At 41.1% G+C, this 288358-nt stretch overlaps 6 protein-coding genes across 11 annotated transcripts; 4 read left to right on the top strand and 2 right to left on the bottom strand.

The window, feature by feature from the left end:
* Positions 1-96829: 96829 nt before the first annotated feature.
* hscb (HscB mitochondrial iron-sulfur cluster cochaperone) lies at positions 96830-118711 on the bottom strand. 3 transcript variants are annotated; one of them, XM_080468162.1, is made up of 7 exons: positions 117689-118581; positions 117443-117602; positions 114657-114753; positions 107204-107293; positions 106915-107059; positions 104857-104904; positions 103373-103606 (listed from the first exon to the last, which is right to left on the bottom strand). In XM_080468162.1, exons 2-7 carry the CDS (start codon positions 117562-117564, stop codon positions 103512-103514), a joined length of 597 nt encoding a protein of 198 aa, XP_080324288.1. In that variant the 5' UTR covers positions 117565-117602; positions 117689-118581; the 3' UTR covers positions 103373-103511. The 3 variants fall into 3 exon arrangements, with proteins under 3 accessions (XP_080324287.1, XP_080324286.1, XP_080324288.1); XM_080468161.1 differs by lacking the exon at positions 103373-103606 and adding an exon at positions 96830-96933 and having other exon boundaries at positions 117443-118581; XM_080468160.1 differs by having other exon boundaries at positions 103371-103606; positions 117443-118711.
* On the top strand, positions 117932-133182 carry ppil3 (peptidylprolyl isomerase (cyclophilin)-like 3). 2 transcript variants are annotated; one of them, XM_080468163.1, is made up of 7 exons: positions 117932-118050; positions 118513-118642; positions 130480-130554; positions 131372-131465; positions 131545-131612; positions 131705-131823; positions 131973-133182. In XM_080468163.1, the coding sequence occupies exons 2-7, from the start codon at positions 118556-118558 to the stop codon at positions 132097-132099; spliced, it is 570 nt and encodes a 189-aa protein (XP_080324289.1). In that variant the 5' UTR covers positions 117932-118050; positions 118513-118555; the 3' UTR covers positions 132100-133182. The 2 variants fall into 2 exon arrangements, with proteins under 2 accessions (XP_080324289.1, XP_080324290.1); XM_080468164.1 differs by lacking the exons at positions 117932-118050; positions 118513-118642 and adding an exon at positions 130197-130255.
* On the top strand, positions 117934-126026 carry lrrc8ab (leucine rich repeat containing 8 VRAC subunit Ab). The gene is made up of 4 exons (XM_080468159.1): positions 117934-118050; positions 118513-118642; positions 120959-123077; positions 123220-126026. Exons 3-4 carry the CDS (start codon positions 120966-120968, stop codon positions 123493-123495), a joined length of 2388 nt encoding a protein of 795 aa, XP_080324285.1. The 5' UTR covers positions 117934-118050; positions 118513-118642; positions 120959-120965; the 3' UTR covers positions 123496-126026.
* Positions 133183-134055: 873 nt separating the features above from the next.
* LOC308112019 (3-oxoacyl-[acyl-carrier-protein] reductase FabG) lies at positions 134056-138984 on the top strand. Of its 2 annotated transcripts, XM_080467198.1 has the most exons (8): positions 134056-134162; positions 134321-134491; positions 135877-136055; positions 136895-136988; positions 137089-137158; positions 137651-137687; positions 137776-137839; positions 137924-138984. In XM_080467198.1, the coding sequence occupies exons 1-8, from the start codon at positions 134139-134141 to the stop codon at positions 138080-138082; spliced, it is 798 nt and encodes a 265-aa protein (XP_080323324.1). In that variant the 5' UTR covers positions 134056-134138; the 3' UTR covers positions 138083-138984. The 2 variants fall into 2 exon arrangements, with proteins under 2 accessions (XP_080323324.1, XP_080323323.1); XM_080467197.1 differs by lacking the exon at positions 134056-134162 and having other exon boundaries at positions 134186-134511; positions 137924-138927.
* A 507-nt stretch (positions 138985-139491) lies between these two features.
* Positions 139492-219573, bottom strand: col27a1b (collagen, type XXVII, alpha 1b). The gene is made up of 61 exons (XM_080467199.1): positions 219120-219573; positions 214954-215018; positions 207298-208580; positions 203354-203407; positions 199002-199055; positions 194545-194598; positions 194391-194444; positions 189144-189188; positions 184708-184761; positions 183334-183378; positions 182683-182736; positions 181225-181269; positions 178189-178242; positions 176319-176363; positions 175928-175981; positions 175314-175358; positions 175089-175142; positions 174868-174921; positions 173903-173956; positions 173716-173769; positions 173587-173640; positions 173454-173498; positions 172472-172525; positions 172183-172227; positions 171973-172026; positions 169609-169662; positions 169373-169426; positions 168975-169028; positions 167623-167676; positions 167208-167252; positions 164920-164964; positions 164695-164748; positions 162697-162750; positions 162556-162609; positions 160275-160328; positions 159991-160044; positions 157925-158032; positions 157782-157835; positions 157420-157527; positions 157281-157334; positions 155481-155534; positions 154504-154560; positions 154366-154419; positions 154230-154283; positions 153608-153661; positions 153421-153474; positions 153227-153334; positions 153040-153147; positions 151269-151376; positions 151118-151171; positions 147932-147994; positions 147713-147766; positions 147575-147610; positions 147004-147021; positions 146017-146052; positions 145105-145131; positions 144959-145024; positions 143810-143978; positions 143609-143718; positions 141224-141442; positions 139492-140195 (listed from the first exon to the last, which is right to left on the bottom strand). The coding sequence occupies exons 1-61, from the start codon at positions 219170-219172 to the stop codon at positions 140049-140051; spliced, it is 5076 nt and encodes a 1691-aa protein (XP_080323325.1). The 5' UTR covers positions 219173-219573; the 3' UTR covers positions 139492-140048.
* A 49764-nt stretch (positions 219574-269337) lies between these two features.
* LOC308111934 (uncharacterized protein) lies at positions 269338-286017 on the top strand. Of its 2 annotated transcripts, none has more exons than XM_080467070.1 (8): positions 269338-269549; positions 271966-272105; positions 274699-274882; positions 277879-278022; positions 278328-278461; positions 280359-280570; positions 281793-281899; positions 284608-286017. In XM_080467070.1, exons 2-8 carry the CDS (start codon positions 271997-271999, stop codon positions 284663-284665), a joined length of 948 nt encoding a protein of 315 aa, XP_080323196.1. In that variant the 5' UTR covers positions 269338-269549; positions 271966-271996; the 3' UTR covers positions 284666-286017. The 2 variants fall into 2 exon arrangements, with proteins under 2 accessions (XP_080323196.1, XP_080323195.1); XM_080467069.1 differs by lacking the exon at positions 269338-269549 and adding an exon at positions 271564-271838.
* The last annotated feature ends 2341 nt before the right edge of the window (positions 286018-288358 follow it).

Raw genomic sequence — 288358 nt, 5'->3', positions numbered from 1 at the left:
GAGCCCATTTATTGTCTCTGAAAGGGAGATTTCTCTTTGCATGGCCTCCATGGCAAATAGGCTGGATCGCACATTCGTTTTCCCCCCGGGTGGACGGCCCTTTTTGTTGTGGGCTGGAGCCTGGAGTGATTGAATAGCTCCCCAAGGAGGAGGCAATTTCACAATCTGAGCCTCTCAACTCTGTGAGTGCAAAGCAAGTTTTGAAGTGCAAGTGTCACTGTGTTTTATAGTGCAACCTGAAAAATGCAAACCTTCACCAAGGCACCAGTTTTTCCTTAAGCATGCCTGATTTCACCGTGATCATAGAAACCATCACTTAAATGTTTAATAATACCAACGGCTGTTTGAGGTTCCCGGCAAGGCGTCAGAACCAAATACACGACAACAGACGATTGGACTCTAAAAACAAGCCAGTATATTTTCAAAAATGAGCATCCCGCCAATTTTGAGGGACTTTCCGACCACTCAGCGGCAGCTAGCTTAGCCCCAGTGACGGTATACAGCTCGGTGAGACTTGAACTGTTGATAAAACAAGGTGACACCCAAATCCATGAGTCCCTGGGGAGAATGAACAACTCAGGTAAACCACACAGAACAAATTCTGTGAGAACAACTTTGTGAAGTTGGATTTCTCCTTTCTTGGTGGAGATGAACCTTCTCTTACTATGTACAGCATGCAGCAAACAAACAACACACAGGGCTGAGCTGGAGGGTGAGGTCAGTACAGTAACTCTCTGACAGTAGCTAGTATTCGGTTGCGGTGGTGTATTGTCCTCTGTGCTCTTGCGGTTTCTTCACGAAAACAACCAACAGCACCAACTCAAGGCCTGGCATGCTCTTTTTTTCTTTTCAATGCAAATTTTATTCAACATTTGTTAACGTTAATCGAAAGGACTGTATCAGACAGTTTTACCATTTTGACCAATAAATGTATTCAATAAATATTCTTATATTCTCTTACATTGTGATCTTGCTCCAAAAATTAAATGTCTTGGTTCATAAAGTGTGCTGGAGTTTCAAACATTTCAGTCTTCATGTTGTTTGCACAAAAGACTTCTAAACCGCTGCAATCGCTATCTATAAACTGCACTTAAATTCTCAGTTGGTGGAAAATTTCACCCATCCACCGAGGTCCTCGCTGGTTTTAACCCGGTTATAGGGTTATTGGTGCATTTTTTCCACATAAAAGCGAAAATTGAAAGGAAGAGGCGTTCACCTCCTGACACCGTCTACATCTCTGACCCCTGCCGTCTTAAGAATAGTTCACCCTTTATTTGAAATAGACATTTTATTTTGAAAGGAGATGAAATAGCAAGAGGCCGAGGTATTATCGCCTCTGGTTTCTTTTGAGAGGGATGGAAGCATGATGTGCAAAGCTTGCTTCCGCTGCCCTTTGCTGGGTCACCTGTTTCCTTTCACCAACCAAACTGGAGCTTTTAACAAGTAACAGGGAGAGAGAAAAAAAAACCCAGTTCTTTTGATTAAACATTTAGAGGTCTCAGTAATAAACACAGATCAGACGGTGCGGTTTGGTATAACGAAGAAATATGTTTATGCTACTAATTTAAACAACAAAGTGCACGATTACATGGCTGCGTCATTATGGATGTGCGGAGCTCGGGCTGCAACATCTGAAGATACGTCAAGTTCTTTGGTCCTTGTGTTATGACAGATCTTTAATTCAGCCTAAATAAACTCCTACGGGGCACAGAGTGCCAGCACAGTCTGCCTTCAGTATGAAACAAACTCATTTTGACCTTTTTGTTTGGTAACCTCCGACTTCTGTTCCCGTTCCCACCTCACCCCGCAGCTCAGCGACAGTGGCACAGATGCAGGTCGACAGCTCTCTTTGCGTTGTAGTTTTCTTTAATCCCCGGAGGGGTGGAAGAAAAACACAGCTAACAACAACACTTAAGTAAAATTCTGTGTCTTTTTTTTTGTTTTGTTGTTTTTTTAATGGCCTTGTGGACAAAGAGAGAGGAAGTCATGTTGCTAAACGAGGGACCATTTAAGACTGTGAAGTAACTGTGAAAGCATTATGAAGCGAACTTTGTAATATGGAGCAAAACTTTTTCAATTTGATTTCTGTTGATTACTTAAACAGTGAACTATGCAGGCCTAATTGAGTCCGTCCCATACTTATGTAATATTGTAAACTTAGTCCACTTTAATACAACTCAAACATTTAGCTGCAGCGTTAAAGAAGTAAATGTAAAATTGGAAATGTTTGTTACAAAAACAAAAAAAGGAACTTTTGTTTCAAGTCCAATTCATTGTGTTTTTCTTCACGTTTCTTTCTCAGCCAGCAACAACAACAAAAAACTACAACACATCCGCTATGGTTCTGAAATAAATAGGGTTTTTTTTCTGAAAATAATAGCCTATTAAATAGTTTTGTTCCCACTTGTTTAATGTGACTTCTGTTTGTGAGGCTGGTTGCACGTCTTCCCTGCAGAATGTGACTTCGATCATCACACAAGACTGTAGATTCCCAGTCGTGAGGCGGCAGCGATATTTGGACTTTATAAAGTTTATGCTCGCTTATGTAAGATGGACAGGGCTTCAAATGCATACTTTTTCATGGTCATATACGTGTCGGGAATGGCCTGCCATGTTGCAAAGACAAGTTTGTCGGGTTTGGGGGAGGTTTTCAATATCGCTCCATTTGTGCTCTTTAGCGAGAGTGGCCTTCTGATGGGCGACTTCTTCATGATTCGCTGTCAGCCTTTTGAACTCAGACACATAAATCTTTATCCGCTATGTCGGCCCGCTCAATTTCAAGATCGGGCTTACTTACGCCGGTGAATGCGGTTATGTTCGGTAGGGTTGAGGTCCAGGGACGGATAAATTGTTTTCTGAATTTGCTGAATCTTTCTCCAAATGCAGCTTGCATTGCGATAATTGCATGGTGTAAATAATCACAATTCTCTTCTTTGAACTCTCTGAAGGAGGGGAAGTGAGAGAGCGTACCTCTCTGTACATCTCTGGCAAACACTGTCATCTTGTGCTGAAAGGCTATAACATCCTCCAGCATCTCCAGTACCATGCTTCGCCTCCACTAAAGATTATCATTCAGAGTCTTTAAGTGATTCGTCATATCCACCATATTACAGCCAATTGAGGTGTCCCAGTTTGGGATAGCTGAGGCTTTTGCTTTCCAAGAAGGTTTTTCCATGTTCCAGACAAGTGGCAGAGTTTTTCAGCTTCCCCCCTTGACAGCCACTGGACTCGACTTGGGTTCGAGGATGCGCTGAACAAAACTGTCTCTATCCACTGTGCTCCTCTCATACTGGGTACCCCATTGATAGACACTGACACCAGGTGAGTGGGTTTTATTCATTTGGTTCAATATTGTTTACGTCACTTGACCCGGTAAAGGAAATTGAATATGCTTGAGCTGAATTGATGATCATCAATTTGCTTACTGGTGATGTCTGTTGCCATTGCAATGCTCCTATTTGTTTTCAAAGTCATAGAATCGATGCTCTGATATTTTTATGAATGATTGAATGTTTTTTTTCCATCTGTGAACAGCACCCACTAGTGGCCCTACACGCTAACCACATTGTTTTCGGTGTCTGTGCCATTTGTTTTCAAGTCATTGTCGTGTAAATGTAGAACTTTTCTGAAACGAAAACGTGAAAATGCTTCCTATTCACTTGATATGTTAAGTAAACTGTGCTTAACAAACTGAGACTGCAATCGTTTGGTGTGAGCATGCCTTTTTGCAGGATCTTCGCAATTCAGTGTGATATCGAAAATGTGCAGCTCGACAGTGCGTGAAAGGTAATTGAGAAAAGCCTTGCTGTCGAGAGTGACACTCACACAGACATTATTATATAATTGTCTGATGTGTTTTGTTGTCTGATGGTGAATCGGCTATCCGAGTAAAATGAATTTAGCAGTAGTGGAATCGAAGAGAAAGGGGAAGAGAATGGGAAACTTTATGTAAATTACACTCTGAAAATAATCAACTAATAGTGAGCTCATTGGTGTGAAATGTCAACCAAAATGTGTACTGATGAGATAATATAGCTGACCTCAAAGATACAGCTGCTATGCTTCCTCTGTTAACTCGTGCCTTTGCAGAAAATAGTTTTGGATAGGGAGTGTTTGTTAGTCCAAGTGCAAAAAATGCCAGTGAAAAAAACATTAACTCATGGTCAGTGATCAACAACCCCATCAAACCCCTACAGATTTAATATGGTCATTGTGTGCTACGGGGCAGTAAAATCACCCACCAAGAAAAAAAAGAAAAGAAAACAGTTTTCGGATGACAAGCAGGACTTTCCGTTCCAATACAGGCTTGGACAGAAAGCGAGGGGGTCAAAACAGGACACTTTGTTGCCCCGTGTGCAACTGTGCAACACTACGACGGGCAAATGTCAACTTCCATGCTTGAGGGGATTGTTTACAAGGCTCAGAGTTCAAATATGAAACTGAAAGCTGTTACTGCCCCCCCCCCTCCCCCCCACCCTTCCACCTCTTTTTACCTCTGGCCGCCTGCTGAGAGTAGCAGTAGTTCCAGAGGATGGTTCAGTGGCAAGTAAAAGCTCGCAAATTCATGCAGCTGTTGAGTTTTTGACACTAACTCGGCCTCGGTGGAGTCTCACAGGCCGAGGCGGAGGACGCCAAAGCTGCACCTGAGCTGCTGTGAAAAAAAGAAAATCATACAGCTGATTCAAAGCTTTTCAAATCCGTCCAGAGATTTGCATCGGAATGAGACCACTAAACCAAAAGGCAGACTTTTTTTTTGGTGGGGGGGGGAGAAAGTGACTATCTATCAAGAACAAACGATGTCTGAGCAAGATGACGACAAACAGAATGTCTGAACAGTTGGTAATGACAGAGGAAGATGCGATACGTGCATAATCTGAAGATGAATTTACCTCCAAGCAGAAGAAATGAAGGCTTTCGCAGGAGGTTTCCATTTTAATTTTGCCTCGTAAACGTACAAACTAACATAACCCAGACTGCAGCATTTTCCTGTTTTAAAAGACGAGTCTGGAAAGCTTCTTTGATGTTTCTGACAACTTAGGAGTAATGAGGACACTGCTTTTCTCACTGAAGCACGGCAAATCAAGTAATCAGGGGTCAGTTTCTATCCTCAATCGTCAGCCACTTCTCCGAGCGGCTGGAATGGACAGCGGACGGCCGCCAGCAGAATCCAAATGATTTGCTGCCAAATTAATCATTCTTCAAGAGGCCAGTGAAAAAGGAAAGCAAGGCCTCAAAATGAGTGATTGCAACCCTCAACAGCCCGGGAAGATTTATTTCTCTTGTGTAAAGAATAAACAACAGACACGACTGATTGCAATGTGTTAAATGTATTTGATTACATTTTAAATCGAAACAATGCATTGACTGAAGTCATGGCGACAAACACATTTCATTAATAACGCTGTCTAACACACCGAGAACCTGGTTTGAGGTTGTCTTCAAAATGCTTTTAGGCCCCGTTTACACAACAACATTTTCAAGTGAACATGCAAAACCCTCTTGCATTTTTGGGGGTCGGTTCAGACGACGACATTGCTCTGAGACACTGAAAACGCACCTTTCAGAAAAACGTCTTCGTGGAAGCAGGGAAATCTTTTCTTGAATGCTACTACTACTCATGTAAACAGTTGTTCTGCTCATGTGTGAATCGATGGACAACAATGTCGTCATCGTCTGTCTATATGTCCATGTACTAAATATGGTCAATGTGTATAGCGTATTGTTCTCTGCGAGCATGTGTGTTTGGGTTCACTTACAGAGACAAACAGCTCCAACTGGTAGCCTGGCATGCTGACTACATCATTGTTATCTTTTCTGCCGTTTCCATGTAAACAGACATCAGTTTCAAAAAACAGTGCCATAATCTCTCTGTTCATTCATCCTTCTGTTTCTATGGTTTTTTCACTCACCTTATCCAGACTCAGGTCAGCCCACATGGTTTATTCATTGGTAATAATTGTGACTGCTCAGTCAAAAAGTTTCTCCTGTTCCATCCTGATGGTTGACAGATCCTTTCTGTGACGGGTTTGCACGTTCTCTACATTCGACAAACCGATTTCTGTTCAATTCATTTTATATTTCAGCAAAACCATCCATGTTCCACCCGGCATCCATCTCCTCAGCTCACTTTTCCCAGACTTAATGTTGCACATTAGACAATCTCCTTTGACTCAAAAGCCGATGAGTAAAAATTTGTTACAGTTACGCTCGTTTTTCTTGTTGTCTTCTTTCGATCGTCTTTTATTGCTCGTGCTTTTAGCACTGTTTCAGCTTTAAGGCGTTTCAGCATTTTGCTTCAGCTGTGGTTGTTTTAAAAGTACTACAGGGATAGAGGTGAGGGGGTCGGGCAGCATGGAGGTGAGTTGGATAACATGGTTGCTTCAATGAAAAAAAATAAATAAAAAATTCCTTTAAGGTCCTGAAGACTGATCAATCCTTTCTATATGGAGTTTGCATATTCTCCCTGTGCCTGCATGGGTTTTCTCCAGGTGCTCCTTTTTCCTTCTATAGTCCAGCAACATACCTGGAATAGTGCTTCAACTAGTAATGAGGTGAAATGAAGCCGGGTGACCTTTCTCAATGTATTTCTGCACGATATGATATCATTTTGAAGAACACATTGATTTGATCTATAGTAAGTATGACAATATTTGAGTGCAGCTTGGGTTGAAAGCCCTGAAGTGAGACTTTGCAAGTCTGACAAAGCAATATTTAGTTAGAGCAAAATAGCTTCTATGTCATTTGATCCTACATTACGACTCAACAAATAGCCCATAAACTCTGCCAAAAAAAAAAAGAAAAATCCTGACTGTGAAATGGAGTCATTGAGTTCTATAATCTAAATGTTTGACCAAATGGGACTTCAAAATAGTTTGTCACGAGCAAAAGACTTCTAACTACCAATCAGCAAGGCTGTTTGCCAACCAAAACTGCACATTGCAGAGAATTACTCCCCTTTAGATCAAGTGGGATACGACGACAGTCGCCTCAGAGAGCCCGCGGCCTGGCGCGCAGCTCACATTTTCTACAGATGTATAATAGCGGATTATTCTCAGTGAGAGAGCGCAGCGAAGAAAGGCACAAGAGGAACACTTGCCATTTACTCAAAGTTAGTTAACAGAACGTCTCTCTGGTTAGTCAACAGAGCAGAAAAACCCAAGCACCCTTCATACAGCTGCGTTTCTTTATCGCCTACCCCCAGCAGCTCGAGAGAGAGGACCGCTACGCAGCATTAGCATACTACAGAGAACGAGTCACTACAAAGTAAGGAGAATAAAGGAGTGGGATTAACACGCTGAAGAACAAGACGTTGACAACCCCAATTCCACAAAGGCTGGGATGACGTGTTTGGTGTAAATAAACACATGGTGTAATTATTTTCTAATCGGACCGTTTATTCATCAAAATAAATTGGGCCAAGGGCATCGAAACGGAAATATCTACAAATTGTGGAAAAATCATTGGGAAAAAAAATATATAACGACTTTAAAGAATCCACTAACCACAGGGCATGGATCCAGACGTCAATGTTCAATGTTGGTGACCTCCCTTTGTGATCCATTATGAATCTGGCATGATTCTGCATGAAAAACCATTAAATGGTTTAGGAGCTCTTCCAAAAGCCATCGTCACATAACATAACTCACCGCGCAATGGACTAATGCAAGTCGAAGCTGCATCATGCGAAGAAGACGCCATATGCGAACCCATTCCAAAGCCATGGCCATATTGGCGGCGCTCATTTAAAATGGTCTGAGGCGAAATGAAAAACTGTTCGGTGGACACATAATTGGAAACCATTCCATTTGACTTGCTATCAACAAACAGTTCAGCATCTGTGATAGTAGGAGGCTCAGCCTGTGCTCTGGGTGGGAGCAGTTCATACATACGGTGAGGCTCCAATTCAGGAAACATCTTTTTCAGGGACAGACTTGACTATTTCAGGAGGAGGAACCACATGCTGCATCCACTACAACAATGGGACTTAACAATACAAGAATCCAAGTGCTGAGCAAAATCCAGACTTTTCACCAAAAGAAATCATTTATTGCATAAGAAAATCAGGTGGGACACGATGTAGTGACACTATAGTGTTTGGAGCTGTGATGTCCAACTGCAATTCACGATAATATGATATCTTTTATGAACTACTAAAATGCTGTACTTGTGACATGTGACATATTGTCTAGATTGGCGCGACCAATAATGTAATAATGGCCATTGACAGAATATTTGTAATTCCTTTAGATCATTTTAAATGGAACAAAGCCAATAATGTAATAAAACAGCAAAATACTTGTCAATAATATAGTAATTTTAAATCAACCTAAGCCAATAATGCAATAAAAAAAATACAGGGTGTATAGTATAATATGTATTCTCATTTAATGAACATGATGAATTTATTATCAATTATACCTATTTTTGAAACCATGCTTCATTATGTTATTATCTGGAGTTATTATATTGGCAAATAATGTTCTTCAATAATGCAATAATTAATTAAACTATTGGTAAAATACTAGGATATTGGTTAAAATATTTTAGTACACCAATATTATAGTTATTAAACTATTGGCTTTATTACATTTGAATATTAGTAAAATTATCAAATTGCATGCAGATTACATTATATCAGGCTATTGGACATTTCTATATTATTGGTTGCTGCATACATTGCTGCAAAGATTTTTATATTATTGCATCCCTTCACACACATTTCTCAAACTTTTGGGAAATAAATTGTAATCTGTCAAGCAAAAAACAAGTCTGTAATACTGTGAGTCAATCACTCTCTCACCTTAACTACAATTAAATCAAAATAATTTTTTCCAGGCAGATTCTGTGCTATTAATTATACAAACACAGAATAATAATGAGGTCATTATTAACTGCATCACATTAGTCTTTGACTTTGTAGAGGATTTATCCTCCTGTGCCACAGTGCAGTAAAGCACTTGTCACTCAGTCACAATTTGATTGATCATTTCAATTAACTGCTGCTCTCATACTTCCCGAGATCCTGTTATTCTGTTTCTTTTCTGCTTTTTGTTAACACCACAGTGATCTGCACAAGAATTTGCTTTGAGGGCGCTTTATGATAGCAGTTGATTTGCATATAAATTCAAATAATAATACAAGTAGAGAGTGGATAGGAAGTGATGGAATACAAAGCCCACCAGCCTAAAGTTTAATAAATGTTATAGGGGAAAAGATTTTGACTTTTTTTTATACCATAAAGAGCAATGATGATGCAGAAATGTGAGTTAAATCATGTTATTTTTAGGACTAAAATGTATGAATGGCTTCCACATGTATTGGATATTAAGGCGTGAGAGTGCAGAGGTGTTAAGTAATGCATTATGTGTACTTTATTACTGAACCCAAGTAGATCTTTCAGGTTTCTGTGCCTATTAGCTATGCAATTTTACGCTTTACGTCTATGCCATATATTTGCTTTACTTTCAGCTCGATATTGGTATCAGTGCATCCCTGATATATACCAGAGATTCTTGTGTTTTTCCTTTGTCAGTGTGACAAAAAAAGAAAACATTAAATGAGTACTCGATGAAAAATCTCAAAATAAATCAACTTTTTTTTTTTTTATAAAAAAAAATTATGACCAACAAGTTTATTAAACCACCTTAGCTATTAAAGAATGCATGATCATCCCATTACTTGTTTGGACGACGTCACTGAGTCACAGTGAAAGAGAGCGCCATTTATCCAAACTGTAGCTGCAGACGTGCAAAGTGATCAGATTACGCCAATACGAGTTGAATTTGTAGACTTCAAAACAAGAATTAAATTGAATTGAACATGTTTGATGAAGACATGAAGAAATGTCCACTTTCCAACTCAAAAGTGTGATACAAGCTCAGTTATGATCTGTGTGCGTGCGTGCATAAATGCATGAGCACATGATTTCCCCACACGCTGCAGGACACTTCAAGAAAGGCATTCTGTGTATTTATTTAAGAATTCCTATTTACTTGACATTTTTATAGGTGAGCACATTTTTTTATTTTTTTTTTTACTCCTACTTGAGTAAAGGAGTTGTATCCCAGAGGAAGGGCTTATCATCACACACACTCAGAAAAAGCCTTGTCTAATAGCATCTTTCAGCGAGATATTTCCCTTTCCCGGCTGTAACCTTAATGTTTTGGTTCGCTCTCACCGCTACCAGCAGCGTCACATTTCAGAGCACAGCAAGCAGGCAGCTGTTTTCAGCCAGAAAGCTCAGATACTCTTCAATCTAAACTACCTGCACAGCAGTGGACAAAGACATACTCCCCCAAACCAGCGAGCTGGTGCAGTATTTAGCAGCTGAAGAGACATTTTTTTCTTTCTCGCGGGTGAGCAAAGAGCAAAACAGAGCCCAAGGATGGATGCATTTTTTACGAGCGCACACAAACACAACCCCAGATGAATGTTAGATTTTCTCCATCAGCGTAAAAAGGTGATGGTGTGCCATGTTTAAACCTTCTTTCTGATGCCTCCTAAGCAGCTGGGGATATAAAAAAATAAAAAATAAAATAAAAACTCTCAATGCAAGTCAAAATTGAAAAATAAAGATCGAAATTGAACTTTCCCTGTGAAAACAAGTTCACAATGTGTCACCTTGAAGGCCATGGAGTTGCTGCTTCGCACTCGGCAGGAAAACACATCAGTGGAGCTCGGACTCGCTCTTCACTGTTCCACTGGCCCCGAACTTCTCGCCGAATGCTGAAAAGCCAGTGGAAAATTTGTTAGCCCTGGAATATTTATGAATAAATCCCGCTGCCCTTGTGCCAACACGTATTTCTGTCCCTCAGTGAGTTGTAGTTACATCTCGCCCGAGAGTCAGCGAGACCTTTTTTACATTCATCGCACTCCGTGAATAACTTGATTCAGAATTGTAAATAGTTCAAATTTGGGTCAAGCTTTAAGTGCTATCCCCCCCCACCCAGCAGCCCACCCCATCCCTGCCTCCTACGCTTCATGTTAAATAAAATGAACCTGTCAGAGAACAATTTATCAGTCAGTTCGTGGGCACAATGCACATTTGTTACTAGTGTCAGGAACTCAATCCGTCCTTTCTCAGGGTACTAAATACTGCACATGCTCAAAGGGGAAATCAATGCGCTGCAGTTTAATAACTCACAAAGAGGGATCAGCTTGAAAGAGCGAATTCTCAGCGCCCTGGTTTTCTCCGAGTTTCAATCTTTATTCAGTATGGAAGACACGTGATCAATTGTGTGTATGGAGAAAAAACATTTTAAATTTTTTTGAATCATTCATGTGTTCATAACTTCATGAAAATGTTGTAATACGTATTAGACTGTTAACAATTAGATTTTAGTACACAACTGTTTTTTTTTTTAAATGGTTTTATTTTATTTGAATATTCACAGTATTTCCTAAATATCTGTTGTTAATGTACTGACACATAGAGGCGATTAAAAAAAGCAACAACAAATAGTTACTACGAGAAGATAAAATCACAAACACAAGATGAATAGAATATACAAATGCAAATAAAAACACAGACTGTGCTGAAAAACCGTTTCTAATTAGGTAAAGGATCTTTTGATTTCACAGCCAATGTAAAAAAAAGACTCCATCAAATGTAGGTTTATCTCCCTGCACTGAAATCTGTCTTCTTTAAGAAGCTATTTGCTTTCACCTTGTGCCACTAACAGGTGAACACCTTGAATTTAATTTCTCTCAGAAATAAAAGCAAGACCACACTTCAAACTTATGTTCTCATAGAAGAGGGTGAAATCCCTTAAGAGCTACCTTTGTCTTGTTTTCATCGACTACAAATAAGTCCATGTCGCATAACGCTGCTATGTCGGACAGGCGGGAGGTGACTTTGGCTTGAAGATAGATCGTACCTAATTTGTCAAAACATATGGTGAAATTAATGGTACTAGTTTGAAATTTAACTTTTTAATTTTGAGTCTCCTTACATGAAAATAGTACGTTTTCTATAATGGTATGTTATATACGATATAAGTATTGCCCCTGGGAGGCAGTAGTGAGTCATGGTTTGTTTTGACTCGTTGCCAAGAGCTCAAATAAATTCCACATTTCTAGTTCCTACTTCAGTCTGAATCTACTGTTTCTCCTGCTCCTGTCTTGAGGAAGAGTTGTAGAATGACTCTGGATTGAAAATTGAAATGAAAAGTTTATTTCAGACGTGTGGGCAGAAAGGAAATTATTCAAAACAATAATAACAAAAACAAATGAAAACTAACAAAAAAATAAACAAAACAGAAAGCCCAAAAATATGTAAATAAAAAATGCTCTGCATACCATCTTGTGGTACAAACTGGTATTGCAACACTGGTCATGTGGTTACATCCAGGAGATTTTACTACAATGTACTGATGACTATCTATTGAGTGTTATGGAAGTCATATTTGTTTATTTAATTCAGTCTTGAATGACGTTCATGACTGAATAAGCTAACATATTATTTAGATTACAGGTATAAAACATAAGGCTTGTGGGCCAAAAGCGGCTAAAAAGACACACCAATGTGGCCCATAAAACCTCATAGTTTAAAACCTTTGATTTTTTTGGTTGTTTTTCTAATTATATTAGAGTAGCGGACACAGCACATCGATGAGCGTTGAGCTGAGACATCGGTGATGCTGCCATGAAGGATAGCCATCTCTTTGCTGTCAACCAGCCTCGAAGTCCTCATGTCAGAGGGAGTTTGAAATAACATGCGATAGTAAGAAAAAATTATTTTGACACTTTACTATATTGTGAAGCAGAAGGTGTCATTAAATTTTACTTTATGTGTGTGTGAAATGAGTCAAAACATCTTCACCTGCTGTTTCATTTTGTTTGTTTTTCACATTCACACACAGTATTACTGGTCATACTGTCATGTGTGTCATCACTGTGATCAACTTGCTCTTTGTCCAGATCAGAACTCCCTTAAAGAGCAACAGTTTCTCCGCAATTACCCTGTGGACTGGCAGATCCCCGGCTGCTGTGTCTTGACAGCCTGAACTGAAATGGCGTCAGCTCACATGTCGAGAAATGCAACGGTGCGTGACGTGAATGATTTGTGTGGCTTTCAAGACCTGTCTCGGCAGCAGATAAAACGCCATGTTCAAAAAGATATGACTCATGTAATGTGAGGTCTAATGCATATATATGCTTTGACTATATGTCAGCCTGTGATGTACTTTCGATTTGGATTATCTGAAAGTGTTGTTTTTGCCAGAAGGGATTATCTTAGAAAACAATAGGTAGTACAAAGCTGCACAACTCGAGTTTTGGGTTTCCGGTTTCATCATACAGTCCACAAACAGGCATTTGAGGTTAACTGGTGACTCCAATGTGAGAACATGAGTGTGCGACTGTCTTTTCTCTCTTATCCCATTCAGACATGGCGTTAACATGCATTTCGGCTGATCCGATCACTATAATCAATAAAATCTAACCGTGATTCTGGTATTGTTTGTTCTGTGTGTGTCACATATCTGTATCTGTATCTGTATTCACTGTGACAATGTTTCTAAACAAATCTAATCCCATAAATTTCTACAGCATCTTGAGAAAAGAAGCAATCTGAAATTCACTCACTCTGACTGGTGTCTGGCTGTGGTGACAGTGGATGATGCAGCCTAGTGGACATGCAGTGGAGTCAGCAATCATATTGTTGCACAAACCAAACAGTGGTGAGAAGTCCTACTTGGATAAAAGCTTTCTCTATAAATGATATGCTTTTATTGCCACTGTTTCTGTTTGGCTCTCTGTCACCAGGCTGAGGTAAGTGGCAGCTGTCAGAAGCCAGGAAATATATGCGTCTGAATCCCTGCTTGCGTCGGTGGGAGGCTAATGCTAATGGATTGACCTAATACTGGGTCAAAAATAATGACTCACATTATTGGCTGGAGTTGCAAACCTATTATTTGCAGCCTTAATACATTTATGTACAGCTCGTGAGCTGAAATGGACTTTGATTCAGAAGGTAACTGACTGACTCTGAAAAGCACTAATTCATGTATGTTTGCAAGAGTTGCTGGAAAATATGTGAGAGGTCTAATTACTAATTTGCCAAAAAGCCTTTTCATACCACTGTTGAAATCAGCTTGAGTGAGAAAGCGTGAAGCTTCAACTCAACAGCAAGTCAAACCCTGCTGGGTTATAACCACCTATAATGGCGCACTGGCTTATTACCCGGTTCCTATAGAAAATTGTCATCTGATTAATAAAGATAATTAGTGCAATTTTAACAACCTCTGCAATTTATCACTGTTCCAATTAGAGTACCACAGTTACTGCTTTGGCAGATATGAAACATCAGGCGTGCAACTTCGTTGTAAACATCACATCCAATCAGATGAATTTTAAAAACTCCAAATTTCCAAAAATTTGCCCAGTAAAAAAATCCCGGAGGATATGGCCTGGGACTCATGCCACTCGGAGGGCGCAATTATTGTTATTGTCCATCTACTCATGCGTGTGTAGAAGGACTATTTACTACAGTGGCAGTGTGCATACGCCGGGGCAAGCATTTACAATCTAATAATGTAAGAAAGTTGTTAGAACTCAATAACTTGTTAGTGAACCAGTTAAAGTTTTCATTCAATTTCACTGTAATCTACTGGAATTTCTAGGCTTAGTTATCTTTAAAAAGCTACATAAAGGGACTCCACTCACATAGTAACAGGTCACTTTCCATCTCTTGTGTTACAATTTTCAATGGAGGAGGCTGATTTTAGGTGGGAGAAATGAACTACAAACCCGGGAACACTGCAAATGAGAGGATACAGAAAGGACCTCAACGATGCCTGAAGTCTCGGAAGACATTTATTTGAGCAATTGCAGGCATTCAATTACACATGCTCAACAGCACCCAACAAACTCTTGCCACTTTGGATGGCCAACAAATCTGCACTTGAAAAGAAAGGAGCGGTAAACTTGTTTGCAACTGATGATTGAATGACCTCTTGTCTGCTCATGGGAAGTAAACCACTGAATGCCAGTTCGCGAGCCTGAGCGGAAGGGAGACGGCGCCGAACGAGCGAGATGTGCGAAAACATAATGCGTTCCAAATAATGAAGCATCTGACTCCTGACACCGTCATTCATTTATGAGCTTGACGTTTGACGCGGTTTGATTTGATGCGACTCGTCTTGCGGGACCTGAAGACAGCGGGGTGGGAATGAAAAGTCAATACGCCGCGCTATTAAGAACAGAGGGGAGGGATTCAGCTATGATTGAGTCTCAGTTGGTGGGAAGACATTCTCCTTTTTTTAAATAATATTGTCACGCAAAAGTGAGATGCCTCACACACAGACGCTCAAATTATGTGTCACGGTCCTTCATTTAAATTTGCTTTACACGGACGATTAAGTTGTATTTCAAATTGTGTGTGAGCCTTTCATCAAATGGCAGAAACGAAGCAGAATGGAAGAAATGGTCCCAAAGCAGTGACATAATGGCTCTATTAAATAGGTCTTAGTGACAACAAATTCCGAGAATTCAAATGTTTTAAATTGAGATTAAAACTTGATTTTTTGTTTTTTTTACTGCATTTTATAGAACTTACGTTCAGTCTTAATTATCTGATTTGGCTTAAGGTAAAGAAGACATTATTATTCAGATATATGTAGAGCAGCACTACAAGCGTTCATAATACCACAGGCAGCACTAGATAAAACTGATGATAGATAATAATGAATGTAATTATAGCCATAATTAGTTTTGGAACACTATAGCAGTACTATCAGTTACTCGATTAATTAGGTGTTTCATGGATATTGACTTGCACTAAATGTATTTAAAATAATTATACTTGCCTTGAGTAGTACCATGTGGTATGAGATTAATTTAAGATCCTGGAAATATGTTTTATATGGTATAATCTACAGCAGAAATATTTTTTTTAAGTTTTTTGTCATAATGGTGATTATTTCAGAAGTGTGAGGAGTCCATGTCACATTTGGCTGAGAGGAAGATTCAAGACACCTTGAACACCCGCCACAAAATGTAAATAAATGAATAAATATGACCAAAATAATAAAGTCCTCGAGATAACGGGGTATAATGAAGAGATACTGGAAAGTCGCACAACACAGAGAAGACATACACGATAATCGCCAGCCACCAGGTGAAGACGATCAAACACTCGGGCACAGGTGAAACGCATCAGCGCAGGGAACAGAAAATCAGACCGGTGGAAGGCAACGGCTGAGAAGAGGAAGACAAGGAGACTGAGGCCAAGGACTTGTTTACACATACCCGGGGTTTAAAAAAAAAAAAAGAGAATATTTCCCTCTCTATGTTTAAAAGATATATCTTCATTTAAAACTGACCCACATATACACCTGGTTCAGAGCTGCTATGAGCATGCCAAACCTGTAGGGGGCAGTGTAGCGAGAAGCTACAAACACCTGGGTACGTGTAAACGTGGCCCAAGTTCATACGTACCCAGGACCTTTCTTGGATGTAACGACAAAAATGAACCTTCACCTCTCACATAGATATCGTCTCATTTTACATAGAATATATTCTATAATATCCCATTTAGTCCAAGAACTAAATGTAGACTTACTCAGATATGAGATGAGGAGATATCCATCCTGTAAATGTTTCAGGCGGCAAACCTGGAGGAATCTGGGTACCAGTCAGAAGCAGTGATGCACTGTGGACTGAAAGAAGGGATGATCAGTGTCTTGGTCTAACAAGTGCTCATATATTACTGCTAAATGGCATTACATATATGAAAATACCAAAATACCACATTGGAATTCATTTATCCACCCTTTATTACCAAGACATATTGCAAAAAATACAAATTCACAATGAAATCTAAATAAAAAAGAGCAATCAGAGATTTCTGACATCTGCCAAAGGTTGAAATTTGGTGAAAATCTGTCATGCAGTAAGGACAAGATCCTTAACATCCTATAAAAGGAAATCCTAATCCAGAATCTGGATTTGGATCTGGATCACCTCCAAAACTTTATGGAATCTTCCATGGCCTAATATCTATCTGTGGTGAAACTTTTGACAAAATCCATGCTGTAGTATTGACATAACCTTGCTGACAGACAGACAGAGAGACAGACAGAGAGACAGACAGACAGACAGAACCTTAAGACAACCTTAAGTAGAATAGTGATGTTATTCAGGCTGAATCTTGTCACTTTTAAGAGTTTTAAGTTCATTTTGTCCACATAACTTTGATTATTTCACCGAAATATAGATCTTTATTTTTCCCTTTCTCTATAGAGAACGCTGAGGCAGACAGCCACAGGTGATGTCTTTGTGTAAAAAGTTGGCTTCATGCCAGTCTGTCTAGTCTGAAATCCTTTAACAAAACAGAGCAGCAGATGTTGATTACTTACTGAATGAAGCCAGATTTTTTTCTTCAGTTTCACTCTTTTGAAAATAGCTTGTGATGACATGACTAATGCTTGATACTTTAACCTAAACGATGGATCGCTTTAGTGCTACAAGGTACTATAGATTTTTCCGTTTCACTTGGCAGCAGACTTATTGAAAATGATCACGGACGTTATCAAGGTCAAACTGTCAATTTGAGGAAGACTAGAAACAACAGGTGGAATGATTGATTTTTAAATTGTCCTGATCTATTTTGAAAGGTATTTTAATTCCATCATATATACAATAAATCATCCTTCAATTAAAAAAATTATGAATAATTTCATGCTTGTCAAAAATCTAATGTCTTGATATGCATTGAATCGGCTGAATTCCAAAAATACTTCAGTGAAGTAGTTGTTTTATAGTTGAAAATTACCCGTAATAATCTGTTCATAATAATGTTCATGTTAATGTTTATATGTGTATTGTGTATTTATCTCTGCACCTGTGTGTGTGTGTGTGTGTGTGTGTGTGTGTGTGTGTGTGTGTGTGTGTGTGTGTGTGTGTGTGTGTGTGTGTGTGGTTCCGTTACAAAAGCCACGAATACCGCCAACTCTGCTGTTTGTGCGTACACGCACATAGTTTTCGAAACATTGCAATGTCAACGTGAAACTTTTCTGAAATGAAAAAGCCAAAACAATTTGTTTTCATTGAAAACTTTGTTGTGTAAATGTGGCCTAAATGTTGGTACTATATCTGAAAGCTCCTCGCTGTTTGGTGCAATATACATGCATGTGTACTGTTTGTGCCAATATTCTATGGCTTTTAAACTGTCTGGTCTTTTGAATCTGAAATACATTCAAACATCAGACTTTCAACAACATTTTGTAGAAACGTATGCCTCATTGCAAGAGTGCTGTGGGTTCGGGTTCGGGTTCGGGTTCAGGCTGGTTCTGTCTGCATGGAGTTGCATGTTCTCCCTGTGTGTGCCTCATGTTTATCTACCCCAACTTTTCCAGCGTTGAAAAACAAAGGTCTGAAGTGAATCTGTGCCTCTAAATGTTGCGGAGGTGTGTGAGACTCTCCTGTCCAGGCTGCATTCACCCACAGTCGGCTGAGATTGTTTCCAGAGCCAACTCGGCTTCTTCTTAAGTCTTGGACATTCACGATTTCTTTTGTTTTTAATCTGCATATGTGTATACTTTCCTTCTCATTTCATGCGCCCTGTTTGCCAGCCCTGTGTCACCCCTCTCTGCTGATTGCATTGCCCCATCCTTATTGTTTCCACTTGTGCCTCATTAACTCCCACTTTCCCTCTTGTGCATGAGAGGTGTGGCGAAAGTCGATTTCTTTTCGTGCCGTCAGCCTTAAGTTCAAGCCATTGTTTTCATCAAATGGTCCCCACATCTTGTATCTCTGGTTCTAATTCTCTGATTTGACCTTTGAACTTTAGTTTTGCCTTGGAGGTGAAATTCCTCTGAGTCACATCTGTTTAAATAAACACTGTTACTGTGGACCTAAAAACGTTTCTCTGGAGTCCTGCTTTTAAAATCCTTCCTGGTATAGAGATAATCTTTAGTTAGAATTTCCATTAAAATAAGTTTTATTTTGTAGATTATGTAACAGGCTTCGCAGACCACTGCATCAATCAGCATTACCTTTTCTATTCAGAGAGCATTATGGGTTACACAGTACCAGTATGTATATGTGTATTTCTCAATATGTCTCTGAGTTAGCTTTTAATCAGACAGCGAATAGCATTTGTCATTCTATCGGTTCTTGTTTATTTAAAAGCAGCCACAAGGCTCCGAATCCACAGAAGCTTAAGCTTACAGCCAGTTCTGTCCATTTAACTCATGTGGCTACATCTTTGGCGTCTTACGGCAACCGTGGGGGAATTGTGTTTGACCACAAGAATGAAGAAGGCCGCTGCTCCCTTCGATGCCTGCTTTTTTATCACGGTCTCGGTCTTAATTTGCCTCATAACACAAAGAAAAAGTACTGCTTGTAAAAATGTCATCACAGTTTTTTCTCATTTGTTCATAAATGCTGCTTGTGACGTTGAAGTAAATCACCAGTTTCAGCAGCGAGCATCCCACGGGAAGCACAAACGTCTGCAAAAATATATTTAATAGCAGTTCAAGCAATAAATGTGGGAATAATTCAGTTTGGACTGGACCGACTGAGTGGCAAATGAGATGAACTGCATTTGAAAGCTCACGTTGATTAAAGTGGACATATAATAAGGTTCTTTTGGATGAGTATTTCTCTTTTTCTTTGACCACGTTAAGCCAATAAATAAACCTGTTTAATCACACCTGTAAAGTTGGACGATCACACGGCCTCCAAACTGAAGCTGACGTCTGAGGAGTCAAACACCTTCATAGGCAGGTCTGAGTCATAATGCCGGCTTTGAGATGCGTCCAGTCGTTTGCTTTTTAGCTTCTCCTCCGGAGCTGTTCATGTTTCTTCCACAGGTATGCTCAATTACCACCATTGACCTCATTAGCATACCTAGAGACTGCAGCCGACACCCCCGATGCACAACGAAAAAGCAAGTCTCACAGTGAATGAATTACATTTGACTCTTTGACCAACAGAGCTTGAGAATCCCTCAGCAGAAATTATATTATGAACCAGCTTTTTTTCTTTTTTTTCCTATCATCATCTTGCAGCAGTGTGGTGAGTCAACCCCCCTAAGTAATTGAATTGTCAGCATTTGTCTGAAGAAGTATAACTGTCAAAGTTTCCTCATTAGCAAACTCATCTTTTAATATTATTAGTTGCAGCGGTATTTTTTTCCATGCTGACACCTCTGTGCGAAGGCTGCTCGGGTCCCTGGAGAACTGATTGTAGGTGGGTTTTTTTTACAGCTGCATTATACAGTACATCTTTTTTCATGACTCTTTCTGCTACAGTCTGTACTACTGTGGGGAGTTGTGTTGTGACATCAGCAGTATAGTGGCTTCGGGATACAGTACAGGTCACTGACTCATCACTGTCCTGCTGTTCCACGAAATACGGAACCTAATTAGCACCTGAAATCCGATCCACCATTGACTGATTCATGACCCAGCGAACAGGGGACCAATTTGCGAGTCAGACTGGCTTTATGCGTTTTTGTTTACCTTAGCAGCAGACCCTGACTAGTGTTGACTGACGGTTACGGTTCTGGACTGAATATGAGAAGAATTTAAAATGACAACTGGCACAAAAGCACAATGAGAATCCAATGTGCACACAGGTAATCAAGCGACCGAAGCCATACAGACACAATCCACCGAAAAACAAAATGTTTGCAACGTTAATATCCTGTCATTACATACCTATGTTGATATCTGCTAATCCCCTAAACTAGCAAACATTTTGTTTTTCTGACCCAACACAACTAGCCAAGAGTTTAAAAAAAAAAAAACGACCTAAAAACATGTGTATTGAGGAGGGTAAACAATCAATATGACCAAAGAAGCTAAGAGAATCAAGTTAAATTAAACCCAACACAATGCATGTTGAATTGCTGTGTTAAGATTTCTACTATCTCAAGAAAGTAATCACGTTTTTTTTTTTTTTTAAATAAAAATGATAAAAGTATGTTTACAGAAGCAGGGTTTCCTCTATTGACTGCAGATGACTGCATACACATTTATACGAATCAAGGATAATTTAACAGAAACTTTTGTACAACTATTGCTTTTGTTTACATCTGAACGTGACATAAATATAAGGTGTCAAGCTGCAAATACATATTAAAACGTTTGTTTAAAAAAAAGAAAAAGCTACAGGTGACTTGGCTTCAGTGCAAAAAGCTGGAACAACGTTTCAAAAATACAAAAGAATTACAATTATTGAAAACTGCATGCTAATAATTGTATGTTGTCAAGAAACTGCTCTCTAGCTGAATCGCCTCAAGGTTTATTTATTTTATCCACTAAAGAGCTATACTGTTCCTGATTCATGAAATTCCTGTTACCTGGAAGATCATTCTTAGAATTTGAAGATCGAGAGGAGGAGCATGAATACGTCCTCAATCACTTATGCTTTATTAGCAGTGAGAGTAGCATCAGCTGATATTTTTTTTCAGTGTATGGTGGCTGCAGACTTCATGTTAGGTCTGTTGTTTTTTTTCCTCAAATTGTCATTCCGAAGAAGTTAAAATGCAGTGTGTTGTTCAATAAAAGGCAGTTAATCGCCAAACAACTCTGAAGTGACACATTTATCTTACAATATAGACCACAGTGTTGTCAGCAAAATACCACAGCTATTTATAAAAGAACTGAAATACAGTTTCACAATGACTGAAAATGAGTTTTTAAAAGAAATAATTACTTTAAAGGGAAAACATTTCAGCCAGTAACCACAAGAGATTTCAGAAAAAGACAGTGGCTTGTCATCAGTTTAAATGTTCTTCTTCTGGGAAATAAAAGTAAGAACCTCTTAACTTGAGTAAATAAAACAATTTGGGTTAACCAACCTTTAAATTGGTTTACGGTGTACAAGATGAGCAGCTGTGCAACACGGGCCTTAAAAACTAAAGGCAATTTAAGATAAGGCTGTAGACTCAGGTCGATAGCAGAGGACTCGACTGAAAGGACTATCCTGCAAAGCCCAGGAGGATCTGGCGGTGTCAACGTTGCCTGCTTGTGTTGCTGTAGCTCGGGGGCATGGAGGAGCTGAGACGACTGTGCTGTGCTCTACATCAGCGGTGGCTGCCAGCTCCTCCGTGGTGACAGTGAGACAGCGATCGATAATCTGACTATCATGTGTCACTGCTGGGACGCGTGCATGCACACGTATGAGTGCACATCTTTTTCTTTTTTTATTTTTTCCTGCTGCATATAATCATCCACTGATGCGGGATCCCCGCTCATCTCAGCTTCCTTCTCTTCTCCACGTTTTCTCTTTTTTTGTTCTTCTCTTCACACGTGTTGCTTATCCTCGCAGGACCATCCCGCCCTCATTACTAGCATATTGATCGCCTCCATCGCTTTCCTTTACACCCCCCACCCCACCACCCCCCCAAACCCCCGCAGCCGCCACCGCCGCTTCCTCTGTATATGATAGGGCGTGTTGATACCATCGCTTTTCATTTGAAAAAAGAAATGATGTGCAGGTGGGGCTATCTCCTTTGCGATCGGAAGTGCGTAAAATAACTCACAGCAAAGGAGAATGAATGTGAGACGGTGCGTGTGGGAAGAGGAGGGGATGTGTCGAGGAAACGGTTGGCACCGGCACAGATAAGCGTGTGAAATGCAAACGAAAAGTGATATTCATCCTTCAAAAACACAAAGAGTAAATGTTGTCAGGTCTCATCGCATCTCGCGTGTTTGCACACAGCCAAACCTCAAATCTCTGTCAACCCCCCCCCCCCCCCCCCATCGCTGAAACTCAGGTGTGCATCCGGCTGACTTGCCTTTGCTACAAGAATACTTGCATTAAGGAACAGTACGGATCAAAACCTTGTACCCCCCCTTTCTTCCCCTCCCCCCAGTTTATTCCAAACACCCCCAGCTGAAGTGGGAGGGCGGTGTCATCACAAAAAATATATGACAGGGATAGTGATCCACAAAGGACCTCAGCCTCTCACTCTCTCCATGACAGAGAGCACAGGGATGGTGGGCGTCAGAGAAGGGGCTTTGTGAATACCTGATGAGCTCGAGCAAGGAGGTTCAATCGGGCCTGCGAGGGGAAGAGGAGGAGAGAAGAGAGTGGAGGGAGGCAAGGCTGTCTTATCCTGAATGGTTTCCTCCCTCCTACCTCTCTCGGTTTCTCCCTCTCCCTCTGAATATCTCCTTTTTTCCCCCCTCATTCATCTGTCATTCCTCGTCTTTTACCACCCCGCACCTCCTCCCACTCGGCTTCCCACTAAGAAATTTCTGTCACTCCATCGTCCTGTTCGTCCGCTGCTTGCCACAAGTCCCGAGAGGGCCACTTTAACTAAACAAGGGATTTGGAGATCAGAGGCCAATCTCCTGTGAGAAGTAAACACGGGAGGCTTCTGCTGTCCTCAGAATAGACTGAGGATGAAGGTATCGACCGGGCATATTCATTGGGCTGCACGTTTGAGGGATTACCACTGATATGAGTCATTGACAGCTTCTAATTGAAAAACAGCATGAGAGAAAATGGCAGGGCAACAGCAGCATGTGAATTCACAGTTCTCTGCTCCCGCTGAATGTTTTCCACTTTACTCATTCAAGTCATGAATCTGGAGTCATGTAATTGAAAGCCAAAATGAAAGGGAGGAGAAAGCGCTGAAGAATGTCTGGCCTGAAGAAAAATGACTCTTTCAATATCGTTTTTTTGTGTTATAATATAGTGCCTATTATTACAATTAGTGGACCAGCTAAATTGATTTATAGAAAATGGACCTATTTATCTTGAGAATGAGGGTTTTCTTTTGACCTTGGAAATACAACCTCCGTTCCCAACGCATCTAATGAAAGCCATGCAAGGATTGTAAAATCATTTAAAGTATGCATTGAAAATATTTCAAAGACGGGATATTGTGTTTTTTGATATTGTGACTCATTTCAAACAAAACTGGTTGCTGAAAACTGGCAAAAACCTCACCTCAATCCACTCACTCTTTCAGACAGATGACTTTTCCAAGTAGACTATGTGTTTCCATTCTAGAACGATGAGTACCTGGAGAGTGCGTTTCTATTCCCTCAACAGAGGAAGTTTGTGCCATAATCGCTCCCTTTCATCTCGACCAAACAAATTCAATAATCCAGCTTCAAAGTATCATCTTCAATCACGAGTGACCTTCTTTGAGTCTTCCAACAAAGAAAACTCTGTCCATTAACATATGAAACCTTTTTTTGAAGCCATTTAGTCAAGGTGGCGGCACGAAGTGATGAAGTGGCATGGGCTTCCAAGACGTTCCGTCTCAATTTTCACAAGAAACTTTCATTATAATTGACTAAATAGCGCCACAATCATTCTAGAAGTAATAAAGTTGATTTACCAAAAATCTTACCTAATAATAAAGGTTCTCACTGACTTTGGATACACACATCAGGTTATGTAAATGCAAGTGAACGTAGAATGCAATGATATGTAAATCACGTAATGAGGGCCCGTTCTTTGACCTTATAAACAGTTTGGTACACCTTTTAAACCCTCACTCAGTTTTATTGTAAACTAATGGGCAGATTTTATCGCCGATCACGAATCACAATGCTCAGTGTAAACGGAAGACATTTTCACCAAAGCATTCATTTGGAGAAGTCATCTTTCACGCTACGAACTGGATGGTGTGGTGCATAATTTTATATTTGACAGGCTGAGAGATTACTTTAGCAGTCAAGAAATATAATGGACATATCAATCATTTTTTATAGATGATCATTAGCTCCAAGGCTAACACATACACAAACTGACCTCAATACAGGTCACAATAATATTGAAATTTACAATTATTATTGGCGTCCATTCTTTTGACGTCAATAAAGGTACTTTCTTAATAATGTTGTATTTCTTTTGTTATATAATAAAAAAACAAAACAAAAGACCAAACAAAATGTTTTTTTCAAGACATGATTAAGAAGATGTGCCTTGACATTCTCGCTGATCCAAGATAATGACAAAAGCGGCCGAGTCCTTCGTTGCAGTTATGTAAGACTGCTCTACTGTAAAAGGTTGCCGGTTGGTAAAGGAGCTGCCGCCACCGCCTACGCATCTACAAAACTGTGTCGTAGCATAGCACATGAGAGGCAACGTGATCCGAACGAGGCCCGGTGGTGGTGCAAACGGCATGAGTCTCTCAAAAAGACTTCTGTGCTCACCCGGGGCTCCTTCTAAGGTGGAAAAACGTTGTTGTTTTTTTTCTTTTCCTGATGATGAAACACATCTCTGATAGTGTAAAGGGTTACAGTGAATGCAACACTCTTTTTCATGAAGGGCACTAATGAGGGGACTCTTATGGATCTCCCTGATTAAAGAAGAAAGTTGATGTAAAATGAAGCGGAGCAGTGTAAGAAAGAAAGATGTTTAATCTCTGATAAGACATTGGTCGATTTAAAAAGGAGCAATGTTCAGCAGAAACAGTGCATATTCAATATCTGTATATCCCACCAGAATTTAATATGGTGAGTTCATCGAGGTGTTGATAGTTCACGCTAAATAAATGAAAAAAGCGGATTTTCCGACAGACGATCGGGTGGAAATCCCATAATGCAAAGGTCTGTTTTCGCTTTCTGCATTTTTTACAAAGCCTACGTGAGCCAACCCTGCACCGCAACACTATTTCTACCCACGTTTAACCCCCGAATCCCACAGAGACACTGGACCTCTTTTGCTGAGGGTCGGCAGAACAGAAATTGCACAGAGGTGTTGGCAAGTTGTAGGTGAGGCGCAGAGACGGGGAATATTCAAACGGGTGGAGACGTGAGAGGGTGACGGTAGATAAAGGTGGGAAACCACTGGGACAGGTGTTAATTGGATACATCTGTGTACTGTTGTTCCATCCTCTCAAACGTTGCAGCAAGACAGGCATTGCAGCAGCAGCAGCAGCAGCAGCAGCAATGGTGATGGTTGTGAACTGCAAACGGGCATTGATTATGCATCGTCTGATCCTCGGGGAGACACCAGGCGCAGCGGCGAGAGGCTGTATTTAACGAAACGCTCTAAATGCAGCCCCGAATCGTTTGAAGTGTAGTGCCGAGTACGACCACTCGTGCTCCAAACCCTGTGGGACAGGCCTCCGAACGGAGAGGTGGTTTTGGGAACGACTTATTAGGATTGTTCCCTGTGAAGAACACTTTCTGACGCCTGCCTTCAGTTCTGAATCACCTCTTTTTTTTTTTTTTTACTCGTCCATATTTCCTCCTCTGTCGAACATTCTGGGGCAAACCATAACAGCCATAACATCTCTCCCACAGCACTCATTTTTACACTTTAACAACAACACTTATGGTTTTGTCTCTGCCGCTCGAGGAATAAAATAATCAAAGTTGCGCTGACTGTCAAGATGAAATCGATGCTCTTTGGACAAGCCTTGGGATTCAAGCATGCATTCATTTATGCTCTGTTAATCAGCGGGGAGCATGTGCAACAGACAGGGCAACAATCAAATCCCATCAGAGGCCCCGGTTTACCACATGTCATCCTTCGGGCTACTGGAAATAGATGTGCTTCATTTTGTCGCCCATAATATCTGCAGGGGTAACCACTTTTCCCTCCCGTGGGACACGTGCTGCTGTATTAAAACTGTCCATCGTCATAGCGGTCATGTCTTCTGTCTCCTTCCATATAGTCTTTAAGAAGGCTGAGAGTCAAGGGAGATAAGGGTTAATGCCAAGGGAGGTTCCTGTCCAAATATTGTTCTGTCCATGCAGAAGAAAATGGCAGTTTGAGCCGGTTTCCTGCAAAATGGTGTTCATGAGCCCGGATATGGAGGTCAAATTCTGTCAGAAGAGGCGAAAATTACTTACAGAAATGGTTCTTTCTTTTCTTCCCCCAATGGGTTTTTGACTTTAATGAAATTCATGTTTGAGCATGAATATTACACTGATACAACTCTGCCCAATCTGAGGATAGGTGGAAGGCAACTCACTGCAAACAGCTGAGAACATAAAAGTAAGTCAGCAACGTTGGTCTTCGTGCCGGAAAATTGTTTAAACTTTTTGATGTCCCAACAGTTTTACATTTTCAGGATGTCTACTTATCTCATTTTTGTTTACACTGCATATGCAGATTTGAGGTGATTCGAGGTAATTATGTCTAATTTGTCATAGATTTTGACTTTCTGTCAAAGCTTAAACATTTTGATCTATGTTGCAAAAGTTCAAAGCTAATTAAAAAAAAAAAAAAGTAACTCATTCATATGGACAGACAAGTTGGATTGCTATTAGGGATGAATGTCAACTATAAAACTACCAAGTCCCAGGAGACTATTGATTGGGGGATATGACACTCTGGAGGCCCATAGAGAAATATTTACTACAGCCGTGATGTGTATGCGCAGTAGTAGCAGTTCAGAAAAGTTGTAATTTCCCCATTTCCATGGAGATGCAGTGTTTTCAAGCAGTTCCACCTTGGGAGACATTTTCAAAAAGTTGTGTTTTCAGTGGCTTGTAGCATGCAACAAAATGCAATAAAAGTTTTCGGTTTTCACTTGAAAACATTTTTAAAACAAAATATGCTATGTGGGTGAAATCCATGTGAAGATAAAGATCACTATGACTTCAAACTTGTGCTTTCTCTATGAGTGCAAAATGGAATAAAAGGTAGAAGACATAATGAAGTTGTTTGACAAAAATACCCTGTGACCTTTAACGGACTTCGGATGTTTCACTGTGAAAGCGGACAATCAAAATGCGTGAGTACTTCAAAAATCACTCTGGATTTGTTTTGTGTTTTGAAGCTAACTAAATGAAACTAATTAACTGAGCTGTAACATCTGAACAAAAGTCACATTTTCCCTTGGACTTTCAAATGTTGTTAATTGCCCCCCCCCCCCCAAAAAAAAGGCCCATAAAAACTGAAATTGCATTGCAATTTTGGAAAACACAATTAAATCAAGGTTTAATAATAGGTAGGACGAAGCTGGAAGGTTTATATATCTGTGGTGTCCATCCTTTCTTTATTTCTTTGTTTTGCTGGATTTCTGGCAGATGGTGGGACTATGATTATATTATATAATCCCACAGACCCTCAATTAGGTCTCTGGAAGGTAATATTACTGTTTACATTACTCCAACAACAACCCCCCCAAAAAAACCAACCAAACAATAAACTTGATCCTAAGGCGTTTATCAGGTTTCACACTGTGGAAGAAGTGAGAAGTTGGAATATTTGGGAAACTACAAACATCCGTCTTAGAACTCTTATCCTTTTCGTACACATTTTGGCAACTGTATTGGATCTCTGCTTGAGTATTTAAATTTTGAAGGTCTTTTGAGAGAGAGCTGCCTCTTTCTAAACTCCCGCTCTATGAGTCTGAAGGATGTTTGCTGATAGGCACAAGCATACAAGCATGCAGTGGTAACAGGTGCGAGAAGTTAACAAATTATGTAAGGATTATGATAGCCACGAGCAGGTTACTCTTCAGCACTAATACACATTAAAAAGTTAAAGTAGGCCTCCTATCCCAGTGTCGCGAAGTCGCATCACGGATGAATGCACTAAAGTCGTCTACGTGTTACACGGAGGCGAGGGCAGAAATGGGAGGTTGTGTGTGTGTGTGTGTGTGTGTGTGTGTGTGTGTGGAGGATTGTGAGGGTGAAAGAGCAGGAGGCGCGAAAAAGAAAAGAAAAAAAAAACCCTCACAGCCCTCGCATTCATTTTCAACTTTTATCAGCGGGGTGCAACCAAAATGTTTGCTCGTTCACCTCTATTGTTTATTCATGCGGGAGAGCATGCCTGGCGAATATTGAGGGCGCACTAAAAACAAGATCAGTAGGAAAAAGACTTACAGTGCCTCAGTTATTCAGTGGTGAACACACATTTTCAAATTGTCCTTAATGTCATTTGCAAATACGCTGAGATTAGAATCCTAAAAATCAATGCAGACTGCGGTCTCACCTCCTCCTCCCATTCAGTCAGCAGCATTACGAGAGTACATTGTTTGTTCAATATTTCACTATCATCCTGGATTAAATCTCTGCTTTGATTTTCATCCAACTCTGTTCGTCATTGTGTGTGTGTATGTGTGTGTGTGTGCGTGCGTGCGTGCGTGTGTGTATGTGTGTGCGCGTGCGTGTGTGTATGTATATATATATATATATATATATATATATATCATCAACATTTCCCGGGGAGTAATGGATATCATCTGATGCTCATCTATAACTCTCATAGCTGCCCTAAAACTGTCATCGCAGCACCACCACATCTCCCTAAGGGCCAGTATACTTCCCAATGCTGCACCAGCAGCGCGAGCATCGTCTCTCGTCTCCCCTCTGCCTTCCTCACCCTTTCAACTTGCGCTGGGAGCCGAGGCCCTGGAACGCTTTCCCCTTCTTTTTGTTTTTTTTTGTTTTTTTTTTACCAAAGGGAAAATAAAATAAAAAATAGCACGCACGATCAGACTGGTTTTTTAAACAAAGGCTTCAAAATGATGTAACTTAGCTCTCTTACTGGATGTGGCCTTTGTTGTTGATGCGGACGCCCCGGCTCAGTGTTTTCTTGTTGGCGATGCATCGCGCCTCTGAGAAAAGCGGACTCGAAGTCGCGATTAGGATTTCAGAAGTAGGGAAGGCAACTTTTGGGCACGGCCGTGAAGACTCACGGTGACATCCGAGCTGGCATTTTATCATGCAAATGCTGGTGCCTCTGCATACAAACAACCACTTTTTGTGTGTGTGTGTGTGTGTGTGTGTGTGTGTGTGTGTGTGTGTGTGTGTGTGTGTGTGTGTGTGTGTGTGTGTGTGTGTGTGTGTGTGTGTGTGTGTGTGTGTGTGTGTGTGTGTGTGTGTAAAGAAAGTGATGTCTGAGGCGTTGCCATCTGTGTGTGTTTCAAAATGACCTGATGGTATCACTCAAGGTTGCTAATCTGTGCACTAACGGTGCCTTCCATCTTATTCTTCCCTTGAAGCCTCCTCCTTCCTGTGCCACAGGCTCCTGCTCTGATCACTGACAACTGCAGCACATCAGCCTCTGCAGTGCGAGAGGACGCCCCGGAGTGAACCATCTAATTCCTCTCACGGTGGCGTCAGGATAGATTAACTAGTGGGAGTTTACCTTTCACCAGCTTCAAATCTCAACCACATATGCCTCCATTCTTTTTAACCATTCTGTGGCGTCAAAGCAGAGCATATGACGATTTCTCTGAGGAGGTTGCGGTGTGTATTTTTAGCGTGCGACCGGACCGAGCTGTTGTTCCCAGAATAGGTTCATGACGGACGTACCCTAATGAGATAGCGGCGTGGTTGTGAGGTTGTGTATATTTCATTTTTCTTTTTTCTTTGCCCAAACTGTACGCGAGCCAGCCTCCAGTGTGGCCCCAGCAGGATTCCAATTTATCCTGCACAGCTTGATGTCGTTGTTCGGTCGACTCTGTGAGGAATGCGCCGCGGCTGGCTGATCATTGCCTTCATCAAAATACGCGGCGATGAAGTTGCCCGTGTGCAAACAAGCCAGTTGTGACAATTCCACTCGCCAGCAATTTAGATGCAGCTGGAATGTTGCACGTTGGACGTGTGCGGTAGCGGCAGGGAGGAGCAGGAAGAAGTGCAGCTGCAAAATCACCTCTGTGGCCCTGATTTGTCTTCCAGCCCATCTCTGCAGCTCCCTCGGGAGCAGCTTATGCTGCAGTCTCTACAGCGGCGCTTGTTCTTGCTTTGTTCTCCTCCTCCTCCTCCTCGCTCCTGTCTCTTTCCTTGCACTCCTTTTCATTTTCTTCTCCCTCCCTAGTCTTCCCATAGCTCTCGTCCTTTTCTTCCCCATCTTATCTCCCACCTTTCACCGTGCACACTGAGTTGAGAATTTGAGGCTTTCAGGAGCTCCCTAATCACGCATACATCACTGCCTGAAGTCTGTATCGCTTCCCCCTTGATCATTCCCTGCGTCGGTCTCCACTCCCAGGTTGGAAAAGACGGCACCTTGTAGAAGTCAGCCCAAGAGATTGAGAGCTTTTGTTTCAGGCTAAACATACTTGTTCAGTCACTCATATGAAAGCTTTCTCTAATTAGATTTTGAGGAAAAAGGCACAGGAAAGTGCCGATTTCCAATTACTTCCATTATGAATCATTACTCATCTAATTTGTTAATATTGGATTAGGTGGTAGAAAAGTGCTGCTATGAAAAATGAATACCTCCAGAGCCCCCCCCCCCCCTCACATTCAGCTGAGAGCATTTTCCCTCCATATGGTGCATTTCAGTGGTGAGTGGAAACTCGAGGAGCACTGCTTTGAAAATAAAGGAGATAAATTAGTTGTTCAATGAATTGTTCATATCTATGTTTTGTTGTGCTCTCCTGTTTAAACGGGATCCTATCCCGGCTCTCCGACTCATTGTGTCATTGTTAACGTGGCACATGACAACTTTTTACCTTCCCTCTTCCCCGAGATGTATGAAGAGCAGATTGAGCTTATCAATGTGACCCAGATAGATGGAGACGACGGGTGTTGCAAAAGGTCGGTCTTGTTTAATTCCAATGAGTCATGGTGGCGAGAGAGAGAGAAAAAAAAAATGCTGCCATTACAAAGCGATAGATCAGACTGAAGACTTCTGGCTCCCCCGAGAATTCACAGATAGCTGAGGAGAATCCTGTTACGATCCTGGCAAATTACACTTTCAGCTTGCCTCGAGGAATGTGCTGCTCCAAAATAAGGAACGCCTTTCTTAGCACTCATTGAGGATACATGATTCAGTGGCGACGCGGCGTAATGACTTCCACTTCAAGGGACTGAAAAATGCTTTGACTATGATGCTAACCTGTCCTAATAGATCTCATTGCGAGGAGACTATCCAAGCGTTCAGCTGAGATGAATGGAGTTTAGTGCAAACTTTGCTTCAGGGAAGTAACACTTTGGCAGTGGGGTGTGTTGTTCTGTCGTCTCCGTTTGCCATTGCAGGAAGTGAAGAGAGGCTCTTTTTGGGGTAAAACTGTTCTTTTGTTTGGCTCCAAGGCAAATAACCTCTGACACTGATGATGACATTACCGAAACACTACAGAAGAAATGGTGCAAGCACCCATCTCTTCTTGTGTGAAACCAAACCCTTAAAGTTTGATCATAACTCGCATTACAGACCTGCAACTCAAACTTTCTACTGCGTCACCAAATAAGTCGCGGTACACCCGCCTGTGTCAGGACTGCTAGGTGTAAACTTTAACACTCTCAGAGGAACCAAACAATTCGAAATCCTTGTTTGGTGTTGATGTACTTCCTTTGTAGAGTCTGTAAGTCTACCCTGTGCCTGGCTTTTATCCAAGAGCTCTGACTTTTTCTTATAACCCTGAGACACGCTGGTAATTGATGAACGGAAATTGTCTGTAGGTATGATAGTGTGTTGATGATTATAGAATTTTTATTTTTCTATGAAGAGGGTTGCATAAGAGGTAGGAGTCAAAAGAAACTTGATTGTCCCCCAGGTAATTTGGCAAGGAAATGTAGAAAAAAAACAACAGGTGTATACTTAAAATAAAAAAGGAACCCTCTGAATTAATCACTGTCATGAGTGCAACAAACCACAGAGATCTCAATGAATACCTTAATCCATGAATATCTAAATGTGAAAGTGTCTGTCCTCAACTAATACCCAACTAAATATGAAATCTGTATGCCACAAATAGTGATTAGCCTAATCCTGGTTCCATGGCACTAAATCTTTGCAGTTTGTCAACATGTCACAAAAGACAGAGTCTATTTTGGCAAAAGAAAAATTTTAAAAATGCTGCTCAGTAACCGCATCTTGGTTGCTTCTTAATTACAGCCGCCTGTGCCAGTCTTGAAAAACCTGAGTGATGCCATGTACGGAAAAGAAGGCGGCAGATTTTAAAGCACATAAAAATGTGCCAACGACGTTCTTGCCCAGCAACACTTGGGCATGGGGAATTGAACCATCAGCCTTCCGATTCAGACGACAAACTGAGCCGCGGCGGTCCCATTAAATGTCATTAACTACCATTGAACAAAGATCGGCTCTAGATTTCGAAAGTTGTTGTTGTCCCCGAGGTGTTCTGATGATATTACATCAACAAAAGTGTGAAATAAAACTTCAAGATTATTTACCTCCAGTGTTGGTGTGTCGCCAGGCAGAAGCACAAACAAGCACAAGAGTTTCAGGTAATGGTTTCCCTGTTCACAGACTGTGTACACTCTTCACTGTAAATTTAATTACCCACGACAAATAAGAGCTCCATCGCTATCTCAGTCAGTCAATATTGATGTAATATAGAAGTAAATTCTGTGTTGATTGCGTTTAAAAAAAATACATTTCCAATTTCTGCCAATTTACACCTCAACTTGTCCTTCTGTTGAATTCTTTCGTGACTAATTATTGGACAGACATTCCTCTTCTCAATCTCAATCCTCATCTCCGAGGGACTGTTTTGAAGTAAACTACCTGAAAACCATCTAAAGATCATGCCGTGGGTTCCCGCGGTGGTATAGTGGATGACGTTCTCGCTTTGCAGTGAGAATATGAGTTGGGCTTGGGAGCCGCCAGTTTCCTCCTACAGTCCAACAACATGTGATTGAGATTAATTGTGAAGGACTGGTGACCTGTCCAGAGTGCATCCTGCTTATGCACCTAATCAGATGGAATGAGCTCCAGCGTGCCACGGAAATTACTTGAATAAATTTGTGTAGAAGATGGACGGGACGTGCAGCGTTAAGACAGTTACCCTGAGACAAGCCTCATTAGAAAAGTCAGATTTAGGCACTGTTTACATGGCAACATTTTCAAGTGTAAACTGAAACGCTTTTGTTGCATCTTTTGTGTGTCCATTTAAACAGTGCTCGGATCCACTCAAAACACAACTTTATGAAAACGACTCCAAAAGTGGAACTTTTCAAAAAAGGCTATGACTCCGTCTCTATGTAAATGGAGAAAATGCAACTTTTTTGAATTGCTGCTACTGTGCATGCGCACCATGGCCGTGGTCAACAGTTCGTCTGCACATGCGCGAGTGGATGGACAATAACAACAACGTCGACCTCGGGAGTGGCATTACTCTTGTGACAGCGAATTGCTCTCTGCATGGAAGTTTGGTTAGGTTTCATTACAAAAACAAACAACAGCACTCACGCCTGTCCCAACATGCTAACTAGTTCATGTTCAGTGTTTCTGCTGTTTCCATGTAAAAGGACATAATCATCAAATTGTTGCTGTGTAAACGCAAAACAAATGAAAATGCAAAAACGATGCGTTTCCACTTAAAATGTTGTTGTGTAAACGGGGCATTAGGGAGCAACGACAAACTTTCTCCGTTTATCAGGTAAATATGAAAGCAGTACTCTCTACTTTGCACGTATACCAGTAAAGACCAAATAGTCGTTTGAAGGAACAAAAAGAAAAAACACACTGAGTGGGACTTTTCTGTAATTATGATTTGATTGTTCGGTCACATATTCATGAGTTAATACAATACCAGTAATTAAAATTAAACTCTTTTGCTGATATTCCCTAGATTCTTCTTTGTTGTATTTATTTATTTATTTATTTTTTGTTGTTATATGATTTCCTTTCCTAATGCGTGCATGATACAAAGATGTGAAGGCAAAACAGGTCTATTTAAAACTTCTTCACAAGCAAAGCAATTTACACAGCCAGCAAAAACAATAGCATTGCCGACAACTCTAGTGTCATTTCTAACCACCTGATGAATTTGAATTATCTACCGATTGTCTGCTTATTACATCCTTAGCTTCTGATTGCTGTGTTCTGTTCAGTCGCTCGTCACCGACCGTGTGTGTGTGTGTGTGTGTGTGTGTGTGTGTGTGTGTGTGTGTGTGTGTGTGTGTGTGTGTGTGTGTGTGTGTCATACAGAGTATTCAGCAATACTACTGAAGAAATGCTCACATCTTAAGGGTGATAATTAGTGAGGCCTGGAAAACCCAATCAATTAGCAAAAAGATACAAAATCACCTAACGTAGAGGAAGTGTATTTAGGTGCTAATTTTCTACAAGATCATCACATAAGTTTCTGATTAGATTTGTCATGACACATATATTAAACTGTAATGCATTGAGAATTAAGAAAAAAAAAATACATCGCTTAAATAGATTACAGAGTACATTCAGCCGTTCACATTGATGACTGCTTTCATCAAGTTATGGTTACAGGGTGCTGGTGCTGATTTTCAGTTACAGGATTTTCATGTTTTTTTTTTTATTGGGATATTTATTTCACCTTGCTTCTACTGTGGTCAGCACAATAGAAGATGTTCACAATTGTTAAATCGACAGCTTAAATACCATGAAAGTGTCAGTGATTAATAATAAATGTTAATTAGCTTTTCAGCTGGTTTGTCTGGTTGGTCTTCTAAGGTCAAATCATCAAGCAGGCAAAGCAGTTGATATTTACATGGCCTCTGATGAGGTCATAAAACAGGGTTCTACACCTCCACCTCCCATTCTGACCCTGGTTTTAATCGGGATCATCTTTTTCTTGCAAAGAAAGAAAGATCTCTGGTTGGCATCATGTTTTGTTCCAGCATTGCTGGTATATCAATGTTGCCCTTTCAGTGGACCGTTCGCCGTCTGAAAACTGGATGGTTCTTCTCGTCTTTAGTCGGAGGATACAACTTCCAGAGTTACAGAAACACCATCAGACATATTCCCACCTCATTCCCAGAACATTCACACCTCAGTCAATCTTCCAGGGAAGGACAGCAAACTCTATACATCTTCTTTATATGTGCTCTCTTCTTTGAATTGCAGTATTTTAAGGTACATTATGGATGCATGCTGACTACATCATTTTCATGCTTTCTGCCGTTTTGGATGAAATCGTTTCCAAAACATTGTCATGTAAAACTCTTCTCAAACAAAAATGCAAAAAAAAAAGTGTTTTCACTTGAAATGTTGTCATGTGAATGAGGCCTGAATCTCATGGATCCCACGTTGGTCTTTCTCAGAATTGTTTGAATGTTTTGATGATAGTATGTATTGGAGGCAATGAAATTGTTTCTTTGCAGTTTAATGTCATCAGCCTTAATCGTCAATGATTTACCCGCACAATCTATTACAGAGTGCTGAATCTTCCAATGTTTTGGATGGCCTCTTAAACGAATTGTTGACATTATTACTAACCTGTTACTAATTGACTGATCTCATTAGCTGTGCGAGGCCCTTGTTACAGCCTGTTTCTGCCTGCATCAGATAGAGCATTTCAATGCCACATGTAGACCGTTGCAATCCTTTTTTTAAGTGACATTTGAACCAACATCCTAATTCTTCTAGGCGGCGGTTTCCCCATTCAGGCCCTGGAACTTTCTGTACAAAATCACGGTGTAATTTTCACGCTGAAAGACCCCCGCAGGAGACATGACGGGGGATGCTGCACAGTGCATTATGCTCTCTGATTAGGTAAGACCACGGACTACAGGAGGCAGTTAATTTTCAGCAGAGGTGCAGCATCATCTGCCGCGGCCGCAGGTTTATTTGAATAGGCCGGCGCCGCTGAGCAGCACGCAGCACTCGGTTGCAAACAACAGCAATAAAGGTGCGATAATGAAAGTAAAACAGCGACTGATAATTCCTCCCAAATTGTTCCTGATACCCACCAGCGCCTCCTGCTGCAAAGCTCCCCACTATCTCTCCTATCAAGACTAATGTCACGTAAGCAGAAAGCAGCACAGCCCGTCTCGGGGACTGTTGGCGGCGCTTTCGGCGGGTGGCGGCGAGTACCTGCTGGATCTGATGAGGGGGAAGTGCAGAGATGAGTTCAAGCCACAGCGCTGACAGTCATCTCCTTCACCAAAGGTAGAAAGTACTGGCTCGGAGATGTACTCATGACAAAATTCATGCAGATTTAGTGATTAGGTCGGGATTGGGGGAGTCCACCTTCTGCTTAATGTTTTTAACTCAAAACGCTTTGAAAGTAAAAGCTATGATAGGTCTCGAATGTGCTGATTATTACTCTTTCACTGTGCGGAAACATAAATATAGTCAAAAGAACAGCCTAAATGTATCATTAAATTGCCAGCTGGCACATTGACGACTGAATACCTTGCCAGAAATCTCCACACAAACTGTCAATTGCCGTGCGGCTTTGTACCTTCTTTGACGTGACAATTCTACCATCATCATTCATATGTCCACTTTTCTATTAGCTGGTGGCGGCCAAGCGTTCACAGCTACGTCCACTTTTGATCCTTAGATGTCGGCTCTTCCTATGGAAGAGATTTAGATTTTTTTTTTTAAAAAGACGATTAGAAAGTATATTTCTAGCCAACATATATTTCCAAAAAACATCATTTGTTTGATACTTTTCGCTCTGCCTCACCTGACTGCACACCCCTCTGCAACCGACACACTTGAAACATTATTTGACTTTTTCGGCATGGTATGATTACAATTTCTTTTAAACATTGATTTCACTTGTAACGCCATTGTGAAACTTTGATGAAATGTACTGGCGCAGAAACGCGTGTATCTGAACTCGTATCATCAAGTTTCATTCTCAAACTTAAAATTAAAAAGAAAAAGAAAAACACGTCTTCAGACTCTATACCTATCATTGTCGCTGTTCAAAAAACACAATATAATAGATATGATGGGAACAAGTAGAAGCTGCAAAAGATGTTATAATGTAAATCTAATGGGAAAGAGAGTAACTTTTAAAGAAAAAGTTTGAGTCAAAAAAGGGGATGTCAAACATAAGGCCTGGGGGGCCGGAACCGGCTCCCAAGCTTAAGAGTAACTGACACAATGTAAAAAAATACAAAGAGTACAAGTTACAGCTACATAGAGACTGATCTGTACTCCCATAAAGGAATCACATGTCTGGTTACTTCCTACCTCTGACTTTTAGAAGAGAGGGACAATGTTCCTCGTCTGAGGCACCGGATGTTAGTTGTTTGAAACTCTCTAAAGTCTTAATTAAGCATATTTGCAGAATCGATATTTCATCATTATTTCAGATAATTCACCCCTCGCCATCCACAACAAGCATGGTTTTACCAGACCCGTCCAGTTTTAGTTTCTGTTTGAACACGTTTGTCACATTTGAACTTGACCTTTTGATCCCTTATGAGTCTTCAGCTGAGACTGGCAATTCAAAAGCCTTCAGGACCTTTATGATATTTTTGTCCTTAAGTTTTAAGCTGTGGTGATCACTTTTGTAATTATGTCATAGTTGTAGTCAGAACGTACATTATCAATACATTTGTCTTGTCTGATTGTATTTGTTGTTTTTTCGTTTCCTTTCTTTTTGGAATGCTTTTACAGTTGTCACAGCCTCAGCAAGGCAAAAAAAAAAAAAAAAAACCTGCAAGAATCCATCCCATCTCTATAATGCACTTTTTGAAATGTTGCCCTGGGCCAAATGTTTCAACTGACTGAGGAACAGTTTTTATACCAGAAATGAAGTTGCACTAAATGTTATATAAGAATAATGATACCGTGTGCCAAAACAGGACAATATCTATACTTCTGGGTCCTATTTTAGTGACGCAAGGCCCATATAGGAATAATGTTGTTTTACATTTGCAACATTTCAATTTTCATAATGTGTCTTACATTTTTTTTTCAGTTGCCAATGGTGTTTTATGCCTCTGAGAGTCTGTTTTATTCTCTACATTCTATATCTTCATGCAGGTTTTAATTGTTTCCTTGCATACTTTTTGTGCTTTTTATGGTACTTGAGGACTTCACCGTCAACCCCACTGCATCATTACAATACCGATATTTGAATTTGGATAAAGAGCATTTGGGAGCAGTCTCCCCTTACAGCAAGATCATGATGCAAATTAACATTCTCACACTACATTTTCATCTCAGTTTACTGCAGGAATTAATAACGTATAAGAAATAGATGTTTTCACTTTGAATGTGAATATTAAGCTAAGGCCCTGTTTACACACACGTGCAGAGAACAATACTCTGTCAACATTAAGAATAGTGAGTAGATGGGTGTTTTTAGTGACTCCAAGCACCATTGTGTACAGGCTGCAACTGTTGTACTTGGTACACTAGATTTTAAAATATTAGTTTGTGTTTGCGAGATTTAATTAATTACAGTATATTTACTTGAAGGTTATATTCTGAAAGTTAGATAGAAATCAAGATTTTAATACATTGTGGATTGTTTTCTGTCACTTTTAAAGTTTTAATTCTTATTTCACCTCAAATATAAAACCGAGAGCTGCGAAGATGAGCATATTGATTCCTTGTATGGACCATCTACTCTTGGAGGAATATTTGGAAGACCTGTTTGAAAATCTTTAACTTTTGCGGTTGAGATTTAATTCCTTCTCAATCTCTTCATTTAATTCAAACACAAAGAAAAACTTCTCTCGTTCCTTTGGGCGTATTTACTTTAGCAGATGGCTGTGTGTGAGCGGCAGTGCACAAATATAAATGGGGGAAAAAAAAAAAGAAACCTCTGCTCGTGTATCCCGAAAATGTTTTATTTGATTAAAATGAAAATAACATTTCACGGTCTGCATAAATGCCCCCGTTGATATGATTTTTTTTTTTTCTTCCTCACCATACAACCTTGTAACATGTGATGGTTTTGTGCTAGCAGCAAATTAATTGCACACCTCTTGTGTGCCAGGGTGACTGAAGATCAAAGACGAGTAACTGGGAATTAGAAACAAAACTGAGCTTTTGCTCGAGCGACTGTTTCATCTCTTTTTGTACATTTTGTGTTGAACAGGTAACTTTGAACCAGGGAACCAAAAGGTGCTCATTCGGTGTGATGTAACGCTGTCATTTCTGTGATCATGTCTTTACTCCCCCACTCTGCAAACAGAACGATCCCTTTTACACCGACTTCTAGTCTATAAAATGTGATTTCCTTTATCATTTGCAGGTTTGTTGTTTAGTTTTTTGTTGTTGTGCTGTTTCATGCCATCAGTGGTTATCCAGAAGCAGAGTGCAGCAGATACCTTTTGCTGATGCAGTTGTGAAAATGCACATATTCACAACATTTTCCTGGATGGCTCCTGTAGACAGTTTTTATATATATAAAAAAAAAAAAAAGACCACTTTCTTTTGCTTTGTAAGACAAGTGTAGATTGATTTGAGTAAATGCACATGATTTCTCACATTGCAATACTGAAACTCGATGCTGTAAACTGTGAAAAGCAAAGCACTTGCGTAACGCCATGCACTGAGTCCAGCTTGCTTCTGTGATTTTAAACACTATCTGTTTTCTGCCACCTTACAAAAGTGATGTTGCCAGCCTGACGGCAATTATCACACAGCGGTGTTGCATCTGAATGTCACACTGGCTCAGCAAGCAGGGGTATTCACACTGAAGAGTCGGATTTTTCTTTCCTTTTTTTTAGGTTTTTCCACATCTTTTTGTCACACGGAAGTCAACACAGTAAAAGTGAAACATCATCAAAGAAACTTTGTGGATAATGCAGATTTAGTGGAACATAATGTGGGAGCAGACTATACTTGTGAGGTCCCACTTGCCTTATAGTACCCCAAATAGAGGGGTAGCAAATACAGGGGGAGCAGTGCAGATTCCGTCCTGGCCGTGAAACACCGGACCAGCTCTTCACCTCCTTATGGGAGTTTGCCAATCCCGTCTTCATGTGTCTTGTAGACCTGGAGAAGTTATATGGCCGAGTCCCCCGAGATGTTTTGTGGTAGGTGCATAGGGAGTATGGAGTACCGGAACAGTTGCAGTGGACTGGCCGGTCTATGTGAAAAATGCATTCGTATATTTGGCAATCGGCTTGTTCTGGGTGGGCGCTGGACTCCACCAAGGTTGTATCTTGTCGTCCCTTCTGTGTGTGATTTTTTTTTGGACGGGTACTCGAGGTGCAACCGAGGCCGGCAGGGCATCATGTTGGGGGTCCGACGAGTGACTTTTTTGCTCTTTGTAGATGATCTTGTTCTCTTGGCATTGTTGCATGAGGTCCACCAGCGTTCTGTAGAACGGTTCACTGCTGAGTGTGAAGCGGTTGGGACGCGGATCAGCACCTCGAGAGTCCATGGTCCTCTCACTGAAAAGTATGGCATGCTGTTTTACGTGAACACGCCGTTTTTGGCCGATCATCCACATGAGGCGGCGGTTTAGGAGCCCCCCCCCCATTTTTATTTTTTTTTTACATGGGTCCCAGAGTGGGAAAATTCTAAAACGCCGGCTCGGCTTTGAGGTGTGGACTGCAAAGACGTCACACATCTGTGGAAAACAATGATTATTTAAACTTTTAATAGGGTTTGTGTGTGTGTGTGTGTGTATAGAATGCAGTAAAAGCAGGAAAGTTGGAAAGTTAATGAAACAGAGAGCGACTGATTGAAAGCAAAAGAGAGGAAGAACCAGTAAAAGGCAAACAAAATAGAGAAAGGTAGAGGAACTGAACGGAATCACAAGGCAGATGTAAAGAAATAATAGACAATGACTGACAGATATATCGAGACAGGGAGGAATGACTAAATGAATGAATAAAAGAGACTGCCAGAGAAAGCTGGAGAGACGGAGAGATCATAAGTGTGGACAGCAGGAATGAAAAGGATCTGGCGTGATAATGGGTTGAGAATGACACCTCAACCCTCCAGAGAGCCTGTGAAAATGGTTGTATTATACTGCCCCACACACACACACACACACACACACACACACACACACACACACACACACACACACACACACACACACACACACACACACACACACACACACACCACACACACACACACACACACACACACAATGTGTTGCACACTGGAAGTAAGTCATTAAAACACCAATCAGTGTTTCTTAATTACTTTGCATGCATTGCTGAGTGATATTTGGTCAGAGGGGGGGGACAAGTATTTGACTCCCTTTCACCCAATTATGAGGGCAGAGTGGTAAAGACTCGCACCTTCATTTCTATTCTGTTCAGAAGGAGACTTAATGAAATGGCCCCGCCATCCCAAAGCCTGGGCCTTGTTAAGTCTAAATACAATCAACAACAGAAACATGCTTTAATTTGTGCAAGGGTTGACTTTAATTTTCTCACAACATTGCCATCAACAATGGTTTGTGCTTTTAACAAGCCTCGGCAGTGAGCTGGGTGGACTCTGAGTGTCCCCACCTTAAGCTTAAACCGTAATGGCTGGCTCATTTCCGTGCATGCAATAAGCAGTGCATTCTTGCAAAAGAGGAGAAATAAGTCTTGGCTTCCCTTGCAATTCAATGAGCCAGTTTGATTGAATATGGCCTGAGGGATAGCTGCATAATTAGTAGACAAGCCTTAAATATGGAGATCCTCCAGAGTTGCCTCTGTCTCAGCCCTCGCGGTTACTGATAAACAGAAAATCTTGCCTCACATGGCCACAAAAGGAAGCATATGTATGTTCACAGGGACAGCATGAACTGACAGTCAAGGACGCCCTCACATAGAAACTGTGTCCGTGCCTCGATATCGTGTTCTAGCACTCGGTCTGCATCAACAGGCACAGCAGGAAGTGTGCCCATCCACACGGCGCTCGTATCCTGATTAGCGGTGGCAGTTTTCTGAGGGGGCCAGGGACGACAGCTCGGAGGGTTTGTTTGGAACAAACGCTCCCCTCCTGGACCAGAGGTTAAAAACCCATTCAGATAGTCACAAATATTCTCAGAGTGAGCGTGATCCTCACTGACAGAGGATATTTGGAACACCGCCGCCTCCAGCCTCCAGGATGTGGGTGGCAGAGGTGACCTCAACCAGTTTGAGAAAGAGCCAAACACACGAATCAAAGGCAGTTATTAGTGTATTTATCTCTGGTAAAAGGCCAAACGCATTACAGCACTACCTCGTAACCTTCTGCATCCATTGTACCAGTGCCATGTGTCTATCCCAGAGAAGATTTAAAATGCATATATCTGTTTTCATACAAATGAACGGTCATTGTTGTTTCATCATTTATACTTGGAACTATTTACCTGTCCAACATTTTCACTAATAACTGAAATGGCACATTCAGTTAGATGTAAAAATGGACATTTTCAGTGAATCCGAACACCGCTGTCGTTTAAACCAACACCCAAAGTACAACGAAAGTTTTCCGTTTTAAGTTGAAGACGTTGCGTAAACGAGATCTTAGTGTGGCAATGCTGGGCAGGCAGGGGTTGGCAAAATGTTTTTAAATACATTAAATTGACACTAGTGTGTAAGACACATTTATTTCTTCATGCCAAAGTTTAACAACCATTTTCTTCATCACTGTAGTCTCAAAAAATGTATTTGTTGAGTTCATGTAATTTAATCGTATCACACATTTCCATCTGTTCAGATTAAGTAGATTTAATCCATTTCAATCATGTTATCTGCACAACATGTATTAGAATGAACGATTTAAGAAAAAGAAACTCAATATGCTCGTGTTAGTCAAATATATTTCTGACAGATAAAATAAACAACTGCTTAATTGATTTTTTTGAGTGTAACCGTCTCTTTGCATTTATTCAGTCTCTCCCTCGGAAAAAGAACTAAGACAAACCGTGACTTGTAGCCCAGAATATAGATTTGTTTTCAATCTTTTGTTATCTTTGAAGTATCTTCAACTAATTAGACAGATGAGATAATTTGGACATTGTTTAATTAATCGTTTGGATTTCAAGCAGAATTTCACTGTTGCAGAGAGTTAAAGACGAAGAGGAATTCAGTATTCAATAGAGTTTTAATCAAGAAAGATTCTTGGCATTGAGACTAATACTCAACACAGAGTTAACGTAATATATTTATTCACAAAAGGAATGGCTTCCAACTGGGAAATATGGGAGCATACCAGCGATTACGACTGTTGTTTCACAGTGGAGTGGATCCTGTTTGAACAACTTCATGTGGAGTTTGCATGTTCCTCCTCTACATGTGTGGATTCTTTTTTTCTTCATGTATTCTGGCTTTTTCACACAGACATGCTTGATGAGAACCTCCAGAGTGTGACGACGCCTCTCACCGAGCGTTAGCTGGGAGAGGAGCCAGCTCCCGGTGAAAACTGAAAGAAACAGGTACAAAAGATGGATGGATGTGACATTTGTCACCCTCAGTGATTCATTCACAGAAAGTTATCTCTGAGCACAGTTCCTTCAGGCTATGCAAAATGTGGTTGTGGCTGTTTGCTAATTGATTGGTTTTTACAAGCCTCAGCGGCACAGCTCCCCAAATGTCTGTATATTTTATTTGTCACAATAGAACCTAGTGTTACCAATTTTGATTTGCCTGTTGGGTGCCCCACAGTTTCTTCAGAGGAAACTTCGGGGGACAACTGGACCCCGCTTAGTGTCCATTTCCGACAGCCAGCACCAAAGCTGCTCTGCAAACATTTGATTTATTGAAGCGAAACATCACAATTTCAGGGCAAAGCTTGACCTTAGGAGACCTCTGAAGAGCTTTCAACCTCTCGGTTCAGCCTGTTGGTTTGTAGCTCCGCTGCCTGTTGTGTTGTGAGTGGTGTTTTTACAAGTAGCCCTTGTCTCAGCTTGTTTTTCTTTTCTCCTTTCCCTCCCCCTTTTGGTAACTTCAGATTAGAATGAGTACCAGCCGGCTCCCTGTTTGTGTTCCCAGCATGTGGTCATTTCCAAGAAAAATCCCAGCTTCTCACCATCTGAACTTCTCTAGAGATGAATACATGAATGTTCAAGCAGCTTGGCGATAAAAAAAAAAAAAAAAAAAGAAGAAGAAGAAGAAAAAAAAGAAAAACACGAGGAGTCAGCTCTGTTTTCTTGCACATAAGGCAAGGTCAAGATGTTAGTCTCACGAGGGAGGAGGAGATGAATCTGGAAATTGTTAAGAAGCTCAACAGCAACGCTAATAAGGCAAGAGCTCACCCAAGGAGACGGGGCACTTTCAGGAAAAAATAAAAAAAAATGAAAAGAAATTGAAAATAGCTGATAAACACCTATCAAGAAGTTGCTGAATTATTTATCACCTCTGCCCGGCTGTCAATTCGTTCCTGCCATTGGTTTTTTTTCTGTAAATGAAATCAGTTTGAGCCACAGATGGAAGCCATGTGAATTGCCCCCACAGTACGAGAAGAGAGGGATTAGGCTTTTCTTTTGTGTGACTGGGAGTTTTGTGCAACATTACCAAAGCCCCTCAGCAAATAGAATCACATCCCAGTGAGCAATTGGCAAACAGTGTCGGCTTTACAAGATTTAATTACGCCTAATTGTATCTCTTTCAGCGTGGTCTCATCAATCAGTCTGAGCCTTTTTCTGCCTCTTATGCATATTTAAATAGACAGAATCCTGATTCTTTGATAACGATGAGAGGATGGGAGGAGAACGAGAAGAATTGTTGCTCATATGAGACATCGCAGCCTCCACAGTCAACATATCAAGGCGGTCCTGGCTTTTGGGCGAGTGCGCCATTGATGTTTGTTGCGTTTGATCACTCGCTTCCAACGGCGCGCTGCCGTATGATGAAACCACCGAGAAAGCGCCACGTGGCAGCCGCTGGCTTTAAGAGTGGCACGCCACCAACAACAAATGTCACGGCATCTGCCCTCCAGACTGCTATCTGCAAACCTGCCTCACAGCCGCTGCTCCTCCGCGCGCCTCTGTCATCTGTGTCCGCCTGTGAATGATGTCCCCTTAGACTGAGCCTCCCTCCTCCGTCTCCCCTCAGACCGCAAGATTAGTTCCACCTCCCCACACCCCCACACCCCTAGGTGCTCCTCTTAAAGGGCTTAGGCTGCTTTATCTCCCCCCTCTGTTTATATTTACTGTTTGTGACAATGTGGGGCAGTGGGAGCGGTCCTGCAGGTTTTCACTTCGACAGCCCTTGATGATGGATGGACACCAAACAGCTGCTAAACTGGCACTAATAAATGAAAGATCTGTGACAAATGAGACTTTTATTCAACATGATTTTACAGTCTTTGAGAGGCTGGACATGCTGCTTTTAACTGAGACTAATACTTTTAACTTGACTCGAGCCTTGTGAGAGCTGTCAGCTGGATGAACTGTGGGTAAAAAACTAGAACACCCAGCAAGCAATAATGGTCAAGGTTTTTTTTTTTTTTTTTTTTACAGATAGGGAGCTGGGGACCCTCGCTGACAGAGGTGGGTCTTACCGTCATTTAGAAACGTATTATTTTTCCTATTAATTATGGCTGAATTGTATTTCTACACACTGTGAAACAAGGCTTGTGAGATTCATTGGAGGTCACTGTTTCTGCTTTACAGTAAATCACCTTCTCAATCTAGCACTGTATAACAGGCTTCAAAGCACAGTATTCAGTGTGCTCTTGTAGAATGTATAGTATTTGAAGCACTGCTGTAAAAATCATATATTGTAATATAAAAAAAAAAAGAGAGAACAAAGCTATTGTAGAAAACAACTATAATGATTCTGCCACTGTAGAAGGTCTCAGTAAACATGACATTCTATAAAATGTCAGATTCATTGATACAGTTGTTGAAAACGCCAGTAATTATGTTGCATTTTCGGGAGGGTAAGAAAGGCAATGTAATGATTCAGGGAATAAATGAAGTTGTCATGCCACTGCAGGAGATCGCAGTAAACATCACGATACAATGGGACGTAAATCCTTTCCACAGTAGACGGCTAAAGAAGCATGTTTATGTTTACAGTTGGACTTATTTTGTTTTTAACTGTGCTTGACTTAGAAGCAGTAGTGTTTCTCCTTTGCATTCGGCAACGTGTTTGGAATAAATACATTTTGGTGTTTCATCTATCTTAGTTTACTCAGTCATTCATAGATAGATAGATTTATGTGAATGTTGCAATTTTAGCCTTAGGGGCACAGGAATGTTTGCAGACATCATCTCCATATGCTTGCATCGAGAGATAAATTCACTTTGAGGGTTAACAAATGTGTTACCGGAACAGAATATATTACTTTGTGATTGACCCTTGATTGTCCATGTCCGTGATTGACCAGGGAAAGCTTGGTTGCTCTGTTCAGGTGTCATCACAGTGGATCATCTACCTTTATCTCACTCTATCCCACCAACCATCTTCATGTCCCGCTTTAATACATCCATCAATCTTATTCTCCTGCTTGGCAGCTCCATCTCCAACATCTTTTGTCCAATATATCCATGATTCCTCCTCAGCACATGTCCAGACATCCTCAAATGGCTTCTGAAGCTTTATTTTTTCCATTGCTCACTCCCAACGAAGCGCTCAACATCTTCATCTGAGACACCTCCAGCCTCAGCCTCCCGTCTTTTGTAAATTGGAACCTTTTCCAAACCTTGCGTCACTCATACACCTCCACAATTTCTACCTGCATATCAAGCTTTCCCCCTGCGTCTCTCCCATTAACGCACGTGAATTCTGTCTTGTCTCTATAGACCTTCATTCACCTTCCCTCCGAGGCAAACCTCCACCTCTCCATGTACCTGCTACTGTACTCTCGTCCCCGATTACAATGTCATCTACAAACATCACGGGTAACACAGAGCCTCCGGCCTGATCTCTTCTCTGATGCTGTTCATCACTACTGCAAACAGGAGCCTCTATCTGATGTAACCCCACACCTACCCTGAAGTCTTTTGTCATCCCTGCTGCGCACATCTCATGATACATGCCTGGCCAAAGAAACCAGAAGCACAGGAATCGGTTAAGTGATCTTTTTCAATGTTCTAAATGACACAAACGTTACATTATTTCAGCTCAGTTACATTTCTGCATTCCTTCACAAAGCGGAATTAGATTCCGAAAGATTATTATCTCGTCTCAGAACAATTCCCCCACATAATCTGAAAACTATTGCACTAACTGATGGTTTGCGCCAACATAGATCTTTTCCAAAATCATCACGGTTTCAAAATTGCTTTGTTAGTTTTGAGAAAAATGTAAAGGTTTTCCAGCCATCCATGTTTTATACCGCTTAATCTGGTGCGGGTTCGCCGGGCACTGGAGCCAATCCCAGTGTACTATGGTCGAGGGCGGGTTCCACAGTGGACAGATCATCAGTCCACCACAGGACAAACACACAGAACCAAACAACCACACACACTCACATTCACACCTATAGGCAAATTGGGGTAACCTTGTTCTGCATGTTTTTGGACAATGGGAGGAAACCGGAGTACTCAGAGGAAACCCACACATGAATGCTTTTCCAGTAAGTAAATGATATAATGTCAATTTCAATAAGGAATAATTTTATGTTTCCAAGCGTTATTTTAGAAACTTGATTGGTGATTTCACTATTTGTGCTAAAGGTCTGTGGTTATATCTGTCTAACCACCAACCAATGATCAATGAAGAAAATGTGATGAGGAAGTATCAAATCTTAATATCTGCAACCACTATATGATAACTTCAGCACCACCAGTGGGGCCAGTGGCATAACAGCCCCAAAACACTAGCCGTCAAGTCAAGTTTTAAAAAAAAAATGTAATATGTGCTAGGCCGGTATTTTTCCCTTTAGTCTTGGCTGGTATAAGTACTAAGTATTATGATAATATATTTAACTTTTGGTTTCAAGTGTTTCACTTGAAATCAAACCCAGCAACCTGGAAAAAGTCAGGGTATCATCAAACCAGTGAGATTTACACTTTAGGGATTATAAATGCTCCTTGACTCTACTTTTGAGGGCTTATACCGCTGCATTTTTGGATGTTTCCCCACAGAGTGTCATGGTCTGCAGCAGTCGAACTGAGATCCATTCATTCGAATCATGTGAGTGGGAAAAGAGAGACTGCTCAAACACGCAGGGCAGGGGTTTGATCAAAAAATAAAATGTTTAAGGGTTTTTTTTTTTTGCACTTCATACTTCCTCGCTCCTGTTTGTCTCATCAGTGGAAGCTTAAGCTAATGCTGAGATGTTTCCTTACAGTTTGTTTTGCCCCCCTGCGAACACAACTCAGTATGTTTCACCCTCTGAAAACCAACAAACAATTACAGAAGTGAAGGCAGCTCTGCTCCCTGTCAGCCCACATGGAACTGTGCTTAGGAGCGTATCTGAAAATGAGCAGGTTGTCATTTATTTATTTTTTTCTTTCAGAGCATTTAAATAAAATGTGTTTTTCCGAAGAACCTCATTCTTCAGAATATTAAATCTTTTTTTCTATAATGTCAATCTACCTTATATCCTTTGGTGGTGGTACATGAAATTCACTACTGTTATTACTACAGCTTCCAACGCTTGTCATCAGACCCTTCGAGTATCTCCGGCAGTGTAATGACACCGGCATGCTTATCCTGCCATAATTTGAGTTACTGACATTAGTGAAAGAGACAGCAAGCAAGCTTCCTCAAAGACCATCCCTTTCATGTGAAGGGGGTGGGGTGGATGGATGCAGTCGGTGGCGTGGGGAGTGCGGAGATCTGCTACGGAAACCGATGGCCGGCGTGATATTTCAAAAGGTTACGCTGCATCTTGCTCAGCGATTGTTTTCCGCAGATTTATATTTGTTTAAAGGGGGCAGCAGGGAGGGTGTAGAGGGAGGGGCGGGGGTAGGGTTGTGGTTGTCAACGATAACAAATGCACTGACAAATAACTGGGCAGTGTGCCATTTGGAATTCATTTAGCAAGACAAGGTAGAGATAAAGGCGCCACCCTGACCGTCTGCGAGCGACACTTCGTAAATCAGAGAACGGCACGGATGAATTACACTGGTGTGAAAGTCCCTCCACTGAAGGACAGCAGCAGTGTGTCTATTTACAAGCGGCTGGCCTGCAGCATAGGTCAACGCTTGCTACTTCTCTTTCTGTCCTTTTGAAAATGGTATGCTGGGTTAATAAAAGGGGAATGTGAGACAGAGCACAAGCACCAAGTGTAGTGTTTGAGGCTGTGAAACCACATGAAAGCCTCATTTCGACGGCTTTATGTGATGTGGTGTTCAGTTATAAAGAGAATGGCAGGTACAGCCCACCTATGCAGAGATGACCAAATATTTTAAAACATAGTCTATCGATCAATTAACGCTACTTCTCAAAGACACAAAATAATATCAATTAACTGTTTTTTTTTTATTATTTCAGTGAAGAACTTCCAGACAGTAATACTCCAATAACTCAACCTTTATTTAATATTCTCTTGCCAACACACAAAGTGTTAAAAGTCATTAACACATTGGGACCTGAAAGGAACTTTCTCAGGTGCATTGGGAGATGTAAATGTAAATGTGACATACACAAACTTAAATTATAAAGTTTAACTGGTGAATAGCCAGGTATGACAATCACAGCCTTACAAACACACTTCAGTGCTCCAATATTGATTTTTATTGCTAATGGATCCATGTAGCCGCGAACAACCAAAACATTCGGATTTGGATTTTAAAATACGTGTAATTGATATGATTCACCCAGTTTGCTGGTTAATTCGCCTGAATTGTGAGAAGAAGATGTTAACGTCTCAACAGAAGTGGGAATGTGTTAACCAGAAGAGGTCTCTCGCATCCCACAAATCACCTTAGATACATCATCGTATGTGGTAATGCAAATATTGAACTTGGTAGCTTACATTTAAATTATATTCAGTTGTAAAATGTATGAGCTAAAACTTTATTTTTCTATCTTTTCATTTTAAAACACACATATTTCTTCTCAAAAAAAGGTTGAAAAACATTCCTTCTCTTTCTTTCATCATAAATCCTCCCCATGTTTCGTTGTCCCGCTCATCACTCTCTTGTGATTGGAGGGCCAGAGCTCATAAATCAGCTTGTCTATAACCTTGAAGAATGTTTTATGACATGTTTCTTAGTCATGGATACCTTCTTAAAATCTGATTTATTTATTTTTACTTCCACCAAGGAGCCGCAAAGCATCTTCCTGTAGTAAAAGTAAATTGTGGCTATAGGATTTAACTGATAATTACAGCATTGCTTTGCATCGGTGTCATGGATGAATAACCATGAATCCCCTTGTGTGGATCCATCCCAAATCCATTCAGCGAAGCTTATTAAGGGATGAGAGCAATATTCAAATTGTCATCAGTCATGATGAATTTGTTTTTGAGAAGAGAAAGTAGATATATCAGGGGGTAAAAGTGTATTTTTCTCTATTAACATATGGGAGAGAATAAACAGCTCCTTTTGATATCCTGCTCAGGCTTTCATAAATCACACTGCAGCTTTGATTTTGTGGTGAGCACTGAATATGCCTTTGAAAAGAAAAAAAAAAAAAAAAAAAACTTTCATTACCTATTCCCATGAATAATAAAAGCCACTAGATTCAAATTGAAATGTGACAAGGGCCAAGCAATAGCTCATCAGGCAGATACAATGAGGACTCATCTGACCACTGAGTAATTCTGATCATAACTTGAGAGAGACTTCCTGATAGGAGCCAAACTTTCACTTTGTGTGCTCAGAAGAAAGGTTTTCTGAGGCAAAAGTTGCTGAATAATTTGACTTGACTTAAATCAATTCCATTGGACAATGAGTGCAAACAGCGGTCGACAATCCAGCCTGAAACCGACTAGACGTCACTTTGACTGTAATATGTCGAGACACCAGTGAATTATTGTTATGGGGTAATAAAGTACCTCCTGTGTTGTGTGAAATGTAAAGAAGGTGACAAAAGCCTATTTGAAAAATGTCAAATCATTCCAATTTTTTAATCGGGGGACAAAAGAGGAGAAAGTTGGTGGAATTTCTTGCAAAAAAAAAAAAAAAATATCATTCAAGAGATTATGATGTATGGTTATGTCTGTCCCTGAACTCATAATTTTAGTATTGTGGCTAATATACATCTACAACTGTAACATGCATTATGTGTTCACAGTATAAATCAGACTTCAAGCTTTGTACCACAAAATGGAATGTGATGGACTCGCCATCTGGTTTTGTACTTGTGTATGCCACATACAAAACAAGAAACCGCCTGATCAAGTATTGCACCAGTGAAAAGGTCGATAACGCGTTCTACTATGAAGAATCAATGAGTAGTTCATTTTTTTTTTAAACTTTGTCATGGGTTGTTTTGAATTAACTTTGAGTAGCGCAACAATTTACGACCAAACAAATCCAGAATGCAATTATTTAAATATATCAAGAAGCCCCCATCAGCACTCACTTTCAACTCATTCAATTCACACATTCCACCTTTGTCAGTATTCTTTACAGTGTAGCGTAATAGCATGACTTCCTTCAGTGTGACAAAAGACCGGCCTCTCTAGTAACTGAAAGCAATTTTCAGTAAACTCAACTAAAAGACAGCACCAAAGGTACATCCAATACGTGCTACTAAAACGGGAATGTGTTTTACTTTTGGTGAAGACCACTGTCCATCCAATATCTTCCCATAATTCCTTTGGGCCCACCAGCATTTCTTGGAAATAGAAACATTCAGTCACAATATATATTATGTGAACATCCCCAGAAGAACTTAAAAAAAAATAAAAAAAATTTAAATGTCCCTCCTGCCGAAGACGTTTAACCTTGATGTGGATTGTTATTGTTAAATATCAGGGATACCGGTGAGGAGAACTCAGAGTGAATACACAAACACAAGACTGATTGACATTTCTTCTCACTGTGTTCATTATGCGAGCAGAGTCCAATATTTAACACGCCAGAAAGAAAAGCTGAAATGTGCTGACATATACGAAAAAATGCTGTGCATCTTAATGTATTCGTGACATGATTTATTTCTACAGACATTTTTTTCTATCAGACGGAGTCTTTGAGCATAAAAGGCAAAGAAAGATGGCCATGCATTGCAACCTTTGTAAAGATTTTCTTATCTTTTGTCATTTTGGTGCCATTTGTAGTCACACTGAGTTTTATCATATTGTAATTTGTTTTTCAAAGTCACCTTGCCTGTGCTGTTTACTGAGGCTGGCTCTGTCCGACACACAAGTGAGATCGGTTACACACCTTGTCAATACATCATTGTAAAGTCGGTGGCAAGTGATTTAGTCTCAAGAGATGTTTCTGGCTTTTTTTTTTTTTTTTTTTTTGTGTGTGTCTGTGATAATTGCTGGCAAGGTCCCAGACATGAAGTGATCAATTTGCTCAGTAGAAACCTCGTAATTTGTGTTAGAGGGGAGAGTAAGATCTTTAATTTCATCCAATAAAAGAATCGATTGAGGTCAGACAGCACTTGGCACAAAGTTCCAACCAAAAATAAAAACATTTATTTGGCAGTAAACTCCTCAAGCGTAGAGGAATTTCTGTTATAGCATGCACATTTGCTCTGAAAATCACTTAGCTCGTATGAAAAATGGGGAGATGCAATGGTTCAGATTTAACTTTCATTTAATTAATCGTGCCATGGGCTTTGCATCCATTTACTGCAATCCTCCCATATGTTTATGTACATAGACAAATGAGACAGTGAAGTACACAGCTTCTGTTAAATTGTTAATAGATTGCCCTCACAGTTTGTGTGCGTTTTTGCAGTTGATCGACTTTGGGTAGTACCACGTGACATCACGCACAAACGCGAGTATTCAGATGAGGGTTTTGCCTGCAGCAGGCCGTGTTTCCACAATCAAGTTCGGCTGGAAATGGTGTGGCTTCCATTAGTTGGAAGAAGTTATTAAGTATACCAAGTCAAAGTTGTTGGAATGAATAGGAGAAATAGAAGAAATTCAGAAAACGTTGCAAAACCTAACGTTGAGTACAACACCATAAAAGGCCTGAGGAGCCAGCTGAGGAAATGCCACAATAACTACAACATCTCTGATAAAGGCTGAGTTGATCTGCACCTCCCGTTGAAACTAATAAGAGCAAATGCAATACAAACTATGCAAACACGGTTATACTTTGTGGATCACATTGTGTAGCACAACAATCTAAGGCAAACTTTTGACAAAGTTTTTAAGCGAAAACAGAAAACAAATGGTCACATTTTGGTTTTAATGTTTCGTCTTTACACCACACTGAAATGCAATTTTTCAAAAACAGCTCCCAAGGTGGACCCTTTGGAAAATTCTGCTGTGCATGTGCACCGCGGCTATAGGAAATACTTTTTGTAGTAGTTGGACAAGAATGACAATGGCGGCCTCCAGAGTGTCATGAATCCCAGTCCATATTCTCCTGGGACTTTGTAGTCCCAGTAAAATATGGGAAAGGGTTGGGCCTTGGCGCTTTTTAAATCGCCCATCGCCAGATTTGCTTGATGATAGGCTAACGTCAGTTCTGGTTTGTTCTCGCGTGTTTCTATGAGACGTGGCGGTGGAGCCAACAAGCAGTGAGTCCCTGATTATTAACTCAGGCACAGCTCTTCTAATTTACCGAGTTTTCGGTGGTAAAGTACAAACTCGACTCCAGTCTTCTGCTGTACAAGCATTTGTGTTGAAAAAAAAAAGAAATAACAATATTTCGGGCTTTTATCACGACAATGAGCTTTCTTGAATATATGTAGGGAATAGAATAAAACAGTGAAAAGTTCAAATGTGTCGTAAACGATACATGATTCCTATGTGGTGGGGGGGGACAAGAGTCACTGATTGATGGAAACAATGCAGTTGACTGGAACCTAAACTCTTGGAATCAGGTCAGTGCTGCAGTCAGTTTATGACAACAGACTCCGTGAAGGTTACCCTGAGTATTTCATGTAGGGCAGCCAAAGTGGCCGGCTTTATTTTCTGAGCTGAGTGGCAGATACAGTACAACGCTTCATTGCGCTCGGAGCACTTTACTGTGGGCCCGAGCATGTGGCCTTGATTTAGGTGAATGAGCACATCCAATTTATATTCAAGCAATCAGCAATCGCTCACAGAGACACGCGCGTGCACAAATGCATCGACTGTCCCCCTTCTCTCGCCGGCGGTGCTCATTACGCAGTTTAGACAAGTGAGAAAAAAGAGCGGTGGAGGAAGAGACATGGAGGAGATCTGCAGCCGCACGAGGCCGCTCACCCCCTGCTTGTACTCAGAGAGTCAGTGATCCTGGAAGCAGCGGCATGGAGCATGCTCTCTCTCTCTCTCTCTCTCGCTCTCTCTCTCTCTCTCTCTATCTCTCTCTCAGCCCTGCCAGGGAGGCCTGCGATGATGGGCCCCCCCGACTCCAGACCTCCACAACCCTGCGAGCCCCGTTTTCACACAGAGTAGACTACATGCTGGGCATTTCAAAAATGCCATTTGAAAAGAGGAGTGTAGGAGGCAGTTTGGAGGAGAATGTGAGGGTGGAAAAGTAATAGGATGATATGATTTGCCGGTGGGGATGGAAGAGATCCCACCTGTCCGTCTCCATGTCACGTCGTGTTGATCGCTGCATGTAAACCAATCCTCAATTTCATGATGTATCGGCTACTTTCAAAAGACAATAAGCAATTTTATTCCGAGATCTTTGGATTTCAGTTTTTGATTCAGGCTTCTTGACATGTTGTGTTTAGTATTAGTTTTGTTGTTTGGCCCCAACATTTGAAAACTCTATTGAAGACAGGATACGTTTGCTCCTAATTACTGTATTAGTAATATAATTTGTATGTTAATTGAGTTGTAATTTATCCTGGATCAAGGTACAATTATTCTTTCATGCCCAGTGCAAATGCAAAAGTTCGGGACACCTCTTACAAAAATTGAATAACTGAGAATAAGACAGGGAATGAAACCTTACAACTCTACATTTAACTTAAACATTTGTGTAGACTATTTAAGGGAAGATTTGGGTATTGTTCTTGTATATTTGTTTAGTTTATAAGCTATTATCATCATAGAGAACTTATAATAGCTAAATAAATGAAATACTTGTAGGATTTGTGTTTGTTTTATCTTTAGATATTATTTACAGTTTCATATATGGGTATATTTTTATTTATTTCTCACTATATAATTGTTTATATTTGAATTCTTGAACCGCATACTGTTGCTTTATATTTTATATGTTGACCACTGCTTAGTTGAAAGTATCTTTTCTTTTAATGTATAGTTTTAATGTATAGTACATTACATGTACCAATAGTACTGATCTGAATATAAGACAAGCTTTTTTAATTTTTGTTTTCCCCAGGGAAATCAGTCTGAAAAAGTGGAGGCTGTTTTATATTTGGACCCAAATGTTATTTTTAGCTCATGTATATTTTTATCTTTGTTTTGCACTGTTCAGTGGAAGCTGATCACAATAGTCTTTCATAGATGGTTGAGATCCTTAGCTATACCTGTTCACTTTTAATTCTGTACTTTTCTCATGTATCATGAACCTGGAATACCTGAAACACATTAATTCACACTCATTTATCCATCTACTGTATATTCCAGATTGCTACATAGTCATACTATGACTCATAGGGTGATGGAGTGGTCCAAGCTGACTATGAGCAAGGGCACTTTGAACAAGTCACCAGTCCATCACAGGGTAAATACTGAGAGACAGACCATCACAGATCTAGGGGCCATACCTACAGGCAATTTAGAGTCACAAATTGACCTTGAAGTGTTTTGTTTCTGAAAGAGAAATCGTTATAATTCTGCAGAGAAAGTCCTCCGAGGAAAAAGACCACCAACAGCACAATGCGGACCCATACAGCTTTGTGTCCATTCGAAAAGCCATGCAAACACATCATGTATAAACCCACCTGGATTGCTCTTCTTTGAGTTGTATTGTTGCGTATCACATTTTTTTGTTATTTCAACAAATAAAAGTTGATTAAATTTCTATGTTAAAAAAGCTTCAAGGTCACCGGATTAAGCTTTCATCGAGTTTCTTTGTGTCAAGGTTACTCGATATGCAATCAAATCTCCTGAATGCTGCTCATACCAGTTAAAATGTGGCAATGATAATGCAAACTCAGCGAGAAATCTCTGTTCTTTTTACAAACCGAACCTGAAAAAATTTCTGCCTGCATTCGTGAGGATGCAGACTTATTTTAGTCTTTTTTTTTATTGCTATTGCAACAACTCTTCACATTCTCCGACGGTATTTACTGCTCTTCCATTGCAACGCTTCGATTCGTACCGGAGTTCCATCCCGACAATGGCGCTAAAGTACACATGCTTGATTCATGTGCTTCACCTTAAAGATGGTGCAAAGCAGTAGCTGCGCCGTGGCTTTTGAACCAGCGCAAATGCCTGGCAGGTGGCATTTTAACAAACTGGAGAGAAGGTAGACAGTGTCAGAGCAGCGCCACTGGAAAGCCTCTCAGAATTAGGCAGTTTTTGTGCTCCTGCACAGTCTTTGGTGTAATTATTTTTTGGTCCGGGTGAGTAAAATTTGATAGCGGCTGGATCACAACCCATTTCTGTCCTTTTTTCTCATTTGACAAAACTCGCTCCAATTCCTACAGCTGTCTCTCAAGATATGCAATTCACTCACATGCACAGAATTATTATAGAAAGCTGTCAGCATGGAGGATTACGTTAACAGCTTAATTAGACTATTGCGTTGCCTGCCGTGTGGATAATGGTCCTTATTGTGTGTCTGTAATTCTACTCAATGATCAATTCCATTATTTAATATGTTGTTAAATTTAATTATTCTGTATTTACCAGAAATGGAGATTGCTCTCATCATAGGTGTGTTAGACTAATATCGTTTAAATCGCATTAGATATAATAATAACACATCACTCACATATCTTCCAACAATTACACAAACGAAAGCGGCGAGAATGAAGGCAGGTGGGCAGACAGGTGAGATGAAGGATGGGGCGGAGATGATGAGACTTTCAGGAGAGGCTTCGGTCCGTCTCAAGGTCTTATCCAACCATCAATCTGTGCCTGTCCATGCAGACACGCGAACAACACAACAACACGATCCCTGACATGGGAGCAGTCAATAATGCATCATTCACTAAATTAGACTGCGGTTTGATGGTCGCCACATTTATTCTCCCTTACAAACGTACTGTTATTTTTTAAAGTCAGCACACAACACAATTCTGAACTGCTTCAAATACTAAAGAAAGCAGGAAAAACAAACTTTGACATATTAACCTATTTGTCACAGAACATCTATGTTTGATGCTATCAGAGAGACAGAAAAAAAAAAAAAAAGGTAAAAAGGTGTACTACAAACTCCCGTGACAACGTTGACCCTTTTAATGTGAATACAGAGACTGCAGGTCATTTGTTGTTGACGGACTGGATTAAAGTCAGCTGCGAGAGACAGCAGATGATTTCAATAACTGGACCTGATTGCTTAAAAATAATTTTGTTTTTCATTATTATTATGATTATTATTATTTTTACCTGTGGCTGCCTCTCTATAATGAAATACAGAATGATTCCATCGGCAGAGCGGTGTCTTTAAAAGGGGAGAAATAAATGATAAAGACAGATTAACCACAGTATTGATTTAAAACTACACACACATCCACACACACTGTGAGTGTCAGCGTTGTCCGAAACAAACTGGCCCAACAAACCACTCAGCAAATTGTAAAAAAGAAACTTTATTTTTTTTTTTTTTTCCTCGTATATGACACATAAAGACGTAAGCAACTTTACTACAGTCTTATGTACCATGATCAGTGTCAGAAGAATTGTAAAATACTCTTAAAGGCGTTCTCCCTGTTGGACCGCCTTACAATTTACACCCAGATGACGACGTTACAATATTTCGTTTTCTCCCGCTGAAGCCGCTTTGAATGGAAATGAGACTCATTTTGAAAAGTCTGTGTGTTCTTTTCTTTCAGCCCTGGAAAGTTCACGCTGGGTGTTGGAAAAACTTCCCTCCGAAGCTTCAAAACCCGAAAGTGTTGAAATTCTAATCTGCATTGTCACATCGATGTACAGCCCGGAGCTGCTCCATTAACTGTGATAACAAGGAGGAACACACTCTTTTCTCTTGTCTCTGTCTGTGGCAGGCAGCACTCACTGTTACTAATACGGGACTGAACTCTACCAGGGCAACTATATGACATACTTCAAACCTCAATAAAGTGGTTCTCCTCTTTGTTATTTCCACCGCTTCTGAGGCTTTCACATTTTTTTGCAGGGGTATTTTTCTTTGTTATTTCAAGAACAAGGCGAAGGCTTTCCCAGGGAGGAGGGAAAAGAAAATATCTGGTTAATGCTTGAGCATGATTTTCTAATGAGCGTGATTCAAAGTCAATTTTGCCTACCCAGAGAGCCTCGCTGGAAGCTTTCGCAGCAAAGGTCTGGTTTCTACTCTGTGCTAAAAATTCTCAGTCCCAGTTCCTCCTCAGAGAGGATGACTCAGCAGTGAAACCTTCTCCTCAACTCTCCCCTAATTTCCTTTGTCTGCCATCGTCGTTAGACAGAGGGCATTAATCCAAATGAGCATTCATTTCATCGGGAGGGTTTCTGTTCCAAGAAAAGATTCACATTCTAGAAAGAAATCCTGGAGTATCAGATAAATAATGATTTGCCATTCCAACTTTCAATATTCTCGCCAAACTTGGGTTGATTTAGCCCCTTCCAGCTCACGCAGTGCGAAAGGAATCCTGAACAGGTTGGCAATACACACACACACACACACACACACACACACACACACACACACACGCACCACACACACACGCACGCACGCACACACACACACACACACACACACGTAATCACTCAACTTGAAGTTTCACTTTCCTTTGGAAAACGCTGCAGTACCAGAGAAATTTCCACTTAAAAATTGCTTGAAAAGTTTGGAAAAGTTACCAGCTAATTCTGAGGACCAAAGGTCGAGATCCGGTCCAGAAATTGTAAGGATCAGACATTTTACTTTGCAATGGACTCAATAATAAACTTTAAAATATCTTTTTTTATATACCTGATAAGGAATGGTCTATATTTTTCACAAAAACCAAACAATTACTACTGAAAATGACTACAATCTCAACATGAAGCCAATTTTAATGAAACCTTCTGGTGCAAAATACAGTGACATTTCCAAAAAACTTCTCCTATAGCTTCAATATGTATGGTTTTACAGACTTCCCCTGACAAGCATGGCTTCGAGGCTGATTTGATAGCAATGAGGTGTCGAGATTTCATGGCATCACTGATGTCTCAGCTCAGGTCTCAGCGTTGTGTTGTTTGCACCACTCTTAAGAAAAGTATTTTGTTTAAATCTTTTTTTTCTTTTTAAGTTTTCCTATTTGCTTAGTGGTTTGGCAGTCTGGATTGAAGCTTCTTATGGGCCGGTTTAGGCTCATTGGCCTTATGTGTGACTTCCCTGATATAGCGTATTCACGTCACCCTAATGTGGATGATGGTCACGGATGGCTGTGATTTCAATTGACTGTGAAATACATTGAAATTTCTGTTGTTTTGCATGAGTCGCTGGATTATTTTCTCATGTCTACATTGTGTCTGAGGGCTCATCGCTCATTCATCTCTTGATCAGTGAGAAACAGTTGTGAGTGCGGAGTTAATTTCACGTGAAGTTATTTCCTTTTCTTTTTATGAGTCGAATGTCTCAGGACTTGAAATTGAATACATTCGCTAGCTCAGAATCCAATGGAAATTAATTATATAGAATTCAAATATAAACTGTATGCAAATCGCAGCTTGCAATTTTAAACTGGGTGTAATTGGGAAAAACATTTTTTAATTCTCTCCAAATGTACATCATTTGGGGTAGAAATGATCATCATCAGCAGGTGGGAGGATTAGGATTCTGGCCATTCGCTCATAATTAACGCCATAAATAATTTCACCACGTTGTCACAATGACAGTGTGTCATTGACGTGAGAACTGTTTTTAACTTGAGCATGATGTAGAAGAAAATAAAAGTGAAAAAAGCTCTTGTCTTTCACAAGAATCCTCTTTAAACCAGCGTAATCATGCTCTGTGTGTCTGGCTTTCCTCTCACCTCTCTCGAACTCAGCCTCTCTCTCCATTACAGCAGTCCCATCCCTTCAATTCATCTCCTCTTCCCCCCCTAAATCTCTCCTGGCCGATTCCTCCAGCTCCAGCCCGGCCTCTCTTTTCTCTTGTTTCTTCTTCTTCTTTTATCTTCCCTGTCTCTTCCCCCTGTTCCTTCAACTCAGTCTCTCCTGTTGATTTCTCCCTCAAACACCCCCCCACTCTCTTTTCTTTTAGATTTAAGCAAAAACCCTGGCTCCCATCTTATCTCCTTCCTCCATGTAGCAACGCCAACCATGACCAGAAAAAAAAAAGAGCGGACTTACATTTTTCTGGCCGGTTGCCACCTTCTTTGCCTCTCTCCTTCCCTGCGGCTCTGGCGGGGTCATGTATCTGCCTGCCAGTGAGCGGAAGAAGAACGAGGGAGGGGAAAAAAAAAATTAGGCAAAGCTTGCTTTACTTAGCCTTGAGTTGGCAGATTATCACTTTCAACACCTTATCTCCTCAGACGTTCCAGCAGTCGACTCAGTCTGAGTACCACCAACGACGAACTTTACGAAAAAGGGGTAACACAAGTCATTGAGTCACCGATTCCAAAAATATTTATTTTACCCTCAGGAGTTTTTCAGAAGTGCTCAAAAAACTTTATGGCCACCTCCAAAAGCACTGCAATGAATCTGCATCGAGGGTTTCTCCTCAGCAGAAGACCGAAATGTTAATACTTCTTTCAAAATGCATGAAGAAAGCAGTTTGAGTGGCACCATGTCTTTGGCCTTTGAAAGGAATCCTCACATTAATTGCCACCAAGTGGAGCAAACACAGCTCGTCCCAATGAATCCACACCAGTCAAATGTGAACACACCTCAAGTCAGCTGCTGCTAGTCACACCGTCCACACCTTTCTGAACTCTACAGCTCATTACAAACTGTTCCATCAAGCCATCATCAGGTGAAAGTATATTTCCACGGGATGTAAGCTCAGATGTCATTTCAAATGCATGCGTGAGGAGGACGCACACACAAATGATAAATGGGCTTTACATAAATAGCCCTCAAAGGCTGTGAGTTTGCATGTAAATGGGTGAATGTGACTTTCACTCATTTACTCACAATTGCTAACTTACCAGTGAGGATGGTTGTGGTGCAAGTTACTTAAACCACAGAAAGAAAGTTCAGGTTAATTTCCACTCCTTCAGGATAAGACCACCATATTAGGATTATGAAACAACCTGCTCTCCCAGCAGAGCCCCAGCAGCCTGTAAAGGTACCGGCAAGTCGGCAGGTTTGATCCAAGAAATAAGCCTTACTCTGAGGCAAGAATGCTAATTCATTTATGCCCCTTTCCTGATCCTTGGCAAATCTAATGTAACATATCTAATAGCTGTTGGGATCCTCAGTTTGAAATTTAAAATGTCCCGCAACAAGCAAGAGAAGAATGTACGCTATCGATCTTACCTTTAAAGTTCTGCACATTTTAAATTATTGGGATTGAGAGTATAAAAGTGATTTGAATGTGTGTGTGTGTGTGTGTGTGTGTGTGTGTGTGTGTGTGTGTGTGTGTGTGTGTGTGTGTGTGTGTGTGCGTGCAAAGGACTCATCTCACTCCAAAAACCGGAATGACATTCAGATAAAATTTAGTTTCCCTGTAATGAGAGTACTTTGGTTTTGTTGTAATATTTAATATCCTCATTTACATGATAAATAGATAATCAACAGACGACGAAGTAACAGTTAAAAGCTTTTTTTTGATTCGATAAAACTCAGAAAGTAACCAATTTACAAGCCCCTCCTTGTATTCAGTTAAGCTGCAGGAAGAAGAGACCTAAATCATGCAGATGATGGGACCCCAGGATCAGTGTTGGACACTATTGAAGTCACTTCCGCTGCACTTTGGTGAATACAACAAAATGTATGTTGGACTATCGTCGGAGGAATTTTACCAGCTAAGAGCCCACCAACTATTTACAAAATGTATAGAGAGGGTTGCAAACTGACCAAGACCTACTTTATAAGCTGATGTAGTCAATTTAATCAATGCTCATCAGTTTTTTAGAAGGCAGTATATACACTTCCACTTAGGGTCTAGGTTTGTTTCAATAGAACCAAAACTGCTGAGGGTGAAAGGAGCCTAAAATACATCTTCTCTTCCAACAGTTTGTGCATGGAAACGTGTGTGCAAACTTGATATCGCTCTGACGCACAGAAATGGATCTACTAATAGGGAACACTGAGGATTGTGTTTTGCAAACGTGCAAAATAACAAACCATTTATTGCATTTGCTTTCTTGAATATGTAATCTATAAGGTGTGTGTTATAGATTACGGGCAATGCTTGGAGTTTATGCTCAGTCATTTCCACACTGATTTATAACAACTTAAAATGTTTGCATTGAGTATGATTTCTTTTGAAATGGTGTTTAAAAGTACATGCTCAGCCACTCGCAGAAATGCTGCAAATAGTGGCATCTGTGACAAGTGAGGGCTGATCCAGAGTTCTCTTTATTATAGAGTCGAGGAAAGGAGAGGCAGAGTTTGTTGTATGCAGCGAGGTTCAGAGCTGGTCACAAGGACATTGTACAGCATGCAGACGGTCAGAATCTAATGATACACTCGAGGGCTGAGCAGAGTTATAGTTGGCAGATCGGAACATGGAATGACTGGCACAAAGAACACAGACAAACGCGACACAGAAGTGAAGCCCAATATATTCTGCTGTCACCAGGTGAAAAACAATCCCACACTCAGGAACGGGTCAAACACATCAGGACAGGGGACAACAATCAGACACGAGGAGAGGAAGCCATGGAGAATGACATGAGAGACAGTGTGCAACTTAAAATATACAGCAGGAATGAGACGAGACAGAAAATGTGCACTTTGAACCGATTTTTCTCAGCCGGCTCCCCGCAACTTTTGTCCGCTGACTTTATCCAACGTGTTTCCCATGGAGTACCCTTTTTGAGGTCTTGGAATCTTTTCTGAAAATCCTCTGGTGGTCTTCTTTTTCCCCACAGTTGTGACTTTGTGATTGATCATCTCCCATTTGCAAAGTCAAGCAATCATACATAGAAATGATACCAAATGCAGAAAAAAAACGTCTCCTGAACACTTCTGTTAGCATGTAATGGTGCGAAATGCACACAACCCCCCCCCCCCCAAAACAAATAATCTACTTGAATGAGCATGCAGTGCAGCACACTTGGTAAAGATCCATTGGCTGGTAGAAGCTTCAAATCAAACCCATATGGTGACTCAACAATCAGAACCAAAATATTAGCAGACATGACAAAACTGAAAGAGCCAAATAATCTCTATGATCATTTAATCTATTCTAACAGGCCCTAACATCAGATGATTATTGTTTTATGATTTTCTTCCACATGGATGAGTTAGACGTAAGTAGGAATCCTGGCAGAACTGAATAAAAACCACAAAGCATCTTGCCTTTGACAAAGATGTCTCTGCTTTTTTTTTTTTTTAACTAACTCAGATGCATGTAAAGCACTCAAAGCTCCAAACAGCAGGGAGTTAGAGAGGAGTTGGAGGGTAGTTAGCCACTGTTCTAATCTTGCCTTTCCTATTAATGCCGTTCCCGTCTTTCACCTCATGTGTGCAGAATCCAAGCCAGCAAATTGCAACAAATGGGTTCCCCGCTGCTGTGTTGTGAGCATTAATGACGGGATGCATTTGCATCACTGTTGGCCTGCTTGTGTTAAATATGCTTGTTTATGGAGCCTTTTTACTACAGCGGTGAGAGCCATGTTCACCACTTCCCAAATATGTAATCTCTCTAAATATTTAATGAAGATAGATTTTTTCATTTGTTCGAGAATCAAAATAACGGTCTGAAGAGAAATGAACTTTTATGGAATTTCATGAAGCAGAAAATGTGCAAGTGACTTGCACATGTGCAGAAGCAGCATTTCAGCAAAGTTGCGGTTTCCCCTGTTCCACAGAGACAGATCAATGGTCAATGGCGAAGACTTCTGAAGTGCTGAAGATGCGTTTATATAGCGAAGTGGAGTCCACCTGCCATAAACAACAGTTTGGTTAAAGCTAATGTGCTTTTGTTCAAGACAGCAGCTCTGCAACTGAGCAACTGTTTCCCATCCATTGATGTGACTTTATGTAACTCAGGGTCACATTGAGCTGGAGCCGATCCCGGCTGACGAGGGGCAACAGTGAACAGGTCATCAGTCCATCGCAAGGCAGACACACACACACACACATTCACACGCACTCCCACTGATGGGCAATCGATAAACATCTAACACGTGTTTTATTCACGGTGAAAGAAAACCCACACAATCATGAGGTGACGCACACAGAAAGATCCCTCCCCACACCTAGGATCGAGCCAGGGCTTATTCAGCTGTGAGGGGGTCATACCAACCTGCTCTCCACCGCACTGTCTCCAACTGTTTCATTGCAGAGCAAAATCACTGAGTAATGAAATCACTGAAACTTCATTAATTGCGCTACTAATTTCACGAATGTGATCTTTTTTCTTTTCTTTTTTTTGTCCTACTGCCAAAAAGCTTTAGAAGACATTCCCAAAGCTATGATTCACTCAAAGAGGCACGGCGAGATACAAAAACACTCTCACTAAAATAAAGGTTGTTGTCTCTTTTGCTTTCTGCCAATATTCTCATAATATCTCTAAACATTGTTGCTAAATTGAATTCATAACGGCGAGACAAACCCCGGCATTCTTCACACTGTTTGGAAAGCATCATAAATAGCAGCGTGTGCCCTGAGCATCCATGGCACGCCGGGCGATCAATACCCGTATTTACCATGGCCGCTGAGTGACTCATGAATTTAACATAGATAGAAAGTCTCTAACTCAAGTCAATATGTCATCATGAATTGTTTTGTTTTTTCATATAGAAAAAAACCAACAACACATGAACATTACAGAGGAGCAGTGGGGCCGGACGATGTACAAAAAAGATTTGCATCCCAGGCCAGAAACAGATACAGAATGTGAGAATCCTGTCTGTTATGCTGCTGGTGAAATAATGCAGTTGCCCGGTGCCGGCTATCAGTACAGAAACACCAGGCAAACAAATGTGTCTGACTCGGCAGCAACACACAGCCAATACCTTTTCTTTTCTTTTCTTTTTTCCCCTGTGTTTGTTTGTATCGGAACATAATTATGACACCCACACACTGACATTATTGCTACCCGGCTTTCTATTCTGCCCAAACATTGTGAGCCTCAGCATAATAAATAATAAACAAAACTGGGAGGGGAAGAAAAAATAGAAAAAGAAGAGACATGAAAAAAAAAAAAGAAAAAAGAAAAAGGCAAACCATATTTGCACTGGAAATGATGAATAATTGAATCTGGGAGGCATACACACAGATGCAGACACGGACTCACTTGCATGCGCACACATCTACATGCTACACACACACACACACACAGAAATCGGTGTGTGTGTGTGTGTGTGTGGGGGGGGGGGGGGGGGGGGGGGGTAGTCCACTGGGTCTCCAGTGCCATCTAGAGTCGGTTTGCGGAAATGTGCATGAAAAATGCTAATATTAGATTTATGATTGTAATTTTGTAGCCCTTGTGACTCAGAGGGCAAAAAAAAGGGAGTTTGCATGCTTCTGTTCTTCTCATTCTCCTCCTGCAGTTGCTAATAGGCGACAATCCTTCAAATGAAGAGATGAATGGATGCATAGAGACAAGTGGCAGTTGTTTCTGTGTCTTCTTGCCAGAGAGCGCTTGTTTTTGGTTTTTGTGACACCAAAAAAGAGGAACTCTCTTGAGTTGCTTATGATTAAAGGTTGTGATGGGGAAATTAGGGCTTTTATGGAGCCCCCTGCAGTGTCATGTCGAGTGCTCTTTGCTTTTCTTTTTTTTTTAATCCTTAGCTCACACCAGCACGCAGCAACGGGACTCGCCCACGGCCGCCATGCACCAGCCGGGAAGCCATGACTGGCGGCTGTGAGCCCTCACATGTGTTCTCCACATTAATGAGTTGATATGTCATTCTTTCGGCTGGACGCACAGGATGAAGCGAGAAGCCATGCGTGTTTTATAGGCTTGCCAAAACCGGCAGAACGATTATCTTTCACTGAAGTGGGTTTTGTTGCGTGGTTTGACTTTTCTGTGTCTTTTAAGGTTGGTAACTCCCGGCATCGCCAGGATCATTTACAGGTTAGTCGTTTCTTACTGTGGTGCTCAGTGTGGCCCGGCGAATCACAGCCCTCAAAAACATCACAATGACGCAGTCATGTACTGAACATTAACTGTTTTAACTTTTTAAATGGCATTTATAACAGCCTTTACATGATCAGTCTGCATTACTGAGTGTCCAAACAATCAACGTCTATCGTCAAACATGAGACTTGAAAACAGAAAGGAATTGTCTTCAAGGCCTCTGATTGCAGAGATTATTGTCTTTAGAATTAAATAATGCTTTTCAAAGACTTTCATAACATAGCAAGCTGTAGAATCCTTTTATGTTTGTGGATTTCTTAACTGCTTCCTATTCATCAGTTCTAAAGATGGCTATGTAGCTTATCTCATTGTTGTCAGCTTCGCCTGCCAAAGTCGATACTTGCCTTCGGTTTCCGCTTTTCTGTTCTGTCTTGTTCATGTCATCGCCACCGTCAAAGTCTTACAGATGTCACATTCCTGCCATATCTCCTAGAAATTAAGAACAAGGTGTTATAGTTTGTGTCTTTGCATCTGTGTTTTGTATTTCACAGAAATATTGTCTTGTGTCAAAATTATCTGTGTGGAAGTGACATTTTCTGGTTTGTTTTCCCGCCATGGGCGTATATCACACAACAAAAGACTTGAGTAAGTCCCCAACATGCAGAAAATAATCAGATGGTTTTTCATAAAGGTAAAACAATTCCAAGAAAATCCCCCAAAAATAGATCAAAATTAACATATCCTTTGAGTTGAGATTATTATTTTTTTCATATATAGGCAGAGAACAATCAAAAACAATCTCTCTACTTAACCCTTTTTAGGACATGCATTGAAATCAATGCTGGGAAGTATGCATGATGCTCAGGTCCTGAGACTGTCTGTGTGAATTGGTTGTGTGTGTTTGTTACCATGTGCTGTTTGACATGAGGCACCCTCACCGACTTCCTCCTCTTCCTGTCCTGATGTGGAGCACTGGAGGATGAATGCCGATTGGCTCAGCTCCACCCACCAGCTGAGGCCATTTAACAGCTCCAGCAGACTCTTCATGGCGGCTGATGCGGGAGGTGTCTGCTCAGTCTGCCTAGAGAACCTTGGTGTGTGTTTGGACCAGTTAAAGGGATCTTTTGAACTTGGCTTTGAGTGTGTGAATCTTAGTTAAACTTTAGTCAACAGGGCAGACTGTCCAGCAGTTTGGTTATGAATTAATTAGGTGTTTTTGTTTGTTTCCGGTTTGCCACTTGTGTAGTAAATTTGGGTTGTTTGAACTTTTAGTGAACATTTCTTCAACGCTTAGAGGTTCTCTGCAGTTCTGTACAGAAATGTTTGTATGTGCTGTTATTCATTTACAAATGTTGTATTGTTCACACTCAAATAAATGTCTAAGACAGACTTTTGGCTCCTCATTGGCCCTCTGTATTCTAACCCTTAATGCTTGTGAAAACACACAGTCACAGGTCCCACCTGCTATAAAGACGCATCACTTGTCTTTTCACCAACATCAGAATTAAAGTAACCACAAACCAAAATCATTTTTAAGATGACCATGCACAGTAACATTTCAAATGGACTTATTTTGGTGTTTGCACAGTGTGACATGGTATTAGATCCCGCTGCACATCATCGAGGAGGTGGGTGAGGATGATCCTGGCAAATTCTTTAGTGTCAGGCTGCTGCTGCAGCCACCATCCAGGAAGGAGCAACCACAGGTCATTTGTACCTACTGCTGTGAATTCTGCAGAAACTGAGTAATCAACAGTTTAAATACCACTGTGCTGGCACTTGCACTCTGAATATTGTAAGTACTGTAAATGTTAATACTATACCCCCCCACCACCACCACCACCTGCATTCCCATGTGTCTACATGTACATCGCAAAAAATGTGAGTGTGAAAAACTTCATTTCATGTCAATCATTTGACATAGTGAAACTGAAATTGTACAATCATTACATAGATTTAAATATGTCAAGCCTTACTGTCTTGCACTTTTGATGATTACGTTGTAGAAGGTTTTCATTTTCTGTAAGCCATAATCATCAAGATTACAAGAAATAAGATTGAAATATTTCACTCCATGCAATCAATCCATATGAAAGATAATTTTCACTCTGAAATGACGGCAAAAATATTTAACCTTTTCTAGCTGTTCCATTTTTTTGTGATGTACCTGTATACGTATCTAATCATCTATTACAGGAACTTGGGTGCAAAAATCTGGACTGTCTTTAAATATTTGTGCAAATGTTGCGCTGCTGCGCTGCCTGAAATTTCCCCATGTGGAATAAAGGAGTCTAATCTTATCTTATTGTGGTTGCGACGGTTTTGTTTAATGAATATGTACACACACACGAGGTACAACACGTTTTTATGTACAACACAACCCAATCAATCTGTGGGTTTCAGTGTCTAGCTCCTGCTGGGGTCTGAGGGCCTGCACCATCAGAACCACACCCTCGAGCCTTGTAGTGTGACTGTTTTTTTTTGGTTATTTGACCCATGAATGGTTAAGAAATTAGATCCAGAGCTGTTTGCATGTTTCCAGCTCAGCTTGGTTTACTCACCATGGAAGACGTTGACTCTCAGAGGAGTACGAGGCTTCCAGCACCACGGGATTCCTTTCAATGAGACAAAACAATAGATAAGAGGTTTTATAAAAGGTTTGAAAGCGTCTCGTCCTTGACATGATGGAAACTCACAACCTGAAACCAAAAATATATAAGTCAGGTAGATTGTAAATAATTCATTTACTAAGCACATCGAAGTGAAAAAATGTCACGTCTTTGAACACAGTTCATTCATGAATCCATAGATTCAGATAAATACACAGCAAATTCACTTCTCAATGAAGAAAATGAACATTTTCACTGAAAGACAGCGAACAGCCAAACTTTTCTGACAGTCAGATCCAAAAGTAAATCTTTCACAGTGACACATTAAATCCACTTTAGTCAAGTTGGTGTCAGTCAAATTAGCAGAAATGTTTTCCATCACACAAGCCACATTCAAGGAAACTCTGTCATATCAGTGACAGAGCTGTGATATGTGACAAACGAAGACCCTGGAAGAGTTAACTTGAAAAGCTCCTTCAGTCAATAGACTGAACCATCTTTGAATACAGCGAGGACAAACAGCAAGTCAATGAAGATGGAAAATATAACATCAATGTACTGACTTACAAAATGAACAAACAACAGAAAACAACTGTCGTTTTCAACGAAATCAGTCTCGTTCTTCTTATTCCGTGGAGCAGACGTTTCTAGTTCAACACAATGACACAAAACAGAGGAAGAAACACAGAATAAGAGCACATGTGGTGGGATGCAGCGAGTATTCAGCTGGATGTTGAAGAATCATGTTCAGGTAACTCGATACATACTGTTACTACGCTTTAAGGTCTTTAAGGACCAGTGCACTTTGTTGTTGTAGATTTCCTCCATGATGGTTCGACCTGTGAATGAGAGAGAAACAGCTTCAGGACAAAATCCATCTCTTGGTCTTAAGAATCAGGTCCCTGAATCTTTGGTAACAGTACAGTCATTAACTTGCCGCCACATTCACCATCTGATTCCACATGTAATCAAACATCAGTGTAAATAAGAGACTTCATACCGCGCTGAAACTCCTCGGTGATGATGGCCAAGGTGGGCCGGGTCACGTTGAACGTCGTGTGCTCTGCTGCGGGTACGATGGAGTGATGATCGGCATCAGGTGGAAGCGATCCCTCCAATTAACCTGAACATACAGGGGGACACATGGTAGAATTTAATCATTGTTTCACAAAAACTGTTACAAAAGGGTGAAATAAAATATTTCAAATCAGATTAACACAAAACTTTTGCTCTTTAAGCAGTAAATGTTCATAAAGAAGAAAAAGCTGCCGTGTCCTCACCTTGGGATTCCAGAGAGGGAGTTCAAAATTCCTGTTTCTCACAACCCTCAGGTGGATCACGGTGCGCCAGTCCCTGAAACACACACACAAAAACAACTCCATCTACTACTTTCACAGTGGAAACTCATCAGCTCCGCCATCAATCGCTGCAACAGCCCATCTCATGTTTTCTTCTTCTGACAGGAAACAAAGAGGAAGTACTCATCACGTGCTGCAAACCTCAAAGAATTTGGCCACCAGGGTCACCACAGCAGCATTTGGGTAAAATTGGCAGATTGTGGTGACCGAGTTGGCCCATGGTACTCCACCCAAGAAGCCCAGGATGTTGGAGTGAATCTTTTGCTCTGAAGGAAAATTAGAAGAGCAGAACAAAGACGAAACAGGCACATTACCAGCAGCAAAACTGTAACATTTGATACTCAGGCTGAATTTATCTTTGCGATAAATATCACAAGGCAGCGATACTTGTCCAAGTGTTAAAGTGGTGGAGAGGAAGGATGAAATGGTCATAATTTCATCCAGTCCCCTCTGTCACCGGCTGACTTCAGCATGTTTTTGTGTGATTCACTCACGTTTGGCCCAGGACTTGATGACTCTCAACGCACCGCGGAAGTTGTTCACGTTGGGCACGAGTCCGAGGATCTCCTCTGTCACTGTGTAACCTGCAGGAAAAAAACAAAAAATATAATGATGATGATGATGATGATGATGATGATGATGATGATGATGATGATGATGATGATGATGATGATGATGATGATAATGCAATAAACAAAGCACCACGATAATCAAGCCAGGTAAAAAGTAAACTCTGAGTCAGTCTGTCAGATTCTTTCAGGTTTAAAAAAGCTCCGAGTCTGATGTACTGTAGAAACAGTCACAGTAGAAAAGAACAAACCAAGTCAACGTTCCAGGGACCAGTCAGTCGTTTTGATTCTGCTGCTGTTGAAGCGCCGTGCACAGCGCTGGTCCACATCTCTCAGGAAACTGTCCTCCATTAGGTTGACAGTTTCTCGGACGCTGCACCGCGGGTGTACTGCGTAGATTAGGTCCAGCCAGAGAAGGACAGAAACAAAGCTAGAACACGTGTAGAAACTCATACCGCTGGATAAAGTTACCTTCTGGCCTTCGTAGGTCAGTTTAATGACTGGGACAAACGCTTCTTCAATAGAGGACAAGATTCAATCAAATAAAGCTTTTTTTTTTTTTTAACACGTGCGCATAGTAAACACTTTATAAAGTTGATCTAAATGGAAGCTTTGAGTTTGCTCAAATATTTTGTCCTCTATTGTTAATTTGTTGTATGAGGGAGAAAAATGTCTGTCAGCTTGTGCGCAATGAATCATATGACTTACATGTATGCCTTTGACCTCTTTCTGCGCCGCCAGCTTCTGACAGCAAGAGAAGAAGTCCTCCCTCTCGATGAAGCGCGGCTCCACACAGAGGGCATCGATATCAGAGTCTGTTCAAACACGTTGATATGAAACACTGATGCATTGAGCTGCTTCACACCTTTTCATTCAGCCGGCTCCCTGTCAGTGAAAGAGACGTTTGAAAAGCATCAGCTCACTCACCTTTGGAGAGAACACTGAGATGGTATGTGCCAAATGGAAAGATTTTGCAACTTTGCTCTTGACTTCAGAGATGTTCTGAAATAAAAATCTGTAAAAAAAAGTTTTTTGCGACAAGTGCTCCGTGTCGTATTTGGGAATCATTCTAACACAATGTAGAACATGCAGAACTGGACTGGACCCGACATTTTTCTCCTTTTGAAACAGTTATGTTGTTTTCCTCTGGAGGAAGGAAAGTGTATAAATATAAGAAGGCTCAGAGAAAAAGAAATAAACTGTATCCTCAAACAAAGGAAGGAAATATTCCAGATGGTTGTTACTTAAAGGGCATTGTTAGTCAACACGTTCATCTTCACATCTGTGATGGAGCTCAATCTTCTTCCAATTTTCCAGAATTCCTCAAATCATAGTGAAACATTTCACAGCAGTCCTTAATATTAATATTTTGATTGTTTTCAGTCATTAATGAGCAGTATACATATACTTAGGAGGGTCACCCACCTAAATATGGGTTAAACAATAGTTTTATTTATTTCTGATCATTAACTATTTTCATCTTATGTTGATTATGTGCTTTGAATTTTATTTTGGAAATCCGGAAGTTTATGTCTATAAAACCGGAAGTAAAGTGCTAGGCTATTTGACGTAGCTTAATAACTCTAATTTACGGACGGACTCTGGTGAGAGTGAGAAAAAGAAGAGAAAAAGGTATGAAAACCCAAACCTTTTATGTCAAAATAAAGAAATTATTTAGTTAATTTGATCCTGATTAAAAATCTTGATTTAGAGTTTGGAGAACCGAGGAAGAAGAACTTTGACTTGTCTCGAATTCTCCAGATAAAACTCTCACTAGCTCCCACGTGTTCCCATTGGTGTGTTTGTGAAAGTCCCACGAGGTGAATTATACATTTTATCTTGGTTGTGAGGAATACCTTTACATTTAGTTATCCAGCTGGATATTCCCCTTACCCTTGATTATTTCCCTGACTTACCGACTTGACTTGAACTTTGATTGGATCCACAACAGACATTTTCGAATGGACATTTTCTTTTCTTTTTTCTTTCTCTTAGTTATTGGGCCCTTAGATATTGTATTGTAGTCATGTTGTGTTATTGTTCAACCAGTTGTTCAGACTAAAACATTCAAAATAACTGCATATACCTGTGTCTAGTGGTTATTGCTTTTACTCCCATTTCCTATGAACCTAGCAGTTACGTGTACATACACCTTAGTAGGTTACATATAGAGATTTTTTTACCGGCTACATCTATAATCAAAGTGGGGGGAAAAACAAGCCAGGAGTACATACCGTTGCGAGAATTGAAAACAATTTTCGCCATTCTGTGAAGATAAATCAAAGGTTTTCTAAGCAGACGGGCTGTTTTTCTCACTCTCAGGTGGGGAAAAAGTACAATAAGACTTAAGAAGTGAGAGTTTACGGCCGTGGGTTCTACTGTCACGTCACAAAGGTAACTTGAAAGAAAACTGGAGCTCGTGCTCAAGCTGTCTGTGCTCTACAGCTGTGGGAGCGAGCCATTCCGCTGCAGGAGGAGCTGGCCCGAGTGTGAGAGTAGAAGACCAAAATCAAGCTTGAGCCGGATAAGAGCCTCTGCCTATGGGAGGTCTCCAAGAAGAGTTTGGAGGCGGAGGCCCAGCTGAGGAGCAAGACACAATCAAGAGATCAAGGAGCGCCACCGCGAGGAGATCTCTGTGAGCCGCAGTCACATTCAAGCACAAAACTTGAACTTGTAGCCCAGATGTCAGAAATGGTCCCATTATAACACAATCTGATCCTGAAAAACACAAACAAACAATTGGAAACACTTTAGGTGAACTCTTCCCGACCCCTCTGCTGTAAGAACTACAAGCTGAAGCTGAAGCACGTTCAGGTGGAGCAGCACAACGCCGTCACCGCGGCCTCTGAGGTCCATTACCAACACACTCAGTCCGGGTTGGAGCTCCGCAGAAGCGTTCCAAGACCTGAAGGCGGAAAAACTGGGAGAAGATTCAGGCGCACAATGAGAAGCGCCTGAAGCTGGTGAGACGTTCAAGATTCTTTGATTCACCCTACATTCAACAAGACGTTGGCTATCGCCGTGAGAAAAAAATTGACAACGTCCTTGATTATTGTAGCTTTCAGTAACTTTGTGCTTCATCATCATTCACAGGATCAACAGATGGAGTTAAATCGAGCTGAACAAAGGGTACAAGCACATGATGCAAGGTAAAGGGAACACCTGGAAACTGCCTCTGTGAATCAGCTCCTCAACAGTCTTCATGTTGTTCCTCAACACTCGTGCTGTTCCTCAAAGCTCTTCATGTTGCTCCTCTTCAGAGATGGGGGAAGGTATCCAATGAGAAAATGTGTTCTCTCATCGAGACGGAGGAGAGGAAGGCGAGGGTGGTGCTTGGGGAGATGGATGAGCGGATGAGACTTTCTTTGTTTGAGATGGAGAAGAAGGACAAGCAAAAGCAGCAGTATGCCACTAAGTATCAGCCCATACTGTTTTAAGTCTCCATGCTGAAGGTGAGACATTGCTGAGTCAGCAGGATGAGAGTTCCTCACAGCATTAACAGCAGGTCTGTGCTCAGTGTTTAGTCATGTCTTGTGCTCGCCTTCATTGCCCTGTCTTGTGGTGTCGTGTGTGTTGCAGCAAGAAGAGCAGCGGGAGCAGAAGGTGAAGGAGAGATTAGACAGCAAGCTGACTGCTGCGAAGCAGGAGCACCAACGTCTGACTGAACGTGTGAGAGACATTCGACTCAGAGACGACGAGCTGCAAAAACAACTGCAACAACTCCAGGCTGGGGAAACTGTGAGTTGAAAGCACACACACACACACACACACACACACACACACACACACACACACACACACACACACACACACACACACACACACACACACACACACACACACACACACATACACACACACACGCACACACACATACACATTAACTGTGTGTGTTTCAGAGGCGTTGACCCCGTGGAAAGTCGATCGACAAGGAGATCAGAGATCAGACAGTGAAAAATCAACTGCTGAAGGAGGTCGTCGAAAAGATGTGTGTGTATGTGTGTGTGTGTGTGTTGTTACCTACTGAGGCCAAAACGATCTTTTTTCTCCCCGGCGTTCCCCCCCAAAATCTGTCCACACGTCACTATTAACACGGCTCAACATGAGGCCTAACGGCATGTAGTACATATTAGGGTGTGTGTGTGTGTGTGTGTGTGTGTGTGTGTGTGTGGGTGTGTGTGTGTGTGTGTGTTGTAGGCATAGCTGGAGTGTAATGAGCTGCTCAGGTCTCAACCCTCTCAGATGTTAGAGCGACAAGAGCGTCACATTCTGAAGTAGATGCTGCTTCACAAGAAAATCGCCTCCCTGACGCACACACTGCAGCGCTGAGTACGTATGTACACACACACACACACACACACAGTGTGTCCAGGTCATAGTTTGAGTCTTCTGTGTGACCTGCAGGAGGAGCACTTCTAGAGACCCTTTACACCACCAAACCAAAATTGATTGATTCCGTAAAACTAAACTGATCATCTGGGTATTTGAAAAAGATATTAAAGAAAAGAAAAATTTTTCAAAAATCACACTATATCGTATACTGTTTATCTTTATTGACATGCGTTTAAATGGTGATATGGACTGCTGTGGGTAAATCGCGACTACATACAAGATATACACAATACAAATAAATAAATAAAAGATTTTGATACGTTTTCATCAGGAAGACATCAAATTTCAAGTCCCATCATGATTCCAGCAGAATCCTTCTGAAAGAAACGGGTTTGTCACTGTGTTGCATCATTTACCGACACATTTCAAGTTTTCGGGAGCTTACAGAAAATCACGTTTGTTCTCGATAGAGGCAGCCCCGATCCCTTTCTTACAGTTTTGATATCATGATGCATCAAATGGCAGCTGTGAACTGAATGAAGGCAGTTTTAGGACCCAGACTGTTCAACCACTGAGCTGTGCGTCGACACTGCGGCGAGAAAAGTTTCCCCTGACAGTTGGTCGTCCGCACAGCAGCACAAGTTGCCGAACGCTCATTGTTGCCTTTAGTTCAGAGGACATGTCGGCTATGGCTTGCTGAGTTTCACATGTTGTGTGAGCAAACCACAGGACGCTTTGAGCTTCACCTCAGTCCATCTGAAACGGCACCATCTCGGCTTCTTTGTCATGCATGTGTCTTTTTCCACTCGGTGAGGTTTGCGTGGGTTTTGTAAAGAGTTTCAAATCGCTTCGACCGCGTTCACTGAAATAAAAATTGCTTTTCAGAGGATTTCCCGAGTGCTATGACAACCGCTAAAAATGGTGCCTGTTCTTTATGTATTGCTGCCTGAGGGCCCGGAAATCATCGAGTTTTCATCCTGGTCTCTTGGTTATAAAGATTTGTACAAAGATTTCTTCAGTTTTTACAAATCTTGCAGCGATTATATTTTCTGGAGCTGATGAAATCCCCTGGTTTATTGAGACGTCTTCAATGAAATGTAATATTGTTAAATAGCTGCTCTATTTCCCTGTGCCTTCCTTCACACTGCTCCTCATTATTACTTCTGAAAATGCTAAATCATTTTTACTTTGTTAGCACAACACAACTTTGTTGCCCATGTCATAACTTTGTGGAAATATTCTGCTGGCATCAAATTCAGACTGGGTCCATATTTTCTGAAATACAATACGAAGCTCCTACTTTCTAGCTTTGATATGTTGTCTTTGTACATCCTCAGAGCAAAAAGCCGGGGACCATGTGTACAATTGGAAATAGAAGAGCAAGATGGAATGACTTGCAATTCTTCTAAACAAATATTCTATTTCTACAAAGAACACATGGAGACGAGTTCCAAGCAATGTTGTCACATATAATACCTTACATCTTTGGATTGGATAAACAGATAATAATTCCTGGAGTTTTCTAAGCACACGTGCAGAGATTTTCAGCTGAATCATGACTAATTAATCTTGTGTTTAAGGGCCCGGAAATTAGGGATTAGCTACTATTGACCAGTGGACTTTGTAAATTACAATTTCTACAGATTCTTTATGATATTGTGAACTGAAGCTGATGGGATCTTCAAATGGAGGATTGCACAATATACTACAAATATATCATTTTCAACATGCACAACATGCATATTAAAATTGAAGTGAAAACGTAAACTTTGCATTGCGTTTTGGGTGTTCATTTATATGACAACGGCTGCAACTTTTTATAAAAAAACTCCGACTTCCGTCTCCATGGAAACAGTAGAAAATACAACTTTTCTTAAGCACTGCCACTGCACATGCAGATGCACACCATGACCGTAGTAAATAGGTCACCATATTGTTTTCTGCATGTGTGTGTAGTTCCATTACAAAAACAATCAAAAGCACCCACTAGTGGTCTGGCATGCTATTCCCTTGAAAACAGACATTGTTTTCAAAATGTTGCAGTGTAAATGCAAAACTTCTGTAATGAAAACACAAAAACTATGCATTTTAAACAAGAATATGTTTAATGTTTAAAAGAAAACTCATTTTGGAGAACGAAGCTAAAATCTCAAATACATCGTCATCTACTGTACATCATGATATCATATGGTTTTTGCAGTACTCAACATTATTGCATAATGCATGTTTACTATTATGCCTCCCTATGTCAAAGCCATTGTAGTTTTATAATAATATTTTTTCATTTACAATTTTTATGCATAATTTTAATGAATTTCTGTCTTTCTTGGTTTTTTTCATTACTGACCTTATTGCCAATTGATGTCCCCGCCCAAGTTTTTTGTTCCTATCTTATAAGTCTTTCATGGGTCCCCAATCTGTGCCACCCCCTCATTGTTTCTGGTTCTTTTGTACTCTTTGTTTATGGTTCCCATTTTCTTCCATTATCTTGTTGCTTGGTTGTATTTATACTGTATGATTTGATCATGGTTTTGTCCTTACACGTTTTATATATTTGTATTGCTTGTGTGGTGTCTTGGAGCCCTTCCTCCTGGTGTGTATTTAAGCACTCTGTCTCTGTGTCTTTGTTGGTCAGATCCACCCTTGCTTTGTTTCCATGACTGTGATCCCTGCAGTCTTTCCTGCTTTGTTGCTGTTTTTGATCCATGTAACCCTGCTGTTGTCTCCATGTGCTGTTTATATTTGTGAGTGTATTTTCGGTTTTCTGTCCTCGATGCCTGACAGTTGAACTGTTTGGAAAATGCTGTACGAGTAGTTTTAAAGCCATTTTTTGTTGCCTCAACTTTTGAGTGGTGCTGCAGCAAACAAACCCAGATTGAGCTAAAAAGACATTTATATAAAACTAGGAGAGGAGAGGGGGGGGGGGGGGGGGGGGGGGTAACTGAAACGGGTCTGGTTGCACATGAGGAACCTCCAGTAGGTCAACAAAGTTTTATTCTTTACAGTTACAGTGTACAGTCCTTTAAGATATGATGGAGCCTGGTTGCTCAGAGCTGCGTAAGTTAAACAAAGGATTTTAAATTCTATTCCAGGTTTAACAGGAAGCCAATGAAGAGAAGCTAATATTGAAGTGATGCGATCTCTCCTGCTGGTTCCTGTCAGTACTCTTGCTGGAGCATTTTGAATCAATTGAAGACTTTTTAAGCAGTTATTAGAACACACTGATAATGGGCAGTTACAATAGTTGACTCTAGAAGTAAGAGATGGATTAGTTTCTCCGCATCACTCTGAGTTTAGAGATATTACGGGTGAAAAAAGACAATCCTGCAGATTTGTTTAAAGTGGGAGTTAAAGAATGGGTTCTGGTCAAAAGTACAGTAACTCCCAGGTTCTTCACAACGGTACTGGAGACCAAAGTAATACCATCCCGTGTTACAAAATCTTTAGGTAATTTCTGTCTCGGATGTTTTGATCCAAATGTAAGAACTTTTGTTTTATGTAACTATCTAACAAAAATAAAAAAAGGACTTGATTAGCCTTCATTATCATTATATGTACAACGAAATTGTAGAAATTACAGCTCATGCAGGCTCTTATTAACATTTAAAAACATTTTTGAAGTGGCGATGCGCATAAATTGAAACAGCATTTCACTGTAATGAGAGGATCATATAAAGTTTCCAAATATTTAAGTTCATCGTGTTCATGAAAAACTCAAGTCAATTTGCTTTACAGGTGAAGACAATGAAAAATGCATGACTCTCCCCTGGCGGAGTATTTTTACATCGCGGTGTTTACATTCAGCAATAAGCATGACAAGAATAAATTCCACACGACGGCTGTTTGGATTATTTTCTGCGACTGATAACTCACGTAACGAGCTCATACAACCACACGAGCCTCAGAAGCCCTCAGAAGGGCACGTCATATCTGACAACCTGGCTCCCCTTTGGGCACTGGCACAGGAAGACACGACACAGGCAGCTGTTGTTCTTTCCAGCCGTACAGACGTTAATATTGTGCTTCCCATTGGCAGCACTTCAGATGCCCCTGGCAGAACCTGTGCTCTGTGAGCTTGGCACCACTCCAGAGGTTGTTCCCATCCCTTGCCATTTTAGTGCCTCGGTATTCACTCCCTGGGTCGGGGTCATTTTTTTCTCTCACAGGAGATCGACTGGGCGGGAAAAGAAAATATAAAAAAAAAAAAAAGCTTCAACCAAAAGGCAATTTTGGGTCGTTAAAAGGAAAAAAAAAATAATCATTGGTGCTGTACTTTAGATTCTCTACTCTATCTTTTGATCCTTTTTTTTTTTCTAGCGCTGTAGACTTGAAACAAACAAAAAAAAAAAGCAGGCGAGACCGAGAGAGGTGGAAGGGAAACTTTTAATTGGCGACACTGAGCACAGCTGCGACTTGTTGTCTCCCCCCTAAATTCCATTTGTCAGAAGTGCGCCGCACTGTAATAGAGAGGCAGGCACCTGAAACTAATACTTACAGTAAACAACGGTGGCAAGGATTTACCGAGGGGCGGTCACCTTCCAGAGTCATCTCTCAGATTTCCGGAATGAGATAACGAACCGCCGCAACACGAGAGCGGTTATTCAAATTGTGAGCTAACACACTTATGCGGAAATGTTTGAGTCCGACCCAAAATATCTGCACCGGCAGCGCTCCAGTGAAACATTTACTTTGATATGTTTTATTCATTCTGCGCAACTCCAGGGAGGGGAAGAAGGGAGGCGATGTTGGGAATCAGACTGTGTTTCCAATCGGGCGACGGAGTTGCCTCATTTTGCTAATCATTATTGAAATGAGATTGATTTACTTCCCCATCCCGTACCCGGATTTAATGTTAAAAAAAAAAAAAAAAAAAAAAACGTTTACAGAGGAGCCTCGTCCTCCTCCTCCATTTCCTGCTGAATTGCTGCTGAATGGTCCCCAAGTTCCTAACAATGGGCTCATGAATACTGAAGTAGGGTTTTATTTTTTCTCTGCCTGGCTCAGTGCTATTCACTGTCATAAAGGAAATGAAATCCACTCGAAAAGGAGGCCTTTTGGATCATTTGCATGCACGCTCGGCCTGGTAATGGAATGAAATATGACACAGCAATTTAATTACTGCCTCAGAATTGTCTCGCCTCGCAGTATAAATATTGATTCAAGGCTTCTCTTTCCTCAGGTTTCCCTTGCACCACCGCTGCTTTTTCCTCCACTGCTTCCATCGTTCTCATAAAGTATTCCAATCTTCCCTAAGCACCCCCCCCCCCCTTTCTTCCCTTTTCCTGTGGCACTCAGAGCTGCTTGCTGCGGCTGTCCATTCCTTATTCTGCTCACACTGGGCGATCCATGTCATCTTGTGTAAAAAAAAAAAGAAAAAAAAAGTAGACTGGCAAAAGGAGCAACGAGTGTGAGATTCTGCCCCTGGGTGATCTGCTGCTCCTGTGTGATGATAGCGACGCTCTATATGCACGCCTGCACTCCCCCACCGTTAACAGTTCCTGAAATTACACACAATTTCCATAGCGGTGGGCTTTATGGAAGGCAAATGGGTCCCTGGGGGGGGGAGCGGGGGGACCCCAGCCACGCATTCACAGTGCTGGACAGTGCAGCGGGAGAGAGGAGATAGAGGAGCGACAGAGGAGGAGCGGGGTGGGTAATTTCCCCCCGCAGGCGTCCTCTACAGTCTCTGGCCCTGCCGCCTCTTCTCCAGAGAGCGACGGGTCAGCGTCATGGCCGCTCCTCAGCTCTCAGTGGAAGGGGACACGGAGCCCGGCGATGCAATCCTGACTCTGAATTCGGTGGCTGTGTTGCGGGCAGCAGGGGAGGAGGACGGAAGGAAACGCTGGCGAACATGAAGAAGAGAAGCCGTGATGAATTAAACACATTGAGCTGAGGAGATGCCCTTTTAAGCTCCTAAATGGAGGAGATCAGAGAACGTTGCTCTCGGCTCCTCAGACCTTTTTCCTCCGCCTCCCCTTCCACCCGAAGCTTTTCTGAGTCAAAGGGAGAAAAACATTCAGCGTCTTTTAAAAGCCCCGGCGCATTGTAAACAACAGATCCTTCCTCACAAGGACTAAGTGTTTCTCGTGTTTTCACAGAGCTCTTAACAGGCTGAATGCCTAACAGGGGTGTCTGTACAAGAGACGCAGACTGGAATCCTTGTCAAGCGATTTATCCACCAAAAGTGGAGCTTCGATATCCTCCAACCAGCTCTCAATGTGCTCAAAGCAGGTTTTTTTTTTTTTTTTTTTTTGCATGTGGCTCTTTTTTCAATGACTCACTCTCAATTTTGAGCGTAAAGACAATTAACAAAGACAGATCCGTCAAATTATGCCCACATCTTATCTTCCTCTTATGCACGGCTAGAGGCTGAGCGGGCCATTAGAGCGCCTGCCTTTCAGAAAGCCTGCACTTTCAACCCACTCGCTCTCCTCCTCACGGGGTCAGGAAAACATCCATTTCCTAATGGTGCACTCTTGTGAATCATTGCGGTAGTAGCCTTAAGAAACGGTGACAGCGTTGCCCCAGCAGATGACTCGTTAACACTGTCTCCAGTACAAAGACACGGAAGAAGCGGAGGCACAACCTGCGGGTGAATTAATCCACCAACACAAAAGTTAACCCTCAATCCAGCCAGTGACCATGTTTGGTAGCTTCCTTTTCTTCCGAATGAATTCTAGTATTACAGTGAATTAAATCTCTTCCTCCCGGTCAGGGCGATTGTGCACCTAATCAGTGACTTCCCGTTAAACTGTGAGATTATTGTTGATTGTGTCTGTCCATGTGCACAGCTACTGTGACATGATGTCCATTTTCCAACGTCTCGTACAGGGGTCTGCAAACCACGGTTCTGAACTCACCGTAGCCTTTTAGAGTAGGTCGTTAAATCTTTCCGAAAATTATGGAAAAATTTGTATTTGCTTTATTGTTTATTACCAGACGAAAAACTGTGAATATTGTTAGAAATGACTTAGGAGGGCTCATGAAAAAGAGAAAAAAGATAAAATTGCAGAGACAAAAAATGTAAGATGACTAAAATGTCGAATACAGCGAATACTGTTACAATGGGTAAAATACCTGAAACGGTTAAAAACCCATGTAAACAAGCACAATGGCTGAATTTACATGACAACATTTTCAGGAGAAAACAAAACTTTTGTTACATTTTGGGTGTCCGTTTACATGGTAACGATGCTCCAAGTCGCTGTTTTCAGCGGTTCTGCATCTTTTCGATTAAACAAACAAAACGTTGCCATGTGAAACCTTTCTGTAACAAAAACACGAAAACTTTGTATTTTCATGTAAGAAGATCGGAAAAGACTGAAGTCAGCGACAAAAGGTCAAACCAAATATATAATAAAATGACTTCTGTTGCAAAATGTAGTGACAAAACCTCTACAGCATTATGAGCTGTGCTATCCTCGTTTTAAAGGTAATTGGATTGAGGTACATTTAGGATCTACAACCTTCATGTCAAATCTTATATATGTTTAATTCTATTTGTGATAAAACATCCCAAATATGACCTACTTGACCAGGGATCAACCTTAATTCTGTTTTTTGCCACTTTCCGCAAAACCTTGTTTTTCTGGAACATTTGCAGTCGTAAAGTTTGCAGACGTCTGTCCTCGTCAGTCATATTCGGGTTTTTTTTTTTTTCGTCAAATTAAATTGATATTTTGTAATAGACGTAAGTGAATCCTGCTGATTTTGGGGGAATCATTTATTTCATTTACTAGATTAACGTAACTTGATTTCCATTAAATTCACATATTGGCCGATTCGCATGTTGTCGTTCTAAATATATTTCAAACTTACTTAATACTTAAAGAAACACTTGACAAAGCTGTGAAATTGAAAAACAGTGTTCAACAATTTTAATTTTAATTTAGGATTCTTTACTGTATTTACAAAAATAAATAAAATTCACTATCTTATACATGCATGCTGTACACAGTGCAAATGTTTGATTTACAGCTGGCTGACTGTTATTTTATCTATGGATGAGGTGGGACATCTGTAACATCGATTGAATGGAAATCTAGTCCAGTGTACTGAATGACAATCGCAGTTGGGTTTAATCATTAAAACCCTTGGTGAGATAACAGAAGGCAAACATATTTATATTCTCCAATAAAACTACAGGCTTTAGATTTCCAGTTTACAATTGTTTCCATGGCTGACCTTCATACAGCGGAGCTTCAATCACCACCGGCACAAAGTGTACAGAATACGTTGTGAATAATAAAGTACAACACAGCAGCGCTGGGAATGCAGCAAGAACAATGTGAAGGGGAAAGCAGATGTTTTGCTTGCGTGATTAAACATTTCAGTCTGCGGGGATCTCACCAGCCACAATTATGCAACTGCAGTCTGTGATTTATCTTTTTTTTTTTTAACTCCCTCATCTCAGTGTACAAGGTCTCCTGTTGAAATGTCGTATTTGATCTTTCAATTAGCTGTTGCCGATCTGTTTGTGCAATTTGTGTAAAGGGCGATATTCAGGATGAATCTGAATTTCGGATGGCAGCACTGATGCATCACAAAAGCTTTCTACTTTCTCGTTGACAAGTATATGCTGTATTTATTTTTTTGTTTAGTTTGTAATTTATGTCCACTGAAGTGCTTCTTGGAAACTAACACAATGGGACCGATTGTTTAAAGAGTAGCCACAAATGAGTTTCATTCGTCTCCACCAGTAATCCACAGAGGAGACTGAAAAATCTTCCACCTCATGACAAAACAGACCAACCCATTAGAGACCTGAAACTACCTTTTGGGTGGCAATAAGTATGTTGTTTTTTTTACTGCCCTATAGCACAAAATGACCGCAATATATCAGCAGAGGGTTTAAAAACTCATTTCTCCTTCGCACTCTGTTTCAAAGCAAAAAACTTTAAATTCCCATAAGTCCAGTAAGATTTCAAAAACAACAATATTTCCAGGTTTACACTGTAAAACGGATCAAATCAATACATTTTTGTTCAACGCAGTGGCTTGCAAAGCCCCTGTGCCTTAGATTTTGCACTCAACACACGCGATGAATTGAGCCAGTCTGCCTTCAATAAGATTGAAAATTGGGTGTGTTTTCCAGATAATGCACACTAGTTTGGAGGAGGTGATGCTCATACACCAACGTGAAGATTCCCACATCTGAAAACACTTGTGTCGTGTTGTGAATGACTGCATCCATTTTTATTTTGTTCGAAACACAGGAACAAACTTAGTTCAGCTTTCTACAGAGATGCTTTTTCACAATATATTCTCTCCACATTTTTTATAAAAAAAATTTTTTTTGAGGTATATTAATCTTTTCTGAATCTAAGGCTGTGGCTCTTCTTTTTCCAACAGCTTTGACTATTTATTTTTAGATTGATTTATAGGAAAACTCTGATATGGTTGATAGCTTTTTTTCTAATCCAATCACTTCATAGTGAAAGAAAGCACCGTGTGATGTCACTCATGGTCTTATTCTCAGTAAATCGCCCACAACACACATGTTGACCAAAAGCCTAATATGTTTGTGTATCTGTTGAATTTAGCACATTTTCCAGAAATTATTCATGAGTCAAAGTCTGAATTCAATCGCCAAAGAGGCACATTTGGCATTGGAAGTATCAATGCTTTCATGTCGACTCGCACTCGCTCACTCGTCACACCCCTTCGTAATCTCATCCGTCAAAATGATGGACGGCGGTCAGAATTTCATATCGTGGCTGAAGATTTCTTTCATAAAATCAAATATTTGGTTTGCTTGACCTCCGGCTGACAAACACCCAACTCATCACCCAAAGGGACAAACTCAGCAGCTGGGACATCAAAATAGTCTTTTCGGTACTTATTATTGTGTACACCAGTGAATGCTTCGATGTATTGCATCAAACAGCACTGCAATGGCAACTGACACTATTTAGATGAGTAAATAATTTTTTAGTAAACTATATTGGTTTTTTTTTGGGGGGGGGGGGGGGGGGTGATCTTGATGGGTTAATTACTTGGTATTTATGAGAACATTTTATTAAATTGTTTGTCTATTTCAAGTGAAGGTCCCCACAGACTTTAAGACGGGTTTAGGGCGGAGTGAGCTGCAGAGATTTGTCAGTGAGGATGTAATTCCTGCTGAGGGTGGATTTGCGATATCTGGCACATGTACCTAAGCAGCTTTGAAGGAGGGGGGGTTCTGATTAAATTCATGCGTGGAATGCAGGGGGAAGCCAATCAAAGCTTAATCAGCATGCAACTGCGTCGGTGAGGCTGGTTTTGCATGTGCGAGCACAGGTGGAAATAGTTTGTTATGGATGCTGCCCAGGCCCAGAGAGCTCATTAATGGATCCGTTGAAATTCAACAGTGTCAGTCAATTTTGGACCGAACCTTTTAGAGATTTCAAAAAACAGCCCCATGAAAAGCAGTGTCATAAATAAATGTGTTGCCTCGCAATTTCAGGCCATCGGATATGTTGCCTCATGTGTATCTGTTTCACTTTATTATGTTAGTTGTTACAGAGCATAAAAATCTAACTGAAAGCAATTATCCTGTTTAAGTGGACACGTGTAATTGAGCTATAAAACTGCGGCTCCTGCTGGGCCTTGAAAACGGTCTCGTTTGAAAGCTTTCCATACATATGGACGTCCACTGGGATGAAGTAAATAAATAGTGTTTGATCATTTAAAATCTAATAGAGAGTAGGTGAAAGCTTGCATCGCTTTGTTCACAAGCTATGAATAGCTGGAGGAGCAGAGAGCAGCGAGTTCACCAACTGGAACCAATTTAATTCTCTTGCATTTTCATGTTTAGACATAGCGCCTTAACCTTGATGAATATTTAATGTTTCTATTGAGATATATGGATGGACTTGGTGCAGCTTGCTCTCCCATGACCGCAAAATGCAGAAAACAAGCTGATCTGTACTGGAACAACTTAATTTATCATTTTCACTGCTTGAAGATGCTGCAAAACTAGACAACCTGCAGCTACAATAAAGAAAAGGGTTACCACGACATTTAAAGCAATTTCATACGAACAAATGTGCATTAAAGTCGCTCGGTGTCAGGAAGATAAGTCACTTTTTTTTTCTGTTGTTTGGCTGGTTATGTGATTTTTAATAAGAAGCAACTGAACTATTTTAGTACACCAGTACCACCATCTTTGACCACCTGATAAAGTTGTGTGTAAAAAAAAGCAACAAAAAAAAAAGCTATACAGCACAACTTAAACTAAAATATAAATAAAACAAAGCAGCAAGAAAACAGGACGGAGTGTCTGAGGAGATTGTGAGGGACCGGAGAATAACTGTTATTACTGTGACGAAGAAAACAACGAAGACGGCCAGAGCTGTGAAACGAATTCTCAAACGTTTCAGCAACTGCTGCCGGCAGAGGCCATTCAGTTAAGTCTGGGCATGCAAAGATAAAATAGACTCATACAATAATTTCTTCTTCTGCTTCACAAAGGATTTTTGCAACGGACAATCTTATCCTCAGTTGCGACTTGTATTCTGGATGATACGAGAGAACAGTTAATTGCTCACTGTAACACAAAGTCGCTATTGTGTACAGTTGTAAAGATGATCTGTTTCAAACGACAGATTTTATAATTCAAAGTAGTGACCCAAAACTTGTATGTTTCTAACAAACAAGAAGCTGCTGTTATATATATTTATATATATATATCCTTTTGCACCAGAAATTTTTGGTGCTGTAGCATGTATTAGCATTTCGCTATCTGTCTGTTGGACCACACCGGCACAACATAGTCATTTTTAATAATTTCAGCTTCCTATGGCTGGGTCAGGTTTTTTTTTTTTTTTTTTTAACTACTAGAAAACTGAGCAGGCTCCTTGATAACTTCTTTTTTCAATGTGTGTCAAAATCTCAATGTGAAACAACTCTGTGAAAACGCCCCGTTTACACGACAATGCTTTCAAGTTAAAATCGAAAACTTTTGTTCTGTTTTAGGAGCCTGCTTACACAACAGCTCGGAGCCACTCAAAACACAACTTTTTGAAAATGCTCAGTCTCCATGGAAACGGGGGAAAGTGTAACCTTTCTGAAAAGCTGCTACTGTGGAGGCCGTAGGAAACACTTTTTGTACACATGCATGAGCAGGTGGACATTAACATCAATGGCGGCCTCCAGAGTGTCATGGCTCCCAGTCCATATTCTCATGACTCGGTAGTTTTGTAGTTGAGAGTCAACGTAATAGCGATCCAACTTTGTGATCGGTCCGTATGAATATCTGTCACACGTGTGTGTGACTTCATTATAAAAACAACCATCAGCATGGCAGTGTAACTACATTATTTTCAGTGTTTCTGCCATTTCCATGCGAATGGACGTCATTGTCAAAACGTTTCTGAAACGAAAATGCAAAATCGATGTATTTTTACTTGAAACATTGGAAGCTTAAAGTATATAAAAAGCAACCTGACTCCTTAGTGCAAGGTACCCTGTTTTAAATGTACATATAGTAGGACATAGATTTTACAGCATGTGGAATATCACATCATGCCATTCCTTATCGTGAGACCTGCACACCACATTTCACAGAGCACAGTCCCCAGCTGCTGCAGTGAATATAGAGAGGACAGCCAATGCACTTGGACAGCAAGTCTTCATCCTGATAGACAGTTTGTGTCAGTGTAACATAAAGCAAAGCCTTGAGACCTGCCAACAACTATTAAATAGTTGATTAAATGCCACAGTGTGAACCTTGTAGGTTATTTCTCAGTTGGATAACACCAGAGAAGTTTTGCCGGACTTATCTTTCTGAATGTTGGGTGTCACTAAGTTGGAGGTTTGTTTCCCCTCAAGTCCACCCAGGTTGTCAAATAATGCAGGTCCAGCAGCATTTCACACCTGGACACACCTGCCCCTCTATCTCGTCTGCCTGTAAGTACTCGTGGGCACTGGGCAGAAAATACACTTTGCCTGGCCAAGTTAGGAAGCTTGTCTGGGACATAATGAAGCCCGCAACATCCTTAAGCCTTCCAGCTACCAGCGCCGAGCATGTCTCTCTCGCTCTTTTTCTCTATCTGTGCGGTATGTTGTCCCACGCAGACCAATGTCAACTCAGCTGTTTCATCTGCCGGGCTCTCTAAATCTCCTTAATTCCTTCAGCAGGCAGCTGGAACAAGCCGAGGGGACATGGCAGAGATGGAGAAGCGGTTAGCAGCCTCGCAGCCTCGCAGCCAACCGGAAGCCCTTTATGTATTTTTGAAAAATATATCCAGTGTGAACATCAAACCTCTTTTGTAATTCCTCTTTTTATTTTTTACGTTTAAACTGTTCCCTGTTCAGAACCGTAATACGTAACAGGTCGCTATTTGACTGGCATATCTTTGCAAGCGTGTGTGTATGATATGGCAGCGAGAGCATTAGCTCTGGCTCTGCCAGGGGACTAACTGCTGTTAGAAAGTACATCAGTGAGAGGAACATTTAGAAGATTTCAGGGAGAGCTGTGAAGATAAGCATAATAGCTGTAATAGTATACTAATCCAATTACAGCTATTCTATTAGGTTAAATTACATAATTCCACTTTAATAAGGTATTACCAAGGGAGGGGTCACCGTGCGGCTGGGTTTCCATGGCTACAACCACAAAAACCCACCGCCAGCGAATGAAATATAGAGTGAACTGCAACACCCACGCACACTACATGGCTTCAAGACTTGAAAATACCCTCACACTCACTCCCTCTACCCGTCATCTGGCAAGTATTTGTCAGGCAGAGAAAACAGATGGAGCCACACAAAGTCTGCTCCACAGTGCGAGTTCATGTAATTGATGGATGGATCGGTGGATGATGGCGTTTGTCTAAACAGTCAGGCAGCAACTGAACAGGTACGACAAAAAGAAAGAGGCGCACATCCTTTATTGAGACATCGTGGCGGCGGTATGACTGCAGGAGGGAGAGAAGAGATGAGGACAGATCCACACAGGTGTTATATATTCTGATGAGCTAGATGAGACCCTCTGCTGGGAGAGGGGAAAAAAAACTCACATTATATGTGTCATAGCCGACTATATTACCAAGAATCTTGCACATTAAAATTTGTAGATATTCTATAGTAAAAACCTTAGAAATATTATTTTGAGCGAAGAATAAAAGCGTTCCCACTGGAATTCAAAATCGTTTTAAATTAAGAGAAAATGATTATAATTTAAGAGGATTGGGTGTCTTTGAAGGGGGTCATGTGAGGACCAATGTTAAAAACAGATGTGTTTCAACTATGGGAGCCATTTCATGGAATGGACTGAGCGACGACTTAAAATTGTGTGAATCTTATGTTGTGCTTCAAAAAAAACAAACAATGAAATGTAAAATAATTAAAGGTTACAATGAAAAATGACTGAAAACAGTTTTTCCAGATCTCCACTGTGGCCAGAGTTTTCAGTAATCCTCGTTTGTGGCGACTCGTAGCTGTGTTTATATGTAAATGCAAGGCCCAAATGCAGAGAAATATCAATGTTTTTTTTTTTTTTTTTTTTTAATACCCAGGTATGCGTAAACGTGGCCTAAAACTACCAAGTCCCAGGAGAATATGGACTGAGAGTCATACAGCCAGTGTTGTTGCACATGTGCATAAAAAACTATTTACTATGGCCGCAGTAGAGCTACGTAATCTACTGCATTTCTGTGTAAACAAACATTGTTTCAAAATGTTGCTATGTCAACACAAACACAATAATGCAAAAACGATGCGTTTTCACTTGAAACGTTGTCGCGTGAACAGGGCCTAAATGTAGACTAAAACATTTACTGGACGCTTAGAAAGACAAAAAATTAAGTGCACTAAAACTTGACTAAAAAACTGGGATGAAACTGAATAAATGTCATAAAAACTAACAACATTGAATCAAATAGAATTAATGACAAAATAAAAGATAGCTGATGGAATTTGTGAAGTTTCGAGCGTCAGCTTATCAAATCAGCTGCGACTGTCTGACAATTTTAGGACGACCAGTAAAGACGGCGTTAAACTAGTCGCTTCGACTGTATTCAGGTCAGGACATAAGAACAGATTAATTTCTCTAAATCTTGCGGCGACATCAGTCCTTTAAATGTTGCTGCATTCAGGTGATAATAATCTTTGTGAATGTTTTAATATGCTGCTCAGACTCAGGTCAGAGTCCATGATCGCTCTGAGATTTCTGGCTTTGTCGCTGCTTTTTAACCTCACAGACTGAAAGACAGCACTTTTAACTTGAAGAAAACACAGTCTGACCTTCTAAATACACTGATGAAAGTGATATAAATCTGTGTGACTGTATAACTAATGGTGTCATTGCCCAAGAGTCGCAGTTTCAGTTGTCTTTTAGCTGCGCCCTTTTGTCCTCCTTTGTGCGCCTTCGCCTCCCCTTATCACTCCTTGATTGTTTTCAGCTGTACCCCGTTTCTGTGTCTAGATATGAGCCTTCTTCCAAAAGCTTGTGATTTGTCAGGCCACGATTACACGTACCCGGAATTTTAGAAAATATGATTCGACATGGACTTTAGTTTGATCCTGTCCAGTACGGAACAACACCATCTCACAAGAGCTTCACATTTGGAGATACTCTGAACCCAATCACCTTGTCAATACAATCTGGTCTTTTGTCAATAGATTGATTGAGCGCCTTGCACATGGCAGCTGCAGCCATTGTGGTGCATGTGTGTGAATGTGTGAATGTGATTAACAGTGGAAAGTGCTTTTGGGGCTGCTCAAGCAGTGGAACAGTGCTATATAAGTGAAATCCATTCACTATTTATCAAACTCAAACTCCCTTTACTTGCCTATATTTCCTACGACTTTAACTTCCCTTTGAGAACATAATTTATGGTTTGATGTGATCAGCCATTTTGTATTAGAGTGTGCTTATCTTCATGTTGTGTTGGATATGAGTGTGGACTGTTAGGAGGGGTCTATGATAAGGCTGAAAGAATTCATTGTGATATCAACATGAGCTATGAATAAAACACAAATGGGCTATGAGATAAATTGTTTCCATGCACTGTGATGTCAGGTCACGCAAATTCAAAATGCGCAGTTTTATGTCTTGACAGAAAAATGGAAATATCACAAATAATTCACACATATCGTGTGATTAACTGATTAAAACTGTTTTGTCAATTTGCGAATGAAGAGCCATTTTATTTTAAAGATAAAATCTGAAGGCACAAATATATTAACATTATCTGCTTTGATGTGTAATGCAAAATATATTCTAAATATATAACCTGTTGACCTGATATCGTGCAGCTCTTGTCTGTGTGTCTGCATGTGTACATTGCAATTGGTTAGTGGGGCTTTTTTTTTTTTTATCATTTAAAGCACATTATTTGTATACGAGGTGCTTATATAATTAATCATGGAATGACTGAAAGTGCCTAATATAAACTCACCCACTAACAAATGCCATAGACTTCACTTCAGTGGTCATACTGTTATGGCTGATCAGATTTGTTTTGAAAGGTTTTTTTTTTTCTGTGTGTGACTTCAGGACAATTTTCCTTTTATTTTTTTCTGATTCAGAATACTAATTAATGTAGAAATTATTGCAATTTTTCATCCTGGCATACGGCTGAATTGAAACAATAACACCGAAGAGGCTCGAATCAAGATTCCAACGTGTGCCACTAATAGATTCAATAGTCTGGAAGATAACAGTCATTAATTTCCATTTAGTCCCTTGAAGAAGGTGTTGTGTAGAAGTGTGTGTGCGCGTGTGAACGACACCGCCTCAGGAAACCGGGCGACTGCGTCGCTGTCAAATAAAGAAAAGAATAAGATATCCTGAGAGTGTTGTTTACCTCTCAGGCAAAAACCCCTGGAGAGGCTCTTGGAGGGAGCACAAAGTTTATACAGAAGACAAAATCAAGTCGTGACGACACCTGCTGAATGAGCCTTTTCCTGTCCTCTTATTTTTTCCAGTGCAGGGACAGTAACTCCTGGTCCTGGAGGGCCAGTCCTGCACGCTTTGAGGGGAGTAAAAGATCCTACATTTTTATTCCTGGCAATGCTTTCTGTTTACTCACTGTATATACAGTAGCGTGGGTGTATGTGTGTGTGTGTGTGTGTTTAAAGTGCCGCCAAACTTATGTTAGGAGCAATGCAATGACAAAAGAACATCTTTGAGAAAGTTGGCGAGACTTGGTAATAATGTTATATGAGCCATAGAAATGACTTTTTTTAATGGGACATTTTGAAAGGGTTGTTGCGGATTAATTTAGAGTAATCACGATTAAATATCATTCATTTTTAATCTATATTAATTGCATTTCATTCTGCATGAGCAAACGCACTCAAGAAAGAAGGAAATATATATATATGCACTGAAAGTGTTTATTGGATATCTTTAACAGCTCATGTTAACATTAATGTTGCCATGTTACTTCTTCAACCAGCTACTAAGACAAACCAACCCGTTGACATCGTCTGAGAGGAGATGCGTCACTTGGGGCTGTCGACTCCTGGAGTTCAAACCAAACCAAGATGGCGGCTCAGTCACAAACTTTCTCTTTTTTTTTTCTTTCTTTTTTTTTTACTAAAACAAAACAGTTCAGTGAAAAGTATTGCTGAAAACATTTGAGGTTAGAAACAAACTGTACAGTTGCTGAATCTGTCGTTGGTTTCACTATAGCTAGTTTAAACATTTTATAAGGTCGTGCGCCACGTCGGACCGCTATACGCCATGCCTATTTTGCATAAAGCTGGCTGGATTTGACTTTATGCAAATGGTCTGCTTGCACAAGATGTGTCAACAGTTTTTTGCTTAAGCAGCATGACTAAGGCTAATGTGTGAGCCAAGACGCTGGCAAGGCGATCCGTGTAAACAGCTTGGTAACAAGCCGGAAATCTGCTGCAACTGCTTGGACAACTTGGAAAAGGACGACAGCAGAAGTTTCTTGTCATGCCTGGATGGCTACAAATGGGGCCAAAGATTTGACCCATGTGGTTTTTATAGATTTCCAGTTGTATTATTGTGTTTAAAGCTATATTTTCCCCTTTTGATATCCGCCTGTGAACTACCGACCAGAGGGTTCAGAGGGAGCTCCACGGAGCGACCCGCTACGAGTATCGGGAGGTCTCAGAACGGCAGTGTTTTGAATGAACTGGCTTCCCTGTTAACTGCTGACCGGCTTCCTCGAGTGTCCCCTTTTCACAGCAGATGTTAAAAAAAACCTTCAAAATCTGTACCTTTCCTGGCGACCGCCGTTTAACAGCACTTTCATTTAAATTTAAAGTATCGAACCATTTGTTTGTCTTATTTTAACATCAGCTGCTGCTAATGGCTGGTGGCAGAAGTCACCAGTTAACAGGGGCACCAGTGAAATCCAAACACTGGACTGTGAAGCACGATCGTAACAATCCATATTTTGGAATATTATTAATAAATATATACAAATATTTACTATTTGATTTATTAATTGAGCTGATATCCAATTCATGTTCGCTCCACATCATATCGGGGGTGATTAGTTGTACACAACAGGGAAAAACTCTGATGACTCTCAGCTGAGTAGGAGCTTATGGAAAAGCGCCATTATGTACAAGAAGTCATTAAAGGAGGAAGGCTTCCTGGCTCTCAAAAGAGTTTGACGGACACTGCAGCAGTACAACACATAGAAAGAGCAGTACACGTATGCCGACTGACGTTCTCGGTCGGAGTCCCCCAAGTCGCGAGGACCCATTCAATGCAGCTTTAATTTTTGTTAGTTTTATTTTATTTATCATCATAAAGTTTGAGGGCCACAGAATCACAGGAAACAAGCACCATCAATCTGTCACTGTCTCTGAACTCCTGCTCTCCTGGCTGCGATTCAGGCAGTGAATTAATCAAAGGAACCGTTATTGCCAAATTACTGACACGAGTTCAGAGATAAATGTCTCCTGGCTGACGCCGACTGACAGTCCCGAGAGTGATTAATTTCACTCCGCTCGGGTGATTGGCAAGAGACTCAAACCGAGGATGGCGCTTCATCGCCGTCATTGTTTCATGCACAATCGCGTGTTTTCAGGAAACACACAGCCTTCCGTTTTGTGTCTCCAGAAGCTTCGGGTGAGCTGGACAACACATTTCTATTTTTTTTTTTTCCTTTCTTTCCCAGCTGAAGAGCCTCTGAAGCCCAGGGGTCAATGGCAGAGCACTTTCTCAGAGGTCTCAATTTGAGCCGCAGACAGGATTGAGTTATGTGGTCAGTGTCCTGTCAAATGCAATAAGGAAAGCAAGGTGGAGGAAAGCCCAAGGTACTTTTTCTTTTCTTTTTTCTTTTTTTTTTAACAACCAGAGCTTCATATATAACACCCATTCAATAGCTTGTGAAGGCAATAATGCAGTTATGTTTTCATAACGTGGAGAGACAGATCCGCATCTTGGCTTCAGAAAGAGATTTAGCTTCATATCCGAATGGACTCGGATATGCACCTGTGACCAGGGAGTGAATTATGATGAAGTGGGGGCATTTATTAAAATCGCTTTGACTGCACCTTTATGATTTGATAAAGTGAAAGTCATAAATGTTTTTATGAAATGCTAACTAAATGCAATGCAAGACCATCTTAAATGTTTCATGTGTATTGGTTTCAACGAGTTAGGCCCTGTGTACATGTTTTTAAGCGATAACCGTGGGGGAAATCCTTGCGTTTTGGGTGTCCTATATCACGACGGCGCTGCTCAGAGCCACTGACAACACAACTTGGATGGCATCCAAGGTGGGAATTTCCCAAAACTTTTCAACTACATCTGAGATGGAGGAAAACGCAACTTTTTTGAAAATGTTCCAGCTGCATCTAGGAAATGGTAAAACACAGCATTTCGGAAATGCTGCCACTGCAGCACATGCGTACCATGGCCCAATAGTAAATGCTTCTTCTTCTTCTTCCAAACATGAAATTTTCAAAATGATAGTGTTTTGATAATAGATCAGTCATTTTTCATTTTGAGAGTTCAGAAAATGTGTAAATCCAACTAAAATGTTGTGTGTGAGTCTCAAATTAATTGCATCAATTTCACTCAATATTTGAAAGGTGACAATTCAGTTTTTTTTCCCAATTTCCTGTGGTACATTCTGCTGCTTAAGGATCTTTAATCACTATGCAGTGGATATACATTTGATCTCTTTCTCTGGTAAAAAAAAAAAAGAAATTCAGCTGTAAGGGTGTCTACCATTCCCATCCCTGCGTGTGACCCACCCCACAACGATAATTCACACTCATCACAGCTGAGAAATCCAGAGAAATAAGTCACAAAGGGCTCAGAAACTTTCAACTGCTGCAAATTGTCTGAGCAGAACAAGAAACATTATCACCTTTTGATCTTTGCCTGTTAGCCTAAGCAACCCCGATCAGTCTTGATATCAGTCCCGTGGAGGGAAAACGAGATCAATCAAATCCATTATCTGGCTTTTGTGTTTATCACACTTTAAAAGTTGCAGCAGGAGCTGGCGTTGTCATAGAAACAGCTGCAGTTGGAAGAAGAAAAAAAGGTTAGATTGTTGTTGAACTTGCTGGGATGCATGGGAGTAAAGAGAGTCATCATTATGTGAGATATCGCTGCCAAAAGAGGAGATTGGTGGTTTGCGTTGCTGGGTTTGTTTGCTTAAAATCGAGCCCTAACAAATTAATGAGAATAGTGTGAATAAGTGTGAATTCAGCCCTCAGCCCACATATAAAGAGGCAAGAGAAGGAGGCCATGCACACGGACAATATCGACTGAAGGCAATATTAAGCCGCAGGTGCAGGGATTTGGCTGAATTCCTGCATAGTAATAAAACTCTGACAGATTTTTTTTATTATTTCTTTCTTAATGTTTTCTGGGCTCAGAATTGTACCTGAACCACGATGCAATCATCTTGTGTTCCTTTCGGAAATGAATCCTGCCTCACCCACCTGCAGGAACGCCGGGCCGTGGCGTGATGCCTCTTCACTTGCATTAGCATTCGTGTCGACAAAGAAAACCTCCTCAATGCCGCTTACAATCCTTAAAACGCCGGGCTGCTTGTAGCAAGTGCTTGTGCTTCAATTCAATTTCGCCATGATGTGAAAGAAATTGGAGATGCGTGGAGCCATTCTTTCACAGGAAAGCCTCGCCACTGCCTGATGGGTTTATTCAGGCAAGGAGGACGTTGAGTTTGATGCTGTCTTTCTTTCATTCAAGTTCCACATACATTCACCATGTGTTATTTTTCATAACATCCACTAACAAATGGTTAAGCTGTTGTATATAAAAACTAAATATATATATATTCAAAATGTTCATGTTGTCATCAATAGATGCATGGTAACCGGTGAGCTGATGTTCCACCTTGAGCTTCTTCTCAAAATTATTAGTCCACCCATTCATATCTATAGTTTTTTCCAATTTGAGGGCCTTGGGAGCTGAAGCCGATCCTTTCTTGACCCTGGGTTAAGGCAGGAAAACACCCGTTAGTCAATCAGAGGTCAAACACTCACAGTCACACCAGTTAAGCCTGGATTTTAAATGGTGATGTCCATAACGACCATAGTGCGAACCATTCCTCCACTGTGCAGCACTGCATCATGAGTCGTCCATCATTAATTGCCATCCAAACAATGATTGGATGTCGGTAGAGAGTAAAGTACAGTAGTTTGTATTTTCAGAGTTCTAGGATAATGAAATACATTCATGAAAGGAGATACTTTTTCTTCTTCTTTTTTTTGTGCATCATCAAAGACAAGAAAGTAAATCAAGAAAAGCTGCAAATCTGTTCATTTGAATTCAGAGCTTGGTAAGAGTTTTAAGCTCTTTTACTTTGTCTGAGTGGAATCCAGAGTCTGATAAAGCTCTGAAACACAAAACAGTATCAGCCCAAAAGATGGGATGGAAAAACAAAGCCAGACCAGAAGTTCAGACAGTGGGATGGGTGTGAAATAGCTGGGGTATTTGCAGCGCAGCACAGGAGACGAGATGAGGTAAGCGCGATCTCACCTGCAGCGAGGAGTTTGCGCTCCACTCATCTAGAAGTGAACGGCTGATCTCCGTTTCCACACACATACACCTTGTTTAAACCCGGGGTTCTTCACCTTCAAAGGCTTTCCAAACTCCAGAACCCAAAAAAAAGAGCCTTTTTGAAGCAATATCTCTGGGTGTTTCAATGGGACAGGTGTGTGCCAAGGAAGAAGAAAAAAAAACAATCCACAGCCTGCTTCTTCAGAGATGTTTAATTAAAACGGGACCCTGCCTTTGCTTTGGAGATTAGACTCCAGTGAGCTGTGGAGACATTGTAAACATGACCGATATTTGTTTTCTTTGGATTATTTGACTTTGTTGATGCACTCCAGCGTCTGTCCCTTGCACATTTTTGCTGCTGTAGGTGCAAGGAATTGCAGCAGTGAAAATAGGAAATATAAAAAAAATGTGCTCAGGTTGAAATAGGTTTTCTGAACAAGCACAAAAACCCAAAGTTCAGTTTGTTCGACCACTTTCCTAACATTGAGGAAACTTGACTGAGTCAAAGCTACGCTCCAATTAGTAGGAATGGATTTCACTGAGTGTGTTCATAGTTTTTATGACCTGAACTCTTGTTTAGAGTTTAATGAGCAAGATATTGGATCAAGCATTCGAATCTGACAGAATCTGACTGAAGGCCGATGAATCCCTTAAGACAGGAGTGTCTAACACATTTGTTGATTCTGAGCAGCAAGATTACAAATTTATTAATTTATTTCAACACAAAAAAAGCTTGTACAAAGGTTTTTGTCTGGTTCAGAAGAATCGCAGTCGGTGAGCTGTTGTCTAGACCCAACCTCCCCAGAGAAGAACCAATGAGTAGCTGTGGTTGAGACTCCGCTAACCCACTGTTGGTGTTCAGGTTGGTCCAGCCTCTTGTTGCTCTTCTTCCAGCCGGTCAGGTTGAGGCAGAACCTTGTGGAGAGAACTGTTACCTTCCTGCACTGACTTCCTCACATCTAAGTCAGTCCTATTCTTGTCTCGACATCCTGACCCACTGCTGCCTTTGAAAAAACATCATCTTCTTCCGCGACTACAATATTACAAAGACTGTCTGATTTTGTGCCATTTTAGTAACATACTGTGTTGGTTATGAATCCGTTTGAATGAATTCCCTAACAGGGGCCACATACAGCCCAATTTCATCTCAAGTTGCCATAATAACCTTTAGATTTAAACTTGATGGTTTTTCATTGTTGTGGCGCCAAACTATTACTGTGGAAAATGACCACAATCTCAACACATATTATAATGAAACTTTCTGGTGCCAAATATCGTGAAATGTCCCAGGACAACTTCTCCTGATACTCCTGAACTTCTCATCCTTGATATCTCAGCTGTGGTCTCAGTGTTGTGTTGTGGCCACTACTCTTAAAACATTTGTCTAAGAAAATCAAGTTTCAATACTTCAGACTTTTTGGGTTTCAAGCAGGTGTCAGAAATGTTACACCCCAGGGATAACTTGCGTGTGGCGGTCGAGCGTTCATAGAAACATCGTTTTTTTGATCCCTCGATGTCGGCTCTTCCTATCATTGTGAAGCAGAATTCACCCAGAAACGTGAGCTTGGATTAGACTGTCGTGAGACAGGTTAGTTTTACGCTACTGATGACGTGTTGTTGCAATAGTATTGTATTGTATTCTTTGAGATTTTTTACCATTTGCTTGGTTGTCTGGCAGCCGGATTGGAGGCTCTTGCATTTCTGTGTTGGCACACAGGCCTTATGTTTGGCACTCCTGCCTTAAGACATTAGAATTCTGCCATTGGCTTCAAAACACAACGGAAAATTCACTTGACATGTGCATAACTCAACTCGATAACACTAGGTAAAGCATGTGACAAGGAGTTTAACGTCAGCCTCATGCTACCTGAGAGCAGCTGTGTTTGGCTGATTACCCATTCTTAGAAGTTAAACGTGTTTGAGATGAACGTGCAACAATCGGTGCACACATATATGCCTAAATGCATAGGACTCCTTCTCATGTTGCTGTGGAAAAGAGATTTTTTTCCCTCCCCCAGAAATCTCTCGACGGGGCCTATATCAAAAGCGCAACTTCGGCAGCAGCAAGGCTCGTACCTCCGGGAATTCTCCCCGCAAACATGCAGCCGAGAACAAAGACGGTGATTGTCAAAGCAGATTCCGATTTGACTGGTAATTACGTTCAATGAGGAGAAACAAGGCAATCTGGAGCGCTCGATATATCGTATCCAAAGTTTTAACGGTCTAATTCCGCATTAAAGACGAAGACGGGCAGAAAACGGAGACGGCACTCAACCACGTGTTTGAAATACAAAGGAATGGGGGAACAAGGTAGTGCTTTTGAAATACGACATGATAGACATCGAAGAGTTTGCTGAAATAGTTACACTGAGAAGTAATGTAACGCAAGACTGGAGACATAATCAAGGTTTTATAGCGGTGATGCACTGTGTTTCCTGATGCCTTAAGGTAAAGATCATCTGTTGGATGGAACTACATTGGGTCAGCCTTCAGCATGAGAATGGGCCGCCAGCTCACTGCTTTGACTTCCTTTGACCACCTTGACCATTCCACTAGAATGTGGTGATTTGGCCTAAATCTTAATAATCGACCCCCCACATCCACTTTGAGTATGAAATGTTCATTTGCCGTGGAAAATCTCCCCCAACCAGGTTCCACGATAAATAGATAATCCTTGTTTTTCACTTCATGTGCGCAGAATGTTGTGGCTGATTGGCGTACGCTCAAAGAGTACATTTAGAGAATAATTTCTCAGCATGCCAGAGAAGCTTTATACACAAGAAAGTACACAGCTTGGTGAAAAGAGGAAGGCAAACTAAATAAAAATGCGGATTAAGGGTGGGAAGAAAGCCTAATAGCAGCAGATTATAATGGCATTAGTACCTGGTGAGGCACAAGAACGCACAGCGGGCTCGCGGTGTCTGTGGGAAGATGGGGCTGACACTCAGCGGCTGAGTCACACAGACGCTAAGCAGAGGGGCGAGGATCATAAAGACTCGGTGCTCTGAGAAAAGAGCGCGACTCCACTGAGTCATCCTCCACTGCTTCTGACCTTTTGTCAGTCAAACCTTTCATTGGCTACCGTTTGTATCCATAGCTGGAGGTCCATAAAGAATCCCGTGGTGTTTGTTCTCCCTCGTCATGAGCCGTGCTGCTCCTGTAATGAGAATTTTCTTTTCCCATTAGGTTTCTGTCAGGAGTGTTGCCGTCGTGTTCCCGTGGCCCACCAACGTTTCAGTCCTAATGTGATTATGAGAACATTATGATTAAGACATGGGTCACAAGAACACATTAATCTCGTTATGATATTTATGTTGAGGCCACGTGGAGATGATTAATGCAGCAATTATGACATCAACTATTAGTCACGTTGTTCAGAGCTTATTTAGACACTTAATCCAGGTGAAATTGTAATTTCAGTTATATGATTTTTTTTTTTTATAGGTACACAATTTTAGATTTGTCATGTTTGATTTGGATAGAAATGCACGTTTGCTAAATCCTGTATTAAGCGATATAAGTCAGATGGTATGGCGTATCATTGTAGGTAAGCCCAGAAATGTCTTCTTCATCCATTTTTGATTTGAAAGATTGAAGATAAGCTAAAATCAAACATCCACCACCAAATCAATTTAATGTCATATCCAAACGTGCGTGCGTTTCCTGGAGAAAATATAAAAACATTAGAATTTGAAAGACCAACAACGCCACCTAGGGATTTACAGAGCCCTGGAACTCTAAAAGGCTGTTGGTTAGGGGTGAACACAGCTAAAAACACAAAACCAAGGGTGATGTTTTCCAATTTTTTATTTTAAAATGTTAGTAAAAGAGCAGATGATGCCTAAGATTTTTGAAGACAAAAATCAATAAAATAAAACTTCTGGTTGCATTTTTTGGGGAATAACAAAGCCGCTGACTTTTAAAATGCAAGGAATTGTATCATGCATCATGTTTGCAGGCGGCCACAGGTTGGGGCTGATCTCAGCTGACTAAGACAGGATACACTAACTCCATCACAGTGCAAACAGAAACAGAAAACTACACATTTACATGTGTCAAACACATTTTAGTTCAGGGTCTACGGGTCAAACCGCCATAATTGTGCCATAATAACCCTCAAATTTAATGTTGTACTTTGTTGTGGTGCAGAGTGCACGAGATGGAAATGTCTACATTTTAATAAACCCAAACAATTGATACTGATAATTACTTTAGTAAAGGCAATTTAAATGAAACCTCTGGAAAATGTTTTCTTTGAAGTTCTTACAATTTCTTTGGGTGGTTTGGCCAGAATGGAGCCACTTGTGGGCCAGTTGTTGCTCACAAGCCTGATGTTAAAAACCCCTAAACTACACCAATTTTCATTTTATTTACGATTTCTTCTCTTGCGGGCTCGTCTGGGACAACCAAATAGGCAATACTAAGCAGCTGGTGGCTGCATCTTGAAATTTGCCATTCAACTCTTTAAATAAACTCATTTCCAAACCTGTTACCACATAGGAATCGCAGTTCCTAGGTCATACAGACCTATAGGACACTGTGACCGGTAAACACTCTCAACAGCATCGGTAAGCTCTGCATGTCAGATGCAGGCCTTACTTATACAACAAGCTGCACATTTGTCACATGTTCTTCCTTCTTCTGCCAAGCTTTCCCATCCAAGTCAATTTCACAGCTCGGCTCTACTGACTCCCCCCCCCTATTCTTTCTTTCACCCTTTCCTTTCTTTCAAACTCAATCTCTGAAGAGTTTCCGGGAGACAGCAGTGGCCCTACTGTCGGTCGATCGAAGTTTTCTCATTAATTTAAAGGCACCGCTGATGCCTTCCGATTACGACATGAATAATAAATAGGACTGATTGTCTCCTCGTGGGGGGAGAAGCCCCGGTTTAATTCACTGTCTATCCAGGCGTATTAAGAAAACTGCTCCTCCGTACCGAAAAAAGCACAAACAGCCGCAGACATGTGACACTGTTGTTCTGGACTTAATAAACAACCAGTCAGGATGTGTTATGGAGGGACGCTCCGCTGGTCTGCGGCACAGAAAAAAACAGCGTCAGTGTGAAAACCACTAACACTCATAATACAGCTGAGGGAAAGGTGCTGGAGTATCTTGTATAACATATCTGATATGAAATCTGATGGCTCCATCAGATACAGTGACTCCCACCACATTACTGAGCAGTTACACCTCTATCAGTTTCCTGTATCAAAAGGCCTTAACACAATTTGAGCTCCAATTTGCAAAGTAATTACAGATTATGACACTTTTCCCCCTTTATGCTACTAAGAAAAATGAAGTGAGGCAGAAAAGAAGATGGAATCATTTGCATTCTGATGCTTTTTGTAGGCACGGGCACACAGGGTCAACGCGCGGCAATTTACCCACGATTCCCAGAGATCACAGGTCTTTGCCTCGTCGTCATTCATGTGGGGTCTTCCTGATCATCACAGCATTCACGCTTCCAGTTTAACGAAGCCGCCGTTAATAATTCAATAGCTTGTCTGCCTCAATTGTGAACTTCCTCCTGGTACCATGTCTGGTTTGGAACAACGTGTAATAGTCCTGTGCAAGAGGACTGCCAAGGTGTTATGTCGCCACCTAAAGGTAACCTGAGGAACTGAGCGAGAGCCTGCATGTTTGAGTCCCACATGACCAAATGCTGAACTAATATGCAGGATAATCAAATAACCACTGCATGCGGCATTTTAATCAGAAGCATTTGTCGATCTTTGTAATATCTACTGACACATTAGTGACGAGTGGATGTGATTAAGCTTGTGTAATTAATCGAATTCAAAGGAAACATTACATATGTATGCAGACTTCAATGAAAATAGCAAAAAAAAAAAAAAAAAACCACTACAAATCATTGATTGGTTGTGTATAACGCAACACAACTGTTTTTATTCATCTGAACCATTACATCATCACATGGCAGATGTACAATAACTCGTGCAATTCTTTATAAAACTGTAAAGTGGCTAAAATATTAAATAGAGGGAAAATCTACATGAATTCTGCTAGTTTTTCTTTGACTTTCTCTTCGATGTTTGCATAGTATTTCATCTGGGCCAGCAGTGCTTTGGCTGTCTGCAGCTCCCCTGAAACGACGGGAAAAGAAAAAGAAAGAGAGTGAAGATGTGGTGAATCAATAATTCGGTAACCTAATGGGAAGCTTCATCAAACAAACCCTTTCCAAAAAAGTTTGGGACGATGTGTGAAAATGGGAATAAAAAAACAGAATGGTTTGGTAATCTAATAAAGCTGTATTTTAGTCACAATAGAAAAATACTGGAGGCAACAGTTCAGCCCATGGACTCTTTTACTGCAGGACTATACTGTTGTGATGGACGCAGTATTTACTTTATAGCATTGTTTCACTGAAATATGGGAGTCTTTCAGTGTGAGGGATGCTCTTGGAGCGTAAACTGTCCATGCCACAGTCATCAATTTGACCTCATACCATCAGAAATGCAGGGTTTTGAACTATCTGCTCCTAACATCCTGCATGGTCCCTCTCACTTTTAATCTGCAGGACATGATTCATTCCCAGCTTGAGTCATCTGATGACAGAACAGCTTTGTCTTTTGCCTCTGAGAATTTTAATGACAAGACAGTGAGGTTTTGGTATTGTATTTATGAGTTGTTGTTTTTTATCTGCAGGAAACAACTTTAACCTAAATAATCAACTATGTTCACAGGCATTGATTTGGTGGAAGTGCTGCTGAGCTCATGCACTGGCTTCCAGTCGTCAGTGAAGTGTCACCTGGGGGACTTAAGACCACAACATCCAATATGAACCACACAGTGCTCAAAATCAAGTAACAAAAACATAGTTAAGAAAAACAGACAGGGATTTGCAGCAGACCATAATTGTTTAAGCGATACTTTAATATTAAATTTGAACATGAACCTTAGACTCTGCTACTAATGGTTTTTTAAGCATCATTTATGATTTTCATTCATCTCCATTACACCTACAATAAACCCTGTAATAGAAATGTGTGTTTTAATTGAATCCATCATAGGTTTTCACTTCAATTATAGGTTTTTATCAGAAAAATTCGAGGGAACAATTCCTGCTGGGAAAAGGCTATCCCCTGATCCCAGGACAACAATTTCAGAACCACAAGTTCATCAACAACATTTGCAAGTTTACATTGAGGAACGTTTTTCATTAATTATTCCAGTTTTTTGTGCAGATTGCTGAACTCTAATTGTCTTTACTGTGATTTACTAGTTTCTGTACCCAGGCAGTGTTTGCACCCCTTGTCATCTACATTATCCACATCGTCTCAAGTGTTTTGTCGCTGGTGTAAGGAGCAGGCAGTGTTTGTGGGAGTGACTGTACCTTCACAGAGGGCTGCATCTATCTGCTTTGTTAAGTCCGCCAGCTTCCCTGCAGATAAGGAACAGACAAGTTCTAGTTATGCATGTGTTGACAAGCCATGGCACATACAGGGCCACAGGTTGGAGGTGTGTGTGTGTGTGTGTGGGGGGGGGGGGGGGTCTTCATTCCTAGAAATTTACCAGCACACTCACTGCTGAGAAGAACTGCTTGATTTGAAGTAAACAAACCACTACAGAAAAATCAAAGTCGTGCCGCATTGACACAGCTGGAGGAGTGCGCCACGTAGCCCCCGCTCCGCAGAGGACAGGCACGGACGTGTTACTCATCCAGTTAGTCTTTCATTTGCAATTATGCTCTGTAATTACCTCTGGATAGAATAACAGTCAATGTTGGTGGCTGAGTGGGCCGTTCCCACCCCGCTCCATTTCCCTGCACTGTAAATGTGCACACCAGTTGCTCTTCTGTTGCTGTTCTGACTGAGTAGCTCTTCAAGGAGCCTCAATCCGCTAATATTGCTCTGCTCTGGGTGTTACCATGGTAACAACAGGTGCTTCCAGATGAGCCGGAGCAGAAATCTGCAAGATCCCCTCCAGACATGTTTTAAGATGTCTATAAAGTACTCCTTTTTTTTTCAACTGATGATTCGAGCCTGATGTGTTTTTTTTTTTCCACTGAAAAGATCTTTCGGGGATAAGTCGGGGTAATTTTATTTTTTAGTGTTGTCTTGTCTTGTTCATGTCTTGGTATGTGTCTCTGTGTGTTAAACATTGTCCTGTGAATGTCTTTGTTATGGATGGATTGTCTTTTACTTGCCACAGGACTGCAGATGCGAATTAGCCTCCGGCTAAATCTGGTATGATGCATCAAATGGCAACATTTATGTTTAAATTGTACATTGTCCCTGTTTAATAAATTAAATTAAATTAAATCCACTGCCTAATATAAAAGGAAATTGAGCTGAAAATCAACCACTTTACACAAACTTTAAGGATGAAAACGTTAGACAGGGCATGTCTCAGACAGAAAGGGCTTTTGATTATTGAAGTTTGGAGTCTAGAGACCAGGCAAAAATGTAAATGTTCCATATGTGATATAAACAAATGCATTTGTTCAATTTTAATCATGGTCAATATGGTTTCAAAAGAAATAAAAATCTTCTGTAATATTTTAATAGTTTAAGCTAAACTATGAAACATTGAGTAAAAAAAGCTTTCAGAGTGTGCTTGATTTCATTAAATTATGTGAAAACGAGGGACGCACTGATACAATACCAGTACATCGGGACCGATACTGCACAGGGTACTAATACTGTCAGCAGCAGGTGGACAAGAGACCATGAGGGATGTCCACAGTTTGGAGATTCTATAGCATTGATGAGAATGACAAAACTGAGGCAGACTGTAAATTCGGATCTGCCAAAATATCGAGAGGAGGCGAGAGCTAGTTTGTACAACACCAGCACCTTAATCACCAGAGTCATATGGACCAGCAGCTCGATGTTGCTCATTAGTTTCACTGCAGAGTGGACCCAGTCGCACTGAGCCGTGCTACATGCTACATGCTAAAGAGTTTTGAGACTCACACACAAGCGATGCTACATACTAAACATGATTTAAGTGTGACTGATGCACTCATTACCGATGAGCTGGAGCGTGTGGCGGCACACAGCAAGCTTGGCTCCACATTGTGTATTTTGTACGCATGGGTTAGTACGTAGATAGACTACACACTGCCCTATGCATACTGTAGTGTACTGTAGCCTTCAAGGCTGTTGCGCGGAGGTGCTCTGCAGCAATTCAATTTGCGTATCGTTTACGTATGGCTTATAAATCAGACTTAACGGCATTTAATAATAAGTACTCGTATCAGTACTCGGCATCGGCAAGTAGCTAAAGGTTAGAACTCTTTTAAAAAGTTGTCTCTGTGCATCCCTGGCGAAAACAGAAATTGTGTTTCATGTTTTTGAGACACGGCCATCTGTTTGTATGTCTATAGACACACAATCGCCTGAAATCAATTAACCAGAATTTAAATCTAGTTTTGACGCATGCGTTTTACCTTTCATGTCGTGGCCAATCTTCGTGGCCTCTGCTGGAGTCTGCGCTTCATCGAGGACCTCATTGATCTCCATCAGCTCCATCAAAAAGTCCGCCTGGGCTTCGGAGTCGGTGCCCTCCTCAATGCGCATCCCCGCCAGCTCCAGCTGCAAGACAAAAAAACAATAGAAATCTGCTTTCTTAAATGTGCGTCTTGACTGTCAGACGGCAAAGAACAAACGAGGAGCCAGACGGGGCTCGCAGAAAATAAACTATTCTTTACAAGTGAAAGTCAGAGATTTCAAACTCACCATATAAAGACCGCGACTCAAAGGCTTGAGCAAAGTCCTGTATGCTTTGTTCACCAGAGCCGACTGGCTTTCCGAATACTCCTGCTCTTTCTGAAAGAGAGCGTTTGGTTAAGTCTGTGTCTAATGAATGCAGGCTCACTCCCAAAAATACAGAAAAAAAATCTTTATTGTGATATACATTCAAAACGGCTACAGTCTGTGACAGAAGGGAATAACACCGGAGCTGTTTTACCCCTTACCATCTCAATCTGCACCGCTGTCACATTTTAAGACGCAAAGCCTTGGTGATGCTGACAATTAGGTTTACGGCAGGCAGCTCTGCTTGTTGAATTTGAGCTTTCTGGGACCCTTCAAGAGATTCAGGTGTGAGTCTGACAGGGCAGATGTGTGGAAACGAGACAGGGAGGAAAACATGTCGGAAATGCTTGGCAGATCTGAGCACACCGTGCAGCTATCGGGTCTGTCAGCTCTGGTGGAAATCAATAGGCTCTGGCCCATGGGCCCCTTCGTGTGAAGCCGTTTCTGTAATAACAACCATTACAGTTCGGTGGCTGCCTTGTAGCCTTGTATAAGTAATGAGTTTTCTATACGTGATGAAGACCCCTGAGGCGGGAAGATGTCTAATTAAGAAGAAATGGCCAGAGGTGCTGATAAATAAACCAGAATCAGTATGATATTGGACAGGTTGTGTGTGAAGGAGCCATTTATGCTTTCACTCCTCACTGCCGAATGTGAGTTTAGCTTTCAGGTCATGCCATGAAAACATTCTGCATTGTGCGTTTCCACCTGAGTGTACAGAATAAATTGCGTGCAATGCAGTGCGCGTCGTCTCCTCCATTCCTCCCCCATCTTATTTTCAAAATGCTTATTCTTCCCGAACTGCTTTCTTAGTGATCTCGGGAAATTGGAAAATGTTAAAATTTGCCACAATTTACAACATAGTAAAATAAACCACAAACACCACTTAGCTTTACACGGCTTAGATCCAAGAGCACAGATCTCATTTCTTTCTGTGAAAGCTGCCCGAGTCTAAAATGTTTGTGTAAAACATCAGCTAAAAAGCCTCCTGAGCATAACTCTACTGTGGGCTGAATTAACAAGCACTTCTCCAAACCTATTTTCTCCCACCATGTTCTGGTTTTACAAAAGACACTTGATACCATTAAAACACAAAAGCCAACCAAAATGTAAGCTCTTTCCAGGATTTGTACTATTCAGTGCATCATGTTGATTATATTCAGCTTCATTAAAAATGATCTTCAGTGACTGAACTTCCAAAAAGTTAAACAAGGAACAGCCAATTTTGGTGCGTCGTGTTTTGATCCGTCATTACTTTAACCATGTCGCCATGACGCCACACAGAATTGCCACGACCACAGAGGAACCTGCCTGTTTGGTCAGACGTGTCCAAAAACGTAATTCCAAATACACCTACGCACCGAAGTCTGTGGTTCTTTGGCATCAGATAGCGTGTCTGTTTCAAATGAAGAGAACCATCTCAAGGTCTTTGTTCATGAACAATGTCGGAGGGGGGACTGTCGGATTTAACGGAAGGCAAATGTTGCATTAACTTTTCTCACTGCTGTGGACAGTTATGAAAAGACGAAGCTACTCCGATTACCACTTTGCCCATGTTATAGTCGGCTGATCTTGGCCTTAATCAAATCTTCTAATTGCTTCCCTGTGGTACAGTCGTTACAGAATATTATCAGAGAACGGGTTGTCATAGCAGTCTGCTTTTTTTTTTATTCCGTCGCCCATGCGATTGCCGTTTCGACAAGAAACATCTCAAATATCTTTTTATTATTTGGTCATTTTCGTTTAATTGTTGTGACTAACCTCTAGGTGGGATTTGAGGTTGTTCTATTAAGTGAAATACAACTTCGAACTTTACCATGACAAAATAAAACTAGAACGCAGGCGTCTTAAACATGCTGCCGTATTTCTGCTGGAAAAAGGGGCACTACCGAGAATGGTAGAAAATCACAACAAGTGCAGCTGTCAGATGTAGCAATCACACCAGCAGTGGTTAACTGAATTACCTTGTGACATGCAATACATCGTCTACCATAGATAAATAAATAAATGTACATTCTGCCCCCACAATTACCGTGGAGGGTTTAAAAAAATGTTTTATCCTTTCATTTGCCAATTATTGATGGATCACCAATCAAGACAAGCCCAGGATGAAGATTTGTACAACTGGAGAGCTACGTTGCCTGGATCTTTCCTTCCAATGTCTTTGTTCCGTTTGGTCAGATGTTCATTAATGTCGATTAATTTAGAGAAAGCCTCTCGACTTTCTCCCTCGTTTTAGCAAGTCATAATCATGACTGTTCTGCTATCAATGTGCCTCCCGGGCAGCAGGTGAAAGGCTTCAACGCTGTTCTGGTCAACCTCTATTCCATTGGACAGGAAGAAAAGAAGCCACCTGTTGCTCAATAGGCTCACAGTTTGTCCTCTGCAGTCATGGCTATATCCGCTAGAACCTCTTGCACATACAAGCAAGGCTACTGATGATCACATCGTTTACCCACGTCGACTGCTCCAAATCTGACCCTCAATTCTCAAGGAAAGTTATCCACTTATCCTTTTCAACATTCTGGAGTTTGAGTGCTTTTACCTTCTCGACAGCTGTAGCCTGACAGCTAAAACCTCCTCTGACTTCATAATGTCGTAGAAATCTTCCATCGCCTGTGTCTTCTTTGTTCTCATCCTTACATACACACAGGAAGCGAATACATTCTCGCCCTCAACTGTAGTGATGAACATTTGGCCTGAACCAAACTTCAAACCTGGCGGGCCCCATTCTTTGTGTCAGACTCACACGTGTGTCAGTCCTGGAGGAGTTTGAAGGGGTCATATTATGCAAAATTCACTGTAACGGTTTTTCAACAGTAATGTGTATCCCCATGTCTGGGAATGACCCCCCCAGAAGTGAAGGAAATCTGTCATCTCTCTTTTCGTTTGTTTCAATGTTTCCACAATTAGGCAGCTCGGCTCTGGCACATGGCACCACGAGAGAAAGTACTTCCTCCACTTCCCAAGATGGGCATGTGTGGGCGGAGCCAGTCCAGCTCACACAGACACAGCAGATTGTGAATGCAGTTCATATGATCCAATATTCAAATGGTTGGAAATCAAGGAAAAGCTGAATTTGGGGCAATAAACTTTGAATACAAGGTTTTTAGACCAACAAGACCCATGTGAAAGTGTTGAAAAGCTGGATAATATGACCGCTTTAAAGCAGAACCGCTGCTCCTCCACACTGAGAGGAACCAGTTGTGGTAGTTTGGGCTGCTAAGCAGGAGACTCACTTGTCACCTTCCATTGGAGGTGTACAGTATTGGCCAACAGGGTTCGGGCTTCAAAGTTAGTACAGGTTCCAATGGAGGGAATAGGACTTTTGCTTTGCATTCAGTTTGAGCTCAGGGCTCCCTGGGATGCACTGCAATGTTTAGGGAAAAGGGGATGCTTCAGTTTCTCTACTGTCCATATTGCCACAATGACCACTATAGGGAGGGAGAAAGTGAGGTAAAAGGATATAGAATGGATCCTTTCCTTAGACATTCCTTCAGTAAATATCAAGATACATATAAGCAAATGTGAAAGCCTTCTAAGGAAACTGAAGGATTTGCTCTCTCTCTATCTTAGAGAAGATTGATAGTTCACATATGTCAATAATTCACTCAGTTAAGTCCATTGGGTATGATTACCTTTGCACCTGACCATATGTCAAACTCCAAATTAGTCGTCACTAAACTCGATGAACTCCCTGAGACATAACCAAGGTAATTTCCTCTGATTTGCCAAAGCTTCTCCACAGCAACAGAGCAATTATAGTTGTGTTTTCATTTCATTAGCTGAATGGGGCTCCTCTGACTAGAGACTGACCTACAGTATTTGCATAAAATCAGTGATTGCCACCTTCTAACAATCTGACAATACTCAGAGGTATTCATTTTTGAAAAATGTCAGTGAACAAGCCAGGGGCCTGGGGTTTTAACTCAGGAAGATAACATATATCCGAGAAGGAGACAGAGGAACTCAAATGAGAAGCACAAAATGAAAGATTGTGGCTTGATCTTGATCATAAACAAAACAGATGCAACACAAGATGCAAACGTAAAACAATACATATTGACCTACGTGACCAAACCAAGACACAAACCAATTATATTTAGAAAAATGCTTTGTGAAATGTATATATTAGTGCTGTCAAAAATAACACTTTAATTTAATTAATTAATTTTAAACGTTTAACTCATTAATACATTTTTACGTAATTACCGCAGATTTGTTTACTTCCCTTTTTTTTGTTTGTTTTTTTTAAACGGGCGCAGCCTCGTGGCCACAGAGCAGCACAATACCGAATGGAATATTAAGGCAGAAAGTTTCACATTAAAAAAGTTACCTGACGGCTGATTGAGAAAGTGAAAGTCACTAGTTTTACTTTGTAAAACCGAATTTAATGACCACAGAAATAATTCTGCAGCAAAACAGCAGGTTGCCATGTTGGCTGACCAGTCGCCACCAAACTGCTAAAGCTTGAGGAAATACTCGCAGGTGAAATATTAATTTCTCCTCTTTCTCTCTTCCCCTGGCTCGTCCATCTGTCCATCCCCCCAAAATAGCTTTTTGGATTTAAATATAGTCTCTGTTTGTTGAAAATAATTCTGCAGTTTTCCCTGAATAAATATCCATTTCAAGCGTCAGTCTTTAGTAGAAAAACAATGCAATTAATCGCATTTAATTTGTAAAAAATTTTTTTATAATAATTATTGATTGACAGCGCTAGTATATATACTTGCGGTCTACTGACTTCTGGCAAGGACTTTTTGCATATTTATCATTTTAATGTATACATTTATTTACATTCACTTACACTTTATATGCTTATTTGATTGCTTTCCATGTATATATGAGGCCTCTTTTGTGTCTCCACTATGCCTATATGTTACATGTCTTTATGTTGCTCGATGTGCTTTGAATTGCAACCTGGGGACAAATAAAGTGACGGAAATTGGAAAAATAATAAAAGCAATCCAAACTGTTGACATCAAGCCACAGAAATATACACCCAATAGTGTAATGGCCATGGAGCATCACAGAGCATAAAAGCAATACTGGAGAAAGAAAATTGCAAGAAAAAGATGCAAATCATCTGGTTAGACTTGTGAAGATTACTTGGAAAAAACTTTGTTAGGGAGCTGTAAAGACTTTACAAGAGTTTTGTACAACACGTGCTAAAGTCACAAAAAAAAACAAAAACTGGCCTGATTAGCTGACCCTTCATTTTTTTCCCTTCACATTCGTGTGAAGCCTCGGTGGTTAAGATTGCTTGGGGTTTAATTGGAAATAACCTTATTGGCCTTTGTTGCGTTTCTTTTCTCCTCGGGTTTTTATTGGAGGACGTGATTCTTGTGGTTTTGGTTTTCTTTTGACTCTCTTCCTTTGTTGTTAAGCAATCTACCTGACTCATTCTAAGTTTCATGTTGCTTTCCCTTTAATAAGCCAGGCGGTAACAATTACATATATTCGTACATTCGTCTATTCATGACACTTTGGTTGGTTGTAATGTTTAGAAACAAATGATCAAGATGTAAAATCATGGCAGTTTGCCAAACGTAACTCCTTTTTTTCTCTCATGGCCCTGACCAACATCATTAGCTTATGTATCCTTATAGTTAAGTCATTTTATCAGCTTCTTCCTACATATTATAATTTAAGTGCACCGCATTTAGGCACAATGCCCCGGTGGGCGTCTTAGCATGTAAAGGTAGAGCGGAATTAAGAAGAGGTGTAATTAATAATGCTCGCGGCGGCCCAGCACATCCTACTCCAGGGTAATTGTAAAGTACATTCGGGCTCACAGGAATGACCTCCAGGGAGATTTACTGGCGGTGAGCTATGATTAATGTCATTAGATGCACTTTTCTCCCAAAGGAAAGATTACAGGAAAAGCCTGACAGGCGCAGGGGCCCTCAGGGTCAGACAGTCACTCGGAGACACAAAAAGACAACAAAAGCAGTAGAAATGAGAATGAAAACCCCCATAAAGTGTTGCACTTTCCACACAGACGAGATCTGAGCTTTTTCAAAAAGTTGTGTTTTCACTGGCTCCGAGCACCGTTGTTGTATGAACAGACACCCAAAACACAACTAAAGTTTTGTTTTCACTCGAAAATGTGGTGTAAACAGGGCCTAACTCTGACATGTGAAGGGAATCCAAAAGGAAAGTATTTATAACATTCTTTCTAACGCCAGTTACAGCAGCTAAAGTGGGCCCTCAGCACCCAGATCATTCACAACAATGTTAAACCAAAATATTACGAAAGATTCTGCAGTGGCATTATTGGGGCAATCGACAGCAAAGCCAAAATATGTCTCACACATTCTGATAACGGCAGCGATCAAATTTATCACAGTCAACTGGACAAAACCTGAACTCCTGGAATAAAGAATGTGGACCGGGAACATTTGTGAAATTTTTTAGATGGAACCATTTCAGCTTGATTGTTTCTATGGTTTACAAATGAATGTAAATAATGAATGGCATGGGAAAAGTAACATTTATGTGTGTGAGCTGCTGAAATTCAACTGAAAAAAAAGAAGCTAAATGCCACAGAAAACAGAAAAAGCTGTAAAAATGACAAAGAAGCCAACTCGCAACGGTACCCAAAAGAAAACAAGAGACAATTGGACCCATAAACAACCGTAAAGGGACAAAAAAGAAACACTAACAAACACAAGATGGGCTCAAAACCAGAAATACAACAGATCGTTTGAAAGACAAAAACAAAATACGAAGAATAAAGACATGACTGTGCCCAGTAATAATAATAATCATGGCTTGTCCTCATACGAACAAATATATAAAGTTGCTTATAATATTATATCATTATATTCTCATCACATACTTTATTTCTGTATTCCTTTCCCTTGTTGGTATTGTGCAGTAATTACTGTATGATATATGTCTGTATGTTCATCGGACTCTTCCTGTTGTCTATGCTGCTGCCACGCAACAATTCCACACACGGGATCAATAAAGTATATCTAACCACTCAATATCAATAATATTTGCATTTGTAGGAGTTCTTTTTCTTTTTCAAATGGCCCCTGTTCTTTTCATCCTTTTTATTTTTCTCCGCTTCAGCTTGCCTCGCCACTGATTGCCTGTAACGTTAAATGCAGCCCATCGAGGGCCAAAATTTGTCAATGTCTTCCACCGAATATCTCTCTGAAGTTTGCCCGGAGTTATTCCCTTGGTCACATCACAATGAATCATGCTAACAAAACAGAAATGCACACTCAAGCGTCCTAATAGGGGACAAAGGGGTCGGACCCAATTTCCCATGTGGCGGTGTGGCTAATAGATAGGAGAGCGTCCTCTGACTCACTAAACCACCTCACTCAGCTGATCTCTATTCCCCTTCCATCCTCCGGCCTACCGCAGATTTCTGGCTGAAGTTGTCCGGGTGAAGAGACCTCTGGAGCTGCAGATATCGTCTCTGCAGCTTTTGTGTGTCCAGTGTGAATGTGTGATCGCTGGAAGAAGGAAAAAAAGAAAAATAGAAGGCAACACAGGGTGAAATCAAATGGTTTAACTGACAAAACAAGTTCATGATTATGGAACTTATAAGCAATGTGTGGTTTGTGATTTCGATGAACTGGATGTGATGTAAATGTAACGCCACATGAGTTTTTTTTTTTTTTTAATGATACTCTCCTAACTTCAACTTTCAAAGTGAAAACTTCTAACTCGCACCTTTACTCTAATCCTTTTATTGCTTATGGATCACAACAGCTGTTAACAAAAACGTTAACTGTGAAGTTCATTAGGAAGTCAGAAATCCATCAAAATGTTGTACTTAGCTTGAGACCGGACTTCCTGACCACTGATGGTGAGGATTGGACATCATACACTATCCACGCTCATTGGTACACCACAGGGGTGTGTACTGGGGCCCCTTCCTATAACCCTTCACCAATTCATACCAGTAACTCAATAGTTGCCGGTGATAACACCATAGAACAACTGATATGAAAGAGCAATGAATCAGCCTTCAGACAAGAAAATTTGCATTTCACTAGATGGTATTTTTTCACAATAATGCCACACCGAAGAAGGAAATGTGACTGGATTTCGAAAGATTGAAGCACAACGAACAATCAGGATGCACAATGATTTATAGAAATATAGAGACCCTAAACTGTGGTTCTACAAGGTACAACTGGTGAACTAACGGACCTGCAGCCGGTGGTGAGGGTGGCGGATTCCATCATAAACAGACCTCCATCCAGAGGCCAGCCACACAAGACGGCCTACTGACCCTGGATATCATCTGTTCTCCCTGCGCCCTCATGGAAAGAGATACTAACTCTTTAAAACCAATAAAAACAGCGTCTACCTCGAAGCAGCCAAACCCACATTTCGTTCTCATTCTGCACTCCCTGCTCGAGCCGCTGAACGTTATCTCCTTGTTTCTGCAACAATGATAATACATCATTTCCTGATATCATCAGAATGTGAAACGCTGCAACATAAAAATGTATCACGCTAGAAATGTGAAAACTTTCATCTTCCACCCAGGAACATTATCAGCATGAAATGTGGCAACACATTATCACATTATCACATTTCACTGTGCAACTTTAACAGGCTGTAACTTGATGCAAATGTATTGCTTCAAAACCTGGAGCTAAGCATCTTAAGTTTGAAAAAATATATATCAGGATGTAAAATTTCCGCATTGAAAAATGACACCAGTGTTTTGCTTCGTGGCAGCAGTACATACAATCTATTCCACCACAGTTTTCATGTATTGATTTCATGAGCAAGTAGCTGAAAAGATCTCCCATTTGTAATCTAATCGAATCACTATCGAAAGTGAAGTTGAATAGGAGTTTACCACTGTGAATAACTTCATTGCATGTAATCAGTGGAACCAGTCAAACTTAGTTTCTCGGCATCAACTTTATTATTCATCATACAAAATAATTCAAAGGGCATCCAAAGAAATATTTCCATCTGCGCAACATCAAACCCAGACACGAGTCTGCAGCGATAACTTGGGAAAATATTCATCTGCAAATACTACACAAAACTCAACCGTGCAAACAAGAAAGCAGATATTAACAAGATTCAGGAATCCATCCGTCTTCTGTGGGTCTGAAATCATTTCAGGTGACGAGTGATGTGATAAATCAAAGGTATTCAATTCTGTTTGGAAATTGTGGCTGTTGTGTATTACAGGCTTAAGAGGAGAGCGACCACCTGGTTTATTATCAGGATATCAATGCAGACCGTATTTGCATGTCTATGAAGAAACAACTATTTGTGAACAATCTATCTATCCTCATTGGTCACTTCTTATCTGTACTGGGGTTACTGGGTACAAGGGGTGGGCAATTAGTTTCCCCAAGGGGCCAGATGAAAAATTAGCACTACTATTCAGGGCTGAGACATACTGCAGTTCTGTTCAATAAGAAAATTACCTCTTGATAAAAAAAAACAGTTTGTGTCCCAGTTTATGCCTGGTAATCAGGATCGATGTTTTTCTCCATTTCAAGTTCAGTAATTTTGTAAATTAAAAAAAAAAAACTTTTCCTTTAACCTTTTCTTTTCACTGTGAACCACCAAAACTGAAAAGTAACCATTGTTTGTTTTGCTACCCGTAGTGCCACACACCATGTGGCAATCAATAATGTATTAATGACCGTGACGATAATAACTTGCAAATTGTACATGCATCATGCACATTAACTTTCATTTGATTCAGGATTTCCCAGTTACAGGGCCAGTCACGCTGATCCAAAAGGCCACGTATGGCCCACGGGCCTTATGATGCCCAGGTCTAGACTATCCCAGCAAATGGGTGATAAAACCTTGATGCACCATGTTAAAGTCCACTGCATGAATGGCTCAGGCTTGGGTGATAATGCTGGCAGTTTGAACTCTTACTCTAACAATATGCTGTTGACTGAATCCCCATTCCAACTCGCATGGCAGCTACAACCCCTTGGAATTCAGTGAGAATAGATCAATTACCATGCATAGGGAGATCATGCAAACTAAAAGGAGCCGCCCGAACTGGACATTGACTCTGATTGTGCGTGTAGTTACTGGACATTTCTAACTGCCAGACATGACAGGATATGTGCAGGAAGTCAGCAGATGTCTGCACTAAAGAAAAACTTTGTTAAATACAGAAAGCTGTGCACACAAGACACTCACCAGTCCATGATCTTGAAATAGGAGGTCCCTTCATCTGGGCGTTGCACCACTTTGCATGCCATGCAGAAGAAAGCGGGTGTTTTGTCAAGAACCTGTTGACAGTTCCAACAGCTTTGTTTCATATGACTTGTGGAGTACCTCCCGATCGGACACAGTCCTGCTGTGTAGTAAGACAGCTCAGTTTTAAAACCCGGAGCTGGGAACTTGCTGTGCCATGTGTCCTTGTTGTTACTGTAGCTCACAGACCTGCACAGAGCCCCGCATGAAGCGGCTTTACAAACCGGCTGCAGGCTCGTCTTCAGCCGCAAAGAAGGCACAGCAAGCCGGGGAGAACACACGCTCCGCAGACACTTCGCTGTCAACATCTCAGAGGTTAAATGGAACTAGATCCAGTTGAAAACAAGTGAAAATAACCCTGTTATGACATGAGCATCACTCCCGCGGAAGTCATCCTGCTTCGTGTGTTGGTCCGCAGCCCGCAGCGCCACCGCTCGGCCCGGCGGTGGAAACGCAGTGGAAACAGCAGCTAGCTCAGCTGCTAGCCACACCGCACTCAATTCCTCAGCAATTAATGTTACATTGAAGTAACCAGCAGCACAACGTACGAAGTAAGTTGAACGTCCTCATGATGTTTAATGTTGGCAACAGATGTACCGCGGTGTTATCGAGCACGGCGCTCGGCGGGAGGTAAAACTTCATTAGCTGCTAGCCTCACAGCTAACTTTGCTATCGTGTTTTAGCATTGGGGAAAACGCTCTCGCATTGCTATCATCCGCGATATGGACGGTAACTTAATGCTAGATAGTTGTGGTAGTGTGTCGCAGATGTTGGTAGGATTCGGGCAAACGCGCCGTGGCTTTAACTTTTTGCTGAGTCGCTCGCTCGGATACGTAGAGATGACAAAGACGTGTCATGCTAGCCTTACAGAGAGGCAAATACAAACATGCAAACTCGTTCATGAAATGTCATGTGACCCTCGCGAAACACGCAAATGTATATATGATCAAGTGTTGTGTGCAAGGTTTAACTCTGAATATGCTCTGAAGGTAACTTCACGTCGTCTCTTCCAGGTGTTCTGAATAAACCGCATGGCTCTGAGAGAGGCAATGCTTCATGACGAGATGTGGCTGGTCCACCACAATCATCATCATCATCATCATCATCATCTGGCAAAGGAGCACAGATAACGCCTCCAAACTGGCAAGTATTGTCATGTCGCCACACGACTTGTTGCTGCTACATGGTCTGCCCTCACAACCCTGCTGCACTGGAACAGTAGTGGGACAGTTCCTCTGAAGTGAAGCCAGGGTAAATACACTCAATTTGGCCACGGATCACACTAGACGTCTGGACTCCTGGCCTTTTTACTGCTTCCTAACAAAGTACGCGCTGTGCGATAAGTGCCAACTCTTGATCCCGGCCTTCTGATGTGTGCGTGGAGGTGTGTGTTTTGAGGGTGCAAAAGGTGACGGCGGAGTATTCCAGAGAGACACCGACTGGAGACAGCGGCGTCTATAAGGTAAACAGGATCTTCTCCTGAAGGTCGAGGGAGGTGCTTCTCAAGGCCCCCACAGACAATACTCTGGGTATTATTAACGGAAACGGCTAAGAATAGAGAGCAGGGGAGCAAGGTGGCTCCTCTGGCGGCCGCCTTGTTTGGGTTAAATGAGCCAAAACGGAACATCATCTTTAGAAGAGTGACTTCTGGGTGTGGCGCACTCGCAGAAGGCAAGCGGTTGATTTAGAGGGCTTCACAGGACTCGAATGCACACACGGCTGTTCATGCATGGAGTTGTTGGGTTTTACGGGAGTGCTTTGTAAGTAAAGTTATTTCCATAGAATATTTGTATATCGTGTTATGTTAATCACTGCATATTTTAATGCTTTTTCAGCTTGAATATGTGTTTGCCAGGTGTTTACACTTGTAGCTTTAGTCCTGAGGTCTGCATAACACGTGTAGATTAAGGATGCATGCATCAATTAATCAAATACTTATTTTGTTATAGTTGAAATTCAATTTCAATGACATTGTTGATCAATTAAAACCAACTATAAGTTGATTGTTTGCCCTATCACATAACTTTAACTGTATGTGATTGCATTTGTGGGTTTCTGATTTACAGTGTGCAGTAAGGCAACAAATCTGAGGCGGAAAAAGTTATTAAAAACTGACAACGGATTTGGAAACTAACAGACTACATAAAATTATTAATTAGGTGTATATTCTTATTGCTTCTCGGTGAGCTCCTAATATTTAGATATAAACACTGGCAGGAACAAGTGGGCTCCACAATGTCTGATAACGTTGTCCAGCTTTGTGTTAACAATTTGATAAATACAAGCATTTAAGTAGATGGCAACTTTGTCATCTACTTAAATGCTGAGACCGTACGGCTCCAATAGGACGTGGATGCACAGTCGATGGGAACATAATCCGGTTTGAGTATATGCACATTATCACAATATTGATAAATTTGTGATATATTTTTCTGATGGATTTTATCACATTTTTGGAGGAAAAACACGTGTGGAGTACTGTTTATTTTTGCAATCTGTATCCCGTTACATATAGAACTAAATCTTTGACACTTATAAAGCAAATGTCACTGCTTAAACTCTGGCCTGGCGTGCATGTATTTAAAAGGGGATGATGCCTCCGAGAAGCGAGTTTGCATGTCTCAAATTATCCATCATCATCAATCTGGAGGCCTCATTAGAGATGATGGATCTGTTTAATCCACCGGATCAGTACTGGTGTCATTACTGAGGCAGATTGTTGTCCCTCATGAGATGTTGCAGTCTTTATACAATGACAATTTTACAGCTTATTTTTCAAGGTGGTATTTTAAAGAAAGCAAAAATGACTAAATATGAAATTCTCAGAAGAAGTGTGATAATCAGCTTCAGTAAGAAAATATGTAATGTGTCTATATTTACGAGTTGAGCTGCTGATTGGAATCAGTTTTTCTATGATTAAGCCAGCATGTGTTACTGTTCTCTTAATTTGTTCGTTTGTTTTGTAGCATATATTTTCCAGACAGCTGCCTCTCTGTTAAGGATTTTTTTTTTCTTCTTTCTTTTTCTTTTACAACAACAGCTCCTTAATTCCTCACTTAAATTGTGCCGTGAGTAAATTAAAACGGCAGACAAATTGACTTTATAATTCATCGACACCCGTTTTGCCATTGGGCCGGATCATTTAAAATGCTACATTTCAGCTCGACAGCCCATCGAAGGGAGATAAATTGAACCCGTTTAACAATTGTGCGATCAATAATATGAAAGTCCACTCAGAAATGTCACACGGGAAATTCTTTGTCACAACTGCTGATTCATTTCTCCTGGCACCCTTTAGATTGATCATTTGAAATATCGTGATGGATGACCTTGTTAGAATCATAGTACAGAATTGTTGGCTTGGTATCATGTTGTGATACTTTCAAAGGCTTCTTAATTATTTATAGCACTACATACTATTTTGATCATGCCCTGAACTGTTTTTATCCCCTCGTACAGGTAAACCATGATCCCCATCACTGAGTTGCGGTACTTTGTGGACACACAGCCAGCATACCGCATCTTGAAGCCATGGTGGGACGTGTTCACCGACTACATCTCCATTGTGATGCTCATGATTTCAGTGTTTGGCGGGACGCTGCAGGTCACACAGGACAAGATGATCTGCCTGCCCTGCAAATGGGTGGTTAATGAGACCTGCAAAAAGAACTTCAGTTCCAACCTCTCCGCTTCCTTATTCCTGGAGCCCAAAGGGATACAGTATGATCTGGACCGCCACCAGTACAACTATGTCGACGCCGTGTGTTACGAAAACAGACTCCACTGGTTCGCCAAGTATTTCCCTTACCTAGTATTACTCCACACCCTCATATTCCTAGCATGCAGCAACTTTTGGTTCAAGTTTCCTCGGACTAGCTCTAAACTCGAGCACTTTGTGTCCATCTTGCTGAAATGCTTTGATTCGCCGTGGACGACCCGGGCGCTTTCCGAGACCGTGGTCGAAGAAAGCGACCCCAAGCCAATGAAAATGAACGGCTCAATGGACCACAAGGAGTCTGTGATCAGCGAGGATGTGGAAGCGAGTGTTCCCATGCTGCAGCGCACAAAGACGCGCTTTGAGCAAGGCATCGTCGACAGAACAGAAACCGGAGTGTTGGACAAGAAGGAGGGCGAGCAGGCCAAAGCTCTTTTCGAGAAAGTCAAAAAGTTCCGCATACATGTGGAAGAAGGAGACATTGTGTACAGACTGTACATCCGTCAGACTATTATCAAGGTCATCAAGTTTATTTTGATAATCTGTTACACAGGGTATTATGTGCATGATATTCAATTCAGTGTTGACTGTTCTGTAAATATAGAGAGCCTGACCGGTTACAGCGTGTACCGCTGTGCTCACCCACTGGCTACACTTTTTAAAATCCTTGCCTGTTTCTACATCAGCTTAGTGGTGGTGTACGGTTTGATCTGCATGTACACGCTCTGCTGGATGCTCCGGCGCTCTCTGAAGAAGTACTCCTTCGAGTCGATTCGGGAGGAGAGCAGCTACAGCGACATCCCCGACGTCAAGAACGACTTTGCATTCATGTTGCACATGATAGACCAGTATGACCCTTTATACTCCAAGCGCTTCGCGGTGTTCCTCTCGGAGGTCAGCGAAAACAAGCTGAGGCAGCTCAACCTCAACAACGAGTGGACGTTGGACAAGCTGAGACAGAGGATAACTAAGAACTCTCAGGAGAAGCTGGAGCTGCACCTTTTCATGCTCAGCGGGATTCCAGACACAGTGTTTGATCTGATGGAGCTGGAGGTCCTCAAATTGGAGTTAATCCCAGATGTTACCATTCCGCCGATTATCGCACAGCTGGTCAACTTGCGGGAGATGTGGCTTTACCACACGCCGGCCAAGATTGAAGCCCCAGCGCTGGCGTTTCTGCGTGAGAACCTCAAGTCTCTGCACATCAAGTTCACAGACATCAAAGAAATTCCCTTGTGGATCTACAGTTTGAAGAATCTCAGCGAGCTTCACCTGACGGGGAACCTCAGCGCCGAGAACAACCGTTACATCGTCATCGACGGGCTCCGAGAGCTCAAGAGGCTCAAAGTTCTTCGCCTTAAGAGCAATCTCACCAAGCTACCTCAAGTGGTCACCGATGTGGGCTTGCACCTCCAGAAGCTTTCCATCAACAACGAAGGCACCAAGCTGATGGTGCTCAACAGCCTGAAGAAGATGGTCAACCTGACGGAGCTCGAGCTCATCCGCTGCGACCTGGAGCGCATCCCGCACTCGATCTTCAGCTTGCACAACCTGCAGGAGATCGACCTGAAGGACAACAACCTGAAGACCATTGAGGAGATCATCAGCTTCCAACACCTCCATCGGCTGGTCTGCCTTAAGCTCTGGTACAACCAGATCGCCTACATTCCCATTCAGATCGGCACCCTGACCAACCTGGAGAAGCTGTACCTGAACAGGAACAAGATTGAAAAGATCCCCGGCCAGCTTTTTTATTGCCGCAAACTGCGCTTCTTAGACTTGAGCCATAACAACTTAACTTATATCCCGACGGACATCGGCTCCCTCCAGAATCTTCAGTACCTGGCAGTGACCGCCAACAGGGTGAGCACACAATCACCGTCTTCAAACGTCTCTAGCTTGGTTGATTGGACGAACAATGTTATATTTTTTTATTGTCTACTGCTCACAATAGTCGTTACAAATAACGATCTCTGTTTCCTCCTTCTGTACCGTTAAAATCTAGATCGAGAGCCTGCCTAACGAGCTGTTTCAGTGCAAGAAGCTTCGCACTTTGAACTTGGGCAACAACTGCCTGCAGTCTCTGCCGTCGCGGTTCGGAGAGCTGACGGCGCTCACGCAACTGGAGCTAAGAGGAAACCGTCTGGAGTGTCTGCCCGTGGAGCTAGGAGAGTGCCGGCAGCTAAAGAGGACTGGGCTGGTGGTGGAGGAGGACCTGTTCAACACGCTGCCTACCGAGGTGAAGGAACAGCTGTGGAAAGCCGACAAAGAACAAGCTTGAACCGGCGCATCGGATCCACAACAGAGACTGACCCACTGGGTCTGGGAGCTAGAGGGTCACGCCTTCATCGTCCCACAGGCTCCCGGAAGCAGGCAGGGCTCCCGCAGCGGCAGTGTACTGCCAGTAAGGTTGGGTATCGAGAACCAGAACTCTTGATTCTGGCACTTTCCGTTTGCTCCCCTTCCTCTGTTTGATTTTGTTTCTGGCAACTGCCGTCACACCAACTTTCTCAGGCCTTTCCAGTCTCGCCCACAAACAATGCTTCTCGGCAATAATGTAGCAGTGCCATTGTCGTCCGAATCATGCGTTTACATTTTACACTTCTCAGTTAAGATGGAGAAGTCAGAGTATGCAAAACTCTGGGCCAACGTTGCTAAAAAACAGAAGTATTGTTCAGTGCTTAACACGGCATGCAAAGCAATAAAACTGAAATCGAGAAACTCGGACAGCAAATTCTTTTGTTTGGAAACACGAGTGTTGGTTGGGTCCGTGGTTCAAAATGATTGACTCGTTCCTCCACCTACTGGATTTCTTTAAGAAAATTGTATGACAGAGGGCAGATCCTTTTTTTGCAAAGTTTTGCGTTCGCCTTGGTCACAAGCAAGTAAATCTGGATGGTCATTGTGGCGACTTCGCCTCTTCCGGTTTTCCAGATCCCTCCCGCTGCTGTTTGACGTGCTTTGGTTTGACACTGATCCCAAGTTTGTTTTGAAGAGCAGAGCTGGGAGACTGTTAGCGGTGTCAGATTCAGATTGGAGGCAGGAGAACATGAAGTCAGCCTCTATCCAGGAGATTGAGAAAAAACAGTAAATACACCACTGATTGTTGCCGACTGCACCAGCGAGCCCGGTTCCTCCTAACAAAGCCTCTCCTCGGGATACCCAACCTTCACTGCTAGTATACTTTTCAGTGTGAGTAGAACAAAAACTATTTCACAGCCGTGCTGCATTTATGTTGATTCTTTTTTTTTTTCTTCTTTTTTTTTTTTTTGCAATGAATTGCACAAAACCAAAATGAACAAATCTGGTGGGAAAAATGCTAAAAATGTTGAAATGAATGCGATGAGTTGCGCGTGTTGGTCGTATGTCTGAAACTAATAGAAGCTTACCTGAAACACTACCATGGGTCATTGAGTTTTTACCCTTGCTGGGGTTGTTTTTTTTGCTTATTTACCTCAAACAAGCATGAGCATCCACAAATAGCTGCATTTTAAAAATGTATATATATATCCTTTGGTCTCCAGTTTTCCTCAAAATTTGTGATTGTTGTGACATCATAATTGGACATTTTTATCTCGGTAACAATGATTTTGTGTTTCTTTGAACTTCCAAAATATTTAAATTCACACACATTAGATCGTTTTAGAAAGTGAGATGCAATTTAATTTATTCTCTAATATATATTTAGTGTTAAAACATCACTTTATGAAATTTGACACAACTGAAATAAGACCAGATACATTCCATTTATTTAAAATACCTTTTATTGATTTGCCTAAACGTGTGTGTGTGTGTGTGTGTGTGTGTGTGTGTGTGTGTGTGTGTGTGTGTGTGTGTGTGTGTGTGTGTGTGTGTGTGTGTGTGTGTGTGTGTGTGTGTGTGTGTGTGTGTGTGTGTGTGTGTGTGTGTGTGTGTGTGTGTGTGTGTGTGTGTGTGTGTGTGTGTGTGTCAGATTCGTTGCCTTAACTTTTTTCTTTTGTACTCTCGTTGCATATTTCTGTTGTAACAGTCTGAGGATCCGGATGTTTGTGTTGTTTAATCTCATGTTTTGCTCCACTGCTTGATTTTGAAGCACAGAAGACATTTGGTGTCTAGAAATTATGAATGCACCTTATTGGGGTCGCATTACTTTTACATGATCCCCGAGCTGAAATGTTGGCAACATCTTGTAAATGGAATTCAGAAAGGAGCTTCCAGGATGTCCTGGAACATTTGTAGGAGTTCACGACTCCATCGTGTGAACTTTAGTTTTGCTCTAATTAACCCCGTAGTGGTTGTGGAATCGAATGGATCTTCATTTAATTTCCTCGAATTTGAAAGTTTAAGGCGTGGGTCCTCATCGAGCAACTTTCAGTACAGTTGCAGACGCCAAAATAAAAAATAAAAAAAAACAAGTGTTGAGGTCTGTGTCATGCAAATGACACGAGAGTATCCTGCGAATCTCAAGCGACTGTTTGTGCAGCACACATGAAAACTGCTGATAAGGTGGAACTGTTACTTCGCCTGGAGGTCGTGCGGCATGCTCGTGCCGTAGTGTCAACTGCAGTTCCACGTGGCAGTTGTGTGTTTTCTCACATTATTTAGTTTCCATGACCCGTCACAAGACCACGTGGGGGGAAATCCACCAGGGAGCGAGCCATGTCGTCTGAATTAGCCAGTAAAGTTGCTCCAGTCTCTTGGCAGCTGGCGCTGGGAGTTAGATTATTCACGACACAAACTCATCTTGGGAATGAAAGTGCAGTTTGGGTTTGTTTGTTTTTTTTTCATCAGTGTTTGCATGTGTTTGTTTTTAGTACCAGATGCACCTCTAGCAAAAAAAACAAAAAAAAAAAACCTTGTCCCTGCCAGTGAAATAAAAAAAAAAAAAAGGATGATGAAACTGAAGTGATTTTTTAAAACATCAAAAAGCCCCAAATTACAAAGTAATTTCTTTGGATTTTGACTCACTGGATTGGATAAGTGAGCTGCGGCCTCAAAAGAATCTTCTTTTCACTTTGATGAGCTGCAGCTTTTCCTGCCTGGCCGCAGTTTTGGACTTAAAGATTCCCTTTTAATCCGCCTCCATCTTTTCTGTTGGACACATTAGAGCCCAGGACTGCGTGTCCAGGCGGCGGCGGCGCCGATTACAAAGTGTGTCTGCTGTCCAAATCTGGCAGCAGACCGTTCCATTGTGAAGCCGGTGTCAAATTACATGCAGCCTGGAATCTGGTCAGCAACATGAACTGAACACATCGCTGCTTACTTCTCGCTAACTATCTCATGAACTATCTTCATCTTCAAACTGCACAATCAAAAGTTTTACCACCTAGGAATGAAAGGTTTGGGGAAGGTATTACAAACACCAACTCCCGAGTTGATGCACCGTGACGCGTTGGTGTTGCAGATCAGAAAAAGGGCGAGTCTTAAACAGACTCTTTCAAACTGCATTCATGGCCAGTACGGGGGAAAAGGGGAAAGGGGGGGTGGGGGGGTGGGAGGGGGGTTCCTGTAACCCTAGATTACAGGAACCAACTGTGGTGGATTTCTGATGAATAGCCTTCAAAATAGAAGCATCACGTGTCTCCTTTATTGTCTCATAATGTTCGCAGGTATTTAACTCTTTGTTGTTGTTTGTTTTTAAATTCATCGCCTCTTCGCCCTGCTTTGGATAAAAGTTGACGACTTTCCGCCCGAGACCGACTTCCTTGGACTTGTGTTTTTGCCGCGGCAGGCAGAAACTAAGGCTGCAAAGAGATGTGGAAGTCAAGATCAATGCACGGCTCTGACACAGCACAAAACACACACAATAGGGGTTCTTCTTTTAACCCCCGAGAAGAATGGGAGGAAGACAAAATAGCAGTTTATGTTTTAATAAAACTAAAAGTGTTGAGGAACTCGGACGACAGCAATATAGGGGATAGTAACTGGGGTGAAACTGATGGCGTACATCCGTTTTCATGTTGAACTATGCTATATTGTGCAATATCGCCTTTATTTCAGGCCGGTGAAGGTTTTTTTGTACCCCCCCCCCCCCCCCCCCCACACACACACACACACCCCACCCCCCACCCCCCACATGTGCAGAGGCATTTTAGTCACAGGCATATTTGCACTACAGATCCTCCGTCATGTGTTTCACTTCCAGGCTTCGTTTACACGACGGCGAAAAACCTTCTTTTGCGTTTCGAGGGTCTGTTTACACGTCGACGGCCCTCGGAGCCGCTGGAAACACAGGAGAGGCGCTAAACGGACACTGTTCTCAAAGCGTTGCCGTCAAAACGTGGAAGGTTTTCTAAAGCGAAATCACAAAAAATGGTGCGTCTTCTCCTGCGACGTTGCGTAAATGGGGCCTGAGAGACGCTCCGTGTATACCAGTGGGTTTCAGTGTCTTGGAGGGACAATATTGGAATAATGTTTTTTTTGGGGGGGGGGTTAGTGCAACAGTTGCATTTGCTGAATAAAGGATATGAACTCTGCTTTTTATCCTACGATCTCAACCGCCATTAACAATCATGTTTTGTGTGAGAGAGAGGGAGAAAAAAAAAAGAGTCTGGCATTCAAACAAAATCACTCATCCACCTTTCACACTAATAACCCCCCCCCCCCCCCTAATATATACAATTTAATATGACCTCCATAATGGGAGGCTCCGGGTGGTCGACTGCCAGCCATGAGATTAAAATGTGAACTGACTCTTTATGTTAGTTTTTCCTTCACAGACAAACTAATCTTTCCTTTGATTCCCGAGCGTAGCGTTTGAAACGACAGCAATACGACCTCTGATGAAGACAATCAGCTTCTCGAATTAAGACGAAATGTAAAGTGTTGCGGTGAGTCCTGTGCGTAGCTTGTTAGTAAACTGGTATTGGTAAGTAGATTAGGTTTTTAATCTCATGTTTTCCGTGTTTTCCCTCCTTTCTAGCCTTAGACCCGTTTCTATTTTTTTTTTTTTAACAGCTGTTGTTAGTAGAATTATTGTAGGAAAACTAAATTTCTCAGGAAACCAGCTAGTACTCACTTTTCTTTCGAGTTCATTGCCTATTTTTATTTTTATTTTTTTATGACACCTGGTGTTTTTTTTTTTATTAATTTAAACAGTTGTGATGACATTTTTATATGCATTTGTATGTTTTTGTTTCTTGTTTTTCTAGTTGTGGTGTATTTAATATTTGACTGCTGGTTTGAAACAAAAAGTGAGAAACCGCTCAGTTCAACCCGATTTTCTTTATTTTGTTTTTTGTTTGTTTGTTTTTGGTGGTTGGTCATGTGTTAACTGAGCTGTGTCATGTCAGGATCATGTCTTCATTGGTGGTGGGGGGCGGGGGGGGGTCACGTGTGCAAAGTGTTTTGAGTGCGTGCGTTTGCACAGTGAGACTTTCACATCGCTTTCATTTCCGCGTTTCTTAAAAAGTCTCCGCTCCGGGTACAAAGTCATTGTCACTCAGAAGTGACTCAGCAGAAGTGCGGTTCACACCGGGTTCTGTGCAGCATTTTGTTTTTTGCCAAAAGAAAATCACCAATGCAACGGTGAATATTCTGTTTGATCTTGTCTCATTCTGTCTTGTACACATTCATTAGGGTAAAATGAAATAAACTTGGTTGGCCAAAGCGGTTGCGGTGTCTCTTCTTCTACAAACGTGAAACTTGGGGCAGAAATATTGATGGTATGGAAAGTGAGAATAAAGTCTTCCAACAGTCTAAACCTATAGCTTGGAGTTCAAAGAAAGGTCTCATAATCAAAAGTAACTGGCAGGTTCCTCGCAGTGGTACTAGAAGTCAAAGTAATACCGTCCAGTGTTACTCTGCATTTAAATGATATTCTCAAGGAGTCTGTGATCAGCGAGGATGTGGAAGAGAGTGTTCCCATGCTGCAGCGCACAAAGACGCGCTTTGAGCAAGGCATCGTCGACAGAACAGGAACAGGAGTGTTGAACAAGAGGGAGGGCGAGCAGGCCAAAGCTCTGTTCGAGAAAGTCAAAAGGTTCCGCATACGCGTGGAAGAGGGAGACATTGTGTACAGACTGTACATCCGTCTGACTATTATCAAGGTCATCAAGTTTATTTTGATAATCTGTTACACAGGGTATTATGTGCAGGATATTCAGTTCAGTGTTGACTGTTCTGTAAATATAGAGAGCCTGACCGGTTACAGCGTGTACCGCTGTGCTCACCCACTGGCTCCACCTTTTTAAAATCCCCGCCCATTTCTACATCAGCTTAGTGGTGGTGTACGGTTTGATCTGCATGTGCACGCTCTGCTGGATGCTCCGGCGCTCTCTGAAGAAGTACTCCTTCGAGTCGATTCGGGAGGAGAGCAGCTACAGCGACATCCCCGACGTCAAGAACGACTTTGCATTCATGTTGCACGTGATTGCAGGAGACACTCCTGCAGGTTGCAGGGGTGTGGGGGTTATTTTTTTTAAAGAAATATACCTTAAATGGTACATTCTAATGCATTGTGTATTACTAAATACATTGTGGCATGTGATATTTTTGTAATATTCCTGAGTCAAAAGATATATTTGCAGGAAGCCCTCCCTTTTTGCAATCAATCAATCAATTAATGAAATACTGCAAGTCAGATATAAAAACAACAAAGAATATAGGCCAAAGGTTAAAATATGTATCAGCATGGTGCAGGAGGCCAGGCAGTGATCAGCACAGAGTTTTTGGCAAAACCTGTTTTTAATTTTCATGTTTTTTTTAATTTCATAATTAATTTATTTATTTGTTTAAACAGGGACAGTACATTTTAATGAACATATCTAAATATGTCAGATTATAGCCATAGGCTAATTTTAATATATGTTGTCCATAGACAGGCTGATGTAAAGAATGTTGAGACAGAGAAGGTAAAAGGAAATCAGTAAGTTACTTTTAAAGGAGTAACTAGTAATAGGTAATCGCATTACTTTTTCAAAGTAAATGTGACAACACTGGTTATTAATTTCTACAAAGCCGCTATGACTATTTTTCTCGCGGAACCTTTGAACGACTGGGAACGTTTTCCGCACGGACGGATATCAGCAACACACACGTTCTGAAACGAAGCGCTTGAAATGGTGAGTTTAAATTTTCAAGCTCCAGGAAAGGTTTCCTTAAAATCATTATCAGATGTTTCCCGGGGAAGTTATTCGGTGATATTATGTTTTAGTGGTGATAAAGTAGGACGGGTTCGGTCAGCTAAATACACCACTGACGAGTTTGCTTCAAACATGCTAAGCTAAACAAAGCTGTGCAGTTTGAATTATTCCACGAGTGTTTGTTTTGTTTCTCCTCTTCTCAGGCTGTCACACTTCAAACAGACCTGGGAGAGATTAAAATCGAGCTATTCTGCGAACGCACTCCCAGAACGTGTGAGGTGAGATTCATCCTGCTGCTTTTACATGATTCTCATCTGTGTGGACAGTTTGAGAAATCTCACGTGGTTAGTTCTGTATTGAAATACTAAATGTGGTTCACGGTTGGTTTTTTGGGAATGACACTAACGAATTACATTTCTACTACAGTAATATGTGACAGTGCATGTATACCAGTGTATCTCAGGAAATCAGTAGATTTGCGTTACTAGGTAATTAGGAGAGTAACTTGTGTGTTACCTCTAACCGTGTCTCTTGTTTAGGATGTCTCAACTCTTACATATCTAACGAATAACTAACTATCTCATAAATAAATCTAGGATGCAGTGGGCGGCTACATGAGGCTGCTCTGGGGGGCTGATGGGATTCAAACTTGTGAACCACAACTCCACCACATCTATTGAGATTGATTTAGATTCACTGAATTCACTAAAACGGTGCAACGTTCCTTTGGATTTCATTTTCCATTTATTTCTCATCTCCAAGCTTTCCTATTCATTCTAAATATATATTTTATTGTGATGGAGATCTTACTCTGAGTAAGATCGACCTGCACCGTACTGTAAAACGCATGAAATCTCAACGGTATGTAAGGGTTAATAGCGTGTCGTGACTTTTCGATTGAGCTGTTGGTCAAATGGTGGAGTATAGATGTTGTTTTAATCTGTTTGAATTAATCAGTCATTGTTAAAAGTCCAGTGGGGTTTTTAGAAGTCGTGCAGAACTTTCCACTTGTTCGTCAAAGAAAGTGTTTAATGAATAATATTCTATAAGAACATTGTTATTTTCATAATGCCGCTCCCCCCGATCTCCTCGCAGAACTTCCTGGCTCTGTGCGCCAGCGGCTTCTACTGCGGCTCCGTCTTCCACCGAAACATCAAAGGCTTCATGGTGCAGACGGGCGACCCCACAGGTGGGAGCTTATTGCGGCGTTTGACACCATGAAGCAGACGGGCACACTCACTCTCCTTCCTTTGGCTCCCAACACGCAGGCACCGGGAAAGGAGGGACCAGTATCTGGGGCCGGAATTTTGAAGACGAGTTCAGCGAGCATTTAAAAGTGAGCCCCCCCCCGCCCCTCCCCCTCCCGTGTTGAGGTTCAACCTTTTTACCACTTGTGCTTGCTGATCACCGTCCCCTCTTGTGTTTCAGCATAACGTCCGGGGCGTGGTCTCCATGGCCAACAACGGGCCCAACACCAACGGCTCGCAGTTCTTCTTCACGTACGCCAAACAGCCGCATCTGGACATGAAGTACACCGTCTTTGGAAAGTACGCGGCGGAAACATCTGTAGGATTGTGTTTGTGTCAGAATGTTGTGTTCGGTGTGCCTCTTTCTCCCTCAGCGCTGTCGACGCCTGGCAGGAATCCACAGGCTCTTTCAGTCCATTTGATAATCTGACTTTGTCTTTAACCGGCAGGATCATCGACGGCTTGGAAACACTGGACGAACTGGAAAAGCTGCCCGTCAATGAAAAGACGTTCCGGCCGCTGACTGAAACCCGGATAAAGGACGTGACCATCCACGCGAACCCTTTCGCTGGATAGCCGACCTCCACTTCACAGAACGGTGGCCAGATTTTTAAAAATGTTTTTTTCTCACCTGAATCTGTATATTTGGTCATCTTCTCTGCACACATTTACATTTGTCTTGATAAAAAAAAGAGAGAGGGAGGGAGAAAATTAATTGTACTGCATCAAATTAATTGTTTTTCCAACATAAACGTGTAAATAAATAGTTTTGTACGGGAATAAACCCTTTCTATGTCTGAAAGTTTGCATTAAAAGTACCACCAATGCTGTATTTCGAGAGAAAGAAAGTTTTTGAAAGTGTTAGTGGAGAGGAGGAGCTGTACAGGCAGGAGGAGGCAGAGTTTGGCCTCCTGGTGTTCAGACAGTAATCCTTCTTGGAGCATATCTCAGACAGAGGAGATGATGATTGATCCCAGGAGGAGGAACAAGGCGCAGCACATCCTGTTATTTATCAGTGAGACGGGGCGGAAAAAAGTGCAGCAGTGACTACTTTCTGAGGATACGAAGATGTTTGGCTCCAGATTCTTTTTTGACTTCTTCAGGTGTACAGCAGTCTGGTACGGTGGTGACAAAACAAGAAAACAAGACAATATGAGTGGTGAAAGGTCTAGTAAGGGTCATCATTGAAAATGAGGGAAAGAAAAGTGGGTGAAAAATGTTTAAGAAGAAAACTAAACCGGATGAAATAATGGAATTACAAGTTAAAATTCAGAAACAAAATGAAAAACATGGGGGGAAAAACAGATTTTTTTGAATCATTAAGCATTCCCAGAGAAAGGTTGTGTTAATGTTCCATTTCAAGGTGAATAAAACAATCAAAGCTCTATATTTTGGGTTTAACAACTGAATTGACAGGTTGTGTGTCAAATGTGCAAAAATAGCTCCTGGAATTTTTTTCTACACACACGCGCACACACATTCCCAATCTATTCTAAATACAGTCTTTACTCCACTGATCAGAATGGGCTCATTCAAAATGAGTTTGACCTCTGAACCCTTCACACCCTGGACACCTCTTCTCCCATTGTTTCCTGCAAACTGCCAACATTACTGTTGCACTTCGACACATTAAAATGCATATGAGCGTGTTTTACTTTCTTTTAATAAGTATTGTGTGGAGAACGAGCAACGTAAACATTAGTGGACGTTGCAAAAGAGTACTACAAACTGTGCGTCTGTCAGATGACGTCATCAACGGAGGACAGCGTGTTATAAACAGTGTTGCCAGATTGGGCAGTTCTCCCGTAATTACGTTTATTGTTAACATGTTTCACATCTTTTATCGAATATTTTAATGATTTAATGTGTAATCTTTTTGATATCTGGAGTTCATTTATTTATAAATGAAAGAAAATCTGTTCTACTTGACATCTTTATCGTTAATGCTAGTTATTTGCTAATGTCACTATTAATCTTTTAAAACATGTATTCAACACCTATAAAAACAAAACATAAATGCGAAATAAATCAAAAAGGAGAAATACAATGATTGATAATAAAAAGTAAAACAAGAGGTAATTGATATGACATTTAAATGATTTAAAAAAAATGTTTATTCAACCTTTATTCAATCAGGTAAATCATTACCATAGCACAATACAATTTTTATTCACAAAGTGCTTTCACACAACCATGGTTGAAACGACGCACTGTACACGAGGAGTACAATTTAAAACCCAAGACATAAAAATATGATCAAATACAACTGAAACAGGAATAAAAATAGTTCTTATCCAAAGTAACAACGTGGGGGAAAAAATCAATGCTCTTTATAAGAGGAGAGAAAATGGATAAAATATAATTTAAAGATGATTCACAGATTATGAAAGGAAGTGCAATTATACAACAATAAACACCAGACAATGTGCATAATTTAAGCTTCAGGGGTGGAGGTTGTGGAAACTTTGTGGAAAGTTTTGTGGCATTTTTGATTGATGAACATTAATGGATTGAGTTAGATTGGAATGAGGCCAGTTTTCATCGGCTTTGTGCTGGAAACTGTCAGTCCGATCTGGCAACCCTGTACAACGTGTTGTTCCATTCTGGGAGCGATCATGTCTTCAGAGGAAGCTTTTAAAGTAAGTCTACCTGATTTCGTCGAACTTTCCGTCTCTTTTGGGGTGTTTTATAAAGTTTTCTGATGTTTTGCCGTGACGGATGAGCTCGGACCCGGTTGTTCCGAGCCCGCCTCGCCGCAGACCAGCTGATCGCGGTCCCCCGGTCCTGCCTCTTGCAGGTGTCCTCCCTGCGGGGGAAAGTGTCCCTGATCACCGGGGCCAGCTCGGGCATCGGAGCCGGAACCAGTCTGCTGTTCGCCAAACTGGGAGCCGTGCTGGTCCTGAACGGCAGAGACGTGGAGAACCTGCAGAAAGTGGCCAGGCAGTGCACCGAGTGTGGAGCAGCAGAGGTACACAAGCAAACCTGCAGGTGTGCACAGACTGCACGCTGGATGGAGCAAGTAATCTGATTACTGCATGGGTGCATTTTGAATTCCTTTTCTCACTTTATGGTGAGTTGCATGACAAGTCACATGTTTGGCGATTTTTCATCCAATTACATAATATTCAGGAATAATAACAAATAATTTTTCTAAAAGTGACCCAGAATTACTGCTCAGTGATTTTGAAGTTTAACAGGATTCTTGTACAAAATTCCTTGGTGGTTTAGTTGATGAGAGGTTGGAGAATGGTTTGATCAGAAGAGTATCTCATTCAGTAAATAAGTCATGTCTAATGTCACCATAGTTTAACATGTACATACCTCGACTTCATCATCAGCTAGTAATACTAAATGTTTATGAATAGATGAATTGGTAATAAACAAGACCTTCAAGACACATTTCATAACCTTTTCCTCTCATCAGACGTTCACGCCAACACAAGGAGCCCAAAAGACTTTCTTTACCACTTTGCGGTATCTCCAGCTTGCCTCCAAGCATCAAGTTTCTATGGACCCAAACTCTGGAACGCTATGGACAAACCATTTCAATTTCTCTCTGCCCCTTTTTAAGGCTAAATTAATTAATTATCTCCTGTCCAATTGTATCCCAGTGATATGGAGATGTTGTGTGGTTTACGTGACTGTTTTTTGTCTATATTTTCTCTCTGCTTGCATTTAATTACATGAGACTTTTAAGGAAACGTGTGCATTTTCAGCAATTTTATATTATGAACTTAATCCAAAATACAGTGAAATGTCCATATAGTTTTGTTTTTGCGGAGAGATCAGAAGTCCTATCTCCCACAGTGTTTGTCTTCTAGCTAATGTTTGCAGAGGTCTGTTACTCCTCAGTGCACAGGACGTCTGCTCTCCCAGCTTAGAAGCTCTTATTACTGATCTCTTTCAGTGTCCTGTTACATCTTCACATCATTGTAAGAGTCTGATTCTTCTTTGTAATTGTCGGACTTTCCAAGGCCGGACATACAGTCATGATTCTCCTGGTTGCAGACACTAGACAGACAAGATGCGATGAACTTACTCAATAAAAACACCATCCAGTGTTATTTCATGGCAGTAACCTTTACCATGTGCTTCCAGTAGCTGCTGATCAAAACAGGCGTTACAACAGTGAGCCCCCCCCCCCCATCTTGCTTTTTACGCCATGTTTTGTCAAACTGAAGGAAAGAGGCTCCAATCCGGCCAACCAAACCCCATGATCAAGAAAAGCCATGCGAGATGATTATTCTCGGTTTTGCTTGAACAACCATTAAATAACACCAATAGCCAGGAGCGTGAGGCAACACAAGGTTTTTTTTTTGATGTGAACAGAAAGTTGTCGCGTGCTTGTTGCAGCCGCTGCTGGTTCCCGGGGACCTGACCGACGAGGAGACGGTGAAGAAGACGGTGGAACAAATCGTCGCTCGCTTCGGCCGCCTCGACGTCCTGGTGAACAGCGCCGGCATCCTGGCGATGGGCAGCATCGAGACCGCGGACCTCGCCCAGTACGACAAGGTCATGAACATTAACGTCAGGTGAGTGGGCCGGTGAGACGAGACCGAATGCGGTGCACGGTGGATCAACCTTCAAACCTTAAACCGTCATTATCAATGTGACTCCCAACTGCCAACGAAGATCACAAAGTCCAGTGCAAGTGTTCCCCGATGCTCCGTTTTAAAATGTTTTTATTTTTTTTTTTTAACATTGTGTTGGAACTCCAGCAGAAGTCAGTTTCCCTCTGTGAAGCAACATAACATGTTTTCACTCAGTCTGTTTACATAAACACACTAACTCATTGATCAGGTAAACATCATATTCTTTTCATATTACAGCCGTTGTCTAATTATAGCAGGTCCAGCAACAAACATAAATCAATAATGAACGGAAAACATGTCAACCAGGGTTTTTCACATTTCTGCAGTGCATCAGATTATTGACTTTAGTCGATTACTTTTTTTCTGCTCATATGAGCTGACTCTTCTTAGACGGCAACAAAAACCCATCAGAGAAGCTTTGTTGTTTCCAGAACATGTGGTTTACGTGTTCTTTGATAGTCCGGCTGCCTGGTTTGTCAGCCATTATGAACACTTTATAGAAACATTAATAGAGTCCATGTTTGGAGGCTCATTAAACCGAGATGAGGAGGAACAATATATTTGTTGCAGCTGTTGTTTTGTTAAAAAAACAAACAAAAAAGGCCATTTTCCCAGCATTTCTCACAAACTGAAGACAGAAAATTGATGGAATGATTGACAGCGATACTCAACTAGTTCTTCGAGTCCGGACCTGAACGTTGTTGAATGAAAGTGTGTGTTTATGTGCGACACAGTCAGACATAGGATCAGGTGACATCGCCCTCGGCCTTGTGTTTCAGATCTGTGTATCACCTCACCCAGCTCTGTGTGCCGCACCTGATCAAAACCAAAGGCTCCGTCGTCAACGTGTCCAGCGTCAACGGACAGAGATCAGTGGGTGTCTGTAGACTCTTCAAACAGCGGCAGCCAGACAAATGTGTTCACTAGATGTCATGGATGTTCCCGTGTGATTTCATTCTGTCTCTCTGTTTAGTTTCCTGGAGTGTTGGCGTACTGCATGTCCAAGTCCGCCATCGACCAGTTTACACGATGTACAGCGCTCGGTAAGTGGTCGATATGATGCAATGCGAAACCTATCGCGCACATGCAAAAAGTGGCAATATTTATTCAGAAGGGCACGGCAAAGATGCAAAAGCTGTGACAAAAAAAAAAAAAGCAAGAAAAAAAAAAAGCAAAGCGGAAGCTGCAACGAGCAAAAAGAACCTGCAACAGAAATTGAGAAGCTACAGCAGGAAGGCAAGAGGAGGCAGAAGCTGAAGTACGAAAGGAAAAGCAGCAAAAAGAAAGCAAGTGATACAATGAGGAAGCAGAAGCTGCAACACCAGAGCAAAAAACTTCAAGTGAGTGATGGAGGACTTGATTTTTTCCCAGACCGAAGGTTTTGAAGAGAATTTGAACATTTGTGTCACTTTAATATCGCCACTCTTGTGTTAATGTTCTAGTTTTGGCATTATGGGTAAGCTTCAGGTGTTTGCTCCTTTATCGCCACCGCTGTGAAAAGACTCGATAATAACACGATGTGTTTTGTATTTCAGAGCTGGCATCAAAGCAAGTCAGAGTGAACTCAGTGTGGTAATAAACATTCACAGAACTCTCTGAAACCACTTTGCTCCTGCTGGAATCTTATAATACACATCATCTGATATTTCTCCATCTTCAGTCCCGGTGTCATCGTCACTGATGTCCACAAGCGAGCCGGCCTGGATGAAGAGCAGTATGCTCAGGTGAGAAACGTTTCGACGAGCCGAAAGGAGATGCACACTTCGTCTCCCGCTCCATCCTCACTCTTTTTTTCTTTTTTTAACTAGTTTCTCGCGAAGTGTAAGCAGACGCACGCTCTTGGCCGACCGGGCGAGGTGGAGGAGGTCGCCCACGCCATTGCCTTCCTGGCGTCTGACGCCGCCAGCTTCATCACCGGGGTCAACCTGCCCGTCGACGGCGGGCGTCACGCCATGTGTCCGAGATGATCTGCTCACTTCTGTCCACTAATAAAGTGCTCTCCAACTCAGGACTGGTCCTGTTTGACGTTGAGTTAAACACTGCAAAAAGAAATGCCCCGACTTAAAGGTCGTGATGTCAAGCCGACGTCCATGTTTTTAGAGATCAGTGGTCGCCTCGGATAACCCCAGCCTGTCCTGCATCCAAAGCTCTTGTCAGCTTATTACCCAACAAAAAAAAACCCCCAGGATGCTGGAGGGTTGAATTATTGTAACGCAACCTTGCAAAATGTTGAAAAAAAACCCCAACTAACTGCTCTTTCTAAGTCCCAATTTACACAACATTTCAATTGAGAACACGTCGTTGCGCGAAAATGATGTCCCTTTACACGGAAATAGCAGAAACACTGAAAACGATGTAGTTTTCATGTTGGGCCACTAGTGGGTGCTGTTGGTTGTTTTAGTAATTAAACCAAACACGTGCGTAGAGAATAATACACTAAAGAAACGGTAACGACGGAAAGTGCACAGTCATTCATATGGACAGATGGAAGTTGAATTGCCATTACAGGTGAAAATGGAAAATTTTCATTGTGTTTTGGGCGTCCATTTACACGACGTGGCCCTACGTGAAAACATTTTCAGCGTTTCCGCCATGTCTGTGTAAATGGACGTTGTTTTCAAAACGTTGCTGTGTAAATGCAAATACTTCAAAAAAACCTGATGTGTTTACGCTTGAAACGGTTCTGTAAACGAGGCCCAATGTTACATGCTTCACCTTTTAAAATCAATTTCTTTACATTTCTCCACTTGTGGAATGAGAATTTTTGATCTTTTATCTGCTGACTCTGTCATGAAGGCTGTTTTGATGAAGCAAAAAATAAAAAAATAAATAAAAAAATAAAAAAATAACAACAACTTGGATGCCACTCATCAACAAACCATTTTATTGAATTATCTGTTCTCCATGGGCGTGGTGTCTGACCAGACTGTACTTTAATGAAGGCCTTACCTTCACCGTGGCACAAAATGTGCTGAAAATGTGACTGATGCCTGGTTCTGTGCTGAAAACGTTAAGAAGCAGGATTTAAATAAAACTTAAATATAGAATCCATGGATAATACAGATTGCATAATTATACATTTAGACAGAACACCCCCCCCCCCCCAAACAAACGCTTAGTATTGTACAAAGAATAATGAAAAACAAAACTTGAAAATATAACTTAAGAAAAAATTCCTGTGTGTTACAGTCTTCCCTTTCTGCAGCTTTGCTGGGAGCTGACGTGGGTTAGTCGCCTCGGCGTCACCGGCAAACAGGTAACAAACAGCCTGCCCGCTGTGAGATGAGAGAGGCGCCGAACGAGGTAGCATCTTGACACGCCATTTTAACAGGTTTTTTTTTTTTTTTCCCCCCCACCACTTCACACCGTAGAAAGGTTTTTGCTCCTCTGGAAAAGTCGCACACAGCAGTTTTGTGAGTGTGAGGATGTCTGTAGGAAAGCTTGGCGAGGCTCAGAAAAGTCTTACCTGGAGTGTTTGTCCGTGTCACACTGTGTACCTGAACCACTGGAGAAATCTCGAAAGGCCGTGAAACGATAACTATTGCACTTTGCGACAGTACACGTACATGTATAAATAATACTTCAAATGTTAGAAGAGGCATTACTGAAGTGGCAGATGTGCAGACATGTCCGTTTCCTTCGAAGAAAAACTATGATACAACCCGGTCCGAGAGGCGGAAACCCTATAACGGCGTCCAGGTCTCGTATTCCTCAAACAAGTCTGTGAAAAAGGAGCTTATTCTTGTTTACCGTAGGCTGAGTAATGCCAGAAGTCTCATCTCTGCAGTCCGAGCATATTTCGTGGAGAAAACAAAACAATTTTTTTTTTTTTTCCCAATTGGTGGCTATTAAAGAAGCACCAGAATAGGCTTCAGTCTCCCACCCCGTACATCGCCGTCCTTTGTGATCCTCGCAGTCAAGTTCCCAAACATCTCAGAGGAAGCACACAGGTCCGACCTCCAGGTGGTACCGCGCGCCGGGTTCCGAGCTGGGCAGGTTGTACACGTCCACTACGGGCAGTAAGTTTGGGTCCTGACTCTGGAAGATGAAATGAGTCTGATGCCAGCGGCCATCTTTGATCTGAAAGTCATTGTTGTAACAGGTCAATGGATAAATAATCACGTTTGTCTTACTTTTACCGTATTACGCTAATGATTAGTCTTGAAAAGATCCTGACAATTTTGTAATAATATGTAAATATGGCTGCATTTCTCAGAAATCAAAGCTTTTTTAACGAGTTTTGTGCAGTTTGCATATCAAAAATAGGTATAGTTGACGTTATAGTGTAAACTCTCTCTTAATAATGGATGTAAGAAAATCTTCAATTGTTTTTATTACATTACTGGTAGTTAATACATCATTGGCCACTATCACATCATTGATTTCTACATGCAGACATGAAAATTGGCGATGAGGGCCGAACCACTCACCCCGAAAGATGACAACTGTGTAGTTTGAAGCTGCAAACTAGTGGGAAACACTTCAATAGAAATGATTTTGATGTGTTATTACTTACAACTGCTTAGTATTTGTTTAGTTAGAAGTTATAATATGGATCTATTTTGTAATTCTCTTTAATTTGATAAGGTTTGCTGCAGTGAAAGTGGAAATGTTTTTTTTTACTTTTCGATTTAAATCAAAGGTCGATGTTTCATCCATCTTTACACAAAATTGAAGATTTTCTCCTTTAATATTCAGATGGGTTAACCTGTGATACTAAAAATGATCTAATTTGTTATTAGAAGATTGAATTATATTATAAATATCATAAAAGCAATCATTAATAAACGATCAAAACGGACATCTTTTTGTCACATTTTGCATTCTAAAGGTCAAAACATTCACACATTTATTTCTTAACAGGGCATAATGTTGCAAAATACCCTTCACTTTGTATAAAAGTGGTAAAATGACTGAGGACGCTCAGACTTTTTGAGTATTTGCTCATATACTCATTTCATATACTTTGATATTTGTATAACTGAATGTTTAAATCAATGTAACGTTAGTTGAACAATCACTGGGACTGAAAGTGCATTCATCAGTTATTTTACCCGAGCCCGCTCAGATTGCACATTAACACTGACTTCCCGTGTTGTGACACGTACCCAGCAGTCGTCCCGCGGTACGAGCGGCTCCAGGAGGTCCCCCGCCTGGATCGTCTCTCCCGTCCAGGCTTTGAAGCGCACGGCCTTGGATGAGGGTTGCAGCGAGGGTCCGGCCGCCCACACGGGCGTGTTGAGGCAGTGAATAGTGATGTGCTGCACGGCCTCGGTGCTCAGGAGGTGGATGAAGTTCATCTGGATGCGACCCACTCCGACCTCCAGCTGTGAAGCGAGGAGGTTCGTTTTGTTAACGGTCACATTTCCACGTATCCTATTAAAGATCACAATCTGGAGGATCGTGGCATTGGATGTGAGGATGTGTGTGGGTTGTTTTTTTTTGCCGTTGAAATTTAAACAGCGTGAAGCAGAAGTGCATCTAAAATGTCAGTGCTTCATTAATTATGACCATCACCTGTGTGCACCCTCTGGAGGGAAGGTTGCCATGGTTACCACATCCTCATCTTCTTCTTCTGAAACACCCCTGAGACAAAATAGTGTCTGGGTTGAGTTTGGTAACCCACTGAGTGTGCTCCAGAATATATATAATTCCGTCTGGTCTCATTGTGTCGTGTTGTCTGAGCAGAGTTTGATGATACTTCTCCTATTGTGAGTCTCCGACCAGAAGTTTGCAATCCGCAGGTCTGAAGCAGCATGTGGCTTTCCAGCGTCACTGTAGTAGCTTCCTGTTGCTTCCCACATATTTATATGCAAATAAACCTTATTTATTTCATTAGTAATTTTGTTTCACAGCAGGCAAATCTACAAAAATCACTTGGATTTTGTAGTTCAAGGTGGAAAATGACACTTAAATTGAAAGGATGTGCCAATACTTATAAACTAAATGTTACATCACTTGCTATTATGTCACCTGTCTGGTACCATTTGCAGATTTTTGAGATTATAACTGTCTGTATGATAATACAGGCTTGAAAATAAAAATCTACACAGTACCAGTAGTAGTCGTACATAGTAATGTTGAAAGTAATAAACAGCCATAAATGCTGTAATATTTAATTGTAGCTATGAAACTTGATGGAAGCCACAGTTTGGGAATTCACAGTGAAACTTTATATAGATGTTTATTAGCTGTGATATCATGGTTCTGAATGTTAAATATGTTTTGCTGCTCCAAAGCAATGTTCATCACATTATAGGTTGGAGAAAAAAATAATTCTGCTTTGGTAGTGAAGCTTGCAGACTCCTGACCATCATGTGAGATCTGGTCAAAAATGTATAGAGACAGTGAAAAGTGGTGAGCAGCAAGTGCCAGAGAAATTCTGTATACCGTAATCTGAGTTTATGAGTATAATATTCTAAACAGAAAACAACAAATAGTCAATAATAGTCACAGTTTAACCCTTTAAATGTCATGTTTCAATAATCTTGTTTGACATAAGCTTAAAATAATCCTTATTCTTTCAACACACCGTATAAATATCGGATGACTTCTGGAAAAAATTATTCAATTGCATTTTTATTGATATTTTTCTATATCAAATGTTTAAAATAGGCTTATTCTAAACACATGCAAAAAAGGACGGCTTTTGAAAACTAATATAACTTTTAATTAACATGAAGTGCAAAGTGTCCACATTACACCCACCAGGATACAGGATTATTTCCCACCGTAAAAAATGCATTTGAGCAACAAAGCAGTTTGCTCTTCCAGCAATATAAACCTATAGTGAGATTCTAGTGACATACTGCCTTTTGGACTTTATTCACAAATACTTAATATATGACTTTAACACAACCTAATTTCTCTAGTATGATTCAGTCCCACCCCAGTGCCCCCAATACAAACATTAATAATGACGAGCTTGAAAAGCTGGTAACAGCTGCTGTGAGACGGGATGAGCCACATCTGGATCACAGACTGCGCCTCGAGTGTTAATGTCTGTCCCAATTACTTCATTTACTGATGACGCACTAAGTGGGTCAGTCCATTTCTGTGTCATTGTGTGAGATCCGATTTATCTTGTTGCCTGTAATTTACCCCCAATAAACACAGGAAGGCCAGAGGAGAGGAGAAAGAGTGACATGCCAACACTGCAAGTCCCTCACGGAGCCTCGGCCAAGTCTGAAAAAGATTTACTGCATGACTAATCCATCCTAATAGTGCTAGAATTCATTATAAAGAGCCATAAAGTGAACAGCTGTGCTCTTTTCTTCATTGTGACAAAATCAAACACTTGATAGAAAAATGTTCTCATGTTGTTTCTGCAACGACATGAGAACATTTTCCACCAGCGGCCATGCATTTGATATGTACAGACCATCCGCAGACTGTGAGAAGTGCGCTCGTCTCTATCCAAGCGGTTCTTTATTCATATTTTATTGGCCCTTTTATGGAGCTGAGACAAAGGGATGAAAAATAAAGACCGCTACCTTGGAAATTGTGACGGGTTTCAGGCAAGTCTGTCCTCCAGCCGTGAAGTTGCACGTCACCTCAATGGTGTCGGCGGCGCAGCCCAGGTTCGGGTCAACCCAGTAGGTTCCTGTGGAACCGGAGCGGAACAGGAAGGATTGGCTGTTTAGCCAGAGAGGATTCAGTACGCAGACAGTAATCGAAGAACTCCTCCTCCTTACCGTCGAACAGCCTCTGCTCACAGTTGTAGAGGTCTCGGCAGATCCGGGCAGGGTTGTCGTGGGTTCCCAGCGGGTTCTTCAGTCTCTGGATCAGAGTGCTCAGATGCTGCAGGGTCTTAAAGATCTCTGTGCCCTGGTCTAACATGGGCAGCTCCATGCTCTGATAATTCTGCCAAGAACAAAAAAATTTTTACAAAATTCAAGAGGTTGGCATGGATTTCTTCAGCATCATGCACTCGTCCATCTTCTTTGTCCTGTTCAGTGTCCTAGCAAACTCTCCTTTAAGACACAGATAAAATCAAGTCACATCGACATAGACCGTCATGAGACATGTTAGTTTTATGCCACTGATAGTTAGTTTTACGCTATAGGTTGCTAATTTCACCCTGCAGATGGTTAGTTTCCCACAGGTCTCTAGTTTTACCCTACAGATTGTTAGTTTTATTCTACTGATGTGTTGCAGTAGCATTCCTGCAAAGGCAGGGTACACCGTGTATAAATCACTAGTCCATCACAGAAAATCACACATTTTAACACCCATGTGTAGTTTATGAACCTACAAACTCCACATGGAAAGGTATTGAACCCAAGACCTTGTCACTATGAGGTGAGAGTGCTAACCACTCTTCCACCGTGCATCACCGTGCCAGTGTGTATTTTTACTGATTTAGTCATGGAGGCCTACATCTAAATCCAGAACAGAACAGAAGTTTGAAGTCAGAACGCTTGCATTGTGACGAGATGATGAGTTTTTGTAAGACAAAATCACAGAGTCACATTTTAATTAGATTTTTTTAAAAGCTGACTTTTACAAATAAAACTGAGCTTTTAATTTAAAATCTCCTCGTGTTTCTACTCAGTCTAAGGAACTGAATGTGCTCCGAGGATAAAAATTTAAGCTTGATACTGTGAACTATTGGCTTTAACTAAATTTGATTGATACTGTTTTATCTCCACAGACGTGAACAATGAAGCTGATGCGAAATTACAACCTCTCAATGTCAGAGGCCTGGCAGCTGTGAAAAGGCCAAAGAGAAGTTAAAATATGCAGCTTTAGACAGACCATTAACTGGAAAGCTATAGAAAAGGAGTCATCAGAGATATATTTATTTTTTAAATAAGAGAAATAAGAAGCTCTACAAAACTGACCTCCTGCCTCAGTACAGCATGGGAATCAATAATGACTTGAAAGGCCGCACCAAGAGCTTCATTCCTCTGTCAGAGAAAGACAGCATGGCAGTAAAGTAACCATGTCTGTCATCATTTTCACACAATAATAAGTTAACGATACTTACAAGTGAGAGGAAAGAAGTGGGTATGCCCTGAAAACCAAGAAAAGTCTGTATTATGTATGTATACAACGCTAAAACCTGCATTTCTGTGGCTTTATGGTGTGTTACTATTCATGAGGCATCTCTGGAAATCCTAATCAACGCTGTTGTTAGTGATGCTGCTCAATTCTCTGACAATATGCAGACACAATAATGATTACAGAGGAAATGAGGCATGAATGCACAGGAAATAAAGCATATCAAATGCAGGAAAGAAAAGCCGCCAGCAAAGCGCTGCTTGTATTAGATCACAGCGGATAAAAGCAGGTCAGACTAGTTCATTTATCCTCGAAAGAACACAGAGTGCTTACAGTGTACCAAGGAAGGCCACGATTCTCTTCAAATCATCATCCATCAAAAATTATTTCATACTTTGTTTTAAGTAGAAAGTGTGTGTAGACATTAGGCTACTCTTATTATTAACTCTATAAAGGGAAGGACTGACGAGGCAAACGCAGAAGGAAGTGAAATTCATTGTTAGAAATACATTCATTTATCCATCTTTTATCTAGGAAGAGGCTTTAAGGTAAAACCGTCGGTTTGCAGCGTTACTTTAGTGACAAATCAGTCAGCAAATAAAGCCTCGTTTACACATTTCAAATGAAAAGCGCAAAACATTTTCTGCTTTTGTTTTGGAAATGTTTTGCATTTACACAGCTACGTTTTGAAAACGATGTCCGTTTCCACAGAAACAGCAGAAATGCTGAAAACAATGTAATTTTCATGCTGGGCCACTAGTGGGTGCTGTTGGTTGTTTTTGTAATGGATCACTGGTTTTAGCTTCTTGTGACCTTTTTAAAAACCTCAACATCTCCAAAACTAAAGAAGATGTCAGCTGAATGTGACTTAAATCAATCACTGAAAACAAGAACTCACCGGTGGTCCAGGAGGTCCGCGAGGACCGGGATACCCCTGAAAAACACATCTGCACATTAGCTTTAGATTTATAACCCTGGCTGTTTTATTTAGGTTGATATACACCAATCAGCCATAACATTATGATCATTAATAGAAGTGATTAACAGTTGTCATGGTCCATGTTTGGTCTGGTGTTTTTGACATGAGTCTAACTCTGGCTCTGGTTTCAGGCTTCTCGCTTTCCCCTCCTCAAGTCTGATTGCGCTTCCCCACCCTCATGTCTTTCACCTGTACCTGAGTGTGTGATTAGCTGCACCTGGTGCCTTTAGTATTTAAGAGACTTGTCTTGTGTGCTCTGGTTGTTGGTTGGTCTGCGTTCCCGGTCTAGTGTTTTCTGTGTCGGTGTCTCTGAGCGACAGCTCCTCTGTAGCCTTTGGGCATTGCGCTGCTATTCGAGGAAAACTTTTGGTTTTTGGACTTTTTGTTTGTTTTTGACAAATAAAACAAGTTTAGTTCTTGCAATGGCGGTGTCGGGGAATCTCTCGAGTCCACGTCACCCAACCCACACGTGACAGATTTTCGCTTCATCAGTGCACCTGTTGCATTAGTCCTCTCGGGGAAAATTTGGCTTTAAAATATTTGGATTTGAGCCTGACTCAAGTGGGTCAGAGCTTTTTCCAAAACGGTACCGCCTGTGGGGTATTCCTGCTTTTCACTGGTCCACATCTCTCAAAACTAGTCAAAGGAAAAGTGGTGAAATGGGTTATAAAGCGCCATTGTGGGCCCATGGAGGCCCATCTTACACCCTCCAGGACTTCAATGACCTGCTATGAACAGATACCACAGTACACATACAGAGGTCTGGTGGAGGTGGTATGTTGAAGGGGGAAAAGTTTAATATTAGCCACATGGTCATAATGATATGGCTGATCTGTGTCCTTCATCCGTTCTTTTGAAACTGTGCAAACGATGATGACGGAGCCTCGGTGGTGGATAATTACTTACCCGTGGTCCTTGCAGGCCCTGTTGGGGATCAGAGAAAACGAAATCAATAATCCTGGTAGACAATCCCACAATTACAAAATGAGTGTGCGGCAGAGCAGATATATTACTTCTGCATGCACAGCGTAATGCCATTTTTGTGCTGCCAATTCAACAGACCGTCTTTATCTGCTTTATTGTGAACCAGCCATTGAAGTGGCCCCTTGCTTCCTTTGCAAGCCTACACTCTGAAATCTTATTTCCCCACAGCAAATCCCATTTTCACACAGCAAACCCATACATGAATGTTGACGTTCTTAAGAGCGGGCCTGTGAATTATGCCTCTGTATGAGCGCTCAACAAACCTCTTAAAACGCTGGAGATGAGCAAGCAGCCAACATTTATCACCCTGACAGGATTTCCACAGCAGCTAAGTGTCACTGCGAGTGTAACAACAAACAGTGGAACACAATAGGAAATGAAAAGTGCTGTGGGCGAAAAGGAGGCTGAGTGGTGTGCTGTCTCCATACTAAGTATCCTATTCTGTGCTCACAGTACAGACAGAAAGGGATCCATCAAAGGCGGCGCCACGCACCGTCTCCCCCCGACTCCCTTTGTCACCCTGGGGTCCCTGATGGAGAGAGAGAAGACAGAGGATCACTCCATCACTGCCACAAACGCAGAGGGAAGTCACATAAAGCGTGGCAGATAGGCTGAGATATGAGGAACATACAGGATGACCGCTGGGGCCGATGATGCCGACGGGGCCCAGAGCTCCTTCCATACCCTGGAAAGCAGATCCGTGTTAGCGTCTGAGGACACGTGTGATGGAGAGTCTCATGGAGCAGGTTCTTATTTTTCACAGCAAATGTGCGGTTGGTGAGAGTTCAGAGCCACTGGCGTCGGCTCAAACACTGCAGAGTTACCAAGACATCATTAATCTTCATCTCACCATCAGACCACGTGGTCCTCTTGGTCCCTGTATGCCCGCCGAGCCAGCATCTCCAGGGGGGCCCTAGGAACACAGATAGTGGATGAGACCGGGTGTTATAGAAGGTCAATGACCTTTGTTTGACCTTCAGTATACTGTAACATTGGGCTATTTGTTTAAGGACTTGGAGGAACTCTGTTATGTTGCAGTTTATTTGGAGTGAGACTGCTTCCTTGTCTCGGTTCTGGTTTTGTCAGTCCATGACTCATTCTTGAATGGGCCGGACCGGTAAAATAGTGCCACAATAACATCTAAATCTAAACTTTTTAAGTTTTTCTTTGTTGTGGTGTCGACTTATAAGTTTAGAAAAAAATTGGTACAGAAAATGACAAAACTCTCAAGATAAAGCCAATTTGATTGATTCGTTCTGGTGCGAAATACAGTGAACTATGCTCTCATGATTTTTTATAATTTTTTTCAAAAGCAGATGGTTTCTTTTCAATTTTAATAATTTGCTTGGTCCTTTATTGGGCCGAGTTGGAGCCTCTTGCGAGCCTAATGTCTGACACGCCTGTGTTAGCCTATGTTCATTTTCCAAGCCATGTCTATATCACATAGTCTAATCTTGGATTGGTTTCTACATATTTTCTGTATTCATATCGAGGTTTTTCCTCTTGTCCATGTCTGCTTTTACATTGAATTTCTGGTGTTCCTCTCCATCTGGTGTCTCTCCTCTCTGATGAACCCTTCAGTGTTTCCACCTGCGTTTCATCAAACCCTTCCTCCCAGAGTGTGTTTGATAAAAGTCGGTCCATGTGTCTCTGCTGGTCGGTCCTGCTTTTGTTCCCATGATTTTTGATCCTTGTTTTTTGCCCCTCGTGTTGAATAAAAGATAACTTTTGGTTTGAACTTGGTCGGGTCCTTTGTCTACACTCCCTGACAAAAACAAAGTGCTTGAGAAATGAGTTTTAAAACTTTGGGGAAAAGTTTTGATTTTTGCTTTTTACTTTGGGAAAGGAAAAAAGAAAAAGATCTGTAGCTCACACAGATATATATTTTCCGTTCTCACATTTTACTGTTAGCCTTAATTATTTTTAATTAGCCTTAATTATAAGAAGCAACAGGCTTCCTGGACATTACATTATGGAAGTCTGTTACTCTGATTCGGCTTTTCATTCTTTACATTTCTTCTCTTCGTTGTGTTATTTTGAGGCCCTGCTTATTTCAAGTCTTATATATCACAACGGCACCTGTAGTGTACTTACCTGTTTGCTAATATTTACATTTTTTTGTCACTTAAATATTTATTGAAAAACCTATAACCCAACAACCAATGCCACTAGGGATATGCCTTCATGTTATACTAGCTTTAAAGATTAGATTTAAAGACAAGTTTGTACAATTCTCGTTGTTCATAATCCAGTTTGTCCTTTAAGTCTGTTAAACAGTCCATTGCTTCCACTTTTTCATCAGTTTTGCTTCTTGGAGTCTGAGTATGTGCATTTGCTTTTTTCTTAATTTTTTTATTTACCAAATACTTGTCATTGAGTGGGATCTTTTGGGGGGGGGGGATTTTACAAAGATATAAGACCAAACAACTTTATTTCTTGCAATTGCATTTTCATGAATAACAAAAGTTGTGTTCATTTGAGAAGATTATGTTACTGAACTAGTTGTGCAGGTATGACCATCCGGTATGTTTTTATCTGTGAGAATAAAAACGCCACTATATAATTTTGTCTGACCTTTTTGTCAGAAGAAGCAGGGTGAAGCTACTTTCTGCGTACCTTTTAGAAGCAAGTCATCCCTGCTTTTTCAGTTGGCCGCTGCTTTATGTCGTCTGGTCCGGGAGTGTTTCAGTGAAATGTCATTTCAAATCTGTTGCCATCAAATTGTGTTACTGTGGGAGTGTGAAGACACCTCATCCTCACACCTCAGCCCACTCAGAATTAATATGTTAGATGAAAAATATATATATATATATATTTCCAGATATCTTAAAAGGCACCAACAATTCTGTGGTGGAGTGGATAGCAAGACGTTCAAGTCAGCTGGGATCATCTCTGGCCTGCTCTGATCCTATTTGGATAAAATGGCATGAAGATGAATAAACTGAACATCCGGTGTTTTTCTTCCCACCGAGTGAGAAACGTTGTCATGTAAACAGGGTCTAAATATCAATCACGGTGCACATTTTCTGTCCCGTCTGTTTCACACCGCCTCTCGTTTCAGTCGCCTTGACTTCTCTTCCTCGTGTCTGATTGCCGTTTCCTGCCCCGATGTCTCTCACCTGTGTTCACTCGTATTCATTAAACGGGTTGCTTGTCTTGCAGCCTGCTCTGTCCGACCTTTTTGAGCCCTTCAATCTTCACATGTGGGGTGAAACCTTCCCTCACGTATGTGTTTGTGCAGTTACAAAAAGTTCAGCTCATTCAGCTGCTTATCGGCACATTAAACCGACCCGCACACAGCTGTAAACAATAAATGGTTTCGTAAGTTTAGAACACTGTTTGTCATCAAAACATGCTGAGATGGAGAGGTTTCACGGAAGAGATTACTGTCATTTTCAGACAGTGTAGAGGTTCAAAGGTTAATCAGCTTATTACAAATGCAACATTCCTCCAGGCTTTGAGATACTTTAACAGTTTGTTATGGAGCCTTTATGTGTGTATGTTAATGAGACAACTTTACTATAATTATTCCACCCCGCTGCCTCTGAGTAACATCAACCAGACTCACTCGAAGCTCATCTGCTTCAGACTCCTGTTTCCACTCTGGCCTGAGAAAATGAGGCGGCGTCACTATTGGGGTTTCTAAATGAAAGAGTTTGACTCTCATAACGCCTGCTCTGTTTCTTCAGCTGGTATTGATCTACAGTGCAGGAGTGCTATAAGTTAAACAGACGTGTCCTGCAGCAGATGTCATCCTGGGGCATGTTACAGTAATGCTTAACAGCCTACATGTCTCATCCTCCAAAAGACAATATAATGTTAATTCACATACATTATACATGCGAGAAAACTCATAAAGTACCACCTGGCCAGTTCAAATGTTTAAACTTTACCAAAGTACTTTAAATAAAAAGTGAATTAAAGCCGTGAATTAATTTTTTTGATTTTTTTTTTTTTTTTTTTCATGAGAGCTCCGGACCGATCATAGTGGGGGAATAAAACTTGGACGGCTCGTCTGCAGATGCGAACAGTTTACCTTTGGTCCAAACAGGCCAGACACCCCTGGAAATCCTTGTCCACCAGAATCCCCCTGAGAAATACAGAGGAGCAAAAGCACACTGAGCGCAACACGAACGTGAAGCAAAATAAATGAAGCAAAAGAAGGCAAACAAAATGGGAGCGCTCACGGGTTGCCCTTTAGCTCCATGTTCGCCTTGTTTTCCTGGGAATCCCATTCCGCCAACCGGGCCTCTCTTCCCCGCCGGGCCGCGTTGGCCTGGCAGACCTCGCTCGCCCTGGAAAACACACACAACATTACAATATATTTGTGTTGACGATTTTGGAATAATATACAACTATTAACACATCTGATATATAAATTTAACATCGGCTGCTTTTTTTAGTGTCCAGCTATTTTTTCTGTATATCAGCTGAGGTGTCAATCAGACGAATTCCACCTCTGGACTCATGTGATTTTTCAACAAGTAATCATTCTTGAGTAAAATGGTTGGAAATTACCTTTAACTTTCACCTTCAGCTTTCAGATTACCACCCAGGGAAGGTATGAAGTGATTATTTAATTGAATCTGTCAAAAAGGCCAAATAAAACCAGTACTCTAAAAAGAATCTATGTTTTCTTAAACAGTTTTACCATTTGCTTGTTGGTTTGGTGGGTCGATTGGAGCCTTTAGCCGGTTTTGGCTCATAAACCTTATATTTGACACTCCTGATTTATTCCATGCACAAACATCTCAGTCCAAACAATACAGTAAGTTTAAGACACTAGAAGTGTCACAGTTTCTGTTTTTCAAAATATTATTATTATTATTATTATTATTATGGAACCATTCTCAAGCTATCCAGAAAACTTAACATGTGAGAAATAATTGAATTTACTTATGATAATTGCATGATTGTGAGGAGGTTGACTCATTTGTGGCTAACAGCACACCCTTACCCATGTTCTTCAAATTTGCCAGAAAATACACAAAACCTACAATGCAAGTCCTGAAATTTGCTTTGAGTTCTTCACAGAAGCTGTGCTAGAAATATTTGCATCAGCTGAACTCTGCACCCTGCAATGCAGCCGCTGAAATGATCAGCCGTGTGCAACATTTTTAATTTTATGAGTCTGTCTGGTTTAAAGTCATTAGGCTGCAGTTATGGCTTAAGAGCGCCTGAAAGCAATTATTGCACAGTGGTGTAGAGCTTAGAACTACAGCCTCACAGTTTGTCTGCATGTTCTTTTTATGCATGCGTAGGCTTCCTCCAAAACTCCAAAGATGAGCAAGTATCTTTAAATTGTGAGTGTGTGTGTGTGTGTGTGTGTCCGCGCGTGTTGTGTGTTAGTCTATTCAAGGACTTGTCAGCTGCAGGAAAAGGCTTTAATATTGAGAATATTGTGAGCAAATCCTAACTCATAACGATCAGTATTGCAGTGATGATGCTGTTCCCACTAACAAACTGTGGAAAGCCTATACCTTTGCGTCACTAAAATATGACTGCAAACTTGATTCTCTCCGCTTGAGTAGAGAGGCCAAATGCTACATAATCGATACATAACACCACACTGTGTTTTTCACTGTCATGCATATTTGAATTTTATGTCATATTGGCAAGGTCATGCGAATCAAATGCTGCGTCCGCTCATTAATGTGTCACAACAGTAACTCCAGAAAATGACTGCACTAGGAGGTCTTGGGAGAGCTGCCATAACGACTTAATGCAGAGTTTGGCCTTTGGATTCAGAATGGGTTCCAAATATTAAGGCAGCACTACGCAGCCAAAAGGAGCCGGTGCCAGCAAATTAAAACTTGTTGGCAGGTCGTAATATTATTGGCAATAATTTTGCTTCTATTGTGATCTATAAAGATTTCTCTGCTGCAACTTTACATTAAGGGAAACTTTGTGAGCAGAAGCAACAAAGAAGACTTGGAAATGTTTCTCCATGACTCCCACCTTATGTCCAAAGAAGCCTTGATGACCTGGTAGGCCCGTCGCGCCAGTTTCCCCCTCCTGCCCTGGTGTCCCAGGTAGGCCCACCTCTCCGTCCTCTCCTTGCTCCCCCTGGACACAAGAGACAGATAAAAAGCATTGAGACGAGTGGCCTTTCTTTTGGTTCCAGGTCCACTGATGGTGACTTTACCTTCACTCCTATACTTCCATCGTTTCCAGGCAGGCCATCAACTCCAGAAAGACCCTCAAGACCCTCCCTGCCCACCACTCCACGGGGGCCAGGAGGACCCACAGGACCCTTGGGAGTGACACATTTTTCTGTTTTTATCTCATATAACCTATTTTGTGAGTTTGTTCTGCTGATGGGAGATGGATGAGACTTACTGGAGGTCCTCTGGTTCCAGCAGGACCGCTTGCACCTGATTTTCCTTTTTGACCCTGAAGACAAAAAGAGTTCATGTCTGACAGTGAGGACACGGCAGCATGTAAGAAAATACAGACCGGTAATAATGGATGACAGAAATTGTTTCTACACACAGAATCGAGCAACTATTTAAGTTTATCTCCTTACTTGATCACCTTTGGATCCTCTCAGTCCTGGTTGTCCTTTAGGCCCAGGATGTCCCTGGAACAGTCAAATAACCAAAACCGTCAACATGAAATCCAGCAAAAAAAACATTTTTCACTGAGCCGCCGTTTACACAATGTTTTCACGTGAAAATGCAAAATTTGCGATGCGTTTTGGTTGTCTGTTCACACGACAATGGTGCTCAGAGCCACCAAAAAAAAGCAACTTTTTGAAAACCTTTCGAAAACGCTGCTACTTCAGTGTCTTGACTCCCAGTCCATATTCTCCTGGACCTTGGTGGTTTTATATTTGAGATTCACTCAGAATAGAAATTCAACTTCGCCATTGTTAAAGTTTAGAGCACATTGTTATGGGCGCATGTGTGTGGCTTTGTAAAAAAAAAAAAAACAGCACCCACTAGTGGCACAGCATAAAAACTACATAATTTTTTGTTGTTTCTGTGTGACAGACATAATTTTCAAAATGTTTCTAAAACAGAAAAGGCAAAAATTATAAGTTTTCTCTTGAAATGTTGTCGTGTAAATGGGGCCTGACTATCACACTTTGGGGTGAAAAGCAACAACCCCCCCCCCCCCCCCCCCCAAAAAAAACACAGTATACTTACAGGAATTCCTGGAGAACCAGCTTCACCCCTGAGTCCATTTACTCCAATTTGACCCTGAAAAAAATTTCATTTTCTGCAATTTAACAAGTTGCATTCACACTCTATTCTGAAATGTGTGTTTGTGTGTCTTTCTTACGATGTATCCAGGGTCGCCAGGCTCCCCTCGCGCTCCTCTGTCTCCAGGACGACCCTGGTATCACCCACAAACATGATTTAACAAACAACTCCAACATCACCAAGGAAACAAACAGGAAACACTGTAAGAAAAACTCACTCTGTCACCTTGGGGACCTGGAGGACCTTCCACTTTGCTGTCGTCCCCCTGTTCCCCCTAAACAGGCAAAATAGCCCCAATCAATATAGTTTCACTCTGATCCAATGGTGTGTGCAAAATCAATGCATGTTTTGTGTGAGGCACACGGCCCACTCCCTTTATCCAGATGGAAAATGATTATATGCGCGATTAGCCACAATGATCCATTTCCCGTAAACAGAACTGGTCTGTGTGAGTTCCTTTTATCTTTATGGGATTCATTAGACAATATCTATAGATGTACAAGGTAATTTTAACGGCTATTTGTTCCACGTGTGTGAAATTCAATTAAAATAATGGAATTTGCCACTGCATGGATGAAGGGTGTAAAATTTGTTACACAATCATGACTGTGTTACAGATCTGTGTTTATTGAGAAGCATCCACTGAAACATGTTGCAGATAGTCATATTCTGCAGTGACCTCATGTAATATTGATTTAATTACAGACTAAAGATAATGGTGAGAGGGGAAAACATCAGATCGCCACATCCAGATGGCTTCTGTACTGAGAAAATAAAAATAAAAAGCAAATTAGCGTGTGACTAAACTATAAACCGACGTGTCGCATGGTGCACTGACGACTGTCAGATAAACACTTAGAATAGGTGGTTAATATCTGGACTATTAAGAGCAGTGGAGTCCAGGTGCCGGGCTCATTATATACATCCGACTGCGATGAAGTTAATCAGTTGTGGGTGAGTTCACATCATTGTCAATTTAGTGACGACTTTGGGGATATCGCAAGGACAACAAGGCAGACAAAGGAGGTGTTAATTAGGGGCCTAATGGAAGTCTCAGAGCATCAAAGAGATTGACCATGCACTCAAAGGCAATGTGCTACATGACAGGTTTACAATATTAGGGGAGCATTACGGCTCCTCAGAGCTGATTAGACACAGTCAGACTTAGCAGGCGGTTACGAGAGTGCCGCGTACCTTTTCGCCTTTCAGTCCCGGAGGCCCGAGCAGACCTGACCGTCCCACGTGACCCTGTGCAAAGACAAAGACTGAATGATGCTCATGCGCCACTTTACTTGTGCGTTTGTAACATAAGGACGCAGATGAGTTCAGCCAAAACCTCGAATGTGAACAGTGTCATCAATCATCGCTTTTTCTTCTTCTTCAGAAGAGAATGGGATTTTTGAATTCATCCATCAAGCTTTGGATATTATTAAACCGTAGCTTGAAATCTATGAGGACTGATATCACACCTGCCAACCTCACCTGAAACCTAATATGAGCATGCACAGATTCAAATCAGTTATTTTCATCTCTTTTGTACATTTCAAATAAAAAAAAGGTTTTTCTCCATATTTCCACTTCCAAATGTAATTTGGTTTTTGCTCATTTCAACTCATATACACCCATGGTCACTTTTTGCTATTCAATTCTGGTTTCTGCTTCGTGAGTCCTTGCTTGGCCTCCATCATAACAAAGCCTGTCTTTATAATGTGATGATAACAACTTGACTGATATCGCACCTTCACAGACACATTTTACAAAGTGCTTTGACATGTAAAGCGTCAAAATGCGGCAGCGGCCACCAGAGACTGGAAGAACCAACGCTACAAAAAGCAAACAGAATTTAAAGCTGTAGACATAATTTATAGCTTAAAACACAAATAGCAGTGATGTTCACAGAAAGAAAGAGGAAGACTGTTTTTCTGTACTAAATACAAAACACTAAAAATAAAAAAACTACTGTAAAAACGTAAATTAATGATGCAAACATCTACCGGCCTAGACTTATCTGCTTCCTCCCCTCCCTCCCTCCCTTCTTACCTACCAACCCACTCATCCCTCCATCTATCCATACAAACACAAATTTGGACCTTGCGATCATCTCCAAAATGATCAGTTTAAGACTGTGATATTCTTGATAAATTCCCACCAACACGTCCAACCAACTCCACATTTCTTTGTTTGTCGGGGCTCAGCGCTCCATCCAATCACCCCATGTTGACCGCAACCAAATAAACAGGTGATTCTGCTTCCAGCGGATTGTTTTCATGTAAACCGGGCCTATGCATGCAAAACCTTCATTTGAATACTCCTGATGTCACTCGTGGATTTCTTTTTTCTCTCAGTAAATCTATTTAAAAGGTGCACAACGTGAAAAATGTACACGTGTGAACATGCAATTTAGCAGGCTTCAGGCAGGATCTTAATGAATCAGATCCTCTCTCTCTTGTATTGTACATTACAACACTAATTTACAAGAGGACCATTTGAACCTTCTTCTACCTATCTTTTGCGAGGATTCATTAAAAATCAAAAGCGGGTTGTTGCTCATGTTAAAAACAAAGGAAATGAATTTCACACCTCATAAATTGTCAAGAAACCCGAACAAGGCAGAGAGATAAAAGTGAGAGACGACGGTGAAGAGAAAGAAACAGACGGAGGCGGAGATAAAAAAATAAAAAAATAAAAAGCCGATATGGAAGATCATACAGAAAAAGCTCATTTTTCTGGTGTTAACGATGTGCCTGTTTCTTTTTGCCTGTTTTAATCAAGCACTGATTGCTGCTTCAAAAAGAAATCTGCCCTGATGTCGACATGTAAAGTCCTAAACCTTTTACTTTAAAGGCTCTCACATTTTTATTGACCTCATGTTTTGACTTTTTTAAATTGACAACAGACTAAAGACAGGACTTTTGTTTGGCTTTAAAGGGCCGATGGGTCCTTTCTTCTTCATAATACCCTGTAATTAAATATCAGAACAAAAGAGAAGCTCACCTCGTAACCTGAAACGCCTACATCTCCTGGTTGGCCCATTTCCCCTGGAGCACCCTGGGAACGTATACATAAATGTGTTTAGCCTACACACTGCAATTAACAGCTTATAAATGCTGTAAGCTGTCTATGTTGAACTCACCATTGGCCCCATGGTTCCTCTTGCACCCTTCTGGCCAACAAATCCTGGCTCTCCCTGCTCCCCGACCGACCCTGTCTGACCCAGGTGACCTTGGTGACCTTTGCTCCCCTGGAGAAAGGCTTTGACTGAGTGGGTATGCACGGGGCGCACAAACCTCGCAGCGGCAGTTGGACAATGCAAACATTCGCAGCTAAAACTCTCTTTGACAAGCACCTTCAGCGTGGAGCATATGGAGGCTACCGACCCCGCCGTTTGTTTACCACTGCCTCAGAGAGCAATTCAAGTCCTGGTACAAGAGAGCAAACTGACAGAAAACCGAGAATGAAGGGTGTATTTAGCTCCGAGCAAGCGAGCGGACAAACCTTCTCTCCCAGCTTTCCTCGCTCCCCGATCTTGCCAGGTTTCCCCTCCTGACCCTGGTAACAGAAAATCGAACACAGCTGTAAGTGGTCGGAGAGTGCCATGTATACCAGGACTGAATGAAACTGGCTGCTCAAACACTCACCCTCACCCCGACCAGTCCGGGAGGCCCGGGCACTCCTTCATTTCCTTTCAAGCCAATTTCACCTCTGTCTCCTTGTGCACCCTCCAAACCAGCGTCCCCCTTTTCACCCTGGGATAAGTTTACCAGCAAAGGTTAAATGCAGCAAAAATACAATCATGGCTATTTTCAGCTAGAATTGCGGTTGTCAACATGAGTGTATTAATGGAATATATAGAAATGTAAGTGCTATAAACACAATATTTGTAATATGTGAAATATTATATATGAAACAAACATTTCTGAAAGCTTACATTTGTCTATGTCACTGACATCCTGCCGATTAGTTTTGGCCCTCTGCCATAAGTTTGACAACCCTGGCCTATTAAACTCATTTTACCCAATCTGAGGAGTTTGATTCATTGGGATGTTGTGATCTATAAGGAGCTATTGGTGGTCTTCCCAATAATTCAATAATATACAAATGCAGTTTGCAAGGGTACGACAGATGCGTCTTATGTGAGGTTGTGAGGGATACATCTGGCAAGTTGGACATTTTGTTGACTTGGAAATACAGGAGAGATTTGTGGGATGGATGTGTTCGGAAATTGAAACAGATTTGTTGTGCTGTGACTCATATCACCGCTAATAATTGAAGCTTTTGGTAACTTGCAACTAAATAAACAAACCCAGATGCTGGACAGAGGACAGACTGGACACTGTAGTAACACGTCACCGCCAATCAAAATAAATAGAATCTGCCATCTGAGTCTCATTTCAATGTGGACATGGTTTATTTTACCATCTCCAACTGGGTTGTAAATTATTCCAACAATGAACCGTGACAATGGGCTGATTTTATTTTAACAATAAAACAACGAATTCCTCCTACATCGTGCTCACAAATCTCTCAAAGTAGTTTCCTCTCCTGTATCACAGCACGCGTGTCTTAATGTGAAGCTGAACAGACTCTCAGGTGGACTCTCCTCTACATTTTACCACCTTCTGACAGCCAGAAGCAGTTTACAGCTCTGTCAGACAAGACTCTCTGCAGTCTGGCTGCGCTGAATAAAGACACTTCTTTTCTCTCTTTTTCTTTATCACGATACTTGCCAGACAGTGGAGCTCCTAAAATAGGGTCTGTTTTCACTGAGTGTCAACACGAGGCAGCTCTGACTGTGCAAAGGCCAAAATCTCTCAAACAATACCCGACATCCATCCAATTACGATAAGCTGGGACGGAATGGCGGCGGGGAGGTCATCGGGTTCACGCACTCACAGCTTCGAAACAGAATTTATCGGCGGTGAGATTATTGACAGAAAACTGACAACCGGCCGAAGTCTTAATAAGCCACTGTTTGGCCACTGGGAGCTATAATGAAAAGCAGCAACTTTATAACATATTGTGAGTTTCAGGTCACAACTTTGGTGAAAAGTACAAACATAGGCTTAGACTACATTTTTCAAGTATTCACACTTGAGGAGAACACCTTTCTGGAGAAATAAACTGTACTTTGGTCTCATTAAACATATTTCACAGTTCCAGATGGAATTGAGAACATAAGGACCTTTTTACAGTATTTAACAACAGGCATTATGCAGCTGTTGCAGATGTCAACGAGCCGTTAAAAGGGATTCCAAATAGAACAATTCGCCTCTAACCTCCTTACATGATTTTTTAATTTAACTTCAATAACTTGTTGTTATAAGTTAACTTGTGGCGGAGCATTTCGACATTGATGTATTGGTATTTGTATGTTCCCAGTATTTCAAATATTTCTGGTACAATACTTCATATCATTAAATGTCAGTGACAAGGCTCATCTCACCAATAGGACAAATACATAATGATAGAGGTAAAGATATTCAAGAAAACATGTCTATTTCACGAGTTGTAAACCTTTAAAAGGGCAGACCGCGCAATTAGACATTTTACATTTATAGAGGAAATTATTTTGGATAACAAAGATGAACGAGAAAAGGGTACAAACAAAAGCAATAGATTTTTCGGGCTGCGGAGTCTTACAGCCGAGGATCCGAATACTTCTTGCCTTTCTCGGTCATTGTGTGTTCCTTATTTTCATACTTGCCTTGGCTCCATCGGGTCCACTGGGTCCAGCGTCTCCGTCCATGCCGGGCTCACCCTGCCAGGCGCATCGTTAAAAAAAACAAAAAAAAAAACCACAATGGTGGCATTTGTTTCAGTGTGACAATGACAGCAATCCCAGATGTGATCCAACATTGGCTGAGGTGCATTTCTGGGCTCTTAGGTTTACTTCATATTTCAGGACATTTGCTCAATTCTTTTTTTTTTTGTGGGTTATTTCATTCCAGGGCACTTCACAACATCAAAGACAGGAAAAGTGTTACTCACTCTCTGGCCAATCAAACCTTGCTCCCCAATGCTGCCAAGAAGACCAACTGCACCCTGTCGAGGAGAAAACCCATTTTTAAGTCACTGTTGATGTGTGTTTTAAAGCATATTCTCTGGTTAGAAAAGGCAATTTTTTCTCCTGCGACCTACTATAGAGATTTTGACCTGAAAACCAGAATATGAAAATGAACATTATGCCCCAAACTTTTGACACTGGTACAGAAGCTCTCGTTACTGTTACACACTTAAAAAAAAAAAAAAAAAAAAAAAAGTTTAAACTCTCCATATAAGTGCTTCCTATCATCTTTAGTAAGGGAGTTCCGATAGGCTGTTGTAGAAACATTGAGCGAAGTGTACAGCTTCAGTCTTCATCATGGTTGCAGTTCAGGCATACTGTAGCTCGCATGCAAACGTGTGAGAGGGAGTTTTATTGTTGACCGATCACAGAAAATACAAAACAGTCAGCTAAACTCACTGAGTACTAAATTGATTTTTATAGGCTTAAAAGTGAATAGTTACAGTTGTGCTCATAAGTTTACATACCCCGGGAGAATTTATGATTTCTTGGCCATTCTTCAGAAAATATGAATGATAACACAAAAACCTTTCTTCCACACATGGTTGATGGTTGGGTGAAGCTATTTATTGGCAAACAACTGTGTTTACTCTTTTTAAATCAAAATGACAAAAGAAAGTATCCAAATGACCCGGATCAAAAGTTTACATACCCCAGTTGTTAATACCATGCATTGCCCCCTTTATCATCAATGACAGCTTCAAGTCTTTAGTGGTAGTTGTGGATAAGGTTCTTTAGTTTCTCAGATGGCAAAGCTGCCCATTCTTCTTGGCAAAAAGCCTCCAGTTCCTGTAAGTTCTTGGACTGTCTTGCATGAACTGCATGTTTGAGATCTCCCCAGAGTGGCTCAATGATATTGAGATGGCCACTCCAGAACCTTCCCTTTGTTCTGCTGTAGCCAATGACAGGTCGACTTGGCCTTGTGTTTTGGATCATTGTCATGTTGGAACCCCCATAAACGTCCCATGTGCAGCTTCCAGGCAGATGAGTGCAAAGTTTCCTCCAGTATTTTCTGATAACATGCTGCAATGATCTTGCCATAACTTTTGGACAAGTTCCATGTGCCTCTGTAGCTCACAGATCCCAAAACATCAGTGATGCAACTCCGTGTTTCACAGTAGGAATGGTGTTCCTTTCATCATAGGCCGTGTTGACTCCTCTCCAAATGTAATGTTTATGGTTGTGGCCAAAAAGTTCAGTTTTGGTCTCATCACTCCAAATGACTTTGTTCCAGAAGTGTTGAGGCTTGTCTCTGTGCTGTTTGGCGTAATGGAAGCGGGATACTTTGTGACATTTGCGCAGAAATGGCTTTCTTCTGGCGACTCGACCATGCAGCCCATTTTTCTTCAACTGCCTCCTTATTGTGCATCTTGAAACAGCCACACCACGATGTTCCAGAGAGTCCTGGATTTCAGCTGAAGTTATTTATAGATATTTCTTTGCATCTCGAACAATTTTCCTGGCAGTTGTGGCTGAAATCTTTGCTGGTCTACCTGACCATGGTTTGGTTTCAACAAATTTTCTACTTCTTAATCAGCGTTTGAACACTGCTGATTGGCATTCTCAATTCTTTGGATATCTTTTTATACCCCTGTCCTGTTTTATGCAGTTCCATTACCTTTTCTCGCAGATCCTTTGACAATTATTTTGCTTTCCCCATGACTCAGAATCCAGAAACGTCTGTGCAGCACTGGATGAAAGATGAATGGTCTGTCAGAAGCCCAGAAACTCACTGACCTTTTATACACACACACTAATTACAAACAAAAAGGTCAAAGGTGAGGGTGGGAACCTTGATTAGCCATTCAAACCTGTTTGTGTCAACTTTTGTGCATGTTATCAGGTCAAAGTCACTGGGGTATGTAAACTTTTGATCCGGGTCATTTGGATACTTTCTTTTGTCATTTTGATTTAAAAAGAGTAAACACCATTGTTTGCCAATAAATAGCTTCACCCAACAATTAACCATGAGTGGAAGAAAGATTTTTGTGTTATCATTCATATTTTCTGAAGAATGGCCAAGAAATCATAAATTCTCCCGGGGTATGTAAACTTATGAGCACAACTGTATTCCAGTGAAGATTTTTTTTATAGGAAATACAGCTTAAGTGCTGGTAAAAGTCTTTGGATCTCAGAACTGAGCTGCAGTTGCTCTGTAACCCTTGATAGAAAACACATAAAAACATCAAGATAATGTCCCGTCACCTTCTCTCCAGGTTCACCAGGCAGCCCAGTCTCGCCGATCTTTCCCGGTGGGCCCTGTCCCAAGCAGTTGACAGCCTTTATTATTCTGCACCAAAGTAAAAGTCAGTGAGAGATCGTATGCCGGCTGTGCCATCAACTCACCCCTGGCCCCATCTCCCCCAGCGGCCCCATCGTTCCCGGTGGTCCCGCCAGACCCTGTGGTAACAGAGTGGCATCAATAAAAAGGTTAAGAGAACTCTCTAATCTCAGACAAACACATTTGAAGGTGACAGTAAAAGGTGAGTAATGTGAAAAGAAATAAGAACGTGGCACAAAGTGAGGATTTGAGGAGGTAAATTAATCTGGGGGGGATAAGAGCCCTGCAAACACTGAGCCAAAGCCTCTGAAAGTGATGAAAACTGGTCTGCTGTTACAGACATATATTCAGGCTACAATAAAGCTGGCCCTACAGGAAGGCAGCAGTGGAAATTAAATTGTGTCTGACTCACCACTTCACTACTTGTGTCGGTGGGACTTGTGCACAGTGAGAGAAAGAAGATTATACTGTTCAGGGATTTTCACCCTGAATTTGGCTTTCACACAGGAACTCAATAAAGCGGCGCCATAAAAAAAAAAAAAAACAACAAAAAGAATTACATTTATATATGCAAGGTCAAGCAGAATGCCACCGTGTTGTTGCCTGGGAGTCATAGGATATTGTAAATGAGATATGTTATCCCTATATTGGTGCTTTCGTCCATTTGTCAACCTTTTAAAGCTCTTAATTGGGTCATTCAAACTGAGTACAGTCAAATAACAACTAAAAGGGTGAAATGTCCATGCACAACAGTTTTCACATAAAATATAAACAATATTTTTAACCAAATATGCAACCCACTTACGAAGCAAAGCTATAAAGGTCATTAATGTGAATCCACTTCACAAGCTTTGATCATTATCTGTTTTGTAGTATTAATAAAATAACTACGGTTTTTCCAGAACCCCACAGTTGAATATAACTATGATTTTTAAAATTGGCACAAGTATACATATATTATTTAAATGATCCAGTACCACCTGACCGCTGTGGGCCTGAATTACTGAGAACCAGCGGTAAATTTCATGCTCAAATTAGAGTGATCTGCAGGAAATGGTGTTATTTCTCCCCATGGAGTACTTGGGTGAAGTGCTGAGCCCCCCCAACAAGCACAAAACTAGATGTGATAACATGAAATTAGTGGAAGAAACATGACATGCAAATAAATCAGAATGTGACTACAAAAAGAGTCAAAGCTGCGTGAAAAAGAAGAGAAACAAAGGAGATTCTGAGAAAAATTGCAAGATTTCAGAACAGAAGCAGCACAACGTATTTCATAATGAGGTCATGTTGCTCCTATCACATGTTTATCCACTGCTTCATCTCCCGCCTCTACCTCACCTCACCCTCCCCAACTCAAACATGCTAGTGACTTGATGCAACTTGGTGTCCAAATTCGAAAAAAAGCAAACTCCTTGAACCTTAATTTCTTTTGATTCTTTAAAGTGGAACTGAACAATAGTTTGCAGAAAATGTCACGCAAAGAGATCTGCCACCAACCTGTTCACAAACCTTCACATACATTGTTTTAGCATAATAAATTGAATTCTATAGGACAGAGCAGCCTCCACCAGTAAAATGTAAAAGTTTAAACTGTTTACACTGCAACATTTTGAAAACAACGTCCATTTGCACGGAAATCGCAGAAACACTGAAAACAATGTAGTTTTCCTGATGGGCCACTAGGGGGTGCTGTTGGTTGTTTTTGTCATGAAACCACACAGCCATGCAGTAGAGAACAATACGATATGAACATTAACACTGGCGAGTACACAAACATTCCTACGGACAGACGACCAAGATGGATAGTGATTACGGCGACTCTCAATTATACAACTACCAAGTCATGACAGTCTGGGGGCCGCCATTATTGTCCATCTACTCGCACATGTGCAGAAGAACTATTTACTATGGCCATGGTGGGTATTTGCAATAGCGGCGTTTGCGTTTTACCAAGTTTCCAAAGAGATGGAGTCGGAGCGTTTTAAAAAAGTTGTGTTTTCAGTTGCTATGAGCAATGCAAAGGGTTGCCCAAAATGCTACAAAAAAAAAAAAAAACTCACTGGTTCTCCTAGAATTCCTTTGGCCCCTGGAGATCCTGATGGCCCCTGAACACCCTGAAAAAAATATTCATTTGTAAAACATGCACATATCCATAAAATCACCAAGATGAAACGCGACAACCCCCATATAAGAAACGGTGCCTCTCACTATTGTTTGTCAGAATGTGTCCACTATGAACATCAAGGCTGACCTAAAGGAGAGCGCTGTTAGCTCCAATCACTTACTGAAAATCCCTTGGGCCCCTCTTCACCTGGCTCACCAAGCTTGCCCTGCAGAAAAAAAAAGCAGAAAAACTGAACAGAGAAAAACATGAATGCTAATCTTAATGGGGCTAAGCAGCAATCTGACACTAAAACGCTTACGCACAGTGTGTTTTAGAAACTTACACATGAATTAGCATTAACCTATAGAGATGGGACATCAGAATGAATTGTGATTAATCAATCACAGAAAAAAAATGACTTAAAATGTGTTTTTAATGCAGCCATCTATCTAAACTGAATTAAAAATACTGAGATGAAATCAAAATGCGATTATTTGTGAGGAAACAATCACAAATCTATAGATAGTCTGAATGTTTTAATAGAATTCCCAATGAATATCTAACCTCACTACCCTCAGGCCAATAGTTGGTGCTGTTTGTTTTTGGAATGAAACCACACACACAGATGTGCTCAGACAAGGGAACAAGTCCCAAGAGTATATGGACTGGAAGTCATGACACTCTGGAGGCCGCCATTGCTGTTATTGTTCAACTACTCGCGGTACGCAAACTATTTACGACGGCCATGGTGCACGTGTACAGTAGCAGTGATTCAGAAAAGTTGCAAAGAGTTCAGTTGAGGATGTTAAAATTGAAAATAGGTTGCCTTGGACTTTGACTTGATCTGATCACCGAAAAAAACATTCTGAATGTGGCTTGTAACCAGGTCTTGTGTTGTCTCGGCGTGCAATTGACTGAGAAATATACACACGAGAGCAAAAAAATCAAAAAAGCATTTCAACATTGTAATATGCAATCGAATTCAGGAAGGATCTGACAAAAGATGAGAGAAAAATGGTTTCTATCTCAAGCTGATGTTACTCTGAGCCCCGTTATGCCTAAAAGACATCTCATTTGATTGCAATGAACGCCATCCCACAGTGCACTGCATGATGTCTTAATTGACAGCATGAACACACTTACGCACTCAAAATAACAGGTGTAAGTGTGGAAGCGTGCAATTTGGGATGCAGCGTCTGTCTCTTCCCTCCCATCTGTTTTCTATTTCAGTCATCGGCTTCCTTGTATTCACCTTTCTCTCCTCAAATTCAATCAGTCACCAAACCCAGAGGCAGAGCACAAAACATTGCAAATGTTGCAGTCAGAGAAAATATGGAAAGTATGAAGCAAGTTCATGCTGGTTAACCAGAAACATTTTTAAAGAACTCTTTTGCACACGGCGACCCTCATGCTAATTTTAATATTGTTCAGCACGGATTAAATTAGGCACAATGAGGATGTTATAACCTGACCCACCAAAAAGTGATTGTTAGATATAATGTAAAATAGATGAAAAGCTAAACCACCCAGACAGCATCATTGTAATCTAACAAGGAGACGTTATTATGTACACTATATACATTATACACAACTTACACTTGTACAGAAGCTGTCTATGCGTTCTTTTGAGAATGTAATTCAAAGTGAGCGAGGAGTGTTTCTTTATTATGCCCCCCTCCTCGGCGAGATGAGGATGCTCAAAATACCAGAAACACCTTTCAGTATAATGCATTCCAGCTCAATGTGACTGAAAGATCTCTCGTCATCCATCCTCTATGCCCGCATCGTCAACTCGTGGTGTTCAACATGAAGTTAATTTCATTGAAAACCTCCAGTGCAAAATACAGTGAAATGTCCAAAAATCTTCATTTATAGCAGTTGCATTATGCATGTTTTTACAAAATCACCCGGACAGAGGACATTGAGGGGAATTCGAGTATGATAGCAATGATCTCAGGGTGTTATGTTGTGCCCTTAAGACATTTCTTAATAGAATCAATGTTTTCTTTGAATTTTTTAGCACTTGCTTGGTGGTTTTTTTGGGCCGGTTTTGACTCCCCATGGTTTATCCCATCCAAGCCCCCACAGGGTGAAAAGTAGGAACTTTTCACATATATCCAGAACCACCCATCAGGTCAGCGTCATCAAGCATAAAATGAAAACCTCTCAGCAGCTGCTTTCTAAACTGGACAGCATTACTTTTATAACAGCAGCCTTTTTTCTTTTTTCTTCTATAATTATAATATACTTAATAGAGTGGCTGATGACGGTATGTAATACCAAGTGCATACACAGACCTTAAACGCAATATTTTCATCCTTGATACAAATTCTGCAACCTGGAGTGGCTTTTAAAGGCCAAACACATCACAAGTAACATTGGGAAAGTTTCCAAAGTTAATGATGTCATTACACTTTGAAGTTGAAAGTTGTATTGTTGTTTATTTATTTATTTATTTATTTTTCTCACCGTCTCTCCAGGGAGGCCCAATTTTCCTGGTGGACCATCGGGACCCTGCGAAGGAGAAACAAAACGTTGGCAGAATTTTCTCAGATGGGCCAGAGTTAAACTCCTCCTGGCTGCCAGCGCCACTGATATTTTAAAACTCTTTGATTCGAGTTGTTGTGGTTACATTTTTTTTTTTTCAAATTAATAAGCGTGTCCTCTAAAGATTCCTCAGATGTTAAAAGAAGTAGATGATAATTGCACTCTGCAGAACAAAGCTGCTTGTAAAACGTCTCGTGTTTTGTTAGCTGCCCGAGAAACTCATTCAACCCATTTTGTTTATCTTAGTTTTCCATCGGGACATATGCAATGTGTTTAATTAGAAATCTTAAAAATAATATGATCCATGCTTTAAATTATCTTTCTAAATCATATTTACCTTAACTCCGAGTGACCCCTTCTCCCCCGGTCTTCCATCAGGACCCCTTGGACCCTAAAAAAAAAACCCAAAAGAAAAGCTGTCATTGATAAACAGCTTCAGAAAGCTTGGCTCTCAACAGACCTGAGGCGCGTGTATTTCAGCATATGAAGTCAATGATTTGAGGCACTTAATCTCCATTTTTGTCATCTTCGCTTAGCCCAGCCTGAGAGGGGCTGCTTTGCTTTCTTCTTCTTTTTTTTTTTTTTTAAATGCACGATTATTCAGCCCACAGCAAAGGGACAACATCAAAGATCGTGGCTATTTAGCGAATACTTGGCATCTGACGGGCTTGGCTCTGCAGCGCTCCTGATCCACACTGTGTGGACTTTATCCCCAATTGTCCAGCATCGCACACAACCGCACAGCTGGCACACTGGGCTTATTGTAAAGACGACTTGTGGAAAAGGTCAATCGTAGCTGTGATTCATGGCTGCCATTAGAGCTGCTCCACTGTCAGAAAACAGTGAAGGACCGGCCCTGTTTCTGCTGCTTGTTCCTACATAAAGCGATTGAACTGGAGTGGTAGCTCCTGCTATGACATTTCCATTGTTGCTTGGACACGGTGAAAGACAGAGGCCATGATTATGAGAGGAAGTATTGTACTAGTTCAATCGCAATGTTTCATTTTTTTCTGTTTTCATAAAAGGAAACAAAATGCCTCTATGCACTTAAGAGAGAATTTTTTTTTTTTTTTTTATAGTGCAAACATTTACCAGTCATCCTTTCCTTCATTTTCTTAGTTGTATTTTACATCCACTCAGCTTGAATACGCACGTTAGCTCAACGCTGAGCCACTTCTACGTCGCTATAAGTGCACCAATTTTCCGGCTTTTTGCTGGATAGTGTGGATGGCGCATCGGAGAGGAAATCATGGTTATGACCTGCTTGCAAACTGCAGAAATGTGCCGTGTTGAGACTGAACAGTTTCAAATCACAAGAGTGAGGCTGGTAAAAGCATGAAAGATCCAGACGTTAAACTGAACTGAACCACACAGAAGACTGTCGATGACGACTGATATGGAGCTTTTAGGAGGTAAAATCTTCAGGAAAAGTAGATGGAAATGGTGTTTTATGTCAAATTTTTCAAAGCTTACCGATACATTTTTTTCTTTTGTGAAGATGCTGAAAGTTCAAAACAGCTGCATGATTTGAGTTGAGTGGATAAGTCACACTCGATAGCCATATATCAGTTTGAACCAGACACGATCACTAAAGGCATGGCAAATGTGTTCCTAGACACAAGACAATTCACAATGCTTTACAAGGAAATACGTCTTGCACAGTGTTTAACAAAGATTTCAGAGACTTACACTCCTGCCTTTGGGTCCTCTGATTCCAACGGATCCCTGTGAACCAGGGGGCCCCTGCATGTGAATAAGAAAATGACTTTTTGAGTGAGACTGCACCAAGATGTGGCAAAGATGTGAGTATGAGGATAAGTACAGAATCAATATAATTAAAACTTGCATAAAGTAGAGTGGGAGTACCTCTATTCCTGCTAATAATTTCACCAGTCAATCATATAAAGGCTGATTTAAATGCCTTTTCTCAGGTTAAATGGGTGAAAAATAGCATCAGTTGGGATGGTTGCAGCCAGAAAATGTTTTACTTTAGAGCCGGAATAGCATGCAAACATTAGTATTTGACTTCATATCAAACAAGTCTCATTGTTGGAACTGGTAATTAGTTTTCTTTCCATATAACTTACTGGGATCCCTTGCTCTCCAGGTGGTCCCGCCTCTCCAGGGATTCCAGTATGACCCTGAAGAAGCAGATGATTTAATGAAGACATTGTTAGCTCTGACTGTTTCTCACAGCACAAAACCTCAGTTTTTTTTAATGATCTGCCTGTATACTGAATAATGCATAAAAATCCGTCTCCAAGCATGTTGCATGTGGAAAATGGAACGCCCCGTGGAGATGGGCTCCAGACTTACTCCTTACCATCGGCCCCGGTTCACCTGGAGGCCCCGGGACGCCCATTGTTCCTCGATCCCCCTGAAGAACCACAAGCACCAAACAGTTACATTCAGAAGTGGAGATGATTTTCTATGATTTCCTACTATTTTGGTACCTATTATGTCTATTGGCTTTCAACAACTCTATTTTTTCGAGCTTGATAAAGCAGCCAAACTATTCCAACAGTTCAGGTTCTGTTTTTTTCTTATTTTTCTTTCACATCCTTGATGTTTTCAGAGGGTGACAGCTCTGAGATCGCAAAAGATGTCCCACACATTTACATATTGGTTTATTCAACATTGATGACGCTTTCTTCTCTCTTGGGGAATCATGAGTATTAATGCGGCATCATTCTATCAAAGACCATGGAATTTAAAGCTGTCTGTTCTTTAATGTCTTAATATAATGGCCATCCATCCATCTCTTATACTGCTTCATCCAACTTACAGTTGTGAGGGGGATAGGAATCATTTCTCTGGAGCATAACAGTGCAATGTTGTGCAGTCCAAAATTTCCAAAAGGATTCCAATGTTGATATTGTTCAGATACACAATGTTTTCTTCATTTGCCCTAATTCATAGTAAACAAGTGCCTTTCTAGAGAATTTAATCTGAATTGATTTATCTTTGTATAATTGAGATTTTACTTTTAATTCATTGATTTAGTCGCAGACTTTGTAGACAGACAATATTTGGTCCGATAAACATGAGTTGTAATTCTTCTTAGCTCAATTGTATGGTTTCAATGTTGTCCAGGAGATCACAACAATCCAGCACAAGTAGTTCAGCCTTTTTTTTTTTTTTTTACAGATTTCTCAAGATTCTCTACTTGCATGATGGGAGATAGGAGAGATCCAGAAAATTTACATTTGGATCACACACAGGCGTAGTTTTTACAAAAGAAAGGCCCAGTTGTTTCAGGTGGCATCGGAAAAGTGAAGCATTTATCTCCTATATTGAGTTCTTTGAACACCAATTTCCTCATGTGGAGTTCCTCCAGGCTCAATCCTGGGCCCACACTTCTTTTATATTCAAATGGTGCCACTGGCTCAGATGTTAGATAACAACAAAATTAAACTATCATAACTGTGCAGATGACACACAGTTACACCACTCTCTCACCAGGAGACTGTTATACTAGTACTGATTGAAAGTATTAAACAGGTTGAGCTTTAGATCTGCCAAAAGTTTCTTCAGCTTAACAACGCTAAGACGGAGGAAATTTAGAGCTCTTCTTTATTCTTTGAGGTTAGAAACTAGTGAAAAAGCCACAAATCTTGGTGTGATCATGGACTCGATCTTTAGTCTGACTCGTCATATTAAAACAATTACAAGGTCAGCTCACTATCATTTAGAGAAGTTAGTCCATGCTTCTGTCTTCACTTGATTTGATGAACATTGTCTTCACTGGTCTTCCTTAAAAAAAGAAATAAATCAGACAGCTGCAGCTGATTCCAAGCACTGCTGCTGGAGTTCTGACAAACACCAAGAAAGTGGACCACGTCAGTCCAGTTCTCAGGTCTTTCCACTGGCTTCCTGTCATACACAGAACAGATTTAAAAATGTCTTACTGGCCTACAAACCATCAGGACCTCGTGGGTCATCTGGATCAAACCTGCTTTCTGTTCCAGAGTTAAGAACCAAACATGCATATTTGGAATTAATATTTGGAACAAACTCACTGAAAACTGCAGAACAGCTCCAACTCTGAGTTCGTTTAAAACCAGGCTGTTGCACTGTGTCTTCAAATCGTGCACTTTTTAACTCTATCTCATATCTTTTCATTTAAAAAGCCTTTGTGTGTGTGTGTGTGTGTGTGTGTGTGTGTGTGTGTGTGTGTGTGTGTGTGCGTGCGTGCGTGTGTGTTTTATCTTTCCTCGTTTCTGTTCGCATTTCTAATTGCTCTTGTTCTTGTCAGCTTTACATGTTGTTCATGTGAAGCTCTTTAAATTGCATTGTTGCTTCTATGCTGGGCGAACACTACTCATGCTAATTTGGCTATATTACCGTTTTTAGTTTAGAATGTGGTTTTCGTTCTTCTCTGTTGTAACTATAACTGTAACGTTAAAGTCACCAGCAAGGTTCCTATCATGAGGATGGACAGATGGATGTACAGATCAATAAGTGGATGATAGATGGACAGACGGATAAATTCAGTTAAAATGTTTTCAAAACGTTGCAGCTTTCTGACAGAACCAGGGTTGTTAGTCTGTCGACTGACTACATGATTAATGGCATAATCCTTGCAGCATTAATCGGCAGCCCAGTCGGCAGAGGACTTTTCAAGCGGATAAAATAGCAAAACAGATTTTGATCGTGGCACAGGATGACAAAATGAGAGCACGCTAACCTTTTCTCCGGTGATACCCGTCTCTCCTCGAGGCCCGGCAAACCCAGGCAGTCCCTGAAGGAAGCAGAACAAGCTGTCTTATCTGTCTCTTACTTCATTTGGTGCAATAAACTTGTATCTCTCATAATAGGCTGCTCAGCAGCGAGACAAACACAGATGCACAGTGAGCATCGAACGGAAATCATCGGAAAAAGGAGGAGAAGTCTTTACCCTCTCGCCAAGCCTGCCGACCTCGCCAGTTATCCCGGTCTCGCCCTACAGCAAAGCAGCCAATTAGCATATCACAGAATCGTTCATGCCTTTCGTTTTTCTTTTTCTTTTTTTTTTTTTCAATTCTTCTGAAATGTGCTTGGAGACCAGTTCCCCTGTGGTAACGGAAAATTAACATCTAATTTACACACACTTGGATGATACATTATGATCAAAGAAAAGCAAGGCGAGGATGTCGAGTGAGGGATAACAGCGGTCGGGTGGCGAACGTGTGACTGTTGGGTCTGACCTTGAGTCCGTCTGGGCCTGTCAGTCCGGGGAATCCCTGCCTCCCAGGCCTGCCCTGAACAGAAAGCAGAGAATGACAGAGAGAGAGAAGTGTGCTGAAGCTCCCTCGCCATGACACACAACCAACTCCATCGCTCACGTACAGAGGTGGAGCCGACTGTCCCTCCAGACGCAAAACAAACCGACAAAAAAAACAAAAAACAAAAAAACAACAACATATCCCTTCAAGAAAGTTAATGATCCAAAAAATAAAAGATTGTTTGCAGCTTCAAAGGCTTCCCATTACTCGCAAAAGTCTGAGGGTCATTTGTGTTTGTTTGCAGTGATCACTTGTGGGTTACACTTCTGAGAGACGGCAGACCGAAGTCGACCGCGGCATAAAAATCCAGAGTTTCTTTGGAATTGTTTTCTCTATTGTTTTGCCTTGGATGACTCCGAGCACTGCTTGGGACTGAGACAGACACGACGTTTATTCATACTGCAGAACGTTTCAAAGTCATCCTGCTTTTATTTAAAAGTCCAATATTTGGCTCGTATTTCCTCTTTATCAACTGTGTCCAGATGCTATTGAGAACGAATCTATAAAAGTTGGATTTACTTCACAAAATACAAATGAGACTGCATTAAATTTATATGATAACTTTAATGGCACACTCACAGAAGGTATTACCGTGTGGACTGAAATCTCCACATTTTGGTTCAACATTTGTTCATGGATGTGTGTGTTCATGTCATAACAGAAGTTTGCTGACCACTCCGGTAATACCAGTCCAGAGCGTTCAGTTGGAAGTCCTTCAATTGAGCTGGAGAACAATGGTAAGATCAGTCAGCCAAAGGACTCACAGTCCATTACTGGTCACAGTTCTCTATGCCAAGCTACATTTAGGCACAAACACATTGTGTCCTTGAATGCTGTTAGCCTTGTGGTGGCGTGTGAGGACAAACAATGATGGGCTGCAGGGTTTTCACCAATCGACACTCACCTCGGGTCCAGAGAGTCCAGCAGGTCCAACTGGTCCCTCATCACCCTGACAAAACCCAAAGAGGCACTGGACGTTAAAGGAAAATCATTTTTTATTTACTTTGACCTCTTTAAAAAAAAAAAAAGAAATCCACCTGAAGACCCAGTGATCCTCTTGGACCTGGCAGACCTTGTGTCCCTTGCTTTCCCTGTGGATTAAACATAGATGATGAGATTTTCTTTTAATTCTCAGGGCAGACATGAGTTATTCTCACTCTACTGACTTTAGGTCCTTCGGGGCCGTTTTCTCCTGGTGGGCCGATGTCACCCGGGAAGCCCTGTGAAAAGGACAGGGCGTGAATCCTTGCTTGTGCACGACACAGTATTATAGTTTAATGATATAGGATTACACAAATACAGTGACAGATAAACATCAGTATTTATCAAATTGGTCATGAAAATAAGTCCCACCTCTGGACCAGGGGGGCCAGGTCGACCAGCAGGACCCTTTTCACCTGGCGTTCCCTATGAAATATATCAACACATACAGTAGATCAGAACACATTGGAAGAATCGAATGAAGTCAATAGTTACTGTCATCAACATAATCAAAAATATCAAACAACTGAACAAAAACAGTGATAATTCCTGTAGCAGTTGTGAAAATACATCTTTCAAGTACGTTTCAAAGTCCTTCCGGTGCAGTTTACTTGAAGCTTCAGCTCAGGAGCTCAAGACTTCTGACTGAGGGAAGCTTGTTGTATTGCAGACAGGATTGAAGTCTTGTAACGGACCAGACAAGCAGGACACTAAGATTTCTATGTGAGAGCGTCAAATCAGATCGGAGAGATTATGAGAAATTGAGGCCATTTTCGGTGACATGAGAGCCAACTTGAGGATTAGTCTTAAAGCTTTAAGAGCAGTGCATTATTCACTGCCCTGCACTTTGATGGGCTCTGTGTTTACAATGGACCAGAATACTCCATCATAGGAGAGTGTCTGAAGTTTAACTTATGAAAATGTTATGGTGGTGTAGTGGTTAGCCTTATTGCCTCACAGTCAGCTAAATTATTACTTGGAGTCCAACCCTGTACTGGAACTACTCCAGTGAGCTCCAGTCCGATGGTAATTAAATGTAATATCAATCATTTTGGAGAGGGCTTTCAGAAACTCTGAATGAGTAATTTCTCCATTTAACTCATTTACCTGCGGCTAACAGGATTTGGCATGTATATTGCTCATGACCAGAACTGCTAGACCACTTATAAAGTTAAAAAAACAAAAACAACAAGCAGAAAGCAGAGAAACGTACCACTATGGTTGTATAATCTCAAAGAGGATATTGAAAAATGAGCAACTGTAGTCATTATTTAAATGATAACTTTACTAGTTTCACCTCTCGGTACTCTAGTGTTTAAATCAAAGAGGGGAAATACCTGTGGTCCAGGTTTTCCAGCAGGACCTGGCAACCCAGGTGAGCCACGATTACCCTGCAACACAAATGTCAGCTCAGCATAAACAAACTTGCCCAGGGTAACATTTGAAACCTCTTTAAATGACTGCACACATCAACACACTGACGGTGGCAGAGAGGATTGCAAAGATTCATGGCCGATTATTTATGGATAATGTGCTGCACACACTAACACACACCTACCTTGTCCCCTTGGTATCCACACTCCCCCGACTCTCCTGTCAAGCCAACGTCCCCCTGAGTGAACACAGAGGCAGTAATTATGATCTGAATGTTGATTTGAGAAATGCTCAATTATTACCTCAACTAATCAAGTGATTTGAATCACAAATGGCATGCTTTGTAGGAGTCACAGACCACATTTTGTGACAGAAGGTCAGTAGTTTAAGAAAGTCATGTGCAGGTCACCTTATCACCTTTCAGTCCTGGTTCTCCTGGGTTTCCAGGTACTCCCTTAGAAGTGAGATAGAAGATAAAACCTGGTTAGTGATTTATACACTCTGTAGATGTATTAATGAAGTCCAATGACTTGGTCCTCTCCAGGTTGAAGAGCATCCAAAGTAAAAACTGGCAAATGACAAGTGCAAGTTGCGACGACTTGCTGTGGCAAACCTTTTTGAATGGGAGCAGGCAACTAGTCTTTAATAATTACTTTTAAATCAAGTTTAACTCAAATCGAGACACACTTTAGGAATTGTTGAAAACCCAACCGGTAGAGCTGCAGATGTTTCCATCTTTGGTGTGGATCAAAAAGAAGACACAGTTCAGGGGACCTGAGCTACATGACTGGTGTTTGGAGGGTCAGGGAGACGAAGTGGAGCAGCGCTTGTGAAAGATTTGGAAGCAAATCTTGGAAAAATAAAATTGATCCTGAAGTATACAGTGGATCAGCAAAAAGAGACCAGGACTGTAACGTCAGACTGAGCTAAGACACTCCTTGAGGACGTTCTGGCTAAAATCAATCAGGAAAGTCCTCAACTGTCTTCATTTGGACTGAATCAGTGTCTGAAAAGTTCATTTACCTTGTGTCCGTGAGGTCCTGGTAAACCCATAACGCCAACAGGGCCCATCTCTCCCTGCAAGCAACACCAATCCAAACACGTGTTTCTGAGTTAATATTTCTTTTTTTTTTAATTATATATATATAAAACTATACAAGTTCATTCTCAAATGGTCTTTTGCAGATTCTTAAAAAATGGATGACTTTGCTACTTCAAATTTGTCTTTCATATGCGGCAGTAAAAGGTATTGATGCTTTAAATTTATAAAATATGAAACGCAGATGTGACAGAATTGAAGAGTAAAGAATCTGTCTTCGGTTGTTTTCAATGAAGAAAGAAAGGACAAAGAAAAAGACTTTAAAGGATGCCGATAAAAAACAATCTGCCATCAGAGTGTGAAAACAGCACTCACAATAAGACCAGAGACTCCACATGGACCAGGAGCTCCCAGGTCACCCTAAGATTGGGAGGGGGGGGGGGGGGGGGGGGGGGGGTCAGAGGAAAACATGAGGGAGGGAGACACAGGTGTGTTAGACAAGCTCAGCATAATCTGTTTGTTTCTCCGTTGATGGCCTGAGCAATGTTTTCCTCCACTAAGTTGAGCAGAGGAGAGACGGATGACACACAGCCCAGTGCGGCCTTCCTGTCGCCTCCTCACTTTCTCTGTGAGTGAAAGGAGATGAATGCAGCCAAATGGAACATCCCACCGTCCCTATGGAGAGGAAATGAAGCCTGGAGGAGACTCTTGGAGGTCAGCCAATCACAGTCTCGCACTGACCCTGTCAATCACGAGGCGGAGAGGCTCGCAGAGAAAAGGAGAGGGAAGTGCTGACGCTGCCCTCGAATCAGTATGGATTATGATGGGTGAGTGAGTAACTGAACAACTACATGGATCTGCCTCACTGTCAGAATAAAAACTAAAATTTGCAATCAAACAATATCTGGTGCTCTAAAACTTCTGTTTATCTGCTTTTTTTAGTCCCTGCTATGTGTGCTTCTTTCTCTGTACTATTCTGTTGTACCACTGCAAATTTCTCCACATGCGAGATAAATAAAGGGATATCTTATATCTTATCTTATATCTGGTAAATTTCCGGTTTCTTATCAGAGCCAGAAATCATACATCTCTATTAGGAGTGTTGCAGTGCAAACTTGCCAGTTTACCAACAGTAAATAAGCTAATCATGTGAAAGCTTTATCATTAAACACAAACTTGAAAATCTAAAAAAAAAAAAAAATCAACCATGGAGACTTTTTGAAGAAATGTTCAAGGTTGATTTTTTTACCTGGGACCTTTTAAAGTCACAAACATAAGAAAACATAAGAAAACCAAGCCCCTTATATTCCATTATTTATGATAAAATCAAAAAAAAAGATCTAAAATATATGCAGTTCTCACTGGATTCCTGAAAGAGGTTATAATGTTGTGACATCTCAGTCAATGCTTCTGTCTTGATCTGTTATTTGCATCTAAGGTTGTTAAACATTCCCACCATTTGTCTGTTGTTTTATTGGTATTTAGACATTGTGTCAAACCTTTGCAGTAACTGAGAGTAAGACTTGTTTTCTAAGGTAATTATATCATGACATGATCAGTTTAGAGCCGAAGTGTCATGTGTTCCCAAATCCCATATAAACAACACAATTCTCAAGTTTTCTGTGACTGGCATAAACTTAATGTCAATTAGACAGAAGCAGGAAGTCATTGAATAGGAGGATTTGTCCAGAAAAGTGTTGATATCTGCTTTCTTTAATTAAAATGGAGATTAGTAATAATAATTTTGCAAACAGTGTTTAAAAGCAGCTTCGTCTACTGGGTGTGCAGAAATCCAGGAGGGAGGAAGTGTTGATGATATTGTGTTCATGTGATGACAGACGATGATTTCCATAGTTGGAAAAACACTAAACGCCTCCTCGAGTTGAAACAATAATAATGCTTGATGATTTTGTGCAATAATCTGTTTAGATCATTTAAGAGCTGCTAAGATCTCAGAATGTAGTTTATATCCTCTGATAATGAGAAACACAAAATTTGGGCACATAAACACACAAACATTTGACTAACTTTCACATTCGACAAAAAAAGTCTAGTTTAGTTTTTGGATAACTTATTCCCAAATCTTGAGTTTGGTGCTGCATAATCTCCCTAGTTAATTATAATAACTCTAAAAATAACCAGTATCTCTGAAACGTCTGGCCAATGTTCTTGAGGGACACACTGCAGGAAATGCATTGTGGTAACAGTTAATGGGTCATGCATGGATCCACATCCTTTCACTTACTGGGTTCCCATCAGGCCCGGGAGGTCCCCTCTCTCCAAAGTCACCAGGAAACCCCTGAGCACACAAACAATCAGGTTGGTTATATAACCAGAGGCAGAACTAAGTCGTTTCATCGGGTCTGCTCGACCAAATATCCATTTTTATGCTGAATTTATTCAAATATTAAAGGATTTTGTAAATTAAGCTTTAACATCAAACGCAAGGGAATCAATGTTGTGTTCCCAAAAACAGAAGTTTGCTGAGTAAAGCCAAGAAAATCCTATCGAATACACTCCCGGCAGGACATTCCTCGGCTGTCTGTGCGCGTGTGTGTACGTGTGTGTGTGTGTGTGTGTGTGTGTGTGTGTGTGTGTGTGTGTGTGTGTGTGCGTGCACCGACAGTAAGTGTTCAGCAGCATGAGAACCAAACCCCCAGGACTCGCCTAAATGGCTGAATAAAGCTGCTTGGCCTGGGAACTGCTGACTGTGCCTCTTTTTCTGCTTGGCGCTTGTAATTCCATTATGCACACAGAACAAGAGGCGCGATGCAGCCGCGACGCAGCCATGAGGCCACACGCTCAACGTGCGCCTGCCAGCGCGCCAAGGTCAACACGTATCTCGCCGAACATCCCGGCTCAGCACGCGCCTGCAGAGGGCAAGTGCTTCGATCCGGTAAATGTTAATGAGAGAAATAAAGGCGAGAAGAATCTCATTGCCTTTCTGCAAACAGAGGAAGAGACGGGACTGTGTGGCGAAAAAGCGTCTCGAGAGCATTGAGCGAATGCAGATGAAGTAATAGGCGGTAATTGGCGTAACTTGAAGCCTCCAGGAAATGTGGAAAAATGTGCCTCTTTCCAAAAATGTCACTGACTGATCAGAAACACATGCAGGACTTTGTTATTATGCTGACAACAAGTTTAACTTAAGTTACTGAGGCCCTTCTTCACCCTGTGATCAGGTCTTTAAATGCCACACAGGCTGTGTGTGTGTGTGTGTAATATATGTATTTATGTATATTGCTATCATATGACAGACAAAACAATAGTAAAGTGTCAATTGTGTAGTCTATTTGTGCAAAAAGATATCTTATTCTGCCTTTATTTAGAGCTGTGTCTGATTTGTTTATACCTTTTTTCTCTCACCCTGGAAGAATTAATCTCTCTTTTATAGCATTTAAAGCTCCTCCACCAGCAATGACCAATCAAATTCCCCTAAAAATGACTTAAATTAAAAGTGAAAATAACTCATAAACTTTAAGCTCATAAAAAGCACCTCCTTTTTTCTGAGGTTATGCGGTCATCTTTGGCTTAAAGCTGGGCTTCCTGTATGCAAACAGCTTTTGGGATCCATAGAAATGAAAAGGAACTGAAGGATGTTAAAGAGTTGAAATGTCAGATATGACTTTATATAAAGTCCTGCAACCACTGGAGCTGTTCCTCTTATGTGATGTAAATCCAATTAATACAAACAACAAAAATGCAATAAGTTACAAATATCTATATTTTAATTTTAAGTATTGAGTCTTAAACTGCTGGTTCCAATTTTATCATGATTCCTTCACAGAAATGAATAAGAGCATGTTGGGAAATCGCCTCCCCAAAAATGAGTGGTTAAAAGTCCTGAAATGTAAGACGTGCATTTGGTGAGTGATTTTTGGTGGTTCAGCGCAGAAAACATGAATCACACTCATTCCCACCGGATCAAACATGCCAAATCTTTCTGTTGTACGTCTGAGTTACACGGCTTTCCCGCTGAGTCAGGACAGGAGAAAACGTCTTACGCGGAGTCACTGACCTCACTCTTTCACCACAGAGGAAGAGAAATGGCTTGATCATGACTTGGCTTTTTTAGAAGCATACATTATGGAGCTTCAGTGTTGTGTACCACATAGAGAGAGAACATCCAAAAATCATACACAAGCAGATCGAGCCTGACAAAATGTCTGATTTATACGAGTGTGTATGTGCAGCATCAGTTTGGATGATGGGTAATTCACTTCCAGGCGCCAATGATGACAGACACCCCAAGTCTGTGGTCTGGATTCGAGAGTCAAACCCATAAATGACAAATCTCATTATCATATTCCTCTAAAGCAGGGTGTGTCAAGCACTTTTTAGTTCAGGGGCCACATATAGTCCAATTTCATCTAGAGTGGATTGGACGGGGTAAAATAGTTCCATAACTTTAAACTTTGAAGTTTTTCTTTGTTCATTTGCAAAATTTAAAAAAATTACTACAGAAAATGTCGACAATTTCCACATAAGCCAATTTTAATGACAACTTCTAGTGCAAAATGCATTGAAATGTCCCCGAAAAAACTTCTCCTATAGCTGTTGTATTATGCATCTTTTTACAAATGCACCTTGACAACATGGGTTTGAGACAAATGCTAGTTTGAGAGCAATGAGGTGGATCACTTTTATCAGAATAGAATCACTGATCTCAGCTCAGGTCTCAGTGTTGTGTCTGCTCTTAGGAAATGTGTTAAAGAAATCTGTGTTTTCTATGAAATTTTTACATTTGCTAGGAGGTTTGGCGGGCCGTATTAGAGCTTCTTGCGGGCCGGTTTTGGCCCACGGGCCTCATGTTTGACACCCCTGCTCTAATGCAACACAAGCACAGCAATAATCAAACTGTGTGACGTACATACTTTCCCAATTAAGCCAAAAGACATGAATCAGAAAGTTAAAAGGATGTATGGGCGGATATCACAGTTCGATAAGAAGTAGTTTCTAATCTTCAGAAGCAAAGTGAGTGAGAGTTTTTAATCTGACGTGCTGACACATGAATATCTACGTTTCAAAGCCTCAACTAAAAATCTAGCGATCCCCGACAGTAATCCCTCACATCGCGGTGCCAGAGAGTCCTCACGAATTTATGAGTAGTGCCTGGAGTGGCTTCACACTGAGCCGGACTCTCTGTCAGACTAATGGCCATTTAATAGACTTTAAAGTAGCTCCTGCACCGCAGTCAGATCCCACAGTTCACAAACATTGTCACTGCCACGAGGCCACATCAACAAGGTTGTCTGAGAAGTATGTTGAGAGAAAACTTTACCGGCCTACCCATCTTGCCCTTCTTCCCATGAACACCAGGGATTCCCTGGAAACAGGAAAAGAAAAAACAAAAAGGGGGAGATGAAATGAAGGCTTAAAAGGAGATAAAAGCACACCACTTCAATACTTGGAAACTATTAGATCATAAGTTTAAAGTCTTGCGCTGTGTGACATTGCGAAGCTCTCTAAACAACATAAACCAAAAAACGGTGGCTGGAATAAACATAGAGAAGAAGTCGTACAACCACTGGGACCGACACGTTCATTACTCCAAGTTCATCACTCAGGTTGGTGTCAGAAGTTGACAACGCTGTCTCAAAAGGTCCATTTAGCAGCTGTCTTGTCAGCCAATTCAGAATGATGTTTTCTCTCAAGGCCATTTGCAATGTTTTTGACTCAACTTGTCAACTCTTCAGGATGCACAGCGAGTAATTGTTTTTCTGTGAGCGCTGGATCGAACCGACAGACTGAATGTGGATCCTTCTTTTTTTTATTGGTATGAAAACCTGTCAATGTCAAAGCCTGATCAAACTTCCGTTTTATTTCAGTTATTTAAATTCAAGACTTTTTGGGAAAGAATCCACGACTTACTGTATTCTGTAACCATGAATGTAAATTGATAAGGATGCAGCAATCCTGATTGGTCGGCAGTCTCCAGTACGCATACGGGACTACTCTATGTGTACTGTAGACTGTAATGTAGCCTTTGTGAGTGTAGTATGAATTAGACTTAATGGTTAATAATTACCCATATTGATACTTGGTATTGAGAAGTAGCTAAAGGTTAGTACTCATACTTCTACTGGTAACTTTAAAAAAGTAGTGTTGTTGCTTCCCCATAAATTGATCATGAACTATATATCAGAAAATGTACTTTATTAACTTTTGAAATCATCATCACATTAAGATTTAATATTATAATAGTAAATCTATATTTCACAGTATATTAGTTGGGTAATCTGTTAATCTATTACTACTTGTGAATTTCCAAAAGTTAAAAAGATTTACGAATATTTGAGTCCCTAAGAAAGCTGGTGACCGTGTTTTGATCCACCGCAGGACGTTGCATGAAATATTTAAAGATTAACATTCAACATTCACATTTTAATATCATCCGGACGGGTTGCGGTGTTAAGTCACATAAAACAGTGTGAGGCAGCTTGAACTACTTTAAACTTCGAATAATGATTTGCTGTCTTCCTCAAGTGTCTCATCACTCCAACAGTGGAAATCTCTCTCTCTCTCTCTCTCTCTCTCTCTCTCTCTCTCTCTCTCTCTCTCTCTCTCTCTCTCTCTCTCTCTCTCTCTCTCTCTCTCTCTCTCTCTCTCTCTCTCTCTCTCTCTCTCTCTCTCTCTCTCTCTCTCTCTCTCTCTAAAAAAAATAAAAAATCATTTTGGCCCACACGCTGTCATAATACAACCCAGCAGGCATTCTACTCTCACGGCCACTAATACTCACTCTCTCGCCATCAGGACCAGGAAAACCAAAAAGCCCGGGGATGCCAATGTGACCCTGGAGAGATGAGGTAAAAGATGGAAAGGAGGAGCGGATGAGCGGATGAGGCAAAGACCGATGAGAAGGTAAAAGGTGGACACAATGAGACTGACGGGTGTTGTGGAGGACCGCCCAATGGCGGCCACAGCAACACAAAAGTCTCAATAAAAATGACTCTGTTACAGTGCAGCGAGGTTTCTATTACAGCGGAGGGGTCTTGAGGAGCCAAGCCTTGAGGCAAGTGTATATGCCCATGGACTGCATGGTGCTGGCTTCCACGATGTAGTCCAAGGGCACATACCTTCACATCAGGGATCTCTGGAGAGCTGTCATCCATACCTGCTTGGCGGAACAGGAAAAATAACAGTGACATTAAACGGTGGCCTCACTACGAAGCAGAGCAATGGGCATTCAAACACGCTAACCGAACCATCTGTCATTACCATCAGTGGCGTTTACGACTCTGGGGTTTTTAACGTGCCCGCATTGGTTAGATAATGAATTTCGCAGGCGGAAGAGGAAACATGAGCGTGTGCATGACAAGGAGACGAAACAGAAGTAGAAATAGAAAAAGACACTCTGAATTAAAGGTGAAGCTTTTCATCGCTTACTTACCGTGACTCCGTTTGGCCCCATTTTTCCTACAGGCCCAGGTAAACCCTAAACGCAACAGATGACAAAACATATTTCTATCGTTGCAAACAGCAGTTGCACTGACCCACAATACACACTACTTCAATAATAAGCTTTTTTTATAGTTTAAATAGGTATTGTGGCTGACATTTGTGGGTGTTAATACTTCAGCAGCATTCAAATCAATTATTTCTCCAGCTAATCCACCGGTGCAGAACCCCCCCCCCCCCCCCCCCCCCCACCTCTCCGCTCAGGAGGACTCGTCACAGCAAAGAGCCGCATCTCGACATAAACATACAGCCTGAGTGATTCACGGCGGTGAGATGATAGGGGGAGCTCAAACCTAATCCCTCACACACTGCTAAGTGTCTGCTGGGATTAGAGATTCTGACATGGAGGCAACGCTGAGACCCGAGCGTAACCTCCCAGTTATCTTAAACATTCTCTTGTCCTGCTGGTTCCTAAAATTGTGCTTGAAGCAGGAGATTAAATAGGTATTTCAAACATGGAGAAGCGCTCCTCAGCTTTCTCTTCCTGAACATGACACCAGTGCTGAAAGTGAGGCTGAGGAGTGAAGCTCGGTTTGCAGGGACAGAGGAAACTTATTTGTCCCTGAGGACCTGTGGCATTAGTCACACTTTTATTACCTTTTCTTTCTTCGGGTTACGGCTCACTGTGGAAACCTTTTGACATTTTATTTCCGCAAAAGACCCGAGGCATCCGTTGCCCAGTATCCACCACAGGTGATACTCTTTACTTTGCCCGCTGGCTTATTTTTCCCTCCTTCATTCAGCCGGTACAAACTTTTTATTTGGATTTACCAAATTAGTTTTTTAGGGCTGCCACTGGCTTTTTCTTTTTTCTTTTTTTCTTAAACTCGCATCCAATATCTTTAAATGGGATTTTTTTCCTGGAGACAGAATATGTACAAGAAATCGGTATTCCTCTAGTCACTGTTGTATTCATCATTCTGACAGTGAGTAAAAATTACATGTTAAAATTAGATTTATTAGAAATGCCTCAAATCGACCTCCCTATTTTCAAAAAGCTGAATTCACAATGGGGAAAGGGGAAAGAGTGTGTGTGTGTGTGTGTGCGTGTGTGCGTGCGTGTGTGTGTGTGTGTGTGTGTGTGTGTGTGTGTGTGTGTGTGTGTGTGTGTGTGTGTGTGTGTGTGTGTGTGTGTATGTGTGTGTGTGTGTGTGTGTGTGTGTGTGTGTGTGTGTGTGTGTGTGTGTGTGTGTGTGTGTGTGTGTGTGTGTGTGTGTGTGTGTGTGTGTGTGTGTGTGTGTGTGTGTGTGTGTGTGTGTGTGTGTGGCCCTGTTCAACCAGCACTGCAACACTAGATTTACTGCACCTGCCTGCCAGGATAGCCTTTGGCCCCGGGGTTTCCATCAGCTCCTCGATTTCCCTGCGGAGACAAAGACAGCACAGAAGTCAGCTCTGGAAAAGGGCACGAGACGAACGGTGGGAAAAGGAAGCAGGAGACAGGTCGGGATAGAGGGAAGGAAAAAGCATCTTATATGCATGATTTTTTTACACAGATTTACACGACATAGTGCAACACCTACACACAATACAACACACAGCACAACACGATACTAGACACAATGTAACGCACAAAGTAAACACAACATACGAGCTACACAAATGAATCATACTACCTAGTAACCATCTAAGTCAAAGCACGTACACACTTCAATGTGAAATATCACAGAAACTACACGCAATACAACAGAAAACATAAAGCAACACTTACACATAATATAATACACAAGACGAGACAATACCTACCCACAATACAGCGTACACAAAGCACAACACCCTGTAAAACACCTTCACAACATCTCACTCAACACGTATGTAAAAAAAATATGACATACCTACACCTGTCTCTCTCTTGATTCCCCATCTCTGTCTCTCTTTGTGTGTCAATCTGTCTTATTTATATCAGTTCTCTAGCAGAGACATTTTGCTTACTTGCTACCTTAATCGAGAGGCGCCAGTTTAGACTTTGCCTTTTTTGGATCATTCAATTAATCCAAACGTCATACAGAAGTTATAGACATGCTGCTAAAACTACTGTGGGAACAACCTCTCCTTAATATGTTTATTCTCATCAATGCACAATATCCCACATGAGTCACTCCTTCCTTGTGGTGAGACCAAACCAGAAGCATCCCTCAGAGAGAAACGCTTCCGTCGACACGTACAGGAAGAGTGAATCAGGATTAGGTAGCAAGAAATTACACTGTACTTGACGCCAACCACACTCATTATGAACTCCGCTGCAGTTTGCAGTTTCCTGGGAGAACCACAGAATTAATATGTTAAGACCTGAATAATGATGTATCATTAAAACTAATTCTGAATCATCAGAGAAACCCGGGTCATGGCTATAGCTGCTGTGGGTGAAGCTGTAATACGAGCAATAGGTATAATAAGAATATATCATGCCGCATTAGTGGTGAATTTGCACAGAGCAGAAACTGAAACAGCACAATTTTAATGTTTACCTGCATGCACAATGTAACAGATTTCAGTGAAAACATCATTACCAACTATAATCCCACTACAAAAATTTATAATTAAAAGTTTAATATCCGTGTCAGCAAGAAATGAACATTATAGGTATCATAAAAGTGTATTTTAATGCAAACCAATACAAGTGCTCTGCTTCACACTGTAAAGGTACTCCTAATAAAGGGGACACCCGGCACAAGCAATAAGTATTATACAGGAGGAGGTTATGATTGCAAAATAAGCAAAATAATCCCAACGAGGGAAATGCTGAGAAGATATTCCATCACGTTACCCACCTTTATTAAATGGCACGTTTAATCACTGGGACTAATTTAAAGGCACCTTTCGGAGATTTCCATCTCCAGCATCATAGAGCAATGAACTTTAGTAGCACACATCGCACACACACACAAACACATTTGCACCAACAGCAGAGGGCAGTGTTTTATGAAAAGCAGCATGATTGGTTGCATCAGGATATGTATGGGACAATTGGGGAAAAAGTAAGCAAACTTTTTGTAGAGTATCTATATTCAAAGATGATGATGATGATGATGATGATGCATTTCTAATCACTGACGCTGTAAAAAAAATCTATGCCAAAATAGCCATTGTCTTGCCCCAGTGAGGACGTTTGGAACCAGATCCACAGTATGGAGGCCATGGCCCCAACTTATCCAAAACATCTATTTTCTCTTTTCTTCTCTTCAGGCAAACAAGGTTTTACAACATACCGTCGACAACTCTCAACTCTCCTGTCTTTGCCAGAAATGTCACCGGGCGGTGGTAGAGGATAAATAGACACGTCATCCACCACCACAGGTTGACTTTTCTGACGAAGGCCGGACAATCCAGTCAAGACTTGTCTTAGGAGAAGAAAAGAGAAAATACTTACAAACTAACGGCTTCATGAACTTGATTGAACTATTATACAAGTGATCACTTAACTTAAACTGTCTATCAAACATGGCGCTATGTACCATTTATCTGGGTTTAAATAAATAGTGAACATCTTCCTTATCAGATAAAATACATAGAGTACCTTCTTAAACTATCAATCTTCATTTCTTTCAATCAAGTTTATTTTGCCAAAATATGAAGAAAATTTAATATTTGTTTCTAGAATTCACATTGTCATCGATAAACAAAAGGATTAATTCAATGGAGGCTGTTTTTAACAGAGGTGGTCATCATCATCATCATCATCATCATCATCATCATCATCATCATCATCATCATCATCATCATCAAGAGCTAAGTCAAAACATGACTGAGGCTATCAACTGAGGAAAATATGGACTATCAGAAAGAAAACCTGTGTTCATCCATCCATCAACCCACGTCTATTCCAAGTTATCCAACTTTCAGTTGCAGTTAAGGGTTAAATTTGAATCCCAGCTGAGTGAGGCTGAAGGCAGTGTACACACAGGACAACCACAGAGAGAGACAAGCAGTTATACACGATCACATTTACACTTACAGGTAAACCAATTTGCCCTTGAACAAATGTTTTTGGACTCCAGGAAACCACAGAAAACCCATGGGGAGGCCCCCACAGCCCACCCTGAACTCTCACTGGGGGACCAATTCGCTGTGACTGTGAGACGACCGTGCAAACCACTACCCCACTATGCAGCCGTAAGACAGAAACCATCTGTGGTATTAAAAAATAAAACAAAAAAGGAGGAGGGGTGATAAGTTATACTGGGGTCAGCCAGCAGGAGGCAATCAAAACTTTCTGGCTTTTCTGGCTTTATTGAGAGTTTTTATGGTTATCCTCATATTTTTATGTCAGTGATTGCAGGGAACAATAGAGTTTGTAGTGACTAAAGCATGTGTCCCACACAGACATCTCCTAAATCTTATCAGTTATCTTCAGTGGATCAGAAATCAGTTCCCGAAATAAATACTTCCAGAAATAACCGCATGAAAATTCTGCATGTCCAACCATGTGCTACTTGAGTCATTTCTCCAAGGAAAGGGTGTGAATCCTCTCAGGACAATACAAGAATAGAGACAGTTTTTTTCCATTTTACGATGTGACGAGGCACATTCCTCCCCAAGATATTGCACAGGAATTGAACTCAGATAGGAGGCAGAGGAAGAAGAAGAAGAAGAAGAAGAAGAGGAATGACCTCGGGCATTCAAACTATTTAGCCCACTTGCACCTCTGCCAAAATCCTCCGGCTGTTATTCCCCAAAGGCGAACATCCAAGGTCTCTGCTTTCTGCATGCGGAGACTCCACACAGACTATGTTTTAATAATCCAACGTCTCTGTGTTAATGTGTTCTCTTTGTCATTCCTGTCGCCTCCCATGTAACTATAATTGGGAAGACATGTTGAAATGTCTGAAGAGTGAACACGCAAACATGCAACGAACACACTGCAGGCGTCACAAAGACAGAGCACTTCTGCTTCTGAAAGTCAACATGTCAACAGCTCGAAGTGATGGAAAAAAAGACACCGTTTGAAATAAACATGAGGAACAATGTGCGATTATGCAGTACAGTACTGCACAAATGTTAACAGACGAACTGAGAGCATTTAGAGGAAAAAGATAGGAGGGATTATAGTAAATTTTAGCTGCTTGTGGAATTCACAAAATGTAAAGTAGCGCGATGCTATAGTGGTGAGCACGGTTAGCGGTGAGGGTTCACTTCAGGGCCATGGCCCGTCTGTTTACACGTTATCCCATTGAATGCATGTTTTCTCCTGCTTCTTCGCCTCCCTCAACTCACTGACATGTTTGTTTGCGGTAGTTGGTGACTCCAATTTTCCGTTTACTATGTTTCAAGTGAAAACTCAATGTTTTCAAATTTTTGTTTCAGAAAAGTTGTCAGTTTACATGGAAATGAGAGAAATGGCAGAAAACGATACCGTTTTTCTATAGCTTATATAGTATAGGGCCACTAGTGAGTGCCATTTTTATGTAATAATACCACCTATGTACGCACACAGAAAAGAGTATGCTGTTGAACAATGAAGCTCCTGTAAAGTGTCTTTCTTTGTTTTCAGACTACTCGGTGTCGGTTGGTTGTAAGAAATGAAATGTGTCTCCACATGTGATGCAGATGATGGTGTAGTTAGTAGATATCCAATATAGAGAGATATACTGTTAAATTCAAGAGTAAAGTGCACATACGACATTCATTGTTATGAATAAATCTTTCACGCGCACGGACAGAACAGTTTACTACAACCATAGTGGCAGCGGTTCAGAAAAGTCACATTTCCCTTTTTACAAAGGGACGTAGACACATCGTACTCACAGGTTCTCCAGGAAGACCACGAGGACCGGGATGACCTTTTTTTCCCTGTCAATGAAGGAAGGAGAAGTTAGGAGTTCGGCAACAATAAGTCAACAGGAAAACACTGTGGCAGAGTCTTTCTGTTTGGATCGCAAACACACGAGGAAGAGAAAGTCGTTCATTTGGTCTTGGAGGGAAAATTATTTAATGGTCAGTGATCAAATTCAATTTGAATTTTTATCGTTTAGCGAGTTTATCGCTGTGTTTAAGAGCATCTTAGTCAACACTGCAGGGGATGAAATGATGTTGAAAGATTTTCCAATTGCTTTTGAGAGGAATTGACTGTGTTTCCCTGCAAAAAAAGTTCAATAAAACCACCCAATAAAAACCTGGAAGACTTCGTTTAACGGGCTCCCCAGCAAAGGTAAACACAAGAGCTGTGAAACTAATAGCACACTTATCAGTGGTGCTTGGTTGGTTAAGCCTGAATAAAGCACTTCTTTACGACTTCTACACAAGAACAATGTCGGTTTTATTTACTGCAGCACAGCTACTTGATTATTGCCACCGCTGCACACTGACAAAACAATTCAGAAGCATCTCGCATTAATTAAAACAGTAAACCAATTAAGCTGCAACACGTGGAACCCCAAAGGGTAATTAATGGTCACCTTCATGCCCTGTGATCCCAAATGAGCATGCCAGCTGGTTACAAAACATATTAATCTCCTCACAATCGAGGCTTATGCTCGGAAAGATAGAGTCATGTGAAGTCATCTCGGGGAGAAGAATAAGTCTGTCCCCTCAAGTGTGAAGTCATTAGCCACCAGCTGTTTTGGCCTGTCGGCGGCACGATGAGGAAACCGCAGGATGACAGAGGCTGGGAGAAATGAGTATCTGTGTAAACAAACAAGTCATCAACCAACACATCCATACAGAACACGCTCGTACCTGTAGCCAGCGGGCGGGAATTACAATCTCCCAAGGCAAACAACCGCAGAGACGATGGTTGGGGGTGTTGTCAAGCGAGGGAAACTTTAAAAGTTACCTCAACGATTTCACACAAGGCCTCATTGACAGCGAAGAAGAGAAATACAATTAAAAAAACCTTAATCGGAATTTTGTGATTGGCCTTATTGTTGCGTGAAAATATAAATGACCTTTTTCGTGATTTTCAGAACGCTAACATTTCAAATATTGAACGTTTTGATATTAATAAAATCAGTAATGGATTTCACCGTAGCAGTCTTGTGCCATCTCACACTGTCGCATTCATGCATCAATAATAACAGAGCTTGGTGCTCAACCTCCACCGAGAGCAATTCATCGTCCAATATTTCGACAAGAATCAAATTATGAACCTTCATTAGAAATCACTTTTAGTTACCATTGTTCCTGATATTTTTGGATTGTTATTCATTCCTTTGTAGAAAGTTGATTAACCATCAAGTCAGTTTTAGTGTACTTTTCCAACGTGCTCTTCATATATGCCCTGAGAGTTTACACCACAAACTCAATTCACCAAGTTGAATAATAACTCAGTATTACAATAACAATATTAACAGTGAGCCGATAAGCGGGATTGTAGAGCAGGGCATGCTTTGGATGTCTCTTGTGTCAGAGTTCATGTTCTGTCTTGTGTTTTTTGTGTGAATCTAAGGCAATGTTCACACTGCAAATGCAAATCAATGACGATTTTCTGCTCATAAGTGACCGAAATCTGTTCTGTTTTGTGACAGTGAGAAACTTTTTTTAACTAAATCAAGAAAATTTAGCATTAACTTGCTGTTTGAGTATTCTAGAAAATTAAATATCACCAGTTTTCAAACCAATAGGGTGTGACTAAAGTGACATGAGCGCTGATCCTGAAACCATCAGTAAACCGGTTCATTCAGTTATTCTTTCCACATCATTCACAGCTGGTTTCTCACAAATGAAAACCCAGCATTTTGAAAATTGTTTTTATTTTTTTATTCTCAGATGTAATTTGCTGTCACATCTCCAGCAGCTTTTGGACACAGATTGCAGCCAGATGCCGCTCTGTAGGCCACAGCGACTCTCCCAGACACTGTACCAGCCCGCTTCTGCACAGCCTCCTGACTATTAGTCTGTTTATCTGCAGACAGGCAGCATTGTGCTGCGGGTTGGGAAATATTGATAGTATTTTGGGGGGACAGGATTAATCTGTTGCAGAAGCCAGTGCAACACAGCCACAAAGGGACAAAAGAGCCAGTGCAGCCAATAATGCTGATTACGGTTAAGAAAAGGCAAAGCAAAATCTGCCCCGGAGGTGCTGATGTGTGTATGCATTTGTTTGTGTGTGTGTGTATTGAAAAAAAAAAAAAAAAGTTGGATAACTCTCCCTGTTTTGCAAATCTATTGTGTGACACAAAAGATGGAAAAGGATCGCATTCCCCTTTCGTCTCTTTGTGAAGAGCAAACAGTTTTAATTAGTGTAACTCACACCAGATTGTCCCCGCAGCCAAAAGACTGACTGGAGCAGCAGTGTGTCCCCCCCCCGGCCCCCCGCTTACAGAAAGAAGTAACAGGCAGACAGTACTGTTCTTTTTACAAAAAACTATTTCTGCCTGGCAAGCCTCACACTTCTTTCTTGGAGAAATCAGACTCAGCGTGTAAAAGCAGGAAAATGTTATTATGTAAAAGCCAAAGAGCAAGAAGGGAAAATCTTGAGACACTCAATAAAAGGGTTGAGTGTTCCTCCAGTGTACCGCGATCAGAGCTGGCTGTGTCAGGGCACACAAGTCTAGTACTGGTAACACACACACACACACACACACACACACACACACACTGACTCGCAGGCAACATTCCCATTACATCTTCACACATATCCCACAGTGAGAAAAGCGTTCTTTGGCCGGACGCCAGAAACTGAGCAAAGAATACTCAGCAAAAAGGCTCCATCACGCTGTGGCGGCTCAGCTTCACTGACTGGATGGACGGACGAGAGATCAAACCATCCAGCTTCATCTGCAGAGGAATTTCAGTGTAATCTGAACACAAAAAGTGCAATATCAGGAGTTTAGGCTTCCAGAGTGTGGTCAAAGGAAAGAGAACAGCTGCGAGCAATGAGCTGTCTGCTGACTTTCAACAGAGCAAAGCTGATTGCCTTGCTGTTTATTGGCTGGATGCAAAACTGTACTAATACATTCTATGGCTGTCACTATTTAACTGCACCTACTAAGAGACAAGTTGGAGCGACCAAGATCCCAACTGAGCTGATAACAAGATTAAAAAGTAAGACTGCTACGAGCATGAAACCGCTGCAAACATGCAGGACCACACCCAGCAAAGACTCACTTTTACTGTAAATCAGGAGGAAGAATATTAGTTCCTGGAGTCGTCCCCATTACTACAGTCAGAGGAGGGACCCTGCGCACACCAGATGGCGTTTTGCAGTCAGCCCCGGCCGATTGCATAACTAACTACCACAGCTCCTGCCAAGGCATTGTTGCACTCTTACTATTGTGTCCCAAATGAGGACAGAAGTGTGTGTATCTGAGGAGCAAAGTTGCTTACAAAGGTTTTCTCAGGATTATTCCCGTGTATGCGGCACTCGTTTGCTGCTTGCTATTCCCCTTCCATCCGAGTCGTGACCTTAGTGTGAGCCCTCTGTCTTCACCAGGGCGTGATTCAGCCCACGGAAGAAGTGGTGTCATCATAAAATGCCAAGTTTAATTTAACACAAGCTCCATCCGAGGATTTCCCCTCGTAAGCTTTTATGACTTTGTTTTTCCAAACAGACACTGCCGCGGCAGACAATCAGGTAACTCATTCTGCAAAGTTTTTTTATTTATTTATTTTTTTTTCAGTCACATTTCAGCATGAATCAGACATAGTAAACTCTAACAGCATTTCATTTGAACTGCCGATTAAAATCTCACACAATCCCTCCTTCATGCAGGAGGCTGGCTCTGGCTGAGAAGTTGAAATAAATTGTGTATTGTACTGTTTTAAAGTCGCAATGCGGGAAACTAACTTTTATATGACGATGTCAATACAAAAAAAGACTTCAGATTATAAAAGCAACGCAATTACATGCTTCTTTCATGAACCACGTGTTTATTTTCTAGTTAAACTTTGATTAAAACAATCCATAAGCCCCCCTTTGTTTTCACACACTCCCACACCTACGGGCCTATGGTCACTAACTAACCTTATAACTAAATACACAGTTTACCAAAGCGTGGTATATTCCTGACAATACGGTTGCAAGCAAGAAGTAGGGGGCTTGTAGGGCCTCTATAGGAGTTTCAGACTCCTGGTTTTTAATGGTATGCACATCAAGACTTCCATTTGGGTTGAATCCAGATTTCTCAGACATGTGGGACGAGAAGCCCCCCCCCCCCCCCCCCCCCCAACACACACACAAACCTTCAACCACATACCCCTCCTCCAACGGCAAGAAACATATTCAACCAGATTTCTTGATATTGTTAGTTAATCTTTCTTTCTACAATTCAAACAAACAAATTCTTGACTTTTCAAAGTGGCACAGCCAACCGAAGCCGTGGCGTTAAAACAAACTCTCTGCAGAAACAAAGGCGGGCGGCTTGTAGCACGTCACACAGAGTGAGAAACCCAAGCAGACGGCTGGCCCACTTGAGATGTGTAATTACTGAGAGGGGCTTGGGAAAAGGCCAAGGATGAAATGCACAAGGCCGTGTGGAGAAAACACTCCGCTGCTCAGCATCACTCTCTGTCAAGATAACCCGGCACAGCGGTATGCAGACAAAGTCAAATAATGTTGCTCATGAGCAGGACCAGATCACACAACTGAGCTGGAGTTTCTAACATGCCCTACTTTCAGCAGAAACTGCTCTCCGGAGAGGGAATGACATAACATTTGGAGAAAGCATGTAAAAGTTTTTACCCCGTAATCGTTTTGTTTTTTTTCCCACAGCTGCTTTCATCATATTGAAGATTTGCGATTACAATGATGTAACAGGCTTGATATTCAAAGCTTTATATCTACAAGCCACCGGGGAGCAGCAAGAGCGCAGGTGTGCTCCTTGATGCCTGCATCGCGTTAGGCCGCTTTCCAAACAAGAGCTCAAACATGCATGTTTGGCCGGACCAGCCAAACAATTTGACAGATTCAACATTCTAAGGCGGCTCGGAGGGGGCTCGGCTCGTGTTTACGCTTGATTTATTGATCCTCAACGTGTGACGCAATAACTTTGTCGGACGAGGGGCGGGACCAGCAAACTGTGATTGCTCCTACTGAGTTTAGACATAAACATTCACCTTCCGTCCATGTTGGCCCGGCAGTCCAGGGGGGCCCATGGCAGCAGGCTCTCCCTGGAACAACAAAGTAGGTCACATTCAGATGTATTTACATGGCTCTGCCTGATAGTAAACACAGTTTCACAGTAGGAAAGATGATAGATATCATGCATACTTTTTGTCCTTTTGGGGCCTGGCCAGGGGACAGTCCATGATCTCCTTTTTGTCCCTGAAACACAAGAGTGCACAATTATTTAGCATATTCCGCAGCCATATTTTCTGCACTCGCCTTGACATTCACGAGGTGGAGCGGAGCTCTCAGTTTACAGTGCATTTGCACTATCAAGGAGTAAGGAGTTCATCCGGCTTGTAAGCGAGTCTACCGTCTTCTATTTACACAAGCGCGCAGTCCATTTATGCCCTCTGGTGACTTGGTTTACACCGAGCCGGCAACAAGTGGCGAGGAGTGATCGGGTGCATTCTTCTTCCTTTTCGGGCAGCGGGAATCTTCTCAATACAGTCAGCAATGTCTAGTTTACACTGGTGCAAGAGCTGCCTCGTACCGTAAGACATCTGAGGAGAAATTGATCATTTCCTGTACTTATCAAACAGTTGAACGGGTCAAGGAACAGAAATGCTTCAGCAGGTTGGAAAGGAATAAAAAATAAAAAAAAAACAGAAAGAAAGAAAATCGCAACGTTTCATCTGGGAGTGGATATAAATCGTGTTGAATTGTGACCCACTTTGTTGCGATCATGTGGCTGAAGTTCAATTTTCAGGGAACTACCGCTGGGTTTTCCCAGTGTTTTTTGCCACATATGGCGGCAGGACGTTCGCTCTTCAGCAGAAATCGCATCCACTTTGGCGAGGCTACAAAAGAATACGCAAAGTCTCAAATCTACAGAATATCCGCAGCTAAACCTGCATGTTCGTGTCGGCTTCGACTTGGCAGCGAGCGGCGTGTGAGCGGGAATCTTCTCTAGATTGATTCCTCCACAGTGCCAGCGGTGCTCCTGCAGCCAACAGCAACATGCAGTATATACATGAACGCCGTGTCCTTTCACTCAGCGCAGGCTTTCACTTCAATTAGATTATCTGAAGAGTTTATGCTGAAAGAGAAGCTAAATGAGATAATTTCTTCAGAAAGCTCAAGACCTTAACAAGCACTCAAACTTCCCACTGATTTTTTACACTTTATTCCGCCATTCGTTTCAATTTAACTCTAATTAAAGGCTGCGCACAGTTCTAGTTTGATTGAGCATCGCCTCATCTTACTTTATCATCATTACATCCAGATAACAGGCAATCTTCAAAACAAGATTGAGCTGAAGCGGAATATGTTTTCGAGGCTCGTGCCAGACAAACCCGTCTGCTATTTGAGGTTTGTGTGCAAATGGGTCAAGTTAAGCCGACCCAGGTTTTCAGCAAAGGCTCCAGCTAACGCACATGTACAGAATAAGAGTTATGGCTTCCCCTGGTGAAAGCGGGCCAAAGTGTGGTATCAATTACATTTTTGTCATTTTTGAATACTGTGTGGAAAATTCTTAAATCCGATGCAGTGAAAATGGATTTGGCACAGACTCGAAATATGAGCAATTTTCCAACCCAACGTGAAGATGTGGCTGCAGCGCTGTCAAGGAAAGCAACAACTCAAATCAGCTGGAACATAAACACTGACACCAATTAACGAGAGAGAAATACTTCAAACTGCAGGGTTTTTTTTTTCTCTCTCCCTCTAATAGGAAACAAATGGCCTCTTCAGAGGTTAGAAGAACCCAAGGGGATGTGACCTCAGAAGAACAAAACTATGTGAAATCCCAAACAAACCCGAGATAATTTAGAAAAAAATACCACCAGGCATGTTACATTCAAATTGTTTGTCTTCAGCTTGAAATGTGGCAAAATAGATTACAAGGTTAAATATTTTTTATTGTGTTTTGTCTATTTACACCATTAAAACATTAATTTTCTGTTAAGTATGACCTGCTAAAAATAAGAGTTTTGGGATCACGGACTTTCAATAAACTGCAGAGATCATCAATCTGCACACTTTCAATTTCAATTTAGAGGTAAATTTTTATTTATTTATATTATGTTCATTTATAGTGACGTGGACTAACTCTTCTTTGATCACAAATAGTAGAGCTGCAATTTCAGCACCTAATTTTTAAGAAGAAATTCTCATAAAAGGGAGTATGCGGAGAAGAAAACTCTCTTCTTTTGAGAAAAATATATTTTATTCAATAAATCTGTAAGTGTAACAAAGATCTGCTTGACATTTAATTTGCTTACATGATCATTTGCTTGTGGTCACTATGGAGCGATTGAGTGGATGGTTGACAGAAATTTGAGTTTACAGCAAATAAATCGGAATTTTTTGTGAAAAAAAAAAAATATGATCAGTAACAAATTCAAAGTGTGAAATACAACACAGTAAAAACATCATGTCATGATAAGCCCACTCAAGAAATGTCTCACTTCTCAAGAATAGCAACATCTCTGTTAAAGGCGCAGATGTTTTTGTTTTTTTAAACCTCCTTTTCAAAAGCAATAAAAATAGACGAAGTTAAAAACAATGAAAGCATTTTTTTAAGTCTCAAGGTCGCAGTTACATAACAAAGATTCCAAGTGAAAGTGGAAAACTTTTATTGCATTTTGGGAGTGCATTCACACAACAACGCCACTGAGCCACTGAAAACGCAACTTTTTGAAAACGTGTCCCGCTCCGCGTAGATAGGGGAAAACTTTTTGGAAATGCTGCCACTGCACTGACAATAACAATGTTTGCCTCCAGGGTGAAAATCACCTGTAATAAAAATCCAACTTTGTATGTGCACAACATAATGTTTGTCCCTGTTTTTATACAGTCTTACCTTCACTCGATCAACCTGTTATTGTGTCAGAAAGTGTTCAAAGTTTCAGTTTTGTCTGGAAACTAAAAAAAAAACCCTACTTTCTATTCCTCTTCAAAGGTTGAGCAAAACAGCATCTTTCACATCACTTTCATGTGCAGAACTGACAGGGCGGAATAACTGGTTTATTGAGTTTGAGACAAAACCAGCAGCGTTTCAATTGTAAGTGACAGCGTCACTGAAAGCAGCTGTCACTCACAATGAGGCACCCTCACATTGCTGCATCAATTAACCAGTAAGAAGCTAAATTAACATCTCTATGAAGAGAGTGATAATACACACCTGAAGTACGAAAAACTTTATGGTACATGGAAGAAAGTCATAACTAGAGTATGAACTTGAATTTCATTTCTAATCTTTGGAAAACTAGTCACAAAACTCAATATAAATATGTAAAACGTGAAATTTAAAATGTTTATCTTCTGTCCTGTCGTTGGCCTCTATCAACGTGAATATTCATTATCGTTAATGAGTTGTGATTTAATCCTTATATTTTTCAACAGGAATATCTCGGCCCGCCTTCCTGTTCTTTTTAATCTGCACCCTTACGTATGTTTGGGATGTTATGTATTTCTTAATCTAGCTTTATCGGGCTAAAACAATCAATAAATAATCCTCGTATCAGGAGTAAAGCCTTGTATTGTATGTTGAGGGCATTCTTAACGGTGGTACTAGGGCTCAACATTTTCTCAGTTAAGGTGGCACACAGGTGGTACCATATCTAAAATGTTCTATTACCACTGCACTGAAGCAAAAGTGGCAGATTTATAGCTCGTAGGGAGATTGAGATGTTTTGGCTGTATTTTAAAGGGTACTTTCAAGTTAAAATGGACTTCAGTATCCACATTTACACTGATAAATGAGCATATGATACCCAGTGCAGCATTGTGGCTCTGTGAAGTGTTTTCTATTCGTCACCTATTTTACAACAATGATCCAAGTAAAAAGACCTTGTTTTTACATTTTCATTTCAGAAAAGTTGACTTGGCAACGTTTCGAAAACAAGGTCTATTTTCAAATGGCAGAAATGCTGAACAAGATGTAGTTAATATGCCAGGCCACTAGTGGGTGCTGTTGGGAATTCTTGTAATGAAACCACTCACATGCACGCAGACAACAATACTAAGCATTAACAATGGCGAATACATGGATATTTATATGGAGAGACGACAAAGTTGGATTGCTATTTCGGTTGACTCTGGAAGTCCCGGGAGAATTTGGACCTAGAGTCATCCGACTCTGGATGCCGCCATTGTTGTTTTTGTCCTTCTACTTGTGCATGTGCTAAAGAACAATTTACTATGGTCGTGGTGCACATGAGCAGTAGCAGTGTTTCTGTAAACCTACAAGGAGGCTGAGTCGGAGTGTTTTCATAAAGTTCCACCTTGGAAGCTGTGTTCAAAAGGTTTAGTTTTCAGTGTCTCTGAGCACCATTGTCGTGTAAACAGACACCCAAAATGTAATGAAGGTTTTCTGTTTTCACTTGAATCATTGTTGTGAAAACAGAGCCTCAATAAAGGATAACTTTAATCTTCACTACGGATTTCTATGTTATTAGTACGTATAGTTTGATTTGTGAGCCCAAAAGGACAATGGAACAATTCAATATACAAAGACTTGATCCTAATCTGACTCTTTTTAAAGCCCATTCTGACGATTTTCTCACTAAAAGAGGACAAATGTCAGTGGTCATAACCTGACTGAGCTGTTAGTCTTGTACCTTCACTCCAGGCAGTCCAGGACGCCCAGGATTTCCATGAGGGCCAGGGGGACCCTGAAAACAGAGAGCCACATGATGAGGGAGGACAGAGCAGTAAGGTGATCACAGGGTTCATTAAGCAGACGTCCATTTCAAACAGTGGAGGGGGAGGTGTTCGCGGATGTATGCACATGTTGGTCTCTCTCCACTGCCAGTGTGTTATGGGGCAGGTCAGGCAGCGTCTCGAGGTGCCCCTTGTGTTTGTGTGTAGGTGCTCTGTGAGGCATGCAATGTCTCCTGCCTGTCTAACTTTTGACATATGGATGTGATTTCCCCTCATCCTTTCACTTTTCCATTGGTTTCTGGGGTCCCACAAAATGAAGGCCACTCATCCATCACACAGTGTTCCTCAATAGCTGTGTGGCACAAACTGTTGGTGTGTGATATATAACGTGCTTCACTGTAATTCACCGAGCTATCCGTGCCAAATATTTTATCTGAATGGACCATCTCCTGCAAGTCGGTCCAGGTGGGTAGACGAACGGGAGCATACAATGAAGAGAAGGGGAAAAAAAAGACAATTTTTTTCGAGCTGAAGGGACAATAAATCCGAGCAGCCAGCAGAGAGAGTTTGTTTGGAAAATTAAAGGCACAACTTCCTGAGGCATCCAAGTGTAGGAGCCTCTGCTTCAACTGCACACTAGTGTGGAACCGGGATGAACTGCTGTATATGGAAAATCGTCTCCGGCGCAATTTAAAAGCAATGAACATGCTGAAATGGACCAAACAGGAAGCTACTGGGTTTTCTACCCGCTCTCTGAGCTGTTCAGATTTTCCATGGGCTGCGAAGGGAGACCCCCCCCCCGACCTAAGTGGGATGTGAAAGTGAGGTGTATCATTACTCTGAGTTAAAAGGACGGAGGCTAAGAGTGTACGGTTGGGTCATCCAGCCAGTGTCTGTCTCTGTTATCTATCTCTGCTCTATTATCACTCAGTGGAAAGGAGTCAAACAAGCCAGGTTGTTCCCTTTCCCTCCCCTCACACAGACCGGACCTCCTCACCTCTCAGCCACACGACGCGGGACATATGGAAACACTTAACAGAAGCTCATCTGGAGATTTCCTCCTCCTTCTCTGTTCAGGCCGGTCCTCCTTTCTCTCGCTCAATATTAAAATGTATGGAAGTCATTATCTCCAGATAGGAGATGCATAGGCAGGAGGAGAGAAATAAAGCGTCCGGGGCGGAGTATCACAAAGTGCATTCTTGCAATATACATGGTAAAGAGGCCGGTGCTGATGAGTAGGTGGGCGGGTGACATCCAGACAGAGACGAGGTGGATGGGAAGACTGAGTCACTTCCTCCTCCTGCTTTCACATTGATAAGAGAAGAAATGGAGATCGAGCTTGATTATTGAATGCGGCTTCCCATGAGTGTTGCGGTAAACCTGAAAGCAGCTTCCCATGAGCGCTGCGGTAAACCTTAAGAAACCATCAACGCGAGAGCGCTAAAGGACATCAAGAAACACACACACATTCACACACACATGCCTGCAGATGAAGGGCAGCTGGGTGCCAGAGCTGTGACCAGGTTTATGATGTGAGCCAAAGATTTTTACAGCGGTGACGCGTGGAGCGCTACTGTTTTTATTGGCCATTAAACCAGAGCAGAACCGCTGACACGCTCTTTGGCCTGCACGCATGGAAACACCTCGTCTTTTACATGAGGATTATGCAATTTATTGAATATTAAAGGAACTCCACTCTTGATTTTTATTAAGAGTTGGGAAATTTGACTAACTAAGTGCTAATTCCTTTTTTTTGATGTGGCCTTCAATCAACTTCAAATTATTGTGTTCAGGTTCATCTGCTATAATCTCTTCTGTATTTGCATGAGGACAATCTAAAGTAGCTTAAATGAATAATTGGCCATATGCACCGGAAGGATAGAGCCCTTGTATGGGACAAAGTACTGAAAATAATAACTTAAAATACCTAGTTGGTAGACAAAACCTATGCAGAAAATGTAGATAGTCTAGTAAAATAGTTACAACACTACTGGGAAAATTCCATAGATCTAGTTCTGATAATCGGTCCAGTTTTGTGTGGCCTTGCTCATGTTGAAAGTTCCGTTAGCCATAGAGGTGAAGGCCTGGGTGTGCCGTGGTTTGCTTGGGTGATGAGTAGCAACACATACAGTACATCTTTCCAGACACTTCTCACAGGTACTGCTCACAGATTCTGTGGTGGTGCTAAGCTGACCTGTCTTCAGTCCACACCTGATATGAGGCCAAATCTCACTATGCTATAAGTGTTTTGGCACACTGCTTTTAAACATTTGAAACCCAAACAGTTTGACTACTCAGTTCAGAACTGCATGCAGCACGTTGTTGAACTGACTCCAGCCAACATCCATGATTTGAGTGTGGGCTGGGGAGATTTTGTGTGAAGAGTTTTTCCTGTTTTTCCTGTGTATGATTGGATTATGTCTGTGTGTTTTGGTTTTCTCCAAAAACGTGACTCTAAGTTGACCGCGCACGTTTGTTTTTGTCCAATGACAGTTGGGATTGAGTCTAGTTGGGTAAGTTGGGAAAAACTGGTGCAGACGGATGGACGGATGGATTTGCACATGGTGTCACACTGCTGTTGCTAATATTTGACAAAGACTCAACAATGGGCCTTCATTGTATTAAAAGTGTTACCCTTTAAAAGAAAAGCCTTTCAAATTTTAACGACAAAAGTTGTTACATCTTGACGTGGTCTTCTAAAATCACAAGTGAACTGAATTCTTTGATGTAAAACTGTATATCAAATTAGTCAGTTTATAGAAAATTTAATTGTGCATTTACCCACTTAAATCATCAACGTGACTTTCTCGACAAGGTAACAGAAAAAAAACATGAGCAATGAGAGATTACTGATGTCCACCAACGGTTCACGTAGTTTCGACATAATCCTTAAAAGCCTACAAAATGAAGTCCTGATCCAGACTCCGGATTACCTTCAAATGGAATTTAATGGAATCTTCCAAGGTCTAATATCGCTCTCTGCAGTAGTTTTGACGTGATCTTTCTAATAAACAAAAGAATTATAAATATATGCCAATGACTTTAATACAACCTTGGTGGACGTAAAAAACTTTCATCAGATCATGTGTGAAGCTTTGAGGTATTTCCCTTTTTATCGTGTCAACTACCCGGGAAAACTCAGTTTACAAAAACAGTCAATAAAAATCCTGAACTAAGCCTTGAATTCTGAGTCAGTGTGGCCCGCGAGTTGGTCTCAGGAGCTTGATGATGAATGAACTCCATAGAGGTTGGTGCACTACTGGATAGAGCTACTGAGCTCTAGACAGGGTCTTAAATGCCTTTAATAAGATGGGGACAAAGCCCTCTTTCTTTCTTGTTTAAAGAGATTGGGTTCCCACAACCCACCCCAGAGGCCCGCCTGCAAAGTGGGCTGCAGCAGGTAGATTATACACACACACACACACACTTCAATGGAGTACAAGTGATCTGCAGACACACACTGGCTCAGCAAGCAGCAACCAAATATGGAGTTTTTTGGGGTTTTTTTGCATTATATTGTCTAAAAAGAGGTATTTTACAGCAACCAGAGGCAAATATCATAATTGGTGTCATGAAAGGTGATGAGAAGACCCCCCAACACTCCTCTGAGTTACACTCTGCTTCGGTATTTCCTCTATTTCCTCAGAAAACACAAGGTTTAAACAAATATTTGAGCCATCTTTTTTCAGTTTAGTCAGTTCGAAACATCCACTCTGAACCTCAAGATGAGAAAACATTGCACCAGAGGACTCATGCATTAAAAGTACAACACACTGCAAGTATTCATTGATGTAAAAATAGGACTGTGTCTAATTCACGCACCAGCGCTGTTTACTTTTGAGACATAAAACACTTGTTCTGGAGTATAGTATATAAATACACCGTGAAAAGTGACCCTATTTTTTCTCCACGTCCAACTAATACCAACCTTATGTGTTCAATTAGTTTTACATTGGCAGCCCAGAGATTTGTAGATTAAGATTGTTTGCTCTCCAGATTTACAAATGGACCTTGGCAGCGAGAAGCACAGCGTGATCAGAGCCGGAGCCAAAGCAAACGGACGTCTAGCTGAATAATGCAGTGTAATCCAACGATGTCACTGAGGGCTTTTAAAAAAATGCTGCGAGGGCTGGTATATCACTGTACAGCTAATGGTGCAATCCCTCCATAATAAGAGCGACATCATGGAGATTAAAAGGAATTTGTGAGACACTGTAGGAGAAGTGAGGACGGACGGAGGACATAGTGGATCTGTGAGACGGCGAATGGGAAATTTGTCACTGGTTGAGCGGGAGTGAGACATGCTCACCATTGGGCCTCTCTCGCCTGGCTTTCCCCGCAACCCTGGAAGTCCTTGAAGGCCCTAAAAAGGAAAAATATCAAAGATGTCAAAGGGGCAGAGTGAAACAGAACTATTAATACAGATGGGGAAGTACAGAGTTTCTGACTTTTGTTCTTGAACAGCGTTCAACAGTAAAGAGCAGGCTTTGGGTTTTCAACATGAAACACAAAGTCCCATTGAAGGCCGTCAATACATAATGAAAACATCTTGAAGTTGTTTTATTTCTGACCACACTTTTAGTGGGGTTACCTGTGAGTTCCTTTGACCAATATTATTTCAGACTCAAACCTCTCCAGTTCGTAGACTGTAAGTCTGACTCATTGTACTGGCAAGGAGGGTCGGCACCGGTCTCAAACACAGCCAAACACATTATAAGCATCAGCTTGCTTTAAAACAATTTCATACATGGATTAGCAAAGCCTTGAAAGGTCAATTTTAATGAGGGGTCAATCTGAGGAGCCTGAGTTTGCTCGAGCCGCTACTTCTGCTCCTTATTTTCCCATAGCTCACAAAGTTTAAAGAGGAGAGGGAAAGTGGACCTGGAAACTGCTCCAGGCAGTGCAGCTGAAATTGGGCTACTGTAATAATGTCAGATGTATAGAGCAATTCTGTCTGTCTTGGACAGGACCACGAGCAATAATTATACTCTTTCAGCCAGCACATACTCTAAAAAGCCAAAAGGCTTTCAGCAAATTTTAGATTCTTTAGATTGCAACTATCAGGCTGTCCGCACATGATAAGCAGCCTGAGCCGCAGTCGCTGCCGGGGTCGGCTCCGAGGCAGCGCTGCGGCTCACGCTATCGCCAAACTTAGACGGTTTGTGAATAAAATGCGTCCGTGACTCACAAATATGAACTTGGGTTATAATTTGAGACAAGATTACTTTGTCAAAAATAGCTATTCAATTCAAGCACATCAATTTTTCAGTTTTAAAACTATTTCACGAGTAAAAACATTTGGTCTTTCTTTGTCTGTGACCAAAACGAGGTGAAGGTGTAAATACGGCCTTCAAACTTTTCAACTCGGGGGTTTTGCTGACAAATAAGCCTGGACTTTGACTGTTAAAAAAAAAAAAAAAAAAGAAGAGGATTAAAACCTGGAGAATGAAGCTGAGTATGACTCAGAATTGTTTATTTTGCAGGGTTATTAGCTGCTCCTCTCATTGATGTGAATACATAATAAGCATTTTGTACTCAGATCTGTAAATAGCCTCTAATCCCTTGGTTTAGTAGTCACTTGATTATGTAACTATTACATGTATCCTCCCTTCCTTATGTTTCCTATCAAAGTGAATGTTTTTTCGCCATCTTGTGTCGTGTTCTAGATAAAGGTCATGTTGTTGATTAACAAAACCATTCTTCCTCCTTTGAGAATATAAATGTTTGCCTTTCATGAAAGCCTATAATACACAGACACGAAGCTGGACCCATTGGAGCGAGACCAAACTATAAGAAGTCTGTAAAAAGATCTGGAAAGGCATAACAGCAAATTAACTGCAAATTACATACCTGACTCACTCTGCTCAGTCCGACCCATTAGATAACAAAGCGACTATGCAGTAACATTTACATCAGGCAGGGCTTGATATTCAATGGTTTCCTCTCTCTCAGTGGTCTCAAGGGAACAGCATGAGCTGTGGTTTCTACATACTTCCAAAGATTCCAAAGCTGTCCCCAAAACACTGTTTTTAGTCTCACATGACACAGTGTGAAGACAGACTTTTTAACGAGGGAAAATGTGGTTAACCACGGAGTGTTTATGAGAGGATCAGTGTCAACACCATGAGTATGAGTAAATACACCAAATAATGAACATCAAGATGAAGTACTTCTTGTGCACTTGTGTTAGTCAAAGAACTTTTTAATCTTTTGATCAGCATATTCACAGGCAGTTGGTGCATGCAGCACTGTAAATGCTTACACCTGTTTCTGGAGCCTGACTTATGCTGAGCTGATGATAAAGACTCTCCAGGGCCGTGAAGGGTAAAATCAGCTGTGCCTGTTTGTATAGTGGATTTGTGCTTGATACTGGAAGTTGGTACATTCATGTTGCTTCATGCATACCAACAGACGTCACAGAGGCCCTGGGTACACGGCAGCGTCTCAAGCGAAAGCGTTTCAGAAAGGTTTCACGTTTTCACGACAACGTTTTGAAAACAATGTCTGTTTACACGTAAACAGTAGAAACACCAAAAATGATGTATTTGGCATGTTGGGCCACAAGCGAGTCCTGTTGGTTGCTTATGTAATGAAGCCACGCACACACATGCGCACAACACGCTACAATCTTTAACAATGTCGAGTGCATGGACATAGATATGAACAGACAACAAAGCTCCTGTTTTCACTTGAAAACATTGTCATGTAAATGGGGCCAGAAACTGGAACTGCTGCACTGGCCAGACCCTGAGATGTCAGTTTTGCCTGCGTTTGCAGCGCGCATGAGGAAGCAGAGTGAAATATGGCATAACATAGGACCTGTAAAAAAGGAGGCAATTCAATCGGGCTACATATTATCAGATGAATATGTCATTTGTGACGTTGCTGAGGATCGTGATAATGATATTTGTGCTAAATACACACACTTAACATCATGTAGATCACAGTAATGTGTGATTTGATTTTGTTCTTCCAGCTCTTTTTGCTTTGTTGCAGCATGCCCGTAGTCTGTTGACTTTGTTGTTTGTGGGGATTTCTGTACTTCTGACTTCTTCCATGTCGCCACAAGGTATGAAATAGGTTGCAGCTGCATCTCAGTCAATTTCTTTCAGTTAACTGCACAATTTGTGTGAATTCATCATTTTTGCCACTTCACTTTCAAATTCAAAACTCTATAACTCTCAAATATTTTGATACGGTGATGAAGTTGGGATATATTGTGTAGACCGAGTATCTTTCCTGGACGTAAAGCTTTGAATTGGACTGCAAATACTTTTTCCCAAATAAATACTTCTTTCATGCTTCTTTGAGATCATGCAAAAAAGCAAAAGAAGGATATTATGTCTGAGTTTCAGTTTGAACGAAGAGGGTTTAATAGTGTGGAAAGTTATGTGAGGGCCCAACCTTTTTAAAGTTTATATGGAGGTTTATTGTTTTTTGGGATTTGTTGACATTTTTTGTATTGCTGTCCTGTATAGAAACTATTCTGTTAACACTGGGGTGTAACATGCAAATAATGATAACCATGATTCTCATCTAATAAATCGATAATTATGATAGAGTTGAAGGGAAAAAAAAAGTGCAATCCACAAAAATTTCTACTGAGATTCTTCTCCAGTGAATGCTCAAATTGAGTTAAAGAACAGCATCTGTATTGCAGGGGCCTTTAAATATTTAGTCTGAACTCATTTAGTTCATTATGCTTCATGCCTGTTTGAATTCAACTCTACTCATTCTCTGAGGAATGTCTCACTTCAATGGCAGCCCCTCCTCTAAAACAAATATTAACAGGCAAAGTGCCATTTTGAGGCAGACTGTTTCCTTCTCTGCAGCTCAAATGAAAATCGCAAACCAATTAGCACCAGCATGGTGTGGACCGAAAGTTGTTCACATCACATGCAAGCGAGGAGCTCAACTGCTCACTTAAGAAAAGAACAAGTCAGCCAACACTTATACAGTCAGGCAGAAAACATTGGCTGCCAGAGGTATGATCAGGAAATGCATCAGTATTTACAGGCAATTGAATCAACCAACCAACAAACTGACATTCAAGTAACAAGCTGTCAAACTGGAGTGTAATTGTGATCCCAGAGCCAAGAGTTCAAACCTGGGTATCTTACAGTTCAAATACCCCAAACCATGAGGCATTCATTGGCAGAATAAACACCACTGTGCTATAAATACAGCAACCTGTCCTTCTAACACGTGCTACACATGGTTTGAGTTGTGCTTGTTTAGAGTTGACACACTCACCGGCAGTCCTGCTTCTCCCTTTGGCCCAAGTGGTCCAGCCAGCAGTGAGAACTGGGTCGGTTCCAAGTCGAATGTTTGAAAGCCGTCGGTGGCAGCTGGAGTGACGGTGGGATTCACATCCTGCACGCTGGCGACTGTTAGCTCTGGGTTCTTTGGGTCTTCTGTGGCCGACTGGTTTTTATGAGTTGGATAGGCATGTGAAGGAGACCCCTGTGAAGAAGCAACCGTGGTCTTGAGGCCTGGCTTCATCTGGAACGGTTCGGTGGAAACAGGAAAATACAGACTGTCCCCGGAAGGCTCTGGAGAACTGCTGTTCCCTTGTGTTGTGCCTTCCCTGGCCAGCGAACGTGGGTTTGTTGGCGTCGTGCTGATCCTCAGAGATGGTGTAACAGTTTGAGTGGCAAACTGAGACGGGCTCTCTAGCTCTGGATGAACCGGTGGAGAAGCAGACACGGCACCGGCTTCTGGATTGGCCTCAGTCTGATGCGCAGATGTTACACTCAGTGAGCGGTCAGTTGGAACAACATTTGTAGTCCTGGTGTTTTCCTCCGTCAGAAACAAAGTAGGTGTCTGAGCCTTTTTGGACGCCTCTCTAAATGAGAGTGGAGTTACAGTAATGTTTGGGTCTATGGAAAAAAGAGGCATCAGCGCTGGAAAGGCTGGCCGATACGTGTCGGCTTCTCTGCACTGCTTCTTAATGTAATCACAATAGTTATGAGCTGCCTCAGCAGAGGGATAAATGTCAAACTGACAGATGGCACCTTCAAACGGCACCGAGTTGAGGTTTGTTTTACCCAGCAGGAAGGAGCCCTCTGGATCCAGGACCTCCTCTTTTTGCGAATACAAATCTGCTTGTATGCTTTTCCTCCCGCAGAGTGTGTGCAGGGACACTCGACTGTCTTGAATATCCAAACCCAAACTGTGCCACCGGCCATCATAGACGTCGTAGTGTAAACTCGCCGAGCTCCTCGGCCCCATGTGTACGAGGACCTTCCCCGGCGTGAACTGCACCCCGAGCTGCACTTTCCTCTTCTTCGACACAACCGAGAACAGGAAGGCGCTGTTGAATCGGTGAACAGATACGCTGAGGATCACAGAGAGGTTGGTGGGCTTGTACATAGCAGGTATAACGGTATGCAGAGGGACCTGGATGCGTGCCCTCGGGGTGAGGATAACTCCAGACTTGAAGGGGATGACTCCATTAGGGACGATTCGAGCGCCTGGAGATGATGACCCGCCTGGACTTCTCCCATAAAGCCCGAGCTGCTGTAGAATATCTACATCTTCGGGGAAACAGGAGGGAGAAATCATCCATTACAATTTATTTACCAAAAATCATATATGATTCTTTTAAAACTCATATAAAATATAAAAATGCTGACTCTTTTTCTGCCACATGTGTGTTAGTGTTGAAAAGTGTTTCACTTCATGTGTGTGTACAAGAAGCTAATGGAGTATGAGATATTGTATACATTTGTGTAAGACTCTGGCACTCCGTTGACACGACAGCGTTTCAAGTGGAAATCCATTTTTTTTTTCTTTTTTGTTTCAGAAAAGTTTTGCCTACAAAAAAAGCATTTTGATAGCAATGTCCATTTACATGGAAATGACAGAAATGCAGAAAATGGCATAGTTTTGTTGTAGGGCCATAAGTGGGTGTTTGGTTGTTTTTGCCTTAAAGTAAAAATTAATTTGATCATTGAAAACATAGTCATGCCATGCTGGGAGTTCACAAGTTTAAAAGGCAGAAAAAGACATTTAAAAGGCTCCATTAAAATTCTCATATAGGGTCACACGTCGCCTTTTACTTTTGGGAATTGCTGCAGATCATGCAATCATTACATCAGTCTTCATTAGAACAATTTCAGGAAACGGAGCCTGAGCGAGTCCCCGGAGAGGACGGCAGTGGGGTTTTTCGAGGTGTATTAGTGCGCAGACAGAAGCGCCGTCGCACGTTATACCTGCTGATTGAAGATGATTGCGCTGACAGGGGAGCCCAGGCTCATGAAAGCACACCGCAGTGTTTTTCGGCAGGTTTTTAATTGCTACATGCATCTCACGGGAGAAAAGTGTGGGTAACGTTCAGCAGCATTGTGTGCTCTCTATATTACTCCTAATTGGATTCACACCTTCGTGCAAAGGTTTCATTAAATCCACAGTTCAGGGTAGAAAGTGACAGACTGACTTTTGAAGGATTTCTTTACTAATTATCTGCATTATTGAAGCCAATTTGACAATTAAAGCTCATTTTTACTGCTTTGGAATGATAAAGACAGCATGCATTTGAATTAGAAAAAAAATCTCAAAAGAAACTAAAGAAGAAACAGAAAGAGGAAACTTTGACCGCCATCCCAAAATCCTGATGTACTTGTTTACCCTGAAATCCAGGCTGGTGGTCGTGACCCTGAGATCAAGAACTTCGGAAACAACAGTTTTGTTTTTTTGTTTTGTTTTTAATCTGGGAGCTGCTTTCACAAGCATACCATCCACAGCTTTGAGATATGCCTGGATTTAAATTGTCTGTTGTTCGGCAGCAGTTCAAGCCATCACTATCGTCTAACAAAGGCTTTTTGTTTTGATTATTAAGGCTGGAAAATAAAGAAGAACTTATCATCTCGGCTAAATCGGCACATCCTAAATCCTCTCGGTATTCTCAACATTGACGCTAACCGCTTGCATATGAATTCCAGATATCCATCCGTTACGGGATTAACACAAAACAAGTGTAGGCAAGACAGAAATAAACTGCTAAATGAGGAACTGCGGCTCGAGAGACAAGTATAGACCCAGTGAGCGCAGGCAGAGGGAAGTCAGCCCGACAGAAACACTCAAACATCGAAAACGAACATCAAACAGGAGCCAGAATGAGAACAAAGACCGTCTTCAGTTGGTTTCTTTCGCATGGCGGTGATTTGAATTGTTAATACAGTATGAGGAGAACAAAACTGTTCTTTCCACGTGTGACGTGCTCGGCGGCCTGGTGGGCTGCCCGAGGCTTTGTGTGACCTCCTGATGAGCAGGGAAATAATTAGGCTTCATCACACCCGCGATGAAGCGAATCAGACCTCACAACTTTTCCCAAAAAGAAAGACACAACACACAAGTGCGCGGACTAATATGTTTTTGTTAATAATATGCTGTCGATGCAAATTGCTTCAATATACATATCATACATTGAGAAAAATGGTAAAAACTTGTATTTTTATGTTGATTAGGAAAAAAACTAAACAAAACTGAATGTAAATTTTTTTATCCTAATTTAATACAATTACAGTTTGTAGGTTCATGTTATAGCTGACACATTTTTACTTCTGTTTATTATTTCAGAGGCAATAAAGTAATATAGCCTGAGTGTGTATTACATTGTTTTTCAAAAAAAGTATTATCAAGACGAATGTGCAATTAAAACTAAAAGAGATCATAATCTGGTGTAATGTAATAGCAAGTGTACAGCAGAGTCCCTGTGCACAAGTCTGGAACTGAGAAAGCAGGATCTTTCAAATCTAAGGGATTTTTTTATTTGTTTTAACAAGAGTTTCTGTGTGGATGCACAGCAAGACTTAATATATATGATTGGTTGTTGGAAAGTGTTTGACTCAGTCACATGCTTGCATTATTCAATATATAGATCCAAACGTAAATTTCTAGTGGTCAATACAAAGTGGGATACATATTTGTGCAAAAGACCAATCCTTCGGCTATTCGGCTCTTGTAATATAAAAACCTGCACTAATACAAGTGTCCAGTGACCTCATGAACGTGAAAAACCAGTTCTGACTTCAGATGTATTAGAATAACAGTATTTAACCCCTTATTGCTAACTCATTGAAATGACTGGAAAGGCAGAGTTTCTACACTTGGGTTTTTCTAGGACAATTTAAGACCTAAGTTCAATCTAAAAAAAAAAACACAACTAAATGATATCTATATAAAATCTGTTGGGAAGTGTAAAACTGTGTAAAAACTGACCAATAAAACCTTTTCAGAAACAAGAAAAAGCTGGAAGTGACCGTATATGGTAACTTGCGCCATACAGCCTTAATGTGTGTCTACTGGTGAAGTAGCATTAATCACGATTAGGGTGGATAGTCCACGTAGAAAAAGCATAAAAAATAACTCCCCTCAGTTCAATCACACCCTTTTTCAACTTTACTTTTGAACAAATCGACCTCTCCAATTACAATTTTTATACTAAATCATCATACCGAGCAGTAAAAAAAACAGTTTTTTAAGCATTATATAACTTTTACTGCTCCTCGTGGTATATGAAAACATTGGATATGGTGTCTTTGTGTTATGTTGGACCAAACAAGCGGCTTTATCTACATTTTCCAAGTTTCAACAAAGTTTTGTGATGAGGGGCGGTGCACAAACAAAAAGTGTTTCACTGATGTCAATAACAATTATTTGTGGTTTCAGAGGGAAAAGTTATCTGAACGCATCTTCTGGCCATCAAATATCACTAAAGGTCTGAGTCAAAAGTTGTCTCTGTAAAACTTTTACTTCCCCTCATTAAAATGTATGATTTTAAATTTTTTTTTGAAGGTCTGACTGAGCGAAGGGGACATCACCGTTTTATACGCAAATGACCAAGTGCTCAGAATTTATGTCTTTCTTATTCCCTCTGAATTATTTATCATGGTCATTATCTTTCAAATGCTTTGCTTCCTGCTTGGCTGGGTTCGGGCTTGACGAGGATGCGGAGACGCAGCCAGTCACCCCGGGGTTGCAAGTTCAATCTCTTGCACTGAAAGATGAGCTGTCAACGAGAGGATGGTTGGGATTACATCCAGGATGACATGCTGAACCTCCAAATTTGCTCTAACTATACCGCAGTGCGGCGGAGGAAATATATAGGCCATTAACATTGTGACACAAGCATAAAGTCAAGGGCCTGTGGCCACTGACAGTGAAGATTTCTCCTGATGTCTGATGTCAAGTGTGAACAAGTAGTTAAAGCTGTGATGAATGTGGAGTGAGAAGCTGCGGCGTGCCCGGGCCCGGACTGTGTCTTTAACACGGCGGAAATCGGCCGTCACCGCACAACAAACGACGCAATAAAGTCCTGCCTGCACAGTCACTTTCCATATGCATGACTTCCACTACACGTGAACATTGATCTCACAAACGATCCAAGAAACAGACTTGCAGGTTTCTGATCCCACAGAATGACTTTCTGCAGCAAAGCACCAAATTATTACCTTGTTAGGATCTGAGAGGATAGGCAAATTAAAACATCCTTGTCTATAAAAAATCTCCAGACACCGAGCAGGAAAATGACTTCCGATGAAGGCAGACTTAGAGAGGAATTGGCAGAATCTGTTGTCAGGGTAGGTCGTGTCTGGTATTATCAAAAGGCATCACGAAGCAGGGAAAGGCTTGTGATTGAATACGATCTGGCAGATTTTGACTGACAGCGAATCCAGCAAGGTGCACATAAGGGTCTATAAGTTGAATAACAGGAAGCTGACTGTGGAAGACATCAATGCGCAGATGAGTCAGAATATGAAAAGCTGCACTTGAAAGAAAGCAGGGTAGTCTCGGCGAATCGTGACTGATGGGTCGTGTAACACCTTCATTAAACCATCAAGGCGTGGGAGTCTTGTCAAGGGAGAGAGGAAGTGCTGTAGACTGAGAAATTGTTCGCAGGTTAGTCGTGTCATCTCTTATCTGATTGATGTGCTTATCCAATACAGGAATTAACTGATAAACATCTTATTAAACTCATTAACACAAAACACAGCAATCTTTTTTTTTCTTTCTTTCTGAAGCATGTACAATGAGAGCAGTGCTCAAAGCACAACTGCTAGGATACGTAGATGGGAAACAATATCATGAATGGTAAACAAACCAAAGTATTTCAGTTCATTACACCACAGTCACTTCAAGTCCCATCCTGTTTTATTTTGGTGCTCACCTGTCCATCTCCATCGACCTGAACTTTATAACAAAACTCTTTCAAAACTTCTACACCTGTGGATGAGTCCGCTTTTTGGTCCAGTCTTGATCGCTGACATCCACCTACAACCATCTTCCAATGGGAATGTAAACTGAATACTCAACACTTTGCACACCTATGATAATATGCACAACAACATCTGCTGGCCGGCACCCGAAGCTAAAATCTGAAGCGTCACTGCCAATCTTGTGTGCCAAATTGCTCAATATTGCCAGAAAATAAACTCTTCCTACGAGTTTCGTGACCGATCCTTCTATTTTATATATCCTTTTTATTTTTTCTACAGTGTATGCACACCTTTTTGCATTAAAACAAACTTGATAGGTTCATAGGTTATAATGTCACTGGTTCAGTCCACCTGAGATCACATTGAGATGTAGGTGAATCAAAACCGTGGTCTTTTTGCTGCACATGGTCATGAACATGGAGAAACAATTGCATCTGCCTCCAGATCTAACTGATTAGACATCACGAATACTGCCGCAACACAGAATCGTTGGCAAGTTCAAAAAGTTATGTTGCGATGTATACATCCTAAAGGCCTCCAATCTGGTACTTGAATTATTTCTGTGAACACAAAATGAACTTGTTTAAAATGCAATGTTTACTGCTGTTCTGCCTGGTTTGGCAGCACGAGGGAGAAATGCTGGCACAGACCACCAGAACCTTGAGCCAAAGTGTGGAAAAGCTTCTTTTGTGAATCTTTTTATGTTGACCAATTTTGTTCTCTTTGGTTATGAGTTGACAGCACAACAAAATGCCTTGATGATAACTCTCACCTGCTTTCTGGGTCCAAACGTTTTCCACCGAGAGAAAACTGCACAGTTACTCATTACAGGTGTAGACATCATTCCTGAAAATTTCTGCACTCAGTTACCATCCTGCATCTTTTTACTTCTGCCATTTTTGCTGACCAGCTACAACAGTGTTCCTTAATTAGCCTTTGTTAATTTAGAGTTCTCAGGACATGATCTAAAGAAGGTCCTCAGTGCAAACAAAATTATTTAAAACTCAAAGTTGTTCCGGATGTTTGCGATCAAGTGACTTTTCATATTTCTTGAAGTAATTCTTGTTTGGAAAAGGTACATTATCTAGTGTTAAAAATCAAGCCACAGACTCAAGAATTGGACCACAGTTGGCCCACGGACCAAAGTTTGGACACCTTTGATTTATAGTCTTGACACTCTCATCCTGCCATTCAACTATACCTTGATCAACTTTAAAGGCTATATATTGTCAATACCTTACCTTAAGGTGTGCAACGTCTTACAAATCAATTATGACTTAATTCAATGTCAGTTTCGTACAATGACATTTGAGGAAAATACTAAATTATAAAACTGTCAAACAAAGAATACTTCATATCGTTCAGCATTTTTAATTTGCATCCTCCCTCGACCTTGAGAAAGGAAACAAGTTGTCTTCTTAAGTGAAAATTGAACATTTTCAGCCTCATTCTGCCACTAGATGGCAGTATTGTGAACTATCCTCAGTTATTTGTTTCCTAAAAGAAGTCAGTGCGACAGGAAGTTGCTCAACTTTGCAAATGAAAGCAATATATCGATAAACTAGAACTCAATGTATTACAGTGATTTTGAGAATGATTGGTATAATCGTGAAACATACCATCATTAGTTACTCGATGTCATTGTTATGAAAAAACACATTTCAACCATGCTTGTCCAGAGCGCGCTTACCTTGTGCCTGAGCGAGCCTCAGAGAGAAGATACAACCTAGTATCATCCAAAGAATGACAGCTCTCCTGAAGAGTACAGAGATAAAAAACAAAGTAGATAGTCAAGTTATATGTCTTTTTTTAAACTTTCCAATACAAGAATGTACAAGTGGTCTGGAGAAATCATGAACAGAAATGTCACCATAATCCTGTATCTTCAGCCAAGTATTTCAATTTCTTGAGGACGTGGCCAGTGGATTGAAATGATTGTTGTAGCAAGAAAATAATTCAATTAAAGACTTTGTTATGTGATTTAAAGACATTTTCTTTCCTGGCTTTCTGGGACGACAGCTTGATATTTTGTGCAAGCATTTTAACTCTTAGCACCCTTTTCTTGCAGTGTTTATCTCAAATCAAGAAATGGTTTAAACCTGCGAGGCCTTTCTCTGAGAAGTTTACGTACTCTCCGTGTGAGTGCACTTGGTACGACCCTGCCTTCCTCCTACAATCCAAACTCCTGCTTGTTAGGTTAAACGCTGACTTATCTGTCTGTGAAAGCACCGTGATGGACTGGCAACCTGTCCAGGGTTACTTGATGTTGTAGAATTTCTTCCAGCCTCCTGTGACCTATCTTGGATGAAGCAGCTATGGAAGATGGATGGTTGAGTTGTTTTTCTGTCTCTTTCGTTACCACTACAAGCACTGATGGTTTTAGTTGTAATGAAGATAGTGATATGTCAGCTTCTTTATCGAGCTTAAAAAAAAAAAAAACACGTTCAATGACAACATCAATGTTTATAGCTGGAAATGGTGGAATCCCCCAAATCAGATTCCCAATGGAAGTTGTTTAAGATCTGGGAACCTTTTGTCCATAATAATGAAAAGCAGTATGAAAATCTGTGATGCACTAGTTTCTCAGCAGGCTACAGGATGTTGGACATCTGTACTGTGAATTATCGTCGTCATAAAATCCAGTTTGAAGGAGAAAATGCAAAAAACATGTAAATGAGCAAATTTTAGTTTTGTGACATTTCACTGTATTTTGCAACAGGAAGCTTTGGTATAAATTGTTAATATTGAAATTGTTCCCATTTTATTTTTAAATACCAACTTAATGCTTTATGAAAAGATATTAAAAGAAAGTAAACTTTTTCAGAGCACACCTCTTTGCATAACAATATTTATTTGACTAAATATTTATTATTTCTATTCTTTATTTATATAATATTTCTTATCATTTAAAGGCCAATCTACTGTCACGTCACTGATCCAGCCCCCTTCAGAGGTCCTGTGGCTCTGAATATGGCCCATTATAAATTTGATGCCCCATGTCCAGCTGTTCTCCCGCTGTTCCTCTGACATTATCAAGAGTTTCTTTTAGCCTTCTGCAACCACGTAAGCTTTCTGCCCTATCTAAGTGTGTTTTGACTTCAGAAAAGAGCACCAGAAGATGCAACCTGAAGATGAAACAGATACAGTACGCTAAAGCTCCTGGAAGTCCACCCGCCATGGTGATTTAATCTGTTGTTGACACTGATCAGAACATCCGTCTCAAGTTAACATGCTTAGGTCTTATCTTGTATCCTGACCAGATAAGCTACTGCTCCCCCTGACAAACTTAAAGACACACTGCATCACCTTAAAAAGCCACCGTTCCAGGTGATGGATGCGCAGGCCATTCATGAACCGGTCCTGTATTTTTATCTCCGCCTGCACGTTTCAATTGTGGCTTTCAAAGGGCCATGTAATCCTTCAGCTGAAACCGGAACAAGTCTACTCTTCAGACGACAAAAGTGCTGTTTATCATCCAGCGTCTGGCAATAACACAGCAAATTTGCCACCATTGATTTTTCTGTGACATTTATATCTTAAGATAAGTGATAAAAAGGGGGGAGTGCTGATTACTCACAGATAGAGCTGATATTGCTCTAAAAGGTGCTAAATTATTGCAGATGAGTGTAAATTCAAGCTATCACCGGGTGTTTATACATCCCCGCTGATAGTCTGGGTAAAAGAAACGGACGAAACTGGACGCCTGCTTTGAGCGGGACTGTTTGAAGTGGCACGCGCTCAGCGACAAGTGGCGTAATGAAAGCAGCAGCAGGGAAATCCTTTACATTTGTGGTTTTAGAGAGAGGCCAGCGGGAAACCACTGGTCAACCACTGACAGACTGACTTTGAAATAAGGCTTTTTTTTTTTTTTCTCAATCCCACTGCTGTCAGACTGCCATGAGAATGTGTGTGTACGTGTTTGTAATATAGTTACATAATCTAAACATAAATCATAAGGAATATCTGTTTAAGTAATTGTTTTTGTTCATTTTCTTCTACATGTGGTATTTAGGAATACTGTATATATTCTGCACACACTCTGAAGCCTAAAATCCTCCTCTCAGGAACTGAGATTTGTGAGCAAATCAAAAATGCAGTGAAGTTTGAACTTTCTTCAGCTGTGAAAACATCAGCAACACTGCGTGTGATATATGTGGTGGGACTGTGCCAACACCATAAACCTCACTAAGCATTTAGGGTCAAATGTTTTCAGAGAGGTGGAGAGGAGAGAGCTGCTCGGATGAGATGTAGAATGTTAGCCACGGCGAGGACATTCTCACGCTCAATATGAGGCAGTAATAACAGATATTGCAAAATGATGATGAGATATGTGAAAACCAATGCTGTACGTCACTATTGTAATCGACGGAAACACTGACAAGTTGATGTTGAAGGTGTGTGAATGCAGAGGGGTGTTCAATGGGTTATTTGTATTTGTTTCACCAAGTGCTAACTATTTAATGACATTTTGGATCTTCCACCTTCCACCATATCTATGTCCTCCTTCACTTCATCCTTCAATCTTCTCTGAGGTCTTCCTCTTCCCCAGCAGCCTCACAGCTCCATCTCCAACATCCCCTCTCCTATACTGTATAGCCATACGTCTATACATTTTCTCATTTGACCACATCGACTGAATCAGGTTGACTGGACTTGGTCACATGTCTTGGAAGATGTTTCACCCCTGATCCAGAAGACTTTATTCATGCATGCCGTTTCCAGACTTCTGACAGAAAGCCCAAATCATCCCTACACAACTTTTACATTTTAAATAAAAGATTTGAACGAACAAACTGACGTCAGGTCAATTTGATGAATAACATCAACATCCCTTATATTGTCGTCCCCATTTACTTTGCACTGTTTGTCCTCATGAACCGATTTTTCCTTTTGACTGCTTTTATAACAGTAGATGTAGAATAATCAAGTGTTTTTTTGTTCATTTTTGGGGGGTAAAATTAGAGAACACATAATTGATGAAAAAAAAGTTCATGTAAAACCTTTCCTTATTCTTTGAATGAACAAACACATGTTTTGTTACGAAGTTTAAATCATGAGAGGCACACAAGTTTAGTGAATGTCTCAGATTGGCATGTGTCAAGATTTCGTCAGTATACTGCTTTAACTCACACTCAGAATGATTTGACTGTATGGAACCATACATACGATTGTCAGGCAGTTAGTTACATGAAGGAAAACCAAAGTTGTGACATTTTGAAATTGGCTCAAATGGAAGAAAGGTGGTTTAAACCACAATAGGCTTTTGATCTGTAACAGCTGTGGTTTTACATGGTAAAGGATTGGAAAGAAATCAATGTTAAAGCGCATTACTAATGCGCAGCAGCAGCAGCAGCAGGGTTACATGATGCAACGTTTTGGGGTTTTTCTCACATATCTCCTCCCAGTGTGAGAGCAGGCACCAACCAGCTGACTGAGATGAACTGCTGGGAGGAGAGAAGGAGGAGGAGGAGCAGGCGGTCTCCTCCTCTCATACATCTTCCCTCAAATCAGTCCCAGATCGTTTGGCACTTCATTCTAATACAAGCTGCAAAGACACAATCTCAAGCGCCGTAAACAGCAGATTTTACTGTGTGGAATCAAACAATGGCTTCCAGACCAACATATTAAAACATTCCCACCTGTCCCAGTTTATGTGATTCTTCAAAGAAATAACTTCACACTTTGTTTGCTCATAAGCCAACACGCACTATTTAACGAGTATCTTTCACATTCACAGTAGAACAAAAAACAGTAAGTTCTCATAAATCCGGCGGTGACGCGCACGCTTACGCACAGTGTTGAACGTGAATTGGATACATTTAGGAAAAAAATAAATAAAAACTTCTCTCGACTCACCCCCCGACTCCAGTGGATGTGAGTTTGGAGTGCGGGGCATTGTCCGGCTCCATAGCGGTTACTTCATTCTTTCTCGGGAGTTTTTACTACAGTCCGGATAAACTTTTTCCATCCCAGGTGTTCCTCGAGGTTTGTGCGCGACGAGCGTGGAAAACCCCCCAAAAAATAATAATCACCGCGGGGATATCCGGCTGCAGGTCGCTGTCATTGTCCCGTCTCCTCTTCACTCTGGAGCTCCTCTTCAAGAAGATAACTCCAGGCTTTATATTATTTTTTTTAATGAATCACAAATATATAAATGTAAAGGAAAAATGACGCTCCAAAGAGCTCCACCTGCGCGCTTGTCCGTCTCCCCTTTGCGCGCACGCAGGAAAGAACAATAAAGTCCTGTGCGGAGTTTACTGGAGGGGGGAAGCCGCTCCGTGCAGGACAGGATGACGCTCAGTGTGTGTGTGTGTGTATGTGTGTGTGTGTGTGTGTGTGTGTGTGTGTGTGTGTGTGTGTGTGTGTGTGTGTGTGTGTGTGTGTGTGTGTGTGTGTGTGTGTGTGTGTGTAAGTCGACTTTCCAAAATGAAAGATTATAGTGGAGTGAGGGAGATCTTTAGAATCGAGTGGAAGTGGTGGTGATCGTGGTGATGGTAGTGGGATGGTGGTGGTGGTGTTTGGGGGGGGCACCTCCTCCTCCTCCTCCTCCTCCTCCTCCTCCTCCTCCTCCTCTTGGAAACAAATTTGGATCGGTGCTCCTTCAGCCTGAAGGTGTGTCTGCTCCCTTCTCTTCTGTGTTTCTAGATGAAATGCTGTTGGTTTGGAGTGAATATGAAAGGTTGTGAGGCATTTGCAGGGCTCAGCTAAGATTTATGATTTTCAAACAGCTGAGGTATGAAAACCCCCTTGGGCCCCTCTGTAAACACATTTTAACCACAGACCACAAACAAGCTTGTCAAAGCCTGTATTTGAAGGTGGAGGTGTACTGCACTTGAACTTTCCGTGTTTAGTTGAGGTGGAAACTACAAGAGTTTTTAACCGCAGCACACAGATGATATGAGATTATTGATGGAATCTCAAGTTAAAATGTCAATATTTTGCAGTTACTATTTTCAGATCAAGTTTAAAGTTATTGTCTTGTACAGATCCTGTGTCTTGCCAGTTGGCATCTTCTATATGTTATTAGTAGTGCTAATGCAACTGTATTGATGCCCCTTACATGCTACATTGTCATGTCAGAGTCTGAAACATCTTTATGTTTACCTTGAAAAAAATGGCTTCAACACTTTTCTTTTACCACATAAATACAGGCTTACCATCAGACACCAGGCATTTATATAAGAAATCAATATTTTATGGGTATGGCTACAGTTTTTTTTTTTTTAAATATCATATCAGAAAGAAAGAACATCAATAGGATTGAACTATGAGAAACTCAAATGCAGAGATCCTGGAAATGTTCACTTCAATATTCTCATGACTACACTACAATTGGCCGACACAACAAAATCAACAAACAGCAAGAATTTCCCCCAAATTGTCTTTCAGCTTCGGGAGAGAGCAGAAATTTCTCTGCTCCTGCAACGTATCTATAGACATTCAGTTGATATTTCTCAAGTTTGGTCGTGAGTTCATTCAGGTTAGTAACCCATTACCTGCTTCTTTGAGTTCTGATTTTCTGAAACCGCTCACATATTTCCCAAGGTCTGATGTAGGCTGTTGTGGATGTTTCTCATTGATTTTTAGTGGGAACAAAAACAACCTTGTCAGCTGTGAATTGGCGAAGATAATTGGTTCTCTTTTTAAATAGGGTGCTTATGACCTGTTTTCATTTTCCATTGTCACGTTAATAACAGGTTGGACTTATCTCTTTGGTCACATTCTTCTCTTGAACATCTGTTTCTTGAGAGCAGAAAGAAAGTTATTCAACCGAACAGTTTCAGTGGTGCAAATCAATATTTTAGCAATGCCAATTGACATATTACGTAACTTTAATTGCAGAAATATCCTCAAAGTAACATTAAAGTCAGAATAAGTCTGGTCTTATAGTTCCTGTTCAATCAACTTTTAAATTGGAGTTTAACTTCCTTTGTAAAATTCAATGCTGTGTAACACTGTTACACAATGATTCAATTAAAGTTCAGTTCTATAGCACCAAACACAGTCAGCTCAAGGCATTTCTTTACTGAGAAAAACCCAACAATTCTACTTGAGTAAGCAGGCGACGGTGGAAAGGAAAAACTCCCTTTTAACAGACAGAAACCTGCAGAAACAGACCCAGAGGTGGAGGCTTTCCGCTGTTCTGGTTGGGGTTGGGGGATAGAAAGAGAGAAAAGGAAAGAGCAGACAGACAGGTAGAAGGAATCAAACCGTGGTTCAGGTGGGGGGGGGGGGTAACATAAGCAAAAAGCAACAAACATATTGAGTTCACTTAAAACAGCCAATGAGACTGCCAGGGTGGACCAGGTCCTCGCTCCTCCTCCACCTCAAGCCCCCTGCTGCTGTTGATAGCACTTTCAACCAACATTCATTTGTAGAGAATACCTGAAATGTGTGTCATGAACCAGCCTCTCATGCAGAACAGCATTACACTTTCATCTAACATGATGTTCCTATCCCCCATGATGATATCAGGGGTAACAGACATGAGCCAAGTCAGCACCAGAACCAATAACCTCAATCATAATTCTACATTTTAAGAATTGAATGCCAGTTGGCGTTTCCCAGCTCTGAGAAGATGCCCGGGGTGTATTTCACAGCACACAGCATCAGGTCGCGTCAAGCTGAGAGCCGAGCAAGCCTGAAGAAGCCAAGCGATTAGGCATCGTAGAGCATGTGGTAAAACTTTATAAAACATCAGCCCATGCCAATTTGAGTTTGTAAATCAGCTCATTAAGGTAACTAACATCAATAAAAAAACATGACAAGAATTTTGCCTGCTACACGTCTGACGTTGCAATAATAGAGAAAGCGAGGAGAGGTGGGATGGAAGTCGTGAGGCATCAGCACCGTTGGTGGGTCTTGATTCAGCACAAAGAGGGTATACAGCGTCACAGGCCCACATCTGCTGGACATTAGGAGCAGCAGCGCTGCATGAAGCATACGCTGCTGCAGCCTCAAGTGTGAGAACTGGACCTGTGGAGCTGCACGCAGGCTGCATCAAAAGACCTCAGCTGCACACGTCTTTAGTCCTCTGCTTGTTCAACATTGCAAAGCAGTGGAACAGTTTCAGAGGCACAAAATCACTGAAGTTCTTTTTCCTGCTTCAGCATGTTTTGTTTGCATTTGGCTCAAATGTATTCACAAGATTAAACCCCTGCTCCCAATAGTCGCACACCAAGATGAAGATGCCCCTTTACTGAATTAATTGATTGAAGGTTTTTAATTTGTTGGGTTTTTTTTCTTTTTGGCTTAATGAAAGACGTCTGCACAGTTTCATCTCTCTTCTCAACTGTTTTCAATTTTAGTCAAGAAGCAGCAAAATAATCTGTAAAATAAAACACCTTTCCATGGAGTCTAAAACTCATCTGTGCATTCACAAATGTTCAATTTATTTAGGCTCAAAATGGAAAGATTTTAAAACAACATTTGCATTGGATCATATATATTCATATTGATGATACTCGATTTGAGCCATAGAAAATATATTGTATGTATGAATGCAAGTGTGAGCTGAGTTGCTTCTTCAGATTATTTACTGCTCTCTTGTGGACAAACTATGAGATGGCAGCATTCAATTACCACAGCCTATTGGCACTTCCTTAAAACTGAATTATATTTCTATTTCTGTGTTTTCTATTTTAAATAGAGCTCATCTAATGTGAGAATGGTGGCCGAATGTTTATGGTGTAATCAGTCCGACAGTTTTGGATTTGTCATATAAACACCTTTTTCTCTCCCTGTGCCAAACTTAGTCAAACTGCAGAGAACCTGACGGACGTATTCCAGCTGTAACAAGCGGCCAATTCATCTGAACAGGTGAAACTTAAACCAATAGACCGGCTTATTTTTTGAGACGGCCTTTCGGCACCTCCTCCTTCACCAACGTTTACTTCCGTTCTCACCAGAGCAGCAGAGACCCGGGTACTTTCAGTGTGTGTGTGTGTGTGTGTGTGTGTGTGCGTGCGTGCGTGCGTGCGTGCGTGCGTGCGTGCGTGCGTGCGTGCGTGCGTGTGTGTGTGTGTGTGTGTGCGTGTGTGTGTGTGTCTGTGTGTGTGCAGTCATGTGCTGTGAAATTCCTCTGCCAAAAGAAAGTCCTCTTTGACCCGCCTTCAACAAACAGGCTATGACAGAGTCCAGGGGAGACCCAACAGAGAACCGATTCAGTTGCCTGGAACCCCCCCCCCCCCCCCCCCCCCCCCGACACACACACACACACACACAAACAGATCGTCCTCTTGTGGCCGGGAAGGACTGGAGCTCGCCACCTTGATGGAGCACTTCCCATGTACCTGTCGGTCGGATGTGAGCTTTTGTTATCGCAGAGTTACGGCTTGCGGACAAATACAGCCGCGTCATTGTGGGCTGTGGAGGAGCTCCAAGAAAGATCTACATCCAGGGGTGTAAAGTTTCATGGGGTTTTTAATGATTATTGCAGCAGCCTGAATGAAAGTGTTTCTCAAAATGTGGCTCAGGGACAGCTAAAATACTCAACAGGGCTTGTTGGAGGAAATTTACTTGACACCCTTTTTGCCAAGAATCATGGAAAATGAAGACACTGTTGTTGCTGGTTGGTTTAGCTTAGTAACAAGTCTATAACGACTAAAAAGACTGTAAAACACCTATGCACATCTATCTATCTATCTATCTATCTATCTATCTATCTATCTATCTATCTATCTATCTATCTATCTATCTATCTATCTATCTATCTATCTATCTATCTATCTATCTATCTATCTATCTATCTATCTATGGAGGTTGATATACCAGTAGAGGCAGGGCATAGCCTCAAGATGAGGAAATACAGGAAAACTAACTATTACAATCAATAAAACACAATAGTTTTCATTTCAATTGTGTTACTTTTGTCATAGATGAAGACGTTGGGAGAGCTGCTGTCTCCCAGTCCTGCTCCTCAAGGTAGCTGTTAATGTCAGCTGACGATAAGCTGTTTTCATTTTGCTGGAGAATTATCTGCAGCCCCTAAGTACGCACTAGCGTACCTTTCTCCGAGCTTTCTGCAGGTTGTTGGTGAACTCTCGGTTGTATTGTTATTCTGCACGGCTGCTTGGAACTCCTTCGCAGGAGTGTTTTACAGTGGAGGACATGCAGTTCAAAATATCAGAATTCAATAATGATGGACGGACACCAAAAATTGGGTGTCAGCGCCACCAATTAAGTTCTAACTTAATGAATGAATCAATTATTGGACTGAGAATTTGGCTAATGTGTCACAGCGCTACAACTAATGGCACATCTTAAATAGAGGAGAAAAATAAAAGACACAGAAACGGAGGCGAACGGACTTGGCTGATCATGGCGGTCATCTTCAGCCATGTGGTCCAACACACACAGTCTAGGGCCTGCAAGAAATCGCTTTTAATCTTAAAATACATGTACGCCATTTGTTTGCAGTGTATCCAAAGTAGTTCAGCTTTGATGAGTAAAAATAAATTAATCAGCCAATTCAAAATGTTCCCAGAAAGGTTTGCTCTCAAAAGACTGAACTCAAATTGCAGTTTTTGACATATTTACTTTATGTAAGATCATTAGGCTGAACCGAGTCCTGGTTCTTTTCTTTTTTTCAAAACTATAACATGAGTAATTTGACCAAAGTTACAGATGCCAAACTTGATAATAAAACCAACTAATTGGGGTGTTTGGTCTCGCACAGGATGTTAAAAATATAGAGAATTTATAAAAACATCAGGTCTATTGACAAGTAAATCTTTCCCTGTGATTCAAACAGTGGTGAAGTTACACAATTGTTATATTAAGTCTTTCCGGACAGAGAGATAGAGTTCCTCTGAACACATCGGGATTTTTATATTTTTGAACTGCTACCTGGTGGTGGTGACATGAAACCATTGGCGAGCCCTTTTAATGTTGACCTGTGGGACCCTGCGTCTGAGGGCGACAGCGCTGCAGTTTTATTGCTGATTTCCTACCAGAAAGCGCTTCAGCCACAGTCTTTTTTCCAACGGAAGCAAAAAAGTTTTCCTCTGAGTTTAAGCCAAACTTGTTTCACGGAAACCATGAATGAGGTCCGGTGAAAACGGAACTAAACCGGAGATATCGATTATTTCATTTATTTATTTTTAAGCCTCCAGAGGGATCTTCTTCGCATTTGTCTCATGAGTTGATTTGCTTCCTCTCCTCACGTCTGACTGCCATCTTGGACGCCGTCTATAACTACTCTCAGGTGTGGATAGATGCTCCGAGACTGTTTTCACTCCACAGCAGGGCAGTTAATAAAAGTCAGCTGTATACCCTGACATTACTATGGATATAAGCTCAGTGTCTGCAGGAAATTGGAGGATTCCTCCTGTAGACAGACGTGTCGGTATCGCTTGCATCCCCATAGCACATCCATATGAATCATGTTTAGTCAGCAGTACTCGCATTATTTACGAGCGGCACTCGGCCGTGCGCAGTCCAGGAATAATGGTGATTTATTTCTGAGTGCAGCTGTAAATTTCAAGATCAATAAAAACATCCAACGACTTGAGGGGATAATGAGCATTATAGCTTATTCCCTCCTATTCTTACAACGAGACTCTGAATGTGATCACACTACGTGGATCCATTCCTCTCATGCTCTGCTGATGGAAAATCTTGTCTGATAAACACAGACTCTTTGTTTCGCCCCCATGTCTCGGGGAATTGGGGCCAGCTGAATGCAGCAAACCCCTGCACAGGCACAGCTGGATCCAATAAGAGCATGCCCTGGTGCTCTGTTTACTTATTCCATACATTACAACAGGAAATTCAGAGGGAGAAAAAAAACTTTACCATGATTTAATTGTATCTTTTATCCTCTGATATGTTGCCCCCCCCCCCCCCCCCCCCCTCATGAAAACACTGCAAACACTCTTCAGTCCAAATTAGCAAAACATATACCCAATGAGCAAATGAATTCCTGCTGCTTTTGCATGTTTTTTCTCTCTCCATAATTTAAAATTAAATATTTGTTTTTCATGATTTGCAATGAAACTGCACTTAAAAATGCCAAGTCCTGACTTTTGGAAAAAATTTCAGGTTTCCTCATCCCAAATGTGATTTCTTTTGTTTGTTTGTGTTTCTTTGGCAAGATGCACAAAATGTGAGGTCGACACAATATTTTTTTGATTTTTCCTTTGACATAAATGCTTTGACTGGCCAGTATATTTTGCAAAGTTAGTTAATGTGAACTCTGCCTGTCTAAGAGAAAAAACACTCAGTTTTGCATGAAATCATCAAAGGAGTTTTATTCATTTTTTTATTTACTCTATATATTTGTAGTCTTTCCAATAGCGTACAATCCAAGCAATTGGATGGTAAGGCAATATTCCAAATCTAAGTTTATACATGGAATTTACTGACACAATCCATCCAACACTCTGCAATGAGTGGAGTAGCTTATTGTCTGATAAACTTGCTTGTTTGCTTGTTGTTCTCTGTCTTCGTTAATCCTTTTCTCACTTCTCTTGTCTTTGGTTCTGTAGAGTTTATTTCCTGGGAATTGAATTTTTTTTTCTTTTTCCCCACTATTCCTCTGTCGCCTGTTCTCGCTCATGTGCAATAGTTGTTTTTTTTTTCACTGAAAAAGTGCGATAAGATAGCTATGTTGTAAATGGTGCAATCTAAGTAAAAATTAATTGTATTCATTAATTGTGCGAAATTGCTTGTAAGTAGGACTATATATTGTGAAGCTTTGTCTCTCTGTGACTCACTAGCAAATCTTAACTTTCTCTTGGTGATTGCTATCATTTCTAGACTATAAGTGTCACTTTGTTGTTGCTGTTTGATTGGTTGAGAAGAAACTTATAAATCAAAATTACACGAATGCATACTCAAAAAAGTATGTGAAATGTAAACAAAAACTTTTTTGGGATTTTATGAAATATATAAATGTTACAAGGGTGAGGCCTTTGTTCATGTTTCACTGGTTTCTCCAGCACCTCACAGACTTCTCAGACACTCTGAACTCTTTTTCTGATGCTCTATATTCATTTCCACTGTATGTATTTCTTAATATTTACTTTCATTTCTGCTGTGTACTTTTCCGTGATGCTTATTGACGTTTAGCTTGTGCTGTCAGTTAAATATAGCAGGAATGGAGGTTGTACGTGTAGCAGCATTCTGTTGTCATCCAGTGACATCTAGTGGTCTCAGATGGTCAATTTGCAATTGTAGCCGAGTGCCAGTGTAGCAGACATTAAACACCAGTGTAAGTCTTTTCCCCTAAACTTAGCTGCATCTTATACTTCGGAAAATATGGTACTGTACCTTTACATCAGTGTCAGCTCCGATAAGCTCCAGCCTCACATGGAACAACCTTCTTACACCCTAAAGAGCAAAATAGAAAGAAATGCCCTGGTAGTCCAGGGTATGAAACCCCAGTACCATTCACCCGCCTGCATGTCTGTCTCAAGAGTGACAATTTTTGCATTGTACTCTATGTTGCTGAAACTCGAGTCTGATCACTGAGACAAGCTATTGATGTAGCGCAGGCTCATTTATAAGCCAGTCAAGCTTTCTTTTGGATCTGAAAATGTTATCTCAGGAGCTGATTGCTGATTATTTCAGACAAATAGAGATCACTGCACTGAGAGCTAGAGGGAGAGAGAGAGAGAGAGAGAGAGAAAGAGACGGAAATAGAGAGAGAGAAAGAGAGTTTTTAAAGACTTTCTAAGAGTTTAAATTGAGATTGAACAAGAAAAGAGGAAGGCTATTTCTCAGGAGTCAAATTACTAAGACGTATGAGAAAATGGTCAACACCTCAAACTGATGTTAAATGAGCTCATTATGTTTCAAAACCATCGACTAGGGGGGGAAAAAAAAAAGTTTTTCCCTTTGTTCAAGGATATTTTTCAACATTTTTACCTAATTGACATAGTCTACTTGCAAAGTGTCACCACTCACCGGATTTAACCCTTCAATCTGCTGTTTCCCTCAGATACGCAAACAATTTTCGCATTTTTAGACTCTACGCTTTGGGATTCAGCCAACAACTTCAGAGTGCTGCTGTGGCCTCACACTTTTATCCTGACAGCCGTTGTTTTAAAAAAACAAAAACAAAAAACAAACAACAAAAAAAGCTTCTGATAAATATATTCTGTGCAGCGAACAACACACTGACAGGCGGGAATCAGTTATCACTGTAGAGGAATATTTCACATGGGTTGGTGGAGCTGAAAACCATGAAAATGAGACTTAGTCCTAGATTCCATTCATCATCGATACCACTTTGTCCTGTTCAGGGTCACCGGAGCCAATCGTGGTTAACTGGAGACTGACACACCCTGCACACAGCAGCATTGACCTCATATACATGGATTTTTGATGTAAGAGAAAAAACGAGTACCCAGACCGAAAAACATTCACGCACAGGGAGAACATGGAAAAACTCATCACTGAAAGCCCCTTCCTATAATTTGAACCCACAACTTTCTTGTTATGTACAGAACCCGTGTAGAGAAAAAACACGAGCAACTCTTCTTCTTAGGAGGCCCTGGGGGTCACCAGTACTTCGTCCATTGCAGGACCCCCTTGGGCCCACCAAAGACCCAGTGAAACCACTGATTAAAAAAAAGTGGTGCATTCACTTCATTAAAGGAAAGAGCAGGTAGGAGCTGAACCTCAAGCTTTTCCCTTCCATGAACGTTCACCCTAATAATTCGTTTGATGTTGCTTCACTCCTGATTACTACGATTACAAGGGAAGGTCTTCATAACTCTTATGGCCTGGATTTATTTATAATAACAGAAACTGGACTGATTGAAGACACAACTGGGGTTTATATTTTGGCAAGTGGATTAAAATCTTCTGAGTGTGACAGAGTACCAGTGTTGATGTGAGTTGGTTCAATGTGTGAACAAGCAACATCTGGCTGTTTGACTCTACAAGGAGACATTGGTGTTGTTTTCACTGCTTATTTTCACACCCAAAGTGAGCAATACTGCAGGTTTTTAAAAGAAATAGAGAGAAACCTATCTGGTATCCAGGCAGATTTTGTCTGTGCAGCAAACTAAACAAGAAAGGGAGCTGCTTTTTCAGAGCAAATGGAACACATAAAAGGTTTCAATCAATCATTAAATTTAACAGCGAGAATGAAAGTTTTATGGGACTCGAGTCCATATAAATAAAAATAAAACATCAGTGGCATTTCATTTTTTATAAATGGCAGGTCTGTAGACATATTGATTGCCATCATATTTTGGGGTCATGCAGCTCATTAAATGAAAACATTTGATTCTTACTTGGTAGTTAAAGATCTGTTAAATCTATCACTCATCTGAGGTCGTGGTTTCTGACACTTTTGTTCCTCCAGTGCCCCCAGATTGTCTCTAAAGAAGGCTGCTGACCCCCTCTGATCAACCAAAACATTGCAGTGAGTCTGTTGGCAGACACACCCACTTGACAGCTGCACACAACTACTTGTGGGCCAGAATCGGCCAATCAGAGGCTATTTGGACTTACTTACGACCCTGCCACATAAGCAGGTTTCTCTCAAATATTACAGGAACACCTTTAGGACAGTGTAAGGGGAACAACACCCCTGCCTCCACTCTTTAAAGCAACTTTTACACAACAATATTTCAAGTGAAAACATAGATGGGAATCAGACCTGCAATTTTATGTGTTCCGATTGGGAGATGACCGATCTACCAACCGAGCCACAGCTGTATTGTTTCCGAGTTGCCTATTCCACTATTTACACGGAGACAGACCATTTTCGAAAAGATCCACCTTGGGAGCTATTTTCCAAAAAGGTTGTGATTTTAGTGACTCCAAGCACTGTTGTGATGTAAACGGTCCCTCTGAATCAGGTTTCAACTTGGCTTTTAACACAATAAAACCATCAAAATACCAAATCGTTGCATTGAAATGACTGTCACAAACTGCTCCATGCTTCCAATGTCTGTCCTATTGTACCACTCCTGAGTTTGTGCCCAGTAACCTTGGATCGAGGGAAAGAAAAGAATGAAGAATTAAATTGAACGTGTTAATTGGGAGTTATGTTAGGATGATGTGTTTTTTGACACGACATGGTTTTCAGTTCTGAGCTCACAGTGATATTGTCACTATAGTAAGCATTAGGATCATCTGCAATGTTAACATCTGCTCCATCGACGAATCACTTCAGACATTTTTCACCAGAAAACATAGATACTTTCATTTTTTGAGCAACCACTGATCCGGCATAATGTCATACAGCAGCATACTGTACATTCACTGTATCGTCACTGCTTATTTAGAGCGCATCATACATCTGGATAGTAATCCAATGAAAATCTTTCAATTCAAGACCTTCAATAAAATGGTAGTAGTAATTTTAAAACCCAAAAGTGTGTGAGGACAGTCTGAAGGCGACATTAGATTTGGTAATTACTGTCGATTCCTCACCCCGCGGAGCTGCAGAGAGACAGACGGTGCTGCCAAGTCAGAGACATTGTTGTGGTGACATTTGAGTAGAGGATCAAACCGCTGATGAATAATCCATAATGAAAGGCTGCTCTTTTCTGCCAAATGTCAAACAGCAGCATGAGCCATTGTTGAAGGAATGGACTCTAAAACATTTTATTCAGCATCAGCATAATACCGTGTCACACACTTTAACAACCGTGCACTGAACGGAGTGGAGTCTAAAGACCGAAGCAGCCAGTGTACGGTGGTCATGTAGTTCACTGCCTCTATAATCACCTTTCACTCATCATCTCCTTGCTTATTTTCCAACCTAAACACGATGTCAAGCTGAAGAGTCCTTTCTAATCGAAAACGGATGTTTTTTTCCTCTCGTAAGATGAATAAAACACATTTCAAAGTGATTTATTTCAATGTTGTTCTCTTTTTGGGCTCCTCTGAAAGCCTAACCTAGTCTCACATTGTTACCCGTTAAAATTACATTTGAAGGCAAAAATGTCTTGGATCAGGTGCAGTGACTTTTTTTTTTTTATTCCACCAATAAAATGAATGAGCCAACTGTTAAGAGTGCTGATTTCCAAACACTGGGGAAGACAGAAACATTTCTCTTAAGATCCTCTGTATTTTATGCAGGTTTCATGCTGCCAAAATGAAACATTAGCACTTTTAGCAGTTTTTTTTTTTCCTGTTACAAAATCATTCTTTAAAGTTACATTTACACATTTCTGGTCTGTTAAAGGATATAGGAGTGTCTAATTGCCCCTCGGACTGCAATACAAAACAAGACAAGAAGAATACTGAATCGTGCCTGTAAAGTAAATCCTTTAACAATGCTACTTTTAACACTTTTAACAAAGACGTTTGTTGTTTTTTTTTTCCATGGAGGTTCAAGGATTATGTAAATAACCCAGACCCCGTTCAGATAAGAACATTTTAATGGATATTTTAAAAAAAGGATAACTTTTCTTGTATTTTGGGGGTCTGTACTTGACAACGGTGTTCAAGGCCACTGAAAATGCAACTTTTTGAAAAAGCGCAGACCAACATTTGTAACATGTCACATGTTACTGTGGAGCTACAGAAAGTGCATATTGAAGAAATAAATAAGGTGTGGTTGTGTTTTGCGTCCAGGTCTTACATTGCTTTTAGGATTTTCAATAAATCTTAAAATCATCACTCATTTTATCATGCAATGGACCGACAGCTTTGCTGTCTCCGTATGTTTGCAAATCCTGCCAAAATAAACCGTCTCACTTGTCTTTCACCAGTCCTTTTGAAGTCAGAAGTGCAGCTTGTTTTGTGGAGCAGAAGCCCAAATAAGAGGCTCATGGTTTATTTTTGACCTTGCGATAGTTTGTCAGTATAACGTTAACTTTTAACTACTCGGAATTGTCCTTTGAAAATCATAAAAGCTGTTTAGACATGGAGATTATTGTGCTGAACAAAATGTGGAAGTCAAACACGTGTTGGTCACATCGCTGATGTTCTGCCAAGATTCACAGGAAGATGACCAACTAGAGACCTGATTACATCCCGATGTTGATCATAACCATCTACACACAGATGATGCTCTTTGCATGAATTAACAGCATCCCTTCTGTCTGTGCTGTTCACAGACACATCAGACTTTCTCGACACACCAAAAAAATCTGCAAAGCAACAATCCTGACACAACTCCTCTTGGAAATGCATTATGCACATAGTTTGAACATGTTCTAAGCAACCTCCAGTCCAAATTCATTTACTATCAAACTCAACTGCAGCAATATGAAATTGCTTTGTTCCCATCGTCCTCCCCCCAAACAGTCAATTATTTTGCTTTCCTATTCTAGATGATGAAAGGAATCTGTTATGGATAGGACACAGTCTAAGATCTCACTGTGGCTCTGCAGCGGCTCTCATCCTCAGCCAGGCGTTTCCACATTGATTCTCTGCTACACTGTGTGCAGGCAACATGAGCCAACGTCAACTTCCTGGTGCTTTCCTACTGTGTAAAGCAGCAGCCGAGGAGAAACTCAGCAGATTTCTCTTTCATTGACATAAACTGGCAAACAGAATCTCACTAATTAGCCTGCCTCAGTGCCTCGCAGGGTTTGGGGGGGGGGGGGGGGGGGGGGGGGGGGCTTGCAGCCTGTCTCCAGACCACACAAAAAACTAAATGCTGAATTAAGAACAAACGGCCTCCCATTCGTCAAATGACATGACAGATATTTTTGGTCTGACCAGATAAAGCAAATTAGTGTGCGCCTGTGGTCAGTGCCGATCTGACTTAAATGGAACAGAGATGGTTTGGTGTTCTGTCAGGTGCAAGGCTCCCACGAGTCCGTAAACGCACCGGCATGGTTTCCCAAACGCAGGCTGAAAAGAGGTCTGCTGCACACAGACATACACCCCTGCCCAACCATTCCCCCCCGAGTCTCACACAGACTCAAACAGCAGTTTTGGCATCGATCCTCAAAGTGAAAACAATCATTTCCAGCATGAATTTCTGCATTTTTCTTTTTGGGGTGGGGGGGGGGGGGGGGTTCTGGAAATGATGCGACATTGGATTCATATTGAACTGGTGCTTGGAGATGCATGAAAATCCAACCTTGCATGATACACATCAACAAAATAATTTTCTATTCTTGTTTTTACCATTTACCTAATTGACACAGAAATTGACAGGATGTGTGCAACGTGTATCCCCTGGCAACCAACTTGCGTGGTTGGACGGTGGTCATTTTAAGCACACCGAAACTCGTTCTAACTGAAATTACTCCAAGTTATTGTATTTTCAATTTCATTTAATTCAAATGCCTACATGTCAGTTAAAATTTGAGATATAAAATTATTTCTCTTCAGTAAATTAGTTGCCATAAACATGATACATGCTATGTCTAAAATCGCCTTGCCATACAAAACAAAAAAAAAAGGAGATGATTATTAAGTCAGCTTGTATTTTTACCACCAATATGAAGAATCCCACACTATAAGAGTATCTCCCATTTCTCTCTGGTGCGAAAAGATAAAAGGCTCATGATCAGAAACAAAGAAAGACAAAGCAAAATTCTAAACAGACGTAAAAAAAACAACTGCAATGGAATACAGAATTATGAAGAGAAGATTCTAACAAAAAAGAGTCACAAACCAGTAAAAGAAACATAACTATCATATTAAGATAAACTCTTATGATAAGTTAAGACAACAGTGACAACAAAATGTCCAGAAGGGGAAAGAAAATATTTCTACCACAATAACAACACAATGCCACATCACAACAAAGGAAGCAAGTCTTCAGGCTGGCGGTCTGTGATCGTTGTCTCATAATCTGCTCCCTTAATCAGCTCATGATGGCAATCCATCTCACAGCTGTCAGGCACCCTTGTGGTACTTTGTTGTCATTGTGCCACATCCTATAAATGTGTAATATCTGTGCAAGGCCACTTATGAGATGTTGAGATCTGTATTTCCTATAAAGTGATGTGATTTACCCACCATCCCTCCAGCATGTTAAGAAAAAAAATGCTGAAAAAGTGGAACTTACCTGAGTGTATCCACAGGACACAATTACAAAGATATCAAAGGTTAATGGCTCTTAAAACAGACAGTGAACCTTTTATAAAGACTGCAAGTGGAAATAAATTGCATCACCTTGCCCAGGAAACTCAAAGAAGTCTGAATCATTGAACTTCCCATGAGGGGAGGTGGCCATTGTTCACTTCATTTGTTTTGTTTTTGCCCAGAGTCAGAATGAAGAATCCAATCCCCAAAACTTTCCTATTTTCAGCGCATTATCAGATATCTTAAACTCAACTCCTGTTGTATGTATGTTTTCTTCAGCTTCTGTATGTGACTGAAGCCTTGGTTTCCGGTGATTGAAGTGGTTCATCTTTTGGCAGTATAGATCTGTTCTCTTCAGCAAAAACCGTGATGAATCACGTTTTTGATTTAAGGACCAAAACTGTACAACAACCATAAATACTGCAGCCCTGCTACGACCTTCAATGACTGAACAGCATGAAGAGATACCTGACAAAGGCCAGCTGGTGTATTTGGAGTTACATCTGGGAGTCTTTGCCGGTACATTCAAAGATTAAAGTGGTTTATTATTTAGCAGGTTGTTCGTTCCAGCGAAACCTCCATGAAAGATGTTTTTAATTTTAAAGGTTCTGCCTCGTACAGCGACAAACACTGCAGCATCACCAAGACCTGTGGCGACTGAGCTCTTATTGAGCAGCATCAAGAGATAACGTACAGCACGGCCCCGTTTACACGACAACGTCTCAATTAAAAACAAATATTTTATTTGTTTACAGAGCAATGTTTTCAACAGTATGTCCATTTTCATAGAAACAGCAGAAATGCTGAAAAGGATGCAGTTTCCAGGTTGGGCCACTAGTGGGTGTTGTTTTTGTCATGATACCAGACACATGGGCGCAGAGAACAACACACGATAAACATTAACAAAGGCGAGTAGACGGGTGACTCTGAACTATGAATCTACAAAGTTTCAGGAGAATGTGGACCGGGAGTCAGGGCGCTCTGGAGGCAAACATTGCTGTTATTGTCCATCTATTTGTGCATTGCAGAAGAACTATTTAATACTGCCGTGGTGCGGATGTGCAGTTGCAACGTTTCCGCTGTCTACATGACAACGGAACTCTCGTATTATCAAAAAGTTTCAAAAAGGCTGCATTTTCAGTGGCTCTGAGCACCACTGTTGTGTAAACAGAAACTCAAAATGCAACTAAAGTTTTCTGTTGTCACTTGAAAATGCTGTTGTGCAAACGGGGCCTCAAGTACAAAGATCTAGAACATTGCAGCTGCTATTCAGGGAGTTCTGTTGGGTTGCAGGAAGTAAATTCAAACATACAGGTGTTTCATCTTTCAGCAACATTTAAGCATTATGAGGAAACCTGCGATAAATCCATTCATCTATATAGTTTTCAAACCATTTCGAGTGGAAGCCACAATCTGAGGTGAAAATCCAGGCTTTGAACCAGTAACCCTGTCAATGTTCTACAAAAGGGCTAACCGCTGTTACTGTGGTTCCCTACCTCGATGAATTATGTTTTTAATCATATAACTCCAATACCGTTTAATAATAGGAAATATTGCAGCACTATCAAGCCTCTCAGTGACTTGACAGTAACGGTGAGGCACAAAGCCATAGAGAACAAACTTTTCCTTGATTCCAGACGGTTGTCACAAATGGTTTTTCCAGAGTTTTATGAAGTACTCTGGGAGTTGCAGCATAAGCTCATTCTTCCCACCAAAACCTCGATGAAAGATGTTTTTAATTTCCTAGGGCCAGGAGTGCAGACTAATGGCAACCACTGCAACACTACCAGGAACTTTAGTGACTGAGCAGCATGAAGAGATACAGTACCTTACAGCAAACCAAAACCATCCAACTGCAGGGCTCAATCAGGTCTACAACATGACTTTGCACTTTTATTTATTCACTAGGGATCAGAAGAGTAGCTTAAACAACACAACACAACACAGAGAAACTGAGCCAAGAGATCAGAGATTTTATTATTATTTTTTTAACATTGTGCATTCTGAAGGCTGAAGAAACTGTATACCCTGAAAAGTGAAAGGCAGTTTCAAAATTTCAAGAACAAATGAGCCACAAAGGAGTTACACAATTTATTTGGCGGGGGGAGGGAACGGATATATTTTTTGTGATGATGGTGAGTTAAATGGAGACTTTTTCATAGTGTCAACAAAAACATCGATGGATATTCTGATTCTGATTGTTTAAATTAGTTCACATTTAAAGAAAAATATTTTATTATTCACCAAAGTATAATCTTAAGAAAACATCAGAAAAATATCTTTTGGTGGTTTTAGTGTCCCAGTAAGGTATAAAGGCCTGAATTGGGAAAACTGTCTACCAGCCACAGCTGGTATTTCAGCAGCTGTGTGAAGTATTTGAGATTTTGGTTTGGTAAATTGGGAATATTTGAACAGCACACTGTAGGTCTATTCTTTCCAGCAGAGCCTTTATAAACGGTATTTTTAGTCCAGAACTCCAGCACTGCCAAATCCTTACATGATTGAACAGTATCAAGATATACCTTTACAATAAGGTACAATGACCTGAGAGAGGAAACTGTTTCTGGAACAAACCTGTAAATTCCTCACGGATTGAGCTCCTGTGAGTCGAAGGACTTAGTTTTTTTTTTTTTTTAAAGCCGCTGAAAGATTGTTGTTACACCACAGGATTTCTTCAGACCAAAATGCACCAGTGAGGGGACAATGGGGTCAGTGATCCGAGTCTCACTTGTAACAGAAACACAGAGTTGTTATCAAAGGAGTCGGGGAGTTACAGTGCGGCTCTTGTCTGGCAGAGGATGCTCAGCCAGCCATGATGGTGCACCACTTAGTCTTGTCGTGAATCAGCTAAAAATGTAGCTGTTTAGATCTCAGACTGTCAACAGTCACAAAGAGAACTGTGTCGCTGACTCTATTTACTGCAGATAACAGAAAGTAAAGTCTTATCTGCAAGACTTCAGAAATGACCCTACAATATGAGACACTCCAAGCTGCAAATCTTTATTTTTCTGCACAGTTTTAAAGGTGAAAAATGACAAACAGAGGCCCATTCAGCCTTTTATGAAAAACGCAGGATAACTTCACGAGATGTAATCTTCAGGAACACCAGTCTCATTAATCTGTCATCCTCCGGGGGTTTGTCTTTATCGGGGTTCCGCAGAAAGGAATTTGCAAAGACTGCAGATGAAATATGGACGGGTGGGTTTCAGCTGCATCACCACTGGCAGCCCTGAGAGGAGGAGATAATTACCGCTTTGACAGGCTTTGATCACAGGTACAGTTATTCTCAGAATGTCAGTGTTGATAGAACAATGAGATGATGGTGTCAAAATCCAGACAAATTTCCCCTAGTTTTGCTTCCTCTTCACCCCCCCTCTCCCCATCCCGATGCGTAGATTCTGAATAGGAGAGCTGTCTAGCACACGGGGAGACAAGAACAACAAAATGAGGGTAGCTGACGTGGCATGGCTCCGTTTGTCCACAACTCTCTTTTGATTTGTACAAGCTCAAAAGAAAAAAGGCGATCTGATGATGGCGGCTACTGTAACGTTCTGGGAGGGGGTGGGATGGGTAGGTAGGAGTGAGGGAAGGGGGGGGGGGGGGGGGGGGGGCAGTCATCCACGTGTAAATGCTGTGGGTGGAATGAATCACTGCGGTTTTGCTTTTTTGTCAAGAGGCAGCATATTACTCAATAAAATGACAGAAGCATCAGTGAGCCTGGTGGTGAAGTCAATTTTAGCGAAGTGGGTGTGAAGTCACAAGGGGGGGAATGCTGGTGGGAAGAAGAACACGGAAGAAAATGTCAAGGTGAAGATGTAACCCCACCACAAAGAAGAAAGGTTCCGTTCATATGTGTCTCTTTGAAAATGCATCCCCACCACAGCACAGCCCTTGAGCAAACGTGCCTCCTACACTACCTGCCTGGACTAAACTGAGATGCAGCATTTGTTGGAAAAGGCCACCCAGTTATAGGAAGGAAGAGACGTGTGTGTGTGTGTGTGTGTGTGTGTGTGTGTGTGTGTGTGTGTGTGTGTGTGTGTTTGTGCATGTGTGTTTGATGGTCAAACAAGTCAGATGAGTCAGATTTTTTTTTTCTCCAACCTCAGAATATCAACAAGGAGTCTCATGAGTTTTTCAAGTCAGGCCTTTGTTTAGTTTCTCATGCTCTGCGACTTTATTCTTCCACTCCAGCAGGATTCATTTACATTTCACCTCCTCCTGTATTCTGCTCATTAATCCGGGACTGATGTCGTTGTCCTCCAGGCTCAGATGCCTCAGTGAAACCTGCGTTCTGCAGAGCAGCGCCGCCATGATGTCGTTTCCCCCCACGTCGCTGATCCCATTGCGGTCCAGATCCACCTGTCGCAGACTGTCATTTTCTTTCAGCATGTCGGCCAGCAGCCTGACCCCGGGGTCTCCCAGGTTATTCTCATCCAGGATGATCTGACTCAGGAAACTGTTCCCCTTCAAGCTGTCGAAAAGCTCCTTCCAGGCTGCCATATCGGCACCGCCGGTCTGTGCTAACCCCAAGTACCGGAGGTACGAGTAGGATCTCATGTACGACGCTAACGTCTTGACCCCTTCGCTGCTCAGGCCGTTCCCGCCGATATCCAGTTCCTGTAGTGCAAAGACCTTGAAAGAGCGCCACCCGGTGGGGAGCTGCAGTAACATGCTCTGCTCTGGTGGGAAGAGCATTGCCTGTTGAATGGCTGCAGCGGTTCTTGTTGTTTGCTCTTGCAGCTCAGCTATTCCATTCAACAGGGTCAGCACTCCATGGTCACGCAGTTTGTTTCCAAATAGACTGTGGAAGGAAAAAAGAAAGTGGTAATCAGAGAGATTTATTTTCAATTTTATTTGAGCTGCTCACTTCAATGACAGCTGTTACACCCTAAGATTTTTAGTTGTATCTTTTTTTTCTACCCATGAGGTTAATTGGAGACCCTAAATTGCCCTAGGTGTGAATGTGTGTGTGTGTGTGTGTGTGTGTGTGTGTGTGTGTGTGTGTGTGTGTGTGTGTGTGTGTGTGTGTGTGTGTGTGTGTGTGTGTGTGTGTGTGTGTGTGTGAGGTTTTCTATCTGAGTGTTTGTCCTCAGATGGACTGGTGGCCTGTCCAGGGTGTATCCTGCTTCACCTGTAGTTGGATGGATGGATGGATGGATGGATGGATGGATGGATGGATGGATGGATGGATGGATGGATGGATGGATGGATGGATGGATAGAGATTAGAAGCATGCTAAGAGCTGGGAGTATTGGGCTAATACTTGGCACCTTGGCTCGTATATTGTTTTAAAAACAGAAACATAGTCATAAAAAAGACATTTAACAATTCTGAGATGATCAATGAGATAAATACAATTAAAACAATATAATTTAAGTGTAAGAATGGGTTACACAAATAATTGTGTATTGACTATAAGACTGTACGAGTAAGAAAGTAATTCTATTCTATTCTATTCTATTCTATTCTATTCTATGTTGCCTGCACACTGATGTGGGAGCTGATCTATTATCAAGACACACTGATTGTCAAGGTTGCGTGAGGTATCATGTAGCATCAAAGAGCAAATTACGCTTTAAGTACATGTACCTTTAAAGTGGACATGGTGTACAAAACAAAGTATGTTGATTTTCAGAGTAAAGTGAATAGAACTCTAATGCGAGTGTGTTCTGAAGGACACCTGAAGCTCCAAAGCTTATCGGGCTAAACAGAAGCCGTCATCCAACTCAGTCCAGAGGCTGTGAAAACAGTCCAACAGCTTAAAGTGTAACACATTGCCCCTCTTTTCTTTATTTCATATAAAACAAAAATGTAAAAACGATAGTGAAACATTTATTGGGGAGCAGCGTTCTGTACGGTCTTATAGCTGCTCAGAGCAGTTGTGCTCAGTTAAACTAACCATCTCTGCTGTTTGATATTCAACATGTGGCTGTCGGAGGATGTCACCGGTGTCATTTGCCCCGGAAATTCAACACGACATGCTTACTTTGCAAAGCTGTACATTTAAACCTACTCTTCTTCAGTACTGTCACATCTATTTGTGGTTCTGCTCTTTAAATTTCCGAATGTGTCAGTATTTTTCTCAGCCATTGTCACAATGATAAGCTCCAGCACATTTACTGTACTTTGTGGCGGGAAGAGGAAATAACTCAGAATGGTAAGGCACTGGAGGCATCTCTTTGTTCACATAAAAGAGATGGATTGAGCAATTCAACAGTGAAAAGCAGATTTTTTTTTTTTTACTGTTGAGAACGTCCTTGGATTTGCTGTGTCTTTTTACCGTCCTAGCAATGGTGCTATTTTCCGTTTTTACTGTTATATCAGAACAGCTTGAGTGGCTGCGGTTCCAGAACCTGCACCTTATTAGATGTGTTGATGTGGCCTCATCTTGTCTGGGCCACGTCACTCCACTTACTGCAAGGCTTGTGTACGAGGCTTCACTCTCAAGACATCCAGCAGGATGTGGGCGCCGTAAGGACCGATGAGGTTGAGGTTGAGGTTGAGCAGTGCGACCTCCGACGGGCTGCTCCTCAGGGCCGCCGCCAGGCTCAGGAGAAGGTCGTCCGTCAGGTCTGTGTTCCTGAGAACCAGCTGCTCCACCTCATTGGACGTGCTCAGCACTGTCATCATGGCATCGAGCTACATTCACAAACAAAGAGAAAATGATATTGGATATTTGATTGTGATCAATGTGAGTTGGCCAATCAATACTCTGTATTGTCACTGAATGTCATTTCAAAGTATATAAAAAGGGCAAAATGAAGTATCGTAAATATGTTCTAACTTCACCATAGAGGCATATATAATAGACACTGTGGTCTTTGCATCTCCGACTTGAAAATCTCAGTTAAAAACACTGAAATGTTTTTACTTGAGATGAAAGTTAGATAAATGACTCAAATCGGCCCAATAAGACAGCCAATACATTGTGCATCCCTACTACATATGAATTAAAAACTAAATACTGAAATGTCAATAATATGTCAATAACAGCCATTAATGAACACTCCTAATTATTATTATTTCTTTTTATCGGGTCCCACCATTACTTTTCAAAAAGGAAGAAAAAAGTGAATTTATTCAGCGGGGTTTTTTATGCTTTTCATAAATACATACATTACATTTTTCATTTCTCAAACCTTGGAGGTAGGTGGCACCACACAGAACTACAATAATACAGGACTGTAAATAAGTCATACAAACTCATCTCCCTTTCAGCTCCACCACCTGACAGTGAGTTACAATCACATTTTGAGTTCACACAGATGACTTTGTCCTTCACACAGAATGACATTTTTGCATGCTGGCCCTCACAGTAGAGCATTGCAAACATTAGGTATTTTCAGCTCATGTGTGAATTCAGCATCGGTCCAGAATGTGCCGTCGGGTTTGGGAGAGAGATGTGAGCGAGCCAGGTGCTCCAGGGTTTTTCTAAACCCAGAGTTGAGATGAGAGTCCAGAGAGACATATGTGCTGGCGGGCGGCCACGTCCACTGTGCCACTTTGCTGGACCTTGAGGAATTTTTCAGGTACTGTTGGAAGCTTTTTCATCACGATCGGGCCGGCCGAGCCAAACGCCTGCCTGCCCCAGATAAAACTCAGTGACCATTTGTTGCATTCACTACCCCCAAATAGTATCAATCATCGCAAAGAATAGTACAAATTTGTAGTGAATTCCTCAATGTTTTACCTCTCCAATAGATGTCACACAGCTGAAAAATGTTCTCTTTCTTACAGTGTCAGATTAATGCCACTACTAGTATTTTGGTCACATGTTTCACACTGAACTGATCATAAAATAGACAACAATTACATGCTTTCAGATAGTGAAATATGAAGTGCATGTAGAATAATAAAATATAAACAGTACAGGCTAGAAATAATTCATCAGATTTATCCATGGCAAACACCACAAAGAGCGTGGAGCACATTACACCTGAGCTTTAATCTCTGCACTGACTGCTTCAGTGTCAGAATATGGACTTCAAAATCGCAGCTAGTGTCTAAAAAACATTGAATGATCTTGCTCATTAAATACACCTCAGATTTCCTTGTAGACTATGAAACATTTAGACCCCTGAGGTTTACTATAAGTGCTTCCGAATCAGAAAAAAAACTCTTTGGTGACTGGGTACATTTTTATAAGGCTGTAGATACATTTTGTATAATGTATATGTACATAATTCTCAATCAGAAGTTTGAGAGTTTAACTTTAAGAATGAAAGCTATAGAAAATCTCTACAACAAACACCTGTATCATTTACAGTGGTCTTGTGTCTACATTACATACAATTATTACTTCAATTAAGTGGTAAACCTTTTTGTTTTAGTATTATTTAGATCATTTTTATGTCCTTTTCTATTGCTTTTATCTGAGGTTCTTACACCACCACAACATCCCGCGATGGCCGTCCACTTTTATCATGAATTGCGTGTGGCTAAGTTGAGCAAAGTGTATCAGGAAAATGTTTGTGATGCATCTGTTGTATTGCTATTTGCATTTTTACATAAAAGAACACAAACAATCCAAACAAATGTCTGAAGAGTGCATGAATGTAGCACCTGGTAGTCAGTCGCTCAAACATTGGGTCAGTGAAAACTGTGATTTTGCTCTTGTTTTGCAGCCAAAAATGTGATTCAGATATGAAAAGAGGAAGCGCACAATCTAACCTTGTCTGAGAGAGCATCCAGATTTAATGAGGACCTGGGTCCAGATGATACTGTCCAACAGAATACATCAAAGAGGTTGTAACAGAGGGGGAACGGAAAACTGTACACCCGGCAATCAAAAGGGCATGAATGAAGAGTTTTAATCGTAGCCTTTTATCACGGTATTTGGTAATTGAATTAAAAGTTTCAACTCATGATAATGCATGCTTCTGAATAATACAGAGATGCTTTTGTTCCGAGGCTGTTTGGCAGAGATTTAATGCCAACAGAGATTCTGGCATAAACACGGCCTCACCATTGTAATTAGTGTTGTGCACACACCTGCGCCTGCAGGTCTTGCTCTTTAACAGGCTCCTCTTTGCCAGCGCGCTGGCCGGACGAGGCCTCTTCTCCCTCTGGCTCTCCATCAGGCTGCAGGACGGTGTCACTTTCGGCGCTCAGCTCCACATCTGAGCCTCGAGCTCCGGGGCACGACGACAGCCTCTTCTGGAGCCGGCGCCGCTCCAGGACTTGGCGCGCAGTGAGAAAATTAAACAACTCAGGTGCAAATAAATCTGCCTCTCCTCGGGCTCAGCGCTTACCGTCATACCGCTGCCCACTAGTGGGAGTGAGAAAACGAGTAATAAAACGGAGAAATTCAGCTTGTGCTTTTGTTTGAACAACAGAGAAAAGCAAACGTGCTGACATTTATATGGGCATGTGTGCGTCTGTGTGAACAAGTTCTATGTATCCTCTCCCATATGTCATCCATCCACATTCAAGCAAGAGGTTTCTCAGCGCGCTTTCAAATTCAACCTTTTCTGTTATATTATGTAAATGAACAACAAAACTCCGAGGGGGATTCCAGCTCGTTCCTGCTGTGCTGCGGTTTCTTTACTCACTGTTTGCCTTGAACCAGTGGTGTTTGTTCGGGCCCTGTTTCAACGCTGCACTCATTTCCACACATTCCTCATAGAAGTCCTTCAGTCTTTCCTCGACTGCGTTTTTTCCATTCGATCCCGGGGCCTTCTGGAGCTCTCTGTTCTGCTTACTCAGTGCTTCCTCATCCTGCAATGAATCTTTAAAAAGAAAGACAGTTGTTCATCCCCCTCCTCCCGTCCCCTTCTCCCGTCTTCCCCCCCTCGAAGAATATTAAATGGAAATTCTGCTTGCAGATGGCTGGAGGGTCATCTGTATCTCCTTGGAAGAAATCATATTTTCCATCTTTTCTTACAGGAATGAGAATGAGTCAAACAGCGCTCACCGGGGACTTTGCTTGTCTTGTTCAATGTTGGCAGGTCTGTCTGCAACGCCGCGACACCGCTGGTAGTTTTCTGCTCTTGCCTGGCAGCCGCCGCCAGGCCTTCAGAGTTTTCTGTCATGGCTGACCTTTCCGAGCCCTTGCTGTCTCGTCCCTCTTCCTGTCTGTTATTTCCAGCCGCTGTGTCTCTGCTCTCTTTCTGATTAGCTTGACCCTTGCGCCGTTTCTTCTTGAAGGCCTCTTTAGTTCCGGCCACGGCGATGTCCTCGCTGTCTGTGGATCCGCCGCTGACTGCTTTGATGTGTTTTCTCGACCTCCTCACTGACTTCTTTGCTGGCTTTGCCGGGATAAAAAGCGGGGATGACGGACGCGACTCTGCAGTGCCTGCTTGGGCAATACGGACAAAGTGAATGAATAAAAGACGAATGTGGGACATTTTGTCTTCATACTAGAACATCTACATCGAGAACTGGGCCTAATGTCAAAAACCCCCAAAACAAAACAACTGATGAATAAGCTTCAGGAAGTAATGGAAAATTGAGACCCTCATTTTGAGGCTTTGTACCGTTGCCAGTGTTCTGCTCAAGAGGGAGAAATAAGTTCTCCTTTGTGCTGTTGTTCAGCTGCTGGCAGGAGCCGTATTTGTTGCGGAGACTTGTACATCTGAAAAAGATGAAGAAAAAAATAAGTCTTTCATCACGACTCAGATTTCCCCTCTTGTACCACCAACATCTTTCCTTTGTGTCATGCAGTTCTCATCTGTCTGGCCACAGTGCATTGTGTCTGAGGAGCAATGGCTTTAACCAATCTCCTTTGACTGGTTCTAATGATGAATTTTACGCCAATGATACACTGCTGGCCTCTCCGGGAGTGGAATCTGACCTGTAACAGGGAACACCGCCAGCCAGCCAAGCCAATCTGAAGCAGCTTTTTCTCCCTTGCTGGAAGCCGGGAGCGTAGCGGTACTCACAACAGGAACTGATCCTCGCTACCATCATGCCGTTGACGTACAGTGTAGCACTGAAGGGAAAACCTCTGTGCCTCTGAGACACAAACTGGAACGGCTCTGAAAAACAAAAGGGGATTTTTAAGTTTGAAGTTAACAATGTTTGCTCTTTCTACGGGATATGTTTATTTGGTTGAGGGATGAATTTTCTTAAACTTGCAGGGGTCATGTGTTTGGTTAACGTTTCATACGTGAGCAGTATCCTCATGATGATAGTTGAGGCCAAGGAGACTGGAGCTGATCCCAGCTGCTATCAGACGTCGGTCAGAGAGCAGAGTAAATGTTTACTCTAAATGATTTGAAGGTTTGAATGAGTGCAAGTTTGTGTCTTTGAAGCCCTGTTTACCCAACGTTTTCAAGAAAACTTTTGTTGCATTTTTTTGGGTGTTCTTCTAGACAACAGTGTTGCTCGGAGTCACAGGCGACTTTTTAAAAATGCTCTCACGCCATCTCTGTGGAAAAGGGGGGAAATGCAACTATTTCTGAAATGCTGCTACTGCACACCACGGGCACAGCAAATAGTTTTTTTCTGCACATTCATGAGTAGAGGGACAATAACAAGAATATTTGCCTCCAGAGTGTCATGACTCCCAGTCCTTATTCTCCTGGGAGTTGGTAGTTTTATAGTTGGAAAAACTAACCACTTCTTCTATCCACATGCATGTCCGTGTTCTTGTCATTGTTAATGTCTATATCATGGCATTCTCTACGCACGCGTGTGTGTGTGGTTTCATTACAAAAACAGACATCAGCACCCACTAGTGGCCGTACATGAAAACTACATCATTTTCAGTGTGAATGACATTTCCATGGAAACGGACATTGTTTTCAAAGCATTGCCGTGTAAAAGCACAACTTTTCTGAAATGAAAATGCAAAACTGATGTGTTTGCACTTGAAACATATAAATGGGACTTGTCTTGGCCCTATGATGGACTGGTGAGTTCTTATGTATTCTATATTTTGCCTCATGTTAGTTGAAATAGGCCTCCATAGACTTAACCTGGATGAAACAGGTTTAGAATGTGGAACAATAAATGAAAATAAACCTGAATTTCGCAGGCACCATGCAAAAAGTGTTGTTGTTCTAAATGGATATATATGCGAGCAAATTGTAATATTCATTACACTATTTGAAAGATTGAAAGAAAAGCCAGTTAAAAACGTTCTCAAAATAAATTTCTTGTTGATTAGAGTCAAACAAAGTTCCTCTTGTGCAAACAATTTCTGGTAAAGCTTTAAAACATGCCAAATTCAACTTATACTGAATAGCAAAACTTCATATATGTAGTAGAGTTGTATGGACAAGTCATTGAAATGGTGAAAAAGCTTCTACATGCTGGAAAAACAACATTGACATACAGTTACACGAATATGTCGCACTGTGCGTAGCTGCCTTGAAAAGAAATAAAAGGTGCTCAGAAATAACAAATAAAAAATAACCACCTCAGAGGCCTGAGTCTAATAGAAAACTTCATTAGTTTCTTGTGGATAGCTTTCACTAAAATTACTCTCCTACACACATTGGGTCAAATATAAGACGTCCAAAAACAGTAATAGTGATATAACCTTTCTGGATCCCTTATAGACTGTGCTTCTGCGTATTGTTGCCTCCTTTGTTGTGTCCCTGCTGAGGATTTTGTGAACACATCACAAACACAGTTTGAGGCAGAAATCCATAACCTGCTTCTTGTACATCTGTCTGACATTGAGATTTACCCCCAGGAGTGACGGTTGAACAGGGTGTATCAACATGGAGCCGCTGCGGAGATTAAATAACTTGTCTTGTCTGCTGACTTTCTCATGTGTTGACTGCGCATCAGGTCACACGTCAGCTTTTTATACTCTTGTTTCGCTCAAAGACCGCCTGAGGCCCCCCCGACCTCATCATTCTCAATAATGAGTTGCTGTGGGGAAACAAAAGTAATTAAAATTGCTACAGTGACTAGTTTAATGTTTAAATGTGGCCCTGTTATAGACGCGGTTTATTGGACAATGTTTCAAGTGAAAATGCATTTTTGTTTTATAAACATTTCCCCTTTTCACTGCAACATTTTGAAAACGATGTCCTTTTATACGGAAACAGCAGGAAAATCTGAAAACCATTTTCACCAGTTGGCGCTGATTGTTGTTTTTGTAATGACACTACACATGTGTGTAACCCTGTTATTTTGCCCGGTCTTATCCTAGAATAGAGTCTGATTTAAACACTTGTTAAAATGAATGAAGTGTAATTCTGAGTTTCGCCAAAAGGTGTCAGTGCACTAACACACTTAGCACACTTCTTCGTTGTTTTCTTTCTCTGGCATCCATCTTGCTAAGCTAAGCACATCGTGGAGAGACAAACCGAGAGCACCTGTGACTGTTTTGAACTCGTTGAAACTTAAAAGAAAATCGTTTGGAAACGTGGTTATCCTGGTGAGTCCTGACTACATTTTCTGTGTATTAGCATACGAGGGTTGCTGATTAAAACATAAGAAATGACTATAAACATGTTTGTGAACCTTGCTGACGAGGAAAACCAGTCAGAAGAGTGTTCATTGTTGAACCTGACTCCTGAAAGAGTGAAGTTATTACTTTTTTTTTTTTTTATTTACTTTCGCCTGGACAATCACCTTTCATGGAAGAAATGACAGTGAACAAGAAGTTGCACATGTCTGGAGTTGTTTTGTGTATGTTAAGATGGTTACAGTACTATGATTTATATTGTATTGAAGATAAATACTTGTATGTGTAAAATGAGTGCCAATTTTGATTGTAATACTGTTTTATTTTGTTTATCTCAGCTGATATGCTAAATTTGAGTTGAGGAATGGACTATGGAATATGAATAAGAACACAAAGACTGATTAGTAGTTAATTTTCTGCACGTTCTGCAGACAGTTTTTTTTTTATAGAGGATTCGTCTGGATCTGATTCTTGGTTCTGCTGAAACTGGATTCCTCTTCGTTCGTCCTGGTGCCTGGTTCCCTGATCCATCTCCTCGTCCAACAGCGCTGCAACAGTCACACTGGGGTATCTCTCTCCCTCTCCTCTTCCTTTTTTTTATGGACACTGAGTATTACGGATCCTAATTTGAGTGCACTCAGGGGTAAATTTTATTTGGTACCCACCTTTTTGTCTTTTTATTTTATTCTTTCCTGAGATCTCAGAGGTTCTATTGTTGCTGATCTGTACATTCGTTGTGTTATTTCAAATGAAATGTTGACTTAAAAAAAAGAAGAACTGGAAAAACAAATACTAATTCAAACTAAGACTTAAATCTGTTGTCATGTGCTTCTTTTGGAGTGGAATCTACCAGTTATTAAACTGTTAGATGTATATACAACCAGCCTCCTCATCGAATCTAGATTTAGATAGCCTTACCATCGAATCTTAAGAGTTCCTACTAGCAGGAAAAGCATCGTAGGGCTACATGTGCATAGAATATAAAATGCTATAAAAGTTGACAATGAGAGTACACAGATGGTAAAACTACCAAGTCCAAGGATAATATAAACTGGGAGCCATGACACTCTGGAGGCCGCCATTTTTGTTACTGTCCCCTCTCACATGTGCAGAACTATTGGAGTACATGTTGCAGTAGCAGCGTTTTCGAAATGTCCCACCTTGGGAGTCATTCTTAAAGTGTTTCTTGTTTTGACTTTAAAGCGTTGTCATGTAACCGGGGGACCTTATGTGAGAAAACACATATGAGTAAAACTTTCAGCGATTCCGTCCTCACAGCTCATACCACCGGGAGTCACGAGGCCTTTGAAGACACAAATATTCTGGCCTCCGTTGACTTGCTGCAGGACTTTGAGTTCGTCCTGAGTTGACCCCGACCCCGACCCCGACCCCCGGCGACCTTGTCCCAGGTAGGTCATGGTCACAGTGACGTTGGATTTCTTCGCCTCTCTTTGAGCCTTCAGGTTATTCTGGGAGAAAGAGAGGTAAATCAGTATGTTTCTCAAGTGGAATTTACGAGGAGTAAAGATGTTAGTTTACCTGTTTTTTAGTAGGGAGTCCCGCTGTTTTCTGAGAGGCCACAGACGAGAAGGATCCTCTCCGTTTGTCATATAGATACGGGCAGGACTGACTCAGAGTTCCTTTGATGGAACTGAGACTTGAAGCCTTTGCTGTGATGTCCGGGAGGTAAAATCCACCTTTTCCAGATCTGTTGGAGTGAGCAGGAGACTCATCCAGCTGTATTGGAAACACAGAACAGTTAAAAAATTATACATTTTATCTTGATGTTGAGTGTTGTCACTAAGGCTGCAGCTACAAGAAGGATATAGAAGATGATGACTGAAAGTTGTCAAACACCAGCGGCTGTAAAACACATTCTGACACAGTGGGCGTTCGAGATCTGTGTGTCTGGTGTTGTTTGTACATCTTAGTCAGCGCTCCCTCTGCCAGTCTGTCTGTATAGCTATGATTGTATAACACCTTTTTTAGGTCTAACAGGAGCTCAATACACCCAAATTATGAAGAAAAACACATTTTCTTCTTGTTCTGACTTCTGGAGAAAACAAGAAACTATTTTAGACAGATGTTGTATTTGTAATGTTTGGAGTTTCTCCTTGCATAAAATATCCCTACAAAATATCAAAGTCTGGAGAAAAAAAACAACAACAACTTCTTCAATGATCTGCTTTATGGAAATGACAGCAACCTCAGAAATTAAATAAAACTAAATTATCTCAATGTCTCTGTTCAAATGTCAGAACAATTAGTTTTATCAAAGGTATGATCTTGGAAACAAACATGCCGCTGCTGTTAGGTGAGTATGTCAAGGTAATTTTCTTGATTAAATAGGAAATTTATTCATCCCATTATCTCACCTCAATGTGTGTGGGTGTCATTTTTATGAATATTTGTCTTGGAAAACATAATTCCCCTAATCAGTTTGTTGTCCTATAATATTTAATGAATGGTTATGGTGGGTGTCTTATAGGTTCAATCAGATGGCCACAATGTGGTTATACAATCTCGGATTAAACAATATACTATATTAGAATGTGAGACCGTTTTAGATTGCGTGGCAGTTTGACAAAGTGTGACAGTTTAAGACTGTTACAAATTTGGGACAGTTTTACATTGTGTGACACTTTTATAATGTGTAACATTTTTAGCCGTTTCATGTGACCACATTTTTCGCCGATCATCCACACTGTGTGGTGTTTTAGAGCTCGAAAACATGCTGTTTAGAAAACGGGTTCCAGATTGCAGAAATTTGAAAACACCCCCTTGATTTAAGGTGTGGATCTGCAAGACGCACAATTGCCGAAAATGATGATGTCATCGCCCCACCCCTTGACCTGATAACCCAGCAACCCTGTCTGCGATGTCACTTAACAACAATGGCGGACAACATGCTCCAGATCATGCTGCAGAAGCTACTGATGGATTTTCTTCATGCTCTGTGTCTTCTTCTCCGGTTTTAGTGGATTTCTGTGGCAGAGTTACGGCGTCACCTAAAGGCCTGGCATATGTATTACATCGTTTTGAGCCATGTTCATAGAAGTGTGGTTAAAATGTGTGACAGTTTTGAAATGTGAGACCGTTTTAAAATTTGGGACACTTGTAGAATGTGGGACATTTAAAATGTGTCAGTTTCTGAATGTTACAAAATTTTAGAACCTCGCTTCCAAAAAACTGCGGTGGCACGGAAGCTCCCTCTCGTGGTACGTAGGGGCAAATCATTGATGTATTTCTTTTAAATAAAATGGATTTTAAAAAAATTTAAAATTATCCAAATGGTAAACTCAGAAAAAAAGAATAAAGCATATTGATTTTATATTTGAAGTAAGAATACAAATAACAAGTCTATAGCTAATAGGGAGAGCCTCTGCTACTCTACGTTCAGGTAAGCCACAATGGTGGAGAACTCGATATTTTCTCAGGTGATACACACTGTGCATAGTTTGAGAACCAGTGAACCAGGCACTATCTGACTTTAATATCGCCAGTCTCATACCAAAATACCATTTGATACAAAGTTCCTTCCAAAATTGAGAAAACATTCTTTGACTTACACCAAAATGAGTTTCCTTATTACCCAGACAGTCACATATTACAAAAACAGAGCAGAAGACAAATCACACAGACAATGGGACAGTTTGCACGTCATTGTATCAACCCAACTGTCCTGGGCTCAACCACGTAGTAATGAACAGCAGCTCACCTTGTAGATTTCCACAGTGTCCGGGTTCTCCAGGAGGAGCAGTTTGCTCTTTGCTCTGATCAGACTGGCGATGGAGTGGATCATTCTAGCGTCTCTGGGCTGAGCGGGGATCTGTTACAAGAGGACCACAGTATTAAGATGCACAATACGAGTCATTCTGATGACTGAGTGGGACATGAAGCAGAAACATGTTACTGAGGCACTTACAGGAGTATCTCTGTCTCCTCCCTGAACTCCTCTGTAGAAAAGATCCTGGAGGAGGGTCTTGCTGTTCCTCCTGATTCTCCTCATTGAGTCTCTTTGGTAGGACTCCATTCTGTGTGAACAGAATTTGTGTGAGACTACAGTCAACAAAAGGTTATTTTCACTTAAGTATTTATGCGCAACACTCCCTTCATGCATTTTTAACTTTTCTCACAAACTCAGATCATAAATGTGTAGATTCTTTCTACTGAGGCACTGTATGATTAGTGTACAGTTGCAAAGCTCTATTTCTCTGCTTTCATTTTTTTTTTCCAATTTAATTCACTGCATATGATATAAATCCTGTTGGCAGCAACAGAATAAAAACAAAAGGATTCATTTGAAATATCCAGCGAGTATGCAGGCTGCAGCTGCCCAGTCTCACATAAAGCACATAAAGCTGATTTCATGCTTATGGCTCACATATCAGCTGCCTTGTTAATTTTTCCTCAATGTACTGACAACAAATTAATTTCTAAAAATGTGTGGCAATTAATACAAAACTATCACTCTTAAAATTAAAGGTTCCATTGAATGAGTAATTGTGTGTCTAATTTTGCTTCGGGATTCATGAATATTCTTGAAATATTAGTTTAACACTGAGCTAAAAACTGCTGAGATGCAAGTTTAGAGTCAGATGTATGACTATCAGTGCTGGAGAGATGTGAGCTGGCGATGTTTGCTGGAGTCTGCGAGAGCAGTGATTTTCCATTGGTGAGCTGTGGCCTAAAATAAAATAAAAGTTCAGATAAAAATCAATTTAGCATCACCTGCTCTCACTACTTAACAGAAGGTGGCAATAATATCTTGTATTGTATATTGAAAACTGCAATTTCAGGTCATAGATGATGGTACAGGATAGGCACAAATAAGCCTTGAGGCTTCAGCCTATTCCTTTTTCGGTTGCTGTCTGTTTATTTTGTAAAAACATGATTTTGTTTTTATTTTTTATTTTTAACCGAAATAAAAGCATTCATTCATTCATTCATTCATTCAGGGATTACCCACAAAATGTGTTAATGAGACAAGATGAGACATTATTTTGAAGTGTGTTTTGTGCAGCATGTGAAAGGATGAAGCCATTCTAACTGAAGACACGTGGATCTACTTCTCGAGAGAGGTCAGTTTTATTACATATTTGTGCATGAAAACATAGTTGAGTCTCTTTAAAAAAAAATTTAAAACCCTGAAGTGTATGTGGTGAAGAGGTCTGATTTTTAATAAAATGCAGCAAATTGAGCTTAAAAAATAAATCCCTCTTTGAAATACTGTATTTGACTATCTCAGGTTAACAACCTGTTTTAAATGTTTTTTTTTTTAATGAAATATACTGCATATTCAGATAGAACTAGTCATTAGGGAGTGATAGTGGGTCCTGGAGCCAGACTGGTTGAGAATGAATGTGCCATGTTTGGCTTCAATTCATGGAGACATTACCCGATTTTTTGATAGTTTTACCTTTGTTTTACTTCTTTTGTGCTTAATGTGAAAGTCAACGGAAGTCACTGACAAACTGAAAAAACTGCTAAAAATGTGTTTTTGGCTTTTGTGTGTGTGTGTGTGTGTGTGTGTGTGGGGGGGGGTGTTCTTCATTTCTTCTCAAAAGTGAAACAAATACAATTTTGCCTGGAGAAGAAAATCCCCTGACAAATTGATTTTTCCCAACTGATCTATTTTCAATCCCCCCAAAGCAAAGGAGTGCACCACTCTTCTAAGGCCCCATTTCCAGAAATGCTGGCAACAATGTAGTTTTCATATTGGGCCACTAGTGGGTGCTGTTGGTTGTTTTGTAATGAAACCACACACGCGAGCAGACAACAATATGCTATAAACCTTAACAATGACAGTACATAGACAATCATATGGACAGATGACAAAGCTGGAGTGTGATTATATTGACTCTTGGCTCTAAAACTACCAAGTCTAACAAGAATATGGAGTGGGAGTCGTGACACTCTAGGGGCAAACATTGTCCATCTAATGGCGCATGTGCAGAAAAAACGTTTACCACAGCCACCACGGCAGTGTTTCCTAAAAGTTGTGTTTTCAGAGGCTTCAAGCACAGTTGTCATGTAAACGAACACCTACAAGTGTTCCGTTTTCACATGAAAAAATAATTTTGTGAACAGAATCTTTAACAACTGGGGGTCAAAATAAGGTCGCCCAGCCTAAACAATTATGGTTCGTTCACTGATAAAATGTCATGAATCAAATATGTGGGTAGTGCTTTGCAAAGTCTGAAACAAGGTTGAGAGTTTCCCATTTTATTTCTATTATTACCACAGGCGGGTGCAATATGAAGGGCTTCGTAATGATGATCCGAGAGATGTTATATATCTGTGTGAGGTAATTGAAAGGAGACCCAGACGGGAAAAGAAAGGACGTTATAAAGTCCTGAGATGAGAGACTGCAGATAGGAATAGGTTGAGTCTTCTCATTTCGATTGAATGGCATCACTGACCATCCTGGTGCCTCATGTGCTTAAAAACACATTTCCACCCGAGGGAATTATAGATTGAGAAGACACTGGACTTTGTGTTTTTGTTTCCAACGTGCACCCATTGTTCTCCTGCTCGGACTGTCGGTGATCAGTCCGTCACTGATCTGTAACGTAATCGCTTCTTCCACGGCCACGTCATCTGCTGGGCTGAATGCTCCTCGGAGGGAAGGCAGCAGGCAGGCAGCCATCTCCTGAGATTAGCCGCCTATGTATGCATGAGTGCACCCAAGCCTCAGATGGTAAATGGCAGGAAAAAAGCAGAACCAAACATGAGGATACCTGAGATCTGTGACGTGATCTGGCCCAAAGCTGCTTCTAAAAGTCTCCATGGAAGTTAGTCAAAGTTACTCTCTTGTACGTCTAAAAAATTGCTGCAGTGGAAATGACCAAGTATGGGAATATAATTGTAGATCCATTATGAAAAAATAAATCGAATTCCCCAGCATTAGGTTTGTTTGGATAGTGGGTTCAATCCAGTGCTATAATGTGTTTTTTTGTAATATTCAAATTTGGGTTAAAATAACTAATATGATTAGTTAAAACGATCAAAAAATGTCTAGTTGAAGGAAATTTTTTTGCTGGGATGATCAGATTATGATTTCACAAAAAAAGTGCAGGGTTAAAAAAAAACAAACTTTGGTGATATTTAAAGCTCAATCCAGCCCCCGAGTAAGAATAACTTAGTCCTATTTCTTCCTAAGTATTCCTTCTGTATATGGAGAAAAAATTCAGTTACATAACAACAGCAAAAAAAAAAAAAAAAAAAGTCTATATAAAAAACCAAAGACGCAAAAATCAAAAAAGCTCCCAAGACATCACTGAACTATTCCTAAAACAATCTCTCTGATAGTCAGATCTGGCACTAAAATCTCGGGAAAAATGTGTTGTTCATGCAGAGTCACAATGACTGGATTAATGATGTTATTCAGGAAGTATGGGCTTGTCACTGTTCCATTTAAAAGAACGACTCATGTATAGAAAACTGAAGTACAACAATCAAAATCCTCTTTTCACATCAACTTAACCTCTGAGCACCACTCAATTAAAATGGTTTAACGTAAAATAACAAGGAAAACTGGACATTTTCACATCTTTATGACTGGTTAGCACATGGCAGTTTTTTTGTTTGTTTGTTTAATACAAAGGGTTAAATATGTCAAGTGAGTTAAAACAAAAAGACAGAAAAACAAATCTTCCATCTTTTTACATGGTACACCACAATCACGCACAACCCAGGCAGTCTGCTCGGCAACAGCTTTAATAAAGCCGTCGGATAATGAACATTTAACACACAGGCTGGTGTGTATTGCCATTCATCTGTAATTAGCATTTAGATAGCGCTCAGCAAAAGTAATCTAATGCTTAACCAGCAGAAAATAGCCACACATATTCCCTATTGGTTTGTGCAGCGTTCAGATGAATGACCTTGAAGAACATTACTGAAAATGTACTTTCCTTCGAGTATAACTTGCAGAATGTGCGGAAAATGTCATCACTTATTGTAATAATACATATTCAGCTTATTTAAGCTGTTTTACAACAAGATTCCAAAGACGAATTATAGTTACTTTAGTCAACACATACATGCATTTCTTGATCATGACCTTAAAGAATTGAAGGATTGCTTCAGATTCTACCTGCAATCTCATTCCAAGAACCAGGTTTGGCGGCGGGAAGCACTTCTAATCACACTCGTGCTTTCTTATCTCTCTAATTTCCTTTAGAAACTCACAGATCTTACCTGCTGCCTCATCTGTTTCTTCGTGTCTGGTGATCTGATCTCTCCACAGCTGCCGATCTCTTGTTCTCGGCTTCAAACAGCCAACTGCTGACACCTGAGCGGCCGACACCTTTGGCACACGGCCCCCTCGCCGCCCGACACGGGTTCCTCATCCAACTTTAATCACTCCTGACCTCCGCTCTTCCCTCTGACAACATGCACTCTTGGTTTATTCTCCTCGAGAGCAACATTTTTCACCCCAGTGACAAAATCTCGAACATCAACAATTAGAATTTCAGTTCCAGACGGTATACCTCTAGACCAGGGGTCTGCGACCCGTTTTGAGTTCATCCTGGGGAGGTTAAAAGCACTAAGGCAGTTTCAAAAATATACAGATGAGAAAGTACAGATATCTGTGTGCAAATGAAGTGAGTAAAGGTATAAAGTCAAACAAAGTAGTTAAACTTTGTTACTTTCCACCTCTGGTGTGCAATGAGATGAATGTCATTGGGAATCAATGGATACATTAAAACACACTGGAAAAAAATGTGCTCAAATCTAAGATATAAACACTAAATATGTGAGGAAAATGACCTAAAAATGAGTGAAATTATTTGTCCATGCAGCAAGTAATTTTCACTTTATAAGTAGATTCAATAGTAGATATAATAGATTCAAGGTCATAATGTAAAACCAATGACTAAAACTAAGTAAATAACTTGTAAAACAAGCCAGATTATCTATCATTTTTAAGATTTTAAGTTTTAGCAAGTGCCAAATAATTTGCAATGCAGAAATGAGAATAGAGCCACCAAGTTATGTAAAGCGTCACCATCAGTTATAATTTAGGCCCATTTACACAACAGCGCTTTCCAATGTTGGCAGAAACTTTCTGTTGCATTGTGGGTATCTGTTTACACTGAGAACAACTTTTTGCAAACGGCTTCCAAGTTGGAACTCTTCTAAAATGATCCATCTCCGATGTAAACGAATTACGAGCCAATTTTTGAAAATGCTCCGACTCGGTGGAAACTTTGATGTGTTTATTTGGTCGAGGGATTAATTTTCTTAAAACTGCAGGGATCATATGTTTGGTTAATGCTTCGTACATGAGCTGTATCCTCATGGTAGTTGAGGTCGAGGAGAATGGAACTGGTCCGAGCTGATGTCAGACATCAGTCAGAGAGCAGAGTAAAACTTTACTTATGCAGCGCTTTTCAAATGCTTGAGCAGTCCAGTCATGTGCACACACCAATGGAGGCGGTGTGTGAATTGCTCCGTTGGGAGCAATTTGGGGTTTAGTGACTTGCTCAAGGACGAGTTGACGTGTGGACAGGTGGAGATGGAAATCGCACCTGCAACTTTCCAATCGTGAAACGACCGCTCCCCCAACCGAGTCACAGCTTCCCCAAGAAGACCAAAAGTACCTGAAATGACTTGCATAAGTGAAATAACGAAGATAATAACGATAATAATATATGGGTTATAATTAAAGCCATGGTCCAATTTACTTGGCAGGAAAGGACAGACATTTCTGTCCTTTAGATTATTTTTACCTCCATAATGTTCCTAAACTGTCTTTTGTAAAACATCAGCAATTGGTCTTGTTGTCTAAAACTACCCAAAATGCATTTAGTGACTTTAAATGTTCCAACATGAGCAGAGTGCAAGGTGGAGGTGCACCAGGATACCCTATCCTACCTTATAGAGTCTATGAGGACACAACCTGCTCCATATGTATCGGAAGTGGGCATTTATCTGAAACGATGATCATAAAATGATCCACAGGACATATTGGCAAAATTCTTTTTTTAAATCCACAGATAAGCTTTCTTTGCTGGGTTGCAGTGTACAAAGGTAATTAGATGATAACAGGCTTACTTTTCGAAGACACTGACTTGATTTTCAAACTCAAGCCACGTTTGCCTCAAATTAGCTTTTGATAAACTTTTAAATCTCTCTTTTACACAGGAGCTGGTGCTCTGCAGATTTACCTTCATGAAGGGAAATACCTTGGAAACCCAGGTGAGGGTCTTTGAAGGATCAAGGAGTCGACTTGAGGGGATCTCTTGTAGATAAGGAAGGAAGATGAACATAATTATGTATCAGAGCCAGTGTGGACCGCGGTAAGCCCTTGTTTCAACGTTCGAGTCAGATTTAAAAAAGACCAACCTACCTAATGAAAAGACAATATTGGAAACAGATTGTAAGTTGATCTCATTCTTTGCACTAAATATTAGCCCGACATAATTGGTGCCAGGGGAGTTTTAAATGTCTGCTGCTGGATGCCAAACATCCCGAAGACATATAAAAGGAATTATCTCACTCATCTGAGGGACAAAGAGCAGCCCAACATGTGATCGCCATCTTTTCATGAGCAGAGACACATAAATAACAGAAATCTGCAAGGTTTCGTCCTGTAAGGAAATGCCATCAACATGCGGCTCTCGCCTCTGGTTGACGAGAAATTGTATCGGCACCGCCCCCACACAGTGTTATTATTATGTAACAGATATTTTCCTGCTGTTCCTCCATAAAGACCTGCTCATTCTCTCTTTATCGCTCCTCCGTGAGGAGTCTGAATGGTCGCACTGAGCGCACGCCTCGGCTCTCTCGAAGAACCCAAGCGCACGCCAGCCACATGCAGTTTCTTCCGCGCGGCAGCTCATTCAGAGCGCCTCCGGAGGCCAACGGGCTCCGTCTGCCTGCTGGATTCATTACATTCATAACCTGATAGGAGGTCTGAGAGTATTTGGCTTGGCGGGCCACCATTTGCTTCCTGCCATGTTCACTGAGGCAACGTGTCAGTTTGCGGGGCGCTCCCGGCGCACACCTCCGCCCTCCAGTGTCCGTGAAGTGGCGCGTTATGTGAGGGGCAAACGCGATTTGTCACTCTGCCGATGCTCAGCATCTTTCAAGGGTCAAGATTTGTAAAAGTCATCAGTGATCAATGTGGACATAAACTGCGAGGCTGCGGCGGTGGCTGTTGTGAAGCGAGGCCAAATTGATTGTTGATGTTGGAGTTCATGAGCTGTGTTAGGGCCATACGTCACTGCGTTTAATAGACGGCTTATGTAATATCCTGCCCCCAGGAGACAGGTTACATTACTGAACATTCATCGTGCCCGCTCATTGTGCGGGAAAAAAAGAGAGGGTAGAGTGGGTTTCATTTCCTCTCATTCGTCCCATTCTATCATTTCTAACCATATGAATGAACAATTGTATGGCCCAAGAAATGATCGCCACATTTTTTAATGTCCCCTTTGTTCCCTAAACCACCATTAAGAGAATGATTTCCATTGGTTTGAACGGCTCCAAATGTTCTTAAAACCTGTGCTGTGCAAATGACTGAAACTTAGTTGCTGCTTGTCAAAGCAACTCGTGTATGATAGAAGTAACTTGTGCATTCATATAGATTGCCGCTCCCAGTTAGCATGTCTGATTCATGTGCACATGAGGCTGGCAGACATCAGCTGAGCCGTCAGGCCTGTGTGGGTCTGCCAGGAAGCAATAGCATCGCTTCCAGAGGGAGAGATGTGACTGAGTGCATGTACCCTCAGGAGTCTTGATCATTGCGGTGCATAATTTAATGACACGGACTAATTGTTTCCATAATTTTAATCAATGATGGAGCAATTTCAAATGATATCCAGTTCAAATGTGCTCAAGATGGCCATCATTTTAAGATTGATCATTTATTCATTTGTGGAATTTGGCTCATATAAAATAAGATTCACCCTTTTGGGCTCAGCAGCAGTTACATCATTTAAAACACACATGTTATTCTGAACAATTTAACTTGGTCAGTCTCGGGGTCACAGTTCTCTCTGTCATGCAGAATTCTGCGTCACCCCCGTTTTTGAGAAGAACAGATTATTGAATCAATGACAATAAAAACAAGCAGCAACAAAACGGAAGAAATAAATCACAAATATGCAGCACGAGACATTAGACGCTCACGCTGTCGGGAGAAATTAGTTAGTTTGAGATTAGTTCTAGATTGTTGAGAAACTGCTCCACTGGTAAACAAGATGTTTCCTAACAGCCTGCACATGCTGACGAGAGAAAGAGAGAGTGATAAATCAGCTCCAGAACTGGTTTCATGTATGAAAATATGTAACTGTCTATTGTTATTTCATATTGGTAATCTGTTAGTGCACCCCAGCCTAAAGTATTGTTGTTAGAGTGATGCAATCATTTATAGTGCATTACTCCCAACACTGCTTAAAACACAGTAAATGTGGTGAAATGTCAAAATTCTGAATGTTTTCTCTTTATTATGTGAACGCTTTTACAATTATATCTTTACTTTGTTTTCAGCTGCACAGTATTCTAGTAGTTAGCACTCTGACCTCTCAGAGACTTTCTGTGGGGTGCTTGCATGTTTTACCTACATGTTAGTATTTCTAAAGGGACTCCAACTTCTCCCAAAATCCAAAGACGAGCTGGTTACAGTAATTAGTGTTGCTTAATAGTTTACATGTGTGTGCTTTCCCTGCCAGTGCAAATGTGTGTTTGTGGACTGTGGAAGTAAACCAGAATTGTATCTATACTGTATAGAAACTAATCAATTACTTATGTGCACACATGATAATGAAAATAGGTTGTGGGTGTTGGGGGTGTCAACTGGTGTGTGAGGTCCTGGTCCTAATGGACCAGAGTCATCTGCCAGAGAGGAGGGGCTGAAAAGGTTTGTGTCCAGGTTGAGGGGGGTCAGCTGCAATCCTGGAAGTACGTCTCCAGGCCCTTGGAGAGGTACAGCTCCTGGACAGGTGGTAGGTTGTAGCCTTGTCCCTGGCCGTGGCTGCAGCAAATCAGATGGACTCAATGGTGGCAGTGTAAAAGTTCACCATCATGACCTTAAATTGATCCTCGGTGTGAATGTGATGGTGTGTGGTCTGTCTCTCTGTGTTTGCCCTGTGTTGGACTGGTGACCTCTCCAGGTTGTACCCTGCCCTTGTCCATAGGGGACTGTCGGAAGGACGGATTGAATGTATAGCAATACAACTTTACCAGTTCTTTATTGCCCCTTTGCCAACTTACAAGTAACAAAACTCAGAGTGGGAAGTACATTTAAAAGTTTGAATAGTAGTTTATTTGTGTGTGTGTGTGTCCTGTGATAGACAGGTGCATTGTTCATTTTGCTTCCTGCCCTCTCATCGTAGTCATCTGGGATCATTTCCAGCCCAGATGGATGATTTGCACTTGCACAATATGTCTCTATTTATCTACTCCTTACACAATGCCCCAAATTCTTCCTTTTTTGTCTGGCACTGGGATTTTGGAGCTGGAAGCTGCTGCAGTCGCCATGTGAGAATTACTGACCTCGAGGTTGAAAAAGTGCAAGACAAATGTTTGAGGGCCGTGTAAAAGAGCAGTACAGCACAGCAGCTGCACATGTGTTTTCCATGACGCTGTAGTGTCCTGTCAGCCAGCGTTAGCTGCATGCATGATACCAAACAAGACAAAAAAAAATAATGAAAAAAATCCACTTCACTAATTGATGACAAACATACTTTTCCTGAGAAGAACTTGTTGCAGAGAGGACGCCCTATGGTTCCAGGTATTAATCATCATTACTGAGCCATTTGGTTTGTGTTTATGGACAAACGGCTCATTCATCTTTATATCTCAATTTAGCTTGTCATCAGTTTTACCACCTGGTTTTCTACACTGTGTGAATCATAAAAAAGTAGACTTACCAATTACTGCGGATCTGTAGGCCTTGCTCTTTCTGCCATACTCGTTGTCGTGTCAGTGTTTCACCACTTGAGGGTGCAAGAAGACCAGTCAGGATCATCACATTTCCACCCCACAATCTGTCATCTAGTTTCATTATATTGTGAAATGTATTTATTTTTTTAAATCAGGCTGGCAGCTCATCTTGAAACCCTCCTGGTGGTCTGTTGTTCCTCTGTGGCTAATTAGCTCCCCCTTATGAACTGCTGCATCATCTGTTCTTGCTGTCTTGGTGGAATAAAAAAGCAACTATGTCATGGCTGCTGATTGTGGCTCAGAATGCTCCTTACTGAAAGACAGAGCTGAAGTTTCCATCAAACTGAACGTGCAGCAGCTCCTGCCGCCAGGCAGTCTGCGATCAAACAGTTTCACTGTCTGGCTGCAATCCTGCATCAAACGTAATGTGATGGTTAAAATCATTTAATCCCATTGAGAAGAAAGTAATGTACATCATGTGGGCAATTATATTTTAGATAAGGAAATTGTCTGATGGGAAGAGCGGAACCTATTGCACACTGATTTAATTAAGCAGGATTTATTATATTTTATGTGCTGTAACTAGAAAATTGACTTAAATCCTTGTTGCAACAGCATAAAATGGCTGCTTGAACCAACCAAACAACCTGGATCAATATTTTCCATTTTATAGAAGGTTGAAATAAAAATTTAATGAAACTGTGTTCTTGATTACTTTTTTGGGAATAGTTTCTCTTCTTACCGAAACACAACATATACATTTTTTCACAATAACCTTTCCTTAGAAACGGATGCCCAGATTTCACAGATTTCACAACATATTCAATTTGGATTAATCGTATACTTTTTGCCTGTACAACTTAGATTCTTTACATTTCAGCTGATAAGACTACTGTTTAGGCTACTAAACATAGGCTTCTTTACCGGACCTTATGGGATGCCAGCCATCCGAGATGGGAATGTCAACACAACATCCGTGTCCTGTGTCAGAGGATGGCACGAGCAGCCTGTCCCATCTGTGGCGAGCAGCAGGGGTGCCGGAGCCGGTACCAGCTGGAGGCCGGCAGAGCCATGTGGCACCATGGCACCTCTCTGACAGGGACATGAAGCGGGCCACGAGCGAGGGCTCATTGTTCAAGAATCTGAAACTGCAAGAATGTAAAAAAAAAAATGCGATGGGTGATTCACATTTTCTGTTCGATTTAGCCTCAAAACAGAATTGCTACATTCAGGAAGAACCTTCAAATTTTGAGGATCTTAGACGCAGTGCATTGTTGCAAAGGATATTAAATCACACCCTGTATCTCACTAGGTTTTGAATGAGTGCCCCTGGGTGTATACTCACCAACCTGGAGTGGCAGTTGATTGTGGGATGTTCTTGTTTCCGACCCCTTTTATTGAGTCTGGCTTTTAATTAGTTATTTTACATTGTAACTATCCGCATACATATTTATGTCTGCGGTTTCTCTACTCAATATTTCCATCCTTTGTCTGATTTATCGGATTTTTGCCAGCTGCTTTCTGTTTACTCTCCATTCGCAACATGCAATGGATTTCTTTTAAGCCTCTCTCAAAAAAAAAAATTGGGTATTGGTATTATTTTGAAGCCCTTTGTGTTGAATTTATTACACTGACACATAAACATGGAGAATATTTTCTAAGATCGCCTTAAGTCTGAATGTGTCTTGAAGTTTGAACTGTGCAGCACTGCTGTCGAAGCAAACCGACTGACGTCGACTGTGTCATTATGTTACTGCTGTGTATTTTGACCTCGGTTTCCAAGACACATGAGAAAGCACCACTCCAATAGTGTCACTTACCATCCACTGGCCTGTTGAATAACAGAAGAACAATGTGAACCCTGATTACATGTATACAAAGACAAATGACATATAGCATGATTAAATCAGCATTTCACATCAATATGTATCAGTGGACTATTGGTGTTTGTTGACCAAGGCTGTAAATGATATGATGCAGTACTGGAGGTGTTTTTTTTCCCCCAGTACAAATGTGTCCTCAATAGCCACGGGACACATAAATACACAACAGATCCATTTTTCCTCTGGTTGACAGAGAGTATTGGAAGGACAGTCTGTCTGGCATTTAACTGTATAATGTCATCACCAAGCAAATATTCTGAATGCACAAGATAAATAATAGATAGCCTGCTAAAAAATGTGAAATCTAAGAAGTAGCTTTTACATGTTTGGATGATTTTAAAATATTTCACCAAATCAATTAAGATTAGACAAGAGAAAACAAGACAATAGCAGATCAGACCAGACGAGTCAAGATCAGACCACATGAGAGAAGAAAAAACAGAACGGATCACAATTGACAACACAAGACCAGGCAGTATCAGACCAGAACAAGCAAGACTAGATCAGATCAGACATAACCAGACAAGACCAATCAAGACCAGATAAAACTACATCAGACAACATCAAACTAGACAAGACAAGGAAAGACCAGACAAGACATTTGCTCCTAAATAAGGACATTTTAGAATTAAATGGCTGCTCACGTCTGATAGTAAATATATCTAATATATAAGCAATCATCTACGCCCACGATATATAGATTTGAGTAGTGGATGCTCGACTCTATCACAAATAAGAATGAGTATAGTCCATTATAAACCCTCGGCAGGTCATCCCAGATTTAAGAAACACACAATCACACACAAATGTACACGAATGTACAAGTTAGATTAGATTTTCTTTTTTAATCGATCAAGACTGGAAGAACCATTTTATCACAAGCCGATGTGTCAACTCAAATAAATGAAGGACTACTAAGTCTCAGTGACAGGTGTTCTATAACCCACTATTTTAACAAGTATGCCTTGTTGCTGATGTAGTTTTCAGGTTGATCTGTTCTGTTGTGATATCCTGAAGAAATTATTTTAACTTAAATGAGACGGTGTGTTTTAATTTATGTCACTCTTAATTAAACAAGCGTTTTTTTAAAATGTTTATACAAGCAGGCAGAAAATTTACGGGTTTTTTTCCGTATTTTTTACTTCAAGTCAAATCTCAGCTATTCCATCCACTGACAGCAGTTGAGACCGAACCTTGATTTTCACTTTAGCTTATCACAAAATCCATACCTCATTTATGAAGTATGGATGCTCCACGGAATAGATTAATTTCTAGTTGTCACTTTCTCTGACTCTCAAGGTATGAGAAATGTTTAATCCTGCAGACTTGCTGCATCACGGTGTGATGCGCAACACAAAGCCCATCGCACTATGAGACAGGTCTTTTCCAATTTGTCAACAGCTCCGACGCAGCAGAATCTAACTTTTCAAGTTCATTGTCTGCTGTCATTTCAGGACACCCAGGAGAGTACTAATTACAATTCTCTTTAAATTTAAGGCACAGCAGAACATTGCCCATACAGTCATCGATATTTTGAATATAGAATTTTTAATGGCGTGCATTATATTTGTTTGGTGCTCAACATCCACTGGGAACAAATTTGGGGTTTAGTGTCATTTTCATTGATACTTCAACATATGACAGAATGAGATGGGGATTGAACCACCGACCTGACAACTGGAATATGATCCACAGCTGCCCACTTGTGTGTGTTTCTGGATTTGTTCTTCTGTACTCATGAAGACCTCAACCTGAGTGCAAATCCATCAGCCCTCATGTCAGAGTGGGGACCAAAATGGAGGTCCCCACGAGGAAAATCCATATTTTTAAGTTTTATGGTCAGGCTATGGTGAGGTGAGGTGGTGAGTTGAAGTTAAGTTAAGTTAAGTTAAATAAAAGTCTGTTGGCAAAGTGGGTTGAATGAATCTAAATTCATGTAACGTCCCCAGAAGGCATCGCTGCATTGTGTGAACGTGTGTAACGTTTTGAGGTACATTCTCACTTTTTATGTGAAACTGCATCATTTGGTCAAATCCCACAAAACTAACATTCATTCCCACTATTAGAAAATTCATGAGTTGCAATATCGTGTATTTTATTGATTGTATGATATTTCATCTTACAATAAAACATGACTATTATTAAAACATTACCTTGCTGCCACTCTTTGCCATCCCTCAGCTCCATTTAACCTAATGTTATGGGTATTTTGCTTGAAAAAACATCATTTAGAAGCAGTTTTAGTATCTCTCTTTAGCTACTTTTGATTAACTGTTTTAAGATAGTTTAGTGATCCAGTAAAGTGAAACATTAACCCTGTACATATTATACGAATTAAAAACGTTTTTCATCATTTTAATGGATGAACAATCTTTATCTGTGGTCACCATGTGCCAACTTGTTGTTTAACACAAAGCTAGTAACGTCCTTGATGATGCTGGTTTGCGTTTTCCTTTAATTGAATATCCGCTGGTTTTAAGTCCTGTCCTCCTCTATTGTCCATCTGTGATAACTGTGTGTTCGATAGTAATCAAAACGTATAGTGTGTGTACTTGTAAATACTGACAATGAATGACTAAATCAATCAATTTAGAATGAAAAATTTTAAATAATGGCTTTTAGAAGCACTCTCTCATAGAGACCAAAATATCCTCTAAAAAGACAGACCACTGACTTCTGTCTCATACAGAGGATTTGACTGGAAATCATGATATCCTGGGCTTGACAACTTCCTCTTTCTAATCATTTAACAAACTTTCTTCCTGGCAAAATAATCAATTTGAGATTTTACATTATCATTCTAATCATTTGTTGTCTGGATAAAAGTCAAGGTAATACTGTCCTTTAAACTCTACCCCGCTGTGTTGTGAGTAGAAGGAAAGCCCTGCCTGTTGGTTTATAGCGGTGTGTGCGGGGGCTGAATATGAGCCTGCTGTGAGACTCGGCTGAGGTGGATGTGATTACTGAGCCCCGGTGTTGCAGGAATACACTAATGACACTGCTGCATCTGTTTTCCTGCACAGCACTACTTGTGCCCACACTCAGCCTGTAAACAACCTTTCCGCTGGATTAGCAGTGATTTTCACCATTAGAAATCATGTTATTAAGTGGATAACACAATGTGCACATGTAGGTACAAGCATCGGGGCAATAAGGTTTTTCTTTTTTAAGATGTACTCATCACAGATATTTTTGCTATTAATTTGTAGAAAAGGTCATTTCGATATGGACATATTGCAATGATTGACTAAACTGGAGATTACTTGGGTTGGTGGCGTTAACTTCACGTTTCTATAGATTTTTTGGAAGCAATATAGATTGTCTCCGGCAGCAACAACACGGAAGTCCTCCATCACGCGTGGAACACTGTAGCACTGCTTCACAGCTTTTGTACGTAGATATAATTCCATGGATGAGACCGTGCACTGGTTTAAAGTCTTCTTTTAGATTCTCTTTACATTAAATCAGGCAAAATCTCAGGACCTCCCTGTGATCTCTGAAGGGGTCCAGGACCCTGTAGGTTAGAAAACACTGATCGAGTGCATTTGCCTTCATGCATGTCAAATATCCACCTTTTTTATTCCGCACTGTGGTAAAATACTGGGATTATTTTATGCCAATAGATTCATGCACACCTCCAATAAGATTTACTACTCCAGAAATTATTTTGCTTCTCTTTTTAAAGATATTGACAAATGCGTCAACTTGCTCCCCATGACTTTTATCAGGTGGTTTTATAATTGGATATTTTCTGTGTTGTACCCCATCTTAGGACTTGCAATCTTTTCTTATTCTCCTGTGCCTTTACCCCCTACAGCAATCGTTTGCCATAACACATTAATTTCCTCAATTTTTCTTCTGCCAAATTTATTTTTATGTGCTGTAATGCTCTGCTATCTTTAATACCTGCCTGCACCAACACATCGAGCGCCATGGTATCACATTTTCCTTTGTCCTCGTGGGGGCTCAATACTCTATCCGATCACACCATGAGAGATCTGCTAGACAAATGACACCTATTAGAAATCATTCGGGGCCTAATTTGAATTCACCTGATGCCAATCGTGGTGTTCTCACCAATAAAATAAAGGCGCTATCTATTTGTTTGGGCAACAGAGAAGGGATTTCAGGATATTGGCTGATAAAGGGAGAAAAACTCTGCATACAGACTCTCCTCTGGGAGACTGGGGTTTCGAGACCTTAGTGACATCAGTCTGTATTTACTTTAATGTAAGTAATGTATTCAGTGTAGATTAAACATCTTTCACAGTGCTCAGACAGTTTTTATGTCATCTTTTGTCCAAATTAACCAACTAATTTCTGTTGTTGGATTGGTGTTGTTGCCTAAATTTACAGTGCTGTGGGAACATTTAGTCCTTAGTATTTTTGACTGAACTCTGAACAGCACCTCCAGTCCTTCATCTCAGATCCTCTGTCAAAAATGCCACTAAGTAAAGCTGGACAGCTGGAAGCTTTATAGTGTTGGTGTCTTCTTCCTGGCGTCCATTCCACGGCCTCTGTATCACTTTCCCCTCATCTGGGTTTTTGTGTCAGCTGCAGCACTTTTTTTACAACTGTGAAAACCACATGACGTCTTTACTACCTTTAAAGATCATGTAAACAGCATGTCTGAGGTCATGGCTGCTTCACCGCCGACTCAGTCCGCTCCGTTTTGAGCTATACAGAAAAACCTCCTATTCCAAGTCAAAGTATTTTGTATGAATGCTCCACTATTTCAGGAGTGTGTGTGGGTTGATTATACAATGGTATTGCGGCGCCTCTTCAGTTACAGCGTATTACTGATCTTACCCGTCTAGACTGACAGTTTTTTTGCGTTGGCACTGCAAGAGAGGCTTTTTTTTTCTTCTTCTTTTTTTTGTGCTTTTCCACTTCACTCACTTCAGAGATGAGGTTACATCACAAATAACAGCAGGATCTCAGTCAGCACTTATCATACTATAAGTGATTTTTGACTGCCAATTGATTCTGGGCCTTAGCTTTGGTATACATGCAGCTTCAACGTCAGAAAAGTAAAGAGAAACCAGAAAATGTATAATATTCATGCTTGGGCACCTTTTGATCCATTTTAATTGGTGTGTGCGTGTGTGTGTGTGTGTGTGTGTGTGCGTGTGTGTGTGTGTGTGGGGGGGGGGGGGGGGGGGGGGGGCTACATGGCTTCAGCACCACGGTCATTATTGTTGTGACATGTGACGGGCAGGAAGTCCCCGCAGGCAGCTGCAGGCAGGCTAGTGTGTCATCTGGCTGGTTGGGAGACAGCTTCTGTGGCATGTGAGAGGACATCTGACCACCGTGCTGTACTGAGCACCACGTCACTCATGTACCACCGAAGTGACCTTCCTCAATGTCTCATCCACATCATGAGTCTGCTCAGTGACCCGTAATGAACAATCAATCACGGACAGTGGGATGATAATTACATGGAGGTTTTTCTATTTCTTCATCTTGAGAACTTTCTGAAGATAATTTGAACACAACAAAACATTTGAATTTCATCACAAAGGCTGTTGTTCAGATTTACGAGTTTGTGAAGGACTTCTGAAAGGCTGCGTGTGTCGGTCCTGTAGACTCAGCTGTTGGTTGGGAAATAGCTCCAATTCTTTGGCAACGTGACTTTTCATCTTTTATTCCCACATTCTAAAAATACACAAGACATACACAAAAAATAATTCCTTATCAAGTATCCCTTAAAAGAGAATGTTTAATTTCCACTCTGAATTATATCTGAAGGTTTGAGGCAGAAGGGTTTCTAAGAAACTACCCAGTAATCCATAATCTATTGATCACTTTAGTTTTCACGTCAATACAGGTCAAGGAAGAGATGCGCACATTTTACACAAAGACCTGTTTATGGCTCAGATTATCGCCTGTCAGCATTTTTTGAACACACGCAGGCTTCCATAAACCCCTGACCTCATGAAAAGTTTGAATTTTATAGCCGAATGGCTCAAGAGGCCCCGCCAAGGCCAGTGGGCCGAACAAGCTGCCAAGGTCACAATGAAAGCTGCCGGCCAACTGTGAGGGTCTCACTTTTGAAATTCACCACATAAGATTTTAAGCATTTCAGTCAATGTGGATAATTGAATGGATTTGACTTAATTCAAGATTTTGGACTCTGTTTCTGGATTAATTGTGAAAGCCTTGCCAACAAGAGGACAGCAAGCATTTAAGCTGGTATGTATGTCTGTCTGTCTGTCTGTCTGTCTGTCTGTCTGTCTGTCTGTCTGTCTGTCTGTCTGTCTGTCTGTCTGTCTGTCTGTCTGTCTGTCTGTCTGTCTGTCTGTCTGTCTGTCTGTCTGTCTGTCTATCTATCTATCTATCTATCTATCTATCTATCTATCTATCTATCTATCTATCTATCTATCTATCTATCTATCTATCTATCTATCTATCTATCTATCTATCTATCTATCTATCTATCTATCTATCTATCTATCTATCTATCTATCTATCTATCTATCTATCTATCTATCTATCTATCTATCTATCTATCTATCTATCTATCCATCCATCCATTTATTGTGAATTAAAAATAGAGGTAAATTTTAAGGTGGCGCATCAAATCTAAATGTGGGTTTTGCGTGAACCAGATCTCGTTCACAGAAAAATGATCTGCTGGAAACTGCATATGTCCCTTGTTCACCATTGAGTGATTGGATGGAGGGCTGAAATCCTCAAGCAGTAATTAAAATGTAATAACCTGGTGTTGGCTGCGTTGGTGGAAGAAGTTATTAAACAATTTGCAAAATTACTGCAAATCAATCAGAAAATTCACGGGGGGGCGGGGGGGGGGGGGGGGGGAGTACCACTAGATGTCACTTTATGACAACAGACTCATGCTACAGTACTACAAAAAAAGAAACTCTATCAATATTGTATTTGACTGACAGAGCAAGGAATATATCAAGAAAAAACCTACACAGCAGAATTTAAACTGAAATATTATTTATAACAAATGAAATGAAGCAGAAAATGGAAACAAACCAGTCAGAGTTCCCAGTGTGTTTAAGCTTTTAATGAGAAACTGTTACTGTGATGAAGACTCTGAACAGCAGCTACTACTTCAGTATTTCTGAAAAATATATCTGGAAAAAAACAAGTATGTTTTACACCAGGGTTCTACTATGGACCGTGTTTTTTTCTTCTTCATGATTCTTTTTTTTTTTTTTTAGATGTGACTTATAATCTAGACAATACGCTACATATTTTTATTAGCAAAAATATAAACATGATTATTACAGCATCAGACCATTGAAATTGTGTGCCTGTCTCAAATGAGTTGTGTACCAGATGACACGAACTGAATTTGCTGAATATGCATTTTGACGTCATCTTCTCCAACCTACATGCAATGAATCATCAAAGCATCTGCGCTGGACACTGTTATATATAGACACCGTGGACCGCATGCAGTCATGCAGATGTCAGAGAAGTGAGCGAAGTGATGAAATTGGGAGGAGATCAGCGAGAAGGAGCTGAAAGGGTCAGGTCAGGTGGAAACAGATATGTGGACCCCCTGCGGTGAAGAGAGGAATTGGGGAAGACTGATGTTTCCTCCGTATGGTGATGAAGTGGTTCTTTAACCAGAGAGCAACACAATGATTGTAGTGTTTTGCAATAGCATAATAACAAGGGTTAAAGTTAAAGGAAGTAACTACCACACCATTGGAAGCACATACACAAAAAGCACATCAAACTTGCAGGAAAATTGGGAATATCGTGCTGTAGCTTTTAACGGTTCGCCAAACCGTTACCACAATAGTCACAAAAAACTGCAAAAAAAGTTTGCCACACTACGCAGATGAGCTTTTTGGTGAAAATGGGAGCTTGTACACTAAAAGCAGATCAAAACGTGAAGAAAAATTCAAGAATAGTGTGCTATAACTCTTTTAAATGATTTAGCAAATCAATTTCGCCCCAAAAAAATCTGTGAAAAAATTGGTCAGTCAAAGTATTATGGGGTTTTGGTGAAAAACACAAAAAGGAAAGGATACTAGTCAGCAACACGTGGCAGGTTTTCTATTATCATTCTCATCCAGAGCTAAAATGAATCCACATTTCCTTCTGGAATGACAGTTGTCGATTGAAGCTCATTCTTGGGTGTGTCTGGGGTGTGTGTGTGTGGGGGTGGGGGGTGGGGGGTGGGGGTGTTCTTGGGTTTCAAACTGCGGGGAAGGTGGGATGAATCATCCCGGGGGGGGTTGTATGTACAGTATGTGTGGTGTTACTGTAGGGTGGAGGTTTTCCAGCTTGGAGCGATCGACTGCAGTGTCCTTCACAGAAAGCCAGCAGATCGAGGACAGACTGCAGGGAACAGAGTGTGTGTGTGTATGTGTGTGTGAGCACTGATAAAACACAGGAGGCCGGAGACTTGGCTGACACCGAGGTGCTGTTGAGAGTCAGACGTTCAAATCTCGCAAAGCACTGACAGGGAGGAAATATGGGGATTTACAATGAACAAGGGTAAGAGTGTCAATCCTGATTTCAAGAAGATCTGTGAGACTGATTTTCAGGTTGATGCTGGTTGAATCTGCTGAGAAGTACCCTCGACTTCACAGTGTCTGCCTTTCGTTCATGCTTTGTGTCACAGGGCGTCCCTGGAGGAGCCGCAGAACCACCACATGTTGATCAAACAGAACAAAGATGGGACCCCCCGCCACCGCCACGGCTCGGGGGGACGGCTCGGAAAACTGGCCCAGAAGGATGTCTTCAACCACGTGATGTTTGTGGGTCAGTGGCCGCTTCGCAAAATGATGTTCTGATTTAAAAACTGTGCCTCCTAACAGAGGAAATTCCACTTTAGGAATTAAAGTTTATAAAACGTTGAAATCTTACTCTCACACATGAGAGTAAACACACACCATTAACTCTAAACTCACAATTTGATCTTCACATCAGTTGAAGTGAAGTCAGGATTTGCTGTAATTAAAAAAACTAAAAGTAATATTGTCAAGGTCGACAGACGGCTTTTTCCAAATGATTGGAAATGATTTAAACATGTTCACAGTGAAATTGTTAGTGGAAAACTTAAAAAATAAATTCCGGCAACAATTATAAGTTCATAGCTTGCTACACCGTATGACATGAATGTCACTCTTTTGGGCAACATATGCAGTTTGCTCATTGTAGATTGTACGACGCTGTGTGTTGATTGCACAATGAAAATGCAAGTTGACTCGCAGCCTTCGACGTACGTGAGTTGGCATGAATGCGCAAGAATATAACATCGTAAGTGTGTGCCATCCGTTCATCAAAAAGAAACTATCAGGGTTACTGTGCATATTGGGATTTTACAACTACTCCGCTCTAATTGTGACAGTGAACCAAAATCTACCATATTAGGAACCAAAACATCAATAGATTGACCCGCCTGTACGAGTGCGCTTTCCATAGTGAGACCGTTATGCTCATTAAGCCTCTGCTCACTGTCTCACAGGATCAATTTGTGCCGGATCTGTCCGCCTCGGTATGGATGCCATACTGTCTAGAGACTGACCTGTGGTCACCTCCTCACTGTAATTGCTCCAGTGGAGAGGTTTTCAATGTGAGAGGCAGGTTTTCCTCAGGGAGCTGAAAGTAGTTTCACAGAATTTTCTGTGAGTGATAATGTGTTACATTACATCAGTTATCAAAAGAAACCCATGTATGAAAACAATTTGTAGAAAATAAGACAGATAATTGGTGTTATGTTGCTCTGTCCCATGCAGCCGCCCACGGAAACATGAGATGAATGTAGACTAGGCTTGTTTCACCTCCTCCAGATTCTTACTAAAGATATTAACTCGTGTACTGATGCTCAAACATCGTTTTTACGTCTTGCATTTCCACAGCATCATTTTGAAAACAATGCCCGTTTACATGGAGACAACAGAAACACTGAAAACGATTTAGCATGTTGGGCCACGGAGTTGGTGCTGTTGGGGTTATGAAACCTCACACACAAGAGCGCAGAGAACAGTATAAACATTAATAATGGCAAGGACATGGACATTCGAATGGACAGATGACAAAGTTTGATTGCTATTACGGGTGATTCTCAACTGTAACTCTACTGTTAATAGCTAATGTCATTTTATCCAACACTTCATTCCTACACAGCTTCCTGCTGCTCGTCAGTACTGCACAGAATCACCAGCCATTCAAGGAGCGGAACACAAAAGCACAGACCCTCAAAGAAAATCCACAGCTGACAAATTAAAAGTGCGAACCTCAACAGACAAGCTGAGAAAAAATTATGCAAATGCTTTGAAGGGGTCAGGGGATGCGGACCCGTCGATTCTCTGTGCCGAAGCTGCTCTGTCAGTTCGCTGAAAACCCCGCGCTCAGAAAATTACTCATCATCGTTTTTGACTTTGTGCTTTGATGATATTTCACTTTTCTGGTTCACACCTCCTCCTGCAAAGGATCATTGTGGGAAACAGTCAAAACAGGCTGATGGAGCCGAACCCAGGCTCACATCTCTGTTACTCACTGCTGATGACGCCCAGAGCTGCTGTGTAGGACACTTACAATGTCTTCAAGGTTTTAAAATTCATGTAATTAGTCCAAAGACAAAATTGTACTCCTTCACGAGGCTTTGTCTGCTCTGACTTTTTAATGAATGAATTTTTTAATGCTTAAGTAACTAAATTCAGGCTTGAAAGGTTTTGTTTTCATATGTCTGTAAACATTTGTGGCTTCACTATAATATCTAGATATTTCTGAGACTTTCTTTGAGACAAACTGTGTTTTCTGGACTAAAAGTGACACTTTTTTTTTTAAGTTGTTAACTGCTTTGAATGCAACTTATAGTAGGGAACAACTTATGTATCAAAATGAACCTGTACATGTCATCTGTGACCCTTAGGTGTCACTGCATAACCACAGAAAGCCGCTACGGTAGCACAGAAAATGTATTAATAACAAAAACTAAGTGGATTTTTTGGGATGTTTTCTGATGTCATTAACTCAATCTCAGTATTAAAGTGATTTTATTCTATAAAAATGAATACATCTCAGAACATCGAAGACAAACAAAAAGCAGCGTAAGTAAATACTCAATAGTAAAGACGGGTTAAACACAGCAATGACTCCATACAAAATGGTAGAAAATGGTATTACAACAACAAATTGTCAGTAGCTCAGTGATTACTTCAATAACATTTATACGTCCCCCTCCCTCAAAATATCTTTAAAATGTGTTTTACCTGTTAATTCTGTTTTTGATGTTACTATCATAAGTTTTTTTTACATATTTTACACAAAAACTATGCACAGCTTACCTTCGAACGTCTGTTTCGACGGATAAGAAACATGTTCAGTGTTATGTTTGATTTGTTGGTAGTTGGTGGATGGACCCCAGACGACCCGTCCTGTTTGGTGGAACAATTCTCCCCCGAGTACAACGAGTGGAGGACGGCTGCTCGCATGGTCCACAGCAGGGGCGGCGTGGCCGTGGGCACTTTAGAAGGCAAGATCTACACCGTGGGAGGGGAAGATACCATCCGCTGCCACAGCAGCGTGGAGAGGTGGGAAACCGTGCTGCCCAAAAATGTCCATCACCTCCAATTTATGCAAAGTGCCTTAATTTAAAGCCGATTTCTTTATCTCAAAATGTCACACTGTGGAGTAACTTCACATTTGCTCCTGTGGTATTACCACACTAAGCTCTTTAAAGGTGGAGAAATGTCTTGCTGTAAGCACCATTTGACATGCTTTGAACAGATTGGGTTTGTTGTTGTCGCACGCTTCTCGGTGGATTTCATGTTCCGGTTTAATGGAAAACATCAAACCCATCGACTCTGTTAATTGAAAATGCTTAATTTCTGTCATGTGGATTCCTTCCTGGCGGCGACAGGATGCAGACTGAAGTTTGGTTCCCTCACATAAGGCAGACACAGCAGGGAAAGGGCGACACTTTGAAATACTCGCTTAATAAGTCAGAACTGCAGCGGATTCCCCGCTGAAATGGAAGAATTCATGTCGGTGTTGAGCAGAGGCATGAAAGGGCTTTTTAAGAGTGCTGACAGTGGGATGAATGAGCAAGAGCTCCGGCATGAGACCACAGAGGGGCCAAGACATGAGCAAAGGTTACGGTCACAAACGCAGGAGGCCCCCGTTCATGGAAGGACCTCTGTCTTACTAATAATATACCTTTGTTTAACCAGGAAAAACCTCTCAGGGGTCAGAAAGGGCACACAACACTGTCAAGTAAAATCCTCTCTCAGCTTTGTCTTGCATCTGTCCCTCTCAGATTCAGGATTGTGTCTGTTTTATTGGGATTCAAAGACAGACTCATAAAAAAAAAATTGAAAATTGAAGTCAGCCCTGGTTTCTGCTCCTTGGAGATGTCTTAGCGTAAATCAATGACAGAAAAAATGTGAAAGCATGAGACTGTGTCATTGTTAAACTGTCAGAAAACAGTATCATAAAAGAAACTGTATCAGCTGTGGAGTTTACAGGGATCAAGTTACATTTGCATTTTTACACAAATTTATCACAAATATATTGATTATTCAACCTTTGATTTACTGTTGCAATTCACTATAAAAGAGTTAAAAGAAATAAAAGTATACATAGAAATTAAGACAAAGTGGTGCTCTTGAAGGGCTATGAGGGCCTCCCTGTGTGGAGTTTGCATGTTCTGCCCCCACACACACAAGTCTCTTGATGGTACTCCCACAAAAAAAAAACGTGCATGTGACGTTAATTGTTGACCTAAGTTGCGCATATTTGCAGATGTGTTTGTTTTTCCCCCTTAAACAGGGAGCATCTCCGGGACCCTGAGCTGGACAGAAAATATAGATGGACGGACTATCAGGACAACAAAAACATTAAAGTGCAGTTTAGATATGACCAATCCTCTACTAAACAGTTTGCTGGATTGAGTTTTAAAATCCCTCAGAGAAAAATGCTGTTTGCAGGTTTTTGCAGCCATTTTATCGATCATAAAGCATTTTCTTTTCAGAACTGAGTTCTTGGCCGGAGCGCTTGCAGCTGAATGATGACTGATTTACTCAAACAGACCAGAATAACATGTGTACGACACCATTCGACTTCCAAATAAGTGATGTAACTTGAGCTGAACTTAATGAGTGAATCAGTGGGACGGACCCACACAGTGCAGACAGCTCAGCTAATGTGTCAAAGCCACATTAACGTGAGTCACATATTAGATTTGAGATAAACAGTCTAATAAATACAGTGAAGTAGCTGCAACACGATGTTACAGAAAAGCTTTCCAGGCGTTTGAGATGTTGAGCTGCTCATTTGAGAGCAAGAAGCTAAAGCCGGGAACAGATTACTTTTTAATCTGCCTATATAGGGACGTATCAACGCTCCAGTTACACTGTATGTAAGATAAACCTTTTCCAAAGGTCAAACATCCGTGGAGGGCAGTGTCCTCGAGCAAGACACTGAACCTGAAGTTGCTCCCACTAAAGATTAAATATGGCAGCCATTGGTGGGACAGTTTGTGTGTACGTAGGACTGCAGGATATTAAGTGAACGTTCTCGATATGATGTGATTATTTGAGATAAATACAAACATACATTTCTTTGTGCAATAGAGTGTGTGCTTCCAAATATCAGTGCTCTTTTTCTTGCCCCTGATTTACACCAGCCGTGGCTCAATGTGATTATGAGTACAAATTTGAGTGGCAGCTGTGTGGCATCTTGGCTGTTATCATCACAATAGCTTTTAGAAAAAAAATTCTTCTAACGTTTTACTTTTTATGTTGTAAGTGAACAGTAGGGATATGGGATTAAAAAAAAAACCTGACTGTGACCTGCAGTGGAGGGTGCTGTCTATTTGTTGTTGTTTGCATGTTTGAACAGCAGAGGTCAGCATGGAGGCAGAAATTATTTGGATTTCATTGAACTTAAAAAGCCAAACTGTGACCAGAAGCTCTGTCATAACTCATCAGTGGACAGTGGGGACCCTGAAATTTAATTTATGGTGTTTTCCTCTTCTTATCTTGCTGTCAGCTTATTTGTAATAAATACTCTCTGTTCCCTCGTACCAGTTTTACTGCTCTTTCTACTTAATCATAAGGAGCTGGCCCTGTTCCAAGTTCCCACAGTCAGAAGCTTTTTATATGAATGCCAGCCATCTGACCCTCTAATAACCATCCGCAGCTCCCTGCAGACCACCAGGAGCAAGACCTGCTGTGGGCTGATCAGCTTTTAATGGCCTCAATCAGCTCGCTTTCATTTTGGTCGCCTGATTGCACCAAGCCACTGAGGGGGGTGTTCGCCCTGCTCCAGACCTTCATTTCTAAAACCTCGCTCCAGGAAAGACTTGCCAAATTGTAGAAAGAGCTTCTTTGCGGGGTGTGAGTTCTCATCTCGGAGTCCTCAGAGGAGAGTAAACTGTCTGAGTAGCTCTCCAGTAGAGAGGAGACACTCTGACAGATGTTTACCCACACAGCTCAGACACTTTCTCTCAGCATGCGTTTGTTCCTCAAATGCACAAGTTTCTGCAGAAGTTGCCGTCGCAAACAGTCTTTGCCTTGGCTCCTGGCAGGTACGACCCAGACTCAGACAGCTGGAGCACGGACGTAGCCCCGTTGTGCAGCCCCCGCAGTGGAGTGTGTCTGGTGGAGATGGACCGGTACCTATATGCCATCGGAGGCCACGACGGCATGACTGCCACAAACACAGTGGAGAGGTAAAGAGTGTCTTTACACACGCCGTTAACATGAAGGCTCCCCAATGTCTTCTCCATGACTCCCAAGTTTCTCGTCCAAACATCACCTCTGTGGAAACTTCCCAGTTTTGGCCTCCTTCTAACCATGAAGCCTACGTCTTTCTCACGTCCAGAATAAAAGTAATGATCACAGTTACCTGTCACTTCATGCTACTGCGATGCCAGTTTAAAGCGGCTGAGTCAGAGGAAGGAACGGAGAGTCTGAGCTGTGCGCAAACAACAGCGATTGACGCATCGCTGCCTGAAAGTTGTTTTTCTTCTTCCAGGTACGATCCAAGAATGAACTCCTGGAGCAAGCAGGCACCCATGCTGACAAGACGGTCCCGAGCCACAGCCGCCGTGCTGGGGGGCCACCTGTACGTGATGGGGGGGAACGACGGAGACACAACTCTAAACTCGGGTGAGAGCTGGTGCTGTGTCTCCAAAATCAAATTACACATTTCAATAAATCCCTGGAAGCACTATAGACGTCTCAGCTCGGGTATCAGTGTTGTGTTACGTCCGCTACTCTTAAGAAAGCTGTTAAAATGTTTTCCTTTCTTTGCAATGTTATACAATTTGCTTGGTGGGTTCATGACCAGATTGCGATACCTTGCGGGCCAGTTTTGGCCCACGGGCCTCATGTTTGACACCCCTGAGTTCACTGAGCAAACATGATTATATTTGGGAAACCCATAGAAAGAACATGAAAACGCCACAGAAAAGGTCTCACATCGATCAGAGATATTCCTTTACATTAAGAATGAAGCGGGAACCCAGACACCACAAATCTTTCTGTTTGATCATTTTCCTATTGTTTTGTAGGTGAGAGTAACTATAAAACCACAGCGGACACATGTTTCAATCCTCCATAATAGATGTCACATAACTGTATTTTTCACAATCAATTTGTTCCAATAAATCATGTTTCATAATTCTATTAATTTTCTATTTCACATTGGGATAAATTAGATGACTGATTAGTATCAGTGCTGGAAGGTAACCACAAAAGATAGATTCAACAACTATTGATATATCCTGTAAAAGAAAGAGATTAGTTGAGTATTTGATGGTGGAACTATTATAGCTGACCTAATGATGCGAGTGCTAACATTAGACTACCTTTAATAAGTCTCAAACTTCAGTAAATCCATGGTTCATATCATTTTTACAGAAAAATCTATGCAAATTCGGATTATACTGAATTAAAGCTATTAAAAACAGGGTACGCTACGTCACGTGAGCTGGAATCCATCATCATGTGGGAATCAGCGAGGAAAGATGGTTCCCATAAAAACAAATAACAGTAACATGACATTTGGTTTGTTTCATGAAAGTTTTATCATCTTTAATTTTGTCGATGCTTCCTGGAGTGACAGGGCTTAAAGGTCATTTCAGTTTAATGTCCCGAGTAAAAATGTCAGACGAGGATTTATGTTGGGCTTCATCTGTAGTATATTGCACTGCGATAACATTTTTCTGTCCCATTGTTCAGTCCAAACCTTTACTTTAAACCTGAAACGGTGATGTCGTGGTCAGCAGTGTCACCTCACCGGTTCCAGTGTGTCACCCACAATCAGTGGCGACCATCTTTAGCACCTTGCGTTGGATAAAGCGGTACAGAAAAGTGAGAGATAAAAGAAATAAGTGAACAGTTGTTTTAATAGAAATGTCACATTGAAGAATGTGATGATCTGAGGCATTTTTACACATTTCTTTGTTGACAATTCTGAGCTTTCCTTTACTTTTTTTGGGGCAGCAGAACAGCTTGCTCCACATTGTTGTCACTGTACCCCGGTGTAACACACACACACACACACACACACACACACACACACACACACACACACACACACACACACACACACACACACACACACACACACACACACACACACACACACACACACACACACACACACACACCCATACTCATTCTCCAGCTCCATGACCTTGACCTTGCTAAAGATAAGCAAGGGGCTGTGTTATGCTGCCTGTCGTCGCTATTTCTGTCTGTGAGAAGAACATGTCAGTGAAATTCCCACAATCTTTTACTAGTTCTTTTTTGGACTTCATGGTGGTTGTTTACAAAAACACTCTTATATTACATTTTTGAGACTTTTGTCTTAAAGTAAATAGAAAAGGCAAATTAAAATCCACATCTTGCCTGTTTCCTTTAGGTATTGTAATATTGTTTCTAGTCATATTGACTGCCTGCATGTAGGCTGGCATTACTCATACCGTGTGTGTGCAGTAGTGTATTAAAAGGTGTATATATGGCCTTCTCTGACTCGCACTACCCTCTAAATGTTCCCCAGTGGAGCGCTACAACCCTGCAGACGGTACCTGGTCGATATGTGCCCACATGCTGAGTCCCAGGGAGAACGCCGGCTGCGCCGTGTACCTGGGATACATCTATGTGGCCGGGGGCAAAGATGAGCTCAACCTGGAGCTCAGTGTTGCCGAGAGGTTTGACCCCGGCACCATGAGGTGGACACCCGTGAAACGCCTCAGGAGCAAGAGGGACAATGTGAGTTTGAGATCAGGATGTGTGATGAGGAGTAACGCACCCACCCTCGTCTGACTCTGGTGTAACTTTCAGGACCAACTCACCTGAACATATGTCTTCATTAAGATTAAGAACTAAATACAGTTTATCGTAGATTATCATCAAATGTGAATGTATCTAGTCATAAAATAAATACTTAATATATGTTTACCTGATAATCAACTGGCTTATTGCAGGCTCCAACTGAATGAACAATACAGCAAAAATACAGTTAAAAGATTTTTAGATGATATAAACAGGTTACAGGACAGTGACATCAATTATACAGCCGAACAACCAGAACAAAAATCAACTACACAAATACTAAGTACTCCACTGAATTAAATGGACTAAACTGACAGCTACGTGATTACATATATAATATACAGGCTCAGTATGTTTTAAGAATACCAAGGAATTTAAAATTGCATTTTTTTTATTGCATACATACATACATACATACATACATACATACATACATACATACATACATACATACATACATACATACATACATACATACATACATACATACATACATACATACATAGAAACACACAATAATGGATTCACGCTTTTATAATACTCATGAACAATTGTTGTAAACCTCATTTATATTTTAATATAGCAGTGTGGATTCACAACGTGAATTTAATCAGTATAGCTCTCTACATTAGCGGGATTGCAACATTTCTTTGAGTCTTTCCCTCCAACATCTCAAAAATCTTTTATTTATGTGCTCACACCAATCAGTCGAAGCCAATGACAGATTGGACTTTCAGCCAAATGCAGTACTGCGCTAACAAGGCAAAAGACACAACACCTGCTGATCAGAATACATGTAAATGTAAAAGCCTGCACAGCATGTTCACATGAAATCTTCTCCTCGGATTCGTGTAGTCGGATGAGACTGACAGAGACATCTGATTGGCGACAGAGTTGGAAGACATTTGTGGTTCGGATCACACTAGAAGAGTCTCAAAAAAATTCACAAATACATGCAGTGAGAGTAACACCAAAGCTTGTAAGTTGTAAATGCACAATGAGTGGCATAAATAAAGATGTGAACACATTCATAAATGTTTTTCCTGAGGATGGCTAAGTCTTTATATCTGTCTATATCATCGATTATGTTTTGGAGTGTTCATTGAGATTTGCAATGTTTTTTGACGGTGGTCTGATTCATTTTTGTGCGACTCCTCAGATGTCCCTTGTCGTCTTCAACGGCGCACTGATGGCCGTCGGAGGATCTGATGGTGTCACCAACCTCAAAACAATAGAAATCTACAGTCATGAAACCAACATGTGGCGGTAAGGGCCGAGGGGACTTGATGAGATCAGTAATCCAAAATGTTATTACACAGATGGAGCAGTGGCCGAAACCTCCGACGTATTCTTCTTTCAATTTCCTCTTAATGACGTTTGCAGCAATCACGAAGGCCATAATGTACTAATGCTTTTAAAAGGAAAGAAACGCTCTGAAGTGAATCACCATTATGTCATATCTGACTGAGGCACAGAGGCACAGAGTGAATGAGTCTTCACACAGAAACAGTTAAATTCTGAGACGACCTGGTGATGGGAGCGACACGTAGAAAAAAGAAAACGTACAGTGTATTGCGTAAAGCTAAAATTACATGCACAAATTTAGCAACAAATCAAGGTCTGACTAGAAAGCCATTCATGAAATAAGAATGGTTCTTACTGATTTGATTATATTAACAATCATATTTAGTGTGAAATTGCACAGCAGCAGTGAGCAGATCAGCTGTAAAAAGCAAAGAGCTTTTGGTTTTCAGTCTCTCTGGCTTATAATTGGACAATTTGTTTCTTTTCATCCCATCTTTTTCTCCCTCAGTCCACTCACTCACATTTTGCTCATTCAACCAAATAGAGGTTTTTTTTAACATTAAGTCTTATAGTTTTCTGCACTGACACTATAGCTTGATTTTGTACCAACAAGTTATTAAAATTCCCATTATAGATAAAACACGTAATTTTTTGTTTTTTTTCTACAAAGTACACACTCAGTCTAAGGCTTCTGTCTCTTCTGCCATTTTAACTCAGTTGAGTTTGTACCATCGACAACTCTGGAAGAAAATCCTGATTCAATGCTTCACTGATATTCTGTCTCATCGCTTCATGCATGGCGCCATCAAGGACTCATAGGAGCAGTGATAGCCGAGCTGTGCTCACTAAACTTCTCACAGAAAGCTTCTGAACACGTTTCAAGCAGAGTGGGAAAAGCTATTGTGACTGCCGACCTCACTCCTTACAATCTACAGCATTCACATTCTAGTTTTACGCCAAATTTTCACTGACAGATGTGAAAACTTACAAATACGAGCCTCTCTCTTGTAGTACCAGTTCCTACCACAAGATGGTGTATTGAGTTACTCTAACGTCAGGCTCGCTAGATGCTCCAATCCGGTCCACCAATCTACCAAGGAGATTTCAAAGAAAACATTGACTTTTAAACAAATTTCTTGAAGGTAGCGGGCACAACGCGACACTGAGACCCGACTGAGACTCGTTGTTTGCAAACTAGCATTACCCTCAACGCCATGCTCTCATAGTGCATTTTTAAAAACATGCATATTGCAATCGCTACGGAAAATGTTTTGACATTTCACTGCATTTTCCACCAGAAAGTTTCATTAAAACTGGATTAATGTTCGGATTTGGATAATTTTTTTGAGTAATTGTTTGGTTTTGTGAAACTATATACATTTTCTCAGCACCACAACAAACCCAAACTTTAATGTTTAAATTTAAAAGTTACCATGGCAATATTTTACCAATGCAGCTCACTCAAGATGAAATTAGGCTGTATGTGGCCCCTGAACTGAAATGAGTTTGACACCCCTGATTTAACATCTGAATTGTATGTGTTGGATCCACCGTCTCCTGAGTTTCTCCCTGCTCAGTCTGATGAATATGTGTCATCATGAAATTCGACAGAAAAACCAATAATGAGCTATTTGTTCCATCCATTTGTGTTGGAACAGGAACTCACTAAAACCTTCAAGGCATAGTAACGCAGGACCAGAATTTATTACTTTTAATTTTGTCTGACCTTAGTCCAATGAGCAAGAAAGAAAATCTTTACCGTTACCAACTAACTCAACTGTTGGTCTTGATGTTTGTTGTGATTCCTCTTGTCTAATTACCTTTAAAAAAAAAAAAACATCTTTGAAAATTGTGATGTAAATTATAATGTTCTTTTGTTTCAGAAATAATTGACCAAACTAGCAGGTCAGGAAGAAATAGATCCCAAACTGGACAATATAAACATGTACGCTATGTCCTCTCTTGAGTTAATTCAATAAAACCGCTTCAGAGACGACTATTTGTTGCTGTTAAAACCGAAGCGATGAGTGTATTATCTTGTGCTTCTTTGAAAAAAAAAGTGTATAAAGTGTAAAAGGGTTTTCATGATTGAAACGTTTTACAATCTTATTCACTCATATTTGTTGTCAGATCCACACACTAAATGTAGTTGGTGACACATTATTGTCATTAAAAGGCTTTTGTTAAATTAACCTTAACAATTGCATTTGATGTTTTATGGAGACAACGAAAAAGAAGTTGTTAAAACTCATCGCTGCCACCTGAAGCACAAAAGTGGCACCACTAAAATCTCACGTTTAAAGTTCACTTTTAGGACTCTCATCTAAATCCTGTTGCAGCTCTGTGGTCAAAGTCATGCCAGACATTCGAATGACAGGTGATATGAAGAAAAGAGAAAAAAAAAAGTCTTTATCATTTAAAGTCATTATTCCTGCTAATTAAAATTTCAATGTAGCATTACAATAACTAATGTGAAAGATCCCTCCCTCTTTCTGTTGTGGACAATAAAAATCAAGCCAGACTCTTGTTCGCCAGGCGAACAGAGTCACTTTGTGATTCATGCAACGAGCTCATGCGAGCCTCCTATATATTATATACGCCTGCAGGCTGTTTCACTGGATCGCAGTCCTTCACTGTCTGAGCCTGTTTCCCTCTCCATCTGTTTTTAGACACTTTGGAAGCATGAAGAGTAAGCATCCAGGAGGGCGAGTGGCTGTGCTGTGCTGAGACTCAACAACGCTCACATTACATGAACAGGACACAAGTGTTGGAGAGAAAAGAGCCTAATGGACGAAGCCTCCAGGACACATTGCGATATTGTTACAAAGCATATAATAGCCGCATATCTGAAGGGTTGGCTGCAAAACGGGGGGTCGCAGAACTGACTGTAAGCATTGAATTAAAGCACATTATAGGATACTCGGTTACCATTAAAGTTATGGCTCTTTTTAAAAAAAAAAATGTTTTATGTCTCCTGCTAATAAAAGAGACCTCTTTTATCCGGAGATGAATTAGTGAAAAGTGCACTTCAGGTTGCATTTCCCTCATTATTATGCCATGATTTTGAAGTGAAGTACAGATATGGTTTGATTAGTTTCACATTAGATGGAAAGTAGAGACACATCTGTGTGTAGATCTCATGATTGCATGTCCTTTTATTTCTGGTTAACTGTAAATGAGAAGTGATGGCTATAAGTGAAGGAAATGAAGGTTAAAGAAAGTGTTCAATTTGAAAAAGACAATCTCATGTTGTTGATCAAAGGTGATTATTGGATTATGAATGGATTGCAATGATGCTGAATGTTGTGGAAAAGAAAAAACATTATTTGTGATGTTTGAATTGCAATGAGGAGACATCTTGCTAATGGAGACATTATATCATATCAATATCATCACCATTTTTTTTTTTTATGACTGTGAATGTTTGAGATGCTATAACCAAAACTGCCCACAGCTGCGTCCAGAAACAAACGGCTCACTCATCCGTCGTCTTTCAGACTGCACAAACATTCTGGACAAACACATTGGCTCGATCTAAGTTATGGGAAATCTGTGGGAACGGAGATGCTTTTGGAGAGATAAGCGAGTGAGCGAAATCTGACTGCTGTTGCTTGCTGCGGCTGCTGCTCCGGCTGACATGGGAAAAGCATGAGTGGCTGTGTGGGCTTTATAAAACGATGACGCTCTGAGCGCATTCCCCCCTGGAGAATAATGGGCTGAAATGTGGAGAGGCTGAGCGCGAGGAACGCACGCAGAGACACACGGCTGTTCCAGAGAGCCACAGGAGCCGCCGGCATCTCCTCTCTCTGCACCCATTATGAATATTTTTTTCAATTTGAGGGGGACTGTCGTGAGGCAGATGGCAGAGGAGAGAAGTGTGACAGGTAGGTTTTTAATGATGGAAAAAAAAAAAAAAAACTGTACGTGTTTGTGTGGAATGCTTAGACGTGAAACAGAACTTGCCAAGACTTTGCATGCACTGTGTGTTGTTTTTGAGAAGAAGAAGAAGAAAAAAAAAAGAATAAATCTCAAGTAATTGCTGATTTCAGTCCGTGTTAATGAATTGTTTTTGTTGCTACAACCCTTGATTTTAGTGATTTTGTTCCGGGTGCCTTCAGCCTCCACAAGTAGCAGCAAAGTTGCACTTTCCACTGCTTACCACCAGATGACTCCGACAGCTGAGGACAGAGTACATAACCTGAATTAAACTATTTCTCTCACCACAACATTTGCTTAATAAACCCTCCGTTATCCAAACACATCAAGCAAATGTCCAATCCCGGACTAATGTGATTATGTACTTTGCAGTTGTGGCTGGAAAAGCTTTCATATCTCTGGATTACAGTGTATTTTATTCATATTGAGTAATTGCACGGCAAGGATTCCTTGTTTTGTTTTGTTTTTTCTTCAGTATTGTTAGGGGAAGTTTTGTCAGCATCCTCAGCATCGGGAGGTTTTCTGAGACTCGTCCAGCAGGTGGCGAGGCACCGGCGGGTGAATTCAGGCTGAGGAGTCTGCGCCTCCCCTCCTGCTCCTGCTCCTGCTCCTGCTCCAGCGGCCAGGAGAGGATGCTGATGCAGGCAGGGCAGCGTGGTAAACCCGAGAAGGACAGCGGTGATGTCTCGGTGACGATGACCTTCTTTTAGACACATATGTTACGCCTGGCGGGAGACGGCAACGGAGGAGGAGAGACGCGCCACGGGAAGGCGGCACTTGCTGTGATATTTTTTTCTATATATTTTTTTAAACCGAGCGTTGTTATGTAACTGACTAGAAGCCAAGGCACTGCGAGCTGATTCAAAACAAGAAGTAGAAGGGGGGAAAAAATAAGTTTCTGGGGTTAGAAATACACATTTATCGTTTTCTTCTCACGCCGTGGAGCGATGTAGTTGTTAAGAGAAGCAAACAAAGTTGTTGCTAAGCGACGGTGAAGCTTCCAGCGCATTGATATGTCAATTAACACCAGGTGCGTAATTATGAAAAGCTCCGAACGGATGTCAGCCAATAAGTGCTGAGGACCGGGACTCGTTTTTTTTTTTTTTTTTTTACCCTAACAAGGAAGCAATGATGGCTCATGGATTCAGTTAGAGTAAGTGGAAGTTTGACCTGACTGCGCTGGGCTCTTCTTTTCGCTGTGACTGTCACCTTCCGATGATGATGGAGTTGTGTCGGGGACGAGTTGACGGGAAACAGCCCGTGTTGGCCCGGTGGGGCTGGAGGTCACTTGAAACAGACCTTTGCTTACCATGATGGGACCTCGATCAGAGACACAACCAGGTCAACCAGGTAAACCAGGTCAACCCCCCCCCCCCCCCCCCCCTTTTTCCTGGAGGCACGACACAGTTGGTGGCTCATATCTTAGTCAATCTACCATTTAAAATGTCACTCCGTAAAGGCTACAACAGGACAACAGGATGTTTTCATCTGCATCCCATCAGATTGGTGGTGGGTGAGGTTCAGAGTCAACCAAGGGTGAAAGTAACAAATAACCTGAGAAAATCCTGAGTTTTTATTAGGGCCTCTACAGATAGATCACTGAAGGCTGCAGGGCTGGATCCGTGTAGTTTTATAGCTTCATGCCTTTTGGTCTTACTGCTTCATCCATATGGTTTTATGGCCTGATCCAGATAGTTCGGTCATAGGCTGTATACATGTGGAATTGGATGAAATGCTTTGAGTTATTACTATTATGCAAGTGTTCACTGAAATCATATATTGGGAGAGGAGTTGGATTCTGTTTGTGTTTTCATCCATCCCTTGATTATTTTTTTTTTAGCTTGATATGTGTTGCATCTCTCATTTGTAGTAGTTGTTGATGTTTTGGTTGAGCAACCAAGGCATTATGACAGTTTAATAAGCACGATAACACAAATTGAATTGGTTTGTGTCCTGAGCATTTGCAGCCTTTGTCTTTTTATGTGCTATATTGAAGTATTTTCCTTTTAATGCTAATTACTACATTGTTCTTACAGCAAGTGTTTCCTGCAGTCTATCGTTTTGAAGACACTGATTTTCTGCCCTTTCTGCATCTTTTTGTTCTTATTTTCCTGCTCCATTTCTTCTTCTTTTTTTCCTCCAACCTTTGGCATCTTCTCCATTAAGTGGAGACGATCTCTTACCAAGAGCCACTCTGCTCCCTATTATTGTGGTCACTTTGTCTCCTCCATTAAGTCCCCTCTTCGAGGTTGCGGAGTCTATATTTTTATCGTACTATTAAAGCTTATTCTGACATGTCCAGAGGGTACTACGTTCTTTCACTTCACCCCCTCCCCCCCCTCCCCATTCCCTTTACACTCCAACCTAACATTTATAATCTCCTCTCTCTCCTATCATCCTGTTAATCTGGGAGAGCATGTCTCTGGGTGGTCTTTGTCCACTTAAGGCTGCTCACACTGTACCATGATTAGCACACACACACAC

The sequence above is a fragment of the Lipophrys pholis genome (assembly GCF_963383615.2).
Source record: "Lipophrys pholis genome assembly, chromosome: 7".
Classification (NCBI taxonomy): Eukaryota; Metazoa; Chordata; class Actinopteri; order Blenniiformes; family Blenniidae; genus Lipophrys; species Lipophrys pholis.
This window is presented reverse-complemented; position numbering and strand designations above follow the sequence as displayed.

What these genes read in the sequence shown, in the direction of transcription:
- hscb (XM_080468160.1), bottom strand. Translation starts at nt 117,807, where the DNA reads ATGTTGACAGCGAAGTGTCTGCGGAGCGTGTGTTCTCCCCGGCTTGCT. An exon ending in TGAGTCGCGGTCTTTATATG is followed by an intron (nt 107,060 to 107,203) that starts GTGAGTTTGAAA and finishes TTTGTCTTGCAG; the next exon opens with CTGGAGCTGGCGGGGATGCG. An exon ending in AGATGCAGCCCTCTGTGAAG is followed by an intron (nt 103,607 to 104,856) that starts GTACAGTCACTC and finishes CCGTCGTTTCAG; the next exon opens with GGGAGCTGCAGACAGCCAAA.
- ppil3 (XM_080468163.1), top strand. Translation starts at nt 118,556, where the DNA reads ATGACGAGATGTGGCTGGTCCACCACAATCATCATCATCATCATCATC. An exon ending in GCAGACGGGCGACCCCACAG is followed by an intron (nt 131,466 to 131,544) that starts GTGGGAGCTTAT and finishes CCCAACACGCAG; the next exon opens with GCACCGGGAAAGGAGGGACC. An exon ending in AAGTACACCGTCTTTGGAAA is followed by an intron (nt 131,824 to 131,972) that starts GTACGCGGCGGA and finishes TTTAACCGGCAG; the next exon opens with GATCATCGACGGCTTGGAAA.
- lrrc8ab (XM_080468159.1), top strand. Translation starts at nt 120,966, where the DNA reads ATGATCCCCATCACTGAGTTGCGGTACTTTGTGGACACACAGCCAGCA. An exon ending in TGGCAGTGACCGCCAACAGG is followed by an intron (nt 123,078 to 123,219) that starts GTGAGCACACAA and finishes GTTAAAATCTAG; the next exon opens with ATCGAGAGCCTGCCTAACGA.
- LOC308112019 (XM_080467197.1), top strand. Translation starts at nt 134,242, where the DNA reads ATGAGCTCGGACCCGGTTGTTCCGAGCCCGCCTCGCCGCAGACCAGCT. An exon ending in GCGTCAACGGACAGAGATCA is followed by an intron (nt 136,989 to 137,088) that starts GTGGGTGTCTGT and finishes CTCTCTGTTTAG; the next exon opens with TTTCCTGGAGTGTTGGCGTA. An exon ending in GTCAGAGTGAACTCAGTGTG is followed by an intron (nt 137,688 to 137,775) that starts GTAATAAACATT and finishes CTCCATCTTCAG; the next exon opens with TCCCGGTGTCATCGTCACTG.
- col27a1b (XM_080467199.1), bottom strand. Translation starts at nt 219,172, where the DNA reads ATGGAGCCGGACAATGCCCCGCACTCCAAACTCACATCCACTGGAGTC. An exon ending in ACATCCACTGGAGTCGGGGG is followed by an intron (nt 215,019 to 219,119) that starts GTGAGTCGAGAG and finishes TGTACTCTTCAG; the next exon opens with GAGAGCTGTCATTCTTTGGA. An exon ending in ACGGCCCCGAAGGACCTAAA is followed by an intron (nt 173,641 to 173,715) that starts GTCAGTAGAGTG and finishes TTTAATCCACAG; the next exon opens with GGAAAGCAAGGGACACAAGG.
- LOC308111934 (XM_080467069.1), top strand. Translation starts at nt 271,816, where the DNA reads ATGGGGATTTACAATGAACAAGG. An exon ending in CAACCACGTGATGTTTGTGG is followed by an intron (nt 272,106 to 274,698) that starts GTCAGTGGCCGC and finishes ATTTGTTGGTAG; the next exon opens with TTGGTGGATGGACCCCAGAC. An exon ending in AGACACAACTCTAAACTCGG is followed by an intron (nt 278,462 to 280,358) that starts GTGAGAGCTGGT and finishes AATGTTCCCCAG; the next exon opens with TGGAGCGCTACAACCCTGCA.